We start from the raw sequence: 288,358 nt of genomic DNA, 5'->3' as shown, positions 1-288,358 counted from the left end.
CCTCTTTAGATTTTATGTTCCCGTCTCATGCAGACGAGACTGGGGTCGCCTAACAAAGGTACCTCTTCAATCTGAGTGGGCACCATTTTCTCCTTAAATTATCCAAGCGTTTAAATCCACATGCACAGTGCATGCCTGAGACCCAGTTCAATAGGCCCACCTACAGTATGGTGCGTGTCTGGTAGGCTGTTACCAAAATGTATACCCAATCTTATAAATAACCGTTTGACATAACACAACTTCACCTGAACACAATAACATGTGTGCGTAAAGACACACTCAGTGAAAACGTAAATACGACGATTGTTTGGCTCCCAGTAATTAGGGCCTATAGTCTAGAGATCATTACAATAGTATTTATCATCAATAGTTGATAAAATCCTTTTGAATTAACAAGATAAATAACCCCAAACCCAAGTTATTTTTTTCCTTCCATTTGTCCATCAGTGTTGTCCTTTTTCTTTTCGTCATTATGTCTAGATGAAGTCACATACAGTCTCCATTTTCTCACATTTTCAGGCCTGATTGGCTCGCTCGCTCTCACGTTTTGATCTAAATAGCGGGAATAAAAACAGAAAAAGAGCCACAGGGCTGGGCTGGGAGAGGGAGTTTGGAGGAGAGGGGTGTGGTGGCGTGTATTTGAAAAGTCACTAAGTGAAACTCATGGACACTGTGTGCTCCAGCGCTTTGCGCCGCAGTGACGCGATGCTTGTCCCTCTCCACATGTCACTGTCCGGGGAACTACACAGCTGCGGGGAGCCCGTTACGTTCGTGGGGCCGGAGAGAGAGGCCGACATTCCAGGGAAATGCGACTGGTAGAGGTGGGACTGCAGACCGGAGCCGTTGGAGGACAGGCCGTTGGAGAGACCCATGGAGTTTGGTGGCGGGCCTGGACCCAGACTGCACTGTGACAGAGACTGTGGCATTCCCGGCTGGCGACCCAGGGCCGGCGGGAGCTGCAGCTGGGACACCCCTGGCATCCCCGTGGCCCAGCGAGAGTCGTTGGCGTGGAAGGAGCACAGGCTGTTCTCCATGGCGGCCGCGGCAGAGAACTGTGGCAGGCCCGGTGTTGGGAGCAGCGTCCCCGGGGAGCGGAAAACATTGGTGGTCTTCTTCCTTTTCTTCCACTTAGCGCGTCTGTTCTGAAACCAGACCTGTAAGCAGAGAGAGAAAACCGTGAGCCACCAGAAGCACAGACCGAGGAGCATATGCCTGGAGTATCTGTTTATTACACCGTGAGGAGGGCAGCAAGGTGGAAGCATGTCCCTACAGTGTGTGTTACCACGGGAGAACACTACCATTACGCACGATAATATCACTGAAGTCTCTCCACACTCAGACAAACTTTAGGGCTCTAATAGGACATTAGGGTCTTGTCTAGAGAATATTAATACAATATAACCGATCCACCCTGCTACAGTGTCATTGAGCAACACAGATGCTCTACTAGCTATGGGGCCCGGCCTGAGTCTGGTCGTATACTGTTTGACCACTGAGGCAAACGAAATTAACAAGACATAAATGTAGACCTTCTGCAACTGACCTCAAGACCTCTTATCACAATATATTCACGATCTCTAGTGCAGATCTTTGAGGGAGCACTGTCTAATAGCAGGTACCATTCATGAATCCCTCTAGTAGAAAATAAGTAAAGCCTATATAACTCAGAAACTGCAAATATCAACCATTCTGCTGCTGTTAACATGTTATTCTGTTTCCAAACAGCTATAGATGGAACTAAAACAGTGAAAACACTAACGTTATTTCATCGTAAATAAAATACAACAGGGCTCTTTGTATTTAAAAAAAAAACAGCCGTCACAGATGGTTTTATTACTTGTGTTCCGCAGCAGTTGGCCGAACAATTTATCTTTCTAACATCTTATTTACAAGCAGATTAACTGAAAATTACCCTAAATACCGTGTGGCCTGAAATACAAACATTACTGTACACACACACACACACACACACACACACACACACACACAAATAAATAAAATCTACCCATCCAAACACGCACAAGCGCGAAAACCACAAACACGCCGAGACCACGTACACAGCTAAAAAACGCACGCTTGTCCCCGTTTGGGCTTTATAAAGATTTCATCATCCTCGGGCGTGATTAATGCGCGCGCGAGCCCGTGAGTCGATGCCTCCGTATTAAAAGTGAAATCTCGCTCTCATTCCGCTCAGCCATCCGTGAAACGTCGCCCAAACCCATTACACTCGGGGGGGGAAAGAAAATGCAATTTCTCATTCCATTAAAAAAGTACAATATATTCTTGAGTCCTATTAAGACGTCGCTGATGGAGCATTTTAAAGGAGAGGCTGTGGAGGCACGCACGCACGCACGCACGCACGTTGGGGCAACACGCCCACTGAAGGCTGCACCTGCACGGGCCTGCACTAATGTTTACCAACAGCGAAGCACGAGCAGACCTGCACCAAGCGGTTAGCATCCTGCACCAGATAGAATAAAGGATTGATTATTAAGTTGACTAATGATTATACTGGTTTTATTGCTTTCAGTGGGATCATTTGCATGAATTTCACATCACTGGTTAATAACCCGTTCACTGTTATAAATAAGACTGAAATTGGTTGATAATGTGTTTGGTTTATTAGAGCTCGGTATGTTCCTGCATGCTTGTTCAAAAAGAAGCACTGTATGTCACAGCCAGTTTGAGCTTTTTTAAAAAAGTGCTTCACATGTTAAATAAAAAAAATAATACTGTTATTAAATACATTTTTATTTGCCAAAAAAATAAATAATAATATGTGCCACACATTCCCGCCCTATAATTAAGTAAAAAGTGGGAATTATAGTTTGAAAATGAAATTCTTCTAGACATACTCTTATTTTGTCCAGGGTTTGTTATGGTAAAAAAATATATAAAAATAATTATCAAGGGCTTAATAACACTTGTGTAATTTTGTGCAAATGTTGCAGGTCCACATTTAAAATTTGCACAGAAACAAATGTAAAAAAAAACAACTTTCAGACACCCGATTTCAATATTTCCGAGTACAGACCCCACAGGTGGTGTTGAGCAATATTTTCTAAAATATTTCTAAAATCCATCTGAATATTTCTGACCGGATTCCTGCTCGTTATCAGCAGAAATGTTTCAGCACCTTGGACAGAGTGCTTTATATGTGAGGTGGGGCTCGGCTTCTTAAAATAAATATCGCTTACTATCAGGCTGAACAAATGATAAGATACTGTAATCATATAATTCACTTAAAATAGGCTTGAATTGGAATATTTTCTAAAATAACTCTTAATTATAAATATCAGAAAACAACGAATCTACCCTTTTTATGCAGAGTTGTTTTCCATGTATTGTGCGTAGGGCAGGTTATAGTGCTGTGTATAAACCTAAAAACGAAATATTTTAAGTGATTCTATCACTTTAATGACAGTACATAAAAGTACAGTTTAGGTTATGTTTGATGTAACTTAATCACCAGTCCACTCCACCCGTTAGCTTTGATATTACAAGCATTTGCACCCAATCTTTCTACTGGCCACAACATTTATGAGTGACAAATAACTGAAAATACATTGTGCTAATTAAAAAAAAAATCATCAGTGACTACACTGTCTTTTATAAGAGAGAACACCGGTCATGATCCCGCTCCTGATATGAATCTAGCCCATTTTGCTCAATGCCTTCCAGATGGATTCAAAGGAGGATTTTTGGACATTTATTTGATGCTGAAAAACCCTACAAGATCAAGTCTGGACAACCACACCCTGCCACTGCATGCCAGTGTCTGCATACTGTCAAATCATCCACATTGCACAACTGTTTACCTGAACTCTGGACTCGGTGAGACCGATCCTCAGCGCAAGTTCCTCCCTCATGAAGATGTCAGGGTAGTGGGTTTTGGCGAAGCTGCGCTCCAGCTCGTTGAGCTGCGCCGGGGTGAAGCGCGTCCTGTGCCGCTTCTGTTTCTGCTGGCTGGAGGTCTGACCGGAGCTCTGCTGCGGTTGCTGCTGCTGCTTCTCCTGCTCCTTCCCGTTCACCGGCATGCCGGCAGAGTTGGTTCCCACAGTGGCGATGTCTTCTCCCGGCAGGAGAGTGGTTCCTTCTACAGAGTCTGAACCAGGGGCCATGTCTCCCGGATGCCCCTGGTCTGGCACCCCACCACCCAGCCGGCACTTGAGAGCCTCTCGGTGTCCGAGTAACTCTGCAGCATCCTTCATCCCTGAGAGGATGAGGAGGAGAGAGGCTTTGAGTATATACATGGCAATTCTTAAAGCGCAGCATCTTTAAATGAGAGATACATGAAATAGCTTTGCTTCTTTATGACAAACAGGAAGATCCATTTAAACAACATGACAAATAAACTCAATGAAGCTTAAGGTCGTAATTTTATACCGTAATTTTTGCTGTCAGATCATTTCTCATTCCTGATAAATTACTGTAAAGAATTGCTTCGACCAACAATAAACCACTTAGCTGTTAACATAATTATCTACACAGTCTATCTATCACTTCACAAGGTTGAACAAGAAGTTGAAATCTTACACTGGAGTTTAGGGCCGGAGTTTAGTGATGATAACTCACCGAGCCGAGCATCCAGGAGGTCGGCGTGAGAAAGCATCGCGTACCGCTCCAGGGCGAAAGGCGCTCCAAAAAAACCCTACAACTTTGGGGCAATTTAAAAAGTATATATCGTCTAAATGAACGAAAATTCGGTTTGTGGTTAAAAAAAGGAGGTCCCTTGCATTATAATGCCCTTTAGAGCGACGGGGAGGCGCTTATTAGTTGAAAGAACCCGTGAGCTTCCTCAAATAAGAGCCAATCAGAGCGGGAGCTTGGAAATGTCAGCGACGTGACTCCCCCCTCTTTTTTCCGTTTTTTTTTCGCACTCATACGCACGCACGCAGGCACGCAGGCATGCGCGCCCCAAACGCGCACGAAACACTACAATTCAATTCAATCCTGTGCCATTCCGTCCTCTGATTTATTAGCTTTTCATGCTTAAATTATTCCACGTTAAACATCTTAATGTGTTTGTTTAATCTCATATAGCCCGTACCATGACAGGACTCCTGTTTGTGGATTTACATGTAAAATACTGGAGGTGAGCTCATGAAAGGCTAGTTTTTATTTAGGAGAGGAGATAGGAGCTTACAGGTATCTGAGCCAGAAAATGTGCTGCCATTAAATAATGAGCCAGATCAAAATCTCAATTTTCAAATCACTGGGCTGTGTGACTTAGTTTACAAACAGTAATCGTACGTCAGAAAGGGAGGATTCATTTCCTAAATTAACTAAGAAAATCTATAAATTAAAACAATTTTCGAGCTGATTCGTCCTCGTATGTAGAACTTTTGTTTTTAACATTGAGAGGAACAGCAGATATTCTGTACAGATCAGGATGTGGACTCTGGGAAGCCTTATAACGCCAGGCCTCAGCACCCCAGAGCCTCACTTCCCTCCCGTCCTTGGATCACAAACAAAACGAATATCGCTCCCATTCCCCCATGGCAGGTGATTTGTGGAGACAAATCGAGGAAATAAATAAATAAACGAGTACAGATGGATTTAAGCGCTGTTAGTGATCGGCCGCTTTAACTCCCATCGACTTTTCATCAACGCGGGCGCAATTAAAGGTATTTAGGCCTGTTTGGTTCAAACAGAATCAGACGTGGTAGACCCTAAACGATTGTGCCCCTTTAGCAGAGGTCCATAAGTAGGTCTATTATACAATTAACAGGACAGCCATTGATCTGCGCTCCACTCTTACTTCTCCAGACAGTGCTGGTTAGAGAGGGCTTTTGGCAGATGTCAGGGCGAGCCTGGTGAATAGACCACCGCCTGGGACCAAATAGGTTTCTTTGCAGCCGCACAAAGGAGGCGTCCGAGCGAGGACTCCTCTCTCTCCTCCTGCGCCACATAGGCAGCTCATCTTTTATGCTCCTCAACCACAATCTGCCGGGACGCAGGGAAGTAGCCTATATGTGGCACAGCGTGAAAACTTTAGGAAATGGACTGGTGCTTGGTCCACTGAGATGAGGAAAGCTGTGACCAGCTCCCGAAGGTTCAGGAGAAGCAATCAGCGGCAGAAGCAGAGCCTCGATTCGTCTGATTCAGACCTGTAAACCAGGAGAGAGGAGAGGGAATGTCTGTGTTGGGAGTTGTAAGGCCAACCCTGCGTTTGTGAAGGGCTTGAGCCTGGAGAGACGGTCTGTATGCTTTGGAAGGTGTTTGATTTCCAATTAGTGTAAGCATGAAGACAACTGATGTAACAGAAAATAAATAAATAAATAAATGCTAAATTGTTGAAATGAACTCAGCCCAAGAGATAATTTTCATTTCTGCTGCAATCTTGTTACACAAAATGAGCATTAATAAATATATGAATAATTAATCATTTATTCTATTGGGTAAATTACAAAGTAAGTAAGTGTAATTCTAATTCAGGATTATTTTAAGGCAATTATTCAACCTATTGTCCGAGTCTAATATGACGAAGTTTGCTTTTTTTAAAAACAATAAAAAAATAAAAGTGCATTACCGGAACTATTATTATTACTTTAATTATTTATATTTTTATATTTTATCTTTGTTGTTGGTTTGTTTTTATCTCATTTATTTTGTCAAGTACTTTGTAACCATTTTTAGATAAGTGCTATACAAATAAAGTTATTATTGTCATTCTTGTTATTATTATTATCACAAAAAAATGGTGTTGGGTAATTTTGTTATCCAATATTTCCTTTCTATGGAAAAATAAATAAAGATAAACAGATACATAATTATACAACTAATAATTTTATAACAACAATAACAAATGTATAGCCTATTGGATTATTATTTTTGAAAGTAGGCTATTAGTCTGCCTTTAAAGGACTAAACCTAATTCAGAGTCATTAATATGGCCGCCCTGTTTACATAATAAGATAAGGCACGTGCAAAAATGAAAAGGTTGTATTTGTTTTTGACAGCCTACTTTTCTGAAGACCTACATGATAAATATTGATATTGTGGTTTGTTGCAGTGAAAACAGCCCGGATAGCAGATATCCCCTCAGCTGTCCGATCCTCAGGCTGTAACTTATTGCTGTAATAAGAGAAACCCACTTGAAATGGGTCTATGTCTCACTCAGCCTCCCTAACTGGACCGCATCAATCTTCCCCAGTAAAAACACACTCACATACAATCCTCCCGGGTTAATGCGGCGCATCTGAGTGCGGAACGGCTGTTTACACGCGAGGAGACACTTTTAATGGAAGCGCACCAAAAACAAATGCAATTTTGTAGAGCAATTTCAAAGATCAAGAATTCCGTGTCCACCCTCTCCGCGGTTTTTTAGCAATCAAACTGCGTTAAATCCATTGCTCATATGGGCCTTTGCAGAACAGGTTAAAACAATACAAGTAACAAAAGGCAGATGCGGGAATAAGATCCTTTACACCACAGACACATTGTGACATGGACCAGTAGGAGAACAGGCCTATTGCATCGCCTCGTAGGCATCTGCATTCACTCAGTTATAGAAATCTAAAAGGAAAATCGATTTTCCAATCCGCAGAAACGGCTCTCTAACAAATCACACAGTAGTTTTGTGCAGGTGATTTGATGACAGTCGGAGGAATAAGAAACACACCAATAAGTGCGTTGCATCCGAGCCCGAGAGATGCAAGCAGAGAGAGGCGAGAGCGGAGAGCCACAGACAGGCAAACCCATTAGAGGCTCCCCTCTTCGGCCACCCAGCCTTGCTGCACCACCCCGCGCATCTCATGCCCCAATTAGACCCGCTGCCCTCCGCCTGGTCTCCGTTACTGCGTGATCTGGTGCACAGAGCGGTAATCACGGCTTCAAATAAAATAATCAGCAAAGAAGAGCGATTTCCTTAATGAGGAAGAAGAGGCGTGTGTCACGGAGAGTGTGGTGTGGGGGATGTGTGAGTGCATGTGTGTGCGCGTGTGTGTGTTATTGGTGGTGTTTGGGAGGTTATTAAAATAGCAATGAAAGTCACAATAGGTGCCATTAACACAATGGTGTTCAGCAGCTTTCAAAATGTCTCCTCACTACTGCTGGTAATAGTTGACCCCGCTCTCAGGTGTTCTGTGTTCAGGATGCTCCTTTATTTTGTAATTAAGAGGAACAGTCAGAATAACCTCAAGTTAAAGTTAAAGTCATATGTGGTTCATCAATATTAAGTACAGCATCATGTTGTTTCAATATGTTTATTATCCTATAAAGGAACAGTACAGTCATGGATGTGCAGCATCACTTTTCCAGTTATATTAGGTGGAGCTCACAGACATTTACTGTGGACTGTGGAGGCGCAACTGTAAGTTCACCACCACCTTACACATCCTCAGATCAGAAATACACTCATCTAAGCTCTCATCATAACTAGAACAATCCTGGTTCTGCATTCTCCAACCTGTCGACTGGTTAGTTTAACCTATGACATTGTGTCTTCAGTCTTGTCCCTACACAGGTGAATGCAGAAGGACCTCTTAGTACTTAATAAAAACCATTTAGTATTTGTGGTGTTATGATGATTTAATGGCTAATAAAAGCTTGTTATTCACAAAGAGACCATAAACATTGACTGTTCAGCTCAAATTCTCTTAGTTGACCAAGAGAGTTTAACACCTGGTTAGTCACCTAATTGACTAAAAGGTGGCAGCTCTGAACATCACACACAGACAACAAGGGATCTGCTGATGCTGGTGGCAAAGAATCACAATGGTCAGGATACCAAAATTATGTATATGCATTCAGTTATCATACTGATATCTGATATTGTCCTGTAAAACTCAAAGGAGCAAGACCTACATGTGCTGTATCCATCTAGAAATCCTTTAAACTAGATTACAATTAGGAAATTAGAAATTTGGCACATTTCCACACCCCTTAAAATCAATAAAATGCTGAAACTCCATGGAAAAGCTAATTTGATCAATTTGAAATCAAAGCCTCTCTTTCCCAGAACTTGATATTTTAGAAATACAGGGTTTAAGACCAACAAAAAAACTAATCTTCTGTAAAATCAGTTTTGACAGCTTATTGTCCCAGAGCATCTACTGAGGTTAGCAATACAATTCTGATAAAAGCTTGATTCCACTTGATCATGATCCCTGTGTCTCTCACACTGCATAAAGCAGTGTTTCTTGAATGTGCTTTTTCCTGCATGTTAATTTAATTTCTAGGTATAAATACTCTCAATTATTTAATTAATCATGTCTTAACTTAATCACAGAAACAAAATATTAAACTAACAGGGTTGGAGTATTAAGCATAGCCTGTGATCTATTGTATTTGCAGTCTGACCTCAGTCATTTAAGCTTCTCCAGCCATCTACAGATCTAATTCCTTCTCCTCCCTGACACCTTGACTTTCCCTCCAGTTCTGCTCCAGCTATTAGAATATGTTCTTTCTTAAGTCCGGTCATTAGTTAGGTCCATTACTGTGGCTCCATCATTAGGAAGCTGTAATGCATCATTGAAGGTAATGAGTGCCTTACATTACAGGTGCCAGCGAGCCTTAGACACACTGAACAAGACCCTTTTCTTTTCTTCTTCTTTCCCTGAAAACAATTCCAGGTTTTAACCTGATTTAACCACAAATCTGTCAGAGTGAGCTGATGGTGGCATAATAATGGCTAACTAATGTAATATTTAATATCTTATGAAAGATTTTATTTACATAATATGAGAGATGCTTCGTGAGAATGACGATAACTAAGTAAAACATCACATTATAACTTGTTTTTATTGCTGTAGCAAACAGACACACACATATATATGCTCACACACATACCTCCTACACACACTTGTGCTCCTAAAATACCAGATAAAGGGGAGGACTTGGGTCAGTAGTGTCTCTGAGTAGCTTGAAATTAGAAACATGTGCTGGTAATTATCAAACTGCAGCAAAGCCACATCATGCAATTTAATGCCTCAGCAAATTAAAGAATAAATGGGATCAGTCTCTTTGACCTTGCTCACTCTGACTTGCCGAACTTGATCTACCTGATACTTTAAGTGTGACTCACTCACTTCTGAGACATATATATATACATATAAAGACACACACAGGCCTGTATATACTGATATTTACTGTAGAGAGAGAGAAAGAGAAAGATATACATGTGCACATAAAACACACACCCTAAAAATGAGCTGATTGTGTGATGATAGGAACAATGTGAGAGCAATGAAGTAAAACCTATAAAATAAAACGAGAAAACACACACACACACACACACACACACACACACACACACACACACACACACACACACACACACACACACTTGTTGTATTTCTCGGCTGTAACCGCCCAAAACACCTCGCAGCTTCGGTGTGTTTTTAGCGTTACTCACCCAGCCAGTTCAGCTCCTCTCTCACTTCACAAATCCCACCACTTTCCCCCTCATCCATCCATTCTCTTTATCATCCTCTCCTCGTCTCCTCCCTCTCTCCCTCCTTCCTCCTCTCCATCCCCTCCGCCACATTTTCTGCTGCTTCTCTGCTAAACACAGCGCACTACCCCTCCCAAGATTAATTGATCATCAATTTAGCTCTAATTTGGACCAAGTCAGCTGGTAAATGGGGCAGTTTTCCCTGATTGTTAGTGAAATGTGTGCAAGTACATTGATAAATTTTGATTATTTATCAATTACAACCAAATGAACTAAATCTATTGAATAAATTCTAGCCTGATTGCCATAATAGAGTTTGAAAATATGGCTATTGATAATGATTCCAGCTAATAGTCTTTTCCGGCCGCGGTTGCCGGCTTGTCGGAATGACAACACAAAACTCATTTTTCACAGAATCAGCTGAGTGAGTGCGAGGCCGATCTTTCATTAATCAGTCACATTACGGAGCTGATACGCCGTAATACGCGACGCTTTCCTCAGAAAGACTCAAACACTTTGTCATATTTTATGTCAATTACCAGTCATTCCGTTGTGTTCCATCAAGACATCTTGTAATAGTTAACATATGCTAAGGTAAAGCTCCCCTGTCCCGCCCTCCGGGAACTCCATTGGAGGATGCAGGCTCTGTGTTTGGGGGGAGGGAGGGTGGTGGTGGTGGTGGTGGGGAAGAGAGACAGGGGCTGATGATGAAATGGGCCCTGCTCTTAATTTCTTATTTTCCTGAGCTGGAGCGCTTATGGGAAGGGTGGAGCACGGGCTTTTTAAATGGACCTGCCACCGTGTTTTCCCAAAGTTAATGGAAAAAGCAGCTTGCTGGAAAATAGGAGAGGGAAAAATTGGAATTAGGTTCAGAGGCTTTCACACACAATAACAAGGGATAACTATGAGCCACAGAGACATACAAATTAGTGCTGTCATTTTATTTTAGCATTTTCTTTGTAATTTTATCATAAATGTGTTGTGATCTGAAATTGCAGTAGGCTATATACATATATTTTTTTAATAAAATGAAAAATGTCCATGAAATATAAATATATATAAACCATGTAGAAATAGTGGCATGAAATATAGAATATGCGCAGTGATTTGATCTTCTTGTGTCTTTGCCCTCTGCAGTCTGACCGCTGGGTGAACAGGAAGGAGCTGAAACAACGGCGATATCAGCCTTCCTTTTTAATCAATGATATGAGCCCCTCTGCACCAATCATGGCTGCTGGAAGCAACTTAATGATCAGCATTTAGACTGGGCAGGTAAACCACTGCGCTATAGAGCTAACACAGGGGCCAACTGCAGGTGAATTAACCCAGTCCAGATCTAATATGCTGGTGTCAGCTCTGGTTAGTTCATGGCTAACTGTGGCCTGTATTGGCAGTGGCATAGCATCCAACATTGTCTCCCTCATATGCCAGCAGGCAGCTATCTATAATCGATGGCCACTTTTAATTGGACAGGCTGTCTGTTAGTGGACAGCCGAAGGTTGTGCAGGGGGGGCAACTCTGTACTTACCACATAGTTATTGTGGATAAATAGGTTTGGGACGTCGAAGGTTTTCTCTGTAAAAAGCCAATCAAGCCTTCTGCTGTTGCATGACAGTTAATTATGTTTTGAAATTTCACACAGTGACCCTCAACAATTTATAAGTTGCAGCCATAAATGCTGTAATACAAATGAAATGGTATAGATTGAAATATTAATAAGTTTATTTATCAATCAAAATGTAATGAGGAAGATTGCATTAAATGCACTGTGTATTTTTCTTTCAAATGATCCAAACTAGTCTCTGAGTACGTTATTTGTGTTGAGCCCCTCTACTCACAACAACATCATTGACAAATTATTGCAAAGGCAATGGCATTATATTAAGTCTGTAAACGACAAAGACAATTGAACAGTTTACTGTCTTAGAGACAACTACATAATTGTTTCCAGTGCAACGGAAATAAAGAAAATACCATTACGCAAATGTCACTGAAGCCTAATTGAACTGAGTGTGCCTATTATACACAAACACAACTCATATTCACTCCTTTAAAAATATAGGTAGATTGGTGTTTAAGACACCCCAATCAATAAGGCAAGAAAGAAAAATCTTCACTAATGTAGTCAATAAATGAAATCAGCCACTATTAGCCTAATTTCTACAGAGGGAGCAGGTCGGAGAAGAGGAAAAAAATGTGAATTAATTCTCTCTAAGCCGGAACGACCTACTGATGCTGGGTTGAAAGGCTTCTCATTCCGTATCCACATACTATTCATTATTTCCAAAATGAACTCCGCAGAGGTAGGCTACACTGCCTTGACTAATATGCCTAAGTGACTTTCCCCTTATTTCGCCTCTTGATTTGAACCTCTGAGGTGCGAGAGTCTGGCCACGGTTAAATGTGGCTGCATACGTTTTAAAAAAAGAAAAAAAAGGCCTACATGTTATTTGGAGTTGCTGAGGCATCATCTGATGAACATTGCCTTAACTGTCCTTTCTCATTTCTCCCCCACGGTTGATGATTGTAAACCCCCAAGTCCCAAGCCTCTATTCTGCTCTATTTTTCCTTTCTTTTTTATTATTAGTCTACGATTTTTTTATTTTTTTAAAGCAGCGAATTGCCAGCGCTGTGAGGAAGCTGGAAGCAGGAGACGGAGGGCCACCGGTGGACATGCTGCTTTTGGCGCAGCCTCTAATTGATATTGAGCGAGCTGCTGGTGAGGAGCGCACAGGGCCACTGCTGGCTAATCTATGCTTTAATCAGCGTGTGTAATGAGAGTGGCGGCACGCTCGGAGAGAAAAGAGACTTACAAGGAACGTCTGTCAGGGTCCGGGGGAAAATATTCGGTCTAATTGTCGTGATTAAAGAAAACTAGAAGACTTTGGGCTTTAAAAAAGAGAAAGAAGTTCCTTCAGCACCACCTGAGCTGAGCCCTCAGGAGCTGTCCAAGGTGCTGGAGTTGTAGAGTTCACGCAGGTGACTGAAACGCAGGCCCCGCAGCTGCCACCGTGGACCACTAGTGAAAATGTATTTGCATCTCTTTCAAATCTTTCTGGTATTTGCTAATTCTGGTAATTATAGTGTCTATACCTTACGAGAACCTGATAACAATTCTGGTGAGGTAAGCTAATTAGTGAATGAGGCTGCTATTGTAACGGAACAATCCGTACCGAAGGGAGAGGGAGGAGGGGAGGCAGGAGGAAGGCAGGCCGCAGACTGAATAGCAAGCGGAACATTAGCAGAGGTGTGTGTGGGAACACTGTCAGGCAATTAACAGGGCATTAGAGATGGCGCGCGCACACACGTACACACACACACACACACACACACACACACACACGCACACAAACGCGCGCGCGCATGCATGCATGCACTCACGTAGCCATGCGTGCGAGGCCGCCCCCCTGAAATAGGTTTTGCTCCTCCACAGGCCTACATAAAACATGCAGTCCACCACAAAACATCTTTTAAATGTACAAACTGTGTCAAAATGAAAAGAAAAAAAGATCATAAACTAATGCCGAACACTAGAACAGCAGTTTCAAGTACATTTAGAGTGAGTTAGTTTTATTGCGAGGTTAGTTTGCCATCGTACAGGTGTTTCTATTTTTATGGCCATTGTGTGACTGCGTGTGACTGACAGAAAGAGCGAAAGAGGAAGGAAGGTGGAGGAAGAGAAACAGCGCAGGGCAGCCGAGCGCCATTTTACACCCAGAGCCGCGGCAAAGCTGTCTGACAGTCTGCCTGCAGCTGAGATTAGCCTCATCTATCCGGTGTCAGTGATGGTCGTGTCCAAGAAAATCACAGCATAAACGGGTCTGACTGAGAGGTGAGAGAGAGAGAGAGAGAGAGAGAGAGAGAGAGAGAGAGAGAGAGAGAGAGAGAGAGGTCAACTGATTACTCATACAAACAGACTGAAATAGACTGCCGTGCTGTGGGAATGTGCGGGGAGGAGAGGGATGGAGGGATGAATTGGGTTTCCATGTGACAGAAACAGAGCACACCCCAGTCTTCCCCCGGCCGGGTCCACTTCCTGTCCCTGGTGTTAACACTTTAACACTCAATCACACCTGCATGGATTTATAAACACAGTATGAGAGCGATGCGCACAATCAGATGCGCACGCACAGACATTTTTGTTGTCTTTTTGTATAAATAACGCAGGTGATGTGTAAGCACAGCCTTTATTTCAAACAGATAGGTAGTTTTTATCATCACATAACCGAAGAGGGATCCCCCCCACCCCCTCAGCCGCCCCAACAAAATGAGATATCCATCAGTCCACAAAAGTGACAACTTCTCTAACAAAATGATTGATAGCACAAACTGGGGAGAAATCATGGCACTTTTTAAAGGTTAGGAGGCACCTGGAATCATTGGCTGACAAAATGATTACACTTGAACAAAGTGGATCGTGTAATTTTAAGAGATATGACTGATGGACCTTGGCTGTGTTGTTGTTATGAATGATATATTGTGTTTTGAAACTCCTTAGTCGTCTTATTTAACTCCAATCATTTGCAAAATGTAGGGACTGCTGGGAAATTTTAAATTAGACGCTGTGAAATGTGAAAATGTGTGAAAAAAACCAAAAACCTGGGGCTATGGGTTAAACCACATACTGCAAATTTAATCTAATAAAACATTCACGAGCAGACATTTCTTTTATTATTTAATTAAACCATTACATTTGTAGACAATTTTAAAGTATGTTATTTTTCAATTGCTATTCTAATTACCATATTCGAACGCTGTAGGCTATTAGAAATACGTTATACTTATTTTAAATAAGTTGAAGCCTAATTACCTTCTTTTTTATTTATTCCATTTTTGATATTTTGCCTAAATAAATTGAAAAACAAACACTGGAGCGTTTCCTCTCTGTATCTCTGCTCCCCATTTGTAAAATGTCCGGCGGGACGGAGAAATGGAGATATCAGGAGGGATCGTATTTATGAGGCTTTCTGACAAATAGGCGCAGTTACGCTCCGCCGGCGCACTGCCTGTTTACATAGACCAGCTCCATTTCAGCGCCAGGCGTTTATGGACCGTGTATGTGCGCGTGTGTTGACGTGCGCGAGTGTGTAAGTGTGCGCGCGCGCGTGTGTGTGTGTGTGGGTGTGTGTGTGTGTGTGTGTGTGTGTGTGTGTGTGTGTCGTCCACAGATGGCCTGATGACCTTGGAGAGGGTCACCCGTGAGGAGGTGATACATCCCGGAGAGACAGAAGACAAACCAGAGCTTTGTGGACGCAGACAGCTCCAGTAAACCTTCCAACCTGTGAAGCTGCTGAAGTTTTGAAGGTGACTGCTTGATTTCCCCTCATGCATTTGGAAATACCGACGTCCTGCACGCACTCTGGCTCTCCTGGGCTCCCCTGCGCTCTAACTGCCTATTATAGCTCATATTGGAACGACCCGGAGTTATTTCCTATACAAATAAAGTGCCTTTGAAAGAGATTAGAGAAATATGTATAAATTTCAGCTTAATTTATTTGATCATTCCACATTACAAAGCAGCGTAGTGCTCAAATGTGATAACAAGTTTTCAGTTCCTTTCATTATGTAAGAGAAATTAGACCTCAATAGGGTTTCACTGGGGCGCGGTGGTCCCCCGGATGAAATGTAATTTGTGAGGAGAATTTGTTGTATCTGTCACAAATATTCCCAATTAGCTGCGTAATTATTTGAGGGTTTCTGCAATTACGGCTTAAACCGGTAAATTTGAAGCTGTGGCTGTCCCTAATTGGTCTAGATTTGATATTTTGCATATTTGCATAATGAGGAAATTGGGAGGAAATTGTGTTCATCCATTTGTGAAAAATTCTATGAATTTTATGAATCTGAAAGCCAGCCCCTTGCGGTCGGTTCAGCTCCCAGAGGAAGCAGGGGGCGGGGGCGCGCAGGGCACGGTCACGTCTCCATGTGCGCTCCAGACGCACTCCGGGTGAACGCAAGAGGTTTACAGTACTCTGTGCAGGAAATGTTGCAGAAATCCATGTGCTGTAAATAAAGTATTAATACAAATTATCATAAAAATTATTTGGATTGATATTCAGTCCAACCCATGAACGCACAATATCACTGCAGAGGAATGGATACGAATATACATTTGTGATGAAAGCTGCAATGGAATTTGCTGTATGCCTCTGTTCACTGATTTATCAAGCATTAGCAGAAAGGGCCATGGTTATCTTTTCCATTTTCCATCAGTTAACAAACAATATGGCTGTATGGGTTTTATTAAGAAGTCTTTGATTTTGTCATTAGGTTTATATTAGATAATTCATCCAGATTGGTCTGTGAGACTTAATTATGCATTATCACAGTGTGCTGATTGATATTGAGAAAGCTAAGTGTTCTATGTAATTGGTAATAAAGAAGGTAATTTTAGAAATTTGTCCAATCAGTAATGATTATGAGGCTGTGAGTAGGTAATGATGTTAACCCTAGTTGCCTCTTACACAGTCCACCTCAAGCATATCAAATATTAAATATAATAATCTCTACAAAAAGAGGAAATACCCTGTTCACATACATTAACATTATTAGGAATGTTTCTAGTTTCTAAAGTTAATTTAGAATGTGAGTTCAAGAGGCCAAACATCAGGTACAGTAAGTCACTTCACCTTCGAGGTGTTTCTCAGATACAGAATTGCATGAAGGCTCCAACTGGTAATAGTGGTGGTGGAGTGTGTGTGTCCTCCTCATGTATAAGGGCTTTATCCCACTGAGAGCCGTATATCAGAAAGCAGTAAAAGAGAGACGCTAAGAGCACTGATGAATGTCTGTGAGATAGATGTGTTAAGTGACCTTGGTACATTACACTCTCCTTCAAAGCCGGAGCAATGAAGATTAGTATAGTCTTATCTTGCCATGCCAAGTATGCTTGTGTGTGAAACGTGTGTGTGTTTGCAGTCTATAGGCCATATGTTAGCCACTTTTCCAAGAATATCTCTACATTATATTTCTTTTAATGGTGCTTTTCTTTTATTGTTTTTTCCCTTTTTGTGTGCATGTACAGTCTGCAAATGTGTATAAATTAGTTAAATGTATACTTATAACTGAAATATTAAAAGTGAGTGCTTAACTGCTGTCCCATGAACCAGCACGTTTCCTTTTAAAATAACACATGTAATTTTAATCTGTGGATTATTGTCTCAATTAATCAATTAATTGTTTAGTCTATGAAATGTCAAAAAATAATTTCTCCAAGGTAGCACCCTCAAATGTCTTGTTTTGTCGGACCAACAGTCCAAAACCCAAATATATTCAATCTACAATGATATAAAACAGAAAGAAGCAAATCTCATATTTGGGGAAGTGAGAGCCAGAGATTGTTTGGCAATTTGGCTCTGAGATGAGATGAGATCATAATTGAAATGGCTAATTGACCAAAATAAGTTTCTCATTAAATTTCTGCCAAATTGACTGTTGTAGCTTTATGTTATTTGTCCATTTTATTTAATCTTAATCGCTGCATAATATTCTCTTAAAACAAGGTTATAGTTTCTAGAAAAGTTACATTAAAGCTGTATGAAGTTATTACAGTGCAGTTTATATTTAAACATAAGAACATTTTGCTCATGGAGAGAAAAATTTGGCTTAAATCCGTCGGTGGAGACCCCAAATTACTGCGACTGTGGTTTTATTAAGAAGGAAAAATGCAAGCCAAAAACAAACACAATCTGGTTGATTTATTGGAGGGATATCACACAAAATATCCTTCTTTAATATTCACAGGCAGCTCATAAAATAGGCTGCATAATAATTTCACCATTTCATGGGATATTAGACCATAATGACCACAGTCCACCCCTCTACACCCCACAGCCCTACAGGCTCGACACACATACAGATATACACCTCAACCCCTGGGCAGACTAGTGTCGGGGCTAATTTATAGGTGAAAATGAAAGGCAAGCTTAATGTAATGGCTCCTTACAGCCAGGAGATATTATTCGCACCATCACTCTATGGGTTCAGAAAGAGGAAGATTTGGAAAACAAGAAGGAATGTGGATTAAAGAAGAGAGCAGGTCAAGTGAGAGAGAGAGATAGTGAGAGAGAGAAAGAGGGGGGGATATAGAGACTAAACACATCAACACAGGGATTGGAGGGCTCACAGCACACATTCTGGGGTTTTTTTTTTCCAGGGAAAAAACAACAGCAGCCATGAATGTGTTCCCAATGAATCTACAACTACAAGCCTGAACAAATAGAATCACACACACACACAAACACAGCGGCAACAACAGCAGCAGCAGCTGAAACTGGCGTATTCTACTCTTTGAGTTAATGGGAATAAAATACCTCAGTGGATGAGTGCAGATGTGTTTGATACAAATAGTCATTTTCCTATTTGCTGCCTCATTGGGCATGATGAATGATGGAAGTCATGGAGGCGGTGTGATAAATGGCAGCACCTTGGCTCTACTGCATGGCCTATTGATTCTCCTTCTTTATTACCCCTCCAACCCAGCTGGCTGCTCTGCCCCCCCTACACACACATACACGAGCACACACACACACACACACACACACACACACACAGAGTGCTCGCAGAGAAACAAATACACACGTGCATACAGCCATGTGCTCAGTGAATACACACACACACAGAAAACATGCAACACATGCACATTCAGAGCGAGGGAAGGCAATGTGAGACAGCAAGAAAAAGAGGCAAAGAAAAAGTAATAAGAGGTTGGAGGAAGGGTGAAGGGAGCATAGAAGAACTGTGTTTTCATATTTAAACAAAGCCATGAGATGGTTGGCTCACATGGAAATTTTTATATCCAGAGGATGAGATACAAACCATGAAGAGAGAGGATATGAAAACATACAGATGACTCAATTAAAGTGTTTTGTGAAGGTGATTCAATCTTCCTGAAAATGTTTGGTTCATTTATAAATTCCAAGCTGTCAAAGACTGAATAGTTTGATGAGGGATTGGCCTGCGTGTACAACACCATCAGTCACACAGACAAAGCGGGCAGGATAAATCAGTGATATGACCATCTACTGAGCTCTTCATCATGAGGTAATGAGGGTAATATCCTCCTCTGCACAGTAACATCCAAGCAGGTTTCAAATAGACAAACAGACAAGCCCCGACAAGCTTTACTGTACATATTCACACACTGAAAACACTCACACATAAAGATATCGTCAAGGAGGTAGAGGGATGTTTGAGTAGCAGGGATAGGCAAATTCTGTGTGACAACATGAGCAGAGGTGAGTCAAGAGGACTACTTCCTGTTGGACAGCAGGAAGTGACACAGGTCAGAGGGAATGAGAGTCCTGTCAAAGACAAATTCAAGAAAATGTCTCTATCATCACGGACATAAAAAAGAAAATGCCAGGCTTTTCCTGGCTTTATCTCTCCAAAGGAGGGTGAAGAAACAGACTGATCAAACTGCGTTGACCTCTCATACTTCAATTTACCTGCTGCATCTCCTTGACCTTGAACCGCAGAGATAATAATTCAGGGTCTTGGGGCAGGTGATAAATGGTTTGTGTGCATGTGTGCCCGTGCATGTGTCTGTGTGTGTCCATATCTAATTCACAAAAGCGAAAACAAATGGAGAGGCAGTGAGCTAGACAAACAGAGGCAAAGCACACACACACACACACACACACACACACACACACACACACACACACACACACACACACGATCAAAAACACACCTGCTACCACTAATCTGTGTTGTGTAACATACTAGATTGTAACAGAAATTGCTGTTTTTCAATTAAGATCAACTTTGTTCCACTAGGCTGCAGAATAATAGAATCTTTTTTGGTCTGTGGCCTCATTCAATGTTTGCATTATTTTCCTTTTAACTTTTCATTATTCGTCTAACTATCAGTGCAGTTGTGGTTAAATATGGTGGTTTACTAAACTGAATGTGTTTTGGTACTTCTCTTATAAAAGGCACCTTTTATAAAAGGATATATACGTAGTCCTAATTGCTTTATTTGTTAAGTAATAATTTACTAATGCTTTATCAGACAGAAGCCATTATCCCGAACAAGTGTTGGGCTGCCTGGTTGTGACAAATCTCTTTGGCTGATGTTTATCTTTTCTTTTTGGTAATAATTTTGTTATAAATGTTGAAACATTATAACATTAATAAACACCAATGGGTCTCTCATATATATTAAAATGATATGCGACTGCATTGAAAATGTCACTTAATAAATATCAAAAGCAAATGTATTTAAGGTCAAAAAAGAAACTCATAATGTATAAAAATGGCTCCTGTGAGTGGTACACTATTATATATTATATTATTGTATTATATTATTGGCAACATTTCACTGTTGTTGTTCGTGGAGGTGGGGATGATTTTAAGTAGTTTATATGCTGTTAGGAAGTTTAATCTATAACATTGCATCATATTTTATAAGCTCATCATCATAAAATCTAAATCTGTAAAGTAACTTTAAACCTGTCAAATAAACTATATTATGACTACTATTTATGAGAAGTATAAAGTATTATGAAATAGAAACAGTACCTCAAAGTATCTGTACTTTTATTCCACCACTAATTAAAGTTTTTACAAAAAAATCCTGGAAGCAAGCTGCTGGAGGAGGATATACAGCAGCAAAATAGCTTTTTAAAAACCACATTTGTTATTATTAATTACCTACTACTACTACTACTACTACTACTACTACCTGATAAACCCTCTCTCATTAGAATTAATCATAACATAATAAAATAATACAGTTAATATAAAATATGTCTTCACAGAAGATGTTGTAATAGTTGAATGATACTGTATATTAATAACACTGGATATTGTAATGCGTTATAAACCATTCTTTAAATGTTTAAAAAGAGGTTATAAATGCTATATAGGGGGTTAAAGTAAAGTGTTTTGCTTTTATAAAAAGGTTTCATAAATATTTTCATATTTAGATATATGTATATAGGACATGGCAACACAGGTCAACACAGCTTGGCAAGGTTGTTGTTTGTTTTTTTTGCTGACTGCATTTTTGCTTATATATGTGAGTGTGTTTGTGTTTGTGTGTGTGGGTGTGTGGGTGGGGGGGCACCGTGAGCGTGTGCGTGTCCATGTGCAAGCTTGATGGCTTTCACCTCACGCTCGCAGCTTTAAAAGTCCATTTGGACTCCTGCCTACAATCACCTTCTCGTCGTCACTGTGGTAACGGAGCCAGGCCTAATTAGTATGCATTATCAATTAACAAACTTAATAGCCGGCAGATTGATTAGATCCTCAGTTATAGGGGCAGAACTCAGGCGAAACATGGAATGAAAAATAATCATACACACAGGCTTGCATGCTCACTCTCTCTCACTCTCTCTCTTTCACTCACACACAGCTACAAACACACACACACACACACACACACACACACACACACACACACACACACACACACACACACACACACACACACACACACACACAGCAGCAGCAGCTCACTAACCTTCTCCTCCTCCTCACTTGTGTAATTACTGTATGCATATGGCGGTGAGTGGATTGGGAATGAGGCAGTGTGAGGTTTTAAATAAACCTTCAGCTTATAATGAGCCAGGCCGCCATGGCTAGTTTAGCTCTGATTGTGCTCCACTCTAATGAATGACAAGCCTTCTCCACTGCACATGCATGCACATGCACATACACACAAACGCGGAAACTGTTTAACTGTGTATCAATACAGTAAAGACATGGGCAGTGTGTGGAGAAATGTATAGGCTAAATCTTTCACTCCCACATACATCCACACATACACTGTGCCCACAGTGTATACACACACACACAGATGTAGACACACAAATTCATACCCACACACACTGAAAATGTAATCAGGCGTTAGGTTTACCCTCCTATCAGTCTAATGGAGGTTAATGAATGATTAGGTCTAATAATTTTAGAGTGGAGCTCTAGCTTAGCCACACGATGAATCAAACGCTTAACAGAGCGTCAGCAACCAGAAACAAACTCACCGTCAGTGTTGTGATGGTGACATGAAAGCAAAGGAGAAAAAAACAAAGTAAAATATTATCATTACATTTATATTATCACAATATCTTTAAAAAATGTGACTTATGTGTTGATCACTACGTGGGCTGTCCAAGGTGCTGAATTGCTTAAGTTTAAAGTTTCAAGTTACATTGGAAATATTCTGCTGGTAAAATAAATGAGATATAAATATTTAATAACAATAAAACAGTTTCTCTGCCTATTTTTGCTTCTATTTTCTGTCTATAAAATAAAATAAATCAGTCCGATTCCCTGTGTGTGCCTGTTTTTAAAACTGTCGAGGGAAGAAAGCCTATTGCTTATACATTTTTACCTTTATGTCTTTTTTTGTCTCCCAATGACACCATGGTGTGTTTCATGCTGAAATTAACACATTTAAAGTTAAAGTTGAAGTCAGTTCAGATAAATAAATGTGACTAATGTGTCTGACAAAACTACCGTACAAGATGAACAAAATTATCTCCAACTTTGAAATAAAACCTGATCCTCCTAAATGATCCAGATTGCATAATATTTTTTGGCAGCCTCTGAAAAGGACAGATCTGATATCAAAACACACAACAATACAACCCATGATGTAGTATAATGGCATTTTAAATGACCAATAATTTGTGTTGGAATAGTAAAGGGTTCGCTGAAAAGTGTACTCTTTCCACAAATGAAGTTAGTGAGGCAACAGTCAATCAGTCATCACTAGGATAAGGGGTTCCTTCCTAATCCCTGGCTACTAAATGCAGGGCTATAGGCACATAGGCCCAGTATAGAACCAGTGACCTACCACATCAGTGAAAGGCCAATTCATGGGCATTAAAATGCAAACGCGTGCATATTTCAAAGTGTTAAATTTTATGAAGCATTTAAAGCACCATCCCTCCAGTAGTAAATCCTAATGGTCTTATTTCCTATTCATAATATTCATACTCGCCACCTCTAAGCAGTGACATTAAAAATGTTTGCATCTCCACCAACTTAGAGGTTGAAATTAAATTGAGTTTGGCAGTGAAGATACATACATATTTACACATAATCACACACACACACACACACACACACACACACACAACACAGCGTGACTTTAGTGCAGATGTGCGCCTGGTTTCCTCTGCTGCATTGTGGCCCAGTTTGCAGCCATCTCCCTCTGATGTATAACTCGTTGTCCAAGCCTTAATGTTGATTTATTATCCATCCATAAATTAGAAAAATATGTTTGAGAATTCCGTGGCGCAGCCAGGCTCTGCAGACCGTCTGGGGATTGGCTGACGTGTCAGAGGCGCATATTGGCTCGCCAGGCAGCCTTTTGTTTCCCTGCACCAGCAGGCATTTAATGAGTGCTGATGGCTTAAGGTAAATGTGTTAGGACAGACAGCAACAACAGCCACAAAAACAGCCCGCTACATGGGAGACCCACTCAACAGCAGAATCCAACTCCTTTTCTTCACAGACGTCTGCACATGTTAAACAACAACATGATTTTTATTATAAATTATTCGGCTCTTTTTTTTGTCAAGAGTCGAACAAAGTTTCATAAGCAGCTGAGCATAAACTTCATGAGCAGTGTCTTTACACTTCCTCAAAGACTGCATTGCTAATTTTGCAAAGCTTCAGCCTTTCATTCAGCAGTTCAATAAAAAGCCTCTCCAGAGCTAACTCATCATATTAGCTCCAGTTTCAGCAGTATGCAAGCCTATTTCTCTCTTATCTTGCTATTATCAAATAAGCTTGATTATTACTGGTGATGATTCTCCGGCCGCTCCTGGCCGACTTGTGTACCGACATACATACTAATTTCTAATAAAGCCTCAGACATCTCTGGGGGTAACATGTTGCAGCACAGGCCAGACTGTGCCACGGTCCTATCAGAAATGTTTTTGTGCAGTTCGGATTAATCATAGAAGTAATCATAGGTCAAGGTTTAATTTTGTGACATAAAAAGCTGCCATGATGTACGCCGGGAGCATCATTCCCCATTTACCCAGAACAGTCTCTAGCTCTATGAGACACACTGTACAGTGCATAATCAACACACTGAGACAGAAACATCATTGTCATCTTGTCTTGAGCTGACACTGTCACTTCATTGTCATGGCTGTTAGGTCTGCTGTGCTGATGTCCTGCTCTACTGTTTATGTTACAGATGTTGCAGTAATCAGAGCAGCAGCGTGTGAAGGACTCAGCCTGCAACCCTGACCAACATCACGCCTGCAAAGGTCATTGTGGAAATCCTGGGTGATGGTGATGGCTAGGATAGAATGAGACATGGTTCCACTGAGATAACCCATTTTTTTCACATCAATACCGCTGCCATCAGTGGCTCTCTTAACTCGGCTGCTCATATTTCTCCCTGACGACGTTAAGCTTCTAATAATAATTCTAAAGCTTAACAATTACTAAGTCTAAACAAAATGTTTTCATTTTTATAACTTTACTAGCTGCCTCATTGAGAAGTATCTCGTCTTGGTGGCTGTTGATACAATATCAGCAATTTGGCTATTTTTAGTTGGACAATAATAAGGACAGTAAGGCACTTGTGTGCTCAATGTTTGTTCATATTTCATTACCATGTTTTAATCATCTTGTTGGAATTTTGAACCAATTACAGTGCTTGTCACAACATTAGCTGGCCAGTTTACTATCAAAATGGCTTTACCCATTAGCTGGGATTTTGAATGCCTTTTCTCATCTAGAAAACAATATGTCTTTCTCCAAGAAATCCATATCAGTCAAGACACAATTGCTGTTTTGATGCCAGCCTGGGTTGTGGAAACAACTGATGTAGTTTTTGGGGGGAACAAATGATGCCTGCAAGGCACACTTATTGTCCGTCAGCAGGGTTAGCTATGTCTCCGTCTGAGCATTTATCCTGGGCCATAATGGGGTGCTGAGTTGCTAGTGGCGGCCATTGTTTAATGATCTCCTTGGGCTCTGGGAGTAAACTACTGCGGTAATCAGAAGGGTAAACTCAGCTATATTTCAATTTGGAGAGCCGCTCTTCCGTTCAGAGAGGCCGCTCTGAGACGATAAATAATAGGACTATTTAGCCTATCCCACAGGCTGCCTCTCTGACACCTACCCAAACACACACACACACACACACACACACACACACACACACACACACACACACACACACACACACACACACACACACACACACACACACACACACATATAAGTCAGCCTATAACAATTCATGTCCCTTCCATAAATCAGCCCCACTAAAAGCTGGTGATTAGCAACATCATTTAGCCCCTAAAACCCAAACAGCGACAACTGTTTCCTTCCCTGTTTTAGGGAGAAGATGGAGAGATGCACAGATGGTAAATTGGTTGGAGGGGAATGAACTGTAGCTGGATGACTGGACTTGGGGATGTAGAATAAATTCAATGCAGGTTTCAGTTCTGGAGTTGAGATTATTTGGGCTATTTATTGTGACCAGTGACAGTTTTGACCTTGTAGATTATGACATGGTTGCTGGGGTGATGATTGTTTCTTTTATGAAGCATTTTGTTGTTTAAAAGGTGAGTGAAAAATAGTAGCTGAATCAAACACTTCCCTGTGTGTGCCTGTTTTTAAAACTGTCGAGGGAAGAAAGACTATTGCTTATACATTTTTAACTTTATGTCTTTTTTTGTCACCCAATGACACCATGGTGTGTTTCATGCTGAAATTAACACATTTAAAGTTAAAGTCAGTTCAGATAAATAAATGTGACTAATGTGTCTGACAAAACTACCGTACAAGATGAACAAAATTAACTCCAACTTTGAAATAAAACCTGATCCTCCTAAATGAGTGAGTGAAAAATAGTAGCTGAATCAAACACTTGCTAATTTGAATCGTTTGCACTTTATGTCCTAGTCCACTTAAATGTACTGTATACATCTCAAAATGTGCTCTGATGAAGAAATGTTTGGTTTTAGATCAGAAAGACAATCCCTCATCTTTATTTCAAGAACAAAACTACAGATAAACAACTGGACCTAGTATCAAAATTATGCAAATGTACTATTGTGAAAACATATTTAGTAAGTAAATTTAATTACTCTGAACTTTTCCACATATTTCATTGTCTTTTTCCTATGTTGGAGGCACAGATTGAAATAAATAAAATAAACAAATTTTCAGTTGCATAGTTGAGTTTGCTTATCCTTTACAACATCTAACAAAATGCGGGTGTCAAACAAGCAGTTGACATGAATCATCTTTTTGTTATGCACTTGTATTCCTTCCCAGTCCCGTATCATTTCTGGTGCATGTTGTGAGTTTAAATTTATATTTTTATCACAATATATGGACAATTGCATTGTAATATCCATCTACTTATGTTCTTAACAAGAGCTCAGTAAGCACACATGATGAATTTTTTATCATCTGTACATCAGCAGTGGAAGCAATTTTCAAATTATGGTCGGCCACCGCTGCAGTATCAAACACTCCTGGTGTTTATTTGTGCTGGAGAATGTCATGTTGAGAAGTGGAAGACTAAAGTCCATATTGGAGGCGCATATTGAAAACAAAATAAAAACATTTGATGGCGCCACACTGCTTTATGAATGCAGTATATTTATGTTTGGAGCAAAGACAATGAAACAAGAGATCATTTATAGACATTCACAGAGTAATTGAGTATTTACATCTTTACTTTCAACTTTTTGTTTCTTCTAAGGTTTGTAAAATAAGTTGTCACAACAAAAGGCCTGGCAATAAGACAAGACTTCTGGCTTTTTACTATTTGCATTGGATTTTCTTTGGTTAACAAGGACAAAGTGATCAAATAACAAAAAACTAATGAAAACTGCAATGTAGCATTACTGAAAATCCTTAAGTTCTTTAATTATACACACGAAACGTAAAAGACTTAAAAAGGAGAGCAGAAAGTTATTGGGAGAGATAAATAAAAATACTTTCCAGTCAATAATATCCTCATCCTTTAAATCAATGATTTACAAGCACCAATAAAATCAAACAGATTAAGCAACCTGACCCAACAATTTTCTCCTCCACCCTCTGGCAATACTGTTCTACTGGTCTCAGTGGAGAAGGATCAGACGTGTGTCTGATGATGGCTTCCTAAAGAGCTTCAATTAATGGCCTGTCACTTATCATTAGAACTGCTGAAAGGCGGGACGCCAGGGAGCAAGATGCAAACAAAGGCACGTTTTAAAACATCAATTCTAAAAGCACCCATCGACTCTCTTTTCTAGCATGCGGCCTCTGAGGCCCCCGTCCCTGCTGGCCCTGGGCCGTGCTGTCTCTCCAGGGGGATTAGAGGGATCTGGAGAAATTAGCCGTTTGGATGACAAGCAGAGGCCAAAGGACGAGCGGGTGTTAATGTCCCCTTTTACGGGAACAAAAGCAGTGGGGATTTTAAATAACACGTCTCCTTCGCCGCCTGCGTCCACTCCAGTCAAAATGTGTGTGCGTGGTAGGTTACTAAGAGGTGGTAATTGATTGAAGTCGTGTGCTAGAGGAAGGAATTGGTGTATCTGATAGCCTACATCGACCTGCATCTGTGGCTCAGAAATCTAGCTCATTTTTTAGAATTTTAATTTACATGACTGGTGCCAATTTACACAACCCCAATATTGTGACAATGAGAACTTGAGCATGAACATTTCCTCAAAGATTCTTCAAACTGTGAATTAGATTTTAAAAAATGCTTCTATTGGGGGCTAAAGGTGCAAGATGTCAACATTCAACTTGAAGTCATACGATTCCTAATGCAGCCCAACTATCTTTGGTCTGGCACTAGCAAGGTTGTTTACTCTTCATTACAGTTTCAGACAGAGGCAGGGAGATCCTCAAAGAGAACATCCACAACAACATCCTCTTGACTGTGGCTCTGCAGTGCTGCTTTTGTCCATTACGCCTGGCCTCCTCATTGACAGCCAATAAATCATTCATTTAGAGGCAAAGCAGGGAGAGAATCAAACAGCCATTTCAGAGCCTGAGGCCTTTCACTGTAGTGGCTGCTGCAAGCCACAGATCTAATGTAGAGTGGCTAGGCTGCAGGCGGGTGGAAGGGCTCTTAAGAGACAGGAGCACATTGTTTGGAGAGACGGGAAACGCTGCTCTCATTAGACCTGGAGCTGAAAACCAACCTGAAAGGCCTGCTTCAATTTACCTGCCCTGTGCTTGGAATAAATCACCCCTGTGTGTGTGTGTGTGTGTGTGTGTGTGTGTGTGTGTGTGTGTGTGTGTGTGTGTGTGTGGTGTGTGTGTGTGTGTGTATGTGTATGTGTTTGTGTGTGTGTGTGTGTGTGTGTGTGTGTGTGTGTGTGTGTGTGTGTGTGTGTGTGTGTGTGTGTGTGGCATGCACACATACAAACACATGTACAACTGCTAACACATACACTCATATGCAGACACTTACAAAGAGCTTTATACATGCCTTTCAGAGCGTACCTCTTCAGGTTCAGAGTTGTTTTAGCGTAGCGCTTGTTAAAGGTAAAACCTTTTACCTGTCTGCCTCCAATGGGCCTTTTATTAAGCTGCTTTCTCATTCAAATCAGAATCACAATTAAGCCTGGCCTGACTAGTGCTTTATTCTTCTCTGTTCTCCTGTAGATTCGAGTACTTCTTTGCACAAAGTGACTCGCTGCTGCGATGAGTAGCTCATGCATGAGCAAGACTGCTGTCAGCGGCATCAGGTTGCGGCTTCTAGGCAGAACGGCAGAAGCATACAAAGATATTATCATTTCCGTGGAATACTGCCAGAAAGATTCAGAAAAATTTTGAACTCAGATGTAAGCCTTTGGACCGTTGCCTGATGCTAAATTTCACTAGAGCCAAAAACTCACTCAGCGCAGCCAAAGTAAAGAGAATCTAATACTTTACACCAGGTAGTCAGGCACAGCAGGTAACACTGTGTGACAAATTCCAAAACACACTGAGACAAAACAAAAGAAAAGACGGGGAATAAATTACACAGTCACTGATGTAAAGACCAGAAAAAGGCACTGACAGAGCACAAGAGTGGCCTGTGGAAGAACAAGGAGAAAGATGGATAGAAGGAGGTAGAAAGACAGAGGGATTAAAGTGCAGATAGGAGACAAGCTGGAAGTCCCTGCAGAAATATGGTGGCCGAGATGTCAAAATATTTGAATACTGATGAGGCTCTCTGTCTCTCATCGTCTTTGCTAATGACATGCTCATCAAACAGCTGTCTACCAGACAGAAGAACCTCCGCCTGCTCCACCATGCCTGCCACAACACACACACAAAGCCAACATATCAGTGTACATCTGTGTTTGTGTGTGTGTGTCAGGGGGATTCTCACATTGCCATTCTATGTGGTGTAAGGTACCGCTGAGAGGTGATAAATCTCCTCCTCGTCAGAGAATGCTGGCACTGCACCTTCAGACACACAACTCACACAAACAAAGCAACAAAATCTCTACTTGGGTCACTTTAGCATTTTTTTCTCCACTCTTTTCTCATTCCTCCTTTCCTTCTCCCCTCACTTATTCATCCATTTGTTGTCATGGCCTGCTGTGCCTCCACCAGCAGTCAAAATTAAGGTGTCACAGTAGAGTAGATGGATTACACACACATGCACAGAGTCACACACACAACTCATAAATGAGGTGAAATGGAATCAGACTCTTATTGAATGCCTGCTTGAAAAACCGTGTTTTGTCCATAAGCACTACTCTCTGTTTCAACCCATATTGATCCTGGATTGTTATTTGTTTTGAAGTGAATAGTAGATACATGTTTCGGACTGATGACAAAGTCTCTGTATCTCTGACTGCTGACAGGAAACAGCGGGTGATAGAGCAACATCATGAAAGGAATGTCCTGCTATAAACAGGAAATAAGCACCATGAAATGGGTGCCTCACATAACACATAAGTCTGTTTGATACATGAACACAGAGTCATGTCAGACAATAAAGTGTCCGTTCAACAGACACTCAAATAGACAGGGGGAAATATATTTGTTTGGGTTTCACTGTGTGACTACATTTCCAATTGTTATTGCAGCTGGAAACAAAACTTTTGCTCTAAATTGGCTTTAAAAAGACATCATAAAACTGTCTCTCAATCTTTCATCGCCTCTCCTTGTCTTGTTCTTTCGTCTCCTCTTTGTGACTTTAGCTCTAAAGCAGAGGAGAGTGTCAGCGAGTGTTCTGTTTGATTCAGTGCTATCTAACCTTGCTTTATGAAAGCATTAAATTGATGGTTCCAGACCAGCCCAGAGAAAATGCACATAAAACCGAGACTAACTGAGAGATAATAGTCCTCGTAAACTGGTCTAAGAGCTCTATAACTCACAACGTCCTCAACTTGTTCCGTCTTACACAGCACAAGCTGTCGCATCCAAAATACTGATGGCCTGAAGGCAAAACTGAAATGCAAATGCAAACAAAATGGAAATGACACTTAAACAAATGAGAAAAACACAAGACTGGAACCTGCTATCATGCCCAAATCCATTGATTGGTGTTTAAATACACAAACTAACACTTGACAGCAACTAAATCTAGGGCAACTAAGTGTTTAACAGTTGTGAGGCTGGTAATTGTTTATTTTGTCAGAAGGAAAACAGACACATACAATTGCATGATTCTCAATTTGAAACACAAAAATATTTTCTATACAAGTCAAACCTTTAAGGAATCAGTTTGACATCTTGGGAAATACCCTTGTTCGCTTTCTGGTGGAGAGTTAGATGAGAAGATCAATACCTCTCTCCCATGTCTGTCCATTAAATATGAAGCTGGAGGCCAGCAACCAGTTACCTTAGCACAGAGACTGGAAAAAGAAGGAAAGAAACACACAAGCAAACTCTGCCTATCAGCACCTCTGAAGCTCATTAATTAACACGTTAATGTTTGTTTCATCCATAAGTGTAAAAAAAAGTGTTCACCATTTAACGCTGTGCTATGTGCCAGAGGATTTCTTGGCTAGCAGCAGTAACTTTCTGCCTGGTAACTGGTCCCAGCCAAGAAATAATCCAGCATACACGGCCCATAAAATCACATATTACAATTTTTACACTTTGGTTTTTGTACGGATTAAACAAACAAGGTATGATGTTATAGTGAGCTTTAGAGATGATGGTAACTAAAGGCCTTTACACACTGGTGGATTTTTCTTGTGGCGATTAATTTACACTTAATATATTTTTTTGAACTGTTGTTTTTTGTCATGAGTACTTTCACACAGAGAATGCAAATTGCCCAGCAAAAAAGGGATGTAAGGTGAGGATTTTGCATTTACATGTTCATCCTGTCCCTGGTGTAGAGGTCTAAACAGTCTTCCCCTATTTTCAGTCTTTGTGCTAAGCTAAGCTAACCGGCTGCTCCAGCTTTACATTTAACAGGAAAACATGAAAGTTGTATCAATCTTGTATCAAAAAAAGTGAATAAGCTTATTGCCCAAAGTGTCAAACTATTCCATTATGACCCTTTAATACAGCAGCTTTTTATGTGATATGTTCGCGTACTTGTTTGTCTGCTATGTTGGATTTCTGTATGTTATAAATATATTATTATTATATTATATTATTTTTCTACCTTTATTTTGTTGATTAAAATGAAAACTTGAAAAATGTGTGTGAATGTGTGTGTAGCAGAAGTAGTAGTCGCTGTCAGCTAGAAGAGTGATGAGCCATGTGAGGGTAGCCTTAACTGTGTGAGTGTGTCTGTCTGTCTGTGTGTGTGTGTGTGTGTGTGTGTCTGAGAGAGAGTGAGTGAGTGAGTGAGAGAGAGAGGGTGTGTGTAGTAAGAGAGAGAAGATAAAGACATTTTCCCTTCAACACACAACACTTTCAAGGTCTGCCTAGTTCCCATAAGCCAACTCTGCTTCTTAATCCTGGACCTCCTATGTCTTAGATCTACCCATTCCCTCCATCTTCTGCCTCATTCTACCTTTGCAGGACAACAGAATGCACACACATTGTAAGAGGAGGCAAGGTTTTAAAGGTCAAATCTTTACAACGGCATCTTAAGCAAAAAATTGTCAGGACAATGAGTGCTGTTGTATATGCAGTCGACAAGTAAGGTGCACAGAGAGTGCATAAAATCTGTGAGTCTATGTACATCTTTGCAGGTTGCACACGGTGGTAATGGATGGCCGGTGGGTGCCCGCTGACGTGTTATTCTTTTATAAAACATTGCCTCTGCGTACCAGAGCGCAGGGGAGAGCGTGTCACGCTTGTGATGAATGACCAGAGGGTAACATCTTCACTCCTGACCCCTAACACAGGCATGCATGCTCACACATAGACACAGATGTACATAAAATCAAGCATGCACTCATGCACATTCAAGTTAGTAAACAGATTTTTTTTTTTTTGACACTGTGAAAGCACACATAAACATCTGACGCTGTGAATCCACTAAGCAGATGGTGATCGAGATGCAGGTTGGTGACCCCTCTGTGTGCCTTCCCTTTTGAGTGTGTGGTGAATACAGAGAGAGGCTTCATCTTTGTATTCCTTTCAAGGCTTTTGCTTGAATTGGTTTCGCTTTATTATTTTTTTTATTTGATCACAGATCTGTCATTAAAAAGACCTTCCTTCCTTATTTCCTCTCATTTATCACACAGCTTGACTAACAGGCCTGCAGTCTTCAAAGGTATCTTCAGCTATGTCTCCAAAGAAAGCATGAAAGACCAACATCAAAAGCAGCTCCTATTAACAGAGCCAGAGCCGCTGGACAATGCTGAGGAGCTGGAGAGGTGAGTAATAAGCAGTGACCTTCTGCTTTTACATGCACACCACCGACACTTGAACGCAGGGCAATATAACAAGCAGCAAAGAATGCTTATACATCAGACTGGACCCAACACTGCTACACCTGAAGAAGTGCAGCGGCAGAAAGAGAAAAGAAAAAGAGAGACAGAGAAAGAGATAGGAAGAGAAGGAGACATGATAGGGAGGAAAGCGAGACAGAGGGGATGAGGTGGGAGACAATGAGACAAGGAGACAGAGACAGAGTGGCTGAAGGTGGCGGAGGAGGCGGCAGAGGTTTGGCGGGGCGGGTGGGGAACGGGAACAGGCAGCCAGTCTATTATCAGGGGTCTATAGAGAAGCATTTAGGGACAAATAGGACACCACCCCCCTGTCACCCCAAACCATTCAGCCCCTGTCAGCCCAGCCCATTCAGCCAAACCCCAGGGGGAAGTGGCAGAGGGGGGACCGAGGGGAGGAAGCAGGATCAGGGTGGTGGGGGGGCTGAAAGATGGAGTACCCCGGCACCACCCCTCCATGATGCTTCAGATGCTGTATCCTAGCAACGGCACTCTGGGTGTGACCTGTAGTCATATGGCTCCATTCAGTTTCGCACCTCTCGAACACACACCCACACACACACACACCCACCCACACACACACACACACACGGGGGCCCTGCAGTGCTTATCAGGAGCCAAAACAGGCTCTCATGTACAACAATTAGCACAGATCATGCCCCCCCCCACCCGCCTCCTCCAACCTGGCCATACCAGCAACCCCACAGGGAGCAAACGTAATTACCATCAACAGACAGAGGGGAGTTTATCTTTACACACTTAAGATGATCCACTTTGCTCACACACTGACAAACACACACACACACACACAGGCCTTGTCGTCCTATACAAAAACTCTCTATTTCTGCACGCTGTCAATCACATGCTAATTAAAGCAGCGTATTGATGGCATTCCTCTCTCCTCGATTTTCATATGGAATTAGTATTTAATGAATTGTGTGCAGATTAATTACAACATAATGATATTTAATTGTTACCATCTAATTGTTGTGGCACTCTTTGTTTTGCAGTTGTTGGGAACTTTGTTTAGTTTTAGTTCAGAAAGGAACAGTTGGCTGGAAAACACTTCATTGAGCACAGTTTAAACTTGACACGTTTAGAGGTAAAAAGAGCCTTTTAATCACAATCACATTTTCTTATTTTTTTCTATGAAAAATGAGTGTGTAATATTTCAGTCGAGATAAGTGATATTAAAGATGGAAGGTTGGAAGGCATGTTTCGCGTAAGGTGAATGTGTTAATATAGATACTTTGATTTCTTGGCTTCTGTCTGCTGTTTATCTCTGCTGTCACCTTTATAGCAAAAGACTGACATAGGCACTCATGCATGCACACACACACACACACACACACCCGCACCCGCACACACGCACAGTTTGCTAATCCCCCTTTCAGAGGGATAAATGTCTTTATCAGGCTTGTTCGGGCTAATAGATTTATATACTCCATCTATTATTTATCCAAGGATTATCACTGTTGCCTGAAGGTAGTGATGTACAATGTTTACCATGACCTTGGACCACACACACACACACACTTGCATTCACACACACACACACACACACACACACACACACACACACACACACACACACACACACACACGACACACCTACACACACACTTTCTAGCGCAGTCAATTTGGCATGGAATTTGTGAGTGATAATAAACACGCATGCAATAATTGTCCCAAAGTCACTTTGTTCTTCTTCAACCCTGAGGACCCTTGCAGGCCAATTCTGAGGCCCACTGAATAAGATTGTCTGCTGAGTCTTTATGAGTACTCATTAAAACACACTTTTATCATTTGTTATAATATAGCACACTCCTCTCCAAATGACATCATTAAACATAATTCAATCTTTACCTCTTCTTCATGTGTGCTGGTTTTCCTGATTTATCCACATTTTATTTCATTTTCTGTCCCCTCCACAGGAGCTGCAAACTGCTGCACTGCCCCTCTGTGGATAGTTACGGAGCTGCACGGTTGCCAACACAGTTAACTGCAAAAAAAAAAAAAAAAAATAAATAAAAAGCAAACCCACTGAGGGAAACCAAACAGTCCACTCAAACCAAATTGATCTACAATATTACTGGAATACAAACAGACAGCATCAAGTTTGCACAAACATTGCCAAGCACAAACATTAGACACATGCACGCGGAAACACACTCACAAACACGTTGCTCTCTGTATATATATACACACACACACACACGCATAGGGCAATTTAGTAAATGTCATCAGGTCTGCAGAAAGAGAGGGAAATAGGCCTGCCCCCCATCTTTGTATCGGGAACACAGGTGAGATTGATGAGTAGCGTCTGTTTATGATATCGGTTATTCAAGATGAAAGATGAGGGTTTGTAGAGGGGTTCCTCCCATTCACTGTCATTGATTTACACACATAAACACACACACACACACACACACACACACACACACACACACACACACACACACACACACACGAGAGCATACCCACAGTGAGTGTCCTTCCTTTGTCAATAGTCAAGGTTATTTCATATGCACTAGAACATTTGACTAATATGGTGATATCAAAGACAGCAAAAAAGGAAAAAAACTTTTGGTCTTCTTAAGGGGCGTATTCTCACCAGACAAGCAAGCAAGTACTGAGTGAACATCCATTGGGGAAGAAAGAACATAAAACTGTGGTTTAAAAGCAATAAAAGACAGGCAGGCAAATTTGTGAAGAGCAGTCAGGGTAGAAAACGAAGCACTCAAGCCAGAGCCAATTCTGTTCTGCTGAATTAAAACCTAAACCTCTTTCACATTAACATCCACAGCGAGACAAGTGCTGCGGTAAGTGAATGTGTTGCCTGTGTTTGTGTCAAAAGCCTGTTTTTCTTCCTCGGCCAATTAGAGTGACTATGGCACAAAAGGCAGCTAATTTTGTCAAGCTCCTGTAAATGGAATGATGGATGCTGACGTTTGGGGGAGGTGAGGAGGGGAGGCACTGTGAGTGAATGTACGCTTCGTGGTTACTCAGCAAGGCCTCCTTCATTAAAGCTTTTTCTAGAGAAACACATGCAGACAGACACATTGAGAGAGAGAGAGATGCACAAACATTCTACTATTCAGGATGAATTAAAAACCCACAACACACTACTTTTCACAAGAGAGCATTCATTATGTAGCCCTAATGTAATGGCATAAAGCACAGGAGCAACAGCCTATCAAGTGCAGCAATTTGGCTTTTTTCCCTTGTGCTGTTTCGTTGCTATAGGGTAATTTGTAGCACTCAGCAGGGCAGGGTAAAGTGAATCAAGATTAATTTACATGCAGGCGAACACTTAGGCAAGGCAGAGCGGTAAGCAAACGCACCGTCTCTGCAGCTGAGCGGGAAGAAGAAGGGAGCAAGGCAGAAGAGGGGAAAGTGTTGGATAATTAAGGAGGATCAAATGTGATTGCTGAAGGCAGTTAAAAGGCCACAACATGCCGACTGTGGTTGCTCTCAGAATGCAACCTTTGCGATTTAGTCAAGCTGCATTGATGGACGCACAGACTCTACTGGGAACAACAGCTGTACAGCCAACCAGCCACTCCAGATTCAGTCTTCATTAATTGTGCTTTGGTGTCTCTCCTCTAAGCATATTATTTCAATACATTAGTTTGTTTTCATTTAGGGAAAAAGAGTGCCGTGCTCAGTACTGCACCAAACAAGACAGTGTACTGCTATAGTCTTTGGGAGAGTCAATGAAGCTCTGTATGAACCAAAAAGCAGAGGTTATTCAATTGAAACGCTTGATTTAAATAACACATCGCCGCACATCATGGTGACACAAAGACAGAGCAAAGATTCCCTGAAGATGTGAGGTTGAAGTGACAAGGCTAACTTGGACAAACTGCAGCAAACATTCAGATACAAATGCAACTACCAGTGCACCAAGAGGAGGGGAATGAAAACGCTAAATGAGCTGTTTGAGCTGGACACACATCTCTGAGAAGCGATGGAAGCTGAATCTTTGCCCCACTGAACAGACTTAACATATCAGAGAAAGAGAAAGAGATCACTGGGATGGGATAAAAAGAGAATAGCTGGTAGACTTTCTCCCCTCTATCGCTCAGTGGTAATGGACCCTGGACCAAGCCTGTGGCAGGGGAATCTGATCAAGCATGCTATCCTGGAGACACATGCACACACTTCACACGCACACACACACACACACACACACACACACAGAATCATTCTGTCAAATCTGAATAAACACAAACACACATCGGTTGGATTGTGGGATGCAGCTTGGGGATTTGGGGCGAGCGTCTGGCATATTTGGCCATCTCAGATCTCCTGTCAGGGCCTGAATGCGGGATGACAGCAAGAGAGAGCCCGCAGCGTCTGGAGACCTGTCTCCATCTATGCATCTCTCACATAAACAAATTCTCCCATCGCTGTATTCAGACTAGCCTCTCTGCTCTATTACACACAACACACAGCTGCCACAAGCACTCAGACACCCAATCAACAACCACAGAGAGAGAGGGAAAGATAGAGGGAAGGGAAAAGGAAGAGAGAAGGGGAAGAAAGAGAAAAGCAAAGGGGGGAGAAGAGGGCAGCAGAGGGACATGGAGGAGAAAGCGAGACAGGAGCAGTGTTGGGGGAGATGCTGAGATGAGAATGTTGAGAGAAGGGCCAGTGCACCGAAACTGTGCTCAGTGTTCTGTCTGGCCGAGCAGGAACCTCCTAAAAGCAGGACGACGACCAGCATGGATGAAAGAGAAATGGGCTCCAGTGGGATGAGGAATAGACAAGGGCAGGAGTGGGGGGCTAAGGGCTGCAAACACATTGTACGCATGAAATATTAGGACCACCTGCTCCTTTCCATGAAATAGGCTGAGCAGGAGAATGCAAAGGCTGAGGCCAAACATTAGGAGTGTGATCCTGGTGTTTTGTGTAATTTGAGGGATCGTTTGTCAGCACAGTCACCTCTTAGCAAGAAAGGAGTCTGATTACAGATCCCAGTAATTTCTGTGTTTAAAGAGCATGTTTACATGTTTTTGTTTGTTTTTTTAGTTTCTTCTGGTTTCTTTGGACAAATCAATAACAGTCCAGGTACAATGGACATTTGAAAGGTTACACTAGGATTCCCATTTATAATTTTAGCTTTGTTAATTTAAACAACTCTTTATGTTAAGATAAACTGTAATGTCACCTGGAGACAAATCCAAGGAACTCCTAGGTCAAAATGGCATTACCAACATGATTTTACTGGAATAGAGAGGTGAGGTTTTTTATTAGGTTACCATAGCTAATTAGGCTGTAATTAATGATTATTTTCATTCTTGATTACTCTCTAAATTATTGTTTTGATTAATTGTTTGGTCTATAAAATGTCAAAATAGTGAAAAATGCGCATTCATATAGCTTGTTTTCTCTGACCAGCAACAAAAAAAAAATGAAGGATGACACAAAAGAAAGAAAATTATTCACATTTGAGAAGCTGGAAGCTGCATGTGCTTGGCATTTTAGCATGATAAATGATTTGATTCAACAGTTAAATTAAAATGACACTTGAGTCAAGTCAATTGTATTTACATAACCCAAAGTTTAAAAATGTTCCTCAGCATGCTTCTGTAACACTCTGTATTCTTAGAGACAAAAAAAAGCGACGTCCCTCAGAAGACCAACAGAAAACAAACGGACATGCAAGAGCCATCACATATATACAGTTGACAGAAATAGTTGTAGTAGAATAACAATATGGATAAACATTATAAAGTAAACAAAGGTCGCTGTGAATCAATTTTCTGTTAGTCGACTAATCATTTAATTGACTAATCAACACTATTTAAAAAAAAATCAATTTAATGTAATATCATGAATATTAATTCTATGAGTCCTTCTTTAGTGACTGTAAAGAATCGTCATAAGATATTGATAGTGGAGAGAAAAATGGACAGAGGCATTGTTGCAGTTTCAAGCTTTCAGTTCATTATTAGGAGCAGGTAGAGGTGACAGAAAACAACAGCCAATAAATACCACGTGTGCCGACTGTCCCCTCCTTAACCCTTTACCTGCTCTTTTATGTTTTAAATATCAGTGGATCTCCTGGTTTCCAGATTTTTACCTAATCTGTCAAAAACTCTGCCCTTTTGTAAAGAGCCTAAAGCTCTGAAGTTTGTGTCAGTCTAACTGTGTTCAACCTTTGTTAGATTCGTAACCTGTGGAAGGGGTCACTGGGCCTTCTAGGATAGGGTTTTGACTGAAAAGGACCATAAGAAGTGTGTAAGACTTTGTAATGAGCTCCTCCTGAATCCAGATATGTGGTAGAGTAACACAGCACCTGAGAAAATCGCTCAGCAGCAAAGTTAAAATGGCAGTGAATGTGATAGGTGGACTAGGACACACCCAGAAACTGTGCTGTTCAGCCAGATTGATCTGCCACATTACAAAACATCCCTCCTCCTTCCTCTGCATCCCTACTTTCTGCTCCCACCTCTTCTGATCAGAGTATCGATCCCCGGACTAGTCGATCGGTTGCTACTCTGTGATCTGGGCCGGGCCAATTACTTCAGTGAGTAATAGTGATTAGTTTGTGTCTAGATCAATCGACACTGATACAGGCAGAGAAGATGCGGACGGGGCCAGGGGAACCACTGACTATTCACATCAACAGCACATTTGTGAAACAACAACAGTGTCGTTGCAGCATCCCGTGCTCAGTATCTTGAATGTAATCATTTCATTGTGCCAAGCCTCCACAGGGTACACAACTGTGGACTTAAACAGTAAATGTAAATTCAAGGCATACTGCGCAGAGGGTTTAATATGTGTGCACAAAGTATAAATGTTGAGATTTTTCTTCACAAAGAAACAGATAAAGTGTAAACAGACACACTACATCTACACTACATCCATTTCTTATAGGCCATACCAGACACACACGTATCCAAGTACACACACAAATCCATCACATACAGTTAGTGCTTAAATCGCAGCCTGTGGCATTGGTTTGACATTGTACAGGTCATTAAAGGAAAACTAGTACTAATGTCGAAGGCAAATCTATTTATGTTGATAGTATTCATGGGCAATCTTTCCATAACATTGATCAACACAGTTTGTCTAATAGGAAAATAATAAACAATTACTTCTGCAGACGAGAAGGGTAATTGATTTTCTTCTGTAAATTACTACCACCATCAGGCCTGCGTACACAGAAAGGTGATCATCTGCATAAAATCAATGGGATATGATCCTATCTGTATGATAATCATGGACTGTAACCAAGGAGCCTTCATTAGCTTTGGAGAGAGAAAGAGGAACGTGGAGGGACAGACAAAGAGACAGACAAAGCGAGCAGTAAGACTACAGATGTAAAGACAGCTGTCCTCTTCATAAATGTAGTCTATGTCATTGCTGGTGGAGAAATCTTTTTTACATCAGAAGTTGGAGCTCTAGAATCAATGCTGTATAGATTATACGACAGATTATATGACATTTATGAAGCTGTTAGATGCTTTGGACCAAATCTGATCACCATAAAATGAAACTAGAGCATCATTTGTTGAGTTTCTCCTTCATACTGCAGTCAAACTCCAGCCAAACCATATGATGCTGTGTGAATAATGTGAGAACTGTATAAACTCCTGAAATAGTGGAGTCAAAGGCTGCATTAAATCTCTCTGATTAATTCCTGATGGGTGCTCACACCACCCCTGGTGTTCCCAGCCAGACACTGACTTATAGTGATTGGTGAGCCCACCACCGGACAGCTGTATGTATGACTATGTGCAGGCCTCCAAATCAATATTGCCACCAATATTAATATCGCAACATACGTCAGTAGGCGAGTATCTACCTGCTACAAGGACCAGACAAGGAAGAATGAATGGAAAGGATATGACTTATGATAATAAGTGATAAGACTATCAGTTCATTCACAACAAGACCAGAAGAAAAATGTTGTATGAGGCTATTTTCTCTCCTATGGTCTTGCCAGAAAAAATACAGCATTGGTCACTTGTTTGATTTATTGAACAATTCATATTTAATAATAATATTAACAATTTAATATGCTTTTAATGGCATGGATGTTATAAACAATTATTTCCAAAGTTTTAATAATTTCAAAATCACACAATTAAAAAAGAAAGAAAGAATAAAAATATAATAATAACTTAATATATAATAATAAAATAATTAAGTAAACAGTCTATTAAGAATACATTTCATAAAAAATACAAAAATACTATTCATTAAAAACAATACGACAAGGAAATACCATACTAGCAAACAGAAAATGTATGTGTATCAAGATATTAATTTGTCTGATTCAGTAATATTATTTTAATGTCTGTCCCTCAGTTTATGACATGCAGTCAAATATTGTGCAGCTTTGTTTGCTGCATGTCCCTCCCCTAATATAATCTTTAGTTTTTCATTGTCATTTCAGTCAGTGATTCATATGCGGTCTCTTATAAAAGTCAATATTGTTTTCTTTTAAACATGAGCAACCTTTCCTTAACCTTAATAAAGTAGCTTAAATTGCCTAAACTTACCATATGATCAAAATCATATAAATGGGAGATATAAAAACACACTCTGTAGTCATACAGGCCATTTTAGAAGGCAATGAAAAATGAAGAATGTATGAGTTCATAGAGAGTCTAGGATAGTTACAGCTACTGCAGGGCTGTGTTAACACACTATGAGACCTACACTGACCTCCTGTTCCTCCTGCTCTCATGGGTCAGTCAACTCCAAACAACTGCTATGTATGTACTGCAGACTACATGACAACATTATATTCCACCTACCCAGTAAAAAATATACCTATCTACCTGTATGTCCATTAAGTTGGTAAGTACTTTTTTTAAAAAGAATATGCTTAATTGAACAACAATATGACCCAACAAAATAAATTAAAACTACTACAAACCAAATGACACACAGTGAACCTGGGGCTAGAGCCTGGTCGGTAATCCAGCCTTTAACTACTGAAACAGTTAGCAGACAGTCCATGAGGTCTAAAACTACACTACGGTTTGTACAGACTATAAGACAACTGAGACAGGAAATGAGTGGGTTCGACGGTGGAGCACAACCTGCAGCAAGACAGGGAGCTTTTAGTGTGATTACTTTACTGTACCCCATAACTCCATGAATCACCTTTCATCTTTCCTATTTAGAAGCCAAACACAGACATACTGTATAATTAATCTATTTTAGGCACTCAAACCCTTTTCATTCTGTGCTCACTGAAGAAAATGTGGTACACAATTTTGTTAGACCCTAAAACCAAATAGAGGCCTTTTCAATAATAAAGGCTTTGGGCTTTTAAAGCTGAGAGAATGAGTAGCTGGAGACAAACAGCAAGAGGAGGCTTTCAGTATATTAGCTTCTCAAATCAAATCACTGTGAAGGGAGGACAGAACTAGCATTTAACATAGTAAGGAGCCCTGGACACAGATGAATAAAGTGAATGCTCTGCTTGAATCTGTCCTCCCTTCATAGATTTTAATGGCCTATGGTAAAGTGAAGTGTGTTAACACTTGATAACCACATTAGCCTGGGGCTATTTTTTAAAGTACAGAGAGGGCTTAGCCCATTTACCATCTCCATTTGCATTACTGCTGTAAATTGGACAGAATGAAATCAAAACCACTGGTACACTCCAGACCATAGTCTGTTATCAAATTATAAAACTAGTTAATTTGAAATGCTAAGTGCAATTAAGGGCACACACTGATATGTTGTGTCCACTATTAATAGCCAAGATGTCACTTCACACTGAAGCCAAGTTTGCAGGTTTGAATATAGCAAATGTGCGGCTGAATTATAGTTGTTGAAGAAGTCGCTTTGTCCAGATTGATGTCCTGCTTCCGTCATGACCGGCTGGAAGGCTGGGATCACTCAATACTAATCAACAGGCTGGACACGAGCTGGTCTTTATCACTTTGTCCCCTTTATATGACTCCCAACCTTGGCTGCGCGACCAGTTGCCTGATTTCTCATTTTGTTGCACTGCGACTGACAGTGAGCAGCTCTGATTGAGGGGATCCATTAGGGATCAGCCTGAGGAAAGCCTGTTTGATGGATGAGACCAGCAGTCACCTTCAGAGCTTGCTAACAACACCTGTATCCTCTCTGTCACACACACACACACACACACACACACACACACACACACACACACACACACACACACACACACACACATTGCTGACATAAAACAATTCACACACTGTGTACTGGGTAGAGAAGGAGGGACAGAGAGATTTAAAAAGATGAAAATCTATACTGGTTTATCAGCAGCGACTGCTCAGTTCAACGAAGGGGGCTGCTGTGGAGCAAAATCTTACATATCTGAACGCAAAATGCTTATTTAACACAAGTCAAGAAACAACAATAGAGTGATTCAATTTCAAGTATTTCAAAACAAGTTCTCTGTTTTCATATTTCATCATCAAAAAACTATTCGGACCATCAGTTAACAAATACTTGAGTATACTTGAGATTTCAACAAAAATTAGAGTGCCAAGTATTTTTCTGAACTACTTACAAATATTTAGAGAAATAGCAAAAATTAAATGTCAGTTTTACAATAACAAGTTACACTTGAGTCTTCAGTCGTGTCTAGGGCTGTTGTTGGTGTAATTTAGGACAGGTCTTCCAGTGTCAGATTGAAACGGGGCAATAAGTGAGGAAAACATTAAAACATTTTAAATGGGATTTTTGCACCCAGGACAAAAAGTTCAAAGGTAGTTACTGACATCAACTGTTTTTAAATAAGAAACCAGAAGAGGTTTGTTGTAGTTTCTGTGGTGCTAAGGGAAGCAGCATGTAACAGGTATGAGTGAGAGCGTGGTGTCATTTAAATACTGATAACACAGTGTTTTGAGTTGTTTAACATCATTAGATCATGTGAAGATCAGCTGAAGTGCTGGCAGGACTATACTAACACAATATTCATGTAGTAAAAAGATACAACAGGTTGGCCTTGTTTTCAAAAGAAATCCCTTGAATAAATCATAAAGTTATACATTAAAAGCAATCTTTATTTCCCCTTTAAGTGGCAGTTGTTTTCTTCACTCAGCAAAAACACAGTATGTATACAAGTTTACAAGTGTATACACCTACTGTATGTGTGTGAGTCTACTTGTGTTGATGTGAATGGTCTTCTCTGTGCCTAGCAGGCTAATTGCTTTCAGCAGTATTATCTCATTAGGGCCCATCAGCATTTGACATTTAAATACAGAGCTGCTAAAAGCCTCTCTGCTTATTTAATATTCACATTACCATCCATTTAATCCTCCAGAGAAGCAGGGCAGGCGCAGGCCTTGGTCTTGTTAGCTCCTTTTCTTCTGACTCCCAGCTCTTGAAGCCTCTAGATAATTTTTTTTCCTAAATTACCAATTGATGCATTTAATAAGAATAATGTTGTTAATAGCTGCTGTGTGTGCAGCAAAAGGGAGAGCACAATCATATCACAGGTACACTCATTGAGCTGAGTATAAAATAAGGAGGGAATGCTGTGATGAGTGAAGGTAGGCAGGAAGGTGAAATGGAGGATGAGAGATGGAAGAGCGACAAGGAATGGGAGAGGGTGAAAGAGAGGGAGGAAGGTCAGCAGAGCGGTGTTAGAGAGGGAAGGTAGAGCCTGATGGGCACCAAATGAACAAATTATGACGGGCTCCATTTTGCAGGATGGGGTCACCCCCCCTCCATCCCACCCTCCTCTCTCCTCCACTCCTCCCTCTCTTCTCTTCTCTCTCTGACAGTTCAATTTCCCCCGCTCGCCTCCCTGCTCCTGCCTGCTAATTGTGAGTGAAGCCTTATCATTGGGCCCCCCATCCACCCTCGGCCCGAGGTATCGCAGTGTCTGAGAGAGGAGACTGGAATGTCAAAATGTTATCTGAGACAGCAAACAGCCAGAGAGACGGAGGTCACACACAATAAGACCGGACGTTCATCTGAATGCACAAGCACAGGTGTGCCACCTCGCACAGGATGTACAGACAAAAAGACAAGGAAACGGTGCAGTACAATTCTGAGTAGAAAATATTATTCATAAATCAGGTTTAAATTCTATTTTTTACCTATTCTGTTAATGTTGGAAATAAATGATCTCCACATGCTTTGAAAAAAAAAAAAGAATCACGACAGAAGCGATTTCTTAGAGCTGGACTGATTCATGTGCTTTATCAAAATAGCTGAATGGTGTCTCATTGGGCAAAACCCACACAATCACATGCACACACTCCTCTACTCCAATCTTGGCTGAGAGCACTTGACTCTTGTGTGAAAAGTGGAGCTAAGGCATGTTATTTACAGACTAGAGGAGGCCGGGTTTAAATGACACCTGAGGATAAAGCTCATCTCACGCCAGTGCTCAGCTCTCTGTCTCTACTTTGTCATTTGAAATTGAAGCATTGCCGAGGAGCATTTGCTCATGGTTTCCTTTTTAGTCGCACTGTTCCCTCTGTTCATATGAGACAAAGACAGATAGACAAACAAGCTGAGAGATATGAGGCAATCTTTACTCTGTGGGGAGCAGCTGGCTGTTGGATAGGTTGGGGTTTAAAGTGCTTTAGTGGTCACCTGATAGGGCTGATCTAAGGTCAGAATAATCTGAATGCAGGAGGAACTATCAGGGGCGACACAGGACAGAATCACTGACCCCAGACGTCCCCCATCACAGAAAGCTAGATGGAGGGTAAGAACGGGATAGAGGGGAGAAAATTCAGAGCCAGAGTCGCAGAGAGAGCGCTCATCTATATTCCAGCACTGGTAATGAGGGTTAATTCATTGGTTAAGGATTAACAAGGTGCAAGAGTATGATAGGCAAGCAGTTGCCTTCTTAAATATAGGTTTAAATCAACCCCATTATGTGTGATGTAATTTCAGCTCCAGAGCCCCGCCTAGTGGGAAAGTAATTATGCCATGACTTCAGGGACTCTTCTTAAAGTAAAACTACAAACCCTTGGCGCCCTGACACAAATGAGAGGAGGTACATTCATAAGTGAGTCCTTTTCTTTGTCTCTAACCTTAAGACAATGACTCCCTTCATAAGTCACACAACATCTTACATTGTGCAATTAAGTCAATGTAAAAGCTGTTTAACCCTATGAAGTTTTAACAGTTAATTGTGTCAGGGGAATAGACACACTAATCTTTACATATTACTAGAATCACCTTAGAGAGATATTAGAGATATTTTTTCTACTGTGTCCACACCCCTATAGCTTGATACATACCCCTTGCTTGACAGGGCCCAGCAGGGTGTAAAAGATCTGCGATGGCATGGCGGTTATATGCAAGCTATGATTTAGTAATGACTGCATTTACAAACTGTGGGTTTTTAACTGCAGTGAAGTGTGTTTTCAGCTCTTAGTTTTCTAATATTAAGATAATTAAATATTGTGGTTTTTTTAATTGTTGATGTAATGTAATTTATACTAATGTAATTGATATAGATCATTAGTACTGATAATAGTTTTAGACATTTATTTGGCTTAGCTGAATACAAATGTCAGAGATTTACAGTCATGTATAATTCTAATTTTCAATGTCATAAGTGTCATATGTTCACATCAAACCCTGTTAGTCCTGGTAATTAAAGAAAACTTAGGATACCTATTCTGTGATGCAAGCAGTGCGTTTGCATGGCTAAAAAAACAACACAGTAAAAATAAACACAGCTGCATAGAATATGCTGGTATAAGCTAAATTACTGTTACCTTTGTTGGTATGTTGTTGCATGTTTTTATCTAAACACTGCCAACTATCAAATAAAGGCCAAAAGAAAAATACATTAGGACAATCCAAGTAAAATATATATAGAAAATTATATATAGCTTGTCGGGTCTATATATAATTTACAAACTGACATAATTTAGAAATTAATATGTGCATTCAGTTAATAAGGTTTGATCTCTATGTGTGAGAAATAAGATGGACCTGACCTCCAAGGCAAGCCCAGACTAACTAATGACGGCCTGAGCTAAGCTAATATTTCATCATCAGCTAGCCGGTGTTGGAATGATCTTGATGCTATTAGCAGACTAATGGCTAAATACTCCGGCACTGCTAAAGAGAAGCCGGCCACTGACACACATAGCATCCGTTGGCTCGTTTAGCATGGACATAAATGAGCATGGGAAATGGAGACATGAGAGGGATGGGCACACCAGTGACCCCTACATATAGACATGCACATGTACAGACACATACACCACCACCACCACCACACACACTCGCACAAGCACGGACATGGTGACCCCTACACGGTTGATGAGACGGGAGCTGATATGCGAGTCAGACGGAGCCACATTTGTAAAAAGCGATAGCCAATTACGGCAGCCCGGGCTGGGGGATAATAGCCTGCCTGTCAGGCTCTGTGTGCAGTATATGCGAGTGCATGTATGTGTGTATGTGTGTCTGTGCCTGAGCACGTAGTACCCAAGAGTGAATATCGGGTTCCTATTCTCATCTATTTGCCCTATATCTCCATTCCTTAGTTATTAATTTCAGAGCAGTGCTGCAGCACAGGGCCCAGGTCGTTAGTGTGATTCATCTGGGCGTCATCCAAAATGGGCAAAAAAAAAGACAGAAAGAGTAAGCCATGTCTACCAAAATGGGAGGCATATTTCTGTAAGATTTCAGCACCATGGAATAATGGGGAGGTTTTTATCCATAATATTCTCTATCCCTGCTTTATATCACAAATGATGTGCAATACTTGGTGAAGCGGAACATAAAAATTGACAATAAAAAGACTGGTGAAATATAAGGAACATATACCAGAGCATCAGAAAGAGGAGAAAGAACTACACTCACAACATATTAGGGTATATATCGTCCCCTACACTGAATATGATACTTCAAAGCACTACAGCAACACAAACTTACTGTATGTGCCAGGCCAAGAACCTCATGTCATAGTGACGCTGGGAATGAAACACAGCCGAGACAGAGGGACAGAGGCAACAACAGGGACATTGGCTTGAAAGCTCAAACATCAGTGCTTGTCCTGTACTTTCCACAGACACATGATCTCCTCAAGGACTCGGCCCCTGTCAGCTACAGTGGCCAGCCACCTGAAACAGAGGAATGATAGACTATCAGAGGAAGGGAAACTGTTCAAGGGAATTGTGTGGATTTAGTGGTCTAGTGCTGACACATGGCTTTGAGCATGGTAGAAAAGCACTTTAACTCTTCAGTGCTTTTATCGCATGTACACACCCCATAAAACATGGGTTCATGTTTTAGCATGGCTCGTATGTAGGGTACAGTAGCACATACACGTGTAATGCATACATAAGGCTCGCTCAGAAGCAGCAAGGTTGTCAGAAGAAACCAAATCTTTGTGTTCTTGTAAGCGTCCCCTGATGCGGCCTCATCTCTACAGAAGGAAATCAATAAGAAGATGTTGACAACAGACTGGGAATGATTGTCAAATCGGCTTGTAAAACAGTTGGAACTGTTCAAAGTCTTATTTTCCAGTAATTATGGCATTATATCCCTGACTTGTGTTCATTCTATGTCTTTTTTTCAGGCACTTTCAGCTGTAGTATGAAAGGTGCAATACAAATAAAGTTGTTATTATTATTATTATGTGAAGTATAAAGTTCCCGTCACAGGCAGCATCGCTCAGCCACTTCAAAAAGGTTTACACTTTCCACAAAATCTGCAGAAAGGTTCAAGTGGTCATTTGTTCCTATTGTGATGAGACTGTGGATTGAACATAATGGAGTTTTACCTGACCTATTCTCACATCTGCATTTGTAGTGTTTCAGCTGTGAACAAATTTCCAAACGGTGGGACTCACACAGACAGACTGCTGTATTTATAAATGCATTGTCCCTGCAGTTGCCATCTTATCATTTCCATAAAATCAAATCACAGAGAAGGCAAAAATGAAAAACCCTACAGAATTGAAACACACCACAACAAAAATGCTATGGCACTGCTTTTTATAGCGTTACCTGATTGAATTTAAAGCAGTTCTCTATGAAAATTGATTAACTGAAAATAAATTATTTTTCAAGGGCTGGCAGCATGCAAGCGCATGAATTTTAAATCTATTCTGAAGCTGTAAATAGTTTGCTCTTGTTGTTCATATTTATTTGGATTGTGACACTGGAGAAAAATGGAGCTGTGGTGACGATATGGTGGATTATAAAAGTTTTGACGATATTATTTTTCATCAGCAAGCCTCTCCTTGTATATTTATATACATAATTCATATGTACTTAAAGAAATCCCAGATTGTGGCCTTAATGCTGAAAACAAACAATGAAGTTAGAGCGTATCCTATGCAATATTCCCCTTTCTCCTATTCATCTCCGTAATAGAGATGCAAGCTCCGTAATGCTCGCTGGGAGCCAAGCATGAGATTGAGGATTTCTCACACACCATGCATTATTCATAGTCCAGAGCAACAGAGTGTGTAAGATGAGAATTACACAGCATGAAGAGAACAGGGGAGAGGGGACTGAGGAGAGAGGAGGGGAGGAAGGAGAGGGGAGCAAAGGTGAGAGACCGTGTGGAAGAGAAAGAGATAAAGGAGAAGAAAAGAGAGCGAGGTAGTGGACACTGTCAGACCTCCATTTCCTATCCCTTTCGGGTTAACCCCTGGATTGTTTTTGGAGTTTGTGAACAGTGGGGTGGAGGAAATGAATATGGAGCCGGGAGCCCAGATAGCTCGACCAGATTGGCTCACAATTTGCATTTGTTAAATGTGCGTCTTGTGAGTTGGTTTGTATTCCGAGCACAAACTGAGTAGTGAGCAGGAAATTTCAGGGTTCTGTTATGATTCGTGTCCGGCCTTCGTTCTTCATAATGAAAAACAATGGGAAGTGAGTCAGGGTTGGAATTGATTTGTTTAACAATGGAAATGAAACAAAGTAGGAGGCATGAACCAAAATAGGAGGCATGCTATCTTAAATGAAAGCTCGGGACCAAGAAATTGTAAGATTGTGGCTGATACAATTTGACAAATGACTTGTACAGAATGATATAGAGCATTTTTCATCAGAATAATTGGCAGATGGATAAAAAATGATTTCATGTCCATTACGGTGTAAAAATATTCCTGCACTGACATAGGTGCGGCTGGCCAATAAAGTCTCAGTGCACTTAATTTACAGCTCAAAAAGTTCTTCGGGGGGGGGGAGCTGATACAATTGTACACTGTAAAAGTAATTAATCAGCAACCATTTACTTTCTGATTATAATTATTAAATCAAAGCAGGATATGTAATATGAAATAGTAGCAATAAAATTTTACTTATTCGTCTGATGACCCCATTTGTTTGGTCTGAAAGCCTTTCTCAGCAGAGGATTAATGTTATTAGTTTGCCAAGTTAATGGAATATTAACATTATATATTTTTTCCTTCCAACTTAAATACATATGAGCATGTGTGTGTGTGTGCCTTTGTGTGTGTGTGTGTGTGTGTGTGTGTGTGTGTGTGTGTGTGTGTGTGTGTGTGTGTGTGCATGTGCGTGTCTCCTCAGACGCAGCCCTAATGACAAGAATGTGATGGTTACTGGCTTTTTAACTTCCCAGTGATGAAAAGCCAGTATTAATTTGGGCTACAGATTTCATTTGTTCCGAACAGGAAAAACAATATAAATCACTTTTAGAGTGATTAGAGAGAGGGTTAGATTAATCCAGGCCTGATTAGGGCATTATGCTGGCTTGTTATGGACACACAGGGTGACTGACGGTAATTACTGTCTGTAATAGGAGAGCACACACTCAGTCAAGGCATGAGCCACGGCACAGTGTGTGTGAATTTATGTGTGTGTGGTTATGTACTGTATGTGTGCGCATAGTCTGACTGAAACTAGGGTTGATAATGTTTGCTTTTCACCAATTACACACTGAAATATGTAGACTGTGTGCAATCAGAGTACGAGCTGAGAGCAGCCTTGTGTGAGAGACAGCCGCAGATATCGAGAGGGGTATGCAGAGGGAGAGGTGAAAGAGTCATGGCTTTGTTTATGATTATTGATATCCTTAGACAAACATATTCACCCGGATAATAAAAACAGATGGCCAGCAGGTAAGGCAAATATTACCCAGTGAAAATTAGAGAAGTGCTAAATCAGCAAATCGAACCGCAGTGTGCACAACAGACACACGCGTAAACCCGTGCACACACACCTGAGTCTAATCCATACACGTAATATAAACAACATCTGAGTGGAAGCTCTACCTCTACAATAACACTTAAATTAAGGGATATCCTGATTAAACTCATTATCTCATCACTTCCACACAAAAATAAAGTAAAATATAACCTCTAGAGTAATCGGTTTTACTCTTTTCAAGCCGCATTAATACTATAGGTGTCTTGACAGCACTAGAAAGCACAGAGCAGATTCAGCAAAGCCTCCATATGCCAATATTGTCTTTATTATGGGGAATTTCCTGCAGGTGTAAAGCTAAATATCTTTTATAGTTTGGAAGCAGACATAAGGCGCCCAATGAGATGTGTCCCATTAAAGGCATGGAAAATAAGTATGCATATTTAGCAGAACACTGCACAGCTCTCCTCCAACTGCACTCTCCCTCCTCCCAGAGCACTCCATCTCTCTCCTCCGTGCTCCTCTTTTCTTCTTTATGGCGGCAATTGTTCCTTTTCATCACATCATTGGTTGAAAGAGAACTTTAACACGCCGTTGGCTCAGCAAGAGCTCGACATGATTTGATAGGCTGAGAGGCCTCCCATCGGTCCCTTTGGGCTGTAAAACAACAAGTCTAGAAGCTTATTTTATGAGTGCACGCCTCTGCTCTTTGCATGTTTATGTCAAACATTTGGAACAAATGGCATCCATTGGCTGGAACAACACAGATAAATCTAGTCAATTCGCAGGCAAGGAGAGCAGCACAGGCCACTGAGAAAGTGGCCCACTTGATGGCTGACAAGAGGAGTGCTTGCATTATTCAATTAATACCTGAAAGGGGTACATTTTATGCAGCATTTGCTAAAGCATCCACTCGTCAACATACGCATGGCACACACAAACACACACATACTCCCACACAAACACAGGGACTTGTGTTTGCATCCTGGGAAAAGACTGGACTCCCCTTCCATTTTGCCAAATCAAATATACAGTGAGAGCAAGCTAAAAGGCACTTTCAATCAGCCGCTCTGGGTCTGTCTGTCAATCTGGGAACAACAACAATCTAGCCTACTTGGAGTGGTCTAGTCAACATCCATTCCCCAATAAATTCAATCAGTGATGCTTTGTGAATGCGTCTGTGTGCGCGTGCGATGTGTGTGTCTAAGTGCAAGTGTTTATGAGAGAGGCAAAGAGAAAGACAGAGACTCCTTCTGACAGGGTTGTTTTAGAACAACAAAGGATCATTTCAAAAGTGACACCTGCATGTATAGAGGATGTTGAATATTCAAGAAAAAATATACAGACACATCCAGGCTGGGAATATAGAAGTGAATACATTTTATTTTGAAGGCGTAATCCTATTCCTCATTCAAAGTGACAATAGGAATCTCTAATTCACCAAATAATCTTAGAAAGCCAAGTAGCAGAGTTAACAGGCCTGAGCTAATGACACTGATGTGGAGGGCTGCACGCTGGAGTGATTGTCTGACTGTTTGAGACCCAAAAGCAGCACTAGCAGGCTCATCATGGACCCGCACTCTCATTATTTGGCCACAAATGGAAATGCAAATCGCTCGCTTTGCTGCGGACGCCTCAAATTTATTAAACTAAAAGGTTTAATTTCCATTTTTCTCTGCATCAGCTTTATTTATAAATGTCGTGCCCTATGAAGACCCTGTTATTTTCTCCCTCTCCTGCAGGCTCTTAACAAATCTGCTCATTAATATGGAAATGGAGAATCAATCGCTTTTTCCGGCGACAGAGGGCTGTTTCCCTCTGCGGTGTGTAATGTGCTCTGACTGGTCAACAGCACAAACAGATTCACATGCATACACACACACAGCATATATAAATCCATACATTACCACATATCTATATACAGTATCTATTTATATCTCCATCCACATATTTAAATAACATATTCTACACTGTATTTTACATTATGGTTGTAACATCCGGTGAGCGCTGAATTTTTCAGCCCATTCAAACGACTATTAGACTATTGCCAGAATGGCACCAGATGTTGCAGCATTAATAACCCATAATATCAAGTCCTGCTTATCCAACCTTTTCAGAGCCCTAAAATAACACTCATAGACCTTAATGAGATCTAATTATGCACAAGGTTCTTATTCAGGGCAATATGATGATAATTGCATCTGTGGCTTTTAACACTTGGTCGTCATGTTGGCCAGTAAATTGCTTCTCTCTCTCTCTCTCTCTCTCTCTCTCTCTCTCTCTCTCTCTCTCTCTCTCTCTCTCTCTCTCTCTCCATCTGTCTGTCTGTCTGTCTGCCTCTCTCTGTCTCTTTTTCTGCCTTTTTATAGTCAACAGAGGGGAGTGAACTATCACACCTATCCACTCTGGTCCGCGACCTAATGAACATTTCTAAATGGCCATGACCAGCTGGTTAAGAGACTAATGTAGCAGCTATTAGCCAAAGAGGTTGTTTCCACACAGAATCATCTGTGGAAAGCAGCATAAGAAAAGGCAGGAGAGAGAGAGAGAGAGAGAGAGAGAGAGAGAGAGAGAGAGAGAGAGAGAGAGAGAGAGAGAGAGCGGACAAGGACAGACAGGTCCCCGTTTTCACGCTATTCCTCTCCATACACACACACACACATATATATATATATATATATATATATACACACACACAGTACATGCATACGCACACATTGCCCAGCCTGGCACAGCATGTTTATCTTTCACATTCTGCAGCAAACAAACCATGTGACGTATTCTCAACCCACAGTGCATTAGTGCTTATTAGGGCCTCAAGGTGTGTGAGTGTATGTGTGTGTGTGTGTGTGTGTGTGTGTGTGTGTCTTATTAGGAAAATTCAGTTTCACTCAAGGTCTCAGCACTGTGGTTGCAGACCACTGGCCATTGATTATTCATAGAGTCTGTGATTGGGTCCATTAATACAAGATTAGGGAAGGAACCCATGCTCATTTTGTGCGTGCGTGTGTGTGTGTGTGTGTATTTGTGGGCCTGCATGCATGTGTTTGTGGAGAGGAGTTGACTTGCCATGAATCCGCAGTTTGTGTTTATCTCGAGGCTATCAACTGTAAGGCAGAAGGAGCACAATAGCAGAGTACGAAGCTGTTAAGTTACTTATCAACAAAAGCACATTAGTATAAGTTAAATGTATTAAGTGCTAGGCTGCTATAAAACCAAAGTAACACGGTGCCTTTGTTTAAAAATGAGCAATAGGATTCAAACAATAAAAAGGAATATTTTAACCTCCATCATTCACCACATACTGTAAGATTTACACCTAATAGCATTTGTTCTTCAATTGAAACTTAATCTGGGTAAATGGTGCTTAAATGTTTAAATCACATTTACAGGCTGTCAACTGATGTGATGTTCTTCACATGGTCACCCTTTGTTTGAATGAAAATAAATTGATGGCAAATGAGAAAGGATTCTGTGAAAGCCGTCGAGGAGACCTATTGGATCGTAGCTCCCCCAAGTGGCCATTTTAGGCAACTAACGGAGCTTCAAAGCCAATGTGGAAAAGCACGCACGCACGCACGCACGCACGCGCACACACACACACACACACACACACACACACAGGAGCTCTCAGGGGGTCTGATACTTCTTATAGGGACGAGTAAAATAAAATGATTTCCCCGTAAATTGTCTGGGATTGCTGCCGAAAACGAGGTCACTGTTACATATCATCAAAGAGGCCGTCTGGGTTTGCCTCTCCGTTGCTTTCTCACAGGCGTAAGAGACCAACTGAGCCAGCAGACACAGCCATACATCATCATCCTCATCATCATTATCATCATTAACATAATCATCATAATCATCAAGTGGAGGAGATTGCTGTGGTATTTGACCTACAAGAGATCATACTCAATACTGAGTAAAAATCAGACCTGGATAAATAATTTGTGATTGTTCTTTGTTTTGTTTTAGTCAACCTCGCAGCCCAGGTGGGTGGAGTTTGCCTTTTAGTTCCTTTTTTTTGTTTTGGGGTGGTAACACTATTTAAAAGTACTCCATTACAGGGTACACCAGTAGCTCACTTGGTAGAGTGAGCACGCCACATACTAAGACCTTACCGGAGTGGCCTCGGTGTAACTGCAACCATCTCTCTCTCTCTCCCACTCACCCCCCCATCTCCTGTACAAAATAAATAATAATAATAATAATAATAAATAAAAATAATAAATAAATAAAAATACTTCATTACGAGTAAAAGTCCTGTATCCAAAATCCTGCTTACATAGAGTAATGTGAGCAAAATTAACTCAAAATATCAAAAGTAAAAGAGGTACTTAAATGACAATAAGGCCCCTGTTATAGACTATTGTATGTTTGGATTATAATTAATAATTGATTAAAGGTGTAAGCAGTAATGTTGTAGCTGGTCATAGTTTAACAACTCAATATCATTTTTGACATTTCTATTTAGAGCAATACATCATATTTTATATTTAAACTATAAATCTTCAAAGTAACTGCAGTTGTCAAATAAAGGTAGTAGTAGTGTAGGGAGGACAAGTATACAGAAGTATAAAAATGGAAATACTTTAGTAGGTGACAAATTAAAACTGTACTTCTACAGTACTTGAGAAACTGTAGACAGGGCAGATGGGTAAATGACATCTTCAGAGATATTGCTTGATAAACAAACAGTCAGGTTTCTTAAATTAAGACTAGAACCAACAGGGCAACTTACAAAAAGGACCTCCAGTTTCAGTGCCAGTTGCTTTTTGTCAATTTGCGTATCTACCACTAAAGTACAATATATACTTACGTGGTAGATACACTTAGGTGTGTTATTACCTGATCTTGTAGCCCTCTGGCTCCCTTGTTGTGCACATAAATGAAGGTGTGTTTAATGATATTACCACAAACTGAAAACATGCAGGCAGGCAGTAGTATCTGGAGTACTGGCTGCTTCCTGTGCCTGTTAGTGCTGTAGGCCTACCTGATGGCAATGTGGAGGTAAGATGAGTACATACACAATGCACAGAGAGTGGGAGCTGGGGCCCAGAGTCACATTTGTATTGCCCCAGGGTCCCCTTATATGTTGACCTCACCATGACTCACAATAAAACAATGAATGAATAAATAAGAGAGGTAATCAGAGCACCGCTGGATCCAGATGTACTTTACACCTGTGAGACGTCATGCTGTCCGCGGTGCTGAAACAGTGACGTCAGAGGAGGAGGGGTGGGGGGCTGCTCGTCACGCATCCTCTCCTCTGCTGCCATTTTTTTGTTTGTGCTACAGGCTAACTTGCTAAGCGAGGGGTCTCCATCAGAAGGAGGCGGAGAGAAAGACTGCAGGCAGCAGAGAGAGGCAGTCCTATCACAAGACTGAACCTTCCCTGGAGAACCGGGGAGCTCTTCCGCACAGGAAACCGTTACTAGAAAGGCTGTACAATGTCCGATTTTGACAGCAACCCGTTTGCAGACCCGGACTTCAGCAATCCCTTTCAGGTAGCTCACTTAGCTGGTTAGCGCTTCGAAGCCCACTCAGGCCAGGCGTACTTTAGCATCCGTGCTAACTGTCTTTGCTAGCAGCTGGACAGCTAGCTATAGGTGTTCCTTGGTACACGGCTAGGTAGCAGAGAGAGCTAATCATCGTTCATGTTATTTATCTCATCACTCACACATGGTGTAGCTGCTTGTGAAACCATAGCTGTGGAGGACTATGTCGGATGTTTTTAGCTTTTCAATAACGATTAAGAACAAAGACACATGCTGTTAGCTTGCTAGCTAACTAGCTAGCTGTGTCCACCGTCAGTAAACATTTGCTGTCACCTGCTAGCTTGGTAAATAGCTAACCGGCTGGGTGGTATCAGTTAGGTACATTGTGTGCCTACCAATATTTCTAAAGGTCGCTGGGACGCGGAGATTAAAACGTCTTGTTTGAGTAATACATGGTCACAGCGGTTTCAATAGAAACTTAACTCTGCGTTATTTTCATGAACTGCACCTAAAAACGTGTCAGACAATATTGACACTAATGTTAAACTGTTGACAGTTAAGATAATGTTAGTTTGTTGTTCATTGTAGACCAGATGTAAGCAACACGGTGTTTATTTGTGCTACAGCAGAATTTATTCTCCCTTACACATTATCCTACCTCTTACTATAATACAGCCAGCAGTCTGCAGGGTTTCATCCCAGCTCAACACCTGTGTAGGTGATTTAAAGGAGTCCCTCACCTGCTTGGAGGTGTGTTAAGTGGTGGGTGGAGTCTTGGTTGGGAGGAAAACCTGCAAACTGTTGGCTCTTCATGACACATGGTGGGCCATCATAGACTGTCCTGTCCTGCAAGCATGTGATTAACTGCCCCTCCTGTACCTGATCCCATCCGCAGTGTTTCAAATGGCCACAAGATCAAGGTCACTTCAAATAAAATATAGTACCGTGAATGTTTTTATTGTGTCGCATGGACATCCTGGTGTCTGATTCCACCCTACCTGTAATGTGTCAACACATTAATAATAACTGGTGAGAACATGTGAATGAAAAGACCCCGTGAATGTGCGGTCAGCTGTATCTTTTATATATAAATTATAGTTTAGTTAACAACAACAATAAATTAGCTTTGATTTTGTGGGTTGTAGTGTGAAACCCTTTGTGGTCCTCTCTGTCCCGTAGGATCCTTCAGTGACGCAGGTGACCCAGTCTGCCCCTCCTGGTGGTCTTGAGGAGTATAACCCTTTCACAGACGCCAGAACGGTCAGCTTAACTAGCCTCACTATTGATAAATGTGTGCATGCATGTGTTTTTGTGCTTCTGAGTCAGTGACCTCATTTTATCCACTAGCCTCTTTCTCTCTTCCTCCACCTCTTAGTCACAGAGGATTTAACAAACAAAATATGACTGTGCCCTAATTACAGTGTTGATTCATTGTCTTTTGATTGCACAAATATTAACATACCAGGTCTATTCTGGCTTACAGGCAGCTCCTGGAAATGCCCCCAAATCTGCTCCAGCCCCTGCCCAGAACACACAACCTGCCATCATGAAGCCCACAGAAGAGCCGCCGGCTTACTCACAGCAACAGACTCAGGTACCACACACAGTCTGTGTCTTCAACATTTTTATTCACAACTCTGTAACATTATAAAGACACTCTCAGTCTTGGCTTCTGGTTCACATTTCCTCTTGTCCTTCATATACTCATTTGTTTTCTGATGGCCAAACAGCGGCGTAATGAGGTACTGTCTGTCATCTGATGTGTTTTTTTCGTAATCCTTCATGTCACTGTCTTGAATAGTGTGAATTCATTTAATGCCCTTTCCCCACTTGTAGCTTTCCCCTTGCAGTGCAATTTTAGAGCTAGTTTAATACTAACTAAAGAAGACAAGTGAGTGAACAACAGTAGCTGATTGCTTTTCCAACCGTAACCTTTTTTTTCCCTTCTCAAACTAACACTCCTAATCTTACCTGAGTGGAAAAATACCTTCATTACTTACCTGATTGGATATTATAACTCCTGTCAGATGTTGGGCAGTGAATTTTAAGAGCATTTCTGTGTCTGTGTTAGGATCAAGCGCGTGCTCAGGCTGAGTTGTTGAGAAGGCAGGAGGAGTTGGAGAAGAAAGCAGCAGAGCTTGATCGTCGGGAGAGAGAGTTACAGTCCCACGGAGCCGCGGGAGGTTAGTCAGACAGCCAGCTAGTACATCATTCACTCACTTAATTCACTCACTTACCAGTGTCTGAATGGTCATTCCCAGTCAAAGCTAGATTCATGAAAATGTTGCTAAGACTCAGAAAGTTGATGTGTTACCAGAGCAACAACATAATTTGGTTCAACGTTTCATTTGTAATAAACATTATAACTCTTCTTATAAGTTCATTTATTTATTAACCATTCTATGGAAGCACCAATATACAGTTTTTTTTCTCTGCTGCGAATAAATCATCTCATTGGCATGATTTCATTAAAAATAATTTAATTTTTGGCAAAATATCTCATAAATGGCCTCTTAGACACTCAGCAGTTTCAAAACAAATATGAGAACTGATGTGATACAGTGGGAAAAGTATCTTTGAGCTTTATGCACTGTGGCTTACATTATCAAAAGGCATCTAGAAACTGAGAAGAACTCGAATTGAAGGTATGCTAGCATCCGTTTTTAAACAAATGTAGAGTTGCTTTTCCACTAAAGGCTCCTAATTAGAATCCTCAATTATCCAGAATGTAGTATATTGTATTTCCTATACAATAAAAAGTCACAAACATTTCTCACTTCACTTACCCATATCTTACTCGCATTTACTTATTTAAGTGTATATACAGTGATCACACAGAGAATTAACTTTCTATGATTTACAGTGTACTTTTTTATTCTGATTCTTGCACACACACTTGATATTAGATCCTTCACAGTGTGTTAACCTAGGGTGAAACCTCTAGGGTGATACTATACATTGCTAATCATCCAAACACATCTGCCTTTGTCCACACAGGGCGTAAGAACAACTGGCCTCCACTGCCAGAGAAGTTCCCTGTTGGCCCATGTTTCTACCATGATATTGCAGTGGACATTCCTGTAGAGTTCCAAAAGACCGTCAAGATCATGTACAACCTTTGGATGTGTAAGTGGATCGTCTGACACATATTAGGCAGTATTGCCTCCTAGACCATTGAATATTATCATTATTTATATCAATTCTCTCACACACTTCTTAGATCATGTGGGTTTACAAGACAAACCCATATATTGTATTGCAAGAGAAGGCACCTGCCCTGCAACATAATTCACTTCATTTTTATATTTATTTTGCTGAGCATAAATGAAAGTTTACTTTGTTGTTATACTTGAATGACACTAAATGTCTTCATTCTGTTGATCTGCCAGTTCATGCAGGCACGCTCTTTGTGAACATGTTTGGCTGCCTGGCCTGGTTCTGTGTGGATGCATCTCGTGGCGTAGATTTTGGCCTGGCCATGTTGTGGTTTCTGCTGTTTACCCCGTGCTCTTTCGTCTGCTGGTACAGACCGCTTTACGGAGCTTTCAGGTAAGCAGATAAATGTGGAAAGTTGCACTGCCTTCTGCAGCCATAGAAAAAATCAGAAACAAGTCTCTGTGGACAACCATTATATGCTGATAAAGCAAAAGGCAGCGATTGCTCCAAGTATGAAATTAGTTCAAAGGAGCGAGCAGTTGACTGTTCTACCCATACACTTAATATTTCCCAATAATATTTTGCTTTATGTAAAGAGCGTATCAAGTAAAGACACAAATAAAGGTAGACTTTCACTGTCTGAGGAAAGTAGAGAGGAATTAATATTTAATGGAGAATTAATTAGTGACAGAGTTGAAGACATTTAATTACTTCTGCCTCGTTCTCTCACTACCTTGTTCTCTGTCTCCACTACAGGAGTGACAGTTCATTCCGCTTCTTTGTCTTCTTCTTCGTCTATATCTGTCAGTTTGGAGTTCATGTCCTACAAACTATTGGCATCGCTGGCTGGGGAACATGGTGAGTGTTTTATTGTTTTTACCGATTCTGTACCTCTATGTGTGTGTGAGAACTGAAGTTCTCTCATGTTGTCATTGTCTTGTTTTGCCAGTGGTTGGATCGCAGCTTTAACTGGTCTGAACACCAGCATCCCAGTGGGCATCATCATGTTGCTGATTGCAGCTCTGTTCACTGCACTGTCCGTGGGCTCGCTCATTATGTTTAAAAAGGTAACACAATCCCAAAATAATCCCAACATGTCAGCCCCAGTTGCCGTGTTTAATTGACTTGACCTGAGATGAATGAAACCAAATGGCAGTAGCAAGCTATCTCATTATGGGAGACAGCCCATGAAAACAAGGTTAAAAACAGGTTAATGATAATTATTTGAACACTATTAATAAATGTTTTCATAGTTGGAATATTGGAGAGTGGACACATGTATTCTGACTAACATACTGACAATACAGGGGATGTGGGTCCAAGAAGACTCTTGCAAGGTGTAAAGAATAAACAGGATGTCATTACTATTCACTAATAATGTTGAGCTAAACGACAATGTTGTGAATCACTCAGTGCTGTGCTAAAGACCTTCTGGTTGATTTGAATCACTTAACTTAATTCCAACCTATTTTCTTCTCTGCTCTTTCCAGGTGCACGCACTGTATCGTACCACTGGTGCTAGTTTTGAGAAGGCCCAGCAGGAGTTTGCAACCGGGGTCATGTCTAACAAGACCGTTCAGACTGCAGCCGCCAACGCTGCAGCTAATGCTGCGTCCAATGCTGCTCGTGGGGCATTCAAACCTCAGCCATAAACTGACACACATACACAAACATGCATACATGCTCACACATACGACACACACACACACACACGCACACACACACACACACACACACACTCAAAAGTTAGAGGTGCACAACTCTGGCCCTGCAGGCTCTCAGATCAAATTGATTCAATTTATGAATGTTGTTATGCTAAAATTGCCCTGCACACTTTGCTTAAAAGTGTCAGAGAGAGTCAGAGACCAGAAGTAACAGAGAAGTATTAAGATAAAGTGACCAGAGTTGTCCACCTTCACCTTAATCAAGTTTCAGTAAAAACTCTCTTACATCCTTCCTGTCTGCTTTTCAGTCAGATGAGTGTGCTCACATCCCTTGAAACATCCACTAAGTGACTCAAGGTTTGCTCTGAGTGTGTGGGATTTCATCTCCTTCCTTCGCTTTCCCTGTTCTCCTGTCACCCTGAGGTGATTCTAGGTCAGTCAGAGGTCGCAGTTCTAGCATACCTTTATTTTATCATGGTGTCGACCTCCAAACAGCTTCCTGCCTGGTTAATACAGTATAGACTCATGAAAAGTGATAATCTGATCATGGTGTTTTGCACATAGTTCTGTTTTCTTGGTCACATGCCGAAAGTACAGTGTATGTTTGAGTGGCTGGGCCCGTGTGTGAATGTGTATTTCACTTTAAGAAAATTGTGGCTCTGACTTGTTTTTTTATATAACCCAGTGCTTGGTCCGTGAGATCTGAAAGGTGCATTTTATCTTGTCCTATATCTGTGCTTCTGTTCCGAGACAAGTACCATCCTGGTAATCCATATAAATAGAAATGTGACGGTATGTTCTTACTTAAGGACCTGCCTGTAGCCTCTAGCAGTGCTCCAGTGACACCTGTCAGTTGAACAATTATGTCCACTTTGTGTGCTACTTTGATCGGCAACGCGGGCTGGGTCAGCATCTTTGTGGCTTACTAAGATCTGACAGCATGATAACGAAATGCATGTTGAACACACTTAAGGTAGCTGTTTATTTGGCAAAGTCATTCTTTCCACTAGCAGCCTTTTCTTTGGCTACAGGTGGCAGCTGGTTTTGGGGGGAATGTCTGCCTACTTATTTTCCCCTTAGCTTCTGTGAGAAGTGAGCTGTAATAGAAGTTATTGCATGTCCCAGAGGCTGTTTGACTGATTGATGATGTTTGGATCTATTTGTGAAGACGCTCTGAACACCCAGGTCAACAGCAACGTCACCAGTTCACACCACAAACCTAAAAGGTTCAGATGCTTTCCTGGCCTGGTGCACTAAAAGGGTGGAAAAACGTGAGAAATGTTCACATTTCCCTTTATGTATGTATGTATGATACTAACAGACTACATTTTGTAGCCCCTCACACTTGGTTAAAAACTAACGCTGCTATGGATCTGAGAGCCGCTTGGTCGTGGCCTCCTGCTGTCATGTTTCCTGTTGAAAAGGACACATACCATACGTAGAGAGAGAGAGAAGTGACCTGCCTTTTCTCACAGAAGATGGCCTGGACAGTGACAAAGCTATGATTTTTCTTGAGATTAACATGCATAAATAAGATACTAAACACATTGATACTGTGCATATGTACACAGCATAGACTAACAGTCTGATTGCATTTTTACAGACAAAGAAAGTTAGTCCCGTGATTTTTCCTCTGTCAGTATTGGTTTACTGACATCAGACGTTTCATAGCCAAAAAGAACATTAGAATAACAGAGGATTGGACTTGATAAGATACAGTAATTTATATACATAACAGTGTTATGCAGCACTACGTTGTACACACTACTGTCACTGAAGTCAAATATGGACGTGGGTTACATTTGTATCGTGCTTTAGCACCTCATAGTGGTGGTGAGTGTCTGAAGATGTGCATGACAGATGACTGATGACTGGTACCGCTGGTATTACAAATGTATGGACTGAACATTATCGTGGACAGAATACTCCTGATAGTGTTACAAAGTTGAAGGTTAATTTGTCACAAAATAATAACATCTTGGCAGTATTGTTTTCCTTTGGAAATGTTTTGTTTTAAATTCATTGCACATTTTTTGTTTTACGTTGAACTTAGTGCAAAAGACAAACATGTTTTTATTTATGGTGTAATTTAAGTTGTTTGCATTTCAACTTTGTTTGGTTTTGATTTCATATAATGTATTATGTTTGTGTGGTTTTGTAATGACATGATCATAGTGTCGGCTAGATTTAAAAGTGTTTAATGACTTTGCAACTTGACCCTGCAAGAGGTTTGCTTGTGTGGATGAGGATGTGTGTTTGATCGGTATGAAAGAAAAAAAAAATCTCCCTCAAGTGTTATTCTATGTCCTAAAAAGCTGTGAGAAATCTACCAAATGTCCATATAGATTTGTTTTTAAATCTTGGTTTGTGATGTGTTCCCTTGCCATGTTTTACTTTAAGGTATTACACAACTTTTCTTTGCTACAAACACCCACATGATTCCCATGTATCTATAGTTTTAAACTGTTGTTATATGAAGCCATGCCACAGTGGGTAATTTCTTGATGTATTTGGCGAGCTGGTCTGCAGTACAGAATGAGGTGTCTGTAGTTTGCTGACACAAAACTGTGTTTTTGACCTGTGACCATGTTATTTCACTGAATCAGAGAAGAAACTCATTCAAAAGGGACACTTGTATATTTTGTAAAGTTGAAAATCTGATCCCCATTATCAATCACATGTAAAAAGAAAATGTAATGCACTCTTGTCTGGCCTTTGTTGCATGTGAAATAGTTTGAGTTTTGTATATTTATGGTATTAACATGAAATAAAATTTGAAAGAAACATTTGTGGATTTTCAGAAAACCATTATGTAGTTACATAACTTTTATCTGCTTCTTATCTGTGTGAATTATTGTTTAAAAAAATTACTGTAATCAAGTAAAGGTTTGTCCTTAAACCAAACTTCTTACCAGATATTTGCTCAGTCTTTCTGGCCTGTTGTGACCCTTAAAATGAAGCCTGAAGTCTACTCATGACCTCTTGTCACAGTTTGTTATAAAGGAGTTGTGAGTATTTCAACCAAAAAGTTGATGTTCACTGGTCAAACTCTTAATTTAGACTGTTTTTAGTGGACTGACGAAGTAAAACTTGTGTAAGTATTTAAATGTGTCTTACCCAGGTTGGGAGGGACTGGATTTAGCTACTGTTCTGTGATGTCTACTTTCCATCTCTAGGTGTCAGTGTTTACTCAGGAAGTTTTGGTACAACAACATAGGAGCTTATATAAAATATCTAAGTAAAAGTTTTATGAACTTAATCACAGATATATTTACTAAAGAAAGCCTTGTTTATTTGAGTACAGTAGTACAGACTATCTCTACTCAGACATATCAATCTCTCATACATGCAGCATCATACAATGTGCCACAGATGCTCTTTTGTTAATGTAACAAAAACAGCGGGACAGTGAACATATTAATTTAAGCACAGACAGGTTAGAAATGCTTTTTTTTTAATACAAATCCATATCATGATTTCACTCAGTTTCATCCTCTCAGTCCACTCACTCTCACAACAAACACACTATAGTAAAATTATTGCACATCTCATCTACAAAGAATAAAAGCAATCACGTGACATTTACCTCAACTTAATGTAGCACTGTTGGAAAAAAAAAATGAAAACAGGTGAACAAAACATGAAGCGATGTGAAATGAATTAATGACCAAGTGCAAAACACAATATCAGGTGATCTTTAGAAATACTCCAAATGTACCAAACAAAATTGTATTCACTTTTTTTTTTGTTGTGGACATCTTTACAAAGCTAGTTCTTGTCTATATGGTGTGACATAAGGTAACTAATGATAAGCTATGGTGCCGCCTGCTTTATCTCGCTGTGAGCAAACATCCCCTCATGAAAACTCACCATGTGGTAGATTCTCTGTTCTTTTTCTGCACACACTGTTAATGAGGTGCAATAGAGCCACAAACAATCCATTTAACAGGAGGAACTCCCTTTAAAGTGAACAATCCCTTAAGTGGCATATTTAAAAAATATGCTAGAGGGTCTTATTGTCCTGCTGTGCCACAGAATCTAAACATATGGACGTTCGTAAACCTCAACAGTTAATGTCTATCACACACACACACGTCCATACGGAGAGCATTATGCAAGCGTTGTTGGGTGTTTTAGTGGATTCATCTGCTAGTATTTAGTGGTTTGTTGAGGTTTGCAGGTGAACCATATGAATGAACATTATAATGACATTACAACTCTACACACTGTTTTACTGGCAGTGTTTAACCTGTCCACAATAACACTAACAACACATCCCCTACCAATTTCTTTAACTAATCTCCTGCTATTTCAATACAGTGGTTTGTTTAAGGCAAGAAATATTACAAAAATAAACAGTATCTTGGTCAAAAACTCTGGATAAGTGTATAGGTAATGTTCCTTAGCCTGCTGCTATACCAGAGCCTTTCTGGAAGGGTAACCTGAAGCTGTAGAATGGAATGTTTTTTTCTTGGTATCATTAGGTAGGCTTCAGCAAGTTTCTGAAGAGAGCCTAAAGATTAAAAAATCAACAACCTTTCAACAATCAGCGGATTTTATGCAGGCTATTATGACGAAAATCACTCAGAGAAACGTCTGTCACTCCCTCCACTGAGATGTACAGGTATTTCCCAAGGTTTCTGAAGGCTCAAAGCAGGCAGATCAGACTTTTCCCCTCCTCAATCTCCTCCTGAACCTTATCGCTGGAGGTGGCAATCTCAGCCTGTGCGGACAGAACAGCACACAGGAAGCTTGCCAGCGTTCCTCCTATGGCTGCGTAGAACGCCCAGCCGAGTGAGCAGTGATCGGGCTTGAAGGGCGAGGCCTCGGGGCCGCAGTAGCTGATCACCTTCTCTGAACCCCAACCAGCAGGGTACAGCATGAGGCCCACCATCAGCAACAGGCCTGGAGGGAGAGCAGACGATGAGACGAGGGGTTTAGTCACGTACATGTAAACATCGGGGCTGAAAGCACAAACAGATCACAGTGCAGCTGGGAACAGGGTGACTCAACTCTGGTGAAGAACACATCTATTTTTTAGCTTACAAGCATTTGACTTGTGATGAGAGGAAAGACCCTATTTGACCTGCCCTACAGTGATGTTCACATGATGATAGATTACCTACCCTACAGATCTATCCACCTCAAACACACCTGTGGGGGCCTATTGTTTGAAAGAAACATGCAAAAAGAGGTTTGGTTGGAATATTCAACCTCCAACTAGGATGAATGTGCGATGGACATATGTTGGCAACTTGTAAACTCAATAAAACCCTGAAATTTCCTAAAGACAATATTATAAAATGAACAGTAATATGCTTGTATAGATGTTTACTATGTGTGCCTATGTATGCCTTCTTGATTTTGTTCATGGTTCCTCTTCCTGAGCTCAATCACCATAACATACAGTTTTAGAGAATGCAAATTTTGTGGGAACTTACAATTTCCTTCCTTTACAACACGCAACTTTGAATGTGTGCACCCAGAGGAAGCCCAACAAAAAAAGTGCAAATTATTTTGTATCACTTTTTTTTCAGTTTTACTTCCTCTGTTTTGCAGAAATCATAGCATATCTTCATCTTGTTTGCAAGTTTTTAAAGTTCAAGTAGTTTGGTTTAGTGACAACATTATAACAGGACTTTGTCTGAGAATATTTTCATTGTTGTCCCTGTTTGTTCGCAGTCCACCAGCCTTAATTAAAACAGAGACAGACATTCAATGTCTGAAAGAGATATATTAGAAAACTTAATTTGTATGGGAAGTTTTATGAGTAAGTTGTATACACGAAGAATGTATACAACTGTACTTAAGAATGTGCTCTTGGTCTTGCTTTGATTAATCTCTCTTACTCTTTTCCTGTGTTTCCTGTCTATCCCTACTCTACACTATTAAATGTTCCAATTTCAGTGAGACTTATTTCTGAGAGCACAGTTTTTGTGGAAGATCTGGACACAGGCCTCCTTTCTCTGTGTCAGATATGTACTAAACACACATACACCCATATCCACACACACACACACACACACACACAGATAGAGGTCTTACCTGCGATAGCCTGAAGCAGTCCACAGATGTTGAATAAGCTCTTCTTCAAGATGCTCTGGAAGCACAGGCTGAAGATGGAGATGCAGGCCACTCCTCCCAGCACTAACGTCCCTGCTGCCAGAAACAACATTGCAGCCTGCCAGAAGCCACTGGCCACTTCTCCAAATGTCCCAGCGTAGGGCCCGCAGCTCACCCCTACTCCGCGGGTCCCGATACGGAGGCAGCGGCTGTAGAGGCCAAGAGACGGCCTGTACTCCCCGGAGTCCACTCCAGCCCCACTCGTGCTGGAGTCCGACCGAGGGAATCCCAGCAACCAATCAGAGCTCATGAAGGCAATGAGCTCAGCAAAGGCCACCACAATACTGAGCAGTGTCCAGAGCATGGAGCGGCATGTTACTATAACATGGCACATGGCGTTAAGTCTTTCTGTGATGGTAACAACCGATGATTAAAAGAAATAATTCTTGAAGCCGTTTAAAGCTCCTCCGAGTGACGGAGCACTGATATTGGGGAGTTTAAATTCCTTTCCTTACACAGAGAAAGGGCCAGTAGGTTCCCTGTTCAGATCCAGATGGGCTGCTGATCTTATCCTCTGTGAGCAGATGTTTTCCCTGCACTCACGACTCTTTGCTTTCTTCTCTGCTCTGGTCATCCCAAAACAGCTACAACGCACCGAAGCAGCTTCCCTCAGCCATGATGCTGTTTTGAAAAGCACACCTACAGACACAGACACACAAGAGGCTCAGGGAGGGACAAAGTATCTGTATACATATTATAAACTGTGAGTAACTGACTTGTACAAAGAGAAAAGAGGGACATAGTATAAGAAGGATGAACAGCGACTGATTTCCCAGTCCACTATGAATCATCAAGCCCCCTTGTGCTTGCTGGATGGTCCACAGGATGTATAATTTGTACCACTGTCATCAAACAGACCCATCCTCACCCACCATCTTCCCACAGAGTGCCACTTCAGATTCACTATCAGCCAGCTGTGAGTGTACCATGAGCAACACTTCCAGATGTCTGCTGGAACAGTCAAGATGAATCACACACACACATAACTGTTAGAGAAAACAGAGTTTATACTGTCGTCATTTTACTCATGATTAATAAGCTTTTACGTGCTTGATTTTATCTGCAGAATGACTGGAGTCTTGTGTGTCTTGCCACTGAGCAGCTGTCAGCGCAGATCAGTGCAGAGCTCTGTTACAGCATGCTGCATTTGACAGTAACACATGCCAGATCCTCACTGCTGTAGCAAGCACACACATGACATGAACTGGAGCTCAATCAAAATTAAAGTCTGAACAAATGCAATATATTAGAAAGAATGGTTATTGGCTTCATTGTAGCATTTTATTATGTTAGTTTTGATGCTGCAGCAAAAAAAAAAACTTTGTTCTCTATTCAACAGCAATCAAAACCTGATTACAAATAACTTGTAACCTTTAACAGATGATATTTTCAGAGCAGTCCTGTGTGTACATGTGAGCCAGTGTTCAAGTGTGTTTTTGAGTGTGTGTATGTGTGTATAGGTCCCAATCAAAGCCATTGTGATACTGTTGCTATGTTATGATTTAGTTGCTGTGACCACACTGGCCTCAACACAGCCGTGGTCTCATGGGAGCACAGAGGTTTCTCAGAAGTCGTCTGATGTCATGATCCAGCATTATGATACAGACAGGAAAATATGTAGGGTCTAGTTTAAATACAGTATGGTTGACTCTGCTGTCTTGGTGGATCTCACTGATGGAGTTCGGGAGGGGTCCTTGGTATTTCCAAGTTGTGTATCTACTAGTCTAGTCATAGATAGTGTTGCTTTTGAAATATCTGTATCAAAATACTTTGCAGGTGAAGGGAATTTCATTCATGGTGCTAGCAGCATTAAAAGATTACCCTGATAATCAGACTGAATTGCCATTTTCTTTCACTTAATTCATTCGGTTTAACATTGTGTTTACATATATATATTTCTGTTATGTTCTGTTCTTTTTCTTGCCCTAACAAATCAGTAGCGAGTTCTGTATCACATCAACATCATTGTGTGGTAGCAATATACATCTCAATTTCCTTCTGTAACTCTAAACTTTTGTTGTATTGATTTGTTCTACTCGCCATTTATGTCTCAATTTTTGTCACAATATTTTAAATTTTTGCGGCTCTGGCATGGGAAGATGATGTCCCCATTCCCCAACCTCGCATACAGAGCTCTATTTGGTCTAATATTTCTCTAACTGGGGCAAACGGCGGTCCGTGAGCGCAACACTAGAAATTTGAACCGCACAGCAAATCAGAGATGTTGGCAGTAATTCAGACTTCTGGAGACAGGCTATTAAAAAATGCATTTCAAAAAAACTTGTGTCATTCCAGTATTTCTGTTCTTCCGCTCAAGGAATAGCCGGCAGCAAGGTTTGAGGATCGAATCAGGATCTTTTTTTTTTTTTTTTTGACAGACAAGTTGTTGTTGAACTATTTACTCCATTGTACTAGGGAGGGGCAGAAATCTCAGAGACTTGTATCTCAAAATCTGGGGACACAAAACCACTTTTTCCGTGGCTTGGTGGTGAGAAATAAGTTATTTGTTTTTTAGAGATTGTGTGAAGTCAATTATTAAAACTGTCTCCGATCTGGATCAGCTATGAGATAAGCCATTAATCAGGCTTTACTTCAGTGTAATTGATTCATAATTTTCACATAAAAGGGAAGAGAGGCTGTTCTATTGTGCTCTAATTCTTACTGAATGTGTCATTTTGTTGGTGTTGAAAAGTTCGGCGTGCAAACATTCGTTAAGAGTTTCAAGTCACCCTGATGCCTGGAGGGGAATAAGTGTGGAATTAGGTTATACATAACCCCCCGCCAGCCACCATTTAGGATGGAAAATCATCTCACCACATCTGTAAGGAATGAACACTGATGTTGTATATTGTCTGATATAATGTGAGTCAGTTCAAGGCAATACACTTCAGACCACAAAATAAGAGAATTATCTCATGCAGCTAAAAACGCTGACTGATTCATCTGAAGTATGGGGTTGACTAGAAACCAGCAGAACTGGGTAATAATAACAAAGTCACAGGCATGACAACATCTGAGGAGCAGGTACGAGATTTGCAACACTTGAGATGCGGGTGTGATGCAGTTCAGCAGGATTCAGTTGTTGCTGCACTTCACGGTTGTGTTTTCAAGTGGTTCTGCTGTAGTATGAAGGATTGTGCTTCTACTTTGTGCACAGGTTTGCTTTGTCTTGGGTTTGACAGTGATGCCTATCTGTAACATTCCCAGTCAAGTTCATCTCATTCCATCTACGCTGCTTGAGCAGAGTTTCAGGGGTACGTCTCCACTTAAAATTAGCTTTATTCTCATTCTACAATTTTGTATCCTAATTAGAGATTACACCAACCATCAGCCAAAATACACCGTGTACATATAATTACCCAGCTTGAAGATAAACTGAGGGAGTTCATTTAAGTTACAACTGAGTTGAGGGAAGTTATAGCAACAGGATAAGGACACTACTGTGACATTACTATTCATTATCAGCCAAAAAGGAAAGGACAGAAATAAACAGGAAGCAAACAGGAAGCATCAGTGTCTGTCCCACAGCCTCTGAGGCACAGCCATGCATTGTGAGGATGATCTGTCAGTCTATCTTCTTTCAATCTAAACCATCACCCCTCACACAGGTTTCAGCCAAGAAGTATAAAGGGAATGTCTGAAGAAACATATTTGTATTATACAACTATAAGGAAAAGGCAGAGTACAATATAATCAGGTATTTGAAGTGTGTTTATGTGTTACAGGATGGTTTGGGGTGTGCCCTATTCTATTATAGTCCCTGAGTTTATTCCAGGCTCATAAACTATGGCTCTCTTTATTGTTATCAGAGTTTCCATTCAACAGTAATTACAATGGTTTCACACAACAGCACTCACTCAGCATGGCACAATGTTTTAGCATTATTCATAATACACATTAAAGTACAGAATTATAGTTTTTTTTTTTCCCAGAATGTAAATATGTATATTTTTAGTGTGCACACAGCATGCATATAGTATACTATATGATTATGTCTGTTTGCATGAGTCTTTCTTTTCAGCCACCCAAGCTACAGTTTTGGTTTCTCTGTGGAGTTTAACTCAGCTGATTATAGTCCATCAAGGCTGGGCACGGTGCTGTCTGTCAAGACTACAATGCCCTCAAATTAGCAGCTCTGCCTCTTTAAACTACAGGGATGGAGCCTAAACATACCTTTTTGAGTTAGTCAGCAGGCACCTTCTGTGATCTCCCCCAGTTCTTACAGGAAATCTCTTCACTCATACCTTATCATGGCTCCCTACAGTCTCACTAAGGCCTGCACTCAGAGGGAGATGAAAACTTGAAGGGACTTTGTAGTGGGGTAAAGAGCAGAGCATTTTGAGGAGGTGTGCAGGGCTTTCTCACCAATTTCTGACAAAGATATTGACATTTAAGATGAGAAAGTAGAGGGCTTACAGATGTATCTGATAGCAGAGAGTCATTGTGGATAACACAAAACCTTACCAATTCCAACACCCACAATAAACCCTTTAAACCTACCACAAACCCCATTAAAAACTGCAAGCTTAATTTGATGCTACAAGGATTATCAGTACTGTGCAAATGCTAAATATTGGCTGCCAATCTAAATATCTAATATCTTTAGCACTAGATTATTAATGTTCCAGTCATTTACAATTTTGCTAATTTGAGACCCTAACCTACACATGTGGTGATTTACACGTGTGTGTGTGTGTGTGTGTGTGTGTGTTTGTGTGTTTTCATGCATGTATATACTGTTAATGTGTGTATGTGCATGGGAGTGAGCGCGCTGAGTTGCAGAAAGGTCGCTACATCCTGAAACTGATGAATACTTTCCGCTTGTTTGCTGGTTGTTGAATAGACTTCTGGGAAAGTGCTTGAGCAGCACTTCCTTGGCAAGGTCAAGTTTTTCTGTGTGTTTTTTAAGCGAGTGCTAAGGGAGGAGTATTTTACACTTCACGGCACATGAGACAGAATTATAACTTATTCATAACCCGGCGATCAAGGCACTGAGGGTGAGAGGTCTGTGCCGCCCAGCTGCTTTTGATAGATATGTATCTTCAAACAGTCAGATCTTTGTTACTGCAGCTCTCCATGTGCCTGTGGAGTCACTGTCATAGATATGCATCATCACCAACACTGACAGATCATGGAGTCTCATGCTTCTTTCATGAGTCCTCCATGATGCTGAGTTTGACTGATGATACAGTAGATACGCTACAAGATGAAAGCTGATCAGCAGTAATGTGGTTCCACATCTGATCTGGACCTGCTCATTCCCACACTGCTCTCCTGTCCTGACACAAACCAAGCCTGCCACACAGGATTATATGCATGTAGCGAGGGGCCTGAAGCCAACTTACACACAGTTTTCCAATCCTTCATTCAGCGAGCCAACATGAACAGTATTCTTGCTGCTATGAGACAAACTTCTTTTAATGTAAGCTTTAAAAAAAAAATACAATCCATAGGCCAACAGCCAGCCATGTGGAGTACAAGTTTGGCTGTGAAAACCTGTTGGCCAAGCATCCTGTATGCTCAATAAATGTTTTTACTAATGAAGCGTTACATCAGTTTGAGCCAAGCCCTTTCAAAGCTCCAGAGAAAGCTGTGGATACGAGGCATATGTGGGTCAGTCAGTTGGCCGTTAGTTAGAGGAGGTCGCTGAGTTGTAAATCTAGAGTAATTGGTCTGAGATATCAGCAAAGACTCTGGTAGCATGCCAAGGTGCTGAGGTAATGAGTGCCGGCCACTGTAGTCTGTTGTACAGGGTGAAAGTGAATGAGGACTGAAGGTGGGTGGTTGAGAGATCTAAAGCATAGTTGACCCAGATTGGTCTACAAAGGGGAGGTTAGACGCAGCCTTTAAGAGTTTGCGAGAAACAATCCATTCATGGACATACATTTAAAAATTGTAAGAAAGGATAGAAATGCTTATCTCCAATAATCTATAATATATAACGTCCCTGTTTAGAGAAGCGTATTTCAGCTGGTGGATCAACCACCCAGATCAGATGACCCCCCCAGTTGATCTGGGCTGGAAGGACTCCATTAGCTAATTTTTCTCAACTCACAGATCCTGAACCAGAAACCTCAAACCAAGGCAAAATGTTCCTTAAGCCCATGCGCCTGGTCTGGTCTGGTCTGGCCATGCATCTGGACCAGCCAGGAGGAAGGCCCTTAAACCAAAACCACATAAGAGGCTGTTTCACCATCTTCAGGGCTACACAGCTACTCAAACAAGATGTGGACAGGGAAGAACTCACGGGCTACTGATGAGGGTCTACTTTCCCTCCAAGAATCAGGAAAACAAAAAAACTCAAGAGATATGACACTAGTATGATACCAGTCAGAGTTGGGCAGGACCAAACATATCCCTCTTTTAAGAAAGAATGCAAGCAGCTGAGCTCTAGGTGAAGTGAGGGAGAATGAAGCAATGTAGCCTGAATAGTGAACATACACCACCCACACACTGGGAAAATATCACACCCTCAACTCGCTCCCATTTCCCAATCAATTTCCTTTTTCAAGGAAAGGCTTCATTCTCAGTGCTTCAAGAAGTGTCTGTTGTGGCACGGTAGAGGATGGTGTAAGAACAGCAGGCAAGCCGTAACATTAGCCTGAATGCAGACACCCATGCCCTGCAGTGATGAGTCGTAAATTTTCACGTCAGCTCATTTGTATGTACTGAACAGCAACAGATCAACACCAAGCTCTCTTTGCCCCCAGCAGTGTGAAAGGCAGTTTTGGACACCTGTGAAACCTAAACCATGTCTACCATCAGAGGTAGAGGGGGAACAAAGCCTTTCAAACAAAAAAAGAAATGAAAGAACTTACACATAACACTAATGATTTGTACATTATGGCTCCCTTTGAATGTCACACCTAAACCTGGAGCCTTATGGAGGCACACATCCACCTGCTTTCCCAGCATGCTTCATGCTACAGACAGAAGACAGATAGCAAAAGAGTGAGTCATGTAAAACAAACAAAGCACCAAAGACAACAAGCACAAAGATGAGTTTAGTTTCTTTGGTTAACATGAAGTTTGCTCAACCCTCCCAGATATTATGAAACAACCCAAGCTGCTCTCTTCAAGAACTCTTTCTTGCTAACCATAACCATGTGAGGCAATGCTTTTGTTTCCCTCCATAAACAGCGAATGAAAGAGCTGCAAGAGGAGAAATGTTTCCCATGGATAGGCATTTACCACAACTTGTGTCTCATAACGTCAGCCAGTGAGTGATGGCGGCCATCAAATGCATGTTTAGTGCTCTAGAGTTAGTCTAGATTTATTTTACAGTCCCAGATTAAACACTATAAAACAATTCAAGCTGTAAAACCCCATTAAATGTTATCTTCAGACTGTGTATGAAGAGTGAAGAAATCCCAGCAGTTCTAGCTTTCAAATAAAACCAGGGGGCCTGAGGTTTCAATGACAATCAAATGTAAACAACAAGTCAACAGTGAGAAGCCCTCCAACAGTGTGCGCAAACAATACAGCCCACTTTACTGACACACAAACACATAAACAAACACACACCCATAAACTCTGAGAGGTGCCAGCCTGTGCTCGCTCGTCCAGGGCATAATTGCATCAAAACGCATGACTTCTCTGGAGAAAAGTATCTGCCAGGCTCGTTTGTGTGCATGTGTTTGTGTGTGTTTATGTGCCAAGAAAACCTGAATAAAATCAGTGCTCTTAATCTGGTGCGACTCGACTCAACAAAGGCTGCACAAAGACGTGCCGACACCGGCCCCCTCTCTTGCTCTTTAGCTCTCAAAGACAGGCCACCATTGGCTCAGAATGCACTCGTTCATTCTAAGAGACAGGCCACCGTGGCCCCTAACCTATTCAATCTGTGCAACACTCCGGCCCCCAATCCCCATGCTGACTCTGTAGTGGCCCCACAGTTTCTGACGCACAAAGCCCGTCGGTGACCCTCACATTTTACTTACAAAAAGACAGGCATGACATTGCCTCACTCTCCTCCCTCCTCACTTCTTCAGCTGCCTCGTTTGTTTCTAAAAAAAGGTGATGGATGCACAAACAAACTTTTCTTCTTTTTCTTAAGAACTCTACACAGTCCTTTTTATGTTGGGGACCTCGGGTGTTTTTTTGCATAGTAACTAATAACTTACAGTTGCTTATACTTTATATTACTTTTGATATTGCATGTTTTTTTGATTGGTTTAGATTTCTACCTTCCAGGAAGCTTCTGCTTTCCATTAATTCCCCTAAAATATGAAAAAGAAACTTGCTTGTGATATAGGTAATCCATCACAACAAACATAATGTTGATGTGATGTTACTATAGTGGTAATACAGTTGTGAGTGGGAACTAAATTTGGTTGTTGGTACATTTACAGATGTTCCCGTATCTGAGATGAGAGTCAGTTGCCAATGAGTGCTGCATTTACAAGCAAAGTTGGCAGAAAAAACAAAAAAAATGATGAAAATGGGAAATTTCTTAAAGGGGCACTTGTGTTTTTTGTGTGTTTTTTCAACTAATTTTACTCATAAATCACCAAACATCTTCCTGGATTCACCACTTTCTGCTAATGTTCAAAAACACATATGCACATAATGACATCAATCACAGAAGAAACAAAGTTACCAGTTTCTAAACTGTCTGGTATAAATCTCCAGAGGTTGAGAAGTACAAATACTTTGTTAGTGTAGTTAAGTTGTTTTGTCAGGTATTTGTAATTAACTTGAGTACGTATATTTCTGACAACCTTTACATATTTGACGCAAATATCTGTACTTTCTACTCTTTACATTTTCTAAACAGGCTTGTTACTATAGTCATAATGCATTTGAGGGGAATTATCAATTTTTATTATTTTTCGTATCATTGCACACCTTCCCAACATCAAGACTTGTGTATATCACACATGACAGACGTAAGACAAAACAGACAAGACTCAACACTATGAGAAGTCAGTAGAAATGTCTCATTTTGTTTCTTCTTGAACCTCAATAGATCAATTTGACATATAGCCACTAAGAGGCACAACTTGTTTTTTCACTACTGAAGAAATTCTCCCTTTGCTATCACTATTTCATTGCCCCATCGAATGACACGTAACAAGTTTGCACTTGTCATATGGGGGGGTTGTCAAAACTCATTTTAGGAAAAGTAGGCAGGTCAGGGCAATTACACTATAGTCATGATTTCATTACAGCATAACTGCATCATAAAGAAATAACTCTTGGAATTTGTTGGACATTACAAATTGCTGATTTGATTGTGGATTTATTCCTTTGTTAAGCCCATTTGTGAAAAGCACTTCCTGAAAGTAGCGATTCCCCTCTCTCATCATTTCACCATAGTTTGTCCTTGAACTCAGCTAGAATAAACACTGAGCGTTTTTCCTGGTTTTGTTTAGTTTATGATGTAGTACCACTCTCCGTGCAGTGTGTATCAGGCGGAGAGCTCCATGGGTGGCTCTCACATAAACTGGACCTCCTCCCTGCACTTCAAGGACATGTGGTGGAAAGAGAAGGGGAGAGCCAGGGCTGCTGTGTGAACATGTGTGAAAGACAGATTAAGAAATAAAAACAATAAAATAAGTAGCTTCGGCTTCTCGTGGAGGTGATTTCTCTAATGGGCACTGTGCTGTGATGTCCAACTGCTACCAGATGTTGTACCTGAACACAAAACAAAGTACGGCCAGCTGCAACTGTAGATATCAGCACATCCCTCCAGATAATGTTTAAATCATTCAAATGGTCTCCAGGTGGCCACTTCTGCATAACCTTTAAGCATGAAGAATCAATGAAGCATGCAAACTTCAACTCATTACAGCTGCCAATAAACACTGTTATCCAAAAGACAGTTAGAGGGACATTAACCTTAAGCCAGACTTCTTGCATTGTGTGTGTTTATGTGTGTGTATTTGTAAATTAATCCAAGAACAACAGTTTAATTCCAGCAGGACTCATATGTGCCAGACAAACAGGAGATGTGTGAAATCAGTGCCTTAACACAAGCTACATTATGCCTCCTGGTTGTATTGTCTTCTACTTACGGGAAGTCAAAGTGTAGAGACTCTGCAGGCGCAAGTGAAGACGCTGTCCTTTGTTTTTGAAACGCTTCTCCTTTTCCCGGGGCAGCCCAGCTTTCCCAAACGCTCATTCACTGACTCTCCTTTTCTCCAGGACGTTATTCTCTTTCCTTCTCCCTCACTTTAAAAGCCATCCCACTGCCGTCTGACGTCGTCCTTTCTCTTCGTTTTTCTCTCGCCTCCCTCCCTCCCCCCTTTTTTTTCTCCCTTCCCCCACTCCGTTTGTCAGAGAAAAAAAGTTTTGCAGAAATGATGAGAAAGATGATGACGAGTTCCGGGACTTCTTCTTCAAACGAACGCGTCGAGAATCATTTGTTCTCGCCTGTTTCTGTCTGCTGTGTTTCTTTGATGTTTTGAAAGTAGAATTACAAGTTCTGCCTTTTTCCCTTTGAGTAGCTTTTATGAGTTACCGCAACTCAAATGCGGATCAACGCATTTTCTCATACCTCTCTGAGCTAAAGAGCACTCACTGAATAATAAAGATTCATACTTTAATATAAATTATTTCATAATTACCCAACCTATTGTACCATTTAAATGAAGTCAGTATTTTCCTGTTTGTGCTGACTGCTTTCAAAGTAACAAAGTAAATTTACTCAAGTACTATCTATTACTAGTTACTTTGCAGATTCAGATTATACTAAACATAATAATTTATTAAATAGCCTACATTAAGCTGCGTGGCAGTATCTAAAGCAGTCTGAATTAGCTCCACCTCCACCAAGTGATGCACACATCAATACTTACAATCCAATAATATAATATAGCCTACATTATTCTAAAATGAGTCATTCTGCATAATTAGTACTTTTACTTTCAGTACTTTAAGAATATTTTAATGCTAATATGTGCATTTTTACTTAGGTTAAAGTTTGAGTTCCTCTTCCACCATTGACTGGTTCACTACAGGTGTTGATTATTGGCAGAAATGTAGAGTCAAGTTAGACTTAAGTCACAAATATGAGGACTTCAGAGTCGACTAAAACTTGACTCCCTTAAGACTTCGCTTATGTTTTGAAAGCAAAAACCTGCAAGTATCAAGTTTTGACCCAGTGAAATCTCAGGACAATAAAGGAAAGTATGGCTTGCATAGCAGCACTTTGAATTACTATAATTATGCAGGTAGGACTTTCATCCAAGGTCTCTCAACTATGTTAAAAAAACAAAATAACTATTAACATGGCCGTAAAAAGGAAAATGCTCACATTAGTGGTCAGCATTCAGATACCTAAATTACCTACAACAGACTTGCAATTTCTGGATTTGTGGCTTTAAGTTGGATTTATCTTTAATGGCATTGTTTTGGAAATACACTTATCTGCTTTCTGTCTTGAGTTATATTAGAAGACTTCTATCTCATGTTTGTACAGTAAATATGAAGTTACAGCCAGGAGCAGCTTAGCTTAGCTTAGCTTAGCTTAGCTTAGCTTAGCACAAGGACTGGAGACAGGGTGAAACTGTCTTACTCCATCCAAAGCTAACAACATAGTCCAGCACATAACACCTCTTTTACACTCTGGCCTTACAGAATAACCAAACCAGATATAACATGTTTATTAATTAAATTAAATTAAATTTTATTTGTATAGTGCCAATTCATAACAGAAGTTATCTCAGGACACTTTTCAAATAGAGCAGGTCTACCGAACTCTTTTTAACATTATTTACAGAGACCCAACAGTACCACCATGAGCAAGCACTTGGTGACAAGGGCAAGGAAAAACTACCTGTTAAAAGGCAGAAACCTAGGACAGATCCTTCGGCTCTAGATGGGTGGTCGTCTGCCTCGACCAGTTGGGGTGAGAGAGAGAGAGAGACAGAGAGAGACAGAGACAGAAAGAGAGAGAGAGAGAGAGAGAGAGAGAGAGAGAGAGACAGAGGCAGAGAGAGAGACAGACAGACAGACAGGTGCACAGCAACAACACTATTGGTAATGGCAATCTAGCAGGACCATGGCAGGAGTCTCCACCAGGAGCGATAAGAACCTGCGAGACGAGAAAGCACAAGAACTCCAGGGAAGAAGTGAAGTTAGTAACATGCATTAATGGGACATGAATGAGTGCAGAAAGAGAGAGGAAGAGAGGAGCTCAGTGCACCATGGGAAATCCCCTGATAGTCTAGGCCTATAGCAGCATAACTAAGGGATGGTTCAGGACTCACCTGATCGAGCCCTAACTATAAGCTTTATCAAAGAGGAATGTCTTAAGCCTACTCTTGAATGTGGAGAGGGTGTCTGCCTCCAGAACCACAACTGGAAGCTGATTCCACAGGAGAGGAGCTTGGTAACTGAAGGCTCTGGCTCCTGTTCTACTTTTAGAGACTATAGGAACCACAAGTAGCCCAGCATTCAGAGAACGTAGTGTTCTAGAGGGGTAATACAGTACTATGAGCTCTTTAAGATATGAAGGGGCCTGACCATGAAGAGCTTTATAGGTGAGGAGGAGAATTTTAAATTCTATTCTAAATTTTACAGGGAGCCAGTGCAGAGAAGCTAGTACAGGAGAGATGTGATCTCTTTTTCTAGTTCCTGTCAGTACTCGTGCTGCAGCGTTTTAAATTTATTGGAGCGTTTTAATGGACTTATTGGGGCAACCTGATAATAAAGAGTTGCAGTAATCCAGCCTAGAAGTAACAAATGCATGGATTAGTTTTTCTGCATCTGTCTGTGATAGGATGTGTCTAAGTTTTGTAATATTACGTAAATGAAAGAAGGCAGTCCTAGAGGTCTGCTTCATGTGGAAATTAAATGACAAATCCTGATCAAAGATAACTCCAAGATTCCTGACAGTGGTGCTAGAGGCCAAGGTAATGCCATCTAGAGTAACTATATCTTTAGACAGTGAGTCTCTAAGATATTTGGGGCCAAGTACAAGAATTTCAGTTTTTTCTGAGTTTAACATCCATCATCCAGGATTTTATGTCCTTGAGACATGTTTGTAATTTAGATAATTGATTAATTTCATCGGGCTTGATTGATAGATATAACTGCGTATCATCTGCATAACGGTGAAAGTTAATGGAGTGATTCCTAATAATTTTGCCTAAATGGAGCATATATAAAGTAAATAGTATTGGTCCAAGTACAGAACCTTGTGTAACTCCATGACTAACTGTAGTATTTATTGAAGATTCATCGTTAACATGTACAAACTGCGAACGATCTGATAAATATGACTTAAACCAGCTTAGTGCGGTTCCTTTAATGCCAATTTGATGCTCAAGTCTCTGTAAAAGAATATCATGGTCAATGGTGTCAAATGCAGCACTAAGATCTAATAATACAAGTACAGAGACAAGTCCATTGTCTGAAGCAATCAAAAGGTCATTATTAACTTTAACCAGAGCTGTCTCTGTGCTGTGATGAACTCTAAATCCTGACTGAAAATCCTCAAATAAACTATTGTTATGTAGAAAGTCACACAACTCTTTGGCGACTACTTTCTCCAGAATCTTAGAGAGGAAGGGGAGGTTAGAGATCGGTCTATAGTTGGCTAAAACCCCTGGGTCAAGAGTGGGCTTTTTAAGAAGGGTTTAATTACAGCTACTTCAAAGGACTATGGTACATATCCTGATAATAAAGAAAGATTAATCATATCCAGTAAAGAAGTGCCAATTAAGGGTACGACTTCTCTAAGCAGCCTAGTTGGGATTGGGTCCAACAGACAGGTTGATATTAGTGAGCTTTAGAGGTGCTGGTTTTTGTTACTTTGCACAGAGCCAGGGGGCCTGTTTGCCCTCGTTCCCAGTCTTTGTCCTGAGCTAAGCTAACCAACTGTTGGCTGTGGCTTCATATTTACTGTACAAACATAAGAATGATATTGATTATCTCATCATCTCATGTCAAGAATGCAAAAAAGGCCTATTTATCAAAATGTGTAACTAAGGAATTGAGATTTGACTTGAGATTTCTTTAGGAACGCCTGAAACTTAACTTTGACAGCTCTGATTACTGGTTGTGGAATCGTATAGTTGTTTTCTTCATTGAGGGCTCCAGAAAAGATTTGAGATCATAAGCTTCTTGCTGCAGGCTGTGTCTCCAGCTCTTTCCTCTCTTCTCACTCGAGGAGCTGAGCTAGAGACATAAACCACACTTATTACACTGTGGTCTGTGGAACTGTGACAACTCAGGAAAGACTGTCACAATGGGAATATATGAACATTTTAGGGAGGGCAAATCGCACACTGCAGCTGGGAACAGTGAATGACACTGGGCCCAGGCTGCATGTTTTGAAGGATCGTGTGGCTTGTAAGCAATGTTAACTGATGACTGCGATAAATTGCTACAGGAAGTCCATATAGATTCACGTAGGTGTTGTAGAATTGTGTTTAGAGTCACTTGAGTCTCAACATTGTAAGTATCAGAGGTTTTATTTACAGACCGGCTTGGGAAAATAAGTTCATCCTTTTGTTTTATGCATGATGGAAACAATAGTCTTTTCTCAGGTCCCTGCGCTGGCTTAGGATAAAATATTCCTGTTTGTCTGTCTGATTTAAAAATGTATCTGATTGTCTGTCTGGTTTATCTCCTGATATCATGTACCAGTACCAAGAGTCAAATTAAACGTGAAGAAGCAGCAACAACAACATGGTCCACATGACTGTATTTAAGGATATAGGCCTCATCTGCAATCTGTCTCACCTTTAAAACGAGGCTAAAAACTTAAATAAATCTTAAGCATCTGCTGCTTCACCTTACACTCTCCCCTATTATTTCTATAATTTTCATCTTTTTTTATTCCCTTTTAATTTGTTTTAAATTCCATATGCTGCTTCTTACTTATTGCCTTACTTATGCATTATGAAAATGATATTGCATGTTTTCAGCTTCATGTCTTCAGTCTCTTTGCTTAGATATTCCAACAGAGGATTTGCATCCAAACCCAATAAACATGCTTCAACTATTGGGGAAACTGTTATGTTACTATAAGAAAAAGTAGCTAGTGTGCTATTCAGCACCAGACATCGTCAAAATGTTAAACATCATCAGTTCAATCAGTTTGTTGGATGTCTTTCTCCTTCTCAGTAGATTTCTTCCCATGCATCTGTTTATTAAGCACACGGTATGTATGTGGATGGCCAACATTGCATAAATATTTTGCAAGACACTCCAGTTGTTGTTCATAAATAATGCTAAGCAAAGTTATGTGTGTGACTTGTGACTGTACAATTCAAACATTATGAGCTTCACCACACTGGTATTTGCTGCATTCTCCCTGCATGCAGTTTCTGTTATTTTGCCTTAAACAAAACCTAAAAGAAACAACAACTCCTTTTCCCAGCCTGTTAACACCAGCTCTCATTTCCTCTCTGGGATGCTGCAGTGGGAGTTTGTTAAGTGCGGGCCTTACACGCCACCCTCCTGACATTCTTCGCAGCCTCAAACTTCATACTCCACAGTTTGTCTCCTCGCTCACACCGCCTCACTTCTCCACTGTGTCATTTGGTCGAGCCCTGCCTTCGGGACTTCCTCTTTCCACACCAGATCTGTCTGTGTGTGTCGTCCTGGTGAGAACACTGTGGGAGGCAGCAATGTCTGTAAATAGATAAATGTGGTCAAGACAGCGCTCCGGTCCCAGAAGCATGAAGATGTTCTTAGCTGCAGGGTAGCTCCATGGGAAATGCAGGCATGACTTACTGTAAGAGACACTGGGAGAGATGATTGGGTTTGAGGGTTAGTGGCTGTAGGAAGTTTACGCTCTGTGCAGAAATTATGTGATGAAGCCATTCATGGTGTGTACAGATATGTATATGTGTTTGTGAAAATAAGGGCTAGTATAATTGTGTTAATTGCAGTAGGCTTTAAATATATAGCTGCACGGATTTTAAAACAACCAATAGAGAAATCATGTAAAAAGTTCCCAAAAAGAAGTGTGTGAACAGGGGCTTTGTATTTTGATTGTAAGGGTAAACAAAGTATTTAATGTTTAATTTTTGATGAAGATATGATTCCGATTTCATATCAGATTGTATTACATTTATTGGTTGAGCCTTTAGTGTTATAGTTATAAATGTTTACCTCCTCTAATCAGCCAATGGGATGGTGGTGAAGTCATTCTTCATTTGAGAAGAAACAATGTGAGTCCACAACCCCTAGTTGGTTAGCTGTGATCTTTAAGTTCTGCATTAAATATGGCTTTTAAAAAGTTAGGATCAATAACGTTGCCACACACTGTACATTAGAGAGGGCACTTAAAAGGGCTGCTCAAAAATCACCCCTGTACACCGAAGCTGCTATACTGAATATTTTCTATAAATAATGGATCAAATGTGTGTGAAAGGAATAGCTCATAGTGACAAACCCACAGCTAATTATAATGCAACTTCCCCTCAGCCACATGGTTTTAGCGTCTTTCAGCTCATTGTTTTTGTTTTAAGGCCCACCACTTTATTGCACTGGTTCACTCTGACTGCTCTCATCAGCTTTGTTTTCAGGCAAAATGTTTTCAGCTAAAAAGCTCTAATAAACCGAGTGTAGACCAAAGCAGCTGACATTGTGAGCCCAATCCTCATCGTATTGCACTTTAACGTTATTGTAGGAGATGGTTTATCTCTTGTAAAATGGATATTAATATTACACTCAAAAGGTCAATGTTCAAACGTTTAGGCCTTTAGAGCAGGTGAAGCTTTACCTTGATATTAACATCAAGAATATTAACATGGTAATGCCAAAAAAACATGACAAAAAAGACTCATTTTCAATCGGTGTCTGCACACCTTTCTTTTTCAAATACCTTTAGCTCATGTTGTTCTCACTCACATACAACCAGTCCTCCACAATAGAATGCAGTTAATTAGGGGTTAAAATGCCTCAGTCCAGTGAGGTGAACATAAACATACAGTAGGTGGCAGTGTGGTCAGAGACCTGGCATTTCTGTTTCTTGTTTTGGGGGATTTCCCAGCTGTATACAGCTTGATGTTTGAAATGAGGTCACACCGGGACACACATGAGACAGAAATAAGGGATGACATAAAGGTGACACAAGAGTTTGGACCACAAAAACACAGCAAAAAAAGAACATGACAAATGAGTTAAGTCACCCAAACAGAGCATGCAGACCCTGCTGGGACAAGCCAGGCAGGAGTAAAGCGATGGGAAAGAAAATGATGTGGCCAAAGACAAAGTTTCATGATAGATAATTAAGTTATATCTCATTTCATCGGAAAAACAAAAACAGGAGGGCTATTTGATCTGTGTCTGAGTCACGAGTGTGCACACAAATACATAAACTAGAGATCATCTTATATGGAGATTCTGAAGAGTACTTTGAGTACTTTGGCTCACCATTAGCTTTACAAATATTTTGACTCTTTGCTTATCCAAATTCTATTTATCTGACAAACCCTCTTCTACTATTCTCAACATATGAATCAACCTGCAGACGCAAGGAATGAAATAAAATGCTGCAGCATCTCCCGGCTCATTCCCGTAAAGTCACATTAAGCATTCAAACCTAACTAGCATCACCAGTTTTACACTGCTGCCAAAATAAACATAAATCTTGGATGCAGGTGGGTTCATGAATTGTGTTTGGACAACACGTTTATGGTTGCTAACAAACAAAAGAGAAACAACTCAGACCAGCTAACTCACTCTGATATTTGAAGGTCAAACCTCAAGCACGCTTTTCATAATCCTACAGCAGTTTGTTCTGTGTGGTTTAAAGTACAGAAAATGTACATCCTGATATATAGAAAATGATCTGCTATTCACAGTTACTTAATCTTCATTCTATTCAAGTCTAGGACTTTATTGGAGCCATCTGGCTAATATTTGATGATATATTCTCCTGCACTGATTACATCTTTATGTACATTCAAGACGTGGCAGCTGTTCAGTTTTCTGAACAGTCACGCTGGGAAGCTTTACCGTGAGATTAGAGGGATCAGGTAAAAGATAAGTTACTGTAAACCTTCCACACAGTTACAGTACAGCGAGGTAATGAAAAAGAAGGTAATGAAAAGCTGTGCTGATACTTTATTGCAGTGAACTACACGTTGGTTAGTTCAAACAATCCCTCTCTTTACTTTAAGTGTGTCACAAAATTTATGTTCACTATGTTCACTGGTTGTGAAGCAACTACTGAGGCTACGAACACCAAACTAATCTGTGTATTCTGGACAACAGGTGATGTTTAACATTTAATTCAGGTGTCTAACAGCTGATTGTCATTATAAATCGAGTAAAACAAATGGGAGACAAATTAAAGGACATATAATAAACAATAAAAACCAGATGAGCTGCTAAATGTAGAAAAGTGAAAACAGAATACACAAATGTAGACACCTAAGAGGCAAAGGGAAGACATAAAATCAAACTGCAATTCTGAGTAGTTGCCTCTTCAGGCCTTTTTGTGTTCATTTTGTCTTTTTGAGCCTGCATTTGTGCACATTGAATATATTTTCTTTTGCCATTTGATACTGCTGACATGTTTCGGAGGCCAGCATTAGTTTTCTGTATGGATTCCTAAAAAATTAAAGGAGAAAAAAAACAGCATAAAGTGTCTGCAGAATAGCTTCGGTGCACAAAGGGATGAACACGTTCCTCCTAAAAATAATCCCTCATTTGGTGTTTTTATGATGGAGGTGGACCACGCCTCAGTCCAAAATGTCCCAGAGGAATTACAACTGGATTGAGATCTGTTGATTTCAAAGGACCTTAACACTTCATTCACAACTTTCTAATACTTATCAAATAATTCAGTGAGCTCTTATTCCATGTATGGAAGCATCTTCATTGTTATGTTTCTCTACTCATTAATTCATGTTTCATGTTTCTTGTCTGTGCATAAGAGAGAATGGATTTAATATAGAAAGTGTACTATTGTGCCCTCTTGTGTTTTAATGTAGTATTACATTGCATGATTTTTACTACCTTCTTTTTGAGTATTAAATAATTATAATTAAATTTCTTCGAAGCAGTGTCTTTGTGTAAGATAAGGGAGATAAGGAGCAAGCCTCCAAAGACTACAGTGAGTTTATTACAGTAGGTCATCGAGTGCTCTCTCTCTTTCTCTTACTCACTCACTCACTCACTCAAAGTCTCTCTCCCTATTTATCTTTCTGTGGCCTACAAATCCACAAAGAATAGACGGTTTCAGCAGAATGTCTTCTTCAGCTTGAGCCGTGATTGGACCAGAGGAAGGGGTGGAGGTAAACAGGGGGCCGCAGTGGCACAGAGAGTCCCCTTTAAAACAGGAGAGGAGAGACTGAAGCAACACAGAGAACCGAACATGTGTGAAGATTGTGGGGAGAAAAGACATCTAGAGATGGGTTAGTGTTGGCTCCACAGGCTCTGATTGATGAATCATATTCTGGCTAATGCTCTGTTGCATTCAGCACAAGCGCTGTAAAATCTGTCCAGAAACATGAATGTGCAATGACATATAGTTGGAGACTGAATAAACTGAGTGAGATCCTCAGTAATCAACATATATCAACAGCACTACCATAACTTGCACTGCAGTTTACAATGCAAAAACACATTTACATAACCAATAATTTGGGGGGTTTACACCAGCTTTTCTCCCTTCTATTTCTGTTGCCATCTGGCCGAAAGAGCATGTGACAAGTCTGACACGTTATCAGTTTGTTAGAAGTAAATAGTTAACCACAACGTATCAGTGTCAGCCCAGGTCATTTCATGTGTTTCTACACAGAAAGAAACTTCAAACTTGCAAATTTGTGCACCGTATTCCTCCACTCTCATGCCTTAAACCTGGCCTTTTTCCCAGCCTGCCTCGCTCCCTATCCTCACCCATTGAACCATTCCAGCTCCAGCCCCACCACCACCACCACCACCACCACCACCCCTACCCACCCCTACCCACCCCCAATGAGCCATCAGTCCCCGCTTGTTGTCCTTTCACCCTCTTTCAGCCTTTGGTCCCTATGCAACTGCACAGACAGCCTCATTTCCAGCGTCAGCCTGCAAGAACTAGTTGTGGCTGCAAAGAGAAAATGTCACACAGTACAGCTGCTGGTCAACGCCTGATACTCCAACTGGAATAGCTGGAATAACTCTGAAGAAATGGGATATGGTAGAAATACACCATGTAAATAGATTTCATAGAACTGGATCTAACCTCACAAGGCCCCCATATGTAAAAGCTCTAGATAACAAGAAACAGAGAAGGTGCTTTATATCTTGTATCCAAAAGAGGCAGAAAAAGATCTCATCAATCATTCCAACCTTCTTTGGTCCCTTCAACATGATGTAATGTGGGCTGTAGACATGGTGAGCAGTGTTCAGTTTGGTGCATTTGGAGCACAAAACAGGGTTGTGGTTCAGTGTGGACTTGGAATTTGAGGTCTCTTCAACCGTGGAGATCTGCTGCCTGACTCAGCACTTCAGTGACACTTGACACATTAGAGCTATTTCTGCTCTTACACATAAATACTCATGCACACACTCGCAAACATGTTGACAAACGCTCACCAACAGACGCATGTGCACCACACATGTACGTTTAAACACTTGTGCCTGAGGGGAAGAAGTTTATAAGGTTCCTTTTGGTGCCTCGCAAGTGAAACTGTTACACCTTATAGTAATAGTAGTTATAGTAGCATAGTAAACAGACCACTCCTCTCTAAATACAGCCAGGGTAAAAGAACATTGCATTTAAGTTATCTGCGAGGAGTTATGTTTTTCTGTTTAATGAATGACTGGGTTGTAAGCATACAGCCATCGACACCCCCTACAACACTTATAGTAACTTTTTTTTGGACTGTTCTGTTTATAACCGGTTACCTGCTTTCTTACCTTCATATTTATCCTGTGTGTCTGAGAGCTTTTATTTATCCAGATGTGCAACATAAATGGACACACTTGGTTTAAAGGCATGGTTAGACTTTTAAGGAGGTACGCTTCTTCAATTTCTTGCAGAGTTGAATGAGAAGATCGATACCGCTTCCATTCATGAAGCTACAGTCACGAGATAGTTAGCTTAGCTTAGCATGAGGCCTGGAAACAAGAGGAAACAGCTAGCCTGGCTCTGTATAAAGCTAATTCATTAAAATGTTATATCTCATTTGTTTAATCTGTACAAAAATGTGTTAACAGTTTGTGGTTTCACAGGGGATTATGTACTGCAATGTTTTTTGGCTGGGCGCAGTGACTTCTTGGAGTTGTCACCATGAGGTATTGACAAAAAACTGTCAATTTATTGTTTTTCTACTCAGTAATTTTTTGCTCAGATTGCACAACCAAGTTAGTGTCGTGTAGTGAGACGAGGTTCTGGTGAGCAGAATTGTCCCACGTTACCTGTTTCCTGGCTCCTGCTTCATATTTAACAGACAGATAGAAGAGTGATATCTTCTCATCTAACTCTGAGCACTGAGCAAGAAAGCAAATAAAAATCTTGAACTATTCTTTTAACCTCTTAATGTAAAATCCAGATCTCCCCTTTAATTTCCCTCTGTGGGGAAATCATCTTGTTCCAACTCTTCATTGAAGCTATATGATGTTAACACTGAGTGAAATATACAGACCCAAGATGCCATATTACGGCTGCACTGTAAATGGTAATATTAAAAAATGGCAAAACTGAACCCGAACTATTTGAAATTTTTGGAAACTTTGCTATCTCCACTAGAAATTAAAATAAAGTATTCTGGTGTTTGGACAATTCTTGGTAATGAATAACCTACTGGTGCAAACTAGTGCCATTTTTGGAACATGCAACGCTTTTAGGTAATGCAGTAAACACAGTCATTTTAGATCAGCAGAGGGTAATGTGATCTGTGCAACTCTAATATAAGCTGATGAAATCCTATGGTGAACTATAGATTAGAGGCGTTTTTCTGAACTTTGACTCTGTTGATAAACACCTGAGGGAGGCCTATCTGTAACATTCCCCCTGAAACTGGATAGACCCAGAGCTGGCAGAACTACACACCTCCACTCAACTGAAGGTCAATATCCCCGTATCTGTGTGTGTGTGTGTGTGTGTGTGTGTGTGTGTGTGTGTGTGTGTGTGTGTGTGTGTGTGTGTGTGTGTATTTGTACATGTTTTAATGTGTGTCTGTGTGTAGTGCATGGAAAAAATAAGCACAGTAATGAAGACTGTGTCCAGGGATGAAGGTGTTACTGTTTAACCCGAATAAATGCAATGATCTACATGCAGAAGTGTTTTTCAAATATAGAGCAAAACTGGGTTCTGTGACTTCAACAATTATTTTCATTATAGAATTATGTGTTTATTTTTTCTCACTTAATCGCTTATTTGCCCTCTGAGAAACATTGGGAAATCAAATGTCTTGTTTTACCTGTCCATCAAAGCCCAAAAACCTTTACTGGGACATGTAAAAAAAAAAAAAAAAGCAGTTTTTCACAATGGAGAAGCTATTTCAAACTAATTTTGGGGCATTTTTGCTTGAAAGATCTCTTTAACAATTAACTAAATATCAAAATAGTTGCTCATTCAATCAACTAATAGTTTAATCAACTAAAAGTTGCAGCTCTCTATGTATTAAAGTATGTTATGTACAGTATGCCAGAGCTGCTTTGCACGGCTCACAATTCAAATACAAGATTACAAGACACAAACTGTTCTGTTGTGAGATCTTCAGAACTGAAAACAGCCATAAAAAAAAACAAAGAGAAGCTTCAATCAACCACTGCACATTGCCAGTCTTAAATAGTCTTGTGTCCCAAGACTAATGGGGAATGTTAGCAATTGGACAGAGGTGCACTATTCAGGCTTATCTCACCAGGCCTGTGCAGAAGGTTCCAGCTGTGAGCATGCTGCAACTTTGTAAAGTCCCTAATTGCATCATTTCAGGGTCATTGCAGGGTCTCAGAAAAAAGATGAACTCTTGAAGGATTTGGTTTGATGTAAACAGGATGGTTAAGTCATAAACATTTGACCAATTAAGCTACTTTGTACACTCAAAGTAGAATTGTGTGTTACGTACTATGAATGCCCACTATCTGCCAAACAGTAGTTTACAGTAAACCACCAATAGTTTGGGAGTAGGTTAATGTTTAAAATATTAATATAATCATTAAACAACTCTTTGTATGTCCCTGCCTTACCTGCACTGACTTTTACAGCCCATGTCATCCTCATTGATCTGGGAGCCAGACTATGTTGCACAATTTCCAAACAAGCATGTGGCAATTATGAATTTGGCACCAACATTAAATCCTCCCTTATTCACCCAGCAGTATAAAACGGGTGAGGAGCAACAGTCGGCACTCTTCCGACCGAAAGAGGGGTTCGCTGTTACTGAGTGCTTAGTGCTGCAACTGAAACTGGGGAAAAAGAGATGGCACCTGGCAAGAAGGTAAAAAAACCTCTCTGTGGACAATCATGCTTGTATGTTACAGCATGTAAGGCTTTGACATCATAGTTGTCCTGTCAGTCGATGGGGTGTGGTGTTATGAGGTTTGTTGTCAGTGGAAGTTTTATGTTTGTGCGTGTGTGCATGTGGTATGCGAAACAGCCAGACTAAAGCGGTCACCACTGGAGAATATCAGACTAAAAACAGCTTTTATCTTTGCACCTTTGTACCTGAACTGCAGCTTCCCTCACATAGACACATACAGAATCATCAGATTTTGAATGCACACATACACATTTGTCTCTTCATCTACTGCAAATTGTGACATATACTGCACACGTATGACATCTGTGCTGATCTTTAAGTCACATACATATTGTTCATTGTTGTCCTTCTTTCCTGTTGCATTTCTAGAGATATTAAGTATATTATTAAATAGTATTATTATTAAGTAAAACATCAAAAAGCTTATGAGCCATTTAGTGTAGATGGTGACATGTGTGCATGGATGCCTCTGCTCCCACAGGGTATCCTTGAGCGTCTGAATGCTGGGGAGGTGGTGATTGGCGATGGAGGCTTTGTGTTTGCCCTGGAGAAGAGGGGCTATGTGAAGGCCGGGCCATGGACTCCTGAGGCTACTGTCACTCACCCTGAGGCTGGTAAGACAGACAGCGCACACACCCATATTGTATCCAAAACCACATGAATCCCAAAGGGACAAGCCTAAAAGCCTAAAGTTTTACTTGTAATATGACAAATCTGTATGTTTCCATCAGTGCGGCAGCTGCACAGGGAGTTCCTGAGGGCAGGAGCTAATGTCATGCAGACATTCACATTCTACGCCAGTGATGACAAACTGGAGAACAGGGGTCAATCATTGAGACTCTCTGTAAGTACCCAACTATAGTATACTATTCCATGTTCTTACTGGTTGGGGACAATAAACATAATGTGTATTGCACAGAGCATCATCATCAACAACCTCATGTTACCTTCCTCATTCTTTCAGGGGGCACAAATCAACGAGGCAGGCTGCGACCTGGCCAGAGAAGTAGCCAGTGAAGGAGATGCTCTGGTAGCTGGTGGAGTGTGTCAGACTCCTTCCTACCTGAGCTGCAAGAGCGAGACAGAAGTGAAGGCCGTCTTCAAGAAACAGATGGAAGTGTTTGTGAAGAAGGGCGTGGATTTCATGATTGCTGAGGTAGATTCATCTCTTATTTTCATTTTCTTCCACAAGTCATGTTAAAACTACTTCAGTGTCACATATGATTAGTGGAGCATTAAATGGTGACTGTTGTTTCTGTCATTGCAGTACTTTGAGCACGTTGAGGAGGCGGAATGGGCCGTGCAGGTGCTAAAGACCAGCGGAAAGCCCGTGGCTGCTTCTCTGTGCATCGGACCAGAGGGAGACATGCATGGCGTCTCACCTGGAGAGTGTGCTGTGAGGCTAGTGAAGGCCGGTACGTATTTAATCTACCCTCCGTGATCTCGGGCATTATCCTTTTGTTTCTTTACTTGAAAGTCATCTGTGTTAACTGATATGACAATAACTAGTTCCCGCTGTACTCCAGGTGCCCAGATCATTGGAGTCAACTGCCACTTTGACCCCATGACCTGTGTGAAGGCTGTTAAGTTGATGAAGGAGGGAGTGGAGAAGGCCGGACTGAAGGCTCACTACATGGTGCAGCCCCTGGCATTCCACACCCCCGACTGCAACTGTCAGGGATTCATTGACTTGCCAGAATTCCCCTTCGGTAATATATTTTGCTTGGACATTGAAAATAAAAAAATAACATGTGCAGCTGGCAGCTGTTCACAATTGTCTTTTTCTCTCAGGCCTGGAGCCCAGGATCCTGACCCGCTGGGACATGCACCAGTACGCTAGAGAGGCTTACAAGGCTGGCATCCGATTCATTGGCGGCTGCTGTGGTTTTGAGCCTTACCACATCAGGGCTGTGGCAGAGGAGCTGGCCCCTGAGAGAGGGATAACGCCCCCTGGCTCAGAGAAACATGGCATGTGGGGTGCTGGTCTTGAGATGCACACCAAACCCTGGGTCAGAGCCAGGTAAACCATCCAAACTATTCAATACACTGAAATACACACAATTTTAGGAATATTATTTCATGCATCGTTTTTTTTACTATTTGTAACCTGTGCCTTCATCTCCTCCAGGGCCCGTCGTGACTACTGGGAGCATCTCTTGCCTGCATCTGGTCGTCCCAAGTGCCCGTCCCTGTCCACACCAGAGGGCTGGGGTGTGACCAAGGGCCACGCCGACTTGCTGCAACACAAAGAGGCCACCAGCATCCAGGAAATGAAGCACGTAATGGAGATGCAGAAGAAGGCCAAGTCCTCTGCTTGAGCAAGGCAGAGCGAGAAAAACGAAGCACCCGTCCCTTCAGTCGGTCAACAAGAGAGGGACGAGGGGGAAAAGAGTGGAATCTTTCCCAGTTCCGTTTGGAGATAAAAAGCACTTGTAACAGCGATGCTCCAGTTGTGGAGTATTACTTTGTAAACCCCAAATCAATAAACCTGAGTTTGTTACTTAATTTTTTACGACTATGTATTGTCAGTGTGGAATGAGTGACTGCTGCAACAAACACAAACCATTCTAACATTGTCAGTAATTATAAGAGATCTCACAAATACACTGATTTACTTAATATTTACTCGTTTGTTAAAACCGGCTGCCAACTATTGTTGGACTCATGGATTTGTCTATTCAGGGTCCAAAAAAGACTGAAACCCACAAACTAACAGGAAGACAGACAAACAACCGTAATTAATCCGGACAAAACTAGTAGCACAAACTCACAATACTCCCATTCAGTAAAAGAGGGGAGGGGAAGGAGTAAACATTGCAGTTGCGTAACTTGCCTCTTGCCAATCAGAGCAGCTCTTACTCAGACCCCTCCCCTGATTCAGTGAGATTTATAGTGGCTTTCTGCTCCACTCTAATGTTGCTTCAACCTCTCAAAGTCTGAGCAGTCAGGGGGTCCACACAGCTGCAGGATTATGGCACCAGGAAAGAAGGTATGTGTGGAAAGGACTGTCCTGTAGATTATGCATGCAGGGAAGGAACAACTGGTAGTTTTGTGGAATGTCAATAATTATAATATGTATGATGTCTTATTGTAAAGACCCTCCAAGACAGCTCCAAACTAAATCAGCAAATTACCCAAATTACTAAAAAAAAGTAGCATCTGTACATGCAGATAGGTTTGGCTTTATTTGCCAAGGTTTAGAGATATTTGTGTTTGAGGTTTCTTCCTCTATCCCAATGCACTGGAGGCCAATGAATTGTGAATATTTATGAATTATTCTCAAAATTTAAGAATATGCATACATTTTGATATTTAATGTAGGAAGTAAAAAGATAAACTTAAATGGCCTTTTTTCAACCTTTCACCTCAAGATTTACTTTTAGAAGAAAAAGATTTCACTCTCCGCTAAATAACAGAGGAATTACTGGGACTAGGATTAGGACTTTTTATTAACTGGAGGAACAGACTTGCCTCTTGAATCTGACTCTCAGTGTGGTATAACCCTAGGAGGATCTGGTGAGGGTTTATGACTTGAGTGCATGCCAGGTGGAGCTTTTTTTAGATTCAAATATATTGTGAATTAATGAATAAATAATCTCCAGTGCCACTGCTGTGAATGCAATGTCATCATAGTGACAGTGCTATTTAGTCGAGTTAAAACTTTGAGTAAATTTGGCTGCAGATGCATTTTGCAGACTCAGAGCCTAAATGGGCACACAAATTTTAAAATTGTACTTTGACAGCCACACATGTTGGAATATTAACAAGCAGGTCTATCAGTCTTTATAAGTGGTGCAGCTGTTCTCAGATATGTGCTACTTCTTCTTGCAGATTCAGGGTCACTGAGAGAAGGGGGATTTGGCAGTGGAACTACTGTGTATGAGGCATAATGTATAGATATAGATTTCTATATCTTATAGTGGCCTCTTCTTAAAATATAATGCTTGCAATACAGACTTGCCATCAGGCCAAGAATAAAAAAACCCACATTTCCAGCTAAGGGATGGTTAACATGGCCAGAGGTGGGCCATAATGCTGTACGGAACCTATATTAGAAAGTAGTATGCTGGTGTTCTTTGAATGAAGATGTGCAGATCCTTTGGCCTGACTGGCTCATCTCCAGCCTGAGCAATCTAGGCATATTCAATCTAAGCATTCACCGATCCATTATTACAGGGAATCTTGGAGCGTCTTGACGCTGGGGAGATCGTGATTGGCGATGGAGGCTTCGTGTTTGCCCTCGAGAAGAGAGGCTACGTGAAGGCTGGTCCCTGGACCCCTGAAGCCGCCGCAGAGTACCCTGAAGCAGGTGACTCAAATTGGCTTCTTTATTATTCTTTATTTCTTTATTTCTTTATTATTATCTCTGTGAATTACCTTTATGTGTCACAGTTTAGATGGATTGGCTTGTATGTTTTTCTTACTGTGTGATCTATTTGTTTTTCAGTGCGACAGCTGCACAGGGAGTTCCTGAGGGCTGGGGCCAACGTTATGCAGACCTTCACCTTCTACGCCAGTGATGACAAACTGGAAAACAGGGGCAACAAGCTCAGCTTCACTGTAAGTTAAATCACAAATCACACCCCACTTTCATAGGAAAAAGCAGAATGTCTTTGCTGCTCATCTGCACATTGAAAACAGCCAAAATGTTAATCAGAAAGTAAATAGTACAAAGAATGCTCATTAGCACTAGCTTTAAACTGGTTAAACGTTCCACTCTTTATATAAATACTAGTGATATTATCTCATCTCTATCCTGTTCTGTATTCAGTTCTCACCTTAGTTTTGGCTTTGTTTTGCAGGGCGCTCAGATCAACGAGGCCGCCTGCAATTTGGCCCAGGAGGTAGCCAGTGAGGGCGATGCCCTGGTTGCTGGGGGAGTGTGTCAGACTCCTTCCTACCTGAGCTGCAAGAGTGAGACAGAGGTGAAGGCCATCTTCAAAAAACAGCTGGATGTCTTCATCAAGAAGAATGTGGATTTCCTGATTGCTGAGGTAGATATTTAAAATACACACACACATATAAGTTTAACACAACTGAATTTATTCCTAATTTTGATCATTTTCTGGTGGTTGATTGAATGTTTTTGTCCTACAGTACTTTGAGCACGTTGAGGAGGCAGTCTGGGCTGTGGAGGTGCTGAAGGAGACGGGGAAGCCTGTGGCTGCTTGTATGTGTATCGGACCAGAGGGAGACATGCACGGTGTCTCACCTGGAGATGTCGCTGTCAGGCTAGTGAAAGCTGGTGGGTACCGTGGTCTCAAATATACCAATGAGCAAATTGGCCAAGCGAAAAGGGAAAACCCACATTTTTCTAAATCATAATTTGAATTTTTTGTCCTCACATGACCTCTCTGTAGTGTTTTAAGATGACAAGAGCGAGATTTCTAACTGGTAGACATACTGCTACTGGAATTATTAATTAATAACTGGGAGAAGCTTACATGCCAAAACTGTGTCCTGTATTTAGTAACCAGTGCCAAAATGTTGACCATAAAAAAGAAATCAGCCAAATTTGAAATGTCTCATGAATTCAAACCCAAACCTTAAAACCACAGCTGCAAACCACAGTTGGTGTTGTCTCCTCCACAAGTGTTCTTTCTTTGCTTATCTGTAACAGTCAGCTCATACCAGCACGTTTTTTTTTTCTGTAGGTGCCCAGATCATTGGAGTCAACTGTCACTTTGACCCAATGACCTGTGTGAAAGCTGTCAAGATGATGAAGGAGGGAGTGGAGAAGGCTGGGCTGAAGGCTCACTACATGGTGCAGCCCCTGGCATACCACACCCCAGACTGCAGCTGTCAGGGATTCATCGATCTGCCAGAATTCCCCTTCGGTAATGATATACTGTCTTGCGTTTACATTTTTACCATTCAGTAAATGTAATCATGTATAAAATTTCACCTTTAAATATAAGTATTATACTATTTCACCAGAAGCAATCAAATGTACATAAAACTGAATCTTATGTCAGGTCTGGAGCCCAGGATCCTGAGTCGCTGGGACATGCACCAGTACGCCAGAGAGGCCTACAATTGTGGCATTCACTACATTGGCGGCTGCTGTGGCTTTGAGCCTTATCACATCAGGGCTGTGGCAGAGGAGCTGGCCCCTGAGAGAGGCTACCTCCCAGCGGCATCAGAGAAACACGGCAACTGGGGTGCTGGTCTGGAGATGCACACCAAGCCCTGGGTCAGAGCCAGGTCAGAAGCAACTTTTAATCTAATCACTTAACACCATAAATATCCACCTAAACTAAGTGAAATGTAAAATATTGGTTCTTCGCACCAGTGAGTACTAACTTCTATGTGTGTTCCTCTATTTTTGACTCTTTTAGAGCCCGCCGTGACTACTGGGAGAACTTGAAGCCAGCCTCTGGTCGTCCCCTGTGTCCCTCCATGTCTTCCCCCGATGGCTGGGGTGTTACCAAGGGCCACTCTGAGCTCATGCAGCAGAAAGAGGCCACCTCTCAGGACCAACTCAAGCAGCTGTTCGACAGGTCAAAGAGCCACTGAGTCCAGTCCATCTCCCTCAGCACTGGCAACAGAGCTGAGTCAAACAGCCGTGCCGTGCAGCTATGGCGCTGCACAGTGGTGTGCACTATCTGTATACACAGTGCTGCACCTAACAAACATGTCAGCGGTCGAATCTTCACTTGAGACTGGCACTGTTCTGTGCATATGTTGATTGTAAAACTGTAGTTTACGTGAAGCCACAGTGGAGTCTCAAGTTAGGACTCGGCCCATGTTAAGATCAGGGACCTTTTTGCTTTCCATGGACCAGTTTGTTTAATAAAATAAGACCTAATAAAATGTGAATTGGCCACTTGACCGTTGGAGTTTGTTTTTGGGGGTGGGTGGGTTGGTGGGGGGATATTTTTCTATCTCTGCTTTATCACTTCCATCATCTGAAGATATGTGTTGATCATGGCATCGTGCACACATAAAACACATTAATGTGTAAAGAGACAACTATTATGCATGGACAAATATGATATATAGATTCTGAATGATTAGGCCAATATTAGTGAATTCCATGGCAGCTGTGATTATGATTTTACAGAGACTGAAATGTCTGATTAATTATTAATTATAATTACTCAACATTACAGCAACATTTAACACATATTAACACCCGTGGTTCTCTGCAATCTAAACAACAAAATGTCAGAACATGCCATAGAGGTCTGGAAATCCCCCTCTCCCACACTGTGGTCCAAGGGTTGGAGATGGGCTTTATTATTTACTATGAATGTGTATTTACACAAATAAAGAGAGACAGTAACTATTAAGAGGTTTTAGAGAACCGTGCAATGAATGAGTGATCCAGTAGATGGCGATGTTCTGATATCTTGGCACTATGTTTGACATTTGCTACAAAGAGCCTTGTAGTAAAGATGTTCCACCAGCGAGCAGTAGCCTTTAGTTTTTAATCCTCTAAGTGATCGTGACTCTACAAACCAATCTGCAAGACTTGCTTTACTGTATTTTATGTTCAACGGTTTTATGTTTTATATTAAGGATTTTTTCCTAATTCAGAATAATACAGATTACTGTATTACTAAATAAATAACAAAATAATAAATGACTTTTTAACAGCAGGTCTGCATTACAAACTACGGACACAGGGTTTAGAAGACATTTACCAGTCAGTGATGGCCTAATGAAAGATGTTTTAGTTACATGAAGGAAATTACAGATATTTGATCCATATTAGGGACCAAACAACATGATATTTGGCCTCTGCTGCTTTTATTTTGACCATTCTGCGTTTTGTTTATTACATTATAGAAGGAGGATATTAATTATATTATTTATACATTTAAAGTTCCCTGTTATATAGTGGGATGTTTTCTCTCTTCTATTATGTTTAAACATGTAAAATCTATTTGTGCAATGCAGCATGAGAGATTTGTGGTTTGGCTTGATAATATTCAAAGTGCGCTTTGAATTTTCTTCTGGGGACACATCTCCTCACATAGAAACTCTCTGATACTTCCCTCGTCTTTGATTGGACAAGCGTTGACCACCTGACCAGGTTATCTTTTTTTTTTTTTTTTCAAGGTGGAGTGAAATTAAAGATAGGGTATGGTATTTGTCTTTGCGTAGCACATTAGACTTGTATTGACATTTTTTAGATATCATTACAAACAACTGTCTTTTCTTTTAATTGCTTTATGAGGAATAACAGCCTTTGGAGGCTTTCTGGACCTCGAGTCGTCAAGCTTGGTAGTGGATTAAGGTGTTTTATTGGTCTATTTTTGTATGTCCTTTATCGACAGGAGGCTAACATAAGGTTACAACCCGGAGTGATAAGGCAGCAGAATGGCCTGAGGATTTGACCTAGGAGGACATTTATTGGGACAACACATCTGCCGGCTGCCTGCCATAATCACCACCGAGGTAAAGGCATTGCTCAGAGGTAACTTAAGGTAGCCTAAAGCTAATACAATATTATTAACGTCCAACTTTTTAGCCTTTATTACCCTAACACTTATAAAGATTAATATTACTGCTGTTTGGTTTAAAACAACAGTTTCCTAATGATGCCATTCATCTGTGCGCAGTAAGAGGAGGCATGTCACCCCCCCCAACCCTCTGCACCATTAACTGCATCCTCTGGACCACTGTGTCTTATGGTATAGACTTCCCTGTTTAGAATAACAACAGCGCCAGCTTGTGGTGTGTTTCCGCAGATACAAGGAGCTTTTTTTATTTTAAATACCGGAAGTAAAGCCGAGGTCGTCATGGGGAGCAAAGTCAGCTCCAAAATGGCTGCTCCTGCCGGCCGAGTTATCCAGGTAATGCTGCTCCTTAAAAAATTGAATTAACTTGTACAGAAATGTTGTGTGTTGAACTCAGATGAATGTCGGGGTGTAAAAATGTCGCTTGTTCTGTTGTTGTGAACAGTTGGTTAATTATTTACCACGTTTAGGCCTTTTTCTTTTTTCTCCTGTGGTGACATGTCGCCGTACCCTTGTTGATGTCCTTGTTAAACCACAAAACACACAGTCGACTCAAGTGTTTCATCTGGTCGAGACAGCAGCAAGAATCAGTGTTTGAACGACTAAATCAATATCAGCTTTAATTGACATCTTCACTGTGTTGGCGGGGCTGTTATAGCTCAGTCCGGCTGGTTGCTGGAGTCAGATTGAGGAAGCAGTTTAAATAACTTTTAGAGCTGAAATTGACCTAAAATAGCTGAAAGACAGAAACACATTGTTGACAGGTGTGGGTTTTTTTTTACACACACAAGGGGTTTGACTCTGGTTTTAAGTTGCTGTCAGTGTACTTACACTTACATCCTAGAATAATTTACATAGAGACAGAGGTAGACATACATTGTTGGTAAAAACAAGGACAACAAAGCTGAACTAAGATCTGTTATCTCGTTCAATGACAAAGGGACTGTACCTGACAGCCCTTTTATTTGTACAGTAGTACACCAGCAAACATGTAAACAATCTGTGTGAAGTTTTAGGGCTGCAACTAATGATCAGTTTCATAATCAATTTATAAAGTAAATTTTTAATATAAAAAGTTTTTCGTTTAATTGATTAATTGATCTAGTCTACGCTGTCTAGAATGCTTCCCAATGTTTTCCAGATTAAGGTGCCAAAGCTGTTCAATTTACAATCTATTCTGTATTAAGCAACGATCAAACAGGAAGATAGGATTAGGGTGTTTTGTATGTTTTGCTCGACTTATGACATCAACAATTCATTGATTATCAAAATTGTAGTCTCTCTACCTCAGAGTTTTCATAGTCAACTAAAACTGTTGACTAAAACTGTCTTTTAGTTAACTGAAATGAAAGTAAAAACTTTAAAAGACTTCAGAACAAACTAAAATTAACTGTAACAACATTGTGTACTGTAAGAAACTAAAATAACACTAAAAATATATTGAAAAAGTCTGAATAAGATGAAATAAGACGTTCTTTTATTGATCCCGGTAGGATAAATATAGTGCAGATATACTAAAAAATAAAATATCTAATGAAAAGAATATACAATATATACAATAAAGTTATGAATTAATCCAAATTAATAACTGTACATGTTAAATGTATCATATCAAGCATGAAGAAGCGTTGGTTCATGTTTATTGAGACAGGGATGTCTGCATGACTTGAATTAACTGCCTTTAATAACTTCTTAAATCTTGTCCCTGACAAACACCACCCATATTATATTTAAAATGAATACAAAACTGTAATAACTCTGCTCTGGTCAACAGTTTCATATATTTCTAGTGGTAGCTTCCCAGTTTTAAGTTTTAACTGCCAATATTTTGACATATCTGCTACTGAAATACTCTGAAATATTCTGGTGCTCGGTTTGAATTCGTAAAGATCCACAGCTATGTGCTTTTCAAGAAACAATGTACCAGTTACTATGTAATCAACACACCTAGCAGCCATTTGCACTTCCTGTGCATTTAACTCACAAATCCTAATTCCTACTTCCTACACTTGTTTGATTTTGTGTGTGTGTGTGTGTGTGTGTGTGTGTGTGTGTGTGTGTGTGTGTGTGTGTGTGTGTGTGTGTGTGTGTGTGTGTGTGTTTGCAGGCTATTCGGCCTCATACGCCTCTGATCAAGTTCCCAAAAAGACAAGACCTCGCAAGGCCCAATGGTGTGTATGAGGAAAGGGAATAACGTAGTTGACATAATGATCTTAATGAAGGAGCTTTCCCTGAAAAAAATGGCTCCTTCCTTCCTGGCCTATTTGATTGTTTCATGTTGTATTATGTCTTTCTGTGTCTAACTGGCCAGATGTGAACATCACTAAAGGGAATCCATCAGTAGATTATTACTTTGACAACTAGAATTTGACCCTACAATTTTGGCTACATATGAACTTTTTTTTAACAACGCTCTGATAGATGAATACTCAACAGTCTTAATGAAAACAGATTCAACCTTTTTTAATTATTTTAGTTATTTCTGATTTCTCCTTAATGCTTCCTGTGTTACCTTTTATAAACTCTTTTTTTCTCTTCTTCTAGCCCAAGAGGCGTTGAAAACGTTAGCAGTAAGTCTTCCAACACAAGATGCTCCAGGTTCCCCTTCACCCGCAGCGCCGCCTCCATTATCAAGACCTCATGTACCTTTAACCCCAGTTCCTGGCACGCCAGACACTCTGGCCTCTATTCAGCTACTAACTGCAAGGTACCGCAGGAGACCGCTGACAGTAGATGAAATGGACTACATCCAGGTGAGGGGACCGCCTGTGTCTTATGCAGTACATAGAACATTTCACTGACAATTGAGTGGTCTTGAAAATGTCAAGTTAATTTGGTATCAGTTAGAACATAACCTTTGTATCTGGTTTAAGATAAACCTGCATATTAACCTTTGGACTTAAAAATCCTATAGATTTTAACCTTGGTATGCTGTGGTACTGTATGTATAACTAGTGTGATGTTTCAGTGTACTAAAACTACCACGTTACAATAGATTGGGAGGCAGAGTTGTGGTTTGCACTGATTTTTTTATAATGGATTTATTATAAAATCTTTGCAGAAACGGACACTGTAAACCTTAACAAAGCTGGCCTATTTAGAGAATGCATGTACAGTGTCATGTATAAGCAGCCATTATTCCTTTTTAACACGTTGTCTTCTATTTCCTTTCTTTGCCGCAGCGTGGTGGACCGGAGTGACACGAAGCGACTCAATCACTGCAACCAAAGTCCTTATATGTTGGAGATCAGTATGTCTTTACTTCTGTTCCTCAGCACAAGAGAACCTATTGCCACATGAGACATGAAGTAGAATAAACTATTACATAAATCCTGTTAAAATGTACATATGTTTGATTTTTAGATGTTCAATCTTAATTGTATTTTAAGTTCATACTAAGGGACATCGTCACTGTATCACACACAGCGGAGCTATAACAATAGCTTCTAGGTTTTCTTTAATTACTGTGTAGGCACTGCAACTATTCTTGACAGAGTTCTTGTTTTTCTCAAACATTGGTTTTAACATTATACCAGCTCAACTCAATTATTTTTATTTTGTCATAATTCGTTTGAGCTACACCTGTAATACCACCATACCCAAACAAAGCATGAGGCTCTGGTACATAACTGTAGGGTTCCTTTGCTTTTCATGTCTTTCACTGCATAAACCGATCTGTTTTTGGAGCTAAGACTGAAGACATGCTGGATATCAAGTCGCAATAGTGAAATGGTGTTGAGTTCATGTGAACTTCTGGATTTAAATGATTAAAAGAATATTGTATTTTGGTTGTGGTGTTCTTATCATGATCGATGTAGATACACAGAGACAAAACAAGCAGAAGCTAAGGACTTCATTGTCCTCAACAGATGAAAGAAAAACCCATCATATTTAGGGATTCATTTTAGGTATTTATTGTCATTACCGTTGCTGGCATGCTCTATATGGTAAACATTAACAACATTGAAATTTCACAACAGTGCAGCGGCCACCATTAATGTGTCACCGGGTTTTTCTAACTATGAGATTCAGCAAGCGGTTTATTACTCGGATGAAGATTGGCACAAGTTGTACAGACATGACAGAAAGGCCAAAAGTGAACAGACACTTCACCTGTCTGACTGGCAGATTGTCATCTTAGTCTCTACCAGAGCTGAGAAAAGTTCACACAGATTTTAATTTCTCCTCTTGCCGTGAATGAATCGAGGAGAGGTCACAACACAACTTCATCCTAATAAAAAAAACAATGGAACAACCAACTCTTAAACACATGAATGCCGTTACAGAACAATTCATGGCTTTACAAAAATACCTCTTGATGTTTAAAACCCAATATCAAACACGACCTCTATGAACAAGAAAGTGCAGTATATTCAGATATTAATATAAACACTTAGAGCAACGAGGAACTGTCAAGTCACAAATGGGCACAACACTAGAAAAAACACTGAGGTATGCACTGGATTACTCAGATTAATCTGGGGGAGAATATTCTGTCATGGTCACAACATGAACAGCGCCTTGTTTATTGAGGAGCATTTGTAGGTTTTGATAATTGTGGATTAGAGCCTTATTTTTTTTGTTTATTTTTTTGCAAACGCCAGACTAAACATTGCACTTGAAATGTAGCGGAAGCAATCTGTGCTCCGTACTGGAGGCGGAAGGACTCGTCAATTGCTCTTCTCCTCCTGTTCCTCCGGTTCCTCCTGTTCCTCCAGTCCCTCAAAGGCCGGTAAGAAATCAGCGATGGTGTCCACCACGTAGTCGGGCACCAAGCTCTGGTTGGTGGTCAGCTCACTATTTCTGTACTCCTGGGCCTCCTCGATCTGAGACACACCAGTGAGAGTGAGCATCGTGTCGAAGCCGCAGTTGGACCCGAACAGCATGTCTGTCTCTAGGCGGTCCCCGATCATCAGGCACTGGGCGGGGTCCACCCCCCTGAACTGACTGGAGATGCACTCGAACATGAAGCGGCTGGGCTTGCCGATCACAGTGGCCTTGCGACCTGAGGCCACCTCCAGGGCTGCAATGAGGGACCCAGAACCTGCCGGGGGGGGTAAAGATAAGAGCAAGGTTAGACTGAAGTGAATCTCACCCCAACCACCAACTAAACCCTCTCCTTCGAGTGTGTCTGGGTGCAGTCGTGTGTCAGAAGGCCACAGCAACCCACACACATACAATATAAGAGAAATATTTTTTGTGCACTGTTGATTAGTAGTTTTAGTATCGTCACAGTGGTTTTCCATGTGCTAGCCTACTATCACCGATAGCTACCTTTTTAGATCTCTGTATGCAGTATTGCTATTTTTCAGAGAGCCACTGGTTTTAATTAAGTCCAGTTCAACATGAAGATCAACGTGCAGCTTCTAGAAACTCAAACTGGGTTACTGAATAGGGAAAATCTGCAACTCACACTTCCTGGGGCCCTGAAAGACTCAGGCTCACTTTGTGTCAGTTGATATTCGATCATTTGGTATTCTGTCTTTCAATATACACGACTATTACCTTATGTTTAAAAATATATATATTTATGGGAGCACCTTTGTCTTTTTTTGATAGTGACAGGTGGGAGGTGGCAGTAAATGAGGTTAGAGAGAGAATAGATGACGTGCAGCAGAGGCCCAAGGCTGGATTTGAACCATTTAAACCAGGGTCATGCAAATAAATGGTGCGCACTTAAAACCCTGCAAAATAGTTCTATCACCTTTAATATATCTCTTCATACTTCACTTACATTATGCATTTTAATTCCTGAGTAAAGATTAGACCAGGTGGCATTTCAGCAAAGTAGTGCTGGCCTTAATATACTCTAATGCAGCGTGATGTGTCATCTGCTGTGTGCACTGTACATGGTGGACCCCTTAAGGGTGATGGGGTACATAAACAACGCACAGAGAGTGAGAACAATGGCAGTCAATGGGGCCTATTCAATACTACTACTTGTAGTTTTTGACAAAACAAGTATGTAACGCAGCAGAAATGCAGCAAGAATTTGCAGGTTGACCTTAATTCTGAAGTTTTGTTGAAACTATTTTGTTTGTTTGACATAAAGACCTTCCCAAACCTTCATCTCACAGCAGATTCACACTGACACTCCTCTCCACAGATATACTAAACAAAATAAAGAAAACATATGATGGATACAAATATTATAGGACAGGATTTAAAGGACATTTAAATTGCTTTTACTAATTTATAACATAGATTTGCTACATTCACTTCAAACTGAGGCTCTAGCTAAGGGCCCTCTGCCCCCCTACAGTGATCTGTCCATGGTTGTCACCAATAAAAAAAAATATCCATAAACACTGGAGTGGCCCTGAGCTGAAATGATCAGTATTAAGCAGGACTAAACCTCCATTAACTGAATTAAACTGAGCCAAGCTTCAGTAAATCAGAATCATCACCACCATACCTGGCAGTATCCTTCCACTTGAAAGAGGGTGCCAGGGGTCGTTGTCGGTGGCCAGGAACACACAGTCCGGGTCCCTCAGGTAGCACGACGCTTTGGCCAGTTTGAGAAAAGTCAGTTGATCATCATGTCCCACCAGCACCGCCTTGACGTCCGGAGCCAGGGCGCAGTTGTAGATGGTGGCGTCCGGGTCGTCCGCCTCCTCCACGCAGGGGATGCCCGCCTCCTGCAGCTCTCTGCGCAGTCCGTCGCAGCCGATGACAAACACCTGGCCGCAGACCTTGACGACGTCTCTCAGGTAGAGAGCCGAGCAGTACGACGAGCTGAAGATCTGCTCCAGCATCACGTCGGTGAAGCCCAGCCGGCAGAACTTGTGCACATAATTCTCCCGGGGCCTGGTGCTGTTGTTGGTGACGAACACTACGTTTTTACCGTGTCGGATGAGCGAGCTCACCACCTTCGCTGCGCCCGTGATCGCCTTCTCTCCGTGCCATATGACCCCGTCGCAGTCGAAGAGGATGTAGTCCTTCGCCTCCAGCAGGCTTCTAATCTGCGGACCTCGGATTTTCTGGCAGCCTTTGAACCCAAAGGCGCCGGCCATCCCGGCTTTTTCCTCGGTTTCCTCCGTGTTTCACCTGCTAGTGGTCCCCCATGTCAAAGGCTGGTGCATAATGTGGCGAAGACGGAGGGTAAAATGATAAGAAAACAAATCAATGTCAGGAAATCACATTGCAGAGACCTTGGAGCGGTTACATACGCGGACAGCGGGCTACATAAACATTGACGTCTGGCCACGCCCGCGTTGTGAACGCCGACCAATCAAACTGCAGCACTTCAACCAATCAGGTTGGCGTGTGTCACAAGCGTTTCATGAGAGACTTCCTCTAATAATTACATTGCGCCCCCAATGGCAGCTGATGGACCCTTTTAAATGACATTTTATGACATAAAATGTACATATTTTATTATAAAATGTACATAACCTCTAAATGACAAAAAATAGTGGTGGTAGTACTCAGACCATTTAATTAAGTAAAAGTAGCAATATGTCTACCACACTAAAAAATACTCCATAACAAGTAAAAGTTTCAATTAAAAATATATATATATTCAAATTTAAAAAATATATATTCAAAATAAAAAAAGTATTATCTGAAAAATGTAAAAGTAATCATCATGCACAATGGTGCTTCTCTGTTATATTATTATATTACTGGATTTTTACTATTGAGGCAATAGAGCTTTTTCCCTGCAGCCATTTTGACATTAAATAGTAGGGTAAACACAGCGGTTGCCAATGGTACCAACCAAGGCATTAAGTGGAGTAAAAGAATAAAGTCGCAGAATATGTAAAGTAACTCCCTAAAGTCATTTTTATTATTATAGCACTCAGTATGCAGAATCAGAAATACTTTATTGATCCCTGGGGGAAATTTGTTCATTACAGTTGTTCTACTCACACAACATTAAAGAAATAGTATTTATTACAATATCTAACACAATATAGAAATTAATGTATAGGTATACGCATATAGTAAAAAGTAAAAATAAAAATGGAAAATAGAAATATAATAAGAGCCTAAGAGATATAATAAGATAATAGGAGCCTTTCTACAAAGTAAAAGTAAATCTAAACATATATGTAAACATATTCCACAGTATTGCTGACAGAAATAAATAAATAGTAATGAGTTTTAAGATTGTGGTGTTGCAGAAGTTATAGATAAGCAGTACATTTAACACTACAGACCGCCTACTTTAAATATTTTTGGGTATGTAATCTAAAGCAATGAATCATATATTTTCTACTTCATCATATACTCAGTTGCCTGTTTATTATGTACACCTAGCTAAAGCTAATGCAGTCTAATATAACATCTATCTTCATGAAGTATGTAATGTTTAGGTTTTTCAGTTTCTGAGAGGTGTCTTTAATATTGTGTCCACTCAATCTATATAAACAAGGATAGAGTTCAAATTAAAGCTACCTTTTTGGTATAATGCAGTGCAATTCCCCCATAAACTACATCCTCAAACACCATACAATTGAATCAACACCTCTCCAAAACAGTTTGAACAAAAACTAAACATTAAAACCTTTGTGACAGACGGATTTATTGCAGGGCTGCTGTATTAGACTTAACAACAGTATCAGAATACATTTACTTGGTTATTTAATTTCTAGTTCGGAGTAGCTATGGAATTTGGCTCAAATCCAGGAAGCCATGATTTTTAAGTCACACTCTAAACTTTTTCTCAAGTCACTAGATGGGGCTCTAACCCACAAACCACACATATTTTATCTACAGAATACAGTACATTCATGCAGTTGTACCCTCTTTACAGTCTCCCATTTGGCCTGTTACTATTTTTTTCAAATAATTTATTTTATTTTTGCACACACTGCTATATGTATTATGGGTTTTTTTTTCTGTGTTATGTTTTTAATCTCTGATTGTTGTGTTTTTGGTTGTATCTTGTGTACCTCATATATTGCTTTTAATCTTATTCTTTATTGCTGCTTTTTATGTGTGTGTCTGTGTGTGTCTGTGTGTGTGTGTGTGTGTGTGTGTGTGTGTGTGTGTATGTAAAGCACTTTGTAAACATTCACATCAGAGCAGAGTTTCAAAGACAAAACGCATACAACCTTTACATCACTCATCAACTTATTAGTGATCATGAATCAATTTATTTTTGTTGATTTCATCTTGCTTTTCACTGCTGGATACCTGTAGTAAAACAGTTTTGAATTGTCATAGTTTTACATAAAATGTATAGATGATTGCATATGTTGTCTCTTTTATTCTGTGGTATTCTGAACACTAGTTCTTTTAGCTTCTGTTTCTCTCTGCTTCGTTTTTGGGTTTTTTTCTCTGTTCTATGATTTCCCTATGTTCTAATTTTCATTGATGTATTCTTCTTCTGCTTCATTAAAGTTAGCCTTTGTTGCATTTTTCTTTTTTTTTCTCCCCTGGCCCTGTCCTGTCATGCTTCGGCTGCTTCGCCCTGCCTGGTTTGGATTGCGTGCGAGACAGAGGAAGACTCACTGGCACCTGCAACTGCCAGACAAACAGACAAGTGAAACGCAGGGAAGGAATGGACAGCTGAATGGACAGAGAACAAGCTGTCCTAATTGGTCATTATTTCCTTGCTAATCTATATTTTCCTCCCTGCTAACCCCCAACACAGATGTTAGGAGTCGGAGGGAGGACAGAACAGAGAGGGGGGGTCCTCCAAGGCCTGGTCTGATCTCAACAGTGGCTTGAGCACTGACTGTGAACATTGCTGTGCGCTTTTGTGTCTTGTTTCAAAAGGGGAAGGAGACTCAGTGAGAACCAGCAGAGGAGGTTGTGGAGGTCAGAGTTGGGACTTGCAGGTGGAGCTGGTGGTTAATAACAGAAGAGCCAGTAGACCATAATGCTGCTACAAACACACACATGCACACACACACTTTAAAGGTAGAGCACATTTTTTGAAAATTCAGGTCCATTCTGGGACTCTCAGCATAATTTGTCAACACGTGTACACAAACCAGACGAGCAAAGCAGCACACAAAAACATTCTTAGCATTCACTCATCTACAATAAACACAGTTTGCTGCCATTTGGCAACAACACAAAAGCACACAAGCTGTGCTTAGTTAGGGCGCATGTGAGTGTTTTGCGTGCATACCGTCAACCACCCCTGCTCGCAGCGCAGCCAGGTCAAAGCAGCACAGAGGTGTTGGACATTGTGGCGCTGTGGCACAAATGAGATGTCTGGTAGACATGATGGCGCTGGAAGGGGAGAGGGCAAGATGCTTGACATAAGGGCTATTCCACTGAAGGAAAACTGGAAATACAGAAATGTTGAGCCAACATGTTATCAGCATCATAAACTGTTTTAAATGCATTGTCTTAAAACTGATATTGAAACCACTTAATTTTTCTTTCAAGTTAAATTTAACTTTCATAATTTTAATGCTTTGCAGTATTTTGCAGCTTTTCTTTTGATTATTAAGGGGAAAAAAGAGTTTAAGTTCATTGCTTGTGTCAAAGCAAAGGTCTCCTACTTCAACATGCCAGCCTGCTATCACTCTTTGTTTTATGTATTTAAATGTGAATTTTATCAATCAGTTACAACAAGCATGGTTTATTCATTGAACACCGGCAGTAGTGTAGGTCAGCAGGAATTCATATTGGTACAGTAGACAATAAGTCCAAGATAAACAATTAACACAGCCCTGAGGTATAAGTCTGAAGTGTCCCAGAGGAAACGCTTAGTGCTGCTATTGTATTTTTTTGTGTTTATCCATGCTGTTCTTGTTCCGACAGAAAGTCCAGCAGAGAACGACCGGTGCAAGAAGCCCCAGGGAGAGAAGAAGCACCAAGTCCAAAAGGTATCTCTGGTACCATGGTTGCGCCAGTGAAGCCGGCCTTAAATGAGTTCCACCTCCACTGTGCAGGATGTGCTCCACCCACTGGGTGAATCGAAGGGCTGGAGGGACAGGATTGGATTTGTGGATCCTGCTAAGGGATAAAGCTGAAGACTTGAACCTAGAAAAGAAGAAATGATAAAATAAGAAAGTGAAAGAGGGGGTAGGTTACAGACATATATGTACCCTACTGGCATCACAAATGTTTCCTAGCCACACTACCCACATACCTGATGTCCTGTATGAGTGTTTGAACAGTGGAGCTGAGCAGTTCCCTGGTGATGTGTGTGGGTTTGATGCTGAGGCCAAGTCCCTTTGTTTCGGCCCTCACCACGTTATCAAACTGGTCTCCAAACAGAGGGATTGCCAGCACAGGGACAGCATGGTACACTGCCTGCAGCAGGCTGTTTTGTCCACCGTGGGTGATGAAGAGACGTGCTTTTTTGTGGCCTTGGGTAAACAAAAAATAGAAGAGACTTCATGAGTGTTTGGTCGCCGTACAGGCTGATAAAACAAACAGTTGAGAGCAGTCTGTCCCATATGTTTGGATTTGAAGGTTTAAAAACATTTAAAAACAGGACTTCAGTTTTGCGGTATTTCTTTTAATATTACGAGGTTAAAAGGAATAAATAGAGCTGCAGTGCAGCAGTGATCCAGTCTCCTTCTGCTGCAGTCTTGGTCCAGTGCCTGACCAAAATCCACCCTGAAATTCATTGCTTTGGTCTTTCAGATAGTCCACAATGCCACAATGAACAAGCCTTCTGGCAGTCTACCATATACTGTAAGCCGCCTTTATGTTTGTAACAAAGGATTATGGTAAGAGAGGCAGACTGTTCCTACCCAGCAGGTCATTTAGAGGTAGCCAGTCCACAAGCCTGAGATTGGGAGGTCTGTCCAGGTGAGACGGCCATCGATTGGGGTCATACCTGAAGGGCCAAACACAGTTGAAAAACTTCTCGTAATATTCTGAGATTAACCGAAAACACCAAGTTTGTTTGTTTTTGGGGTTGATTTCATCTTTTAATGACTGTGGAAAAAATCATTGTGCATTTTTTTTTTTTCATTCCTTCTTGAATTGTGTGTGAACTGATCCTTTTACCTCCACAGCACCCCCTGAGAGATCCTGGAGAAACCAGCCACCAGCTCCATTAACAGAAGGTCCACAGAGACCGAAGATACCATTGATCCCAGAGTCACGACAATGAAACCTGCTTCTCCAAAACTGGTGATCCACAACTCAAGATCCTGTGGGATCAAAAAGGTTGGAGTATGAGCAATAGAGGAAATATGCAGTGTTGAATGGCAGGATGAGAGAGAGATGGATGTGCATGGGGAGGAGTAAAAGTCTAGAGGGAAGTAGGAATGAGAAAGGTAAAGAGAGTGAAAGTTAATTTGAAAACCTGAAAGTCTCACTGATGTATTTGGATATGTGTATCAATAGAAGACACCTGCTCTGGAGGGTTCGCAGGTTTATTCAGCAGACCTCCCACCAGCACAGTGTAGGGCATAAGAGGCTGAGGGAACTCCAGTGAAAAGTCAGTGTTGAAGGCCCAGAGTTCAGCTCCTTGATGTAACTCCTCCAGACCACCAGGGGGTGAGCCTGACTCAAGGTGGCGCTCTGCTACTTCCTTAAATGTAGACCATACAAGTTCCTGGGCTTTGAAAAAAGACACAAGACACAAAAATCAACATTGTATGCCTAATATTTGTTAAAAGCCATTCAGATGTAATTCTTATAACTCAGTGCTTGTTAATGGGTATTAGCTAAACCATCACCAAAATCCACTGGCAAGTTGCAATTAACACTCACTGAAGAACAAATGTGTATGAACAATCAATGGAATATTAGCCCAAAACATATCGAGGAAATTGAGACGATTGCAAAGGAAATAATTGGTTTACTAAGATACATTGGTGTGCTCATTGTAGTGTAAAATGTGAGATAAGTAATTTCAAAGTTCTAATATAGTCAGTATAAAACAAATGAGAAGAGAATGAGATATGATGACAAAGTGTAAAAACTGAGTTTATTCATGATATCCAAAAATGTGGTTTTAAATACTAAAGAATTGAATATGTCTATGGGTATTGATGAGTACAGTGTACATTGAATATGTGTCATTAAGGAAGCCACATAAATACTCTTGACAATGTGTGATCTCCTGTGTAACACCACTCTTACCAACAGGAGCCAGGAAAAAGTAAAAGAGGTTCTTTGCACGACCCCAAAGGTTCATGTGGTCTGACAGCTGGGAGCTGAATACTGGGATGTAGGACACTGGGCTGGGAAGAGCGATGGACAGAGGACCGTTCAGAGTGCCGGGATAGAAAGCTATATAGTGGACATCTGGAGTAAAATCAAGAGAAAAGTGCATTAAAGTTGCTGTTGATTTATTCATAGCTTTTGATATATTTAGAATAAAAAGCATGAGCACATTTAAATACATCTGAAATGTGCAAATAATGCAAAAGATGTAATGACATAAACCAAAGTGATGTGGCTTTAACAGCAGATGTACCAAGTTTGCGTGCCAGGATGAAGGAACAGGGGTTAAAAGCGTCAAGGATGGCGATGTCGTAGCGCTCCCTCTGAAGGAAAGTTATTAACTCTTTGTCGCCCAACAGCTTGTCACACTGATAGGACAGGTGATCCATGAATTTTAGAAACATGTTAAAGTTATCCCTGAGTGAAAGAGAGAGGGAGGAAGAGTGAGAGAGTTAGTAAGATAAAGACAGAGAGGCAAGCAGAGTGAGAAAGAGCCAATTTGATACAATAAATCTGATGATTGAAATATATATAATTATATATATAAATATTTTCATCTATTTATAATAATCCAAGAACGTTCAGAAGTCTAAAACAGAAACAAACTGAGCGTCAGTATAAGATAAATTAAAGGGCCAAAATAGATTAAGTAGCTTACAAGGGCTTGTCTATTTTTCCAGTGTAACCAAGTCTCCTAAAATCTGTGCGATACCTTCCCAGTAGAAACTGTGTTTGTTGCTCCAGGAACCAGCCATTGTATTCCTGGATGTATTTCTCTCCTAAAGACCAGGTGCTCATCTGGTAACTGTCTGCACGGCCTGCATAGGAAAAACCTAAAATGTGCAATCATTTTACATGAACATTAGAGTGACTGAAACAGAGAAAGGATGAGAGGAAGCAAAATATTATATATATTTTTTTTTTCTGTACGTGTATGTTACTGTGTGTACTGTATGCACAGTTTACCTGTAATAACAGGGTTACCAAGTTGCAGGAGCATGCGGACCTCATGGCCATGCTGGTGTAAGTTATGAGAAATTTCATCTAATAAGAGGTAGTGGCTTCCTCCTGGAGAAGACGAGAGGGAAAAATGACTCTGCTATCATTATGTTCTCTGAACATGACTCAAAGTTTTAAACTTACTACATAAATTTTCAGATAATACACATACATTCTCTCACAAACTCTACAAACAACCTGTATCTATTTCTTGACTCAACAGTCTAGCAAGGAGGTGCGTATTTGTCCCATACCTCTGAACAAATATTTACAATGAATATCTCTATTACAACTAGTAAAGGACACTTTAACAATCACTACTCACCAATTAGACAGACAGTCAGGATCTTGGCAGACTGAAGCACTGGAAGAGCCAAAAGAGAAAAAGTCCAAAATACGATCCCCATGTTGTTATTAGAGTACAACACAACGAACTGCAGCCAAAGTCCTCCTAAAATAGTCTCCCAATTCAAAAATAAGCTGTAATGAAAACCTTCCTGTGTGAACAATTCCTTGTGAGAATTTTTGTAATACAGCATCAAAGTTAGATCCTGTGAGCGACAGATGGTTCATGAAAACAAAGTTGTGATCCAGATAAATGAAGAATTTTCCACATGAAATCAGTAGGTCAAAACGCAGGATTACGAACACAAAACTGAAAATATCTTTTCAGTGCACCAAGTCCGGTCCTGAAAGTCTTCTTTTCGATCTCATGTCCGCCCGAGCCAGGAGTTAAGTTTCTTCTTTACAGTTTTCAGTGTCAAGCTGGTAAGGGATGAATCCCAAATCCTTATTTAGTGCACCTAGAATGAATCCAGTATGCTTTGTCTTGCAACAAATAGAAAAGGTCCAACATTAAGGCGCTGATTTATTCCGTATTATTAAGGAGGTTTTGGATGCAAGTCTGCGAGTATGATTCTGTCTATATGACACATGTGTGGCTGTTTTCTCTAAAAGTCAGACACTGAGAAGTCCAAGAGCCCTGGACCTGCAGTGATAATGAAAGGGAGGGAAAGAGAGAAAGGGCGGTGGGTCAGGGGGGTGGGGGGGTTCCCAAAGCCCTCATATCAAATTAGACAAATGTTAACAGGAGTTACTTTCTCTCAAGCCTACTGACTAAATGTAACTCCTTCAATCAATACGTACAGGAAAGCACTGTTTATGATTTGATAATGATGACACATGTACCTACTTTTGATTAATAATGCATTAATAAATTGCTTTGTTTTTAGTAACAAGAAAAGCTTAGCAGTGACAGCTAAATAGGGTAGCTGCAATAACTGCTGAATGGACTGTGATAGGGTTGTGGGTGCCCTGGCAGGCCGTTGCTGGCAAGTCAGGCTTGACATGTAGGTTATCCTGGACAATGTGCTCATTGTAGCCACAACCAATGCTTTTCTGTGTCAGGGAGGTCATTAGAAAAACAAGTCAGTTAGAAAAACTGCTGGAGTGTATCAGGAAGAAAAAGCGAGTAAGAGGGGTAAATCCTGCCATCATTGATGTTATTGTCAGTTATGATGTCATTCCAACCTTCTTCAGTTACATTTCTACACACTGAAACAAATGATGGTTGCACATCTATTTATTCAATACTGAAGTAAGCAATACATTTCAGCAAACATTTCAAACATTAATGTAATAAGAATACTTCAAAATATCCAAAGCAACATCTTTTGTATTTCCTAAATGAAAGAGGTATTTGTGGTGTAGACAGTAGTATATGTACTGTATATGTCTTATCCTTTAGGAAACTGTCAAGCTGCTGGCCTCTCCTTTCTCCAGATGGGCCAGTAGCACTCTATGAATGTCCTGAGACACACAGAGACAAAGAGAGAGAGATACAGTGAGAAATATGAGAAATAAATCAAGGTTAACAACAAGAAAGGAAAGATACAAATGGGGGGAGGGAGAGAGAGAGATTAAAGATGACGGGGAATCTTTATGTGTTTTTTTAGCTCAAAAAAAAAAAAAGCATTGAGAATATTAATGTGCATGATGGTGGACAGCAGAGGAGTTGCTATTTGGATTCTCAGCTGACAGAGAGTGTAGCTGACTCAGACTTACAACAAGCTGGTAGTGTGTTGAGGTCTCCATCAGGCCCTGGATGAAAGAATGCTGAGAGAGAACGGAGAAGGGGACACCGTCCTCAGGCTTATAGCCCAGCTCTCTGAATATATGCACCAGGTGCTAGAGGCCAGCAGAGATAAAAAGTATTAGCATGTAACCTTTAAAATGAACTATGGTATTCTGCAAGTGCTGCATTTTTTTTACATCTTTTTTTACACCATTTCTTTCCTTAAATAAATCAACCAATCATTTATGTATTTCCTTAAAAGCCCAGTTAAAACTATCACAGGGCTATACCTCAGTGTGCTCCTCCCGACTCAGGCAGCCTGGAGGAAGGGGGCTGTCATCTTTCACATTGGTGACTTTGTGGCAGATGACAGGAAGAAGAGCAGCGATCGACACGTCCTGCTCCCCCAACGAACAGCTTGATGCACCTGGAGTCCCTTCTTCCTTGTATTCTCCATCAAGTTCTGTGGGGCTGAGCTCTGTAGCCTCCTCTATACTGGGCATAGACTGTATACACAACACATTGTCCTGTTGATGTGCAATAGTTTGTATCGAAGAGAAACAATATCACTCACGTTTCATTCCAAAACAAATTACCAACCACCAGACATTGTCATTATTGAAAATAACATCACTGATTTCTATTATTATTTCTATTATAATTCTGGACCATCTTAAAACATTGGTGACTGAAAATAATACATATTTTTTCTTACTCTAGAAGCTTGAGAAGATAAATTGCTTTTGCAGTGAACTGTAAATGGGAATTTCATTCACTTTTCTTTGTACATTAATACACTCACCTTGACAAGGTGGCCCAGCGAGGAGAGCTTGAGATGTTGTCCCAGCACCACACTAAGTGCTCTGATGAAGCCCTGTCTAGGGTCAGGGTCGGCTGCAAAGTACTGTAGCATGTACACATAGTCCAGCCGAGGGGGAGAGAAAGAGTGGTCCGCAAACAACTGGAAAAAAAACTAAGAAGGAAGAACAGATGCAAATGTTGATTTATTTCATTTATTACTTGCAGTGCAGTTAATTTCAAGACTTTGAGCTTTCAAACGAAAACAAATGGCATTGTGATGACTGTATCCTCTTAAATGTATTCTCTTACAATTATCTTTCAATAAGATAACATTGAAAATACCTCAAAAGTTGGGTAAGACTACCTTTTTGTTCTTTCATTACTCTTTTATCTTTGTTAATTCTTCTTATGTATTTTATGTTGTTTGTGTACCATGAAATATCCCATTTCATCAATACTAAAAGTTTACTTTGTCTTGGAATTAAGTTGTCCGGCATTGCAGCTAGTTTACCTTGCGTAGGTTAGATAGGCGATTGTAAGGTAGAGGCTCAGAGGGGTCCTCAGGGACAGGCTGGACACTCTCATGGGAAAACCACAACTCCGTCTGGTGAGAAAGGAGGAAAGAGGAGCAACTTAAACTTTTCTTTTACATTCAGGGAGCTGCAGTTTTCCCTTTTAACTGTATAAAGTATACACTATACACTAAATGTGTGTTGTTCCGTAGACTTAAACCCAGGCCTGCTTGAATAAAAGTACATAGTAATGCCACAAGAGCAAAGAGGAGCCTTGGGTTGGAGTGAGTGGATAGATAACATTTAGATAGAAGGATGTTTGAGTTTGTGTGTGCGAAGAAACTAACTTGTAGGTACTGTTCCTCGTTTATATAGCCTGTGTCCCCATTATCTGCTGCTTTGAAATGTTGTAACACAACCAGCAGCTGTGTTAAGGAGGGAAATGGCCAAGGGAGGGCAGCACTGAGCAGAAACTGACGCCAGTCTATCAGCTCATATTCGTCCGTTAGCAGAGATACAATCTCCATCAACTGGGGATAAGAAAGAAAAGGACAATTATCCTATAAGCAATGTAATATCTATGTAATGTATTTTATTTGGTTGTTTAGAATATGCAAGTAACTGGACATTATGGTGCAGGAATGTTTTTTGTCTTGCTTTGCTTTCTCTGGCATTTTGCTATAGTCAGCAGAATGCTATTTGATTATGTAGTAATTTGGTTTCAAAACTTTTTGTCAGTTGACTCAAACTGTTCATTAATTGTAGCCTTCTTGTAATATGTGGTCTTACGGACTAAAGAGAAAAGAAATGATGATCCAACTTTGTGTTTTTAGTCTCAGGAATACTTCAAAGCGTACCTGTGTTTCATTCTTGTCAAGCCAGGGCTCAGGCAAGGTGTTCTTGCCCAAATTAACAGAGGTGATATCCCTGAGCAAACTGGAGAACCCTGAACTGGACATGAGGCCTGAAAGTCAGATAGGAAGAAGAATGATCAATGGATGGATGGATAGCTGGATAGCAGCATTAATAGACCCAATCACATCACAACTTCTCCCCTATGTGCACCTGACGCAGCAACAGTGCATAGCTGTTGGTGGAGTGACTCTAGCTGAGTGATGGTCGGGGTGGACTGTGTGGGTTTCTCCAGAGCAGGTGGACGGGGAGGGGGAGGCAGGCTAGCCACCATGTGGCAGTCCCCATTCAGGTAGAAGTCAGTATATTCCTGGAGAAGAGAATTTGGAGAAACTTAAAATGGGAAGAGTGAGGTAAAAAAGAGTGTTCCAGACTGGAAGGACAAATCAGATATCATCTTACAGTTACCCTGCAACTAAAGGAAAGATGAGAGAGCTGCCTTGTAACCAGTGAGCACCTTTCCAGGGTAGATATTAATCACTATTATTACACTTATAAAGTCATTACATACCAACACAAGCTGATTCTGCAACTTAGCACCAGCCTCTATGTGGTGGCGAACCACTTCTGATAGTTGTTCAATACTAGAGAAAAGGAGACAGACACAGATGAAACATCAGCCATCTTCTATGTATAATTAATGAGAAAAACTATTTTTTTTCATTTAGATATATCTTTCATTTACTGTGACCAACAATTCAAAGCTGTCTCTATATGCACGTGTGACACACACCATATCGCACCATACATAACCCACACTCATACTGTACCATACCTCTTCATTTCTGCAACATAGTGTGCTTCTAACCACTTCTTCATGCTGCTTGAGGTCTGTTCAGCTCTGCTTTGCACGGACTGCAACCTCAACAGACCCTGTCCTTTCACCAGCGCTATGCGCACCTTTGCTGCATTTTCTGGAAAACACACACAATGAATGCATGTGTACATATTACAAAACATGCATGAATACACATAACAGCAGACTCGTCTGTATGTATATATCCTCCATATAACACAGTTTGAATTAATAATATGTTCTTCTCTGAGCGCATGTGTGTGTGTGTGTGTGTGTGTGTGTGTGTGTGTGTGTGTGTGTGTGTGTGTGTGTGTGTGTGTGTGTGTGTGTGTGCATACCCTCATGATCCAGTGCAGCTGCATATTCTTTGTGTATTTTGTTTTTTACTTCTTGATCATGAGTCTTCTCTGAGTCTTTGTCATCAGCAGCAGGACTGGGTGCTGGAGGTGGGGATGGTGGACCTGGAGGAACAAGAGTAAAATAAGGATGTAGAAGATCTACTTAAACATACAGTACATGCATACAGGGCACGTCTCCATAATTGTCTTCATACTCTACAAAGACATGCCTTTTGTTTTTTTTGCTGACTGCTTCCCTTTTTCCTTTTTGTTTGCACTTGCAGCGGCCTTCGCCCTCTCCTTATCTTGTACTCTTTCCTTGTGCTCTTTTGTCTCCCCCTTGTGGGCTTCTGCTAACACCTAAACACACATATAACCAGGGTGAAAAAAAAGTATATATACCTCCATAATATGCTCACACAAACTCACACACACACAAACACACACACACACACACACACACACACACACACACACAGCATTACCAATTTGCGGATAGCTGTGAGTGCCTCCTCGTAGTCGAAGATCAGTTTCTCATCGGGTGTCTAGAGTTAAGGATGAAAAGGGTCAATATCTCTTACTATAAGATTGTATATCAGCATATCACTATCAAGTACAAACTATATTTAAATTCATTAAAAACTAAAAACAACAACAACTAAAATAAACAAGGATAGCAGGGTAAATAATATCTATGGCAGTAGTTTATGTGTAGATAGCAGAAGAATCTAATAGAACAAAATCCATCATTGATAAATACTAAAAAAATCAAAGCTACACAGAGAGGCAGGAAATCTGATTTGACAAGACCTTGACAGTTTCTGTCTGCCCCTGGCCTTTCATCTTGGAGGCCCCTACTGAGGAGTCAGGGTGTCTGGGGAGGAGGGGAATACGGGAAAAGAGGAGGAAACTGTTTATGAGTGTATGTGTTTGTGCTGTTGAGTATTTGGTCTGTGAGGAAATGACAACATCTTTCAAACAGACCGGAGAAAAACATGATAGTGCTTCTCCCTTACAATTTAGTTTTCCTCTTGTCTTCTCCGTCATCCACACCAGCGCCCGCTAGATCAGTACTGGTGGAACAAAATAAATCTTTCACTTTCACTTTCTTTTCTTTCATTTTCCTAAAACTATTTCATTTTATTATCTTGTATTAACATGGTTAGGTTGAAATAAATAGATTGTTTCTTGCCTGTCGTCCTGATCCTTAATCTCTGGGGAGTCCAGCAGGGGAATACAAACAAAGTTGGCGGGTAACTCAGGCAGCACAACACTGTACATGCTCAAATAGTAGACCCTAAGAATACAGAGAGTGGCATGGAAACGGTCCAACTCCACCTATGCAACACAAACAAGATTATGGTAAATCACACATAGAAACCCACATAATAAAGATAAACAAAATAAAAATAAAAATTTGTTGTTACATAGAAGCAGAAAAGTTACCTGCATGAGTACAGAGTGGTAGTTGACGAGGACAGCAGTGTGGTCCTCCAACCAGCCTTCACCCATGAGAGCATCTCTCTCTTGCTCATCCTCCTCCTTACGTTTGTCACTCATGTCCCACAAACGTTCACACAGTTCCTGTAAACATATCAGAATAATGCCATATAGTCTATATTTTCATTGTAAGCAGGTATTTATACTTTTTTCATGATCATTCAAGAATATTTGTTTGGATAATATATCAAGTTCCTCTCACATCCAGTCTCTGATGTAGCTCTGCTTTGGTTTCCCCGTCTTCTCTCATATCATCGGGTATGTTGTTGATATCCTTCTGCCACTGAGTCACTAACTCTTGCTTCAAATCTGGACGCCCCAGGTAATGTTTGTACTCCTCTCTACAGACACAAGGAACCAGGTAAAACTTACATTGTAATACATGTAGATTTCTTTAAATAATTTTCTATTAACATACATTATCTCTTTCATTTGCAAAATATTTCTAACAAAGAACCTCATGATATGTACATGTAATTGTATCCAGGAATAAGGATAACTATGACAACCTATTACTGATACTGTAATCAGAAGCTAATTAGAAATAATAGTTACATTTTCAATTCAAGTGATTGTGGCTAACAAGATACCCACACAGTTAGATTGATAAAAAAAATATATGTGCATGTTATCAGACATACAGATGTAAGAATTTATATAGAAATCAAATTAAAAATTAAGGAAAGACAGGCTTCCATTATGCGGTTACTGAGTTACGTATCTATTCTTAATGTATTACATGAAATAAACCATGGTCACATTACTTCCAAGACCTGGCAGAATACCTGATGTTGTATAGGTGATGGTTAATAACGGTGCGTTGTGAGCGCAGCTGCTGCATCACGGTCTTTACGTTGTTCACATAAGAATCACACACTGTGTCCCAATGGGGGCACAGGTACTCTGGGATCTCCTAAAGATAGAGATGTGGAGGGGAAGAGATGAACAAAGCAGAGCCATGGGAGGAGGAGAATAGGGAATGATGAAACAAAACAAGACATTATGTAATGCATGGTGTGCTTGCAACAACAATAAGCAAAACAAACATAAATAGAAATTGTGACCTACTGGAGGAATGGGTTCATTGACATAGACCCAGCTGGAAGAACCTGGGCGGGAAGAGGCAGAATCAGGCGGGTTGGAGACTGCCTGAGAGTCCTCATTTGTCATTGAGGAAGTTGATGCCTTCCTAGAGTGCCCTATTGATTAGCCAGAAGAAAATTATATAAATCATCACAATAAAGAAGTAAAATAAAATCCTATTTATTCTCTGTGGACCATCAACATGCCATGTTGATATCATGTATAAAATCCTCTCTTTCAAGCAGAATATTTTTGTGACCAGAAGTGACTTTCTAATTACAATTAAAACACTTAATCCATAGACTACTGATTAAGTCACCTCTGGGGGTGTGTGTGTTGGACTTGGAAAGTGACTTGACACTTGGGCCTTTTTCCTCATTAAAGCTGGAACAGGATTCTGTGAGGCCAGTGGCTTCATCTGTGAGGGCTGTAGGTTGGTCTACAGGTGGAAGTGTGGCTGAGGAAGAGGAGTCTTGAGCTTTTCCACTGTCCAATACTACATCTTCAACAATAGCTGATAAGGGAATATATCAGAATATTGTGAGTGAATATTGTTTCTTTTAAGGAAAACATATGGTCTATCATACAAATACTGTAGAAACAAACAAAACATTATACCTGATCTTATGAAGCAAAAAATTCATTTGAGTGTAATAACATTCATGTAATACTACAATGAAAGTCAGTTACCTTCCGGTGTTTGCATCCTAACTTCCTGCATGACAGACTCCACTCTTGTGTAAAGCTCCTCCTCGTCTACATCTGCATCAATACGGACCAAAATGTTTTGCTTTCCACCAAACCAATTCTCTAGTTTCGGCCAGGTGTCCTGAAAAGTTGTGATCCTTCAGTGGGGGAGAAGGATGTCACATATTAGACACACAGTCATGCAGTAGCAGTAATATGTACATGTCAGTGGAGCTTCCCATTTCATTCTTCTTTTTTACCTGTGTTGAATCTGTGCCAGATACAAGGTCTTGTCTGTAGGATCTGAGGCAGTAGCAGCAGCAGTATCTGTATATGCACCAGGTTTGGGAGCATGAGACATTTAGCTGGTTACTTGTACACGTATATATACACGCACCTTCTAACTGATATTTTTTGGTGCACACAATTACATTAAATTCCCACCAGAATAACGTACCCGTCTGACTGAATGCATGTCTGACCACACACTCATCTGGGATATCCAGCAGCAGAGCAAGGTCCAGTACAGGAGCTAATGGTGGTGGAGTTTTGGGTGGATTAGGATCAGCAACAAGGTTTGTACTGCTGCTTTCAATGCCATTCCCTTCATCTACAGAACCACCCAGGGCTTTCTCTAGCAGGTAAGCCTGGGTGATGTCCACAGGAAAGCCATCCAGGATCCAACCTGACTGAGCTGGAATCTGCCTAGTAAAGACACAACACATATTTCACTGTCTAGAGAGTGCTTGTGGGGTTTATTTTGTTCACACTGTATACATTACATACATACAAGTATAATTTTAAATATACTTGTATAATACAATTGACTAAATGCTATATACAGTATACAGTATTTTATTGCTATACAGGTTACGTGCTTACCTGATAGCTTCTACTATCATGTCCACTAACAGCTCATTAGGGATGGCGTTGCCTTTCCTCAGCTCTTTTTCTGCAGCTGCTCCCTGTTTGGCCTGGGTTGACAGCTGGATAAGGGACACATGTTATTTCCTTTGAATATTGCATCAGACATGAGTTTTTCTGAAACTTGTGATACAATTCTCTGTTTGTTTTATTTGTTTTGATTCTTTTAAATTCAGTAATTCATACTTAAAAGGCTTCTTTTTTGACAAATTCAGTGTTTTCTTCTCCCTGATCCTTCGCCACTGTTCTATTAGCTCTTTGGTTGTTTTAACTGCGTTAAACGAGGCTGTTTGGCAGAGAAGGCTCTCGCTTATGTTCAGGTCTTCAAAGTTTATATGTTAAATAATAATCTAAACTTTACAAATAACAATTTCATTTAGTTTTCCTCACTGAAATGAGCCAAAGCCTGTGAAGCTTTGGCGACCCCTAATGGTGGTCCTGAACCGAGGAACCACTAAAATCAGAATATCATACATGTAACACACAAACAACACTTACTCTTACATTACTGTCTCCACTTTCCTCTAGAGTGTCAAGATCTGAAAGCAACAAAAATACAAGTGACATCAGACAAGCTGCTCTTGAACATGCAGTGCATTTTTATTCCAAGCAAATAAACACACCGTGATGTACAGTAAAAATAGCATAGAAAAGAATCATGCTGCGTTCAGTAACTGACCAGGTTTCAGTGATGTAGAGGATGTGAGCAGTTGCTCATTGTCTTTCTCTTCCTGCTCTGTGGCCTGTACATTTTGTCCAAAAAAAAAAGTTGTTTTAAAAGGTGAAATACCTAAGATCATGAGGACCTTTTAAGCCCATGTGTTTATACATTTTGGCACCAGCAGGTGGGACTAGTGAGATTTTATGGTCCTGAAAAATCCTTTTAAATCAAAAGTTACAATACTGGCATACTGTATCTGACTAACCTCCTCTCCATTCTGGTAAGCATTCAGCGCCTCCTCAATCAGTGTGTCAGCTGATAAGACATAGATTCCATGGGCTAAAGCAGAAAACAACACATACTCAGCAACAAATAAGCAATACAATCTTATTCAACTACTGTTTTTAATATATAATTTCAGTAAACACATAATTTAGTGTTTATAACATTGTCTGTGTGTATGCTTGCATCTGTGTTCCTATTGCAACTTATGTACCTTCAGCAATCCTGGCCAGGCAGGTGGTTTTGCCAGAGCAAAACTTGCCCAGGACACAGGCCTTGAGGGTAAATAGAGGAAATGAAGGCGAGGAGGGTTCCATGATAGGCTGATGAACAATGTTCCTCAGCCGCAGGACAACGTGTCCAAGAATGTTGTTGTTGGTCAGGGGTAATTTGGTCTCCCCGGCTTCCTCTGGCCATGCCCACTCACCTACCATGTTCTGACAAACATAACACACAGCTTAGACAAAGAAGATCTTCAGCATTCAGACAGCTCAGGGCTTCAGTTCAGGGACAATTCAAACTTTATCACTGTCAAAAACGTAGCTTGGTCTAGCAATGTTTGATACTATGACTGAAATCAGCATTCGTTTGAAAATGTGGGTTTGACAAACAAGTTATTTAGCCTAAAAAGACGGGCTACATGCAAGCATGCAAGTGCGCTTGCAAACACACATCTACATACATGATTTATAAACACACTGCACTCCTGTTTTAAACTCACAGTGTATTCATTATAGTCCTGGTTGTTGAGTATCTCCTGCTTCTTAAGCTCTACAGGGTCTAGTGGGGTAGAGAACTCAAACCCTGGCTGCTGGCCCGTTATTGGCTCATAGAGAGGCAGACCACGGAACAGCAATTCCTTCCACTCTCTCATCAGCTTCTCTGGAATCAAACTGGACATGACAGCAGAAAAATGACAGGAGGTCAGCTAGACTTAACACGTGGAATTGTGGCTAAAATGGAATCTGGACCACACATTCGAAAATGGTTTGACCTGTTTAAACTACTCAATTTACTGCATAGAAGGTGAATTGAGTAGTTTAAACAGGTCAAACCATTACAATAACTGTACTGTTCAATTATATTAAAATATATGTTTTGGATTGAGCCTGAAAATGATTAAACTTAATTAATCTACCAATGAGTAGAAGAACTGATGTAGTGGATATGTAAAACCTAGGGTGTTAGAACACACACAGTTGTGTGGGTAGTGCATGTCTGTGGAAACAATGTATTTTATGATCAGAAGAACCAGACAGGATGTTGACAACACCTGATTTTATTTGACCACTGGTCAGTTGTACAATATTGGTAATTTGATCACAGCTTTTTGTTTCGCATCTGAATTAGCACCACACCGCATTGCTTCAGTTCTTATACATTACATGAAAGATTTCTGTTCTCAGTCAGATATTAGATTGTTAATGCTTTCCTAAAATACCTTTTAATGATTTCCTGTAGCAAGAAAAAATAAATAAATAAATAAAATACTTAAAGGGCATATTTGCTCCTGTTACTTATAACTTATACACTCGTCTCTGAGTCTATTTCTTCTAAAAGAAAAAAGCTGCCTATATTTATTCTGAAAATTAAAAAAACTTTGATATTATGATTTGTGCTTGAATGTGAACTTTATTCAAGCATAAATAAATAAAATTTGTAGACATAGCAGAGGTCCTATCACTCCCTTAATCCCACATTACATTCAACTCTTTCAAAATTAGATTGCTTAACTACCTTTTATAATAATTTCTGATAATTATACTTGGTAACTACCAAAAGATGCAATTTGAATTGTTCTATTTATTAATCGTTTGAGGTTTTAAGCCCAAATACCGTATGCATGTTTCTACTGCATCATTAAAAGCAACTGTGTTACGTACTTCGCAGTGAGCAGTCGATATTCTCCAATCTTGGTGCCCAAGTCCACAATTTGCTCCAAAATGTCCTTGCAGCTCGCAAAGTGCTTCTTGTATCTGCTCTGTGCTCGTTCAGCCGCAATCCTGTTATAGAGTTCAAGCTCCATTCTGATCTCTTCAGCACGTTCCAACTTAGCCTGCAGAGCCAAAGCCTATACCAGGCCCCGGTTAGAAAGATGGGATGAGTGGAGAAAGCATGAAATATTGTACATGGCTCTGCCAATCACCACTGTTAGGTAAAGTAATTAATGAAGATGAAAGATGTTACATTTCTCATTTATTGTGCAAAACATTTAACTACTGTAGGTATTTGTGTGGAAAATATAAACAGAAACTAACACATTGATTTTTGTAATCAGTAGATTACTGATATTGAAGGTTGTTATTTTAATCATTGGTACCTATTGGATGTAACAATGGCTTCAGCTTCCCAGTTTACGAACAAACACAGCATCAATAATACCCAGTTAAAGCCTTCAAACATTTGTATATTTAATTATGGGATTTTCTCCCTAAATCATCTCCTTAAATAGATTCTTTCACTTTTTAGAGCAAATGGCAAATCACAGGAGAATCTGAGACTTAGTCACATGTCAATCTTCTCTGGAATTTCCTGACATTTAGGTTAATAACAATGCCACTGCAGGATGACCACGCTATACAACAACATACTGTATATTTAACACTGAAACCATGCTAGACCATGGCCTTCGTCCTTTGCGAGGTATCTGTGCCTTCTTTTCAACCTAATCTGTCACCTACAGTATAAGTGTAATCACAGGAAGGACATAACAGATAAACATATACCGGTAGTTGTTTATGTCATGATTTATACAAGTCCTACTTTATCACCTCTCCCTCTGAAGTCCCTCTCGCTCTCTAGTCATAATACCTAATACCCTGTTGATACCATACACACCACCTTTCCTCTCTCTCCCTATGACACTATTCATAATATCACTGATACAGCTTAATACAAAGCGACAATAGAGAGGATTATTCTTCGTCCTTATTCATCCAATCTCACCGCCTCCCTCTCCAGAGCTTCCTGGAAGTCCCTCTCTCTGCGCTGCTGGTACTGCTGCTCTCTGAACAGACGGTTCTTCCGGATCACCTCCTTCTGCATTCGCATCTGAAGGAGCTGAGCTGCCAAACGCTGCTCCTGCTGAGTCTGACGTGTCAAACGTTTTACCAGCAGTTCTTCTCGCCCTGCCTCCTGCAAAGGTGAGGCAGAGGTGGCTGGTAAGACAGCTGATTGATTTTGGGTTAAAATGACAAATATCAAATAACAGACTGCGTGAGTTTAAACAGAATAGGATGTGTGAAATTGATTATTATTTTCCATGTGGTCAAATAAAATGGATAGATGACCTGACACAAATAATTAGAGAAAGATTCTTCAGGAGGAGAAACGCGGTACTGAATCAATTTGCAAGTCTCCTGAGTGGGTCTCAGTTCTCAATGAGAGGAAAAGTTTCACCTCTTGAGCTTCATGAGCCTTGAGCTGCTCCACCAGGAATCTGCCTCGTCTTTTCTCTCTCTGCTCACGAGCTACAGCATTCTCCTGCAGCCTCTGTCGGATATCCTGTATATACTTGCTATTGGATTGTAAGATCAGCTTAGTTCCACTTCCAGGCACATCACTGCCAACCCCAAGGGGTAAATCTCCAGGGTAGGGCTGACCACTAGAAAGATTCAAATTACATTCAGTATAAAGTCATTGTTCTGATGTATGAGGGTAAATATCTCAGCTCAATATAAAAGTCCATTGAGGGTGGGGTAAGTGATTCCAGGTAATGCAATTGTAATCTAATAGAATCTTTTTTTCAAATTTTAGCGAATATATCGTCACAGCCTGCTAGCTTTGTTGTACGCAGCCCTGGCTCTGTATATGGGAAACAAAGGGGATTGGACCAAACCACACAACACTGATTTGTTATTCCGTGTCAGGTAACGTTAAATGATATGGTGGACATTGTTGTTGTGATGTTAGCTTTAGTAGCTGGAGAGTTGGGAGTATTGTTGTCTGGAGAAAACCATCTTGTCCTCTCGGCATGTTAGCTGCACAACAGCATCTTTAGAGGCAGTTTGCAAACTGACAACATAGCTACATTAGTTACATTACTTGCTGTGTTGTTGTTAGCAGCATGTCATGGTATTTCTCATGGTATTGGATTTCTCCAGAATCACTTACCTTACCTTTAATACATACATTTACATTACATTACAACAGCATAATCCTTCATAAATAAAATATTTATTTTGTCAATATTTCCTTTTCTCTCACCTTGAGGAGGAAGCAAAACCATAATTAACCTTTTTCTTGTTCGTCTCAAACCGGGCTATTTCAGTCTGGACCGTCTGCAGGGATGAAATGAACAGACATTGTAATCATACCAGAAAACAACCAAACTCATGCCACTCTTTTGTTCTCAATTTGGACATGTGTAACAAATGTGCAGGGAGAAATTGTTGAAATTGTGGCATGACAATATCCCTAGAAGCCAAAAATTAAATTTCTTCTATGTGTACATAAATGATTACATTCTTATTTAATGTGCATCACACCTGTGCATGTTGTGCTCTGCGTTTCTGCTGCTGCTGTCTCCTCTTTAGGTTGAGCTGTGAAGTGTAGGGAGGTGGCTTGGGAACCTGGACAATAGGGGCCTGGTTATAAGTCATGATGTCATTGTGCTTCCAGTGACACATCCTCAGCTACAGCATACACACTTCCCCACTGTTAGTAGCATGACTTTCCTTTATTCCATCAATAAGCTTGAGGTTCATCTGCAGGTTAATCACTCAGTACTGGTACAGTATGATAGTTATGTCCAACACCAAAATACTTCAAAGAGTGTGACTGTGTGACATGTGAGCTGAGAAGAAAATACATAAAAAGTACATTTGATAAAGATCTAAACTGTTGACAGCATTAAAGTCTGGACATGAATTTTAATCGTATGTTAAATGAATACAGTAGAAAAGAATTACACTAGTGTATTTTACTTCCCATGGTCTCCAGTACCTTCTCAATATTCTTTGTTCTCTGGATGTCCTGGACTTTGAGCTGTCTCTTTGGCTGGATGGGATGGGTCATCACAGACCTGTCGTTCCATTGTGGGCATTTCTCCTCATAATGCTGAGAAATTTTCTGTAACTTCAGCTCTGCATCACGTTTTACCACTTGATGCAGTCGCTATATAAAAAGAACCACAATTATTCTTGAAAATGCATGTATTTGTAGATACTGATGTTATGTTAGACTAATAATGTGAACTTAAAACACAAGACATATTGAAAGACTAAAAAAGCTAAAAGACAGTGAGAGTTGCCATATTTGACCATTCAGTTTTTCCATTATTGGTATAGATCAAGACAACTTCTCTCAATATTTTTCTACAGAACAAAACATGCTGCCCAAAGAAATAGGCCCCTAACCACATGCACATACATCTATGCAGGCCCCCTTACATCAGAATAGATCTCATGCTCTTTTCTGTGCAGGCCAGCATTGGCTGCAGGCAGCATGATTTCCATCACTGTCCCACTGATCTTTGCTTTCTTCATCTTCTCAAGAGAGACATAGAGTTGGTAAAGGAGGCGTGTGGCAACACCCTGCTTCTCCTGCATGAGTTCCTGGGCTGTGTTTATGTCGAAGGAGATCCCCAGTAACTGGAGTGTAGGCTCAAGGCGGGTAAAATTATTCAGTTTGGCGATGGAGGTGCTATGAGAAAAGGTGTGATTAACTTTAATAATTATGATCACTTCAAATGAGCTGGGGAATTAAGCAACAGTCAGCATGGACAGATATGTAGAGAGAGAGGGCCACTTACTCTTTCTTCATAAACATACTGAAGTCGTTCTGCAACTGATATTTATGCAGAACCTCACCAAGTAAGTAACCACTGGAGAAATTCTTGGCAAAGGTCTTTGGGTCTGTGGAGATGAACATGTAATCATTTAGGCAAAATTACATAGTTTTAACATTTTGTAATGTTGTTTATGGCTTAAAGAAATGTAGGACAACCATCAAAGTAGGTTAGAAGTAGGTTACACTAGTTATGTAAGTTAGGTTTTATTTTTTCCCCAAAAATACCCAAGTATAAACTAACGCAGCTCATAATATCCCCTACTAATCAATATCCCTCGCCTGTGTTGATAAGTTAATACTTTTTTTCATCAACTTTGATATGTAAATACATTCTAAAACAGCTCTTACATTGCTAGCTTTTGTAAATTCACGTATTTTGCCTTTTAGAGTGCCAAAGTAGTCACAGTTAACCGAGTTAGCGTTAGGCTTAGCCTGTAACTATAGTCACTTACCAACAGCTTTTGACAGCCGGAGCTCCTCGTTCAGCCACCTGCACAATATATCCGACATCTTCTTTCTTATTATTTCAACTCAGACAACATTACCTAATAACGTACATATTACTACCAGTTAGGTAACAGTATGACTCTTTAGCTCGCCAATATCGGCTGGAAAAAGTCATGAGCGGTTGATATTTTATGTTGACGTCCCAGTGGGTCACGGTTGCCATGGTGACACGTCAACTGGGTTTACCGGCGTGCTTCAGGGGCGCACTCATGAGAGAAGGCGGGTCCAGCTGGCCCTGGATCAGTTTTCATTTCTGCACCCAAATGAAAAAAGGGATTTGCTGATGGAGAGAACTGATCCAGAAACTGTACAATTTCACACTAAAGAAGGTCAGCAGGGACGTCAGTATTTTTAGCAACACTTGACTGCAGCCACCCTCCTCTGATTGAGGAACGAAAGAAAAGGATTGCTTTAAAACTTTAGTTAGAAAAATGAACGTGATGCTGCCTAAATTGATGACAGCAACAGATGGTTATTTCAATTTCTGACAAGTGAAAAAGGGAACACAGGCAAACAGACAAGTGCCAGACAAATAGCTTTATTGCCTTTAAACAAGTAGCATTTCAATTTCTGTTATTAGTGTTAACATTTATTCACTCAGAAAAGCACTTCACTGTCTCTTTTCATTCAATCAATAGTAAAATATTCTGCAAAATATCATAAATTTTTCAGAAACAAAAGCCTTTTTCAGGTGCATAATACTTCAGTCCTGTTGCCATGCACAACATTAGTCAGTGTCAGCGTTTTAAAGCCATAGGGTAACATAAACATGGTGTTAAAAGGATTTACGAGCCACTGTTTTTTAGTAATAGTTTATACAGCATGCATTGATTTCATAAAAACATCTAGGGCCAGAGATGAAGATGTGTAAGGCAGCAAGTGTACCCTTCTGTATAAACCACAACATCGTAATGTTCTACAGAGTAAACATAGGCTCCAATTAAAAATAAGGATGGACAAGGGGAAAAAAGGTATGGATTGAATAGAAAATTGCATGTCAGCATTTGCCATGTATGAGCGCATGTTGGGTACTCTGGCCCTACTTACAATGTGTCTGGCAAAGCGACACTGCCGTGATAAGATAGGAATGCAAAGCAGGCTAAACTATCATAAGAAGACAGGATCACAATTCTAATTCAGTTTACATGGTTTTTCAGACACATTTAAAAATGATTCCATGTGTTTAAACACACAAATGTACAGTGTGATGCCTCTATATTTCATAGGACTCTATATATCTGGTGTCATCAACACAAACATTTGCCTTTATTCTCTCAAGAAAGCTGGTTAGTCAGCATTAACTCTGCCTGTTGTAGTATAGGGAATATAATTTACAATGTAAAACAACATACAATTTTATATTGTAAGAAGGGAACAAATTAAAGAAATTGACAATTATGTACAGTTAGTTGTATAAAACAAAGATTTAGAGGAAAAATAAAAAAGGTGCCATTTTGTTGATCCAAATCAACATAAAAGCATGTAACACATAGCGTTCATAGGTTAGTCTCCAAAGTCCTGCTTGTTTGAGGAAGCAGGCTTCAAAGGAAAACAATCTGCAGCCATGTTTAAATACTCAAAACTATACCCACCCTTTACCGCTGTCTTGAAGTGATCACTGATCTCACGCAATAAATCTGACTGGTTCACTGTTTACTCAGATCAACTGGTGCAAGTGTAGCTTTTGACAAATTACTTATCAAGTTAAAATTCAGATCAGTGTTACAAGACAAAGAGAAAGAAGGGATACAATTTGCTCAGTAGTCAAAGAGGACTGCCTGCCTGTTATCAGATCATTAGTGAAGCCATTGATTATAGTTAATCTAAGTCATCATTCATGTCACAGTAGTTTTACTTAAAGCTTGTTGGCTGGAGGCACTGAGAAACAATAGGCCACAGGACACAAGCGAGCCAGGGCCTGACTGTGTAATAAAATAAACATCCTGGATAATATTTGCATAATGATGCTTTTGGGAAACCTAACCAACGGTGCATCCTCAACACCCACTCTGTACACAACAGTGTGGTGCAAATGTATGAGGACTGTGTACTTGGGTGATTAATGGCCTCTGTTTGACACTCTTATGGAGATGCAGAAGTGCTGTCAAGCGACCAATACTAACAAGGTCACTTCCTCTCATTTTTGTCAACAAAAGTTAAATTGATGGCATTTCTGGAAATTCTCTATAAATCCTAATAAATGCTTTTCCGTTGGTCCCAGTTTCCAATCACAAAATTTACAAGGAGGCTTAGGAAAACATTTGCAATGAAAAGATAAGTAGTCGCATTTAAAAAATAAAAAAAACATACTTTAAATGTAGTGTTCTCCTTAAAAATAAACAAGCTACCAAGCACAGCAAATTGACATCAAATGTATTATCAGCCATCTCTCTGGACATGAAATTAAAGCAACCCAAGAAAAATAATTCTTCACATGCATACAAATATACTGAGATGGCTCATAGTAACAGCATGGCAATTATGATGCAACCAAAGTTTAGGAATTTCAGCACGTACTAAAACGGATTAAAACATCCTTTGTACACTGCGGTCAGTGTCAGTGGAATCTGTATGTCCAATACATTTCTGATCAGTTCTGAACGGCATTACTGTAAAATATTCTTTCTCATTATACATAACCATTAGGAGGAAGGCAATGTGTGAAAGGTGATGCGGTGAAAATTACTGGAAGCATTACATTTATCATGGAAATCTCATAATTACCCTACTTCTCATAAGATGTTCCATCCAGTTAAAGATACAAAAACATTACATCAAAAAAAGGACACTGGCCTGACTGTGAAATGCGTTTCTTAACAAAAAAAAATGAAAAATTAAGACCAAACAAAAACATGCATCAGTAACATAATAGTGTCTGTGTTAATTAAATTACATCAGTTTGTATTCATGTTCTAGCTTATATCAGTGTATATCCACTGGGCTCATCAGCCACACAATTCCAGACCATAATAGAAAGCACCATTCTTGTAATTGTGTAAAATAATGACTGTCTCTCTCTGCTCACGTTCATAAGTGCATTTTTCAATTAACATCTCACTGACAAGTAATTTGTGAAAAATAGATCATGTCTGTAAGGATAGGAGCTATCTTGGTATTGATCCAGGAGAGTGCTCTCTTTATATACCTTTCAAATCATTTTTTATAGCCAAACACCTTTTTTACATTAATTAGATCATCAGCAGAAGACATGGACACTAATGAGAGAGAGGTTTTCTTCCTACGTAGCTACCTTCTGTTGAAACTGTTCTTCTGTAGTGATCTTCCAAAAATGTCCTTAATCTTTGCAATGTGCAGTCATTTGGTTTGAAACTTTCTTCCTTTCCGTTTTCTTCTGTAGTGTAGTAAAGTTCACGTCACAATAAAGTAAAAAACATCTGAAAGGCAAGCTAAAATCTAGATGTACTTAACTGAAACACAGGATATGCCAATGATAAATGCCCATCATAGGGAATCACAGAAAAGGCAGTGAGGGGAAGTAACAGCCACCAGGTTTCCAGGGGGTGCAATAAATATAGTGGAAGTATAAAGAAATCTTTTGAAGAGATTTGTTGTCAGAATAGAAATGTTTTTTGACATATAAATATACAGATTTTGATATTTTTGATATTTGCATGAGTAAATTAACTATATACATAGGTCTGTAAGTTTGGAATAAAAACCATAAATAGCATAATTAACCTGCTGTCCAAGTGCAACTGTAAGAAAGTAGTGCTACTTTAGAGGGGATATTTACCTACACCATGTGGGTAAAGCATGTCTGATGCATGACACTGTCTGAACGTTGTATTTTGATCCCCCTGGCCTGGCGGCTAGTAGTGTGACTGAGATAATATCACGGTTTTGTGGATGACAGCAGGTTGGTGAACCAGGTGGCTGCCGATGATGACAGCTGTCGTTTCTCCTCCCCGTGTTCCTCTTCATCAGGGAGGAGGAACTGTGTAGAAGCAACAGAGGTGGGGGATCCAAGAGAGGGTGCCAGGCCGCAACTTTCCCCGGCATCCACGTCAAAATTCCAGGAGCTCTGGGGTTTGTAGCCCCCGCCACTGGCAACCTGGGGATCTAGGAAAGGCTCGGGTGAAGCCGGGCGCATGTCATCACTTTGGGCTCTTGTTTGCATCTGGGGCCTGTAACCCCCTCCTCCACCCACACAGCTGGCAAACTGATCAGTTTGGGGTTGGTGGCCCTCAGAGAAGCCCTGTGGGTCCAGCTGGAAGACCAAAGAAGACCCTGAGGTCTGAATCCCTGTGTACGTCACATCGGTGCGTGCTGAATCCAAAGATGATGCAGAAGACGTAGAGGAGTCTGGGTAACGTGGTCTTATGGGCCGCTCGTCTACCACATGGTTGTAGTAGCGTAGTGACGTTGGCTCATCTGTGTCGACTGGCTCGTCTCCTATCCCCTGCCCTTCTTCATCCTCGTCTTCTTCAGGAATGACGACGAGCATTTCTTTACTGGAATCCCACTCTGGCTTTTCTACAATATGGACCATACTGTGGGGAGATGGCTTCACATCCAACGGCCCCTGTAAGAAAGAGTAATTAAACACTTTACTGAGTAAGCTTGAAATGGTCAATTGTAAGCTCTATATACAGAATTACCACACAATGGGTTTAGTCATGAGGGTAAAATTGCATAAGGCTGATACTGTACCTGTGTCCTGGCCCAATCACCAGGAAGCTTGGGCTCAGGTATGTCTGGATAGAACGCCTTTTTCACCCTGGTCACAATGCAAAACGACACATACATTATCATCAAAAGCCTATACAAATACAAATAACTGAACACACAAACATGATAGGAGCATAACAGTCTCACCATTTCCTTTTCTTGTAGCAAATAAACGTGACAATGATGAGGAATAAGGCTGTGATTCCCAGTGAAGCCAAGATTTCCAGGATCAGCCAATCAGCTATCAGGGCAAAACAGTAGAAATATTAGAGATATCAGAAACTTAAAGCAAGATGATTATTTTTCATACTTTTGGGTATAAAGCAATGTGTAAACTTAACTCAAGTGTGGTTATTTGAAAGTACAGAAAACATTCACATACTGTATAGCTCCAACATTATGGAGGCAGTGGCGCCTGTGTCCTCGCCTGCTGAGGTGTATGCCTTTACAGTAAATTTATAGGAACCCTCAGAGAAACCTTTTACTGTGTAGTTCCTGGCTCCTTGGTATGACAAATTGGCTGTTCAAAGGACAGGACAAAGAAAACAAAAAGGGAGAGAGGCACGGGAAAGAAAGAAAAGAAGGAGAAAGAGAGAGGGGTGGGAGAGTGAGGGAGCAAAAGGGAAGAAAGTGAGTGAGTTTTACAGAATACAAAATGCACTTTCAACAACATTGAGAGAAATGAACATTAAATATGCATGTTTATTTTCGATTCATTTTTCAAGCACTGTAGACAGTACAGGTGGCATTTCACATCATGACATTTACCTAGAAGTGCGAGCTGGGAGCCATTACTGATGTAAACATTGTAGCCCTGGATGAAGCCTCTTCTTTTGACCAGCGGGATCTCTCCCCAGGTGAGGAGAATATTAGAGTCCTGTTGACTGGCTGACAATGATACAGAACCGGAAGGGACTATAGAAGCAGCAACAAAAGGAGGAGAGAGAAACAAAAAAAAGAAGAGGGTGGGAGGCATAAGAGAATGAGAACAAATCAAATGTAATTTGCTTTTTCTATAAAGGATCAACTTTTTACATGCAGCGCTATCCTTACCCAGCTCCTGCATGTATCCCTGCCAGCGCTGCTGCAGCTCTGGGGCCTCTGAGGAGCAGCTGTAGAGGGAAAAGTTGTACCTCACACCTGGCTGGAAGTTGGCTGATGGAAAAGAAAACGATTATTATGTATTACACAGTATAATTTAAGGTTTGACAGCCCCCTGCTGGCAGACACTAGAGATTAAAGTTCTGTTTGAGTATGTGAGAAGGTGAAAATCCTGTAACACTGATAGCCAAGAACAGCAGGGGGACAAAGATAGTAGAGTTTTTAGCCTGTAATGACTGCAGAAATACACACAGTACATTTGAAATATGCAGAAAACAAAGCACAGCCTTAGTTAACTTAATTTTAAAGACATCAAGGCTGGCATACCTGACTCAACGGTGACATTAGTGTTTCTAGCAGCCACCTTGATCCACTCCACAGGGCAGTCCCACTTGCAGGAGGCCTCATGCCATTCTACCACATAACCACAGGTGGAGTTGACATCTTTCCACCAGAACAGAGGAAAACCACTGTCTGTATGAACTGCCCTCGACACAACGAGGGGTTCCACATCTGGAAAGAAGAAAATATGTATACAGCAATTTCAAACCCACATGTCTTTATATTCTCCTTTCATAACTTATTGACTGCTGCCTCAAGTGTTTCATTACTGTGGAACGACACCACACCACTTTTTAGATGCTAAAACATCCTAAACACACTCTCGCTCCATTTCCACATACCTGTCAAACGCAGAGGTATAAGTACACTGGCGGGTTGAGACTCCCCTTCATTGTTCTCTGCAATGACGGTTGCTTTGATCTTGTTACCACTGAAGGTAGCAAACTGTGTGAGGTTGATTGGAGCAGCAGTAGTATCCGGTGAAAACATTTCTGTGTGCTGTTGATTTTCTTCAGGGCTCCAGAAAGTTACTTTATAACCTGTGATCTGACCGCGGCTCTGTCTTCGAGTCAGAGGCTGGAAAGAAAGCCAGAGAGAAAGGATAAAGACTAAAAATAGAAGAACCTTTACAGGCAATGCATGTTTGTCATTTGTTTATGGCTTATATAAACATGGTAAATCTGCGCTCTACGCAGCAAAAACAGCAAACTATATAGTCTATTTTAAATCTACAAACTATATCGAAAACAATTTAGAATTTCAAAAATTACCTTCCATATGACCTGCCCAGTGTTGTCTCTGTTCATCCACATCCACACATCAGGAGCCTCTGGAACTGTCAGAAGACAAAAAAAATACAACTGAAAATGAGAACAGCACCAGGGACATTTCTGCTATTTAAAGCAAAGCAATAAAAATATTTTGAGCCTGAAAGTTCATTATTGATGTTAATTCTTAACACAAGGTCCATTTACTTTCTTACTTACCCATATATTACCACCTCTACACATGCACATGACCATATTATAATATTCCATATTTAATGTTACATGAACCATCCCCCAAAATTTAGCAAACTGAGGAAGGCCACAACATGTAAAGATCAGGAACATTTCCACCTTGAATGAAGAACTGTTTTTATGTAGATAAACATACCTCATGTATAAAGTCAAACAGATGCCAAACATGAACTAGTTCCACTAGTTTTCATTGTTTTGTATACATATATATTTATAGGTTTTGGATTGTTGGTCAAGAAAAACAAGTGATCAAAACATTTTAGTCTAAATCATTAATCGCAAAAAGAAAAACCCACAATACACAATCAGTTATGAATTGTCATTATTTGGAGCCCTAATTCCCTATCCCACTAAATCTCTGCTAAAATAAAGAGATACCACAAAAAAAAACCCCTTACCATAAGTTTTGGTTTTGAAGAAAAATGGTTTACTCCAGTCTCCCCACTTCCAGAAATTCTGCTGGGCACTGCAGCGGACTTGAACACTGTAATCCTCATCAGGATACAGGTCTGGTAGATCCACCGACCGCAGACCCACACCAGAGAAGGTATGCTGGACACATACATTAGACCTCATTACTGTTTGCTCCATTGTGAGTCACACAAATAGAGAGAGCACAAGCTTGCATTTGTTGAAAGTAATGTGGTCGGTAATTAGTATTTTGTACTGAAAATGTGGTAGAAGAACAGAAGTGATATTGTCTGACTGGAATACTGTATATACACAAATGGATATATAACAAAGTGGCCTTCCCCTGCAACACACAAACATTAGCACACACAGAGAGACAACTCACCGTTGTTTTATAGCCTTGGGAGCTAAGCTCTACCTCGCAGACAAGAGCCAGTGAGGAATAGGTGCTGTACTTCCACTGCCAAAGCACAGTGGCATACCAGGCATGGACGATAGAGTTCACGTTAGCAGGTGCTTCTGGACGCACTGAGAAGAAAGGGTGAAACAACAATGAGTGAACTAAAGAGAAAAAAAACAACTAGTATGGCTGTATTTCATGTCATGGTTTACTTCTAATTTGGTATAAAAGTGTTTAACAGGGCTTTTATTATGACGGGTCACTTCCGGTCATTTCCGGTGACCGTAATATGATACCACTTGATGACGCCACGCTTGGTGTGGCCGAGCCCAGTGACAAACTCACAACAGAGGATTAAAGTGCAGCACAAGAGCCTGCCTTTTCCTTGAGATTCCTGATTAGCGCAACCCCTACTGAGGGTTTATGGCTGAAGTTAGTGTATGCCACTTTAAACACAACGTCTGCCAGCTGACTCTACTGGAGCGGCACACTGGAAAGTTAAGGCCGACGTGTTGCTCTGCAAAACAAAGCAACGGAGCGAAACGCCTTTCCTCCTGCGACCTGCACAAGCGGACACCGCAAAGCAAAGGCTTTTTGGATGTCGGAAATCTTTTCAGCCTGACTCATAAAATAAGATAAGATGTTTCTTTATTGATCCCCCGTAGGAGAAATTCATCAACAACAGGCGGACCAGCACGCAGCACACCAACTTTTTTTCTTTAGTTTAGTTTGTTATATTGTGTGTTATTTCTGTTTTGCTTTTATTATCATTTTAATAAATGCTTGTGTTTATACATGCTAGCCTATTCTATCTTATATCTTTTTTATAGCCAAAATTAATTGATTGCACTGTTCGGTGCCCTTTCAAACCACTGTTGTACCAACAAATGGTGCCACTGTGTTTACCATAGCACCTACAAAAAGGAAATCATGTGTATCCATCTGTTGATGTTAAGAGTGTTACACCTACCTCTGTGACTGAGTTCAGCAGAGTAGGTGAGGCTGTACTGGCCGAGAGGATTTTGAGCTACCAGTGTCCAGTTACCATCCCACTGGTCCATTATACACTTTCTTTCCCTCTGCGTCTGCGGACAGATCCTACAAACAAAACAAAACAGATAAAATACACAGCGGATTCGCAAAGAGTACAAAAACAACCAAATTAAATTACAATAAAATATCATCACTTCATATTCTCAATCTAAATTACAGCTGCAGACACATGCCCAAACACATTTTTAATGTAACTTCTCCTCTAGCCAGCCTTCAGAGAGTTCCTGTAAAAGGTCTGGCAGACAGCCAAGCCACTATCAATGTTAAATGGACACACAGATGCAGCAAGTGGTTACTTAGACTAAGTGCTTTATATTTCTTGTCATCCTCTCTCTCTTAGTTGATTTTTGCTGGACAGAAGATACTTTTTAATGAAAGACAGGGGGAACAATCATTAATAATGCAGGGATATGATGTCAAAAACAAAGTGACATTGTACAGCATCCTGGCATGTCTACGAATGGCTATGAATCTGACCCAAAAAAACATCCTTCCATCATTGCCACATCTGTCCCAGCCAATATGAATGCCTGCATAGTGTTTCCAATATACTCTGTCTGTGCTTTTTCCTATTTTACAACACTCTGGATCAGCGTCAGACAAAGAAACCATCATGTGATCAATAGGCTTTTTTTTAATGTGAACCATTAAACAATCGATATATTGTAGAATCTGTAGCCTGCTTTTTATGAATGAGTGTGTACAGTTAAGCTACCCAACCCGCGGCCTACAGTTTCCGACAAAGTATCAGGTTGCAGGTTGGGTTACAGCTCAGGTGAAGTTTAGCTATTCTTAAAAGTGATTCATCGCGTTTTCGATTGCAACTGTGGTACCTCTTGTTCAGGGAGTAGAGTGTTCTTCGTTTGCCATACAAGTGGGTGTCCCGTCCTTCGTTCCACTGGCACACAGCTGAGATTAAGTCATGAGTCTCACACATCAAATCACTGGGCAGTGGTGGATCTTGGGTAGGGGACAACAAGAAGAAACGTACTTACTTGCTTCATCATATAAATATAAAAGTCAAGCTCTAAAATAGTCTATGTAATCGACTTCCTCTCTTTGCCACCCCAACCACATCCACCCATGTTAAGATATAACAACCATTCACACTTCAGTTCTTATCCATCCAGTTATTTGTCTTACATCCAACAAACACCACAGCTCCAGTCAGCTGTGTCTTCGGGTAGTCGTAACAGAGGATGTTGGTTCCTGTTCTGACGGATGGTTCCTGATTATACACTGTAGTGGCATAACTTCGCCTACTCAGTTGCATCGTGTTCATGACTGTGTTGCTTTGTTGGATGTTACCAAAGACCTTCCCCTCTTCCACAATGCAACAGAAGGTGGTGTTGGCACCCACAGGTACAACTTTGTCCTGTGGGTACATCTGGAATTTATCATTGCTGGGGAGATCACTTCCTGAAAAGAAGGAATGAGGATTGAGACAAAAGGAGCGATATAAATAGAGGTTTATATTTAGGTATAAAGGAAAGTCATTTGGAGAGACTTCAAAGACAACAGGAATTTAGAGGAAGTCTTTACTCCTACCGAAGAATAAATACATTATGGTCATCCCAAACTGACAGGTCTGGCAAAGCAGTACTTCCGTTCTTGATGTCCTATACTATATATGGGGGTAATTATTGACCCTCTGACCTTGAAGTATCTGAGTGCTGCTCCATTCACTTGTTGTCTGTCCATCTCTTGAGCGGATTTTGATCGACAGCGATGTACACTCCAGAGGTTCAACTGAGGTCCAGTTCCACTGGTGCCGACCACTTACCTGATTCACTGTCACAGACACAGTCTCCTGCAGGTAACACACAGAAAACAGTGAGGGAATGAACCAGGACAACATGAAGCTGGTAGATGTTGGTGATGACAGTCATAGTTCAAGCAGGAAAAGAAACAATTGTATCATCTGCATAACCCAATGCATTAATGTCAAATCAAATAACCTATTACTGCAACTGCATAGGTTTTTTGAGTTATTATTTATCATCAATAGCTCTTTCTAAAGCCAACATAGTGACCAAACTTTGCTCATTGCAGATTCATCTGTGTCCAATAAAAGTCAATACCAAGAAATGCCAAGACATCAATAAACAGAAGTGCCAAAATATACCTTTTATATAGTTTGTCCACCAGAGAGTATAGACAAGTTTATTTTTCAACTGTAAAATGACCTGCCCAGTTTCATTCTCGCAATTGTTTAAAGAAACAAATTTAAGGGAACTTTATCAACTATTTATCAGTTCTGTAAAGAAAATCAATGTTGACTGTCGTGTTGTTTTCAATCAATACTGGCTGCTATATTGGCCTCAAAAATCCTTTCACATCGGTGAGTGTAAACAACTTGTAATATAACTGTACATCAAGAAAAGCATGAAAACAAAAGAGCAAAAAGAGAAAGGCTCTTACATAGAAGACAGTTTCATTGAATTCAGTTCGTAGAATCATGAGGTCAAAGGTTGTGGCTGTTCCTCCCAGCCAGGATATAGAGAGTTGCTTCGTAGACATGTTGGCTGACAGGCTAACCTGCTCGGGTACAGTAAGGTCTGGGAAAAAAAAAAAAAAAGGATCAGGACAGGATTAAGTGATTTCAATGGATATAGATGTATAGACTTTGGGATATAGACTCAAAACAACTTTAAATGAGCAAACATGGTTTTAGTATCAGCCCCGCAGAGCCACAGAGGAAACCTTTCCATGTGAACCTGCGCCACTATTAAACATGATGTGCACTGAGAGTTGCAGATTATAGTTTTATCAGAATGTTGACTGTTGTAGTTCTTACCCTCTTTGGCATGAGTGTGCATAGCCGAGAGGCCCAGGAGAGCAAAAAAGAGCCAGACGGGCCTACAGTTAGGCTTTGAGCTGGAACTGATACAAGGCATGGTGATCAACTGGCCGAGTCCCTGTCTACAGATCCTAAGGTGGTGGTCCTCTCCTCTACAGCAACACCATGCTTTCTGAGAAGTTAGACACAGACAGAGGGGACCCTGTGAGAAAAAAAGACAGCAGAAGAGAGGAAAGGATAAATGTTCAATGAATACAATAGAGATCTGCTAACATAACCAAAAACAAGGTCTGTAGGTCGGTAGGTCATTGGATGGATAGATAGATAGATAGATAGATAGATAGATAGATAGATAGATAGATAGATAGATAGATAGATAGATAGATAGATAGATAGATAGATAGATAGATAGATAGATAGATAGATAGATAGATAGATAGATAGATAGATAGGGATTTGGCTGGTTTTCTCTTCTGGGGAGGAGCTGCAATCCATTTCACAGTTTTGAATTTCTATGTAATAATTCCTTGCCAGCTATGTTTGTTGCAAGAATACAAGCCAAAGCCAAAAGTAACATTGTGAGGCAAAGCCAAATTTTATATCGAAACAAGAAAACACATCTGTCCGGCAGCTGCTTTCACGCTTGATTTGGAAATACACAAGTCAGAGAATGCTGTTTATATAAAGCTCACCCTTTTAGCTTATTCAGTCTGCCTGCCCTCTTCTCAAATTGTGTAGTTTTTGGATGTTGAAGGCTATCTCGCCGCTTATCTACTAACAATGCAACTAGTATTTGTGAATAGCCAGATGGTGATCAGGCAGAAAGTAAGGCTGGGGACAAAGAAGGCTGACAGCTGTGGGTCCAGTATGATGAACTCATAGATGATGCCTTATGTAACACACTTGGAATTGCCTGTGTTTATTAGGTGTTGCACCATGCCTTACACTTTCTAGAACATTTAACTACTACTTTCAGTATCATTTGATTTCAGTATTATTTTAAATCAGATATATTACAGCCAAACATGAGTACACACTGCAGCCAATCCCCAGAGCAAGATATAAATTATTGCAGAAATTAATGGTACATTTAAACTGCATCACCAGCAACATTTCAAGTAGACGCATGACCGACTCTCAAACACAGACACATCTATTTAAAGGCAGATGGAAACGATAAAGATAAATATACAACATGGGGGAATTATTTAGCCACCAGGATAACCTTTTTTGTTATACTGACTGGAAGGTCACAGTGTATTAATTTCTACTGCCAGTATATCTTTCACTAGAAGCTTGCACTGCCACAACAAGTTAAAAAAATGAAGAATAGAGCTGAAATAAAAACCAATGACGTACCTGAACCTATTATTACATAATCTGCAACTTTTAACTGATTAAGCATTTAGTCATTTTTGTCTTACAAAAATGCCAACATGAATTGGTTCCAACTCAATTATGAGAATTATGCTGCTTTTTTGTCTTATGTGACAATAATCTGAATATCTTTGGGTTTTGGACTGTTGGTCTGAGAACAAGCAATTTATGAAATTAAGATTAAGAGTTAATTAAGAATTTTCTGATTTCTTATAGACCATGGTATAAAATATCTTATGGTCTAATACTTGCAATGCATTCATTGCATAAGGATGGACTCAACAGAGCCACATTAGTAACACTGCAATACTAGCACAATAATGGGGATACAAAGGGACAAGAACAAGATATCAAGTGTTTCAGACTGGCACGGTGAACAAAATTCGGTTAACTGCAAAAACAAATAGGTGGGGACGCAAGGTCAAGGCTCAGTACATTATGTGATTGTTGTTCCCTCTACAAACACAAAATCAACATGACTGATTAAAGCACAAAAGCACATGTTGCAATCATTTCGTTATGAGACCTGGCCCTGATCAGTGTTCATGTGCTCAAATGTGTATGAGATTCTGTGTTGTTCGTGTGTTTAACCGTCACCAAAACGCAGCAGTGCAGTTTGTCTGGTTTCCCTCGAGACAGGCTGGGACAGGCTTCAAACAACTTGGTAGCTTGATAAAACAATACTGTCAAGTACAGCCAAGCCCATTACTGCAATAACATGACCTGAATGCAAAACATACAGACACACACAAACACACATACCAAGCCCATTTTAGATAACTGAATAAAAGAGTCTAACCCTAACCTGAACCATCTTTGTGAAACAAATCATTTATTTAAATCAAACATAATTTTAGCAGGTTGTTTCATTTGATTCATGATGTGAAAAATGCAAACCTTACAAAACAAATGAGACATTTGTTCTGCATCTGGTTTCATAACTTATCAGTGTCTGCTAACAGATAAGCTGAAAAAAAGTTCAGAGATAGATTAAAAATTTGCCCTAAAAGCTATAGCAAAAAACAATGCAAGAATAAAACAGCCCTGCTCTCAAATCTCTGTAGCCTGACAATCTGTTTTTTAAAGTATATAGTGGATGATATATAGTTGTTTTTCTTTCACAATCCAGGGAGCAAAACAAGCTGCTACAGGTGCTGAAGACTTGCAGAGAAAGCCTACATTACAGTAAAGGACAACAGGATCGCTTATCTAGCCTGATTATCTAACTGCCTGCTCACAGTTTCATTCCAAATCACTGGTTAGTTTGGTTTTATTTGTATATAGACTGTGGCAGAATGCAAAACAGGGTTAGGGACAGGGATAGCAAAACAACAGGGCACTGTAAATAATACAAATCTGTGTAGGTTAGATAAAAATATATTCAAAAGGGTACCTTTCATTACAGAAATATATATTACATACAAAGTGAAGAAAAGATCAAGTAAAACAAATAAATGAAAAATTGTGTCTAAAGGAATCTATAAAAAAACATCTTTATAATCATTTATCTGGTGCACTACAAGATTTCCTTTCCTTTAGATGAATTTGTAACGGCAGGAGTAATAGAGGAATTTTGAAATATCAGATGTACCTTTACATCTGCTGGCTCCTTAAGTGGTTTCACATACGTTATAAAAAGGGCTCCTATTCAGACATGAAGCGTGCATGGAGGAACAACTGAAGGCCTGCTGCTGCTAGATTAATATGGTGTAAATACTGCAACCAAGCCACGTCTTCAGAACTTTGGCATCGACTTGGTACTGAAGTATTGGTTCTCGTACCATCCCTAAAGCTTATACCCTGCAGGCAGCTATTTCTGAAGCCAAAACACAATCACTACTCTTAATGTGATTTCTTTTGACTTGGTTATCTCAACACTTGCGCTGTTGTCAACCCAAATGCGCGCTGCTGACTCTTTCCACAGTTGGCTTGGATTTTAAAAGTCTTCTAGTGTGTTCTTGGCTTAAACAAATATCACCTCCAGATGAAATTCAGAGGCATGGCTCAACATAAATACAGCTGTTGAGTCAAGGTTTCACACACTTCTGTGCCTCCACCAAAAAGGTTTCTGAGCCTGTTGCAGTCCCCACATGAAAAGAACAGTTATATGTTTAAGTGGTACTGGACCTTAAAGAACTTTATTTTTCCAACTTCAGCACCAGTCTGAAACATTTTAAGACCTCCAATATATCCTACGACCAACTCAGCCCTGGGAAAAAAAACAAAAACAAAAAAAAACATAGGGCACTGATGGGAACCGGGAAAAATAGCTGTAGATTCTGGGAAATCCAACCAAGAAACTGATAGCCACAAATGTACACCAACACCCAAATCAATACTTCTCTGCTGGGCTCTGGTCCTTGTCCTTGCAGCAGTAATAAATATGACCACAAACTACAGAAACCACAAGGATATTGTTGTTACTTAAAAACCAAGCCTAAAACTCATCTGTATGGCTAAAGTAGTCTTATTTTAGGAAAGAACAGACTCACCTAAAAGCAACGTCAGGATTTGGAGTTTGCCTCCTCTTGCAACACTGCACTTTGTCACTGTTCTGTTTGACTATTCAGCCATGTAAAGCAGTCTTCGGAGTAAGCCATGGAAAATGTCCAGGTATACTTGCACACAATATATACCGTGAGGGACTCAACCCCTGGTGATGCAATCATTTCTCAGAATTGAAATTGTCCCTAGTTTACCGTTTCTAATGGTATCTAAACATGAGTTGGCACTAGAATATTGGTACAGCCAGTAAACATAATATACCCCCATTTCCAGTAAAAAGAGATTGTGCAAGTCAGAAAACATGCAGTTACTGGTATAGGCAAAATTGAGTGTGTTTGCTTTGTATAAGTGTGTATGTGTGTTGGTTGGAGCACTCTGCGCTTCACATGATAACTATTTTTGTGTTTGTAATGGTTAGTTAGCAGTTAATCCGTTTATTATTTAGTTGTTTTTGTAAAAGTGTAAAATGTCAGAAGAAATATTACCATATGGCCATCACAAGTTTCCAGAAATGTAAATTCTTTTTGTCTAACAAGCTGTATCCAGCAAAAGTTTGGTATATTTCATAAATTATGCGTTACTGGTGGGGAAAAAAAGTATAAGATTTATATTTAGTCATACTTAATCTATCAACTATTTCAACACTAGATTTAGTCTAAAAGACATCCCATACTATGAAGTCGAATGTTACCCTCGCTAGAACCAAAACCAAAACCAAAATACAAAATAAATTGAGGCCAAAGCCAAAATTACTTCAAACTACCACTCCTTGGAAAGAAAGAAAAAAACACTACAACAAGCAAAACAAGTTTCATCACCATCTAAATAGGCATCAGACATGTGATGGGACCTTAAATATACGAGCTATAAAAGGTTTCCATCAAATAAATAAGCATTTTCTGTCTTTGTCCATTTGTAAAGCACAGCCCCCCAACAGTAAAGCACCATACTATCACAACTACATAAAAAACAAAGATCAGAACCTCTGACAGTACTTTCTTTACATAAAAGTGTGTGGGATGGCAGCTGAAGCCAAACTCTGGCAAAACTTATGTGTCTGTTCTCAGCCTACACTCGGCAACGCTGTCATTATGCTGTCATACGATGACCACCAAGACTAAGGAAATAAGCACACAGTGGCTCTAGTATATTATACAAGTGTGGTGACTTTTGGAAACATGAGCTTAAGTTGCTGCTAATTATGTTTGACCTTTAAATGGGACGAGAGGAGGACCGGATGCTAGTGAGAGAGTAAGGACAAAACAGGGAGAGTTAACAGATGAGTGTGCCTGTGTGAAATGTCGGTGCTCTGACCTCAGTGGAGAAGGGGACATTCAGTCCTGTGTGTGTAGCTTTTGGACTTCAACCAAACATCGTTTCCTTCCTTCCCTTTCCCTGTAAATCTTTATGAATGTAAACGTAAATCTTAGAAGCAACAGGAAGTGAGTAAAAACGCCATTTTTAGAATTTATTATTTGCTTTTAGTTGTTTGCTTCCAAATTCACTGGCTTAAAACAATTAAACACACACAAAAGCATACCAGTCAAACCCCAACGCCTCGTGAGACAAATTAGTCTTATATTTTTAGCACAAACACAACCAAGTGACTGGTGCTAAAGAAAACACACAAACAGGGCAGCCATTGTTCGGCCAGGTACGAAGGTGCCTTAGATTTATCCAGTTTGTTATGGTGACTAATGTTCAGTGTTTTTTTTTTACTGAGTCATACTATAACGACAGTACATAGCATGAAAAAACAGTTTTTGATATTGACACCCACATAGGAATAAAGTAGATTTATTCCATAAGAACATGAGGGGAAAAGATAAAGCACAAGCAATTCTTATTCTTTACGGCTGGAAAAAATTAAAGGGAAGACTGCACCAAGGGAAAGAGGAGTGTTCAAGTATCAAGGCTAATATGGATCTGTTAGACGCCAATGTAAATGCATGTAAATGTTACCAAACAGGCATCAATTGTTTCCCCCATGCAGGTGCACACAATATCAGTATAACTGTTAACCAACAGGTATCAATTTTCTCCCCTCTGCAGGTGAATACAATATCACTTTAACACAGATGAAGGAATGATTGCTCTGATCCACCTAAACCTTCTGATACACTAACTGTATTTCCATTTTTTTCCCAAGTTACAGCTCTGAAATGATCTAATGAAAAAGTATTGTAGTAACACTGTTACCTGTAAAAGTAACCAACTACTGGGTAGGGTAGGTTATTACAGGATCCTAATTTTTTTTTAGAAAAGATGTGATAATATCCCCATCCCGTTTCTATAACAACATACTATATTTTACAGAGAGGGAAAACAGCTCTTCTGTGCTTGCAGATCATATTTAAGCAACATACTATGATTTGTTATTTAATTGAGTACATTTTGTGTAGAGTTAAACATGGTCCTTTTTGAGACCGAGATAAACAGCCACAACATGTTGCTGATCCATACTGTAGCAAACTGGCGAGGTAATCAAAATATTAAGACATGATCAAAAAAATATCAGCTAATATGACCATAATATGAAACCTCTATGATGACGAAATGACGCACAATAACAATAACAATCATGTTATTGTTTACTAAAAATGTATTAAAGGGTTAGGGTTATTAAATCTATTAAATATCTATTTTTTTTAATATTCTGATTCTGTTCGTACAGGAAAAGTGGCTAATACAGCAGATATCCCAAACTGCATCATCCCAACATGCTTTGCATAACTAGCATTAGCAACTGGGCAGCATGATAGGTAACATCATTCACGTTGCAAATCACAAACAACGGACAAACGGCGATTACACTTACATATAATGTAGCTATCACTTTTAACAACATGTTTACCAAGGGAGACAATGTACTTCAAATCGGAAAAGCTGAGTTAAATGTCATTATAAATCCACTTAACGTTAGCGGCCAGCACCCTAAATCACACACACACACGCAGACGGGCCACTGGTGTTTGGAAAAACAGTGCTAGCTAACGTTTACCAGGTACAGTCGCTGCCACCTAAAGACGAAGGTTAAACGTTATTGTGAGATCACAAATAACACCAGAATTACCTCTGAAGTAGCAACAAACCCTTTGCAGTGTTGTTCAGGGTATATAGATCCAACAAATCCAGATTCTTGACAATCCTGCCCCTTGGTAGTTGGGTGACGCTAGCAACGCATTCCCAATGAATCTAGGGGAGGTTGGGATTACTGGAATGGAGCGGACCAGGGCGTTTGATTGACGTTTGCGCTGACCAATGGGCTTCGACTATACTGTTTTTCACATGGGGGAGGGCGTTGTCGTGCTGCGTTCAGGTCACACAGGAAAAACGTGTTGTAAGGGTTCACGACCATGGTCACGACACCCGTCCAGACCACCTTTAGGACGCGATTTTCTGGATTCCAGTACTAGAGTAATATGAAAATTTACTGAGTGATGTTCATTGCGAACCTATATAATGATTTCTAACATGCGATGTGAACTTTTTTTATTTAAAAAATTGGAGGATTTTATTGTGGGACACAAATGCACCGTGCGTGTTGACCACAGACTAGCTAGTAAAAATAACCAGACATTTGAAAAATTAAATTTCCTTGTACAATCCCAATATTTAATTTAATAATATACTGAATATGTATCTGTACTGTTGATTGTGCTTTAGGGCTGGGTGATATGGTTCAAATAATTATAAAAAGATTGATAAACATTCGGCTATTGGCTTGAAAAATCTCATATAAAATGATCAAACTGGTGTTAAAAATACCGGACTGTGTTCCACTTTTATCAATTACATGAAACCGAAACCTTTTGTTGTTGTTGAATGACAGTTTGATAAGATTTATTACTTTAGACAACAGTTAAAATAAGATAAGCCTTTATGGGGACAGGGACAAGTTTAAGGAGTCCAAGTACAAGTTTAGCAAGGCGGTGAGAGAAGCTAAACGACAGTACTCTGAGAAACTTCAACATCAGTTCTCAGCCAATGACTCTGGTTCTGTCTGGAAGGGGCTCAGAAAGATAACTAATATATATAACAATATAACTACAAGCCCAAAAGCCCCCACTCCATCAATGACCTGCGCCTGGCAAACGAATGAGTTTTGAGCTGAATGAGTTCTACTGCCGCTTCGACAGACAGAGGAGCAGTCCTGACACCTTCCCCCGTGACACCCCTCACCAGTCCTTCCCCCCAGCAGAAGCCGGATTCACACCTCTGTGAATGGTAAATGGTAAATGGACCTGTACTTGTATCGTGCCTTTCTAGTCGTCTGACCACTCAAAGCGCTTTTACACTTTACACTATTCACCCTTTCACACACATTCACTCAGTGATGGCAAAGCCCATCGAACAGAAACTAACATTCATACACATTCACACACCGATGCACGGCATCGGGAGCAATTTGGGGTTCAGTATCTTGCTCAAGGATACTTCGACATGTGGCACCAGGAGCTGGTGACCCGCTCTGCCTCTGAGCCACAGCCGCCACTCAAAAGACTTCATGACCACAGAGGTGAGGGCAACAGGTCTGTAGTCATTTAGTCCTGTGGTCCTTGCTTTCTTGGGGACAGGGAGGATGGTGGATGCTTTGAAGCAGGCTGGCACATGACATATCTCCAAAGAGGTGTTGAAGATGTCAGTGAACACCGGAGACAGGAATCCCTCCTCCTCCACCACAGTGACGACTCTCTGCCTCCAAGAGAGGGACGTCAACAGACTCTTCAAGAGGCAGAACCCCCGCAAAGCAGCCGGACCAGATTCTGTCTCTCCATCCACCCTGACGCACTGTGCTGACCAGCTGTCTCCAGTGTTCTCTCCTCTGTGGTCATGAAGTCTTTTGAGCGCCTTGTGCTCTCCCATCTTAAAGCCATAACGGACCCTCTCCTGGACCCCCTGCAGTTCGCCTACAGAGCCAACAGGTCTGTAGACAATGCAGTAAACATGGCCCTGCACTTCACCCTCCAGCATCTGGACTCCCCAGGAACCTACGCCAGGATCCTGTTTGTGGACTTCAGCTCTGCGTTTAACACCATCATCCCTGCTCTGCTACAGGACAAGCTCTCCCAGCTCACTGTGCCTGACTCCACCTGCAGACTTCCTGTCTGACAGGAAACAGCATGTGAAGCTGGGGAAAAATCTCTCTGACTCCCAGACCATCAGCACCGGATCCCCTCAGGGCTGCGTTCTTTCTCCTCTGCTCTTCTCCCTGTATACTCACAGCTGCACCTCCAGTCACCAGTCCGTCAGGCTCCTGACGTTTGCGGATGCCACCTCCCTCATTGGGCTCATCTCTGGTGGAGATGAGTCTGCCTACAGATGGGAGATTGACCATCTGGTGACCTGGTGCCGCCAGAACAACCTGGAGCTAAACGCTCTAAAAACAGTGGAGATGGTTGTGGACTTTAGGAAGAACCCAGCCCCACCCGCCCCCCATCATCCTGTGTGACTCCCCAGTTGACTCTGTGGAGTCCTTCTGCTTTCTGGGTACCATTATCACCCAGGACCTCAAGTGGAAGCTGAACATCAACTCCCTCACCAAGAAAGCCCAGCAGAGGATGTACTTCCTGCGGCAGCTGAAGAAGTTCAACCTGCCAAAGACGATGATGGTGCACTTCTAGACCACCATCATCGAGTCCATCCTCACCTTATCCGGCCACTGCCAAGGACAAGGGCAGACTGCAGCGTATCATTCGATCAGCTAAGAAGGTGATAGGCTGCAATCTGCCATCCCTCCAGGACCTGTACGCCTCTAGGACCAGGAAGCGTGCAGGTAAGATTGTGGCTGACTCCTCCCACCCCGGTCACAATCTCTTTGAGATACTTCCCTCTGGCAGGAGGCTGCGGTCCATCAGGACTTAAACGTCTTGCCATAAAAGCAGTTTCTTCCCGTCTGCAGCTATAGCCTCCTTAACAAGGCCCGGATTACCCACTGTCATTGACTCTTATACCAAGCCTGTATATAAAGTATGCATTAATGCACCCACGTTCTTCTGCACAGCTTTTGTCTTTCTCTTCTTATCTTTATCTATTTATTTTTTGAAAGTACTTTATTTTTCTGTGTGATTTTTGTGTGATTTGAATAATTGTATATTTGTATTTGTATATGTGTATATTTTATGCACCAACTGCACCAGGTCACATTCCTCGTAGGCGTAAAAACCTACTTGGCAATAAACAAAATTCTGATTCTGATTCTGATATTATCCCCTGGGTGGAAATTCTATTTCAAATGAAAGAAATTAAATTGAATAATACGTGAAAGAAATTAAATTGAATAATACATGAAATTAATTTAATTTAATAATAAACTAAAGAAATTAATTTAATTTAATAATAAACTAAAGAAATTAAATTCAAAAGCAAAACAGTATATATACATTAAAATACTTTAAGTCACATATTGTGGAAGGAATTGTATGTCCTAGTACTGTAGTGTATGTAGTACATACATGACATAAATATTGATGATTGTAGAATAATAATACCATATCACCAAGTTAAAAAAAGTTGATAACGATAATATGAGTCAACTTGCCCCAATAATTAGGGTTAATATAGTTTTATGAATATACCTATATACCGATATATATACATCTCTATTTCTATTATTATGTCTAGATATATTGCTACATATTGTAATATAATTATTATTTCTCTTCTTAATGTCGTGTAACTAACAAATTTCCACCCGGGGACCAATAAAGTATTTCTAATTCAGATATCAATAGCTGGTACTCAGTATGTGGACTTTCTGGGATCTTTCTTAATGTAACTCTATATAGTATCTCCATTAAATTAATTCTAACTAATGCCTGTACTGAATTAATCTAGGATATTAAAATCAATGTTACACTTTCTTGTTATACGTAAATAAATCTCTGTGCATGTTAAACGCAGAGAGCCATCGATCAGGGGGTGCAGTGGTTCGATAGGGGGCAGCAGCAGGTCCCCGGATGTACTCACACAGCCCGCAGTGAAGAAGAGAAGTGGGCGGGGCTTTGATAGCACTACAGCGCCACTTTTGAGCGGTCGTCCACACCGTCAACAATAACAGACCGCAGGAGTTGTCAGAGGAGTTGTCAAAGAAAGCCGAGAGAACAGTGCCAAGACGGTAGAGCCTTCACTTATATGTGGAAGGTATATTAAATTGTTTCAGTTCTGTTAAATGGTATTTAATAATGTTTGAAACCACAGCGTTTAACCTAGGGGCTTGGCAGCTAACGTTACAGCGTGCTAACGTTACTCTCCTTCGCTACCGATGGTTGCTAGGAGCTTAGCTTGCTAACGCCGCTGGCTCAGTTACCGCTGACAACCGTACACCATCAAATAGTGTAGGATTCAACAGGTTCACTGTACTTTACAGCTTATTTTCTAACTTATAGGTTCAGTGTTGACGCTGAGGTGTTACACTGACATCTAGGTCACTATATTTGTTACCTGGTATCACAATATAACCTGAAAAACCTTTGGAAGTGGCAGTATACCCTAACAGGTCACAATTACTCTTTAGTTACACGTAGTTTTGCACACCACTTATAGACATTTGCGTATGATCACAACTCTTACTGTAAAACAACCTCAGTTGCAGACTGTGGATCACTTGTAATCATTTTATTTATGATGTTTGATCCTCAGACCTTCATGTAACCTTTTCAGAATGGGCCAAAATATTGCAATTAATTAATTGGTCTTAAAACAATACGCAGATTATTGAAACACTTTTTCTCTGTAATGATTCCACCTGTTCGTACTGGCCCTTAAGAGACTCCTTCCAAATGTGAAAAATTTAAATAATAGGGGTAAAAAAAATCCACACTCCTCGATGTGTGCAAAGATGTATTAAAAATGTAGCTGAAGTTAATATGATGCTTTAGCAGACTGAATTAGATAAATCAGGAGAAATTAGTGCGGCAAACTGACTTGAAAAATTGTGAAGTTATCCTTTAAGTAATATTGTCTAAGGACATTGACCTTAGATGCAAATACATGTTTCAAATAGCAGAAATCAAGAATTGGATTGAGCCAGCCATTTAATATACAAAAACAAACTGATGGAGATAAACCTTTTTTGGTGATTCACAGTTTTTCCATCAGTGCCCGAGGAGTGGATAAGATCTCTTGGCCCTATTAACTTTGTATTACTCTGACTAGTGAAACGTTTGCCTAGTGACTTTTTAAAAATACTTTTGTTCCTAGGTCAAAGATGGTTCAAGACAGTGCTCACATTCGGCAGCGGGGTGCCCAGGACTTTATGGCATACTATGAATTTGCCTGTGCCCGGCAGGAATCAGTCCCTCTCCCAGCTGTTAAGATGAACCTTGACAAAGGGATGCTGGACTTCAATGGAGACAGGGTCAAACTGACGGACTGGCCACCCATTCTCAACTCTATCTGCATCAACAAACACCTGCACCACATTGCAATAAGTAGCACATACCAAGCTAGTCTGGCTTCTGGAGATGCAGGTAAGGCTGGATAATTAGAATTAGAAACTTGAATGTTCAACTTTGCATAAAAGCATTAATCATATCACCACCAATTTCAGATAGAAGATACTATAGGTCAAGCTTCAGGAAGAAGATCCCAGCCATTCGCTCTAAAGACATGACATTCAAGTTGTGCAAGGCCCTGAGAGAGTGTCTGACTGTCTCTCCTAACCTAAAGACTCTGCAGCTTAATGGACTTCCACTGAGAGAGAGGGACCTCATCACCTTGACAAAGGTAAAAACAAACCAGGAATATGATTTGCAGTGTAAACAGTGTATTTTTAACTCTTTTAACTTATTTAGAGAAACTGGCACAGAATCAGAAGCTCATTTGTATTTACTCCCCACTTTTCCCTTCGCTCTCTACTGTCAGAATCAATTTCTGAGCTGTGAGTGTTAAGAAATAAGCCTGTAACTGTTAACTACAGGGGTACTGAGCATTAAATATAACTATTGGGTGTGTGAGAAATTACACCTGAATATTATTTCAAACAGCTGCTTGTGAGTGTTTAAGAGTGAAACTTGATTTTAAAAAAAAACTAATTAAAGATAATGAGCCATATGTATCTATTCCAGGGTTTAGCAAAAAGTGTTTCCTTGGAAAACCTTTCTCTGGCAAACTGTCCAATTGCAGATGAGGGTTTAGAGGGTATGTACTTGTACATTCACAGTTTTATTTCCTTTTATTGTTCAGAAAACCTTCACAAGATTGTAATGTATGTGAGCGTGTTGTCCTCGTAACTGCCATTTTTATATGTTTCAGTAATTTGCCAAAGTGTAAAGTATTCTACCAGAATCAGGACGGTAGATTTTACAGGAAGCAATCTCACTTGGAAAGGGGCAGAGCATATGGCCAACATCATCAAGGTTTAATATGTAATTTTTAAGAATTTCAAAAATGATAAATTATATAAAAAAAATACAGATTTGTTTCAAATAAAAAAAATTCTCAGCATCAGGGAATGCAGAGGCATGGTACCGCATGGGCAGAGTCTCTGAGGTATCGACAACCACAGTTTGAGGGAATGGGAGGTCTCCGCCGCATCACCCTTAACTCTAACACTTTGATTGGGGACAGAGGTGCTGCTGCACTTGCACACGAACTGGCTGAGGACCTCTGGGTTAAAGGTTAGTAGGTGTGTGGGTTTGAGTGCAATACAAAGAGAAGACTTTGTTTTATTATTGCTGTTTTCTTTTTAGTAGGGATTTTCTCAAGTTTTCTGTGTCTGTTTTGTGACTTGTTGAACAGCTGTGGATCTACAGAGGTGTGGTCTGTCCAGTGAAGGAGCTCGTCGTTTGCTGGAAGCTTTGAAAACTAATTCTGCTCTTTGTGTACTGGATATTCGTAGTAACCCTTTAGTTGGTAAGAAGTTACCTTAACCAAGGTCATAACATAAATTATTGGTATGTTGTTTGTTCCACACATCACTTTTGTATTGGGGATGTAATTAACTTTGCAGCTTCTAGGTGCAGCTAGCGCATTGTTAGAGTTTCATTTAGATGTTTGTATAGCATACTAATTCTAACCATGTTTACAGTATGTGTGTTTCATAACAGAAAAATGCTATATGGCCATATAATACTACAATTACTTTGATACTGTAATGGTTCAGAAACATCCCTGAAAGCAAAACCATAGAAGTCTGGGGGAAAAATTCCTTGCTGAATGTTTTTTTTTCTTAACAGACAAGGTCCTTATTAAAACTATAATAGAGAAAGTGCTAATGAATGCTGATGGACAGTCACCAGAGGTGAGTGTCTGGAGCAAATTTTCATCATTCAAAGAATAAATCATTTAATGAATGGTGTATTGGCATGCATGCTTCATATTTGTTACAAATCTTTGCTCCATGTCTTCCTTATGTTGTATTGCAGTACTGCTGGATCAAGCCTGCAGCCACAGAGCCACAGAGAGTCACTGATCCAAAGAGGCGAGCAGTCAGAGGAAAAGCTACATTTAGGATAGGTTTGTGTACATTTTATAATTTTTCTCACAATGCTAAATTAAACATATGTACCTGTCTGTGAATTCAGTTAAGGTCATTGTATTGTGGTAGTGAGCACACAACACACAGAAAAAGATCTTTTCTCTTTTATTAACATTGAGTTTTGTCTCTAAAAAGACTAAAAAAGACAGACTTAAAGCAGATTTTCAGACTCCTAAACTGCCAATTTGGTTTAGACATAGTTTTGGACGTTTAAACATGATTGACACTATATTCAGTGTTGGATCTCTTTCAATCTGTTTGAGATATGATCTATTATCTCATACTCATATTGTCTTTTTCTGAATTCTTACCTTATGGCTTTTAAGTCATCTCAAGAACTGGTAAGAACTGAATTCATTTCCATCCTGTTCTCCCTTTGTTGCAAAAAGAAACTTGAAAATCATTTTCAAGTGTTTATATGGTTTAGATTTCTTTGTATTAGAATATTGAAAATGTTTTTAGCAACAACTATATGTTTTATTTATATGATAAAATAGTATAGATTCTCACCTGACAACAAAGTCAACACTTTTAAATAGGGATGCCCAGATCAATCAGCCACCGATTGTCATTGGCCAATATTCAGTAAAAATAATTGGGAGATCAGGATTAATGCTTTCTAGTCACCGATCACAGAAAAAACAATCCATGACGCAAACAAACGAGTCAATTCCCAGCTGATTTGCTGCCGTTGCTGCATGCTAACTAACCTGAAGGAGCACTTCACCCCTAAAATGAAGTGTGTATTAATTTCCTCGCATGCCAGTGCCTCTTTGTAAATGTAGAATTAGTCCAAAGCACACAATCCAGAATTGTTGAAGTTAAACTGCGATCTAGTTTTTAAACAGTAAAACTATATCCATGATGTCCGTGGGCTCTTAAAAAGTCTAAAATCCAATAATCAGAATTTTAGACCTTTAAATGTCTTAAATATGCTTTTGGTCTTAAAAAAAGGTTCAGATTAATGAAGTTAACGTTACTTGTATAAAGCTGCATTTTTCAGAATCAATTTTAAATGTGTTATTGGGGAAAACTTTGTATTGAGAAAGTTTGAGATGATCGGCAGTCCGAATCTGCAACAAAATATCGTGCTCGGGACATCCCTACTTTTAAGTAGTTTTGGTTTGGGTACCCAATCGTAATCAAAAGCAAAAGATGAAGAGTGCAATGCTGTCTCATAACTAATACAGTAACTAACATTATTTTCAGCTGGACTTTATTCTCTTATGCTTGTGATGTTTAGAACCTGCTTTTTTAGATATAAATCGTGGATCCGCAGGCTATATCACTCCCTTATTACCAGTAATTCATGCATTAATTAACTCACAGTAAGCCATTCTGTGTCCTGGTTTTAAGGAATGACTACACATACCACAGAAGCAGGATGTGAGGATCACTCACCACCAAATAAAATACTCTACGGGGGCCTTTTCATTCATGTCCAATTGCCAGTGCTTTCAGAAAAAACCTTGCTCTCCGTTAATGAATTTCCAGTTGTTTACTTGGCTCTTTTTCTGGTGCAGCCCCTCGTAAAGGAGCATCTGCTGGAGGCCGGAGTTCAGGTGTTGCTCAGACACAGAAGCCCTATTCCCGCTCCCATTATGTGCCTTGGCGTGCTGCTGCACGGGCTGAACGCCAGAGGTGAGAAGATGTTGGTAAACCAATTTCCTTTTAGCTTAAAAAAAAAAACCCGTTGTATTTCATTTATTATTATCAGATAAGAAAATCTAGTTTGTGTTTTTTGGTGTCTGGTTTGAAAGTGAATGGAAATTTTGGTCTTCAGTTTTTGGCTACATTTATGGAACATGTCTCCTCAACCTGTAAAATTTACAAAGCACACGTCAGGTATCGATGTGATGGCGCTCAGTGAATCGAAAACTAATATTGTGTTGGTTGTCTTTGTTACAGAGGTATGCCTCCTGGAGTCACTGTTATAGATCAGAGCTTTCAGGTGAGTGTTCTTTCTTCTTCTTCTTCTTCTTTTGTTTATGGACAGGTTGCAGCGTTGTTTCAGCCAAGTATGAATTGGATTCATTTCAAATCTTCAGTTTCCTTTTATGAGACTTTCTGTTGTAGAAAATGCATCAGAACTGTCAAATGGTGCCAAAAGGGATTTAAAAAGATTTGTGTTTTTTAAAATACATGGTTTCATTAGGGTGCAGCTACTGTAAAGGTAACCGTGGAGTCAGATTCAGAGGGAGAGGAGGATGAGGAAGAGGAAAAGGTGGTGGTGGAAGTGGAGCAAAGACCATCTTCTCTTAGTCTCCAGGAAAGGATCACTGGCCGCCAGGTTGAACATCTGCAGGTTAGTAACATCAGCTTAGTTCATAAACTGGAACTTTTTTTGCAGACATATCAAAGTTTTTTGGACTTAATCAGATTACTTTCAAGCATGATAAGTGTGCTGTTGTGTGTGTGTGTGTGTGTGTGTGTGTGTGTGAACGTGTGTGTACGTGTGTGTACTTGTGTACGTACCTATGGATGCCCTGCAGATGGAGCTCAAAGAGTGTCGTCTGAGGCTGGGTGAGGAGCGCAGAGCCAGACTGAAAGCTGAATCAAGACTCATGGAGGTAATGATGTTCTCAAAAATACTTAGGTACATGTGATATTTTTTTTCTGTTATTTGTGTTTCTTTTGTTTTCCTCTGCATTCTTTCAATGCAACAGCAGTTTGCATTTTTTTTGAATAAGCTAAGGAATTCACTCTGGATGTGAAGCTTGAGGACGTCAGTGCCAAACTTTATGTTATGACACAGAAACGTCTTTATTCCAGACTAACATTATATAGTTTGATCTATAGGATCGGTCAGCCACATTTAAGTGAGTTTTGGATAATTACAGAGCTTATAACTTCAGATGAAGTGTTTATTGTTCAGTCTGAAATAAGGAGAAAGCTCCTTTTATGGTAGGTAAGTTTCGTAATGAGTCAATGTCAACTGACCGTCAGGCTTTTGAAACACTTGGATGTAATGGATAAAAGTTACAGTACTGTAGTATGTATTATGTTGTTTTGTAAATGAACAAGACACTGGCTTATTCAGTGTTTTTGTTATTTCTATTCAGTATGAGCTGGAGAATGCCCGTCTTCGGAACGCCAACCACTCCCTGTCAGAGGCACTTGCAGCCACTGGATCTGCATCCGCAGCCCCTGCTTTCAGTGCTCTTGAAGATGAGGCAGTCCTTGAAAGCATCGAGAACTCATTTACCAAGTTCCATGCTTTCTTGGATCTCCTCAAGGATGCTGGGTGGGTATTCCTCAAAGTGGCCAGTACAACATTTCTCTTTTGACTTGGGTTGTGCCAATTTGGTTCTGGTTTTAGGTGGTTTAAAAATATGTGCTCATATAATTATCGTATTTTCAGTTTCATAATGTGTCACTAGTTCATTTTTTTTTTGCCATCCTATGAGTCATAATTGTTTTTTCCACCTGGGAATCTGTTGCACCCTCTTGGTCAAGTTTCACTCTGAATCCCAACAGAAAGTTATTTTCATTTAATTTAACTATTAATGTTTCCCCTTGTTATATTTTTCTTTATCCAATTGTTTTTCAGTGTGTTTCTTTTAGGACCACAATTGTTATTTGTTATCAATCAATCTTTGTTTTATTTTTCCAATTAAATGTTCCCAAGTCACTAAAGCCCAAAGTGATCCGCTAAAGTTGTTTAATTTGTCGACCAACAGTCAAAAATTGCTGTAAGACACTTAATGCAGTGCACTTACAATCATGTGATTTTTCTGCATAAAGAAGTAGCAATTTATATATTTTACGAGGTAGTACAGGAATTGTATGGTTGACTCCCAACAGCTCGCCCCAAACTGGAACCCAAACAAACCGGTTCAGACAAGCGAAGTATGCATTACCTGCCCAGCACAAAATCAGACTAAGCAGAAGTAATTGACAAATGAGAGTTGACAAACATCTTAAAATTGCTTTTTTTTCCCTCTCCTCTGTGTCTGCTGCTTTTCTAAGTCAGCAGTGTCAGTCAAGGCTTTATTGCTGTGAGTTTGTTTTGCTGTCTGCCCTTGTGGAAAAACCTGGCTTCAAGCATCTCAAACGATCTCTATAACTCTTTTTAATTATGGATACATAGGATACAATTGTGTAGTTGATGTCCATCTTACTGGACTACATGATGATCAGAAGTCTGTTCTCTTTTTGTACATTGACTATTCACTATTAATGTGGTGTTAGATTCTGTTTCGTTCTACTTTTTTTAAATTTATTTCTTTGATTGTTTATCTTGATTCACACTCAAGGGCAATTAAAGGATGTTGAGTTATTGTGAAACCAGGGCCATAAGGTGTAGTCATTAGGTAGGGACCACCTAATATTGTCCTTAAACATGGGCTAGGTCTTACTATGCTGCCATCGTTGTTCCCAGAATTTACATTGTATCAGTATATAGCTCCATTTGCTGGGTTTCTGCATTGACACACCGACAGTTCTTCTTTAGGTGCTTAAGGTGTCACTTTTTTACTCATTCATTCCTCATGTTGACCACAAATTTACCCTTTTACCCAGTGGGAAGGGTCAAACCAGTATCCTTGCAGTCTGCAGCACTTACTTGTCTCTCCATTGTTACCTTATTTTGGCTACATATTCAAAACATGTTAAAGGATGGGGTACACACAATAGAAAATCCTTATATCAGTAAAATATTGCTTTATACTAGAACATTACAGTATGAGCAAGCCAAAAACATCCTACTGGGTCCATACTCTTTTTTTGTACATTGACTTTTCACCATTGATGTGGTGTTAGATTTAGTTTCGTTCTGAGATGCTCTTTAAAAACTCTTATCTCTTTGTTTTGGTCCTGTTGGCTTCCAGTATTTGGACATCTTTTAATGCCCAGGTCAAAAGAGAGTTTCATTCTGAGAGGAGGTGTTTAGTTTCACTGTGACCAATATGTATTTGCCATAAATAAAAAGATCCTTATCTACTTTCTTTATTATTTATTTCTTTGATTGTTTATCTTGATTCATACTCAAGGACAATAAAGGATGCTGAGTTGTAGTGAAACCAGGGCCATAAGGTGTAGTCATTAGGTAGGGACCACCTAATATTGTCCTTAAACATGGGCTAGGTCTTACTATGCTGCCATCGTTGTTCCCAGAATTTACATTGTATCAGTATATATCTCCATTTGCTGGGTTTCTGCATTGACACACTGACAGTTCTTCTTTCGGTGCTTAAGGTGTCACTTTTTGACTCATTCGTTCCTCATGTTGACCACAAATTTACCCTTTTACCCAGTGGGAAGGGTCAAACCAGTATCCTTGCAGTCTGCAGCACTTACTTGTCTCTCCATTGTTACCTTATTTTGGCTACATATTGAAAACATGTTAAAGGATGGGGTACACACAATAGAAAATCCTTATATCAGTAAAATATTGCTTTATACTAGAACATTACAGTATGAGCAAGCCAAAAACATCCTACTGGGTCCATACTCTTTTTTTGTACATTGACTTTTCACCATTGATGTGGTGTTAGATTTAGTTTCGTTCTGAGATGCTCTTTAAAAACTCTTATCTCTTTGTTTTGGTCCTGTTGGCTTCCAGTATTTGGACATCTTGTAATGCCCAGGTCAAAAGAGAGTTTCATTCTGAGAGGAGGTGTTGAGTTTCACTGTGACCAATATGTATTTGCCATAAATAAAAAGATCCTTATCTACTTTCTTTATTATTTATTTCTTTGATTGTTTATCTTGATTCATACTCAAGGACAATGAAGGATGCTGAGTTGTTGTGAAACCAGGGCCATAAGGTGTAGTCATTAGGTGGGGACCACCTAGTATTGTAAACATGGGCAAGGTCTTACTATGCTGCCACAAACTGATGCTCTTTGCTATAGTTGCCATTTATTCAGTACCAATTAAATTCCAATAAAATGTTTTAGGTAATTAATATTATGCATGTGTCATATCAGTGGCGTTTACCAGTTTAATATCTCAGATTATTTCTGTACAGTTCAGTAGTGCATAAATGAAATGTGCCAACTCTTGAGCTTTGCTTTCTTTTCTTTTATAGCCTAGGTCAACTAGCTTCAATGGCTGGAATTGACAAGTCAGATTTCCAGCCTCCGGGAAAACCTCAGCTCTCCTCCACAATAGGACCAAATTTGGGTATTGCAGCATTGCTGGCCAAAGGGCAGTATCAGGATGTTCAGGCAATGGCGAATGCTTCCTATTTGGTAAGTGTATGAAAAGAATGTTATGTTATATCTTTCATTTTATGTCTGCATGCACTACAGCTCTGGTTAAAGTTAATAATGACCTTTTGATTGCTTCAGACAATGGACTTGTCTCTGTACTTGTATTATTAGATCTTAGTGCTGCATTTGACACCATTGACCATGATATTCTTTTACAGAGACTTGAGCATCAAATTGGCATTAAAGGAACCGCACTAAGCTGGTTTAAGTCATATTTATCAGATCGTTCGCAGTTTGTACATGTTAACGATGAATCTTCAATAAATACTACAGTTAGTCATGTAGTTCCACAAGGTTCTGTACTTGGACCAATACTATTTACTTTAAATATGCTCCCTTTAGGCAACATTATTAGGAATCACTCCATTAACTTTCACAGTTATACAGATGATACGCAGTTATATCTATCGATCAAGCCCGATGAAATTAATCAATTATCTAAATTACAAACATGTCTTAAGGACATAAAATCCTGGATGAGCTGCAATTTTCTGATGTTAAACTCAGAAAAAAACGAAGCTCTTGTTCTTGGCCCCAAAAATCTTAGAGACTTACTGTCTAAAGATATAGTTACTCTAGATGGCGTTACCTTGGCCTCTAGCACCACTGTCAGGAATCTTGGAGTTATCTTTGATCAGGATTTGTCATTGAATTTCCACATGAAGCAGACCTCTAGGACTGCCTTCTTTCATTTACGTAATATTACAAAACTTAGACACATCCTATCACAGACAGATGCAGAAAAACTAATCCATGCATTTGTTACTTCTAGGCTGGATTACTGCAACTCTTTATTATCAGGTTGCCCCAATAAGTCCATTAAAACGCTCCAATAAATTTAAAACGCTGCAGCACGACTACTGACAGGAACTAGAAAAAGAGAACACATCTCTCCTGTACTAGCTTCTCTGCATTGGCTCCCTGTAAAATGTAGAATAGAATTTAAAATCCTCCTCCTCACCTATAAAGCTCCTCATGGTCAAGCCCCTTCATATCTTAAAGAGCTCATAGTACCGTATTACCCCTCTAGAACACTACGTTCTCTGAATGCTGGGCTACTTGTGGTTCCTATAGTCTCTAAAAGTAGAATAGGAGCCAGAGCCTTCAGTTACCAAGCTCCTCTCCTGTGGAATCAGCTTCCAGTTGTGGTTCTGGAGGCAGACACCCTCTCCACATTCAAGAGTAGGCTTAAGACATTCCTCTTTGATAAAGCTTATAGTTAGGGCTGGATCAGGTGAGTCCTGAACCATCCCTTAGTTTTGCTGCTATAGGCCTAGACTATCGGGGGATTTCCCATGGTGCACTGAGCTCCACTCTTCCTCTCTCTTTCTGCACTCATTCATGTCCCATTAATGCATGTTACTAACTTCACTTCTTCCTAGGAGTTCTTGTGCTTTCTCGTCTCGCAGGTTCTTATCGATCCTGGTGGAGACTCCTGCCATGGTCCTGCTAGATTGCCATTACCAATACTGTTGTTACTGTGCGTCTGTCTGTCTGTGTCTCTCTCTCTCTCTCTCTCTCTCTCTGTGTCTCTCTCTCTGTGTCTCTCTCTCTCTCTCTCTCTCTCTCTCTCTCTCTCTCTCTCTCTCTCACCCCAACTGGTTGAGGCAGACAACCACCCACCTAGAGCCGAAGGATCTGTCCTAGGTTTCTGCCTTTTAACGGGCAGTTTTTCCTTGCCCTTGTCGCCAAGTGCTTGCTCATGGTGGTACTGTTGGGTCTCTGTAAATAATGTTATAAAGAGTTTGGTCTAGACCTGCTCTATTTGAAAAGTGTCCTGAGATCTTCTGTTGTGAACTGGCACTATACAAATAAAATTGAATTGAATTGAAAAAGAATAATTGTTGGACCAATGTAAATATTTAAAAAACTTAACAAAAATAAATTAATAATACACGTTTCAAATAAAGTTAACAAGTTAGTTTAACACAGTTGCTTTGAAATTGATAAAAAAATAAATAAAAATGAATTCATTTGTTTGACACGAATTGAAGTTGATTCAACAATTATCTTTTTTCAGTCTGTAGCTTGGAGTAGTCCATAAACCACAAGCAAATTACATTTTGCTTGAAGGATAAATTGTTTAACAGCACCACTAACTTGTATGAACACTAAATATTTCCATCATATATCTGAGCTGTAACAGTGCTAAACCACATCAAGTGGAAATTAGGTTTAAGTTGAACTATTGTATACCAGCTCTATGTCAAGTTTAAATATTAATATTGTTGACACCACTACTGTGTCTTTCATTGCACTCTGTGAGGGGGCCTATCCCATCACAAGTTGCTTATGCTACTCAGAGAACCCGGGTTACACAAATAATACTATAAGGAATATTGCCTATATTACCTCTTGATTTGTTATAATTCCTAAGTGCCTCTCTGTCTTTGGTAGTAGCACTAAAATCATAAGGTGTATCCTATTAATAACTTATTTACCAATTTCTGTCTTCAGGAAACCCGCATCCTGCCTGCTGCCCCTGGTAGACCAGCTGACACCACCACTTCCAGATCACCATCCTCTGTCAGGGATGACAGGCCGCTAGATGTGACCTTCGATCAGCCCTCTGGACCTGCAGGTGACCGCGGTGTAGGTGGAGAACTGGAACCAGATAAATATTCAAAGCCTGATACCCAGCATGACTCAGGTTCTGAGCACAGTTTCCATAGCCAAAAATCCTTTGATATGGTTTACTTTGGTAAAACTTTTCAGACTCAACCAAGCCACCTCAAGAGCAACAGCAACTCTCACAGAAGCAATGGTTCCCATGGATACAGCTTCAATAACAGCTGTGCTCACAGTCATGCTTCCCATAGCAACGGGTCTCATGGTGGATTGTCCAAAAGGTCGAGTGTTAGTGACTTCATAAGTGAAAAGGCAGAGTCTGTGGGATCAGTAGGGTCAAGGAACAGGGGAAAGGGAAGGCTAGTGACAGTAGGTCAGTCAGGATCAGAAGGGTCAGACTATCTTGGGAGGGAGACTCTGGAGCAGGTCAGGTCTTTAGGTGGTCTAGCAGGGCAGTCAGATAATGAATCCTTCTGACTGGCTGACCAGAGTAATATAAACAGCTCTGTCTCTAGGTGTCTGTTCTTAGTGCCTTCTCATTAAAGTGCTTTTTGTTACTTCTTAAGACTGCAGATTTTATAAATCTTTTTGGATTCTAGATTTGAGACCAGAATTCTTCACTCTCAGGTAATTCATTTTAGGGAGTGATGGAGAAGTCAGTCAATATTTTGTTGCATTTAAGTCAAAGCAGAGGTAGAGTTGTTTCTCTAACCTGACTAAGAGAAATGTGTCAAAAAATGCAATGTAATGTATATTTTTGTATTTACATTTTAACCTTTTTTTTGCAGACACGTTTCGCACTCTAGGGCATGTACAGTATAACAGTTTAATCCAGTAAATTTGATAATAGGTATTTGGGTTTCCAAGCTAATTCCCCCTCAATCAAGTTTAAATTAAAATCCAGAGATCAAGTTCCTCCATATGTGATCTTGTTTCATGTGAGAATGCACCAAACCTTTGAGGTAAATTGAAGGGGAGCTTTAGTTGCTTTAGTATATTTATACGTTTTATATGTTTATGATGTAGAATTGTATCCATTGTTCTTGTTAAGATCTTCAAAATGTATGTATCTGTATGTTTTGAATAAACATGTAAGCAATTAGCAGCAAGTTGTGTTTCTGAGCCTCTAAATGCAAAAAGCTGTCTGCTGCCACTCCAAAGTCAGAAATGTTTAAATCATGGCAGTGCAAGAGTTAAGTGCTTACTTCCTAATAAAATCAATATGCTGTGACACAAACCCTGAAAGGAAAGACGGTGGTTTATTTATATGGTCAGAGCTGCTAGTGTTGCTAGAATGTTCCCTGTGTCGATGCACCCTGTCAGTGGGTGAAATGATGCCAGAAAACCTTTTGGATCTGTGTCTACAGCTTTTCTGCAGAAACTATAAGCTTTAGTAGAGCATCTAAACTCTCTTAGCAGGACCAAAATCTGTTAACTACATTTGAGTTGTTTACAGTCTCTTATGGTTGGTGCTGTGTCCTGAGAGACAAAGCAGTGAGACCAGAGTATGATTTTTGTGGGTTAGAGTAGGACAGAGTGTTCTGTGGGCGTATGCGTGTTTTCTGTTACAAGTGAGCACCAAACACCAGTAAAAGCCAAAAGTGCAGCTCTTTTTGCAGCGGTGACAAGGAGTGCATAGAGAGTTCCATTTCTCAGTGTTACCTAATCTGTGGTACTCCCAGATGTCTTGTGGTACTTTTTCCACCTGTTTTGAGCAATACTTTAGAGACCGATGTAGAGATCTTATTTATTTGTTGTACAAAGATAGTTTTCGGTGTAAATGCTTCCATTTGTCACTTTCTTTTGATTCGCTTCAGTTTATGTGTAGTTTATGTACAAATGCCAGTAACGTGCTGTGGAAAGTAAAGTGAAACAGGAAAGAACAAGAATTACTTAAGAAGCGGGAACAGTTTCTTAGCTTTTGTATGTGCACTTGATATACTGTGTTGTCCAGGGACAATGTGTGACAGCCATCTGTGACAGGTCATGATATAAAACGGTTTCACAGTTGATACACAGTTGCTATAGCAACGTGGGTCACTGGGTAACTTTTGGGGGAAAAAATAGCACTTTCGGCCACTTACAAATGAAACATTGAATTCATAATCAAACACACTGTTGCTCCATTCACTATTACTACTACGGCATTGCCTGGTTTGGTGCAGGGGTCAGGGTTTGTTTTTTTTCAAAGCCACAGGAAGCCACTGGAGAGGGGCTAAAGTGCCACGTGTCTGTGGAGCCGCAGATTGCCTATCGGTGGATGACCATTATCTTATAGCTAATGCTTGCAAACTTTCGATAGATATAATTGCTGTATAATGGACATTGCTATTTAAGTTAGTTTGTTTTGATGATTCTTCTCAACTTGTCTTACTGTTACACAATGTTTTAGCATTTATCAGCAACAAATAGGAACGAGGAAAGACATAAAGTCAAAGTGAAAGTGAAATAAATGTTGGGAGTTGTGGTAAAGGAGCCCATCCCAGGCAGCTTCATGGAAAGATCTCGCTGGTTACTAGTTATTCGGGTGTGGTGCTCTTAATGCTCTTGCAATTTGGAAGAACATGTTGCCCAGGTTACATACCAAGTAGGAGTTCCTCTTTTCAGTTTCTCTACTTCCGTGTGAGTGATGAATGACTCAAACTTACGGAGCTAAATGATCAGTGCAGTATGTGAGTGTATAGTTATCAATCAACTGTGGATGAATAACTGAATGTGCAAAATTATCACTCATGTAATAAAACAATGGTCTGTCATGCCACACAATGATCATAGTACAGCATGCTATTTCCTGTACGAATGAGGGTTTCACTATCAATGTACTGAGGCCACTTCGATAAGTAAATTATCAAAGCTCCTCTGCTTCTTTCGGTGTCATAGAAGATTCTACAACACTGGCGTATTGTTATCATCATATGACACATTCCCAGACTCTACTTTGCACTTTCAGTCTCAGCATTGCCAGAACAAAGCAATGGGTTATGAAAACTGTGTGAAAATTGCTGTCATGTTTTATGATCTCTACCATAATTATAACTGCTCCACAGATATGGACACTACTGCAGCAGCGCTAACAGAAAACAGTGTGTTAGTGGTGAAGAAAGCGTATTGAATAGGGTAAAAAAAACAATTGGAGACAGTGTGACGGAGCTGGTGCAACAAAGGAAACACCACATGAAAACTGACACGCTTCCAAATATTTCAGGGATCAAAAGGTCAACATCTACACTGAGAAAATTACATAATTTTGTGACTTACAGTAAGTGCATTCAAACTCCTTATGAACAACAAAGACATGTCAAATAAAATGAAGGAAGCACCACATGAAAAATAAAAATAAAATGCAACTTGTGATGTAAAATATACAGGGGAGTTATATTAGCCTACAGTGTTCCAATGGCACTAAATGATCAGTGCATGAAAAACAGAAAATAATTAAAAGGAAAAGGTCATTCACATGAAAACAGACCATATATAACACTGAAAACATAAAAGACGACAGGTTTTGTAAAGACAATCAATCATTTTGCAGCATATGTGTTATTCTGCACACGTATGCTAAAGTGCTTTAAAGCTAACTCTAATGGCCCCCAGTTAAGAAACAATAGCTGTCTTTTACTATTCCACTAACTAAAGTAGGATTAGACTTTATTGTCCCAGTGGGAAATTTGCCTTGGACGTCACAGTGTCTCAAACTCAAATTGGTTGGGGCCACTGCTGGTATTGTCATCTCGAGTCCACTTCAGCGTCCAAGTATTACAAGAAAGTGTAATAGTCTAAAAAATCTTTCCATTTCTAATATCATACTTAACAAAGAAATGTAAACAGCTTTTCTATAAATTTTATATCATCATCTTTGTTGTTCACAGCTTCATACAACAAATGAAGGCCCGTAACCTGCACTTCTCAAAAGTCCAATTTTGTGCCAAATTCAATAAAATTTAAAAATTTAGTTAAAATTGATATGAAACAACAAATGCAATAATCTTGCAGGTCAGGTACATCCATCCATCAGTTGCACATGCCCATCTCCATCAGAGAAAGTGTACACATTGTACAGTAACAGTGATCAACAACAAGGATAGCTACAACATACACACAGATTCCATCTAGCTGGTGTTAAGGCTTTTAACGGACAGGCGGACAACAGAATGTTTGGTGCCTGCTCAGAGGGATCCTGTACAGTCTGCCTGAGAAGAAGAGCCGATACTCAGGGTGGAGAACATGAGTTGTGTGATTTGTTGAAAAATAGCCCAGGTACTGGGCTGTTGAATGGCTGTCTGTATAAGTCGGGTGAGTGACAGAAGCTGCACTTCCTGGCTCACACTAAAGGTTCTGAGCATTCTCATGAAGTGCTGCAACCTGGAGCAGACATCCTCCACATGGACCTTCCACACCAATTTGTAATCCATGATTTTGATGCCCAGGTTACTGCAGGAGTGCACCTGCGCCATGGTATAGTCATGGATGACCACTGGTCATTAAAGTAAGTAGTTAAATGCAACAAAAGGGTAGCAATTTTGAGGCACCAATCACAATCATCACCACTAAAACATGTACGAATAACGAGTTTCCTAAAATTGTCGCCAGTGTGTCAACTATAATCTAGGACTGAGAGAAAGGTCTAAAAGCTCAACGTCCTCATCTGTGTTATTCCTGTTTATTAATCAACTACCAGCAATGTTCTGATACCGGATTGTTGTTTTATTGAAGAATGAATCATCTCATAGGCTGCCCCAGGATCACTCACTTGAATAGTCAAATAATCAGAATTTATCATTAGTTTAAGATAAAGGTCCACTGGATGAGCCTCCATCTGGCCTGGCACATGGCAATCATGTCCTCTTATAAAACAGGTGCATTGTGGGGTCAAACAAGGCTGTTGCATCATTACATAACACTGGCTGGAGGCCATCCATGGTTGACCTGGTACAGAGAAAACCTGGGGAGATTTAGCAAACTTACATTGTGTGCTTTTGGCAAAGGCAAATAATGATGGAAAGTGACCAATGACGCATGTTTTTTGTATGACAAACAAACGTGCTTTTGTCGTGAGTGAAGAAGAGGCTGGAACTTAGAGAAACTGTCTTAGCAGTGAAATCCACTGTAGTAGAGAATTTGCATTTTAAACACAAATGCCACACAAATGCCTGTGTAATTCATTTTAGATGAGTAGATATTACTATTGTCTAATTGTAGCTGAACTGATTAATTTCCCTGGCTCACTGCAGACTCTTTCTATAATTTTTATTCCTAAAACAAAGATCAAGGAGATCTGATGAGCAACCACTTTTACTGACTTTACTGTCCACATACTTTTGCATATACAGACTCATTACAGTGTATTTTTATATCAACAAAAGTAAGTAAAGTAGTAATTGCTGTGTTTTTGTTACGTCCCAATGAGCCATTTTAATCTACAGAGGGACCAGGTCTTCTTCTATAGAGGCCGCCATGTTGAACCTCCATGTTTCTATAGTAGCCCAGATCGGACAAACCAAACGCTGATTCTAGATATGGCCTTTTGCGTTTTTCGTGAGGATGACTGAGCTGTATTCAAATGGTCGCCATCTACAACTTCACTGCCAGATGCCACTGATCCTACAGATCGTACAATACTAAGTAACAGATTAATGTGCATTTTAGCCCAAACGCGCTCTTATCTGGTCAGTGACTGAGTTTGGAACAGTCTAGCTAGAACTGTGCTGACACCGTGTATCAATACTCCATATATATTATTTCTACGAATAGTAATTATAAATATGTATAGTCAATGTAGCTGTAACCATTATGTGTTAATTGTACAGGAACATTGAGCTTTGCTCGTTTGGCAGTCTTCCATATTGCCTTATCTTTCCAATGTATTCACTAATACAGACACTGTGACACAGTTAACACACTTGTTTGCTTGCCAAGGAGATGTTAGTTGGGCACAGACGTAAATGAGATATCTCGAACTTTAATACTCCTATCAGGGCACCATTAACATAATCTATTTAGTGGTCAAGGTAATTGCCTATCAATATTTTCCTCAAACCAAAGTACAGATGGAGACACACATTAGTTTGCTTGCCAGGCTGAAGCCAGACAGGGCTTATCTGTTGATAAATTGCTGCATTTCTGTAATCACTGCAATGTACTTTTATGTGACTATCGATGAATCATTAGGGGTTATTAGCCAACATTGATTAAATATTAATAAGAGGTACTGAAGCGAACCAATCTGAAGTGTTTACACCCAGCCTCCCACACCATAAGACACATGTATCAGTTGTTATTTCGGTGTTTCACACTGAAGCTTTTGCACAGGTCTACCAATCAAGCTATATGCATTTTATGTTTACGTTACATTCAGTATGAATTATGGATTTTGCTGAGTAATTACAAAAATACACAACATGAAAATGAAGACAACACAAAATAAAGTTCTGCGAAAGGATAGTTGTGTTTAATTGTTTTACAGTTATGGCCAGATTCATAATTTACTGCATCACAGAAATCATGCATGCTTTTGACAGTGCTATGAGAGGTGCTATGCTGTAAAAACTACACATTATATAAATACAGCTACAATTAAAATATGCCAGAATCCTGAGAAAAAGTACGAGTTTCATCTAAACATAATTGTCTGCTAATAATACAAAATAATCTGTCCACAAGACGCTCTTGGTCAAAAACTTTAGCATGAATACATTTAGGAGTAACACGTCGCTTTCTAATTCAAACACTCCCTGGGTGAACAGAATAACCTGCAAATAAATTACAACCATCACACTTTTAAAAACAACACAACTCTAAAGCTGTACATTTCTTTTTCCAAATGCAAATGGAACATTTTTTTGATTAGATTATACAAACAATGTTACATTTCGTCACAATTTTCAGCAAGTGTTAAGACAATTTTGAGTGGTATAAATCGACAGTAAATACAGCTATAAAAGTGCTCCACTGATAACAAAACTGTTGATTGCAGAACTGTTTTTCATTTCTTGAGATATAAAATTTAAGAGAAACACTATATGAGCAATTTTTTTTAACCCTTTTTGAAATGCTAAAGCTCTATTATTTAGACTATCGGCCATAACTTTACAAAAGTGTGGTTACACAGGTCATGGATAGACAGGAATGTTGTTATTGGAAAAGGGTCTCCTCAGGCCCAGCAAACAAAAGGCAGATTCAATCCATGTCCAAGCCTATTCATGCATTCGTCCTGTGCTCATCAGTATTTGCCAAGCTCACACTGGGCAGTGATAAAGCCATTCTAATTACTGGGTTGTCCTTTTGAACCGGCCCGCTCCTGATTTTTAAATGGGTGCTTAGTCATAGTAGGTCCACGTTTCGCTTCCCCAGCAGTTCCCCTTGAATGATTTTCACAACAGTGTCATTTTAAATGCAACTGTCTTCATCATCTGGAGCCTCCTTTGGTGGCCATTAGTTGTTCTCTTGTGAAGCTGTGGTTTCCTAAGAAAAGAGTGAATAACAGAACAAAACATTAGACCATGGGGCCAGGCTATCAGACACACGATTACAGAGTCTTTTAAGTACATTGTTCCCAAAGCTAAACCAGGATTATTCAAAGCTGGGTTCCTAATTTAGATATTTAAGTTTTCAAATGTAATATAGCTCCTAACTGGTCATCTGTCCAAAAAAACAACCTGACACCAATTGTTGTGAGACCCTGGGACGTATGTTGAGTTAAGTTCGTTGTGTACTCACTCTTACGTGCTTATGATATCTTATCTCCTCTGTTTGGTGTTGCAATCTAATGCAGTAACTTGAAAGTGGTATGGTCAAGGTATACTTATACAACGTGCAGATTTCAGATAACACCACTGGCAGATGTCTTATACGGTGTTTGCTCTTGTTTTTACATCTTTACCTTTCGTGTAATTTTCATTTGTCTTTCATTATGTGCAACAATTTCAGAAGACATGTTATATTTAAAAAGCTAATTTAACTTTTAACTAAGCCTTGATTCTTCTCTCCCTGCACATATAAAATACTGCTCTCACATGTTCAAAAAAGAACATTTCTTGCCTGCTAAAGCAACATTTTTGTTTAAACAGCAGCAAATGGAAACTTTCAGGGGTGCTGCTTTAATTGCTTGTAGGCTGTGCTTAATGAGAGTAGCAAGACACTAAAAAAAACCTCCCACTTCCTGCCTATAAGGCAGCAGGACTAGAAAGCCTGTGTGTTCAATTAACTGTTTGTAGTAATCCTGTGTGTGAATAATTACGACATTAACCGGTGTGAACTTGTGTTTTTGACTAAAATTAGAACTCTCATAATAGACATTTTTATGCATATGTATGCAGTGATGCATTCATATAAACCATTCTTTATGGTTTCTACAGTTTCTTTATGTATTGAATCAGGTATCTTCAACAAGAGAAGTTTAAGGAAATGTATCTTTGTCTCTCTGATCAGCTAACAACTATAGTGACATTACTTTAGGCTGTGTTTAGTGTTTCAAATGCAGTGTTATGATTTAAAACGTTTTTTTGTACTGTGCAATTTGTCATAATATCACATATCGTTCTACAGTCTCACCCACCTACAGAATTTGACTTTCCCATATTTTAGGCTCCCAAAGACTATTTGAATTGAATACCATTGAATATGTATCTATTAAAGCCATAAAAAAGTCCCTTACAAATGGAGTCCTCTCTCCGTATTTGCTCCAGAAGGTCATCTTGACAGTGTTCCTGTGCCCCGTCCGCTGGTCAAAGGTCTGGCACGTTTGGAACGGGGGACTGTAGAGATGCAAACTGACTGCACCCTCTGTGTGGCTGCCATTTTCCACACGATGCAGGCCAATGGAGTCTGAAATACACACGCACAAACAAAAAAACATGCATTAAGACAGTGTGTGCCACCAGAATGCTGTGAAATGAGGCACACAGGCAGTGCTGTAATCAAAAACCGAGACCAAACATAACACCAGGGCTCTTTTGGCTTTGGGGAAATACTCAGTCAGCAGAGATTTGAGGAGAGAGCTGAGTACTGTTCAAGTTATAACCGACTGTTAACTTCTCTGAGACCAATTTAACATAAATAACTGCAGAGGTTGGAAACTTTGGTGGTACTCTGCATTGTAAAAAATGTCACACATATTACACGGTTGTCATGTCTGAGATATGTCACATCAGTATATCTGATTTGGTAACTTGGTTTGTTCTATTGTACTGAAGCATGATTATTTTTGCCACATTAAGAACCAGTTTCACAACTTGCCCCACACACACACAAACCAATGAGTATTTATAGAACTAAGTGGTATTAATATTGTAGAAGGGTAAATGGCCAACTCTAATTTAAAAAAAAGAAAAAAAAACAATCAGCACACTGTCTGCTTTCTCACCATTTATGTAAGCAACCTTGTTTTCCTGGAGAATTCTCTGCGACTTCTGGACCATGTTTCCTTGTGATTTACCGTCCGGCCAGTCAAACAGCGTCTCCTTCAGCTGTCCCTGCAGCAGCTTCATGAAACAATGGGAGTTTGTGTGGTCGTGGATGCTACTGCAAATTGCAAGAAACACACAAGCATACAGTGTCAGAATATGTCCTCTTTCTTGAGCCTTGAACCAAAGGCAACAAAAGCAAGTATTACAAATCTGTCCTATAAAGCATTTCTGAGTTTTAGTCAAAAGGTGAGAGAGTTTTTTTTTGGCATTTTAGACACTCAGGATCTCTTCTTGTTGTTTTATAAAGTGTAAACTGTTCTTCCAGACTGGCAGGTACTAGATTGGTGCATAATATAATGTCATGCCATTTTAATGCCCAGCAATGGTTGGAAAATGTTTCACAGGGGCAAAGATACATTGCTATGCCAAATTAACAGCTGTTAGTCAAATAATATGTAATCATATAAAGACCTTTAAAACATCATACGGCAAATATTAACCACAGTAAACTGAAATGGATCTTCTCCATTTCTATAGACTCCAGGTGTTTAGGTGACATTTGCTGACATAGTGGGGCATAGATATCGCCAAATAATGTCTGTCTGTAGAACATTGGACTCTCCTATCTCTATTAACTTTATACAATAATTGCCAGAGAATATCAGTCAACTATGTGACCTACAGTATCTACTGAGCGGTACGCTGTTAACATAAGGTGTAACAGGTTTATCCGCCACAAATTTGCAATGGCAATCTTTGAGACCTTGTTGATACGAAATGAAAATGAGCAAAAGACTAGAAAATAACATTGTGTTTTGCACTAAATATTACATCTTCTCATGTTAATTAACCTATTTGTTTGCATGCGGGAGCATCTCACCTGCCATGGCCTTCTCCCCAGCACAGAATCATGAGATTGAACTTCCCGTTACCCTCATCGACCAAGTTCCTTGTGTATCTGCAAAACAGGACAATTTGTTCAACGAACAGCAAGACAGATAATGAACCATTGCTCCTGTTACACTGAAGACTAAAAGGTTTCAAAGGGGAAATGCAGTGTAAATGTTTTGGTAAAGTTGAGACATGCTGCTGCTTCACATTTAATAATTAATTCCAAATAATGTAGAACCATTTTAGGACAACCTAAAAGTTCAGTCGCTGTTATTCGAGCATTATTTGATTTAAATGTCTTGTCAAAATTTGATAACTTGATTTTCATTTATATGATTAAATACATTTTCCACGCACTAAACCTATCGCACTTGTAATTTAAGTGTAAAAACATGTAAGGGAGAGGGGGGGAAACTTTCATGTTAAAGATACTGAAATATAATCTGCCACCTGCACTTAAAGTCCCCCCCCTCCATGTCACGGGCCCGGCAACCTGCGCAAATATCGCCACTCGGCACGTTTTTGCGCTTCCGTCAGTCTTCAAATATTGTCGAGGCAGCTGCAGCTCCCCGGTGGGGTAACTGGACAGTCACACCACACGCACCCATGCCCGTAAACATCAGCGGGTGTGTATCCGTACTCAGTGTTGATTGGATGGCCCACTCACTCCCCCCCCCCGCCTCACTAATCAAAACACCGCTTTAGAAAACTCTTGAATAGAGCAGCCATATTTTGTAGTGGGGAGGCCTTACTGCAGAGATAAACATGTTGAAGAAGTTGTTTTCTGTGAGCTTTTGTAGCTCAATTTTCTACATTGATATAAAATTATGCAAATAAGCTGATTTTTTTTTCTTTTATTAAAATATGGCGTGACTAAAGGAGGTCTTGGTCATGGAAACAAGCGCAGGTTTTCATTCAAAAGTGATGTTTTTTAAAGCATACGCAGTTTTAATAACTGATTGCATGGATTATTTTTTTTTTATAAATACACACAATAGGTAAGCTAAATAACATAAATCCTACAACACATCACTTTTTTAAGCAAACTTTCTAGCTTTTTGCAATAAAAACATAAGAGCAGCAGACATGAAATACAGACACAACATAGACAAAAGTTAAACATATGATTGGACAAATAAAAGTCGGACTATATAACAAAACAAAAACAGACTGAGCCAAGGTGACAGACAAGGCTATAGGCTAGAACAAGAGAGCAAAGTGCATCAGCATAATAAATCTGTAATATCTGATGAGTTAGTAGCTGTAAATAGGATTATGAAACAAAATGTTTTTTTTACCTGTACTGGTCAGACTTTGCATATTTCATCCACTCCTGAGGGTTGCTCTCATATGATTCCATTATATTTTGGACCTCCTCAACATTGATGCAGTCACTCTCGAAGATTTTATGCAGGATTTTTATCAGCTCATCCAGAGTTGCTGGCTTCACCACCTCGGTTTGATCCATCTCTCTGAGTCGAGCTGGAGATTCTTTTTCAGATATATTCTCTTCAGTTTAAAACCAACAGGTTTCTCTCGCTAACTTTGTGCAGTCGTTCACTTTTTATAGGCCAGCACAGCAATTTTGGGGGCGAGCTGGTGTCGGACTATACCATTATGGGAGAAGGTGAACGCCCACAGCACACAGTCTCATTTAAATAAAATGTCCTTATGAGCACATTATGAAATATCGCAATAAAACACTTGGCTGCGCTCCGGTCGCACTTGATCCATAGAGATTATATTTATTTCTTATTTTGTTTTTTAAGTTTTGATCACAAATATGCATTCATCTCACACATTAAGAACTTGGACTAATCCTCCCTGAGTCCAATTCCACCACGTTGCCACAAACACAACCTCCCCCTTTCCCTCTCTCTTTCTCTCACTGAGGCGTTTCTCCAACAATAGCTGTCCAAGCCTCGTTCTGTGGGCCCTCTCCTCACTAACTTATATCATCAACACACTGTCTGAGGTGTGTGCCGACCACAAGCTCACAAACAAGTGAGAGATGGAAGGGAAAAAAACGTGAGAACAAGATTGAATGGTATCAAGAATGTTATGGGAAACACAAGCTTGTTGTTCAGGTTAAAATATTTTTAGGCCTTTAATCACCCTTGTTTTAGTTGTATTAAATTAAAGGATTATGACATGACTTTTGCAGTGCATAAGAGAATAGATGCACTATGTAGTCAACCATACTTTTAATGAGAGTGTATTAGATTATGTTAAATGTTCAGAGCGATGGGAATGCTAACTATTAAAATATGTAAAGGGTGGAGCAGAAGAAAGAGGTAGTGATTCATTAATACTGCAGATACTTAATGGTTCACTTAGTTATCTTACAAACCAACCAAGATAATCTAGAGATGGATATCCGATGATGATTGTGGGTGTGAGTTACTGGTGGAAAACTACTCAAGTAATATAGCCTGAGATTTGATGGGAAAATATTCAACCAAAGTCATATATTAGAAAATAAAAGCAGAAGGGAGAGCACATATTAGTAAAATGTAAATGTCAAAAGTAAAGGAGAATTAGGGAGTTCTAGCTCTAAAAGTGTTTCCATCTGAAAAGTTTCACAAGATCCAAATATCCTCAAAGTATAGCCTCAGATCTCAGCCTCAATTATACCTCAGGAGGCAAATTGAGTAAATGTTTTGACTTTCCACTTGCTTGTGCATGTGTGGATTTAACTTCTGAGTCTGAGATAGACTTAAAATTAGACACAGACGAACAGTCAGACACAAGGAGAGATGCTTCTGTTGGTGTTTTTGATATCACACTCAACATCCTCTTCACAGGATGTTCTTGGCGCTGTATGTCTTCCAGTCCAGCTTGCAGTTAATCATAAATCATCCTTACAAATGCTACACATTCCTTCACAGACATGTTATAGATCATTCATATCAGGGAACCCCACCCATTGGCCTTAAAGAAAGGAAGAAGACTCACTATGAAGAAAAACAACATGTCAGTGAAAGCACATACAGTAGTGCAGGTTGTTGTGGGTCAGATAAGGTGCAGATAAAATGTACAATGTGTGTGACCAGTGGTGGCTCAGAAATACAACACATCAAGTACCACAGCAGATGCCTCACTTGCAACTCTGAGGGCAGTGCCTTGATCAAGGTCACTTTGCCAGGAATATTGGAATAATCAAAAAAACACCGCTTGAGTAGAAATAGGACACTTCACATTTTCCAGACATGGATGAGGTAAAACTGTCTGAATTGTAGGCCTACTGGTTGTCACGGGTTAGGCTCCAAACCACAGCTGTGCTGGGATATTCCAGCAGAAAAACTCATGCATTTGTTTTCAGTCTTACAACATGTGTCAGTATGTCAAAGGAAAATCCTCTCTGGCTGAGGAGAAGGTCAGGCTTTCGTGTTTACTGGCAGCCTAAAAAGTAGAGAATGTTCTTTGCATCAGAGGTGGCAAGTTTTCCTCTGAGATGCCACATCATCAATACCAGATGTACTTTTGCTCCACCTTGTGGCTCAAACATACACTGGACAATGATATGATTAACCTGATGCTCTTATGGCACAGTTATTGATATAAACTGGCTTAATAGAAAATTACATTTGAACGAGTTTGTTGACGTGTGTGGCTGGAACACGAGCAATGTTCAAGTACTGATAGATTTTCTTTTGTATTTTCTGAATGAATTAATCATTAGTCTCAGCATCACAGTTCATCTCTGCAAGATCCAGGAATCCCCATGTCTCCTTAAATCTAAAATGTGTGTATAAAAATCAATATTACACTTGTGTCTTAACTGCTGGGTCTGTTGTTAATTTTTATCAAACTAGTTCCTTTTTCTCAATATATAGATTTGTTTTTATCTGCTCATCATACAAAACAACAAAACCCTATTGACTGTCTTTTAGGGTAATATTCAAGAACAACAAGTGTTCCCAAATTGATTTTTTTCTTAATTTATGTATGCGTCTCTAAACTACCTCAGTAACAAAACTAAACAAAAAAAAAAAAAAAAACTTCCACTCTACTGGCAGACATAGAAGAAGAACATTTAATGTTTTCTTAATTGTATTTAATAATTTGATTTACTATTATTAATTTAAATGTATTATTAAGTACATATCTAGAGCCACTGTGTGTTTGCAGACTTTTATCTAATTATTCCCCTGTTCAAAGCTTGTTTATTATTATTAGTAGTATAGTGTCATATAGGGTATGAATAGATTTATACATCAAACTGCATAAAAAAACATTAGAATTTCTGGATTTTCTCTGAAAACCACTCCGGGTATAATAAACACCACAGAATGGGACCAGGATCATAAATCTAATATGTGACTGCAGATGTCAAAAAGGTCGATAAAACAAGTTTCCACTTAACATTTGACAAATAATCAAAATTAATGATGTTGCATAAACCATATTCGTAAACGCCGATTAACAAAACAGAAAGAAGGAAAATAAAAAAACATAAACATAAATAAAAACACAAAATCTTGGTAAAAACACAAGAAGTTGATATATATTGATAAACAGAATCAGAATCAGGTTTATTGGCAAGTAAGTTTTTATATTATTTATCATTTGCCTTTGTACATTGCTGCATGAGAATCACAATCAAGCGTAGAAAAATATAAATAAAGATAAAAACGTAAAAATAGAGACAATAAAAAGGAGCAACTAATGTGCAAGATAAATATATAAATAGATATAGGGCTACATGTGGGGTAACATCCATTAAAGTCCTTGAGCAACATAGTGGATCTTGCTTCACTGCATAGATGATCCGAGTATCACTCGGAGGAAGCTGGAATTAAGGGGAAGGAAGAAAAAAAAATCACTTTTCTTCCTGTGTGGTTTCCGGCGACAGACCGCGGAAGTTTGTCCCATCGCGGTTGCCGTAGTGGGAGGAGGAGGAGAGCATGACTGGTCCTTTGACGTGGAATATTTCCGTAAAGAGACGATGGAGGAGTAGCAGCGTGTAGCTCGAAGCTATCCCGTATTAACCTTACACCGAGACGGGATTTAGCCCTGAATCCCGGTCAGATCTGGGTTCACGGGAGCTGACTGACAACAGTCTTTCACAGACTGCTCCCTTTCTGTTCCCCCGCCTCCCTCCGTTCAGCTACAACCATGATAAAAGCCATTTTAATATTCAACAACCATGGGAAACCGAGGCTTTCTAAATTCTACGAGCACTATGTGAGTAACATGACTGTTGTTTACACATTTTATTCTTCCTGAAGGGTTGTTGTTTGTGTGATGGATGGGCCAAGAGAGGAAAAAAATAATTACAAATCTGAAGGTCTGTTAAGATACTTAGTTTCATGTTTTCTTCTGCAACCAAGGCAGGTGTAGCCAAGTTCTCCATCACCTCCACACTGCGTGCAGTATTGTTGCAAACACTTTGAATGGGAAAGTGTGTGTGTGTGTGTGTGTGTGTGTGTGTGTGTGTGTGTGTGTGTGTACTTTACAACCCGCCCAGTGATGAGCTGTTGTTTCAGACCCGCTGTATAAGATGTCAGCCTCAATCCACAACGTCCTCTTTTAAGATATGAATAATTAAACGTGTGGAAGCCGACCGAGGCTATCGTGTTTCCCCCCCCCGCAGAGCCCGTATGAGCAGGATTTGTGCCCAGTTTTTTTTTTTTTATTCATGCTAAATTCCAGCTGTGCTGCTGATGAGCCCGTTGAAGTGAGTTCACTCTGTTTGTGTCACATGACTTTAATAACGCCCTTGTGAGTGACTCGTGCTCGCTCCTCCAAAATAAAAAAAGAAGCCCTCTCACGACTGCGGCTTCAATGATCCTTTATTGTCATTAACTTTCCTGCTCCTGTCAGGAAGAAAACACAACGAATGAGCTCCACGCAGGCAGTCAGTGATAGCTTGCGTAATATTCTTTGCTGTACAAGCTGTGTTGGCTTGTTCTCATAATTGGATTTATATCTCAAGGTTGGCTGCCTGCCCCCCCCCCTTTCTTTAATATTGGTGCAACAATAGGAAGGTGCCCTGACCAGGAAACTGTAAGAATCCTCTGCCAAGCTCAAACTGATTTAAAAAAGAAGTGACAGGAAATGAATTGGCAACTATTATATTATACAACTTGAAACTTCACAGCAACAAAACATCAAATTGGACATGATCACTTTACAGGGGTTTCAGGTGGAAACAATGTGTTTTGACTTTGGAACCTCTTAGGGAAAGGTTTTTTAATATGTCAATGTGTTACAGTGTCACATGAGGGGATTTCAATAAAATAATCAAATGTGAGGATTATCTTGTAAAAAGCAGTTTTTTTCATTACTGATTAATCTTCTGATTATTTTCTGAATTAATGGATTCATCAGTTGGTCTGTAAGATGTCATTGACATCTTCATCTGTCTTATCCAACAATCACTACAAAATGTGTATATATATATATATATATATATATATATATATATATAATATTAATGTTTGTCATTATAAGACAAAGAAAACCTTCACATTTGAGAGCAGGAGATGGAGCCAGGAAACATTTTGCATTGATAAATAACTTAAACAATTAATCGATTATTGACCAAATTGTTTCAGATCTAGAATTTGGGCAGTAGATCGGGTAAAACAAGACCTTTTAAAGATGTCACCTTTACAGTGATAGGTATTTACAGTGTTTTTACATTTTAGAGATTAATCAGTATTGAAAATAATATTTAGTTGCAGGCCTACTCTCTCTTTTTAAATGTTTCAGTATTGAGATGAACTTAGATGCATTTGTATTTCAGGAGGAGGAATTGAAATTGATTGGATTAGCCTATGTAGAGACCATCTGGTATATTAAAAGCTAAGGTATCGGCTTACCGGCTGGTGGGATATAGTATTTCACACACACACACACGCACACACACACTGCTAGCTGTGAAGCATTCAGTTTATTTAAGTTAGTTTACTGATAAAACTGGGCCTTTATTTGAAGGCAATGTGTTAGAGGCTGTGCAGGCAGTAGAAGATAGTGAACCATGATGTGTGTGTGCGTGTGTGTGCGAGTGTGTGTGCGTGTGCGTGTGCGTGTGTGTTTGTGTGTGTGTGTGTGTGTGTGTTTAGAGGGAGAGTGGCAGAGCTGAAAAGTCGTCTTGTTTGAGCTGGTCTGCTCGCTCAGACATAAAGTCAAAGCAGCCGTCTGATCTGAGGGTGACATGTTGGGGGGTGGGAGGAGAGTGAAATATGCACAAACACACACACACACACACTCACACACACACATAAATTCACACCACATAAATTCACTTACCATCAATGGGCATTCTGCCAACATCATTGACAAGAAGGGAAACTGGGTATTCACGCCATAGAAAAACAACAAGGCCTACATTTTTATGTGTAGCAGTCTTGAGATTCTGGTTCTATGGCTTTAACAAAAGTCGCTTTCACACATACTGGACATATGTATTGATAGTTTGCAGGCTATAGTGGTTCATTGTATAAGTGACAGCTGCTCTATGTAAACAGCTTTAGATTTCTGGTGACACTAACCGCTGTGTTTAGTACTCATAAGCAAGTCTATAAACATTGAGGGAATGGCTTATAATGCTCAATAATGTAGTTGTAAGCAGATGTGACAATAACTCCTCCTGTGGTCACCCACAAGTGGAGGCTGGTGTATGGTAAGATAATGAATGACAATGTAATAAAACACATATGTTATAATATAAAATATGTCTCAATGGGAGATGTTATAAGTGACAAATACAGTACATTAAGGAAAGCTTTCTCTATATCTGCACAACTACATTATAGTGTATTATAAACCATTTATAAGATTAGTTTCAATTGGACAGTTCAAGTGAAGATACAGACATGACACATAGAGACATGTTGCTGTTGTATAGTGTGAGTCCCAAACATTAGGCATACAGGTGGCCCTTAAATTTCATATATAATATCTCCCACAATGACTCTACTACCATGCCAGGATTCAGAGAAAAGCTGTAGGTTCAGAACATCAAATTTGGTCCAGAGGAGGAGATGTGAACCAGAGTTCATTAAAACATCAAAAACATCTTGACAAGAACTTTTAAAAGAAGCTGCAATTTTTCAAAGTCTTGCTGCTGTGCTTATTCACGACTGTATCATTAAACTGTGAGAAACCCTGCCGGTCGCATGCTACAAGTCACATGACCTATTTAGGCCTCCAGCCAACTGTATAGTGGACAGCCTCTTCTCTCCTTGCGCTCACTGACCTGTTGTGCACCCCCGAGACGACATTAGCACCCTTTTGTGAGGCTGACTCAGTGTTAGAGCTGCACGCAACAAGATCTTAATTACAGTTGTCTTTTGATTGTGGATTTGGAGGTTAAAAACCTCAGACCATATCTTCTTGGCCCTGGGAATTTTCATTTTTATCAGCTAAAATATGTTTGCCAACCTAATGCAAGAGTCTGCTATTTATGCATTGAATGTAGCTTGAATCTGGTTTTTGTGCCACAGGACTATGACCCTCTATTAGTTCAGGAAATGTTCAAGTGTGAGCTCACATTTAAGCCTTTTACAGCAGTGAATGCATGCAAACACGACTGAGAACCATTAGCAAACAATAAGATAAGCCTGCCTTGATTCAGCTTGTACAATGTACTGATTGCCTTTGTAGCCTGCAGGCACGGGTGTATGTTTGAATATGACAAAGAGAATAAATCCTGTTTTTTCACCCAGAACAAATACATGTATTTGAGAAAAAAGAGATGAGGGGAACCGTTAATTTAGCTGCCAACCCAGTCTGTTGGCTAGAGGTAATGAAATGCCCAACTGGAAGGAATTAAGTGCACAAACAACACATTATTTACCATCTTCTCTTTGTCTAACAATCTCTTTTTCCTCCTTTCACCCTGCAGAATGAAGACACAGAGCAACAGATCATCAGGGAAACCTTCCACTTGGTCTCAAAAAGAGATGAGAACGTCTGTAATTTCCTAGAAGGTGGCATGTAAGTTCTGACGTCTGAGTGCATCAGCTTGGCCTGTGAGTGCATAAGCAAGTGTGTCTGAATGCTAAAGAGGCAAGCAGAGACTCCTAAGTCAGTGGAAGTAAAACACTAAAGTACATTATTTACTCTGATGCCGCATCATGGGAATTCATCTTGCACATTAAAGGAAAATCTTAGAGGGCTTTATGAATGGCAATCAATAGTAGCAGTGTTTGTTTAAAGTTCATTTATCATTCATGAATGAGGAGCAAACTAGGTGTCGGTTTACTGTACTTGCTCTCGCTCTTTTCCCTTCGCAACAGTCTCTGCCACCTTAAATTGTGTGACACCAAAGCCCCACAGTTATAAAATGATTGTTTCATAAAGCATGACAACTGCTGACAAAGTATCACTTCAACCAAATTTTTTTTACTATTTCGCAAATCACTTTAATTTACAGTTATGTTTGAGTGATTACACAAGATTTGGGGGGGGGGGGGTTACAACATTTCCTGTGTTTGAAGCCATTTTGTTGTGTTACCACTGTCACTGAGGTCTTATCAAACCCAGTAACAGACTGGATAAGCACCACCTTTCATATCTTCTCATGGTAGTATATCATGTGTGCTATCTTTACATACGTTGACTCATGCCTGGAAACAGTCTGTTTCTCTCCTGATGTTTTTGTGTTTCTTGTCTTTGTCATAACATGTTTATGACATTCTAGTAACATCAGGTCATGCTCAGGGTAGAGGGCAACATCCAAATTTAGCCTTTAATTGTTGTCTATTTTCTAAAACATGTATTCAGTCAGGACTGGGGCTTGTGTGATGTTTCCGTGTCCCCTATGTTTCAGGTTGATTGGAGGATCAGACTACAAGCTGATCTACAGACACTACGCCACACTGTACTTTGTGTTTTGTGTGGACTCCTCAGAGAGTGAACTAGGAATTTTAGACTTAATCCAGGTAAAAGCCCGCAACACCATAGTGTATCTATTACCATGTTTAGCAGTGTACTTTTAGTTTCTCTCCTGATTTGTGTTTGTTTTTTACTTTAAATTCTCTCCATTTTCAGGTATTTGTGGAAACGCTGGACAAATGCTTTGAGAATGTCTGTGAGCTTGACTTAATTTTCCATGTAGACAAGGTAAGAAATGCTTTTGAATCACCTCTTTGTGATGTTCCATATTTATAATACCACTTGAAAGTTTGATCCTAAAAATTACCTTAACCTTTAAGGAAATCAGAAATCGGTTGTAATGTTCTGCCTGAGCCATTATTGCCTCATATTAGTGTCACACTTATCTGATGAGCTGTCTTGTGCTATAACAGATTTTCAGTGACTTCCCATATTTTGCAGTTGAGCAGTTTGCACAGTCATAATTGGTTTGTCAAATGACTATACATTTATAGCATTATAAGTTACTTCTTAACAACTTAAAGGACCAGCGTGTAGGATTTCTTGCTCTGAAGTTGCAGATTGTAACCAACCGAAAACAATAATTCTTATTTTCAGGTGAAAATACGAATAATGAATATTATATTTAATTTCTGCTAATAGATCCCCTTAAATGTTACTCACTGGACCTTTTATTTAGTATTTTTTCATACTAAAATGCCAAATATCAGCTAAAGCTTCTCAACTGTGAGGATTTTCTTTTCTTTTCCTTTGACTTAAATTATCTCATGTGAACTGAATATGGCTGCTGCTCAGACAAATTAAGAAATTCTAAATTCACAGAAATATCCAGTGTGTAACATTTAGGAGGATCAATTGTGAGAAATAGAACACATTTCTTTTATAGGTATGTTTTCATTAGTGTGTAATCCCTTGATAATAAGAATCGTTACGTTGTTCTTAACTTTGAATGAGCCGTCTCCAGGCGCTGGGTATTGCCTTCCATGGAGTCCACCATGTTTAACCGCCATGTTTCTACAGTAGCCGAGAAAGGACAAACCAAACACCGGCTCTACATAGGGGCATTTGTGTTTGTTTGTGTTTTTCCAGCCCCCCGTCCTTTGGAAAATGACCTTATAGCTCCTTTCTGCATAACTTAATTATAATGTCACATAAACTTTTGATATTAAGACATCGTATTTTTCTCAGGTCCACAACATTCTGGCAGAGATGGTGATGGGTGGGATGGTCCTGGAGACCAACATGAATGAAATCATCACACAGGTGGATGCCCAGAACAAGATGGAGAAGTCTGAGGTAAGCCTGACCGTGCCTGTCCACTGTATGTATGACTTGATTTTACCTCCATACTCTCTGAGCTATCTTGTACAGTATGCAGGCATGTGTGTATGCTGCACCCTGCATGCTACTCTCAGTGACCTTGTGGATGCTCCCTACCTACTCTTGAGTGTTTGTGCTCTTTTTCGGCCTCTCCTCTCGCTGCTGCACTGCTCTCACAGGTTCTCAACATATCCCCTCCTGTATCCCTCAGTATGAAATACAGTATCATAGTCATCACTGTTGTCATTATTATGGAGACTAAAGTGTATCATTGTCCAGTGCATCTCTGACCATTGAATCGCTCAATCACCATCTTATATTCAACCTTCGATTTGACATTATATTCATGAAAACAGGCTGGTTGCAGGCTGTGTTTTTACATTCTTATTATTCCAGAGGAGAATGTGAATTTATATATGCCCTCCATTTTGGAGTTATTGCTTTTCCAGTGTGTTTTGTAACATTTATAAATCAGTGTCCTTGCTTAGATATTTGCTCTATGCAAGGACATTGCTTTGCTTTCCATACAGCTTCTGCTAGCAGATAAACATTCATTTACTTATTGGAAGGTTTTAATCAGACAGACAGCCAGAGACAATTTCATGAAATCAGTTCTGTTGTGCATAATGTGGATTTTAGCCTCTGATAGTCCTAAAACATAACTGCACTAATGATTTGGCTTTGTTTTGACTTACAATGCGCTGCAATAATGTTTAAACATTGAGGCAATGTTTTTGGAGAGTCCTTTTTACTTTTGAAAAACTCTGACAGAAAGTCACAAATTTTGTTGCTTACACAATGAAGGGAAGGGTCACATTGTCAGGTTTTCAACTGGCTGACGTCAATTGTTGTGCTCTAACATTTGAATTTAAAAAGTTTTAATGTTAACCAAGTACACTTTTTTTCTCATGATCTGAGCTGAATTTTGTGCTTTTAACAAGACGGAATCTTCTCTTTTCGATTGCTGTTCTGTAAGCAGAGTCTTATACTGTTCTACAATCATCAGAGCTGCTCTGTCTTTTCCTCTTGGACCTACCCTAGACCGCAGTGTGTGTTTTTCACACTGATGCTAATTCAAAATGACATTGTCCATTTATGGGGCAGCCCCTGGGGAACAAGGACTGAGCTGTTCTCCTTCCAAACTGGTTGATTAAGATTAGTGTTTTTTCATCAAACTTTCTCAATTTTTATCTTCATTTTTTGCTACAAAAGTAATTCTGGGAGAAGATCATTAGCTTTAAAGATGTGGTCTATGATAGGTCCTATCACTTTTTTCTGTGGAGATAAACTGTAATTACTTTAATCTGCTTTAACATTCCTCATTCCTCTTTTTCCTGACCCTGTCTAGTTCTTTCCATTCTTCTCTCTCTTTACAGACGTTTATCTTTCAGTCTACCAGGCAGGACAGGTAGACACAGGTACTGCTAAATTTACAACCAAGTACTGTAACCTTAACTGAAGTCTACTTCCCCCCCTCGAGTCTCACCATACGGCCCTCCATGTAATAGCAAGCTGACGTCACTAACATACAGTAGGAATCTTTCATGGCAGACCCAAAAATGTTTCCATCTCTCTCTAAAACTCAATAAAACAATAGTTCACGTCACTTTAGTCAATGTACAGGAGGTGGACTAGATAATAGAAACAGCTGACAGTATAATGCAGTCTATTCCAATAGATAAATAAACACTATCTTTGTAAAGCTTGTAATGTTGAACAGCCGTTAGAGAGGTGGTTGTTCAACAAGCTGTAGTTTGTGGTGGCACATTATACATTTTGTCAGGTGTACCTATTGTCCACCCACTGTAGTTTAAAGAAATGTGAATCTAACAGGCTAGAGAGGCTACACAACTCTCTTGATACTATCTTGAAAGGCCATTGCTTAAATGAACACTTTTTTTAGCAAATATGTTAATTATTTTATGAGATTTGTCTCTTTGTGTGATAATCACATATAACTGCACCATTTTAGGCCAGAGAAATCCCAACAGTAGGGAGTGTTAAAGGTATAGTAAGACATTTTGGGAAATACGCTCATTTGCTTTCTTCCTGAGAATAAATTAGATGCAAGGATTGATACCAGTATCTGAATCGTAGATATGTAGCCAGATCAAGCAGCTGGTTATCTTAGCTTAGCATACAAAACTAAATCTGGAGGAAAGAGCTAGCCTGGTTCTGTCCAAAGGTAACAAAGTCTGCCTAACAGCACCTCTGGAAAGCTGGCTTATTAATAGTTTATATCTTTATAAGTATAACTTGTTGTTTCTGGGGGGGTTATGCGCTGGACTGTTTGGCTTCCCATTCCACTGGTTGCCTGGCAACCAGTGGAATGGGAAATTACTTGTCCTGGCAAAACAATAGTTCGACACATAACCCCTGGTAAAAGTCTTTGTACAGGTTGAATAAAGAGATGTAATCTGTTCATTTGTGTGGTTTAGAGGTGCTGGTAGGTGGATTTCTCTCTGTTTCTCGTCTTTGTGCTTAGCTGAGATGAGCTGCTGCTAGCTGAAGCTATATATTTACCATGCACAAAGGAGAGTGCTATGAAGTTTGTCATCTAACTTTCTCCAAAAAAGCCAATAATTGAATTTCCCAAAATGATGATCTATTCCTTTAAGGTCTCACCCACTAAACCACATGTAGTTTGTCAACAACAACAGTAAGAAGAAAAACCACTGTAGATATTAATCCTGTATTTCTTTTGCACTGATATCCCTCACAGACAAGAGATGGGGTACTGCTCCAGCCTTTAAAAAGCCTCTCTGACATACTTAAATAGACCAGAGAATCTAACGATTGTCGTGAGTTACACAGCTGGTGTTACTATTTCTGTACAAATTAGTCACCCAGCGTTTGATTAAAAACCCACTATTGTGGATTTGGACTGTAGGTTTTCCAAGCTACCCACTGTGAGGCAAAAAATATCTCGAGTCTGACTCCTGAATACTGAGCCCATGTGCTGGATCAGCATTCCTCTCAGTTAACGCCATGGTCATCCCTCTATAACACAAGTCTCCTTGATTGTTGGCAGTGGAAGGAATGCCCATAGGACAAACGGTCCATTGAAATAACATTGTGAAACTACATTCCAGACATACTTTATGTGTGTCATATAACTAAATGATTTACAAGGCTTTTCATTTGACTGTATTCCTAACGGAGATAATGAACACACAGTTTTCTGTGTTTTAAGCCTTTTGGGACATTTTTGGGTCTTTCTGCTAAAGATTCAGTTGGGGGGCTCTCTAACCGCAGTGATTCTCAAATGTCTGCTCACACTTGAGACGAAAACATCAAATCATTGCCTCTCTACAGATGTGTTTTATTGTTCCAAAAAGCTAAACTGCCTTTCCTTTAAAAAAACACCAAATTCCTTCTATACAGTTTCACATTGAGATTCATTGTGTTAGAGTGACGTGCCTCCTCTGTCTCTGAGAATAGATTTCCCATTGTAGATTAGCACTACTAGACTTATAACCTCCTCATGTCATCAGTAGTTAACACTATAATAATACGTGTCAATGGCACAATATTCTTGCATTCACAAATAAGTGTCCAGACAAAAATGTAAGCTACAGTCATGTGTAGAGTTTCCAGAAGTAATTCAACCCACTAGACGTACATGTATTACTACGGGTAATATTATGTTGACACGTTGCTTTAAATTTGACGCACACATTCTATACATACCTATCTATCCAAACATCATTTCCGTCTTCATATCCAAATCCATTTTTTCTGCTTTACCCAATTCTCTCCTTGCATTTTTACCCTTATCGGTCCTCAAGAGTCCGGTGGGTTCACTTTCCAAGCAATGCTGCCTTTTGTCCATTTGATGAATGTCCAGTACTGCTCAGTACATCAAAATTAGTGAATGGTCTAGTACAGTATGTCCTCACAGTTGATTCATAATTGGCTCTGGTTGTGGTGTAAATCATTTATAGAACCAAATAATGCATGTGCATATGAAGCTATGAAGGCATCTGAATGTACATTTGCACATGTTGTCTGTCCTAGTAGCTGTCAGTGCTTTTGCATTTTGTCAGCAGTTTTTCGTCTAGTACTCTGTTTAGCACTGTGCGTGTGTGTCTAGTGTTCATTGTTCAGTGTGTTGTCATGCACAGCACGTTTTTTGATTTACTGATTTGTATCTTATCAACCCTCCATGTGTGTGTTTTGTGTGTGTGTTTGTGTGTGTGTGTGTGTGTATAGGCCGGTATTGCAGGAGCGCCTGCTCGTGCCGTATCAGCTGTAAAGAACATGAACCTCCCGGAAATGCCCAGAAACATCAACATTGGTGACATCAGCATAAAAGTGCCAAATTTACCCTCCTTCAAATAGTGGCAGCGAGAGCTTGAACCTGCAGATGTCAACCAGTGTTTACCGTGATGCAATCTGTTTACCAAAACCTCAAATTACTAACTTTTATCAAAACTATACATCTTGAAGGTACTGTGTGATTTGACACTCCTTTCGTCTGGTGTTATCTCTTTGTTTTTCCTGTTAAAGAAAAGAGTGTTTTACGTGTTTCTTTTTCTGTTGGAAGGGAAAATGAAGTATTTATTTATCAGTGGTACATTCCTTCTGCCTCGATGGGGGTTGGCCCTTGACGTTTAGCTGCTACAGTACAGATCTGTGTCAGTTTGTAACTGAAATAATTTCACTGACTCAAATGTTTACTTGAGTGTGGCGGGTAGTGAAGTGTTGGGACAGTCTCATATGTTTGGTTATTCCAGACTAGAGGAATCAATCCATGGTGGAAAGAGCATGAAACCATTTCGAATACCAAATTGGGACAGGTCTGCTACAGTATTGAAAGTCATACATTACAGCTCGTTTGTAAAATCAGTGCAAAAAGTAAAGAATATTATTATATTGCAAATACGCTGTGTGATAGAAATATGAATATATATGCTGAAATGTTTTTTTTTTTTCCTTTTCTTATTTGTATGCAAAATATTTTTAAATGATTTATCATGTCTTATCAAATATTTCTCTTAATTTTAATCTGTGCATGACTTTTTTCTCTCTTCTTTTTCAACATAATAAACTGTCGAAACTCAACCTTGTGTTTGTGTCTTTGTGTTTGTCTTATTTCATCATTGCTGTTATCTTATATTGTCAGTATGTGTTTGATACAGTATATCTATGAAAATGTTCTTAGATGCAGCATGTCATTACATTTTCCCTGGTGATGTCCCACGTGTAAGATCTTGCATGTGGCAGATATGGCAGGTCATTGAGGATCATGTAGTGAAACAGTAAATTGTACCACTTTCTCAAGTGCCTCTTTATTAAGAGTTTATAAGATGTAACTGATGTCTGTATTAATGTGTAATAAATCATTTTCTTTATAGATCAGTTACATACACTTAAAAAGGCCAACATTTGGGTGGTGAAAACTTTCCTGGTCCAACCCTTTGACCACTTATTCCTGACAAAGGGCTGCAGATGATAGTTTTGTTTACACCTTGTTAACACATCAAAGTTACATTAATGCAAAGCTTTGGATAATTAGGTTGCACATTGCACATATTTTCTGTACTGTGAACATTTGCACACTCTTTGGTCAATATTTTGCACATTCCACCCTCTTCGTTTTAAACACTCTAGAGACACATTTCACATATTTTTAATATATTCTTATTAATATTTTTTTGTTGTAAATTAGTTTTCTTTTTTCTTTCACTATGTTTACCTTGAGCGTTATGCATCAAATGCCAAGGCAAATTCCTTATTTGAACATGTACATGGCAATAAACCTATTTCTGATTCTTATAAACACTTAGTTGCAGACTTGACCTACCCTTTATTGATGACTGTAGAGAGATTATTGATCACATATTAGAAAGTGAAAAACCAATGAGCATTTATTATTGGATTACCAACATTTATAACAGCATTATTACCAAAAAGAAAGAATGAACACCTGTCGATTCTTTTAGGGATTGGGATTTGGTATTAACCTGGTAACCCATAATCTGTTCTGATTAATGTCTTGATTAATATGAGGCATTAATACATTTATAAACCATGACAGAAGCAGCAGTTACAACTTATAAGCCTTATATAAGGGATACCAGTCAAATTATAAGGTGTACCTTAATACTTTCTAAAATCATGGCTGTAAAACAGTGATGATACTTCTGCTGTCGCACATTTGTTACCGGCTCTGCTTGTCCTTTGCTTATTCCGTAGTGACCATTGACACACAAACACTTTCCGTGTGCGTAGTTTTTACGCAAACTACGCGCCGACGTATGATTGTGCTGCCAGAGTTAATGTAAAATCAATGACTACATTATTGTTCACACTGTTACGTGTCAGTACATTATTGACACGTTTTCTTTTCTTTTATTCAAACTTTTGAATTTTCTCCATCCTGTACGTCACTGCGCATTCTCGCGCAGCTTTGACTGTCACGTGAGTGGTCTCGTGACAACAGGAAGGAGGAATGACAACAGTGAGGATGCTGCTGCTGCGGTTGTTTTGATGCTTTACACATTTTTTAATTGACAGACAGACACAGAACAATGACTTCAATTATAAAAGAAACACAAAGGTGAGAAGCTTTTTGTTTTTAATTCTCCGATAAATAATTCATCCACTAGCTAACGCTAAGCTGCCTGTAGCCTGAACTCGAGACCCGAATCCATCCTCGGTTATCGATATTGTGATTTATTGAATAAGTGGTGGACTTTAGCAAACAAGTTACACTACTTTGGGGACGACTTATGTAACTGCTGTCATTATTAAACTGTGTCTTCATCAGTTTTTCTTGCACATTTGTTTTCCAAGAAGTTGGAAGATGCCTTCTTTCAATTAATACACTTGTAAAAGTTACATGAAATGTGTTTTGTGGTGGATAAAGTCGCCGTACGTGGTCTAGGTATTGGCAGTCCACTTGAGCATTTTCTTACAGTAAGACTTGGCACAATACTTAACTACATCGAGAACAATTTGAGAGGGAAATGTAAATGGTGTAAGATTTCAGGTTACATTTCACAAGCTACTTTGCAGTTAAAGGTTTTATACTTTTAATTCCCATAATACTGTAGTTATGATGCATTGTTTTTGGCTCAAATTAGGCATCAGTATAGGACAACCAAACCACCTGTAATATATCAGTAGTAGTACACATTTGAGGGGGAAAAAAATGCCTCACATTTTTTAAGTTTTGGAAATAATATTATAAGGAAGTATGTTTCTGATTAAAAGTCAACATCGCTGTAGAAAAAAGGAGAAACCAGTACACACATACATACTCGCATCTCAACTATAAGACCAGTTATTATGTAAGATGCACAAACTGGGCCACCATTCCTCAGAATTGGTAACTTAAAGGTCCAATCTGTAACATTGTGCCATTCTGTTAATGCTTTATGTTGCTGCTGCTATATTTATAGTTTATGTGCATTTGTTGGCAATTTATAGAGTTACCTTTGAAATTCACTGACAGCTAGAGTAAAATATATTTGATATATGACATCAGTAAACTCTTACTGTTCCTTAACTTAAGGATCTGCTTACTCTCTACGCCACTGTCTCCAACGCTCATGACTCTTCTTTCTAAACAGCATAAAAGAAGCAGTGACTTTCATCAATGCGATTGATGTGAACAAGTTCTCCAGGCTGATCTCCCGCATCATACAAAAGCTTCATCTGAAGGTACAGAGGCTGCACATTGCTGTCCGTGCCAAAAGACGAGGCTTTTGAAGCTTTTTCAGCGAGGCTGTCGTGCCACAGAGAGAAGTGCATGCATAATGACTTATTGGAGCATCAATCAGACTTGGCTCTAATGAATGCACACTCATGCCTCGCCCTGTTGATCATTCTGTGATTTCACAAGAATTAGCTGGCTGTCAAAAGGTGTCAGTCATTTATTCCAAGAACAATTTGTCCGTTTAGTTTTATACTTTGACTTGCTAAAATAAATTAATATTGGTTAATGATAATACATAATGTAATGGAAATGTCATGACATATCATGAAAGCATGGGTGTAACTAATAACATTAATAATGACTGTTTTGCATGATTGCTCACTGGCTTTTTGTTACACTTAATTAGAATAGAGCCATTAGTTTAACCTTTGCTTTTGATGCTCTGACGAGACGCAATTTCTGCTGTGAAAAAGGTCAATTCACATCTTATAATAAATGATTTTGCTTTATTGTATTTTATGTTATTTCATTATGAATTTGTGTCTGCCTTCCTCCAAAATGCATCACATATATTGTATTAATGTCTTTTAGTTTGATATTTGACATCCTCATAAACTGAGACAATATATTTCTATTTTTTAATATTTTTATTTTCAAAACATGTTGATTCTCAATCAGAATGTAGCTTTTTTTCTTGTCTTGAAAACAGTGATATTTTGAGGATCTTTTCACATCAACACAGTAAATTATTTTTTTATTTTTATTTTTTTAGGGAGAGCGGACATTCAGTGAAGAAGAGGAGCAAAAACTTCAAGCTGCTCTCTCATTGGACAAACAGGCTCTCAGTCTAGTCCTGGAAACTGCTGCCTTTATACTAGAGCAGGTGAGGGGTGGGGATTTGACATTATTATAAGGGTTTTACATGATTTTTGTTTGCAACATGACTGAAATGCTAATTAGTCTGAGTTTCTTGTATGAGGGTTTTTTGTTCTGTCAGCATATTCAATGTTTTAAGCAGTCAACATTAGGTTTTAGATGGAGAAGGGAGAAAAAGACTCTGTGTGAAGATTACAATTGCTTTGGATTTGTAAAAGAAGAAATATAATGACTCTAATCCACATTTTTTAATGCAGAAGAAGACATTTTATATTTAACTTCTTGTGGTCGTTTATATTATACAGAAACAACAGCGACAGTGACTATTATTATTTACAGTAACTGTGTAGCTGTGTAAGAGACAACTTCTGATGACACAGTTCACAAATCTCTGGTTTTATACTTTTGCATAAGTGCATATTTTTAATAACTCAATATGAGAGAGCCTCACTCTAAAGAAAGAATTAAGAAATTGTGTCTGTATGGTAATGTTGTCTGTAGCTTTTGTGCCTTTTTGTCTATCACATTATGAGCCCATTTCTCCAGCTGGGGTCACTGTTGTATAGTGAATTGTTGTTCATGTTCATCATCATCAGTCATTACTATTAGTGTAGTTGTTGCTACTGTTGTTGCTGTGCACCTGTCTGTCTGTCTGTCTGTCTGTCTGTCTGTCTCTCTCTCTCTCTCTCTCTCTCTCTCTCTCTCTCTCTCTCTCTCTCTCTCTTTCACCCCAGCTGGTCAAGGCAGACTACCACCCATCTAGAGCCGAAGGATCTGTCCTAGGTTTCTGCCTTTTAACAGGCAGTTTTTCCTTGCCCTTGTCGCCAAGTGCTTGCTCATGGTGGTACTGTTGGGTCTATGTAAATAATGTGATAAGGAGTTCAGTCTAGACCTGCTATATTTGAAAAGTGTCCTGAGATAACTTCTGTTATGAATTGCCGCTATACAAATAAAATTGAATTGAATTTAATTGTTGTATTATAGCAATGTTGAGTTGAGTAAATTTAAATAGGACTGTAAGAGTGAGCCGTTTCACCTGTAAAACATCGTTAATGGCAACAATCATTACACAGTTTCTACTCTCCCTTGTATCTCCTCTCTCTCTAGGCAGTGTATCACAATGTAAAGCCGGCCTCTCTGCAGCAACAGCTGGAGGCGGTTCGTCTGGACCCAGACAAGGCTGAGATGTTCTCTCAAACCTGGGCCACAGCTGGACCTGAGCTGGTGGACAGACTAAAGCACAGTGTCTTTGCCCCAAAGAAGGTAAGTATTATTTTTATTTAAGCTTAATGAGCTCCCACACATTAAGAGTAATTATAGCCCACTTTTCACACTATTTCATCACTGTTTTGCGCTGAGCGCTGTTTAGTGAGACATTGTAATCACTTGATACTAAATTGAGAAACATCGGACGATCCGTATCCAGACTGATCTGCTTTTATTCATTCCAGATGTTTGATGATTGTTGATAAGTTGTCACATTAACTTTAAAACTCGTTCCTCTCTCTAACCTTATTAAGCAGTGACACTTCAAACAGCGTTCCTTTCAAAGTCAAATGAATTAAGATCTAGCACAGAATAAATAAGCAGCATGTACACATCAGTCACCTTATGCTGGAGTTGTTGCTACTGTCATACATTAAGACATCTCACCTGTCGGGGTCTCGGAAGTAATCTTCGTCTCCCCCATGAATTTGTTGCTCCTAGCAGGAGGTGGTGGCAACCATTGATCCTTGAGACGACCTCTGCCACCTCTTTGACTTTGGGCAATATTTATGTCACACAAGAGACTTTATATAACTATTTTTTAACATATATATTTTCTATTCAATATAAAGCAGGCTTTGACAACAATTTTATTAATAAATACAACCCAGCTTGAACAAATATCAAGTGTTGTTTAGGTCACTTTTGTGTGTAGAGTTTTAAGTTAGTCTTTATATTGGTCACTGGTAGTTGTGTGATTGGCCATCCCAGTTGCTGTTTACAGATATGTATCTTTGTATGCAGTGAACAGTGATTATTACTGTTATTACTGCTTTAATTAACTGCTTTTGCTTTTAAAATGAGTGAACTCCTTCTTGGATGGCTACAAATTTCAAATTAAACACCTACCAAAACATATTGACAAACAGTACGATGGAGCAGGAAATACAGAAACAAATTATTAAATACATCAATAAGGTACTACCTGTTTTTATGAAATTTAAGTATATATTATTAGTCATTTATGTATTACATGATATTAATATACAGCATGCGTATTAATTTAAATGAAACTGAATAATTTGCATATACTGAAGGTAAAATAAGTAAAACATCATGGAGTTGCGATGTTTATTCATGCTAGTGTGGATGTTGTTCCAGTCGTGAATAATGTTGCCCAGCCCTTCCCTGCCTCACACCTGTTCTCAGATGCTGTGGAAGCATCCAGACCCAATAAGTCACACATGGTTTATTATTATGGCCTCTCTCTGCATCATAAAACACTTAACTGCCCTGCCTTGACTCAGTGCTGCTAATCTATCACACTGCTACAGCTGACTACGACTGAGAATAATAGTCTGACAACCTGCAGCTTGGAAGCAAGGTAACTTAAACTTTGAGGAGATTAAGCAAAGTTCTATAGTGGTAAATCTTCATGTCCGTTATAATGACTATATTCATAAGTGTGGTGATACAGTGACTTATAGTAATACTGTTGGCTGTAGGTCATCTGGTCAGTACATGGTCAGCCAAAAAGCCATTAATAAAGTGTGCACACTCAGATATGTATATAAAAATGTATTATTCTTCAAAGACTGAGTTAATTGTAGTTAAGGTGAGAAAGTTACAACTTCTCATGAATAAACCGACAATATGCTGGAAAGTCTAGAACAAATCAGAGCTGCAACAATTAGTTGATTAATCAATTAATCCATTGAAAGAAAATAATTCTGTAACTATTACGATAATCATTTTGATTGATTGTTTTCTATTTGCACATTCTCATTTATAATAATTATAATAAAGTTGATTAATGTAGCACTTGTCAAAATCTAGAATAATCAAGTGAACGATGAAAAATCTAGTGAGAATATAATGAGGTAAACGTATGAATAAAATATCAAAATATTCATAAATATAAACAAAAATGAATATTCCTTCAGAAATTCTGCTTCTACTGTTATTTTATGTGAAAAGTGCCACTTTACTTTTCTTATAGTCTTTATAAATGTGTCAAGGGCATTAATTAAATAGAAGTGTGAGGCTTTATTAAGACTGAATATTAAAGAAAGACTGGCTCCATTCATGTGTTTCAGCTGGAGTACGTCGGCTGGCAGTTAAACCTGCAGATGGCCCAGTCCAGCCAAGCCAGACTGAAGTCTCCCAGTGCTGTCCTCCAACTGGGGCTCCGCAGTGAAGATTCTGAGGTGTGAACACACACACACACACACACACACACACACACACACACACACACACACACACACACACACACACACAGAGCATGAACAGTGTACACGACTGTCATTATTTTTCTTGCTCTGCTTCTCTTCACTCCCCCCATTGTAACCACACCAACAACTAAAGAACCCTATATCCACTGTAATCGGAGAACTGTTCTGTGTTTATGCCAAATGAGAAGCATCTCCAATCTGTCCCTCTTTCTTTGCTAATAGATGGTAATCCCACTGGTGTCTGTCTTGACCCAGAGGCAGACGTACATCTGGCTCCAGAGTAACTGTAGTGTAAAGACCAGAGATCAGGGAGCTTGTTATCTAAAACCTCCAGGGTGTCTTTGTTCTCTTGAGAGACTGACTTTGGAGCTAGGATTGAACAGCGTTGTAACTAGCATTGAACTGTGTGATTTTATGCACAATATCCAGGCTTTGCAATATGTTTTAGATTTAGTCTAGATGTCTGCCTTATTGGTGACTTTATTGGTGATGTTAGTTATGGATTACTTATTTATATTCTTAATATTCAAATGTTGCGTATAGATATAAGCGTCAATTTAAAACATTGTATTACATAAAGGATTTTGGTGCAGCATCCCAATGAGGCCTAAATATTTGTAATTATAAAGAGAAACTGCAGGAACATGATATACATATGGTTCTGACTTTTTCCACGGTAGCGTTTCCCTGTTTCCATTCATTTGTATTCAGTAGAGTTTGTTTGGATGCCAATTAGCTAATTCTGTGTAGTTAGTCTAATAGCAAAGATCTCACAAGCCTCCCTCACTCATTTCTTTCTTTTCCACTGGGAGAAGGATTTCTCTGTTGCTGTAGCAAAAAGGAGTGGAAACTCAAAAGGCTCATTCTTTTTCACGTGAAATAATTTTCAGCCTTTGATTTGATTGAAATATTTTATCTAGACCTCAAATATGAACGCATACTAGTGAGATAAGACCAATCTAGTGCTCTTCATGTTTTGACAAATATTTGAAATATATTATAGACTGTAAATGCTACACAGGACTGCAGTTTGTTGGCATGGATACTGAAAATTTTAGTTATGGCCTTCAGGCATTTGACTGGTTTTGTTTAAAGCTGTTTTTGTCTCAAAATGGTGGGACTGATTATCCCCCGAGCCTGGATTGTGTTGTTCCAGCTGACTAGTCAAGTGTCTTTCTTGCATGCTGCTTTGTATTCAGTCCCTAGAGAATGCCGGCTCAGCCTAAATGTGGAATTAGGCAGGACATATTCAAATTGCTGCCATCTTAAACGTGGGCCTATAGGCGTAAGCTAGGAAAAATATATGTTTTTCTTTATCTGTGTGAATGCGACAGCAGTAGAATTTTTTTTTGTTTTAGACTATGTTCTGCTGTGTTTTCCCTAGGCTAGCAAAAGAGGCATTAATTTATTTAAATCCACTTACACAATTCCCCTTGTGGGAGGAGATAGCTGGGGGGCTAAGGCTGGTTAAAAGAGTAGAGGGATCAACTTCACTGAACATTACTGAGGTGCACGTCCTCTGGTGGGCTGCAGGGGGCACTGTTGATTCACAGGCTGCAAAGTGTGCCCTCAAGGGCCTTAAAGTATCTGAGAGATGGATAGGATACCTCGTTTAACTTTGTATTAAGGCAGTTTGAATGTGCACAGTTTTTTTTTTAAATTTCCATCGGTGTTTTCTGATTAGAGTTTCCTGACAGCAAGTTTGTTTTCTTCCAAACTCTCTGAGAATTTCTGAGCACAACGTCTGGAATGTCAAAACACTGCGAAGACTGAGAAGTAAATTAGTTGTGAATAAAAATGAAATTCAGTTGCAAGTGTCATACTAATTACAAGGTAGATTTATAACACCTTCAGTGCTAACTGTCTAAAAGAGGGGAAGGCAAAACTGCTAATAGGAGAAATTAGAGTATTAAAGGTGCTGGAGGTCAGGGGAGGGGAGGAGGGGACATATAGGGCAGAGGTGGTGAAAACAAATAAAAGGATATAGTGAGTAAAATAATGAAGATGAAGAGCATAAAGGACAGAAAATGAAAGAGAAGGAGAAGGAGAGAGAGGAAGGCGAGGGTGGCCGTCTGTATATTATTGATTGCTTGGAACCCAAGTGGAGAGTTGGAGACTCTCCCATCTGACCAGCCTCCTGCTTCATTAGCACTCTCCCTGAGGGGGAGGAGGAGGAAGAGGAGGAGGACTGCCAGGGAGCTCCTTCACCAAACAATATGTGACATACAGTATATCTACAGTGCAGTGGAGGAGATTTTAGATTACATATTTGTAGGAATGAGTGGGCTGCTTCTTAGGATATATATTTTTTTTTGTTTTCATTTAAATATTTACTGTCAGGGGGATTTCTTTCACAACATTCCCCCCTCTGCCTCCAGAGTGCTTGGACTAACAACATATATTGAAATATAGATCACTGGTTCTGCTTCCATACAGCAGTCAGTGTGGCACCCCACCCGAGGGAGCTGCTATTTCCCCAACCGAATTTGTGTTGGGTTCAGTGGAAAGTTGCTGTTTTCCATATGAAAACTGTACTGAGGATGCATTGCAGTACATCTGTGCAGAGGTAAATGCCCTCACAATTACCCTTTAATGATTCAAGAGTGAGTTTGGTTTTATCCTCATAATATGGGTGGAAACAGCCTCATTCAGTGTAGGTATGACATGAAACCTGTTGCATAGTGTGTTTTATTACAAAGGAGGAGCAGCTGAGACAGGAAAAAAGTTCTGAAACAGGAAACAGGATCTTAGCCGTGGATAGAAGGAAGAAGACGATGATGCAGGGGAAGGTGACAGGAAGGACGAAAAATAGAGGGAAGAAGATGAGGAAAACAGGAGAATGACAACCGAGAGTTCAGAGGAAGAAAATGAAGTATAGGATGGGAAGGTGACTACAAAGATGAAATATGGTGAGGGGTGCGGGCGATTTGTGTACATTTTCTTTGCAATTCATCGTGGGAACCTGTGATAATAACAGTAGTGTGTGTGTATTGGGTGAAGTTATTAATGGGGTGCAGAGTTTTCAATTTATCAACACACAAAAAAACCCTGTGCTTTTATCTGTATTTTAAGAGGGCTTTTGCTAAGCATCCTTTCCAGACTGCAGATAATCAGATTCATTTTTTACCAGCTGCACAGAACATGAAATAGAAGTACTCAATCTACCCATTGTAATTCTGAGGTGTTGTCTGCAGAGGTTTAGTCTTTGTGGTGGGATAAAGCTGTGCATAAAGAGCGACAGAGAAGTAAAAACAGGAATAGGTGGGTTTCTGCCCGCTACCTTCTTCTCTTGCTTCTCTTACATATCTCCTTTACACAAAATTTGAAGTTGCTGTGTAGTTTCACCCTCACCTTTTATCTGTCCTGCTTATGGTGTCTCGCTGAGGTAAAAGAGACCTCAGAATATGACGCACAAGGATTATGCAAGATAAAAACTGAAACAAAATTATTGGTTTTGTAGGTTTAGATGTTTGCTTCTGTGGTAAAATCGCCAAGAAACATACGCCACAATTCCCTACAATGGGGCTGAACAAACTTGAGTGGTGAAAGCCTGAATGAGTGGACGCCAATTTAAGTCTTTCCAGCTCATGTATTTATGATTGGGCTACACGGTCTTTAGCAAGCTAACATTTTGGGTTGAATGAGCAATTGAGTAAACGTACATTTAGTGGTATTAAGACAACCACTGTCTTTTTGTGATCAACTTTTTATTGAATATTAAAACAACATATAAAAACATACAGAAAAGAAACAGGCCAGAGGAGAACAAGCAAAAAATAAGATAAATATAAGTTTTTTTCATGGGATGTGCAAATACAGTTGTTTTTGGATTGTGACTCACCTTTATTTCTATTTCTTATTTTTGGGCATGGTGGATTACCATGAGCGTAACAAATAAAAAATGAAATGAAGAGAAATTTATAGTCGTATTTCAAAACATTGGCCACAGAATCAGCAGCTAGGCGTTAATAATATATTCAGTTGCATCATTAATTTGTGCAGTAGAAAGCTCCAGGTATAGTATATGACAGGCAGAGAGGAAGTGAGGATGCTTTTAGTCGGGGTGTATCATATTTTTAGCAGTCATTCCAAAAGCTAGCACGATCTGTCTTTGTTGTTTGAAAATGCTGCTAACAGTGACAAATCATTTGGGGGTAAGACAGATATGGTCCTGGGCACCGTCTTGGACTGCAGTTGACATTATTAAAGGTGTCTTGCTTAGTGGCTGTCAACCTTTGTGGCTTGTAAACGAGATGTAAAAGTCAGCTCATGACTCCTCATCAAAGGTTACATAGTTCTACAGCCTGTGAGCAACTTAAGGAAACAGTTTTAACTTTATATAATTTTATATAACTTTTAGAGGCCTAAAGAGGTGAAGCTCTGATGTATTTTACAGCAAAGAGGCCCCAGAGAATAAGGATCAGAAAATAGTTTTTTTGTTCTTCTCTTCTGACTTGTTGATCATCTCTCTATCCCTCTAGCATTTTATCCCTGTTTTTTGCACAGTATCCATCTCCTTTTTTATTCATAAACATGCAAGTAGACACACTGATGTTGCTTTGATGAGTCTGAAAGTTGAAATCCCTTGACAGTCATGGTGTCTCTCTCTCTTTTTGTGTCTCTGTCCTGTGGCATTAGAACGAGCCACTGCTCCGCCGACCAAGGGTAGGGTGACATTTATAATACAGAACATCCACTTGCAAGGCAGACACCGCCGATTTCAATATTTATTGTTGACACGCTAGGCAATAAAGGCACAGGGTAAGAGCTAGTGAACTCATGTAGCTTCTGCATGCTGGGTCAGACTTCAAAGGATATGTTTAGCTGATAGCTTCAGACAGATTTGATGAGAATTGAAAATTAAATTAAAGCAAAGGTCTTTTGAGTTTCAAACCGCGAAAAGGGAACATTTACTGAATGCAGCTTCAAGACAAAATCCCAAACAGATTTTTCTTCTGTTTCTTCAATGGCCCTCGAACATTCAATCAAAATTTGGACAACTGTGTCCCAGAGCTTGAGTCCCCAATTTACTTACTGGGACACTGAAGTCTCTATTGATAATGAACTTGGATAATGACTTTGTAGACTTAGGCATTTTGATTAAAATGATAACACTCAAGTACTTGTCCCCCCCCTCTCCACTGAAATGATTAGTTGATCAGATTTAGTCTGTTTTGTATCATTTTACAACATGTTAAAGATTTTATTTCAGGCATCACAATTTTTTCCCGCATTTTGTAGACTGATGATGAAAATAATCATTAGGGGCAGCTTTACTCCAACCCTTTAAACAGAGGTTAAAGGTCAGGGTCAGCACCTCTGAGCTGGTAGAGATACAGTGTTTGGCTCCAGGTTATTTCAGTACACTGACAATGACAAGTAACAATGACTTTTGACTCAGAGGCTTGTGCCCTGGTCAATATAGGGTCTCCATTTTGCACAATCTCTCCTTTTTCCATCCAAATTAAATTAAAAATATTTGAAATGTTACATCGCACATCCAGATCAATTGAAACACAAAACTGTCAATTTTTGAAAAAAGAAAATAGGTGTCTGCTCACTGTTCCCGATGGATACGAGGCCAAAGAAGCTCAGTATGCTTTCGGCAAAATGTTGGACTTAGCTATAGCTCCTGCAGCTGTATCTTGTTTCACATTTCTCATAGGAGGAGTGTCTGTAAGCATCATAGAAGTCCTGCTATTAATTGTGCTCATTCATACACAAGTGCCACTGAATTGTCAGAAAGATCATATCTCTTCTAGATCAGAGTGTCGTGTCTTCTTTGACACTTTCACATTTGTGTTATTCTTCCTCAACATGTCATGCGCTGCTTCTTTTTCCAGCATCTTCTTTTTTATTGATCCCAGAAATAAATGTCAAAACACAATTCCTCCTTTAATTTCTTTTATTTGTGGTTTATTCATGAGCGAATCTTTCATTTATTGTTCAAAATTTTTGTGTCGAGTTGTCCCCAGCTAGCGCCGAATTATAAGCCAACTAATTCTAGTTTGTGGAAACCTGCTTGTTTTTGTTATCAAAGCATCAGACATGAAAGACTTTTCTTCTTATGATTCTAATTTATTTTCTCTGTTCTGGCTTTCAGCACCAGTGCTGTAATCACGGAGGAACGGAAGCTCTTTGTTCGAAAAGCACACACACTTGCATGAGAACACACTGACACATACATACTCGAACACACATATCAAGCCCTCCCAGTGAAGGCTGTGACTTTATTTATTAACACCGTGTGATGAGGAATGCAATTAAACATCCCATTTTGACTTCTGCGAGGAGGTGCTGTGATCAGAGGCTCCCCTCAACATCCCTCCCTGCCTCACGTGTCTCTGTCAAACCAGCATCACGAGCAGCGGGCCAAACTTTGAACGCGACTCAAAGCTTTCCTGACGAGTTACGTAAAGCCCGATTCCTGCCTCCCACATGCTCTTGTCATGTAAACCCAACAAACAAGGCACCCAGAGCAGATCCAACCTTTTCAGTCATCATTTGAGGGATTACATGGCCCGATCAATATATCGGCGAGCTCTGATGTAAATGCTACCACGTTCAAATCCTTCACACCAAGCCACCCACCAGCCAGGAAGGACAAAGGCAGCTTTGTCTCAATCTCTACTTGCCTTGCTCTACATGTCCCGAGATGCTTTGTTGCTTTGTGCGCACATCTTTTTAAGGGTCTCCCTTTCTCTCTCCATCTCTCTCTGTCTCTTTCTCCATCTCTCCCTCGCCCTCCCCCTTTCCCACTGGTGATTTGTTTTTCTCCTGTGGGATTTGGGATCCCATTCATTGAGAGCGCATTGTTCGGCTCTTATCCATTCCAGAGGATGGGCCCCGAGAGGCAGAATGGGCGACTGTGGGTGCTCTCGTCTCTCCCTTCTCCTTCTCTCTCCCCCCCTACTCCTCCACTCCTTGCTCCTTGCCATACGATGATGTCATGGCTTTTATTTGCTCCGGGGGTACCCATTGATTCTCTCTCCGTATTACACACTCTATATCTCCCTCTTCCACCCCCCTACCCACCCTAACCTCCACTCCTATTTTCCTCCGCCAGTCCCTTTCCCAGATTCTTTTGCCTCTGAAAAGGCGCCTGGGGGATTTAGGGATGTTTGGATGTTGTTTAGCACACCCACGGTACATGCTTGACACCAAGATAGGGACGCCATCAACCCTGCAAATCCAACTGCAACTCCCATTTAAATCTCATTGATTTAACATCGCTCTTTTATTCTCACATCTCCCACTCCTGTGATCAGCTTTTATTTCTTTCTGGTTATTCAGCCTGTTTTGTTTCACACCCAGTTTGTGAAGTAATCATTAATCCCCCGATAATGTGGTGCCATTTTGCCATAGCCGGTAGCGATGGTAAAAGAGTGCTTAAGACTAAGATTTTCAGATGTGCATGTGTGCTTTTTTTTTCTTTATTCATTTCAGTTTTTTGTTGGAGTTTATTTTAGAGAGGCTGCTCTGCCTCTTGGCTGAACTATGCTGGGGTGAGAAATCTATTTCAGTTTAAACAAGACGCACTGATTGCAGAAGCACAGAGCCAAATCACATCCATTCATTCCAGTGAAAGTTGGATGATAGGCATACATGTGGTAAAAAGGGTGTTTTTTTTTTTTATTCAAATGGCAAATATTTTTAATAATGCAGATATGCAGTATTATGACATCATGAACAGGTTTGGGTATTTATTCTTGTGGTTTCTGTTTTGATTATTGTAACATTCTTTTGTTTTCTGAACTGTGCTGCATTTCATGTTGACAGCAGTTGTCTTTGTCTGCTTGCATCGTGCTGTGACGGGATATAATGGCAATGAAAGGATATGAGCTATAGGCCCCTTCCTTTCCTTGAAATAATGATTATAATGATGGGTTGGAGCCTGGCACTGTTGTCATCCGACATGCAATGATAGGGTGCAGAGTGCTCCCTCTGCCTGTATCAACAAATTGTCACCAGTGTCTTACTGAACACCCAACCTCTTTGATGTTTTACTGCTGTTTGACTGTTTTCTTGAAAGGTAAAGTATTGTTTTAGAAAATAGTCTCTAGGTTGAGTGGCATGTATCTGGCCTACCTGCCACGTGAGCATTATTTTAAATTTTTTGAGAGTAGTGCAGATTCCATACCTGAGTTTTGGCACTGATACCTTTTGATACCTTACACCTCGTCTACATAGCATAGTGAAAGCAGCATGTTATCAGAGCAGTAGCGATGTCTACACAGGACGCGTTTAGACACAATATTGAGTGACGGTCAACCGAGTTTTGGCAGCGCTTCGAACAGAATACACCATCACCATAGTGCCGTTAAAAGTGGAGAAAGTCTTAAAGTGTTAAAATACATGTCCGGGTAGTTTCTATGAGCGTAAAGTGCAAGTCAAGCAGAGAATAATGTGCCTATGTAAACAGATGTATTGATTCAAATAGAAGTGTATCTGTGTAGACAAGATTTTATTGTGAGGAATATAAATTTTTTTCAGACAAAACTGTCAAATTGTCATTTCAATCAGTAAATATTGATTAAGAAATAAGTAAATGCGACTACAAATCTGATCAGACCTTTAATGCCAGCAGTTACTTCAGCTTACCTTTCCAACCAACAATGCTCAGTGAACTGACTTTGTATTTTTGGCATGAACTGAATTGCACTGCAAAGAAATGGAAAACATTACTGTCTAATTGTAACTAACAGTATTTAGTTTGTTGATGACACCATATTTATGTCTGGCTTTGTGTTGTTGGTCAGTGATGAAATGTTTATGCTTGATTGGAGGGGCAGCTGATGCTGTCTCCCACAAGCTGTACTGTAAACTCTACCTAACTCGCTGTTTCTCTTTCTCACACACACACACACACACACACACACACACACACACACACACACACACACACACACACACACACACACACACACACACACAGACACACACACACACACTTACTCCTCCCCTCTCTCTCTCCTTGTGTATGAGAGCGACAGTGTCTACATACCATGGGGGCACAGGCTGGCTGCCTTGGCGATCTTCTAGCTCTGCCACATAGTGGAAAAAATGGGCCTTACAGTTGTGAATAGCAGCCGTTACTTGTCTTGTTTCAAGCACTCTCTCTGTGTGCGTGCGCACACACACACACACACACACACAGCTTGGTTGCCCATGACCCCCACTCCAACCTTGTGCCAACCTAATACATTAAAATGCATACTGTTTCAAAAATGGAGGCCTTGGCTGCAGGGGTTGAGTGCCACTTATCCTAGAACCTGGCACACCAATGGTTAGTTAAGGCTCACACTACAAGATGTTGGCTAGCTTCGTCTCTTATTTAAGCCACCTCTCACACATTAAGAAGATTAAGGTTTGACACAGCTTTTTCAGGTGCTTTCTCAACATCACGTCGTAGTAAGCAGATTCAGCAAAGGTGAACATGAAGTTGGAAGGAAGAAACTTGAGGTTTGATTTGTAAAACTTGGGTTTTGTTGATCACTAGAATTAGCGAGAATGCAAAATGGATATCTCCATATTAGTTCATATCACGCAAGGCTGCATTCAATACCTCACCATTGCAGCTTTCTTCTGGTGGCTGCTTTTCAGTTAGTACATCATTTCCCAGCCCTGTTGGAAAGTAGACAGGGTTTATGGGCTTGGCAGCATAGGCTGGTACATGACATGGCACCTTCCCTCTTTCTCCGTATCAGGCAATGGTAACTAGCTGCCACCACCATAATCATCTTGTTATGGCTCACACACGGCTCGTGTTCCTTGGCTTGTTTATCTTGGCGCTGGAGCTGTTGAGCGTCTCCATTCTCTCTGGCTCTGCAGTGTCAAGCCTCCTGATTTAAAGGCTCTTAAACACAAATTTTTATTTCGGGTTTAAAAAAGGCCTGAGGATGAATTTTAGGAAATGTTTTACAATATTAGAGCAGTAAATAGGTAAAAATATGGTTATTTTTCACTGCAGCTCCTACTGGTTGATAAAAGGTGATGAACAACTTATATAAATTTTCTTTTCATTACACTCCGGAGTGGTTGAATTAAATAGGACTGGTCTCACATAGTAGCGTGGACAGGGAAAACATAGCTTTTTGAATATGTTGGTCAACTTTTCAGTGTTGTATTTTCCTGTGCACTACTTCACACTAAAAGCCGCCCAAGCATTGAATGCTTTCAACGTGACGCAGTAGCAGTGGGAAATGTTTGGTTTGCGTTTTGGTACAATTTAATACACCTTTGATACACGTTCGGAAGAGTGTACAGTAAACTGATATCACAAAGATAAAATTACAAACGTGACATTACATGCGTGCATTGTTTCCTGTGAATCTATTGTGTGTGTGAAGGCAACCAGAATCTATTGCGGGAATAGCAGACTCTGCAGGGAATAAATAGTATCAGAAACCTTGTTTGAGAATTGAATGGGTTATACCTCCTAATGCACCATTTTGTCGCCACTATTACTGAGAAGGCAGAAGTAGATAATTTACTGTTGTTGTGATGATTCAATGTAAACAGCAAGTTTTTTAGTAAATTACTACAGATATGTTAGCCAGTATGCTAGAAACCTGCTTTTCATGTTGAGGGAATTTTCAGATGTATTCTCACTAGTGTGGGCATGGCCTAAATTCAAAAGTTGAAAGGCTTGAGGGTTGAGCTGAAAGTCTTGTAAACAGTAAGCCTTGGATAAATAGTCCGCAGAGGCAGAGCTCCCTCTGCCCACGGATAAACTGCCAGCCTTAGTCATTCCAATTCAATGTTCGGCAGTTTTTAGGTGCTTAATGTGATTTGTCTCCTTTCAATGTTTGCACCCTCCATCTAGGAAGTGTGGGAGGTGTGAACAAACAATGTGAAAGCACCAGACTATTTCTAGACATTATTTTTTTTAGTCAGGTGCCATTCAAATAGAACATACTGTACATGTTGATTTAAACCTCAAATCAGCATTATGCTTTGCTTCTCAATGTCTGTGATTCTTTTTTTCCCCCTAATCCGGTTTCTTTGATGATCAGTTTCTCTGTTGGACTGTGCCCCTATTTAAAACTCCAAATCTTGACTAATATCCCTGTTTCTGCTTTTCCCCAATGCTTATAACAGCTTGATTATTGTTCAACATCAACATATTCTAGTGACCCAGTGGTTTTGGGATACATACAGTGTAAACACAAGAACCCGGGCTTGGATTCGGCAGTGGGCCTTTGTACCATGTTGCTATAGGCACTGACGACACTGCAAACATTTATTGTTGTGCTATATATGTAACACAAACAGAAATAGCTGTGTTTACGTTTTCTGAAAGAGAAAACCTTCTTGTAAACAGCATGTAACAATGGCAGCAGATATTGAGTCTGAACTGGAAATACAGTAGCTTCTGTATAAGGAGTAACAGCTAAAACATTTGTGTATTATTATTGCAATAAACATGACAGTCAGTCAACCACATTGCAGTTTACAGTCTTATGTCAGCCTGTACTTACACTCTCTTTAGTGCATGTTCAGCTCTAAGCCATCTGTTATGTATATTATTATATAAGGTATACTGTATGTAGCGATGGTGAAGTTTTGATAGTGAACCATTTATTAAACTCAATTCTTTTTCTATTGAGCACATACACACGTTATTACCTGTGCACTATAAAACTCCAAACTTTTCACTTACTCCCCTACCTTGTGTTGAACACCCTCTGATTGTTGCTCGGTGTTTGAAGGGAATGAATGAGAGGAGAAACACACTGCGTGTGCAGTTGGTGAGAAAGCTATTTTCAGCTGCTCTAAAGGATGACTCACAGTGACATATGAATAGATAAGAAATGATCCTTCCATCAGTTATGAAAAGCCACTTTTCCCATTCCACCATTGCCACATCCAAACCATTTCTTAGTGTCGTTATCTTTCCATATCTGCAATCACTCATCTTTCTTTTTTCTATATTACCTCTTTTTATCGTCTCTCTACGCTCTTTTTTTCTTTTCATCTTAATGAACATACCCCCCATCTGCCTGGCTCATTTGTCTTTGTGATAATTGGAGTAAGCGTCACATTGATAGGTAAAGCCCATGACAATTAGTGTGTTTAGAGCACCACATATGTCACTTGCTATTACCAATATGTAGCATTTTAATTACAGCACATACATGCCCCCCCCCCATAATGGAGGTATTGAAACTGAGGCTCACAGGAGCAGATGAAAGGTAGGCCCTGTGAGACTGTCACAACATCTCAATGCACTGAAGAAATAGAAGCAACAGCAGAAGCAACTGACAGCATTAACATTATTATTCTCAAAGAAATGTGGGAATTAGGTGTGTTATTTTAAAAGTACTCCAGTGGATTTGGTACAGTTCCATGGCCTAGATATAATTTCAGGGGTGCAACTAAGATTATCTTATTTTAATAATTATTCTGTCAATTATTTTCTCAATTAGCTGACTGAATGTTTGGTCCATAACATGTCAGCAAACGGTGAAAATCCCATCACAATTTCCATTTGGCTCTGGGATTTGTTCATTTTCTCTCTGTTAAAGGGGATGTTGGGGGAGTTTTTCCTTATCTGAATGGAGGGTTTAAGGATAGAGGATATCATATGTTGTTCAGATTGTAAATCCCCCTGAGTCGAATTGTAATTTGTGAGATTGGGCTATATAAATAAAACTGACTTGACTTCAAAGGTATCTTCACATTGATTATCTTGTCTGATTAACAGTCCAAAAGTGCCTAAAGATTTTCAATTTACAGTGATATGAAACAAAGAAAAGCAGCAAAGCCTCACACTGATCCATACACAGCAAATGTTTGGTGCTTTTTGCTTGACAAATTACTTAAAGTGGGACAAATGAAAAGATGATTTCTTTAGCAATAAAACACATCCTTGCTCATATTCAGTACCACTCATTTTAGTACTACTATGTAGTTGTTAACATTTTTATCATATTCAGCATTAGAGCTTTTGAATATATATAAAATATTGAATATTTTTTATTACCACCACACCTTATGTATAAAAGAAAAGTTACACATTTGCTCTCTTCAGCTATGAGTGGTGAGTATGACTAATTCGACAAACCTCAGCCCATGTAGTAGACAAGACAGACCTCTACAGACAGTGGGTATAAATCTTGCATCTTTCCTCTGAGAATGATTGGAGCTGGAGTTTCTAAATATTGCATGATTGTCCTCCAAGTGAGTGCGGGGTGATTACAGGTGTCTATCACAACAAAAGAATAATGGCACAGCGTTGAAAGAGCCTTTGTTTCAGTGTAGACAGCACACTGAGTCATATTCAAACCTGTTTACATGTCAGCCCGTCTGTTTCCTGATAATGTGGGTCAGAGAAAATCCATCTAGGCGGAGAGAAAGAGAAAGAGACGGAGAGAAAATAGTATCCCTTATTCCACATGTGGCTGTCATCCTGCCTGCCTGTCAGTCTGAGTGCTCTTTTATACTATCACAGTCTGTAATACCTCTTATTAGCTCCAGCTCCTAGCTATCCAGCTATATTTTGTTTGCAGCTTTAGCAACCGTGTTGGTTCCCCTGTAGCATGTCTGATGGGAGCCGAACACTCTGTTCTTTGTTTAGAGCCTGCACTATGAATTATAGATAGAGGAAGCTGCTCCGATATGTCACTTTCTTAGGCTTGGCAGAACACCCACACTTTGAGAATGCTAGACATAATGCAGACACACACACACACACACACACACACACACACACACACACACACACACACACATACAGAAAGGTATATAGCATATTTTGATGTAAATGTTCAAATAAAAATAGCCAAATTCATGTACATGAAAGTAAGAAAATACACAGCCAAAACACACACACACACACACACACACACACACACACACACACACACACACACACACACACATCAGGTGGCATTCTGGGAAACTGTTCTTTTTTATTCTGAAGGCTTTTCAGAGTCGCCCACAGCACTCTAAATACATACACCCCTGGAAATCTACCGGTTTCAACCAATGGCTTTGGTTGCCTTTACTGCTGTTGTTACATCCAAATTCATTACAAGCACTCACACACATACACAGGCACGTCTAGGCTGTTATTGACTCTCATCTCAGAACAAGTACAGGCACACTTGTAGTATAATAATCATATTCTCACATTAGCCAATAGGGAGGAGCATGAGACTGTTTCTTGTGTTTTTTTTTTCTTGACAATAGAGAAAACACACACTTTCTCAGCAGGAGATTTTCTCACACATTTTCACAAACTGGGATATGGCCCATGGTATGTTTGTATGTTGGTATCTGCTGAATTGGTCACTGTTCATTCTGCTTCTCCTCTGCCATACTACTTGTGTGTGGGCGTCTACCCGTGCATGTGTGTGTATGTATGTTGGCGTAAGTTGTACAGTACTGTTGGTCCTTAAAGGGAAATTCTGGTTTCATACAACTGTTATGTGTGCTTATTTTCGTAGTTTTGCCCATCTTTCCTATTTGAGAAGAATAACACTGAACACTGGAACTGTTGGTGGCAACATTGCTAGCATTGCCTGATTTATTTGAATGAGAAAGGACAAGCAAGCTGTAAACATATTAGTGTTGCAACTAATTTTCTCAATTAATTAATTAAATGTTTAGTCTGTGAAATGTTAAAAAGTTGTAAAAAATTTCTTCAGTGGGCTTGTTTTGTGCAATTAGCCATCTAAAACCTTAAAGGGACATTGTGTAGTTTTTAAGTATTTTAAAAGCGAAAAAGGGAATTAAAAAGGCAACAATTAAAAAGGCAACATGACCAGCACATTCAAAAAATGAGGGTAAACATCGGTGTAGCTTTACCCAGGTGGAAAGAGCTAATGAAGGAGAAAGAATTTCAAAAGGACGCTGAAGTTGCCTGCTTTCTCCTCGACAGGTAGGCTTCTTGGTACATAACGGCTACTGTAGTTGCAATACGCATTTGAAAACGCGAGGCACTAGAGAGCACTATTCGTTTGAATGCAAAATACAATTTCACCGCTAGATGGGAGAAATTCCTACACAATGTCCCTTTTAAGATATTCCATTAACTGTCATATATGACAAAGAAAAACAAGTAATCGATTATCAAAATAATTTCAGATGAATTTTCTGTCATGTGGCTAACTGATTAATCGACTAACCGTTGCAGCTCTAAAGATTATTACTCAAACTGTACTTAGTGTACTGTTTGTATAACATCAAATTTTTAAAAAAACAATGTCCTGGTTCAACTTTGACCCCTAATTGCTAAAGCTGTAATATTAACGCTGTGTAATAATGGATTGTTACAGACGCTTCACACACACTCACTTTTGTTTTACCTCCTTCAATAATCTGCAGAAAGTTTTGGCTTGTTTACAACCTGTCTGAAGTAATGTCTCTGTGTTCCCATATCTCAGCAATTACTAATATGCTGAGCATATTGTTATCACAACTAGCTAAAAACTATAAAAATAAAACCCAAGTTGTAAAAAAAAAGAAAACCTCCATCTAAGGAGTATCTCTACTCTGTTTATTCCTGCATGATAGACCTCTAGTCAAACAGAGACCAGTCTATATTTGGCAACACGAGGAACACATTCCCCTAAAGCCTGAACTGAGTAAACTTAGACTCAACTCTTCAACTTCATGATGTCACCAGGTGTCAAATCTGGAGCTTCTCCAAAGATAATAATTGAGGAGATACGATAAATGCATCTGGAAAAGCACCCAGGGGCATTTTTCTGGGAATACAGATACATGTTTTGGTTGAGAACTGCCAAAACCACTAGGTGTGAAATCTCTAACAACGCAGCTGTGTGTCCATAATAGGAAACTCAACCCTGAGACCAGCTCTAGGCCTTCACAGCTCTGACTAGTCTGACTCTTTCTTAATTTCTCTTCTTAATTTGGCATCTGGTTGTTGTGCATGATCACAAATATTTATTGGAGCATGTTAGAGTAGTGGAATAACAGATAAATTCTTAAATTTAATGATGTTCTTTTTAATGCCTGTACAAATTGAGTAATGGTAAGTGTTGCTTACTGTGGCAGCAGTAATATTCTAAGGCCATTAGCCGGCCATGATCTGCCGCTGCACTGCGACTGTTTTCTAAATGATATAGGAGGAGCGCGGGAGAATGGAGGAGTAAGCACTTTTGTTATCATCTCCTTGTCAGATCCTCACAACCACAGCCCTCCATTACACTGCTAATAATAGAGGCAGGCTTTATCGCTTGAAGCACTATCGCAGTAGTAGAGAGACAGAGAATGAAAGAGGCTGCTCTGCGATATTGACAAAACTCATATTGTGATTCCTTTTTTTTTCAATATATTGTAAAGAAGAAACGAAACGACAGGCAGGTAGAAACAGATGTTGTTGAATGTCCAAAAACAAGTTGTTATGAACATTTGATTGGCACCCTAAAGAGGAAACACAGCCTGGGATAAAAAAAAAAAGTGTGTGTGTGTGTTTGTGTGTGTGTGGGTGGGAATTGTTGGAGCCAGGTTCTCTCCTGGTTTGAGCTGTATCCAGTAGTGCCAGTCTGGTGGAGATGTCCCATCAGACAAGAAAAAAACAAGTTCAGATTGAAGCTAGATAGCTTAGCTGCATCAAGGCCCCCCTAATCAAAGACAAACTCCATCCCCTATGCTATCTGGTGTAGCCTTGATGGCAAGGTAGGGCAGGTGCTGTAGGCAGAGATTAGCTGGGTGGCAATGTAGAAATATGGTCAAAACAAAGCTGAGGGGATGAGAGATGGCTGCAGATGCATGCGTGGAAGGAAGGAAAGGCTCGCTGTTTGTTGTGGTTTCAGTTCTTTCTTCAGACGTTAGCAGACATCTTGATGTGAAAGAGGCTGAACAGGAGGCTGTTTGTTAAGCTATGTGAGGAGTTCTTGAAGTTTGGCCTATTTGTGGAGCTGGAAGAGTCATTTTGAGGCAACTGAGAGCTCAGTAACATGTTTTTTTTTTTGTTTGTTTTAGGCTTTGTGTCAAACGCTTGCGTGATTTAAATTTAACATTTAAGCCTCCAAGTCCATTATGTGTTTGACGTTTATTTTCGTGCACAACAGAGTTTAACAAGAATTTATGAGCCTATTTTTAATGGCTAGGATTATGCAGTGATGTTTCCTTGGGTTATTCTACAACTTTGATCACTAGCGTGAGCCTTTTTCTGTATTGTTTGGAGCAAAAACTCCCACAGAACTTGTATCAGTGTATGTACTTCTGTACTGTCAGAACAGTTCTGCAGAGTCTGTGCAGAGGCAAGATATGAAGGCTTTGAACACACGCTCACATGCACACACAAAATCTGTCGCTCTAAAACACATACAGATGCAAACGCACACTGTCCATCTCACTTTTCCTTTACCAAACACACATATCCACAAATTCTCACACACAGACACACTGATGCAGCCCCCTTTGGTCATATATTCTCTTTGCTGTATCAGGGTGTGCTGGCTGACTTGCCTCTCTTTGAATGCTCTTACACTGATATGTGTCTACATGCCTGCATCAGAGTGTGTGTGTGTGTGTGTGTGTGTGTGTGTGTGTGTGTGTGTGTGTGTGTGTGTGTTTGTAGAGGAAGCATAAGTGTGCGTTCATGATCACCTAAGAGTTCCTCCACAGAATATGTCTGTGTGTGTGTCTGGATTCTCGTCTGTATATCTGAGAGTGTATTTCACAAAGTTTGCTTGTCAGTTATTAATAATAGAGAGAACTGATTCCGAAAGTTAACGCAGTTGAACTGACAGTCGCGTCTTTGATGGTTTGGTCTTTTAAACACTGAAAACCAATTAGGTGGGTCAGGGGCCTGGGGAGCAAGACAGAAAAGAACCCGGTGCCACCGTTCTGTCATCAGCAGCTTCAATCAACAGTTGCGGGATGGCTACCACACTCTTTATTTCTCAAACACACACACAGGCACATGAAAGAGGTGCATGCACACACTCAGGAACTACAACGGCACCGAACAGTTTAGTTTTCTGGGTGGCTCTGTAGCTGTTTAGATTCAGCTGTCAAGTGAATTGTATGAAAGCTTTTGAAATGTAACAAAAAGTAAAATGTAAATTAGATTTCAGTCAGCTCGGTTTGGCCATTTAAGTAAATGTCCCAATGGCACTTGGCTGTGTATTAAAAACATCTATGAAAACAAAATCAAGAAACACAATGAAGAATGCTTTGATATAGTGCTGTTTTGTTTTCTTGCGTCTGCTGTTGAAAACAAAAAAATAAATTTATACGATATCCTAATGCACAATTGATTCGGCTGTGTTCACAACGGCCACCCAGTACCAACAGCACAGCTGACATTTCCTTGAGAGATATTGCTTTTCCTGCACCACCCGTTCCTGTAGTATTTCAGAATATTAAAAGACAATTTCAGTTTGGTGCAGTGACACAAAACTTTTAAGGAAGCCCATAATTTCAAGGCACATCATTGTGTTCTCTTTTTTTGCAAAATTGATCAGTAATAACATTAATCTTATCTAACAATCTGTGTGAAGCCAATTGTGTGTCTGAAGGCATTCACTGTGGCTTTTACACAGTGCAACAAAAAGGGGATTAATTTTCACTTTAACAGGGAAATGCTTTCCAAATATTATATATATATATATATATATATATATATTGTAACTATACAGCCACATAGTATGGAAAATGTTCAGTATTTCTGACACATTACAGTTTTTGATGCGTCCAACTTAGTCACAAAAGCATACAAAACCATTTTTCATTAATCACCTTTTCATATTTCTGACAAATACAATACCAAAATCTTTTAATCTGATAAATGGCTACCATCACGCTGACTTCTGTCATATAAGCTGTCTCCAGGGTGAGTTGGGTGAAAGCCCAGCAGGTCGCGTGATAAGGCCCAGCTTCCAGACAAAGCCACTGAACCATCTACGCTCTGAGCTGCTGAGATAGCAGTGGTCTTTTTCCTCTTTCCTCAAGCTGTGTCAGTTTGACCATTCAGCCAGCCAAATGTGCCAACCTCATCAAGGTGCTCAGCTCTGCCCTTTTCAATAATTCATCCCAAAATTTGCAGGGAGGAGTCGAGGTTTGTCTAACAGCTTGCCATACAGGGGAGTGTTTCTTCTAATTGGAGTGACATACAGTCCCTATCGGTCAACGCTAAATGTCATTGAGTTGCGGCCAAATACCATGTGCTGTTTGAGGCTAAGTCACAGCCACTAGATTTGAAGTGGCAGTGTGCAACAAGTGCAACACTCACGTACACTCACTGCCAGACACACTTTATAAACATGAGCCATTCAGTCGTGCTCATTCATACAAATACAGTATAAGCCTGTGAGGACACATATTTCTAAACATTGTCTCTGGCTTTTCTCTCTCTCTCACATATTCCTCTTGCGAGTTTTCTTTATTTGCACACACTCACACACACACACACACACACACACACACACACACACACAAACCACTCAAATTCTAATGAACCGAGGCATTTTGAGCCCTGTGCTGCCTTCTTCATCCTCTGCTCTAACTAATGCAACACTTTAATAGCCAATGTTATTCTCTTGGAGCTAATTAGAGCGTATACAAACTCACACACACACAGACACACGCCCATAATGCACACACGGACATACATGCAAACTACACCCATAGTGCCGTGGAGAGGTATAATTACAAAGTCTAATTCCTGTATCGTTTTACATTATTTATGAAGTAGTGTTGCTAGTGTCACGCTGACCTTCCTCTAATGATGCTACACGCATGCACACACACTCACATGCACTCTCATGTTGTACAAGCATCATGTGGAAACAGATGTGCAATACACACACACACACACACACACACACACACGCAGACACACAACTGTAGCCCCAAATTCCCCTCCAGTGATCTGAATATATCCCCACGTTTTAAACCAACTTTAAAAACCTTCCAAGTTGCTCCCAGCTGTGACTTGGTGGTGGTTCAACAGCTTGAAGGTTGCATTCATTTTCAGTTTGAATAATGTGTTGTTGAAAGCCAAATAAAACTGACACTACAGCTTTGAAGACAACCAACGTATTGTTTTAAGATGGGTGGTAGCTGTTGGCACTGCTTTTGAACATTATCATTAGCATTGTACATTTGATGTGAATGGTGAAGGACTGCCATTTAAGATAAAGTATTTGACAGTGCCGGTGAGGCATTCAGCTCTATATTTGTTAGTTAATACCAGTGTAGGTACATTCAATACAAATGGCTCTATCTATGATTGCCAATGGCAGAGATTATGTACTGCAGTTTGACATTTTCTCTTAAATCTGTGCTATTCTCCTACACAAACAGTTTTGCTCGTACCATCACGACATCACTATGCAGTAGCACAGAGGGAACAATGCTGACGATGACAGCTTGTCAGATAGGCCAGAACATGCCAGTGGTGGTGGGTGTAGAGAAATAATCTGCATTGTTCTAAGTCCTAGTACAAGTGTCAGAACCCACTTGTTTATGTAGGCGTCTTCTGCCTCGATGTTTCAGAGGCTTTGGCCCCACCGTACACATATGTATGTGTGTGCGCACAACAAAACACACAAATACTAATACACTCTTTCTTAAACCCATGCCGTATATTGTACTGTAGATCGGATATTGGTTATCTTGCTCACCTTCTCACACAAACATCTCTGCTGACTATTGTGAGTAAATGCATACTGCAGGTGATTTCCATCCCATCCTGTTGTGTATACCAGGGCAGCTGGACTCTAGGCAGTGTAAAACAGCTTGGATTTAACTTTGCCTGCGCAGCTGTGAGAGAAAATCCACAGAAAACAAAGGTTAACAGAGGTAAATGTCACACGCTTCAACTCACCAAAGCAATATTTTTCTCATTTTGGGTATAGTGGGTATTTTTCATTTTGTTCTCAGAAGTAATCTCAGAGATATAAAGTCTATGCTATTTCATATTGCCAGTTTGAACATGATCTGTAAGGTGTAAAATAATCACATAGAGAAGACTCACAAGCTTGTTGATTACGCAGGATGGCTAAAGACCAAATTATGACAAATGAAAGCCTTGCAAAATGTACAGAAAGTTCAGTGTCTAACATTTTTTGGGGCTGATCTTGTTCTTCCTGAATCTGCATGTTTTTTCTTGGGTGAACTATTTCCCATCTACCCAAAAATGTAAGATATAGGGAATACCCCTGCTGTTGCCCTTGACCAAAGATGTGAAGTTGGTCACTGGGTGCTGCGCAGCAAGTGCCTGCTGCTTCTAATTAGTTTGGATGGGTCAAAGGAAGAGAACAGATTTCCCCAAGGGAAAGTATAATATATCTAACATTACTTAAAGCCTTAATGATTTCACACATCTTCCAAATGTTACCTCAAATTAAAGTCTCTTTATATTAAGATATGTTAGTGACAAACTCTCTCAGCCAGGAAACTTTCATGTCAGTGAGATACAGATTGATGACCCTGGCTGATCTTTCTGGCATGCATGTACATTTTTTGATGCCTTCTGCTAACCGAAGCTCCTTTGGGTGTAGTAATTTTTAATATGCTGAAATGTGTCTCTCCGTCATGCTACGGCACACCCACCTTTCCCTCCTTCCAAGTCACACACCCTTCACAGGCACACAAATGCAAACAAACTTACTTATATGTGGTTTTGCAAATGCATACTTTAACAGGAAGCCATTAAGATGTTTTTCACATCTAAGCAGGTAATAAGTAATTTCAGTGTGTGTGTGTGTGTGTGTGTGTGTGTGTGTGTGCGCGCGCGCGTGTGCGTGCGTGCGTGCGTGCGTGTGCGTGTGTGTTATTTGCGGGTCATCAAGTAAAACAATGGGTTTCGTTCAGATTGCTCGTCTGTTAGTCACACCTGCAGAGTCTGAGAGAAACAATGGACAAAGAACCAACCATCCTGCATGTCTGTTCATGTCGCCTGTCTCAGTCTGTCTGTCCCGCCACAGACCTTACGTACAATTGATTTGAAGAATGTTTTTCTGCATGTTTTCATGATGTGACTCACTGTATATTCAAGGGTAATTGCTCTAAAATAATAAACAGTGTCAAATTGTGAATGGGTGTTCTCGTCTAAGAGTGACAAACTGGACAGCTGGCTGAGAAATGACAGAAGTGAAGTATGGGAAACAAATAGTTGATTTATGTTTCTGAAATAGTTGGTGATGGATAGAAATGTTGTTATTGTTCCCGTAACAGGGGAAAACTAAAGCACACTTAGCAAGATGGTTGTTGTTGTTTTTTCAGAGAATAGCAGAAAGCCAACCTCAGTGCTATCATCATTTATTCCTTAAAATCACATTTGGAAATAATGCACTTCATATGCATTGCCTTTCACTGACTGAATACAATTTAGATGTGTTCAGCATCTTATTTGAATAAGCTGTCAGCTTGTTGTAAGCTTCACCCAGTCTCTATTTACTGGTCTGGTTCCTCTTGACAGTTTTCATAAAGCAATTATGTCCATTAAGCACATTTTTTCTTTCTGCTGGAGCCCTGTAGGAAAATGACTCTAGTCTAAACCAGACTTTTGTTTAGGATTGATAAACCTGTGTGTATGTGCATTTATTTCCATGTGTGAATGTGCTTGCTTGAGTATGCATGTCGGCCTCATTGTGACTGCCACGGGGCTGATAGCAGAGAGTGGGGTTGACAGTAGCTTCTCCTCAGCCTCGCCCGTAGACCTGGGAAGCCACGATAAGACACCCAGGCTCTGAAGCCTCTAAAGAGACACATCGGTGTGGAGAGCAGAATGAAGAGATAGGGTATTGAGGAGGAGGAGGGGGGAGAAGACATGAAGAAGAAGAAGAAGAAGAAGAAGGGAGGAAGTAGGGGTAGGGATGGGGAGGATGTAAAAAAAAAAAAAAAAAAATCGTCTTCTGCCTTTTGGCAATGGCTCCCAACGAAGTTTTCTCTCCCTGCCATTACGTCAAAAAATCCCCACAATCCTTTTAGTCACAGCAGGGATGGGAGAAGCCCTCAAAGGGAGACAGTTTTCCACACACACACACACACACACACACACACACACACACACACACACACACACACACACACACACACACACACACACCACCTTTTTAAGGGTTCATCTTTGTCACAGAATGGTTTGAAATATAGTTAATTCTGTCTGAAGGCATATTTCAGTCTTGCCAGCGGCTGTGTTACTCATACAGTTATAAAACTCTCAAAGTTATCTTGAATATCCCAAATTAGGCGGTTGTAGCAATAGGCTGTGGTTTTGGTGCGCATACCTGTAACATGGGATAGAGTTTATTATTAACACAGGCACCGCTAAGAGTTTTAAAGTTAGATGGCACCTTACCGTACCCCCACAGGTAAATGGCAAAGTTCAGCTCGGAATTGCATTTTTAGCGAGGCACTTAAGGCGACAGAAGTCATCCATTTCTGAGAGAGACAGCACACAACCTCGACTTGAAACATTGGAAAACCTTTCACAGACCTTTTCAAAGTTTGCGAGATGATGAGCTTCCTTCAGCAGAAAGCATTTTGACCTGAGATAGTGAAAGCGTGGCTTAAAAACAACTCTCAGCCCTTCAGCATTCTAGGCAGAGGCTACACTTCCATGGACTTGAGAGTGGAGACAGGAAGGGTTAAAGGTGGTGATGATGTGTGCCTGTCTGTGTGTGTGTCTGTGTGTGTGTGTGTGTGTGTGTGTGTGTGTGTGTGTGTGTGTGTGTGTGTGTGTGGCATAGGTAGTATTTGTGTAATCTCAGTATGTGTTTTAGCGTGTGTGCTTTCAGGTTAGAAAAACATTGGTTGATGGATGGAGGAGCAGGGGCAGGGGGAAAGGCAGTAAAGGGATTGACAATGAAGACGAGAGACACTGGGTGTGTTTTGATTTGCTCATGAAAGACTAAAGGATAGCTGCGGAATCTAGATGACACCTGAAGCTTCTTTCCCACCATTTTTTTCCTCTCTTTTGCTCTCTTTGCTTGGGCTTCGTTTACTTTTTCACACTTCAAGGATAAAGTACAATCAAAGCTTTCATATCTGTTTTTTTTTTCCCCTCTGTGAGAAGTTGAAAGAGAGAAAAAGAATCTAGGCTACTGCATTGGAATGAGTTAGGTCTGTGATGTTATTCGCAGGGTTGGATTTTATTTCAGGAATGCATTATAGCATCCAGATATTGTGCCTATTGCTATGACAAAAATGTGACTTCTGTTCTGTGAGTAAGTCTGAATGATGGAAATTCTGTTTACTCTTGCACTAGGGCTTGGTAAAATGAAATCACTGTCATAATATCGTGTATGAAGAATATTATGTTTCCAATATTGATTTATATCATATAATATATATAATCTGATATATACATCGGGATAAATCACATATGTCTTAACATTGTTTTTCTGAACACTGTAAGGACTTCTCGTCCATATTGACTGAGAAGTTGAAAGTGAATTTATTGAATTGAGCTTCACGAGAACTGCATTAACTCCACCTGCTGAGAAAAAAATAGTGTGGTTGAAAACGCCACAACTACCTAATGGCCCCTGTGGTGAGACTGTTTTGTTTTCTATCAAGTTGATGTTCAATGTGGGTCCACTGCAATGCATTTCATCAAACAAAACTCTTCACACCGATGAAAAGATCAATACCACTTTCATGTCTGTATGTTGTACCTTACAGGCACACCTGAAGGTCACAAATGAACACATTATTTGGAATTTATTTCATTTGCACACAAACAGGAAGGTAAAAATCATGACTTGTGGTTTTATGGGGAGTTAGGTGCTATAACTGACATTTTGTTATCATTGTAAGGTTGCCAGGCAACCAGCGGATTCATTGCTTGGCAGATGGATAAGCTATTGTTTATTTAAGAAATAGTTACATTACATAACTGCCTTTAAAACCCACTATAACGTGTATTTCCCAAAAGGTGTAACTATTCCTTTACTATTACACCAAAAGGGTTACAAGTCAGGGTGATTTCTTCCTTTGACATCAATTTACAGCTCTGCGGCTGACTCTGAAAACTAAGAGGCTAATTGTTTCACATGTGACTGAGCCTCACAGCACAGGTTGAGCTTATTAGGGTTTAATTCAATGTTCTCACTGGCAGCAATGGTTCTGTCTGTTTGGTTAATTTATTATTAATCAAATCTGTAGCCATACTGACTGTACAGGTGTTTTAGGGGGATCAAGGCAGTGGTGTACGAGAGGAGTAGTTAATTCACTCATGAATGGGTAGAAGTTTTATAGTAAAAGACATGTTTAGTACATTTTAATTATTGCAGTGTAAGTCACAACTCTCTTCTAATTGGGTTGGTTGGTAAGTTTAGTATTTTCAACGATTGATTTCAATCAATCAATCAATCAATCTATCAATCAATCAATCACATGGTGTTGCAAAGTGTGACCTTGTACTAGAAGTTTGACAGTTTTGGTGTCCAAGTGGTCATTACATTTAAATTAACTCTGGTTCAACAACTGGTTCCTTTACAAATCTGCACAAGACTGACTCTTTAATTAAATTTTTAATGCCAAAAGCAAAATTTTAAAGTCAATATGGAAAAACAAGTGAAAATTGGATGCAAAAATAATGCAAGATTCTAGAGGGTAATCAGACCTTTTGCAGTAGAAAAACTTAGGTGATTTCACTTTTTATTGCATTTTTAATGATTTTTATCTGCAACAGAATAACAGCATCCAGCAACATTTTTTATTTCTCTTTATTATTTGCTTTATTTGCTTTCACTTTAAAATGCAAGAAGTAACATCTTATATTAGTGGATTGGCGTCAATGTAAATGGTATAGTTACTCAAACTAGTGAGAAGACGTGCTGTAGTCTGTAGCTCTAGCACAGATTTGGAGTGCCGAGTGTGATATTGTATTCACTGTGTCATCACTAATCTCAGTCAAGTAAAGCTGCTTAACTTATCTTTTTTCTTTTATCTCAGGTTTGACCTTTCCTTTTAGTTTAGGTTGAAGTTAAACCTGTGTCAAAGGATACATTTCTGGGTAAAAAAAACAATTGTGACTCAGAGTAAAAGGACTCTCCTGTAAGGTTAATGTGGCTTCAATAAGCTTAAGCTCACAGACATTTGACACATGTTCTTTTCTTTAAAGAATGAAGCACAGCTCATTAGCCCCAAGCACATTGTTCAGTCTGAGTGCCTCTTGGGCAAAGTCAGCTCAGACTGTGTAGGTAATAATAACCCTGCCAACCTTTAGATAATCAGCTACCCCTCAGCAAGCTCAGTAAAGAGAAAGACAAGGTGTGAGTAGCGGTTAGACATAGGGGTACAATATACTGTATGACAAGGAGGGGAACACAGACATAAGAGGGGGGAATTAATGTATAGGTTTCCCATGGTTTTCTTTTATTTCTCAAATTCTAATGGCAAGCTCTTTCACTAATTAGAGCCAAGCAAAGGTCAAAATAGTTTTTTTTGTTACAGTTTGCATTAGGATCATTCAGGATACAGATATAAGTAGAAGGAGAGAATTTAGGACCAGTTCAAATCTCCCTAATGTTAATGGGACATGAGTGTGATGGCAGGTCTCTCCCTAATTAAACATCTTAGAAAGGTTAAAATATTTCGTTTTGTGGGGGTCACAAAACATCAGGACAGACGTGTGCAAAGTTAGAGGTTAGTAAAGTTCATTTCTCCCTTATGGAAGTATTTTATTGCAGGTAGCTTTCCTAATTAGACACTTTTCCGAGTTAAGTGAGAGTCAGCCTATATTTTCCTTCTTATGACAGGTAGTTTTCCTAATTAGGCCCAAGAAATCTAAAGGTTAAAAACACTTCATTGAGATTTATGACTTAAAGATTGGGGCATGAAGAGGTGAAGGGCAGTGTAACAGTACAGGAATTTGTTGCATACGATGTCCACACACATTTGGAGAATTAGCTTGAGAATCCCTAATCGCAGTGTTTCTCAGAGGCTTTGTTTGGCCACTTTGGTCTTTTTTAAAAAACTAATTCACTGCAGCAAAAGGCTAATTAATCTTTTCTGCAGAACTTGCTTCTTGATCTCTGACTTTTGAATATGAATGGACAGAGAGGAACTGCAGCTACCACATTACAGCCGGCATTTTTTCCAAGTTTAATGAACATCAAATCATCTTATGAAGTGCATTCTTGGTATAGTTTAAGTAGCTTATTATATAGTAAATAAACTTTTGGATTTATAGCTTTAGTATGACCTGTCCTGCCAGCAGGCTGACTTCGTTAGTAACTAGTTCATTGTTCAGCACGCTGTCCTACTGGGTCTCCTTCCCCTTTAGCACCAGGCTAATTAGGAGGAGGGAAGTCTGGCTTTGTTGATGCGGGTGGTACAGGGACTTATAGTATTAGAAAAAAAAAGAAGGACCGGTATAGTCCAGGGCAACCACTCTCATTCTCTTCTAACTAATATAATGAAGCCCATTCAGGCCTCTTTCTGAGAAGCAAAGGGCAGAGGGAATGAAGGAGAGTGACAGAGGTGGTGAAAACAGAGAGAATAAAAGGAATATTGACAAAGAATGAAGAAATATGGGTACAGACAGACCGAGAGGTAACTCTGTCTTGCTCATTCACGGTCAGAGACACACAGGAAATCTTAATAGCAAATTTTATACCGTACACCGATTTTTATCTTTCCCTAAATTGAGTCCATCTTTTCCCCACCACTTATCTCTAACTCTGGTCTTTGCCTGCCTTTTAGACTGTGAAATGGAGAGTGGTAATTTCCCCCGCTTCTCTCTGTATGTTAATGAAGCGCTAATCTGTTCCTGAGCGAGTGCCTTAATGAGGGCGACGTGCCCCTCGCTCAGCCGGCTAGCTCCCGTTAAGCTACCATTATGGAAATATCTCGGTACCACGCATCGTCCTGGGACCGGACTGAAATGTATGCCTTATTTCCACTTTTAAAGCTTTCTTCTCCCTCCTTAACAAGGCTGGGTGTTCCTCTGAGGGAGCAAGCAGTAGATAAACAAACATGGTAATGACGAGCACGGGGAGAGGCTTCACACACTTTGAGGTCTGGTCGTTTTCGGATTCTGAATGTTGGCTGGGCTAAATAGGCCACATAGGACAGATTGTTGGAGATAGAGAGCACAGTGTGAGCCAAGTATCAAACTTCTGTATGCGCCCAAGTCAGCTGCTTTATTATTAATTAACATTATTGTCTTTAGATTGTATTTTTTTCCTCAGGTACTGCTTTCTGCTTCTCATAGTCTCTGACGGAGTTACTATAAATATGTGCACTGAGAAATTGAATTAAGGGGGATTATTGACATTATTTTCCACCACATTTAGTGCATTCCATTGATCATGTCACATCCTCCTATCCATAACGCCTGCTGATGACGATAATACTTGGCTGTATTTAGAGAAACAGCCTAACCAGATTAAAAGTAGGAACAGATGCTGCTCGGAGCTGAACATGTTTCAAAGACTTGTATCAAAGGATATTATGGCTTTATTCATTTTGCATGTATCTAGGCCAGCCCAGCCCCTGCCACTCCCACAGACCACATATGAAGGGTGGTGTGGTGGGTGACTATGAAATGGATTAACTTCTCTCGCTTGCTTCACTCTTGAAATGAAATTGCTCATCTTTAGTCCTCTCTCTTTGTCCCCTTCCCCCAGTTTGTTCTCCCATCTCTTGTTTTCTTTTCACATCCTCGTCCTTGCTCTATCTTTGTCTTTTCTCCCAGTATTTAATGTTGTGTACTGTATTCAGATACTCCAGTTTGTCATGTGTGAGTCCCTTTGTTGAGTAAATGTTGAAAAGGAGGTCAGGTGTGGACAGGTTTTTCTGCAGTTATCTTCCTTGCCTTTCACAACCTGATGCTGAAAGAGGAGATTACACTCATGTTAAGCTGGCATTGCGCTGACTTTCTTATCAAGAGCAACTTCCCATCAATGCACAGTTTTTATATACATTGGTTGGAGCTTAAAATGTGCAAGTTTTTTTGGAAGAAACAAGTGAGAGTGAAGTTGAAGTGTATGAAATACAAGTGGGAGGTTTGGAGAGATGTGGGAGTGAGGTGTATCAAAAACTTTGCTCTCTGCTGCTCACATTACACAAATTCACTACAGGGGCTGAAACCTCAGGATTCCTCTTAAGATGATGAAAAGATGTCTGAGCCTTGTCTCAGATGAGTCTTTAAGGGTGTGCTTGGATTTAAAGACTCTCTGGAGGCTTTTGTTACAAGTTTTCAAGTTCATACATCAATGAAATAGTCATGAACTACTGCAGTTTGTCAGATTATGATTGCAAAGCTTAGGTGGTTGTTGGACAGGTTTGATGTAGGCAAAGCTTAATGGCTTGCACTGCTTCCTTCCTCCACCCCATATGGAGAGGTTTGATCAGAAATTCAAAAAGACTCCTGCATGTATTTCCTTTTATTATGAGTAGTTATCACTCATGCATCATGCACTGGGCTTTAAAAAGTAATTTTTTTTCTGAAGTATATTATATGTGCCAAGAACATTTATATGTATTATATATAGTGGTTTGGGAAATTTTTGATGACAAACATCAGTGAGTATCTCTGAGTCCTCTAAAAGAAGTGGCCCAGATTCCCCTATTAAAAATGTATTAACTGTTTTGTACATGGCATGGTGTGTGTCAGTCTCTTCTTGCTGCCGTTGGCTCAGCTTTGGGCAATGCTGGCTTGATCTGTAATAGTCAGAACCTGGCTGATACATGAAGTTGGATCTAAGAACAGTTAGTAGTAGAGAAAATGACCAACCTTAACTGACACAACAATGTTTTTTTAAAGGTAAAACAGTCATTATAGAAAGCTTTAATGATTGATTTCAGACACCAGGAATACTTGAGCCAATTGCAGAGCAACAAATCAATGAGAGAAGCACTTTATTCCTCATATATTGGTTTAGGCTTATAGACTGTAAGGCCATAGAGAAACCAGCAACCACAGCATATGGCAGATGACGCATTGCAGACGTGCCGACTAGAGGGCTGATCAGAACCAGACTCTGTCTCTGTTCAGCACTGACCACAGTAGGGAAAGAGGAGGATCGAGGGGTTGAGGAGCTGTCATATTTCCCTCGGGTAGGGAGGGAGAGATTCCCATGTGGTTGAAAAATAATGTGACTCTACCTCACTGGAGAGAAGTTCGAGGGACCGAGGCACAGAGAGGGAGGAGAAGAATTGGTCATAGAGCATTTGTCATAGAAGTTCAGAAGTGTCACTGTCACCACAAAAGGCACTCCAATGCCTTTAACCCCGTAAAATGTGGCTGTGTGCGTGCTTCTCTGCATGTTTTTGTGCTCCATGCTTCCATGAAAGTGTTTTTCATTAAAGTTAGTGCTGCTAAGCAGCGAGAGGCTAGCATGGAAGATGTGGCAGTGGTGCGGTAGTCCCAGTCATCGTCAGTTAGCTCACAGAGGCCACTGAGGAGCACAGATGTTACCATGCTGCCTCTGAAACACCACAAATACACGCACCATACAAGATGTGAGCCAGATTTATCCCAAATTGTTGCTTGACACCCACCCTGACTAACAATATATTTAAAAGCCTAAGTGTGGAGGCAATGAGAATGTTTTTCTACTGACTTTCGTGGTTTGTTTAGTATGCCTTTATATGGAAACCAGTGGAAAGCCATAGTCTCATCACTAGCTGACAAATGTCTCTATTAGCTTGTATTTATCTTGGTGTCCACATTGTACTCTTGTATCCACAAGCTACAAGTTTGACTCATTTAAGGAAATGCTAAAAGTCAATTCCTTTCCAAAAAAGGCATTACACGAAAAGACCCAGGGATAATCTGGCATGATGAGATTTTTCACAGGTGTTTAAACAATGATTCACTTTTTTGTCCAATAGAGTCCCCCAACAATGCAAACTCTGTTTGTGGAGTATTTGCAATATCTCAGTAAGTTTGGAATCGCCGGCCACAAAGCTTGATTCAGTACAGTAAGCCTTTTTAGGTTGTAAAAAAAAATGGCTGCAAAAAATGAAAAAAAAAACCAAAAAAAAACGCTATACATTGGTCCAAGCACCCTGACAACTGAAAATGGAGAAAGAGACAAAGATACCTATGAGCAACACTTAAATAAGAATAGAAGAAAACGCCATGGTAAAAGAAATTGGAAAATCTGTACAGATTTAAATAGCAACAGGTTCCTGTGTCTGTGTGAAGTGCACGATAATACCTATAACAAGCCTTGAATTAACTTAAGGTGTGTTGCTGTAGCAAAGCTATTCTTAAAGCTACATAATAGAAATAGAAGCTTGGTCTAGGGAATTGGATCCCGGAATATCGGCTGAACATACTATGGATTAACAAATCACAGTTTAAACCTATTCAGTCTAATCACTGAGAAGACGGCAGAGGGTCCAAAGAAATATGGGTATGCCAAAATATTCAGTCCAGCACCATTGTGGTTCAATAATGATTGAGGGCCACTTGTGCCTTTCTGGACTGGAAAACAAATAAAAAATCGAAAGGGGATTTGGGGGAAGAAATGGTTGCTGTTTGTAAAATGTTAAAACATTGGTTATATGTTTCGTCTTACTTGTTTTTTTCCTGATTTGTAATTACAATTATTGAAAGTGCTCAATACTGTTTTCACACTTTCAAAGGCCAACTGCTGTCTTCAACCAGTGTGTTCAGTTTGCTGCATAGCTGTGGACCTACACACATAGTGTGGGGAGCAGAGAGAAACATACTTGACAATGGCTATGTGTTATAAGACTAAACTAAGAGTGTTAGCTGACAGAGGACTTGAAAAAGAAAAGAGGAAGACAGGGAGGGAATGAGAGAGAACAAGACCTTGGATGTATTGGGTTGAAAAAAGAAAGAAAGAATAAGCCTTTTGCTGCAACATGCTGCACAAATCAAACACTTAAAAGTGCCATGTGTGCACATATTAAAAAAGAAATATAGCACATAACACTTTTAGAATTGAATTAGAATAACTACTTATTGTAACTCATTTGCCTCTCTGGACTCTTTATCCCTTGTCTGCATTCCTTTCGGCGCTATCAGTCCTGAAAGAAACAGAAAGAGAGAGTTTTTATTACTGCCATGTTTAATAAAATAAGCAGGACAAAATATTTTATTAAGAAAACAGTAAGTGGCATTGAAATGTTTATTTCTGTAATGTCCCTGAGTGGTGGCCTTGGCTATTATTTATGAATTAACTGCTAAAAATGCCTTAAAAAATCAGTTTATGACACTACAGGGGGGACCATTAAAGTGGACCAGATGAGCTTACATCATACAGCATTTAAACTTTGCAAGAGTTTGACTAGGTTAATAATAGTAATGTTTTTACAGTAATGGTCCAACACAGAGCACTTTTATATGCCTCAGCTTAATGGAAAGAGTTTACTGTAGTCAGATTAGTCACTCTCTTAATACTTGGTAATTTAGTTTTTTCTAAAAGGTCAGTTACTTAGTTAAGATGTTAATCATATAGTGACTCTGTCCATCCATGTTTTTGTTCTCATTGTGGGCCACAAAAAGACAAAGACTAGTTCTGTAGGCCTCTGCTTCTCAGAAATAAGGCTCCAAATGCAGTGTGTGTGGATGTGTGCGTTTGTGTGAGTCCGTGCATGTATCTGCATCCATGCTTCAGTGTGTTTCTGTCATTCTAGTTCAGTGAGTGGCCCACTGGGTGCAGACAAACCCAGGCTTTGTGTGTATGTCCTGCTGCCATGCTGTGTACTGTACTGAATGGGCTCTGGGGAGCGAGGCGTGTGAAAATCCCACCCTTGCCCACCTAGAGACTGTCAGCTGTGTGTGTGTGTGTGTGTGTGTGTGTGTGTGTGTGTGTGTGTGTGTGTGTGTGTGTGTGTGTGTAAGAGAGAAAGACAGACTTGGAGAGAAAAAGAGCACTTGTGTGTGTGTGTGCGTGGGTGGGTGTATGGGCATATTCGTGTGTGTGTGTGTGTGTGTGTGTGTGTGTGTGTGTGTGTAGGGTGGGAAGTGGTGGGTGAAAGAGGACACTCCACACTGAAACAACCACTCTCTGTGTTGGACAGTACAGAGAGATTCTTTAATATTCTTTTATTTCATTAACTGTCGAACCTAATGACCTGACAAATGACCCCAGCAGAGGCCACTCTGTTCTCTCAGCACCACTGTGTTTCTATCTTTTTCTTTTTGTCTGCGTGTCCCTCTCTATCCCCTTGTAATTTGCTGTATAATCTGTAAATGCCAAACAAACAGACACCAGACAATTTGACATGACATAGCTTGAAATGCACAGGTGTAATTCGTAACATTAATGAAAGCTGCATTAAATTTAGGTTTTCTCAGTTCCAGGTCCATTATGTTGTGCTTAAATGGAATGGAGCCATCATTAATGTTATTAGTTACACCTCTGTCTTGTTGCTATGACAGGTCAAGGTCTGTTTTACATGCATTACATTATTTGTTTTACATATTCACTTCCATTCTTCATTGTTTTTTATTTATTATTATTTAGTTATTTATTTATTTATTCATTCTCTTTCTCTTGTGTGCATGTTTTGTATATCGTTTTTAATGACATTTGCATTGATCTCAATTGATCCTGTTTTACATTTGTGTGCCATCACTAATAAGTACATAAGCTGTTCTTTTCACATATGTATACGCATTGCACCTTTGAATTAACCTGAAGAAGTGCTGAGTGAAGAGTGTTACTCTTAAAGATCCCACACAACCTCACAGGTGTTGTTCAGTTCCTCTGGTTGATTTGACCTTTATTCAGGTCGAAGTTAGTCAGCGATAACTGTGTCAGTTGTCCCGCCGTAACAGTTGCAGCAAAACTAACACGAGCATGAGTAAGCTGTTTGTTAAGTACAGTTTGAACACGCCCATTTAGTCTTGAGAAGAGGTGTAATAAGGCAACATAAGTGAGAACACCTGTGTGAGTGGACTGTGTGTCATGTTTTGGTCAACAGCCGCTTACCTTGTACATGAGATAAACTTTCCGTTTTGCCTTCCTCAGTCTTGCGTGCCAGATGCCACATACCAAGCAAACATCTTAGCTCTATTAATATCAGTTCTGTCTTAAGTCAACATGGAACTTTTCCAGAATGGAGGCCTACGTGTGAAAGGCAAAAATTAATTACTATAACAGACCGAGGAACCCAGCAATGTTCCAGATTCCAGGTGTGGAGGGGCTTCTTTCTCTCTGCATCTCCCTGTTTTCCTGTCTCCACCCAGTCATTAATATATGAATGGATCCCTCAAAGATGGATCATCATCATCATCATCATCATCATCAATAATTGTCACTCATGTTCGTGTTGTACTGTGTCTTGCTGCATAGCATGTGAAGATTCAAGAGGCGGATGTGGGACCGATACGCTCTGGTGGAAGCGTAGTCATGTTCCCATTGTCCCCAACCATAACACAGGATGTGGTGGATTCTAATTGGGGAGGTAGATGGACAATACACATACACACACACAAGCAAATAATGAACAAGCACACATACACAAACTGCACAGACAGGACATAGGTGACCTCATTCATCTGTGACAAAACCAATAGGCAAAATAGCCATCGTCCTATTTAGCCCACCACCGAGGATGTTATTTGTTTAGCCCCGGTAGCTACCTCCTGCTGCTCATAAATGTCAAGCCTCATCATTGTTGAATGAGTGTGTTGTACAATTTGACTGTGCAGGGTGTCCCAGTGTGTTTAATGTTTTGAATAAAGGTGCTGTGTATTTATTAAGCAAGTTTGTTATGTCTCTTCACAGACACAGCACAGTTATTGTCTTCTGCCTTTATTATAGCACATATTTAGCAGAGTAGGTAGTGTTCCCTTTTCATTGAAAGTTTACTGTTAATTTGGTGTTGCTCAAAGGAGATTCTCCTCAGTAGCTCAACTATTATTGAGATATATTCAAATCCAAAGTTCTCCTCCCCTCTCCTCTCCCCCTTTTCCTCTTCTCTCCTGTCTTCTTTCTCCCTGTCTCCTTTTCTCCATACATTCATTCCTCTGTCCGTCTGCCGTATCTGTTTGGGTGTTTGTTTGTGTTTGTGGCCTTGCCTCTCCGAGCATGTAGACATATGCCCTGTTCCTCCTCTAATTGGTCCTCTGTATTCATGTGGGAATGCACAGACAGGCAGTGAGACTGCAGGCAAAGCTGACTCTTAATAAATGTCAGTCCACAGCCAAGCTACGGATGGACAGCTCACTGATGGGCTGTTTATAACAAGGCGTCACTTAATGCAAGGGGAGAGAGGAGCTGAGGCGAAGTTACAGAGATAGAGAAAAGGAATACATCAGGAGAGGGTGATGCATCTTTCCAACGAGAGATGGAGAGACGACGGGAGAGGGACAGGGAGACAGAGAAAGATGTAGTGATTGTGAAGCAGCATGGTGTACAAGAGGGAGGTCATAGGCAGGCAGCAATGAATATGGGTGTTTGGAGAGTGCATGAATACTAGCAGAGAAGTTAAAATAGTTATGTAAAAAGTATGAATAATTGATGTTAGCTAGTAATGGGTAAACAGTTTGAATAATTAGCTTAACAGTAAGCTAATTGATACAGTTGAATGAAAACTAATGCATATATGGTGAAATAGCAAAAAATAATAGACAAACTGGTGAAATAGTTACCAAAATGTAACAGATAAATTGCTAAAATAGTTAGCTAAAAGTAGGATAACTGATAAACAGTTGAAATAGCTAATATGGATGAATGGCTTAAATTAATAAATGGTTGAACATACAGTTTCTAAGTAGTATGAATATAAACACTTAGGCTATTATTAATCGTGCTAAATAACATTCAGTATATAATCCATTATGCATGTGATGTGATTTTTGTTGTTGGGTATGTGCAGCCTCTGCATAGTGTGTGTGTGTGTGTGTGTGTGTGTGTGTGTGTGTGTGTGTGTGTGTGTGTATGGAATAGTTAGTATGTGTGTGTGTGTCCCAGTGTGTTTTCAGGAATTCATCCTGTCAGGCCTGGAACCTGCTGCCTCTTAGCTCCTGTCTCAGCACAAAACAAAGCAAAAGCCCGGTTTGTTTATTGCTTTGCTGCCTTGTTTTTCTTTTGATTGTTGTCAAAGTTCTCACTGTCTCCCCTTAGGTAGCAGCCTACACCCCCCTCTTCTATGCTATTATTTACTCCCCGATGTTTAGATTGAATGAGAACATTATCAAAAGGCCCGTTGAAAAAGGAAGCAAAAGTTTAGAGTGATAAGGTATTCAGACTGATGAATGTTCTAGGTCTGTTCATTCCCAAGTGTTTTCTCCAACTTACAGAAACTAGAAAGACATATGTGCCCCTTTACATGTATCTGGGAGGCCCCTTACTGTACAGGAAGGGTTTTCCATCATGTCATCTTGTGTATGTATGTCGTATGTCAAGTCTGACGGGGGTTTGGGAAATATCTTCTCTTTGTATATTTTGGAGAATAGGACTGTATCTGTGTGTGTTTGTGTGGGCCTGCATGTGTGTGCACATAAGTGCTTGTGCTCATTTCTGTTATAAATACCAGAGGTGATTGACAGTTGCTAGTGTTTGGGCTTGACAGCTCCTATTTGTTGTAGTCGACAGGCTTTTAGTGAATGGCTGACGTTCTGAGGTTCCATGTCTGTCACTGTGCGATGGCTACAGGGCACTGTTGGGGATGTGGATACCAGTTCATGGTGCCCCCCTTTCAGCATCAATGCAAAGTGCTTATGAGGCTCCTACAGGCAGTTTTTTCTGGATGGCTCTGGGCTCAAAGGGTCATGGGAAGATTAAACATGGTTGTTTTTTGAACTATTGATTTCTTTTTGTTGTTGTTGTTGACGGGCACATAAGAGTTTTGTGTAAAGCCTCTGTCTGCAGCGTTTGCTGAATAATTCCAAGAATCTGACGCATAAGAGGAGCTGAATATTGTGGACTGGTATAGTTAATTAAAACAAAAATCCAAAGTTATTGAAGGTTGAACTTTGGGGCCCATTTTGTTGTGCCTGGTACATTTTCTAACCCAAATGGATACCAGACCAAACATACTGTGCTGGAAGTGATTTGAGAATTTGATCAGCTACTGTACAATTGAGTAGCAATATATTACACACCTAAAACATCAATTGTGAACATCAGGTTTCCAAATAAAAGTCAAGGGTGTCAGACTCTCCTTTCTACTAATCATATGTGGGAAAACAACCATAGCAGAGGCAGAGAAAATACAGTTTCTTTACTAACTGAAGACTGGAGACAACAAAGAGTCACTTTTTTTTGGGTAAGAGTTACTTTCTCTTGATTGGAAAACTGTTGCTACTGCTTTCTTCGCCTACACTTACAGTTAAATGCAGCAGGTTCATCCCCTCTCTCTCGGGGGTTGCAAAACATTCTGGGAATTGACAAAACAGTCTCACCTCAAGCTCCATTTAACTCCTCTGGGGCATTCAGCCGTATCACATGATGACGTTTTTCAGGTTGTCATGGAAATGTAGATTTCCATTTTTCCCATTTAATTTTTTCTATATTGGGTTAATTGGACCTTCAGGTGAGATTTAGCTGTCAGTTTTGAATTGTAGGAAATCACAAGCAAAATAAATGAAATAGAGAAAGTTTAAGGACCAAAGTACTGCAACTACTGGAGAACATAGAAAAGCAAATTCAGCTTGTATAACCTTTCTTACAGTTAACAGTTGAATACAAACATGCAGAGCATGGACCTTTATTATATGTAAAATAAACAGTATTTACACACTTGTAATAATAATTTTGATTTAGACGTTTGTCTGTTATTGAATCTTCACAGTTATAATGAACAGGGCACAATATTTATAATATAATAGCACAATATTTTCAGTACTCATTGGATAAACCTCCTCACTAGCATGGCTCCTGAGGAAACATGTGAGGGCACAGCAGAAGTTTTAAAAGAAATACAAAGGTTTAGTGTCACAGACTTCAAAGAAGCCCCATTACACTCACTACAGACAACTTACATGAAATTTAATCATAGTTTATGCTAAATCCAGTCCAAATGCTAATAGTCTGTGCTGTATATATACACATACTCACAATAGCCTGTCAGCTAACTGGCTAAAGGGAATACCAAGCAGCATGCTGGAGTTTGAGAAATGCTGGTTCTAATAGATCATGTCATTTTAAATGTTTGGGGGTCAATTGTCACCATACTGTAATTGCCTTATTATGCCATCCTCTTCTTGTTTGTAAAACGTAGTTGGATAACATATTAGATGTTTGATATAATACATTTAGTTTGATTAGTGTGCCATAATGAGTAGAAAGCTATTAATTAAAGTCAGCATAATGCTTAGGCCAATTTGGTACCCGTTATTCGCCTCAGAAGAACCTTTGACCCATCTCAAATTCCCCATCTGCGTTACTCCTCCTCCACAGTGAAAACCGGTGGTTACAAACTAGGCAAACCTCAACAGTGTTGACAGGGCACAGACAGATGGACAGAAACACTTGCAAGATAAAAGAAGAGGAAGCACACCTGTAGCACTGAAGCAAACAACAAAAATCTGTATTGAGACATTAAAAGACTGTGTTTTGACAGTACAGCTGCCTTTGTTAGTGAGTTTTCAATGACAGCTATGCAGCTGAACAAACACATTCAGGGGTGGACTGGCCATTGGGAAGCTTGGGAAGATTCCCGAACGGCCGATCCATTCCAGGCTGAACCGGTTGGTGGTCATAGAGTTTTTATTTTTCAATTCCTAATGTCCATAGGTATTGAATGGTCCACAGCCATGGCAGGGGCCCGCCAGGCCCTTGCAGCCTCACAGCACACAGAGGAACACTGCTTGTCAAACTCGGCCAGTCTACTTTGCAGTATTTAGACAGGATATGAGCGGGCCCTCCCAATTTGGACTGATCCTCGCTCTTGTTGAAATCTGATTTGAGTTTCCAACTGTCGCAAGTTTTTATGGCAAACATAATTAGCAAAAACGGTGAAAAGAAAGAAGACAACAGATGAAACAGAAATGGGTAGTGTAGAAAAATTATGAGCATTTGTAACTATCTAGCCCTCTACTGACTTACTATAAACACTGGGGTACAGGAGACATTGTGTTCCAACTCACCTAGGCTTGTCTGGCCTGGTCTTGTTTTGATTCCGTGCAGTGTTTATGTGCTTATACAAACTGAGGAGGCAGGTGTCAGCAAGACATCGTTGAGTGTCTTGAAGGTCCTCAAAATCATTAGATTCTCTTCATACCACAAAAACTGTATTAGGGTTAAAATAACTGACAAAAAATGTTCTGCTCGTGTTCTGAATATCAGTCCCAGTACATCTCAAACACATCCTCAAGCACACCAAACACACTCTTATGTGCGAGCAAAGTACGCCCACATTTGTTTATGTCTCAATAAGTTGTTCTTTATAAATCAAAGCCACGGATTGAACTTGCATACAAAAACAAAGTAAAGTTGGCTTATGAAAAACAATTTCATCTCATTTCATTTCTGATTTTAAAAAAAAGAATGTCAGTGAGGACGAAATGCCAATTTATTCCACACAATTACCTGTTTGTGGAAAATATTACCAGGTGTCTTCGTGCCGCAGTTTTATTTTTGCTGTCATCTTGCGTGCATGCCCAGTGACAGACAACCCTCCTCATGTCCTCATAAAATAACCCCCGCTGACTATCCTTCAGCAACATGGCAGAATGCAGCTCAGACAGCCAGGGAAGCTTGTGAATGTAGGCTGGCACAAAGACAGAGAGACAGGCAGACAGGTTGGCAGACATGCGTGTATTTCAAGCTAACTGACAAACAGTAATGACACATATACTCTGGTTGCTGTAAGCTGACCGACAGACAGAGAGACAGAGAAGCAGTCAAGCATGCAGACACGTTGATAGGACAGATAGAAAGATAGACTGACAGTTGCTCAGTCATCAGGTTTTTGTAAAGAGGTGTGCACCCATGGCAACATAAGGAAGGATTGTAGATATTTTTTATTAAAAATGGTCATCATTTGTGGTGAAGCCAAAAAACAAAGAGTGTGTGTGTGTGTGTGTGTGTGTGTGTGTGTGTGTGTGTGTGTGTGTGTGTGTGTGTTTTGTGTTTGTGTATGTGTAAATTACAGTAAAACAGCAAGGGAAGAGTGTATTTGTTATTAGTGTGTGTGGAGAGTAGGAAGGATAAAATGATGCCAAAATCTGACAGCTCAGCCTCCTGTGCACTCCATCTCTCTCTCTCTCTTTGTCTTTCACTGTCAAGATTTCTCTCTGTCAGGCAAAAGTCAACAACCAAGCAGCAGCAGAGCTCCAGTTGGACAAACTGTCAAAGAGCTCATAGTCACACAAGGCATATAATATAGCAAAGTCACAGAGGACCTATAATGTACCATACTCTCTCTCTGCAGAGCACTTGAGCTAGCAAAAGTACAGTGACCCTTTCTTTTGATGCTGATTTAATGCTGTGCTGGTGTCATAGCGAAAAAAGCAGAACAGCATTTAGTCAAGCAGGAACAAACTGTAGCACATTTTGTGCATTTTTGGAAGAGGTGCTATTTGTGTCAGCGTAAATATCATTTTGATTTTAAATACTCTGAACTGCCAAAATCTGCGGATTCAATGCATGTGTTGAAACATTTGTGTCATTTGTGATGCCAAGTGGCCTAAAAAATGCTTTACACTTTGTGTAATTACCAATAGGACATGGATCTGTTTTTGTTTTGTTTTTCTCTCAGTCATCATGTTTTTTTCTGCAAATTAAGACCTGGTGTGAATGTGACATTTCTGGATGAAGAGACAAGCACTGAGATAGCTCCACGTGGGCATTCCTCTGTTTAGTTCATCATTACTTTACAGAAAATGATTTTTCCTAGTATTGTTTTCCAGTGTTTTAATGTCTCATAATCTTAAGGTCTTATTGGACCGTGATTTATTTCCTGACTGCTACCTGTACCAACACACCCACACCAACGCGGCTCTTTGAATTTTCTTAATGCAGGACAAATAGTCTGAACATCCACTTCGTTCCTATAGGAGAAACAGCCTCCTTGGACTGAAGGAGGGAGTAAAGGAGGGAAAAAAATCCTGATTTGCTACATTCATGCAAGGAAATGCACCTTATTTATGATGACTTCTCAAACAGAAATTAAGATGTGCTTTACAGGAACAAGAACTGACAGAGAGCAAAATAAGAGACAGTGAAGACAGTATATAAAACCAAGCTAAATTAAGTGTACAGCCCACAAAATAAAAGGTATAGGATCAAGAGTGAGCCAAAGAAAACAACAATGAACTTCTTTAATAATGATAAAAGAATATGAATATAAATTGATAATGTTATTGTGTCCTCTACTGTGGAGCAGTCTTCAGATATAATGAGACACAAGACTTCTACACGAATATACAACAGAATGATAGAAGTTTCTGATTTCTCAAATGCTACACAGTGTGCACAGACACACACACACACACACACACACACAGGCACAATAAAACTTAAAAACTTCTCTATTTTTCTCCGAGACGCACAAACTACACGTCACTTCACTATACTGCAGAAGATTGATTGGCACTTGTTGTCGACACTTGAGCCTGATTTTGTTCACTCCATGTCTGTCTCGTACGGACTTTGCAATGCATATTTTAAGATTACTTCACCCAGCAGACAGTTTCACACAGACACTAAACAGTCTCGTCCCATTTCTCTTTTTCTCTCTTTGAATTTATAGGCAGCTTTGTTGTTATATTAGGATTGACGTAACATTTCTGGATATAAGACAAATTCTTTCTGTCAGTGAATTCTTTATAGTTTGATGTTGAGATGCTTTTGGTTGTTTGTAACAATGAAATCTCTCTTGGGTTATCACAATTTCTCATTATTTTGCTTAAGTTCTCATTCTCTGTCATTGTGTTGCTTCACTTTCTTCTCTTCTCTGGCTTTCATTTTGCCGCTCCTCATTTCTCTCATATCTATTTCTCCCCTCCCCTCTTTGTTTTTGTCAATCTCTCTTCCTTGTCATCTTTTACTCCCTCTCCCCTTCCTTATTCCCACCCTGCCTTTCTTTGCTTTTATCATGAGAAGTAAGAAATTCAGTTTCTGAGGAGCACTCAGCAAAAAAAAATTAACTGCTTTGACAAGTGTTTTAAATCAATGCTATTCTTTATTGCACTGAGGCAAATCATTTCTGAAGAGTGCCTTTTTGCGTCCACCCAGCCATATACTCAGAAACTTGTGGTATGAGAATACCACTGCTCAACGTAGTGCACAGTGGTCTTATATAAACTGAAATTACTGACACCATGAACCATTTAATGGTTCACTCAAGGACACAAAAACAGCTTAATGCTTAAAATCATTAAATTGCTCTCCTCTTGACATGACTGCAGCCACAGTTGTTCAGCTAGATGACACCACGTGAGTTTCCCTCTCAGCTTTAGGCCGAATAGACTTTTTCTAACCTGACTGAACCATCTGTCTATCACTGTCTATCATGGGCGATGTTTTCCATTGAGAAAATCCTTCAGTGCCCTTATTTGCACTTCTCTCAATGAAGAAATACTCTCCAGTTCTAATATTAACTAGAACTACCCACCCCTGTAGCTGCCAGTACTTCCTCAAAAGACGCTGATTGATCCAGTACCACAGTAGTTGGGCCACAAACCCATAGCTTTAAGCCTGCTCGTATTCTCGTGTGAGCTCATGTTTTCGTGATCTTGCGAATCCAGCTGCCTCTCAAGGTTAGACTTTTTCAGTTTGGTGCTTAATTATTCTAAAGGGAAATTCCGGTGTATACTTTATGCTGCAACTTGGATTTCTGATTTTGTAGTGTCGGCCTTCATTTCTATTTCTAGTATCACTGTGTTCATTCTGGTAAGTCCTGAGATCTGGACACAGGGTAACACCACTAGCATGAAGTCCAATGGGGAAAAACTCATGAGCCAATCAGAACAAGACTAAGCCCTAAGAAGAATAAACCAAAATAAGCCTTGCAATAAGACAGCACTGCGTTGGTGGGGTGAGATGATGAAATATGTTCAAGGGAGTTGGAATAACAGATTAATGCATTTAAAGGCTTATCATATGCAAAAACCCAAGTTAGGGAATCACTGAAGACAGTAGGCTTCATCCTCTGCTGATCAGCAAAAGCTGTTATCTACCAGTTGATTTCAAAGTAAAACTCAAGTCTTTAATCTTTGTCTTTACTTCCAGATAAGTCTGACTAACTTTGTCGAGGTTTGTTTAAAACCTGACTGCCCGTGTTTTTGTGTTTCTTTTTAGCTATGCTGTCACACTCCCAGATTTCAGAAACTAACTTGATGAGTACAATGTTATTATTAGAATGAGGAATGAAGGCCGAAGCTATGAAAATAATACCCAAGTTGCTATAAACCAGAATTTCCATAACATTGTGGTATCCTCACTCAGTTTGGGCTTGAGGGATTTTGCTGTAAACTATATAGAGCTTCTTTCACAATTATCCCTCCTTGACTTTGTTCATCTTGGGAATTAGTAGTAAGTAACCTTGTCAAAAGCTGTTAGACTTGTACCGAGAGCTGCAACAGAATATTTAGTCCCACTTTTCAGCAGTTATTGAAGGATAAGTTTGTAGAAATTTCCTTGATTTCTTTTGTGTTTATTATTCTTTTGTTAGCTTATTCTCTCTCATGTGTTGGGTCTCCCTTAGTGTGTAGCCTATATTGTAATAATATACTCTGACATGTAGTGCATATGGAACACCAGATGCAAGTGAATTTCTGATCATCTTGAAGGGTTAATCCTGTTTTCTGTATCCTGACACACAGAATTTTGGCACTGAGACAGATAAGAATCTCTGTGTGTGTGTGTGTGTGTGTGTGTGTGTGTGTGTGTGTGTGTGTGTGTGTGTGTGTGTGTGTGTGTGTGTGTGTGTGTGTGTGTGCGTGTGTGCGTGCGTGCGTGCGCGTGTGTGTGTATGCATGCACATACTGCTAGTATAGGGCTGTGATCATGAGGATGATGCATCCTATCCCCATTAGTGTTAGCCTAGATCTGTCAGAGCCTCGTTGGGTTACTGCCTGGCAAAATCTCAACCCTGAGGAACAATGGGATGGGCTAAACACGCACACGCACACGCACTCACACACTCACACCCTTGTGCCTGTGTTCCCAAGACAAAACAGTGTTTCACACGCACACCCAGCAGTGCCTGGAAATTCTTGTCAGTACGCCCTGTCAATCTCGCATTCACGTAAGCACAAACACACACTTTCATCCTCAACCCCTGTGTAACAGACAGGAAGTGTTACAGTCTGGTTTGTTGTCTTCACTTTATTGTAGCTCAGTTTTGATCGACATCATATTTCACACACTCAAAACTGCATTTTTGGTTGCCCTCTGTCTCACCTTTGTCAGACAACAACAGAGACAGCTCAGTTAGCTGACGAGTTGCTTTATTTTTCCAACTCTGCTGGTGTTGTTACTGTGACCCAAGCACACCAAAGACCATCAACCCCAATAACTGATTATGCAGTGCTGGTTTCTCCTCATTATTATAGTGTTTGCTCACAGCGGAGATCAATAGAAAACTGAATGGTGTGAACTGAGACTCAGATCAGTGCCGTTGGAAGCACTGGGTGTGTTTATCATTGAGTTAATTTAACTGCATGCCCAGTTTTTAGTCCAAATCAAACAATTTCCATACAACAACCTTGCTTACTCTGAGAAATAATTTATCAGCTTGTAGAGCTACTTTGATGTGCGTCTCCTTTTCATTGTATCTGACTCGCTAACAACACTTTAATAAGTTGTCTTATTACCTGTCGTTCAGCGGCTGTCCTTGCAGCTCCCTCTCAGCCGTAGCTAAATTCAAGGCTGCCCTACATTTTCCTCATGCTGTGGAGGCTTTGACAAGAGATAACAGTTTCCCTCTGTGCTCTCCTTTATGGACTTTTAACGTTGCTTCTAATTAATATCTTTTTGTCATTAATTTACTGTGACACATGGCCTCCCTCCACCCACCCAACCAGCAAGTCGAATAGATTCAAGCCCTAAAGCCCTATTTAGTCTCCAAGCACCAAACTGCAGGGAAGAGATCTGCAGACTGGAGTGTATAATCGGACAGCTCCCATGTGGCTCTAACGTCTTTTTAGCACATATTTCTGTCTTTTTTTTTTATGTTTGTTTCTTTGTGTCTGTCCTTTCCTTTCTTTCCTCCTGTCCTCCTTGTTGGTGCCAGGAGTTCAGAGCTATTATCAAAATTCAGCACAACGGCTCTTAGTGCACTTTGGTTGGCCACAAAACTGCTCTTAACATTCTGTGCTACCTAGAAAGCATTGCACACATTTTAGCTATTTTCTCAATGATGGGTGTTGATAAAGTGTCTCGCCATTACGTACACTCATGGGGCCTTGGTTTCTGATGGGGTGATGATGGTGATGATAGCAGTCCAGTGATGGTTGCCCTTGGTTTCTTGTGTTTGTCTGCGGAACCTCGGGTCCCTTGATAGTTCGTCAAGCCTGCAGCCTTTTCAGAAAGGAAAAGAAAAAGAAAAATGCTCCTTGGTGAACCTGTAACCTCCCAGGTGAATAAGCACATAATGACACTGTATAAATCAGTAAGAATTGACACAGGGCTTGTCCTGGCCCTGAAAATAAACTTTAAAATATTGGAGCAGTGTTAAAAAAACTTTATATATCCCAGCTTCATTAGACACATTTATCCATTTTATTGCTAAAAAAGTTCCTTAAGGTACATTTGCACTATCATTGTAGTAATATTGATTTAATTCCTTACTTTATAACAGACACTATTTTCTCTTGTCTCCTTTTACTTTGTTGAAATACATCTTGCTATATTAATATTATAAAGTTACATAATTCATGATAACTCTGTAGCTCAGATTTAAAGAAAAGAAAAAGACAGAATTCAGAAAGAGGAAACACAGCCAGAACAATGTTTTTTGCTCTGTATCATCTTGTTTTTTTTAAATGGAAATACTTACAAATAATGGACGCCGCAATTTTTAACCTTATTTTTTCTTGGATGCAAAAATCCACATGAGGCACTTGTTAGCTTGTCTTTTTCCGTGTATGCTAAATGAATCAGTCTACTTTATCAGACGGAATAGACAGTGTGTTTTCCTGATAAAGTAAAAGAAGCAGTAAAATAAGTCGTATTTCAAGTACATGGTACAGCTGGGCTGGAACTCTACTCGCTTTTGGTATCTCTAATTCGTAGTACCACTGACCAAGGTGATACCAAACATAATGGAAAACCAAAAAAGAGCGAGCAGAGTCATTTCGAGCCGTACCATGCGGTGGAGAAACGTCTGTAGTTTCCATCGTGTTTCCATCTTGGGCCTAATTTTGTGTATCACATTACGTGCTTTTGCAATGTTACTGCTTGTGTCCGTTGTGGTGTCAGTGTTGAAACAATATATTGTAACATACTTAAGCAAGGGCTACATATGATGTGGCCAGTCTCTTTTTAAAAGCGAGCCAAACAGAATGGAGAAAGAGCGATGAGTTTTCCCACCACAGTGGACAGTGACTTTGCCTTCAGTGTATTTTTAAACACTCTGATGGATAAGACTTAGAGGATAGTACGTGCTGGCCAGAGAGCAGTAATAATTGATGAAGGTTTTTATAGAAAGCACAAGAGTGAAAAAGTCTTGGTCATGACTCTTACGCATGTGCTCTTATTGCTGCTTTTTTATCCTCCGCTCTGTTGTTCTGGTACATCTCTGGACTTCCTATTTCTTATTTGTTAGGTTGTTTGTACCCTTCACTCTTAAACCTCTCTGACCCTCTCTAACCCTACCTTTCTATCTCTCTCTCTCTCTCTCTCTCTCTCTCTCTCTCTCTCTCTCTCTCTCTCTCCTGTCTCTCTCTCTCTCATTGCAGGTTCAGGAAAATGTCTTTGTTGATTTTAACCACCAGGAGCTGCTTGAGTTCTACAACAAGGTCTGTTTTTTAAAACAGTGTGTGTGTGTGTGTGTGTGTGTGTGTGTGTGTGTGTGTGTGTGTGTGTGTGTGTGTGTGTGTGTGTGTGTGTGTGTGTGTGTGTGTGTGTGTGTGTGTGTGTGTGTGTGTGTCCACTTTGATGTCACATTGCATATATGTCTTTGTGTTTCAGTTCTTCCATGTTGCATATCATCCTGATTGGCAGACATTGCCTGACAAAATCCATCTGCCTGCCTGTCTCCTTCATACTTTGATACATTTTGTTTCCTATTTCTCTTTTCTTTCTCTGTTGGACTTTGTCTACCTTTTCTTGTGTGTGTGTGTGTGTGTGTGTGTGTGTGTGTGTGTGTGTGTGTGTGTGTGTGTGTGTGTGTTTGTGTTTGTGTGTGTGTGTGTGTGTGTGTGTGTGTGTTTCTTTTGTGCATTTCTATTTTCCAAACACTCAAACATTTTCTCCCCTTTCTTTCAGCTTGAAATCGTACAAGGCCAGTTGGATTCCCTGACTTGATGCCTGGTGCTCTTTGTACAACCACACACACACACAAACATACATGCGCACACACACGCACACATGCATTGTTAGTTTTTTTGCTGACAGCTATGCCAGCTGTTAGAGGCCTGGCAATTCCATACTTGCTCTGATTTATTAGAGAAAAATGTCAGAAAATTGATGGAAGGAGTTTCTTTCCCTTTTGAGCTTCATGTAATTCAGTTTTGTGCTCATAACTTAGAGACGTCAGTGTGATAAATCAGATTTTACGCTGAGTATTTATGTCTTCATCAAGGGGATGGTGGGAAAATTACATTTGTCAATATAGATTGTGCTGAAACAAGTTTCTTAGTAACATTTTTCTATACCCTGTGAGTAACTTAATGTTTGATTGCCCTGTAACTTAGTTTTAATGATCTGTTTAAAATGTGCCAATTGTCAGCGATCATAAAAAATCATTTGCACCCTTAAAAAGAATGAAAAAATAAATGAAATGTTATTTTCACTTGAAACAAATGAGTTTGTTACTTGGACAATAAACTAGTGTCCATGCCATTCTAATAAAATCTGAAGTGGAGGTAAAATCCATCCAAGCTGTTGTTATTTAGTGAAGGCTCATTATTTCTCATTAAGACCAACCTGGACTGCTGGTTCAACAGATGGGAGTTCTGGGAGGCACAGCGGACCTCCAGTGTCTGTGTGTGAGTGTGTGTGCGCGCGCGCACGCACTCATGCATGTGTCTGTGTGTAGATGAGTGCATGAATATGTCCTTGTTCATGCATCTGTCCTAACTTTTGTGTGTGTGTGTGTGTGTGTGTGTGTGTGTGTGTGTGTGTGTGTGTGTGTGTGTGTGTGTGTGTGTGTGTGTGTGTGTGTGTGTGTGTGTGTGTGTGTGTGTGTGCATGCACATAATTCTTCTCTTCTATTGTTTGTATCAAAACTTTAGAAGTTCCCAGGTGTTATTCTCCCAACCCCTCAGATCTTCCCAATGACTCTGCTTTTAGATTTGTCACGTTAGGCTTTTTATCAAAATTAGGAATTTACCTTTGTGAAGTGTAATACACAATGTGTTGGGGTCAGATTTCCAAGCAGAGAAAACCAACTATTCACTTGTCCGCTTAATTATGTGCCAACATACATTAATGAGCACCAACTAGGAACTTTCATTGTCTGTTGATTCTGGCAGCTCCTGTGGACAAACCCTCTTTGGTTTTGGAGTGAGTTGCTGCTCCAAGTGATCAAGTTTCTCAAGGTCTTGTTCACAAGCAGGGGTAACATCAACAGGTGGTCAGGTTGGTGCGGTGTTGGCGGATACCGATGTTTTAAGGGGCTAATTTTTAAGCAGAGTGAGGAGCCGAAGGAGTGAGTTGAGGTGGTTTGGGGACCCGACCAGGATGCCTCCTGAATGTTTCATGTTGGAGGTATTCTTGACACGTCCTACTGGGAGGCAGACGCAGATCACACTAGAGAGATTATATATCCCATCTGGACCGGGAACGCCTCAAGATCCCCCAGGAGGCGCTTGAGGTCGTGAAGAAGGACATTTAGTCTACTTTTCTTAGCCTGCCGCCACCGCTTCACAGACACGGTGGGGAATGGTTAGATGGATCAAAGTAAGTATGAGATTATACAGATTTAGTCTCCTGTATAATTGAATTACTCGTGTCTCTTTGCTTTATGAACCTTAAACCTTGTTCACAAACAAAATTTTCATTTCAAAAAGTTGTCCCTTCAGTAGTCAAACAACTTTCCCATGTGGTTCTGTTGCTTTTTATGTCTAACCTTAGCAGGTGGCAAGCTGTGTGATAATTGGCTTGTAGAGAGGACATAAAAACATAAATACACACACACAAGCAAACAACAAAAAACTCCCACTTCCACCTTGTAAAATGGATGAATTCACCACTTTTACTATGAGAAACCTACTTACAGCTGCCACCCTCAAAGATACTAAAAATATTAAGGCAGTGTAATACATCAAGAGAAGACAGCATTCTCTTTCTCTTCCTCCTACGTTATAGTAGACTCAGAGTAAACCTTCGAACATGGATATATTCTCTCTCTCACACACGAACACGCGCGCTCGCGCACACACACACACTAGATTTGCTAAACAAAATAAGAAAATGACTCATTGGGTGACTTAACTGTCCCAAAAAACAGTCTGAGCCATGTCCTGAATCACTTCTGTCCTGAGTGCTTTTTTTTAAAATCCAATTGACAATTTTTGCCACCATGTGAAAGCGCCTGCAGCCAGAGGGAGCGCCGTGTTCCACAGCATGGAGAACAGATGGCGAGGCCGAGCAAGGATGGCCGCCTGGAAAAAAAGAGGAGAAAAAAAGAGACTCTCACACTGAGACTCACACTGAGATCAGGCAGAACACAGCACACAGAGTCCCGATGAGAGCGATAGGGGGAGTGTGTGTCTGAGTGTGTGTATTTATGTCTGGTGAGTTGTGTCTCTGCGTGTACTTGTCAAAGCTGTTTGCATGCTCTGGTGTGTGTGATGAGGCAAACTAAGTTAAGCTGGACACCACACAAACATACACACCGGTTTTTGCAGAGCGGATAGTCTGCGCGGGCTGTTGTGCTTTTCCAGCTTTAATAAGTGTCTAATGTACTCACCTCACTGCGAGGTCCTACAGAGCTGACAGAGCGTGGTCACAGATAAAAGACATTGATAGTTGGCTTCTACGACACACAAAAGCAAGCAAAAAGTTGAACCCAGTGCTCGCTACCCATGTTAAGCAGGTGTTTTCCACCACTGATTTATATAAAAAAAAACTCTCCTGGGTCTCATGATGGGATGTGGATGGGAAAAGCTTTTTAAAAGTAAGATAATAACACCTGTTGATGTTGTTAAGGTAAACAGAAACCCAAATTAGAGAGAAAATCCAACTCAACGCAGCATAGCTTTACCCTGTTAAGTGCTTGGACGCATCAGAAAATGACAGGAAGGCTTAGTGACACAGTGACTTGCGGTTTTTGGACACTTTTAGACTCTGGTCCGCGCTGAGGGAAAGCCCTGTCACGACTGTTTGCAAGTGGTCACCATAGCAAATTTGCATGTCAAAATTAAATTGCATGTGAAAGCAACAGATAAGTGTGTGCTTGCTCTACAAGGAGATACAGTCATTGAGGCAATTCAATTAAAATGAACTGATTCCAAAACCAAAATTTAGATGTTATGTTTTTATGGTGGTGTGACTGAACCCTAAGAGCAAGCACAGTAGTCATGCATGTTTATTAAAACCGACTTTATGTCCAACTAGCTTCCATCCTTACAGTTTTATGACCGAAATACACTGCTGTGTTGTTCACGGGCTAAATCTACAAATCACTTAGCTGATTCGAATCATTTTGTTCAGTTCATTTCAAAGATCTGTAGCCACTGACCGTGAAGATAATTACTTCTTTAAGCTAAGCGGTGGAATCAATGTTCAGAGGCACTTCAGTATGTACATTCAGTCTGTCTCTGGTCTGTCACATTTAGTTCAGTACAAAACTAGCCTTTACAAGCACTGTACAGAAGGTTAATAGCTCAGCCTATTATTTTTTACGACTGAGTTATCAGATGATGATTGTTTCTGTGGCTTTCGTGGTCTTTTAATAGTCTTTTAACGAGGGAGTGTATCATGGCTGAGTTAACAACGGTGCTCTCAGTCACCAGTGAGGGGAGCTGCTTAAAGCTACTGATTTGGTCATCGACAATGGTGACTCAGTTTTGTCAAATTCGTTGTTTAAGACTCGTTCGTACATGTACTGCACAACTCTAGCTGTGGCAGTTTTTGGGTGTTTTTTTAAAAAAATGCAACCACCTTAGTGTGGACATTGCTTCCTACCATCGACAAAACACTGAATTGTGCATTCGTGAGCACTTGAGTGTGTGTGGACTATTAATACTACATGCTTCCGTTGTGTATACAGTATGTTCACGTGTCTGTTCTCCATCTCTGCAACTATGCTTGTCTTGTGCCTGTTTGACAACCACTACTTTCAAAAAACAAAGGAGACACGATCATGAGTGCCTTTTGTAAAAGATTAACAACAGACCAGAGTCACAACAATAGTATTAAGCTGCACAGATAGCACCAGTCTGCTTTTATGAGGAACAACTCTTCACAATGGACAAGCGAGCTATGAGCAGTTAATAAAAAGTGAACAATAGCAGAGAGGTAGTCACAATAAATCTGTGTTGTGTCAAGAACTATCTGTTTTGCATGCCATTGTCCCTTACGTGTGTCTGGTTAATAAAATATTTATTACTGTGCTCTCTAGCAGAAAGAGGTGCTATAACGGGACACCAACTGAATAAAAATTTGGCCAACCTGCTACACCTTTGTCAGTATTTCCCACATTTCTAAAACTGTCTCCATAATTCAGTCTATTTACATGAACATGTGAATAACCAGATTAAGGTAATAGTTCATTTAAAGCATTTTCATGGTTCCCAGGTTCCCAGGAATCCAATTTCCCCGGTATTCCTAGTTTATATGATGGTTTGACAGTTAAGTTAATGAAACTGTGTATAAAATTACTTTGCATATTTTGGTTCATGAAACCAGTGAAAAGAGTTGATGTGTACTGTATGCATGCCACTGTGATTCAAAAGACAGACGTGTAAGCCAAGCCTCTTAAACAGGTTATACTTATTCTGATTTATAAATACCTGAATAGGTTCTAACTAATTGATGGCTGTGGAACATAGATTTACATTTACTAATGTTAAAATCTCAGACATGTAACCTTTAAGTCCAAGTGAAGTCACAAGTCAAATTCAAGACTGGACTTAATAATACATCCATCCAATTCTTGTCCCTACTTTGACCCTTTCTCAAGAAGAAAACCCTAACCCAATCACATGATTCTAGTAACAATGGACCGACTGTGTTACAGCTAATAACAGCAACTGATAGGTGCACAAAATCAGACTAGGCTTTTCTGCTGGTCTGTGCTGTTTCTTCAGGCGTGTTAAGACATGATGTTGCAAAATGTGAAAAACTTTCAAAAGCTGACAACTGTAATATAATGTTTCCTGAGGCCATAATACATTGGAAGCATTTTCAGGCACTGTACAGTCTTTTACAGTAGATAAGCAAATTCACCTGCAACTCACCTTCAGCCTTCTTTCTGTATCTTTAGATACTCCTCATCCTCATTTTCTATCACTTTGTCTCAGTTGTGTGATAAATCTTCTACTAACCTCTACTAATTTCGAAACTAGGAGCAGCACTAAACAAGGAATGAGAAACCAGACATACTTGTTGAGAAGCAGATATTTTTTTAAATCTTTTTTATGATTTCATACTATGATTGTACTGAAAAAGAGCAGCTTCTCACATCAGCACAACCATTAACTAGCATCAGTGCGCTGTCAGAGCTATGTAACAGGACACAAATATTCTGATAATCGTATTCATCTTTATAAGAAGCAGAGGAACACAGGAGGTATTCCGTTGTACCAAAACAGTGCACAATATTTCTAAAATTGGATGACTAAATTATTGAAGCACTGAGTTGTTTTGGATTCACAGTCCAAGTTCTTTGGCACCCAACCAGCTTTCTCCAAGGAGGTTTGGAAATGGGTTGGCACTGCAATCACTAAGTTTAGAAATGGGGTTAGTAACCTTAATATATTTGTATTAAACTAGATGAAGGCATCTCTTTTGGTCCTACGCCACAGCCATGGGGTTTATTAACATAAAGACTGATCCCAGCCCAACTGGCATGGATCAAATCTTAATCTACAGTGCAAATTCAAACCAATAGATTAGCAAAAGACTATGAGACAAACATGAACCCCCAAGATGGATCAGCTTTACACAAACACTATTAAAAGAACAGCTTAAGCTTAAGCCTACAAATTTGTGCTTTTACCAGCATTCAGTTTTATACCACGTATATTATGGTCTTGTCATTAGGGCAATGTTACACTCCTTTGTCAAGGCTTGACTTAAAAGACACACCCACTCTCTTGTTTTTCTATCTAATCTATTCATATTTGTTTTGAAATTTGCACTTCAGTCACTTTAGTTGACACTGTCGTCATACACACTTCTTATCATACTCTCTCTAGTATGTCTCTAGAGCATCAGCCATACAGTTGGCACTGCATGCAAACGTATGTTCACACACTTACTTACAGTAGGATATCTGAATTTTAAAGACATGAGTTTTTGTTTTTTTTTGCTGTTTTGATAGTGCCGGCGGCGGTAAGGTGGTCACATATCATTCCTCTGGCCTTCATCCTTCAACATTTATTTCCAGCAGAATAGCCGCATCAAATATTCAGTGCTGCTCTCTATTTGTTTTCCTGCCAAAATGACCATTCTGCTTTCAGCCCCAATAACCCACCTGTGGTCAGTCCCCACACAAACAAATGTTTTGCAAATGATCAGTTTTCCCTTCTGTTCTAAAAATGTATTCTTTTCAACTACGTATTTCTGCCTTTTTTTACACTCTGTTATTATCCTTGTAGAGTTGTGTCTTGCTTCAGGGCACAGACAGAAAAAGTTATAACCCCAGTGTCTTCCCTGCATGTTTATATGAAGGTTGCTGACTTGAATGAAATTTCATTTCATTTTCCTGAACTGAACTGGGACACCTAGCTTCTCCCTGAAACGTGTCTTCTTTTCTCACAACCTTATGATCCTACCAACATTCTCCCACAACTTTCCAACTCCAACTTCACTATCTATTCCACCCAGCCACAAGCCCCACTTGACCCAGCAGCCTCCCATTCCTGTATAGATAAAGACACTTTACCACCAGCTCCTTAAAGCTTCTTTTCTCCTCTGTATCTTCAGGCCCAAAGTATTCCTCAGGACAGGGGTTATTATAGCTCTTTCTGCCTCTGTCCAGTTGAGCCACACTGTCCCCTCTTTATTCCTACCATCAACTTTCAAAACTGTAGACCTTAAAAATCATTGGAGACTCTAAGCTGCTCTGACATATAAAGTTTTGTTTTGTCTTTTTAGTTTGTTTGCTTTATCAACCCGAGATGTGACTACATAAGACATCTGCCAGTAACTATGACAAATCTATTTCACTGAATTACAAAACATGTCACCAGCGTCAGTTGTCATCTCATTAGGCAGCCTGCTTCTAATTTTCTATGGCATTTTGCTTTGTGCTGCAGCATGTCTAAAATTAGCCCACATCTTTGTTTTCTCTGCCCCAGGAGCTGCTTGTCCATCTGCAGATAAGTTGCATTAATGGTTTTTGAGTTCAAGCATATGTAGAAATGGGACAAATAAATGTCAATGGATTAATAGTAAATTTATGGTACTTATATGCAACATGTTGGAAGAGTTCAGTATGTTAAATGGGTTGTTTTTCTCCAGTGGAATGCATGAAAGGTTTGTTTTATCCCATTAACTACAAATCATGTATACTTATATTACTGCCAAGCATTTTCCAAAACATGAGTTTGTTGATTTGTTTTCTACCTTGCAGGTAGCTATCAATTTTGTTTACGATAGTCTATGAAAATTAGCTTAAAGAGGCTGGAAACTGGCATGAGATCCATCACATTTGGCAATGAGTCACCACTCTGAAGACTCCTTAATGGTGCTGGTGCTTTCAAGGATGGTCTGACTTCTCACGTGTTAGAGACAGCAGCCAGTAAGTCCTGCATTTATTAGGAATAGTTTCAAGACATCAAACTCAGGAGAAATGAGCAAATATGGACATCATGAATAATGTATAATGTGGATGTGAGAGTTTCTTGTGTTATAAAAGCACTCAAAACTCAGAGAGTCCATGAATTTAACAGAAAGTAGTCTAAAGTCTTAGCTCTTAAATATTTACCATGAGATATATCAGTTAATTAATGGACGTTGTTAGCCTATAGTCAGATCTGTGACCAAACAAATATTGGCAGACATCTTTAATGTATTCCACAAATGCCTTTGTGATTGTTGATTTGAGTTACTTATTCATTTGGTTTTTCTGTGATCAGTTTAGGCTAAAAAAAAAGTTTGCCATTACACTAGCTGTCTGAGACTAGTGTGTTGCTATGACAACAACTGTACTTTTAAACGTGTGGACTTTGTTTACTATATTATTTACTGTGTTGTACTTCCGATGGTGACATAATGTTGATCTTTCAGTGGTGATACGTTGTTTGTGTCTATGTGTAATTTGACAATTAGTCTATATTTCTGTGAATCCAGTTCTTACTGTGGGCTACTAATTCATCTTTACAATACCTTTACAACTCCTGTCTTTAACCTTTAATGACAGTATGTTTAGCGAGCTGCATGGCTGTGCACCTACAGCACCTGAATACCGAGGACTCAATACCAGACTAAATGTTCTGACATTTACTTTTTTTAAAATGGCTATACTTGAAAGTATTGTACACTTTGAAAAGTGGCTGACAGTAAAAGCATAATGTAGCCTATACTTGAAGCATGCAGAAATATACATATTGTACTTTTAAGTTGTTAGAAGTTCTCTAACTTCAGTATGAAGCACAGCACAGGCAGCACCACCACCGCACAATCTTCGTCATTCAGAGGTCACACCCCTGCTGCCGTCCTGCTGTCCCCAGTGTTTGAAGCAGATACATCATTATCTCTTTCAAACCAACTTCCTGTCCTCCTCTTCATCCCTGCTTTTTTTTCAAAGTCTTTGCTCCTCCAAACTCTTCCAGCCATGACCATGATGTCTTCCTAAAACTCTCATCTTTCTCTGTCTCTCTCTCTTTCGGCTTCCATGCTCTGCCCTAGCTGGCTGCACAGTTGGCAAAATGAATAGGCAAACTCATTCAACTAGCGCCTCTCTGTTGGTCCACTGCCTTAGGTGGCAGCACTGGGCACCCAGCCTAGTCTGGCTCAGTCTAGTCTGGTTTCCACTACGGAGCCAACCGAGACCTGCCAGGCCTTACTCAGGATTCACATCGTTTGCTTTCCCTTCACTCCCCGACATTTTTTCTTTGAGTCATCTTTTTATCTTGCTGCCAGCTGAGATGCTTGGCCAGATGGGCCGATATTCCAGTAAACAAGTTGCAATTTTGATCTTGTGTTATGATATTATGGAGTCGACCTTGGCGCAGGCAAAATGCACCTGGCCCAAATAAACTAGGTTTGCTACTGCGGAATGAATGTTTTTTTTTTTTTTTTTATTACCGTTTTGTCTGATGTATTATATATACTGACGGAGCAGGTTAGCCTGACATGCTGTGGTCCACAGAAGTCCCCGATAAGTCTCGATACTGCATGTCCCCTTGATTTAAGTGGATATTTATCTTTAGTTTCAGCTTCTCTGCATGCACTAAGGCAGTGGTTCTCAAATGGGGGTACGCGTACCCCTGGGGGTACGTGAAGGCACTCCAGGGGGTACGTGAGATTTTAAAATATACATATATTTAAAAAGTAGCATCCATGCAAAAATCCTTTAAAAATAATTATTTAATAAATATTTCTGGAAAATATAAGTATAAGTTCATAAAATGAATTTTATATTATTAAATATTTGCAATAAATTTAGTCATGGATTATTAACATTTAAAATGTTCGAAATAGTTTTTTTTTGTGTGTTTGGCTGCCTTTTAATATCTTATATGAGAACAAGGAAAGTGTCTTAAATATTGATCACTACAAAGATTATATCACACAGACATGGAGCTAATTTAGTGATGGAATAAAGTTACTTATAAACAGAATCCTCAGGATTCAGGGATAAGGACAAGACTACTTTTGCAGAGTCAAATCAAGTATATTTCCCACAAATCCAATACAAAGCAAGGCACAGGCAAGGTTACTCTAAAATGTATAATATGTTACATATTGTATAATAATGTTACTGGCTGGTCCTGAATAGGGCTTTTTCTAATATGAGAATCTTGGTTACTTGTTACTTGGTTTCTTCCTGTGGTAACAAGCTAGATAGCCTCACATGCTAGCATTAGCAGATTGGGTTAGGGTAAACACACAGACACACACACACACACACACACACAGACACACACACACACACACTGTGTACTGTGTCATTTTGGTTTTGAACAGGCTGTAAAAAAGACACAACCTTCCAAACTTTTTATACACAGAGTATTGTTCTTAATGCAGCCCCGTGCACATCACTTCAATATGTAAAGAAATCCAAATCTTGACCCTTTTGAAGGGTTGCAAAGCCATGATTAGCAATCACTCTTTGGGCGAGGGGTTTAGGGGAAATTTAGGGGGAAAGATTTTTATATTTCTAAAATGCTTTTGGGAAAACTCTTTGCCTTTGTCTTTTACCACCACCTCTCTCTGAACATTTGGTCTGTTCTGGTTCCTCACAAAGAGGTCACGTTCTGAGCAGCCAGTGTCTACTGAAGACATCTCTAGAGCTAACTGGCACCGCCAAGACACGGCAGCACTGTCAACACGCACTAGACTCTCTCTGTCTCCCTGGTCATTCTTTCACAGCCTTCTTTTACCCCACTTGCTCTGCCTCTTTCTTTCACTCTCGTCATCCTCACAAACCCCATCATGTCCTGCCTTGTCTGTCGATACGTGTGACATCACTTTTGTTGTTTGTTGTTTCTGTCTTGTCCTTTCTTTCTCCCTCTCTTTCTTCTCTTTGTTCTAAGCGTGTAGCTGTGGCAGATACTGCTGTGGCTGTGTCTTGGTTCATTGTTTGCCGTTTTGATGAATTTAAATTTGTTATGATTGGTGTTTGCATGTGATTCTGGGCCTTGTGACAGGTAACAGTCAATGGCTGTCATTGCTGTTTAGGGTCATGCAATGATGCAGGGTAACAAGTGGTGGCAGTAACATGCTGCCATGTTTTCTTTTTTTCATTTTTATTCCTCTCTTTGGTCCCAGTTGATTGTTGTTGACTCGCTGTTATTGCTGTTTTGACATTAGTCTTTATTCTTTCTCTCTATAATTGTTGTGTTTGGTGTCAGACGTGTGGCCCGACCCTTCCCTGACTTTGTTTTGTTGTTGTCCTGTTTTTGGTTTAGTGGTTATTTTCTTTGCTGTTTTTGTTGCTGCACGAAGTGAAGCATGCCACCACCCTGCCCTGTGATGTCCTAGGCAAGGTGGTATGGGGTGTGTATCTGCAAGGTGTCTGCAGCAGTGGTGTGTTGCGTAAACAGTCTCAACACAGATGGTGCAGCATGCCTCTACACATGGCAGGTTCGCAGCCCGGGGAGCTCACCACCCTCCTCCGTTCCTCCTTCTCTCTCTTTGCTCTCTGTGAACGTCTGTCACTCTCTGTGTTTCTTTCTGTCTTCTGCACCTGCTACCCCTGTCTCTATTGGTCTGCTGTGCTGTCTGTCTCTGTGTCTGTCTGTCTGTCTGTCTGTCTGTCTGTCTGTCTGACTGTGTCTCTCTATGTCTCTTTCTATGTTTGTACTGTCCAGATGCTGCTCACCAGTCCAGTCTAGAGAAATATATGCTGATTTAATCAAACAAAAGATCAATTGCTTGAAAAAGCCCCCAAATTAAGATATTTTAACTCATAAACATTATTGTGTCACATTAATAAAACATTGAATAGAAATATCTAAAGGTTGCCTTAGACATTAATAAATTGTTTTATTAAGTTCACCACCATTAAGTCTTTTTTCATTGAACTTAAGCCTGTCACAAGTCTTTAAAATTAATCTAAATGAATGTGTCAAATTTGACTGTAATTGACACCAAACTGGGGTGGCAGCTGGGGGTTTGGCCTCTATTTCTGCTTGTTATGATAACACAAGTAACTCACCAAAGTAATTGTTGAGATCAGCAGACAGAGACATTGCTAACACTTTATGTACAGATGAAAGCAATCATGCTCCCAAAATGTTGGTACTGTAATTGCAATGGAAAAGTGATGACAATCTATGCTGGGTCCTAGAAATGACATTTGTATCCCAGAAATTAGTTATATTTTAATGGAAAATGTTACTGCTGCTTAAATCATATTCACTGGCAAATTTTTTTCAGTGAAGGAGGTGCTATGTTTTTGTACCATACACAATTCGTAGGGAGGTAGTCGGGTTGGATGGATGCGTGTGCAAAGTGCAGGCCCTTGTAGCTTAGGGGTTAAGATGCTGACCATGAATCACAACGTTGAAACCTGCACATTTTTCGTGCCCTATCCAAATTCTTATTGGTGATGATTTCCACCATTTCTTGGTGAGTGCAATGTCGTTACAATATGTGCAGTATATTTTACCTTGTGGTCCTGTTCAATACACTCACTGCCTTTGGCTTGCGTTGGCACTGGCTTTACCGCACTTCTTTTTGCTTTGGTCTGCTTGTCGACAGTGATAGACAAATGAGATGAGGAAATGGAAAAAGCGGAAGCTTGTTTGCTTTTGCAGCATGTTCAACCTTAGAGCTATTAATTTTTTGGGGGGGTTGTTTCTTATACTATTTGGTTATCCTTTGCACATGTTTATATTTCATTTCATTTTGCATATTCAAATACTGCACATATGAAACGGAAACTCAGGAATGTTATGGATAGCTAAATAAATGTCTCTCCTATCAGCAAACTGTAATTTATGATATTCAACGATCCAAGCCAGCCAGAACAGCTTTCAATCTTGTGCTGAATTTTCCCAGATACATCCAGAAAGTGGTGTTTTCATTTTTATCGATGACACTTTAAAGCAATCAGACCAGCGCTGCTATTTCCTTTCTGCAATGGAGGAGTGAAATGGAGGGATGCAGTTAGAGGGTGGAAAGATAGGAGAGGAGGAGGAGGATGAAAAGAGGGAAAGTAGGACAGAGTGATGACTGACTGTTACAGCCTTCTGGGTAGTTTGTAGCTGTAGCTGGTCTTATGTTGGACCTGATGTGGAAGTTCTGCTCCCCAGTTCAGTGAACATGGTGTGTTATAAACCAATTCAGCCAATTCAGCACAGGTGTCCTGGAGTTATGGATAGGGAATTAGGTTTTCTGTCGAGTGATGACTTCTCTTCCAGTAGAACTTGCCAAGTCTGATTATGTGTTGTAAAGATGGATGTTTTACCTAGACAATTGGAAAGATAAAAGAAAATAATATCATATACCATTTGGAAGCAACAATAAACACAACAATAATACAAAATAGTATGTGTTAAACAATATATCATTACATTTATTTTTCAGTAAGAGATACAGAAATCCTCTGATATATTTGTTATGCTCTAGTCCAGGTTTTTAATGCCTGGCCAACACCGAAAACACACAGTACACATCATACACACATTTGACCTTGTTCTCAGCTCAAAGGGAATAAGATAACTTGGTAGTTATTTATAAACAGGACAAAAGCAGCTCAAAACCCAAAGCAGTGAATCATGTGATGAATTGTTCTGTTTACAGTCTGTAGTGACTTTAGAGCCTAGTTTTCAAATAATTTATTTCTAGTCCTGACATGAAGAGTCAATTCATCACTTAACTGATCAACAGAAAAATAAATGACAATCATTCTGATAATCAATTGCTTCTTAAGTGATTTATTAAGCACACATGGCACATGTGTTTTGATCTTAATTCTCAAATGTGAGAATCTTCTGTATTTAGTAAATAGTTTCATATTAGTTTAATTGAATGTATTTGGTTTGCTGTTAAGCTCAAGTTCAGTTCCATAAGAACCCATAACATCAATGAAATGAAACTATAATTTAAAAAAAATACACTTAAACAGATGTAATGAACATAATTAGTAATTTGCAACTTGTACACATATTTCTTGGCTAGAATTTCACTCAATGTGATCTGCAACAGGAGCAGGCCAGGCAACATACTGTAGATATGAGACAACAGATCAGAGGTCAGGGCTGTAAACAAGAACAAGGAACTATTCACTTCCTAACTTGTCACTCCAAATCTGTGTTCTGCAATTCTTCAGCTCCCAAATTCTACTGCGGGAAAAATGCTCTGTATTTCTTCAGCAGTGACATTAAATGAAGCACAGATGAGGACAGAGGTAGAGTGGATCCAGGGACAACCGTGTTACTATTGTGTAGAGCACGGTAATGCAAACTGACGTGCCTTTATTTGTTCCTCCCCATTCATCTAGTTTTATTTTCCTCATGCCTGTATTTGTTCATCTGCAGGTGTCTTGAGGTGAAAATGTAGTAATATCAAATTCCATCTTTACTACATCTCCTATTTTAATATATTTGGATCAAAACTGAGGCAATAGTAAACAGAAATATGAAAAGAGGCAGAGAGTAAGAAGATTTTCTCCAATTTAAGTTTCCTCTAAAACACTGCATTTTTATTAGGTTGTTTTCAGTGGGGAAATGGGAAATGTGGAGAGGGGGGTAGCACAGTAACATGCAAAGGTCAAGAGCAAGTTATGTCGCATCTTGTCTCCAAAAATCTCAGTCTAACCTTGAATTAGTAGGCTACTCACAGCTCTTTGGTTCAACCCCTGTTGTAGATTAAAATAATTAAATACACCACCATGTGTGGTCTGAAAGAGATATCTGGACAGGAAGTGTATTTACAAAAAGCTTCTTTTTGACAATAAAGATCAGCCACAGTGGAGGTTACGATTTAAAATGATACCAAAGGTGCAGCAGGAAACTTAACTCTATTTACACCCTGTAAATATTTGAATTGTCACAATTAAAATCTAAACAGGCACTTGCCATTTGTCTTTTGTTTCACTAACAGCAACAGACGTGTCAGTATATAAAAGCTATGATGTGTTGAGTCATTGAATTAATGTATTCAAAGTGTCCAGTTCTCATTGAGTGTCTCTGTTGTGAAAGTGCTACTTGTCAGCAAAGGATCCAATCTTCCTTAATGTCTCTAATTAGGTTTAAGTGCACTTAAAGTCAAAAAGAAAGAGCATGTTGACGGTGTGTATTGCTTCCATAATTTAACACATTTCCAGTTAAATCAAACCACAGGGTGTATTAGAAGGACACTCCACTGATTTAGCATTGCACTCCTATAACGTTGTTAGACTCACAATAGACTTTGTTTTATTGAAAAGGAATAGATAACGTCTTTTTTATCTTTGCATTCTTCTGCAACCCGCCCGCCAACAGTCCGGTCGGAGGTTCGGTTGTGTTGTTTTAGTAGCGGGTAATGTAGCCTTGATCCACTAGCCTCAAGCAGAAATGAAGAGCAGTCTACAGAGGTCTGGTAACCTCACTTCTTCTTCTTTCTAAATGCACATGTACAGATTTTTTTCTTCATTTTCAGCTGACATTTATCAGACTTAATCAACAATTTCCAGCAGTGCCCTCTGGAGCCACTAAAGGCTTTATAAAACTTGTTTCACACATGCATTAGTACTTCCCAAGACATATAAGAAGGAGGATTTGTAGCCTCAAAACCAGACAATCACACAGCTACACATATTAAAGGTAAATCCCTGAAGCCATGAATAAAACCCAAAAAGAATTGTTACAACAATCACATTTTTTAAAGATGTATTTTGGTCTTTTTTTTTTAACAGGACAGGTGAAGATAGGCAGAAAAAGTGGGAGAGAGAAGAGAGGCGACGTGTTTGTGATAATGGAGTATAGGACTTCCTGTGCCTCATTTTTTTGTTTTTTTGTTTCAGGGTTTTATTGAATGACGGAAAGACCTGAAGGTTTTTTGATTGTTAATATATTTTTGCCTCTCTTTAAACCCGACTGAGCAGGACTTTGATCCTGAGGTAGAATCTGGTGCTGATCATTATTGTGTCTGTGATGGTTGCACCCTTGGTAGACCTTGGAGAACGTGGTCAAAGTTTTAAGTTTGCATAATACTTAATGAGACAAATGACTGACAAGAAAACTAGGAAATATTTAATTTAATATTATTTTTAAAGACATTTCATAATTGGTTTTTTGCATTTTGTTTTAGGATGTGCCTGTTATGATGTGGAGAATCAGCAACCAAGGGGAACAAGTTACCTTTTATTGTAAATGTAACAATACTGATTATATGCTTAGTCCTCTTCTCCTGAGGACCATGCCTGTTTGTGACATTGTGTATATTTGGGTATGAATGTGAGAGAGAGAGCAAGGTTTCCCACCTACTAACCTGACCAGCTTCATTCATGTTTCATTTCAACCCTCAGCCCTAAAATTAGGATGGTTGCATCAAATCTTTAAACTCAGAGAGAAAGAGAGAAGAACATTTCATCCTTGGGACCCTATACTAATCCCTTTGACTGCTCTCTTCAACCCCTCCATTCCACACACACACACACACAAAAACACACACACAAACACACACCACATGGGCTGACTCTTCTGAGCATGCTGCCCCCATCACATTCACATTATTACACAGCAGCTAATCCTGTTTCCCAAATCCCAGTACCTTGGACTCCACAGAGAAAATCCTATTGGTGCTGCACATTTCTCCATATGCTTTAGCATACCGGAATCCACTGTCCTCCAGACTGCCTTTGTCTCCTTCAAGCCTGCCTTCCCGATGTTTTCAACTGTAAATCACCTCCTAAATCCCTGCACCCCAGCCATAATCAACAATGTCTCAAGATTATTATAGAGTGCATTGTTGTGCAGAATATCTCAGGCAGACAAAAACACACACAGACAAAGGGGACTCTCTGTCTTTCCCTGCCCGCCTGCACGCCAGTCTGTTGTTTTCCTGTAACTAACTTAGTGGTTTATTTATTGCTCTTTTTGTTTATTGATAAAGTTACAGTTAAGAATTCATGAGACTGGATTCGTTGCTGTGAAACTCGAGTGTTTGTTACTAAGAGAGAAGAGAAGATGGGCTGTCAGATCACCTCCATCCAATCTGTACGGCTTACTTCATAATTAATTGTGTGACGCTTGTGCTTGTGAGAGTTTGCGTATGTAATCGTGCGTGTATGTGTGTGTGTGGGTGTGTGTGCGTGCAAATGCAGGATTGTACGTCTGTCCAAATGTGTGATAACTGACAGGCTTTTCTCAGCAGCCAGATGATGCTTACTTCACTGTGTGTAGCAAGGCAGCTGCTCCAAGACTCCTGTGCCAACAGCATGGATTAAGTTGTCTGTGTGTGTGTGTGTGTGTGTGTGTGTGTGTGTGTGTGTGTGTGTGTGTGTGTGTGTGTGTGTGTAACTGAGAGTGTGAGATGGATATTCCGTGCTCTATGCTCAACTGAATACCTGTAAGTGCTTTAGTGCCATCGTGGGATTTCAGTAAGGTTGCATGTTTAGTCTTGTGCTCGCAAAGAACCATCTGTCTCCCAGTGTATGTCTGCCTGTAGTTGTTGAGGTGGGAGAGAGGATCCTATGGGCAGATTAAAGAGGTGTGTGTTTGACGTGTGGTAAGAAAGCATGTGTGCTCTAATGACATTGACAACAACACTAGGTAGGAACCATGCTGATGCACGATGAGCTAGAAAACATGTCAGGTTTGGGTTCAAAACAACAGCAAAAGAAACCCAAATATAAATGGGTAATAGTGTTATTATTATCCATTTACATAAATATATCCACAAATAGCAAATAATACATTATGAGTAAATTGGTTATCATACTTCACATAATAATGTTTGTAGGTCTATACAAAAAAAGCAACATAAATTGCTGCATTATATTGCACTAAGCCTATAATCACTCACAGTTTCCTTGATGGAGACCTGATAAATATTACTATTATGTTTTTAACAATAAAATGTTTGATAAAAGATTCAAACTGCCATTACAAAATTCTGAGAATTAACCTCTAAACTTAATAAATAATTCTTTATTACTGCTCCATCTTTATCGTGATAATTATCAATAAATCAGTAAATAAAAACAGCTCATTTCTTTTTATAGCCAAAAGAGTTGGAGGACTTTTTGAGCCCTTAGTAGAGTCTTGCAGTCTTCCTCACTAACTGCTTGTAAGGTGAACTGTAGTTGTTTACTATTATTACTTTATACTACTCGTCCTTGGCTACCCCTCATTTATTTTCACCAAAATCAACCTAATTAAGTATGTTAGGTTTCTTAGCATGTTCATTGCATGTTGCCTGAAAGGCATATTCTGGGGGCAAAATCACTTGCAACTGCTTCTAAGGCTTAAATGCTGTGAGCACATGCACTGGCTCCAGATAGGACCTTTCACGTCTTACAAGTTTTGCAGCCACTGTAGTTACTCCTTCACTTGTGGAATGGGAGAGTGAGGCGAGGGGGTTGTAATCAGCAACTAGTCCACTAAATGCCACTCAATCCTACACACTGGACCTTTTAAACATTTTGATCGGCTCAGTTTCTCCCATCTGGATTTTGGCAATTGGATAGTCAAAGGACACAGTTCAGTTGTGTTTTAGTGAAACTGTAAAAGTGAGGAGGTAAAATGTTTTATTTTAAAAGTTGAAATTACCCCCTTGCACACATTCACACACCTATTCACACATACACACACATATATACTGAGCCACATTCATTCTTCCTCCTCCATCATTAACCTCAAGTCTGACCTCCCTCAACCTGTTTTCATTTGGTCTGAGATAAATTTAAGTGCAGTTTTCATCTCAGTATAACCCTGCAGGTGTGGTTGATTCTCAATAAGCGGAAACACATACACACACACATGCACACACACACACTGAGTTGCATACTAACTTGTTGAAGCTCAAACATTTCATCGACCTCCCCAAAATTAATTAATTGGGTTCATGGCAGCTGCGATGGTGGTACAAAAGCCTCAGTGATAACTGGTGGTAAATTGGGAAAGATAAATGACCGTTTGAACCAAATTATATCAAGCAGATCACGCCTCTCCATCATTAAATCAAAGCAACACTCGCTGGTGTTGGCTATAATCAAGTCATCACTTCCTTTGCATTTGGTTGTTACAGATTTATCACATGTGAAAGCACCATTTATTGGGTAGAGAAGCTGTGTTTGTGTGGTTGTCTTCATCAAATATGAGGATGAAGGATTCTAGGAGCTTCACCCCATCCATCAGTGCTACCATGCTGTGGTCCTCTTCACACACTTGTCACAATATTTAGATAATCGTGAACTATGTGAGAGATGGTAAAAGCTGCTCTGCACTTGTTGTAAATGAGCTTGTCTCTGAGGAGTAAACACTACTGAGTTTCTCTCTGAATCAGTGTGTGTGTCGGTAAGTGTAAGCGTGTCTGATCGAATGTTTCAGACGGAGATATTTGTTCTCTCAGGCTTAGCAGATGTGTGGCGTGCAAGTAATACAGAGTTCATGATGATGAAAAACACTTTGCAACATGCATGATTACCACCCATTCAACCGGTGTGAACTACTGTAATCGTGTGATCCATCGACTAATGTGCAACATGTGCAGGAGACATGTGTGAGCCCAAAGGGAACGCATGCTGTTTTACGTATGCAAGATGTTTTAGACTCTGCTGTCAACTGTTTATTATGTTGAGAAGCTTCCAGATGTCAACCTGCGAGATGAATCTGTTCACATACGCACATGCCTGAACCTATGTTTTCACATTCATTATTTAAAAATTTAACAACAGTTCAAACTTATGTTAATCATTTTTATCTACAAGACAATTCTGTATAAAGGCAACCATATGTGCTAAGACTAATAACAGATACTGAGGATTTTGTGATTTTCAACAAAAATTATCCATAACAATGACTTTATTTCACAGTTGCATAAAAATAATGTTGATCTTTAGATTACATTCAGTTGTACTTGTACTTGTTATTTTCAGATTCACTCTCGTCAGCAGGTCATTACTAATAGTATCACATATTCAGCTGATTGTTTCCCAGACTGGGATGCTGATTTCCTCAAGAATCCCCTGAAGGCAAAACGTATTTGTTTTTCTGGAATTCATTTAGATGACTAAGTTATGGGTTTGAATGTTTGTAAGTTGTTGCAGTGAAATGCTTTGTTGTTTGGATGAGTTTCTACAGTCTGTGGTCATAATGAGATAAACCTTTCCTCTTTTTGAGATTGGTGTAGCTGGATTGAATTCTTCTAAAAGTCTCTGTCACAGCTTTAAGAGACCAGGAAACACCTCTGACTTTGACCAAATAGTCTTCTTTTGTTTTGTCAAATGTGTTTTCTGCGCTTAGATATTAGTGTTTCCATTGATTTTACATTCTACTTCAACCAGACAAAGCGTGTCACAACTTCAGCTAGATCCTAACATTCATTCACTTTTTGTCAAATAGCCAAAAAAATTGTGTCCTATGTCTTCAGAAACAAATTTCCTTGATCTCAGTGGAAAATGTCAAGAGGTCAAGGAAAGATGTGAAGGAGAATTCAAAAGGACTTAGGAAAAGATATCTGTGGTGCTCAGAGAATCTGACTGCACTTTCATCAGGGTACATAATTATACAATGACAGATGTTATTGGCGTGGGTCTGCCATGGTGAAACTATAATAATCTGAAGATGGCATCTTAGATACTTCGCCTGATTTGACTGTACTTAAGCACACAGTGATGCCTCAAGCTAAATGCTAACCTCACATGCTAACTTCACTCAAAAATGTCTGGAGGCTCTCGAGAAGTCAGGGGATTACCAAAGTCTTCAGGATACATCCTCTGGGAACCACGAATCTCTAAAGACTGTGTGTAAAATTTTAATGGCAATTCATGCAACATTACCATCCATAGAGCAAGACTTGTAGTTCTGTGTCTTGTAGTTCTTGTTCAGTATTCAATAACATTCTTAAAAACTGCACCCAAAACCATTTTGTCAGTGATGGTGGTAAAGTGGGCACAGCTGAACTCCATTTGCAGGACCAAATTACCCATAAACAGCATGAATAGCTGGAGGGTAGACCTAATATAAAAAATAAAAAAGGAAGAAAAGAGAGAATGGAAAAACAATTTAGCATTTCTGAAATCATTCCTGTCTATATTGGCCATTGAAAGCCATCACACTCTCAAAACTTCAAATTACCCTAATGCTCACACCTTCACATTCTTTGCCATATATTTTATCAATCCTGTTTACCTAATATGTCCTCCAACTGTGTTTATAAATCACATAAATCAATAAAACAGGGTAAGGAGTGCTTGTTTTGATTGTGATGACAGAAATGGCCACGTTCATTCGCACAAGTCTATAAAATCCATAACACACTGACTAAAGACATCCATAACTTTCTGAAGGCAAAAGTAAACACTGCCTGTTCACCTCAGTATGATTTTTTCCTGTTTTGACAGAACAGACCTTGTGTTTTCTGTGTACAATGTGCATGTGACATGTACTCTTGGGTCCTACAGGTTTGATTCCAGCCCACAGACTTTGTTTCATATCTCCCTCTGCCCATCTTTCCTGCCACTCTCCCCTATGCTGTCTACTATTAAAGCAGAGATGTCTCAAAATAGTCCTTCTCTCTTGCCACATACAATCAGTTCAGTATATCCACTGCATGTAAAATCCACCAAGTCTCTCCTTTATTTGTAGCCCGTGATTCATGTGTCGAAGTGCTTGTGGTTTTTTTTAAATAGAAAAAAATATCTACACTGAGGAGTCAAATAGGAGTCACAGCCCTATGTTTTATTCATTGTTTCTGTATAGCCGTGTTTTCACTTATACCGCTGTTGTTTTCAGAGAACATCCATGCCGATCAGTGCTTAGTCCTTCACCATCTGCTGGTTTGGTGATTGGAGTATGGTCAGATGTTCCCCAGGGAGCAGGGGCCCTCTCTGGGCTCCAGGCCTGCCTGCAAGGCACCCTAACCAGACAGAGCCACCAGACAGCCTCCTCGGGCTACTGTGTGACCCATAACACACACCATGGGCCACTCAGGCACCATCATTTGCAGAAGTAACCTTCACCAATGACCGGGATTGTGATTTTAGTGTTTGCTCATCACACCAATACTAATTTTCTCTATTTTTCATATTCCGAAACCTCTTTTAATAAAATTCATTACAGCATGATTTTACTCACATTTATCCCCTGCAAACTGATTAACCCTATTACATTTACTAAAACTCTTTTCAGGTCTTTCACAGACTTGCGTTGCATTTATTAGGATATTTTGATTAGGGTTTGCAAGGATTATAAAATAAGATTTCTCCTTCATTAAAGAATAGCAGATACTATTAAAGACCTACTCTGTCATGGGACAGTCTGAGTGATTTTTTTAAGTGTTTTTTTTTTTCTTACTTTAACCATAAAACATTTTCAATTTCAGTAATCTCAATAATAAACCCAATAAAAATAAATTCAATGCATCATAAATTTACATCTGTGCTACAATTACCTAGAAAGATTGTATGAGTGTCATGTTTGATAAATTGAGACACACTGTAAGTAAATTCTTTATATCAGGTGAGATATATTACCTGTACTATATATTAGAATATAACATTACAGAAGGCTGACCAGCAAGGTCTAAGCTAATGTGTGTCTTAGTGTGTGTAAATGTGTGTGTCTTTTCCATTAAGAGGTTCAGATGGTCTCACAGTAATCCAGCTTTTCCCCCACCATACATCTCTATCTAGTGTGTGTGTGTGTGTGTGTGTGTGTGTGTGTGTGTGTGTGTGTGTGTGTGTGTGTGTGAGTTTGTGGTGTGTGTGACTTTTCATGCCTGCCTTCTCCTTACTATCTCCACCAGCCAGGAAGACACTTAACATCTGGAGAGCAACCCAGGTACGGTGTGATAAAAGCCTCTGAGGGGAGAGAGCGAGAGAGAGAGAGCACACAAAGTGTGTGTGTGTGTGTGTGTGTGTGTGTGTGTGTGTGTGTGTGTGTGTGTGTGTGTGTGTGTGTGTGTGTGTGTGTGCGCGCAAATTGCAAATTGAGGATTTTGTGTGTGTTCATGTGGGTGGGGGGGAGGGTGAATTTCTACTGAGATACAGATGTAGATACAGAGATGCACAGGAAGAGGGCAAACGGAGAGGATGTGAATAAAAACGGCATCTTTCTAAGAGTGGTTTGCTGGAACCGAACTGGTAACCCCCAGCGCCCGTCAGCACATTAAATGGATGAGGGCCAGCAGGCCTGTAAATGGGTGGACAAGATGAAAGGCAGGGGATGGAGGGGTGAAATGAAAGATGAAGAAGAAGGCGAAGAAGAAGGAGAGGAGAAGGTGAGCAGGAGACAGCCAAGAACAGCTGGGGAAAATGGGAAGGATGAAGAGAGAGGAGATGACCCCTGGGGAGCCTCATCTCCAACATCAATTACGGAGTAAGTGTGTGTGTGTGTGTGTGTGTGTGTGTGTGTGTGTGTGTGAGAGAGAGAGAGAGAGAGAGAGAGAGAGAGAGAGAGAGCAAGAAAACACTCTTACAGCTGGAAAACAGCTCTACACATGCACTGGTCATCTCCATCCAGCTCTCTTTGTACAGACACAAACACACTGATCAACCTCAGTCCAGCATCAAACTCATGCTTTTGAAAATACTTCAAATTACAGCATAGGGACACAACAGATACAAATTTGCTATTATATCCAGTGCTGGAAGAAGCACTCAGATCCTTTTGATTACATTTGCAACACTAAAATGAGGAGAATAGAAAGTCCTGCCTTCAGAATGTATTATCAGTACCTAAAGTATCAGAAATAGAAGTACTCATAATGCAGAGTTATAACATTGTATTATTGTTACTGACAGTGGTGGTGGAAGTACTGTTTTTAGTACAGTCTTGAGATGCTTTATTCAATTACCTATATCTTATGCTTTTATATAATTCTATTTCACCACATTTAGAGCCAGATGTTGTACATTTTCCTCCACCACATATATTTATATATTTGACAGCAATTAAAAGGTACTTTTCAGATTAGGTTACACAACTGGGGTTTTTATGTGGTAAACTACATTTATCTATTTATATAGATATCACAGCAGTTTTCCATTATATAATTATATTCCATTTCTGCCAATAGAGTCAACTAAATGGTACCCACTGGTCCTTTAACATAAAAGCAGTATATAAATGTTGAAAGGTTGAGGTGAATATAACTTTAAACTTAACTATCCTGCAGTGTATACAGTAGTTAATTAACTGTATAACAATGCATCTTTTATAGGGTCATTATATGTTTTTAACATATTCTGAACTGCAGTAGAGGAGAAGTATAAAGTAACTTACTCAAGTACAAAAATACAGTTCACAGCCACTTATTTTATGTTCCAAAGAAATGGCTTCTCGAGATTTTGAGAAATACAGATTGGTCATGAAATTGTAACAAAAAATATAATTATAGAGCACAGGTCAAATGTAATGGGTTGAAATCCATTAACTGGCATGACGCCAAATGATGGTTTTCATTTACGTCTGGCTTTTTGCATAAATATCAAGCCCTGATGTCATCACTCATGTGTCTCCACTTACACAGCCCTGACCTGTCATTGGGAACGCGGCTGTTAGCACGGCAATGAACAAGCCTTAATGGTAGTCCCCATTCACAAGTCATGTTTAAAGCCTGCAATCACCGCCTGAAATAAAAAGCTTTTTAAACGTGTGTGTGTGATGAGGGGGTGAAATTGGAATGGGGGTGTGCGTGTCCACATGACATGTTTCTCTGCTTGTGTTTATATGCCTTTCCATTCGTTGCACCTTTGCTGATGAACTGTCGGCGCTCTCACAGCATCCATGGCGCTCACTCTCTGCAAAGGTCAATACGAAATGTCAAGTGTGACGGATGCTCCCTTCACGGGATGTACGACCCTTGACCCCTTGTGTAACAAGGCCAGGTCAGGATGGAACCCAAATAACATTAAAAGTCCATCCAGTGTGGGCGTAAATGCTTCTCATTATAGAACAATTGGTTTCTTGGTCCAATAATCGCAAATGGGGATCAGTACACAGATTTGGGCAATTCATCAAGTCTTCTCCTCTCATGCATATTAAAGAAAAATCAGGCTATCACTCCATTCATATTCATGTGGTAAGATTGAGAAATACTGGGGCAGTGGTCATTTGAATTTCAATAACATGTCAGCCGTTTTAAATTTGAAAATTAAAATTCCAGATGAAACCTTTTCTTATAACCTCATTTGACAGTTCATCCAGATCACAGAGAATACATTTCCAGCCATCCACTGAAACCATCAGTGACCTGTCAGAAACACAGCCTGATCCAGCACCTTTTAACCACTAACTCTGGAATCATTCATCAGTTTGAGGATGATTAGTGTGTGTGTGTGTGTGTGTGTGTGTGTGTGTGTGTGTGTGTGTGTGTGTGTGTGTGTGTGTGTGTGTGTGTGTGTGTGTGAGTGTGAGTGTGTGAGAGAGACAGAGAGAGAGAGCGAGAGGCGGGATGGTCCAATCTGGTGTACAGTATGAATTTCCATCTGGAGTGACAGGAAATCAATGTGGAAGTGCAGCCGTTTGTGCTCCAAAACTGGATGCAGCTGAAGCATAATCACCTCACCACTGACCTTCAAGGCTTTGGAGAAAACACACGCACGCACACACACATACACACGCGCGCACACACACAAACACACACACACACACACCTGCCCTTACAGTACTATACTGCATGCACAGGCTGACAACCCACAACACCTAGCACATGTATTGTACACACATCCTATATGTTCCTGTGAAAGGTAACATGTATGCACACGTAAAAACACACATATAGACTATTGAGCTTCTCTCACTTTCACAAACAGACATACGAACAGATAGACGCATATTGTTGGTTTAAGTCTCCTTTGGGAGCATTGCATTGACTTATAAATGAATTCCCTGTAGACCTATAGCAAACAATAAGCAATAAAGAAATTCACTGAGTGGACCATAACTGATAGACACTCACCGCAAAATGACACATTCATTACTTATTTATTGTGAAAGCCTGTTTTTTTTAATTAATATACCATATTGATAAAGGATCACATCTCTAGGCTACGTGTATGTGAAAAGGCTCACACTGATGACTCAACAGAGATAATTAAAATCAAATCTGCTCTATAAAGCTCATTGTTTGGTTTTCTGTTCTTTTCCTCACTGCCCTTAGAGGGGACTTTTCTGGACCCACCGTACACTCCCTACCCATCACCAGATTGCAGACATACAAAGTTAGCAAGTAGCTGGTGAACATAGTGGGGAATCAGAAAAAAAGTTAATACTGAATTTCCATTCACAAGGTAGCCAGAAACACAACCTCAAATGAATGGTAATGTTGCTCTGTAACCGCTGGGCTACTGTTTGGTAAAAAAGTTCTCCATTTAAACTTGTTGTGTTCAAAGGTTTAACTTAAAGGTGTGATTGTATGTGCTAGAGGATACATTCTATGTGCAACTGAAAATATCTACTGTTCCCACATTAACACCATGGTTTATGTTTATTTTTTATTTTTTGTGCTCAATTTTAGAAATCATTCCTGATAATACAATATGCACCTCAAGGCAGCATATATTGAGTCATCGTATAATCTGTGAAAAGCTTGTCAGTCAGCTCAGTGTACAGTACAAAAAAAAAATAAAAATGTATGTAAATTTGGCAGGGCAAGGTCGATGGTGAATTTATTACCACTGTTTATTAAGTCAGCTGGGCCAATTAAATCAGCTGTGGGCCTGATGAAGGATCAAACATCATCAGCATTGTTTTAAAATCTTCCAGACTCAAGACTGACTGACAAGAATGCAACTGTTTTAGATCTCATAGATTTCAGCTGTAGTCAAAGTAAATTAAAAAATAATAATAAGTAAAGTGAATTAGACAAGCCGTCCCAAATCAACTGGTTTAAAGTCCAAATTTGTCCCCAAATGAAAATTCAGAAACACACACACACACACAAACACACACACACACACACACACACACACACACACACACACACACACACACACACACACACACAGTAGAAACACACTCTGTCATTCCCCCTGGAGGGCTGACTGATCTCCTCGTCCCTCAGAGAAGAGATGGCCAGACCAGCAGCTGAGACCCCACTGATTATAGTCCAGAGAGGCAGCATGGGACAATCACGTGTGTGTGTGTGTGTGTGTGTGTGTGTGTGTGTGTGTGTGTGTGTGCGCGCGCATAGAGGTTACAGATATCCGGCAGCTGTGTCCCTTAGCTCTGAGGTTGAAGTGACAGGTTGGTGGCTGAGCTGATGGGCAGGAGGAAGAGAGAGATGGAGAGTTTGATAGCAGGGTGCAGTGGCGTGGAGAGGGGAAAAGATGTGAGATGATGCAACATTAGTGGGGGGAGGTGAAGGAGAAACAATGGATATAGATACGCTGTTGGAGGGTGAAGGGCATGAAGAAGGAAACCAGAAGGACGGATGTAGGCTGTGAATGTCTGTTATATCAGTCCATGAATGTTGATATGTTAATATATGCATAATGTATTTTAAAGTTTGAATAGTTTGGGTTTTAGAGAGCCAATACTAATAATTTCAGGATTAATTCCAAAATATTGTGCAGATATTTTGTGCCACTATTCAAGATCTTTCAGTTTGACTGTATAATGCCAAAAAAGTTGACATGCTTGGTGTTTCTCTTAGAATTTTATTCTTGCCAGGGTAAAAAAAAGACACTCAATTCTGTGTGAATAATATGTTTTGGTGGGATGGCATTGAAAGACCTACCTCTACTTTTATAGAGGCAACTCTTGGATGCAATATAAAAAAAAGAATAATGGTATACATACATAGCTGAAATAAGGACATAACTAGTAACTGAATGGACAGCAGCCAATATCTCATAAAATAAAAAAATGCAATATCTGCTTGATTCATTGGCAAACTGTATGTGTTCTTTAAAGTGCATTTACAGGTTAGTTCAAGTCAGGATAATACTGTTTCTGCTTATTGTTATGTATGCATTCCTTCATGACAGTGTGTGTGTGTGTGTGTGTGTGTGTGTGTGTGTTGCAGGCTGGCCTGTATACACACAATATGTGTGTGCATGCGTGTTTTGGCTCAGCCGCACCCAGGCAGACCAGATGGCCTGTGCTTTACCTTCTCTTCGTCACACATCATGTGATGATGGCTCCAGGTAATCCGCACAATTATTATCAAAACAGGGTTGTGTGGTCTGAATTAAATATAGAGCCGCAGCGTCATAGCAACAACAGCAGGGTGTGTGTGCCCCACCAAGGACCACACAACGTCAGCATGGACAGTGATAAAGGTAAACCTGCATATGTGATGGAAAATATAGTTTTATTTTTAGAACATGCCTCATTATGTGTTAAAATCTCAAAATCTAATAAATTAGAACTGCTCTAACAATCCAGGTGTTCACAGTAGAGACAAGCTTAACATCTGTTTTTTTTTTTTCCTGTGAAACACAATTATAACAGCTTAGAATTACCAAACACAATTAGATGTACATTCAAAGTATGTTGTGAAAGACTCACATTTAGTGTTTTATAATCCTTTTTTCTTTCTTTTTATACGGTATTTTCAGTTTTTTAAGATGTTCAGTTGAATTTTTTGCCAAAATTTGTGCTGGAAAATATGTTGCTGCCTCTTGAGAAAAAGAGGTCTTGGTCTCCAGTCAGACTGTTGAGCATCATGGAAGTTTTTGAGGTTTATTTCATATTAGTGTTTGTGAATTCACCACTGCCGACTATTTGACCAGCCTGCCTCTCCAGATGGCCAGTCCTCCTATGGTTCAGTGTTTGGCTTCCCTCCCTGCAGAGGGCTGTGATGGCTCTGACGGAGGCATCAGCAATTAGCCAACCTCTCCACAAAGCCTCAGCTGGAAAAGGTAAATTAATTGGACAGAGATTATGACAAGGAATCAATTTGTTCAGACTGGGGGCATCTTCAAACAAGGCTCAGCCAATTCTCTGTTTTTTATGCAATGGGAATATGGGCTCTTATTGGTCAACTGAAAGCCAATTTCACACGAGATCACCTGATCTTCAGTGGCCGCTTGAAAGGTGATTCCTGGACAACTCCACAAAAAGGGCAGCATGGTGTACGTACTCACAACCCAGAAAAAAGTGTGCAGCTGTGAGTAGCTGATTGCTTCAAAGTAGGACACGTTTGTCTACTTTTCCACAGCTATTTTTATGCTTTGTTAGACAACATATGGTGGAGAATGACAGCACACACGGGAAAGAAGGAAAGGAATGAAACATTAACCACATTTAAACCCGTGACCTTTAATATTGCTGGTGCACACATCAGCTTGCCAACTGGACATCCCAGTGGTGTTTTTCCTCAACTTTAATTTGCATAATCTAGTTTCTCTGTAACTTGATAAAGTCATTTAGTTGTGAGGTGTGTGTTTTGTTTTGCCATGTCAGGATTCAGGAATGCGCAGTCATAACTAAGGCATGTTGTATGTGTCATGATGATGTATATGGAAGGACAGAGATTGTGTGTAAGTGTGTGTGTGTGTGTGTGTGTGTGTGTGTGTGTGTGTGTGTGTGTGTGTGTGTGTGTGTGTGTGTGTGTGAGAGAGAGAGAGAGAGAGAGACAGGCGACCTTGACCAACCAACAGGCTGTAAGTCACAGCTGTGAGCTGATGGATTGTACACAACTCTTCATCCCAGCTGATATGAGAGCAGAGGACACTGAGCCAGCTCAGACACAGAGACAGACACCACACACACACACACACACACACACACACACAAACACAAACACACATTCAGCAACAACCATAAGATGCCAGAATTACATGATAGTAAAAATTCAGACTCTTACCGTCAATCAATGGGATGTGACTTTTGTTGCATCTGTAGCTGTAGTAACTACCTAACTTGGCTAACAATTAATGTACTCTATATTATCATGTGACATGTACTATTCAAATATAGAGAGCACCTAAAAAGATTTCTGTTCATAACAGTATTGGGCTACATACTTCCTTTCTCTTTCTATCACTGGATGTGTATGGATGTCTTTAGACTACAATCGCTGTGGGAAATCATTCACCTCCGGTCGATCTGGCCTTGTCACAGAGCTCCACTTAATTTCCAGATTAAGTGAACACTCAAGAGGACCCAACAGTGCTGTGTATGAACAATATTTATAACAACAAACAAACGTTAACAAATTCAAACATCTAACTAATGATATAAATATTCCTGCTGAATGAGGTTGACATTTAGAACAAAGTTGGAGACAAACAAAGACAGTAGTTTATGGACAATATACAAAAGTACCCAAATAATTGACCTAAACACTGAGACTTCCTGTATTAGCATATACAGTATAAGTGTTCTGAACAGTGGTCTAAAAGCTAAATGTTTATTTGTACAGGGACAAGTATATAGGATGAACACAGCATACACCAATCAGCCATAACATTATGACCACTGACAGGTGAAGTGAATGACACTGTTTATCTGGTTATCATGGCTCCTGTCAGTGGGCGGGCGACTTTAACGAGGGCCACGTTGTGATGGTTAGACGACTGGGTCAGAGCATCTCCAAACCACCAGCGTGCCCAGGTGGTCATAATGTTATGGCTGATCAGTTTATATAGCCTAAGCTAGTTTGCAATATCTGTGTCTAGATTGGCCTTACAAATACACAAAACAATATTACAATAACATTTAAAAATGCAGTTTTAATGCAAGCAGTAACTCCACTCTAATACTACTAGAAGAACCATTCTATTGCCATTACCATTAATAATTTGGTTCTGCTGCCCCTTCTAGTCTCCTTTTAATCTTTTTATCTGGACCACTTAGGGTTGCATCTTTTCAGGAAAGATGTAATAAAAAATAAAGTTATTATTTTTAATCTCCAAATGGGAAGTTCCCTAATTTGACGTTAAATGGGTCCCTCTATAATAGCATCTACACCTGCTATCAACTGCTTAGCCAGCTTCTTCTCACATTTCTAAGTGCTGCAGCAGTTTTGCAAGATTTTCTAAAAGCTATCCCTCTGGGGAGCAGAGAGACTGCTTTCAGTGGCCACATCTGTGGTTCTGTGAGATATCCCTTTTTTCATATCAGACCTGCAGTTTAAGACGACAGCCACCACTACACACAGCTACGTCTGCATACACACACAGAATGCTGGGCTGATACCACAGAGAGGCTGTAATGTTTGAAGATATGGGAGGTGGCTCATCTGGCAGAGGGGAAGTGCTAACACAAGCCTGTGGATCTGTCTGGATATATATGTTATCAAAAATAATTACTTATATATATATGTGTGTGTGTGTGTGTGTGTGTGTGTGTGTGTGTGTGTGTGTGTGTGTGTGTGTGTGTGTGTGTGTGTGTGTGTGTGTGTGTGTGAGTGAACTTGAAAATCACTTTTAAGGCTATATGACACAAACTTAAACCTTACCATATGCACATATACTTAAAAGGATGTCAAATGATAAAATGTGTCATCTTAAAATACATCCATAATCCTGTTAATGAAGATAATCATCTTGTATTCTAACACATCCTTTTTTCATATGCACAATAAATCTGAGTAATGGATTCTCCTTTTATGTCCTTTTATGTTAATGGAAGCTGAGTCTGGGTAATCTACATCATATTGTTGTGCTCTTTTACAGCTATCCCTCTACAAGATCTTTGTACATTACCTGCGATACTACCACCTCTCTCTGCTTGAGTTCATCCGTTTTTTGCATCTGCTCACCTCGAGATTCTTTGAGCAAAATAACATCCGATAACCTTTCGACTCATCTCTGTGCAGTAAAGCAAGTGCAGTCTTGTGGGCGTGTTTCAGCACAACCTCGGTCCTCAGTCCGAGGCTGACTCTGCTCGACTGTGTCAAAGCCAAAGATGTTATACAAGCATTTGTTCTTCCCACGTACTGTAATATTTTTCTCACTCCTGCTGCTGTTTTAATACATGAAGCTGGTGAACTGCTTGTCTCCTGCATTAGCTCTAATTCCATTCAAATATGCGTAGCTGATGACACATTTGCATTAATGTGAAGTAAAAACAATTCAGCATTCTGAGTACTGATGGTCAATTCTTCCACAGAACCAAAGATAATATTGTTTTAAGGATGCTTTACTTTGCATCCAGTCTGACACTGTATCTTTGGCTTTATCACAAGCAAACTAGGTGACAGGCAAAGTGCTTAAAATCCACCTTTTCCACCTGCATTTACATAAACTTTCTGCAGTATCTATCTGTCTCATTCTCAAGGCTTTTCTTTTCAAGTTGCATCTTGGATAGGAAAGTGAAAAGCTTGATGAGATATGGAGAGAAATGATAATCACACCAAGCCTTTCACTTTTTCCATTTGATCTGGTACCATCAGTAACTGAATCCGACAAACCAGACAAACTCCTCAGACAACAGTTCTCAGGTGTTATGAGGTCAGATGGTTTTATCTTCAAGCCATCAAAAACGATATAGAGACTGTATATGAGACTGTTGGACACTCATTAGCTTCACCTAAACCAACTTGATGATATATTTCAAGCTAGGAAACAATTTTCTTTTAACTAGGTGATCTTACACACCAGCCAGTGTCAGGGGTAACTAGCCAATGGTAAAACATGCTCACAAATCCCTCTGTGATCTCTGTTAGATGTTCCTGTTTTATTGCTGCTGAAAGAGAAGCGCGATCACACTCATTGGACAACATCTTTCTTCTTAGTTTTGTGTTTAACAAGCCCAGACAATCTCCTCTGACAGCAGTTATCAGCAGCCATCAGGCGCCATACCTTTCAGATGAAGGTCCTGGTTGAATGACCAGCCTGTGAGATGGATGGATGATGGCTATCTTTAATGGGAAGCTGACGTGTTTTCTTCCTTTCTAAATGTGGGCCCATGTCATTTTTTTATTGTTAAAAGTGGAATTCATTCCAGCATAGATGTCGTTGTTTTCTTTCTATTTCATTTTTTGTAATTCAGTCCTTTTACAGCAGAAAGGGGGAGTCTTACACCCACTAGCAGCCATGGCTCTAGGCATGCCAGTCTGTCGGTCTGTCACTTTGGTTCAGAAATAGCTCAATAACCACTGGATGGATTGCCACTAAATTGTGCACAGACATTCATGGTCCCTTGAGGATTATTCGTAATGATAATAATAATTTGCAGACTTTTCATGTAGCAGCACAAGGGGTCAAAATGTTCACTTATCTCTACTACTAAAGGATTTACTGGCACATATATTTGCAGATATTCATGATCCCTAAAGGGATAAAACCTATAGGTGACCCCTCCTTTTCCTTTACTGCCACCATGAGATTGCCAATTGTGGTCTCTGGAGAAAGGAAGGATGAACTGCCATGAACTTTGATTCAATTCATGTTTTTCACAGGATGAATTCTATTAACTCTGGCCATTCCTCATCCTGTCATCTGGCACAATTATCAGGTTAAAGCTTTGATTCTTTTTTTTTTTAACAAATTCCTTTAAACCTAATAATCAGCCTCAGCTGTACTTTGTGTTTAGTGCTAATTAGCCATTTTTGCATGCTAATACGCTAAACTTGGATGGTGGACATGGTAAACATTATACCTGCTAAACATCTGTATGTTAGCATTTCTGCAGTAGCATTTAGTTCAAAGCATCACTGTACCAAAGTAAAGCCTCACAGAGCTGCTAGTGGGGCTGTAGACTATTTCCTATTTTTAAGTCAAGTGATAACCACAATAAGTTTCACAGCATATGACTGTTTGTACCTTTGTTGGAAAATGTATTTCTTAATTTAAAATGTTTATCCCTAAATGGTCTTAAGGGAAATAAATGTGTGTTTTGCAGAACTCATCTTTTACTTACATTTTCACTTCATCCATTCATTAATGTCTCCTCTCCTGAATGACCGGCACTTAGGGAGGGGAGTATAAAGTAAACATTCATGATTCTCCATGAATCTCTATTGCTGATGACATGCTCATTCATTTTCCATGCTTGTGTTAATCTGAAGGCTTTTTTGAAAAACTCTTTGACGCAACAGTGAGGGCAACAGCAGGGCAAGAGCTGTACAGAATAAATATACAATGAAAGATTATATAAAATAAGGAGAAATGACGGGACTAAAAATATACCCAGTCAAAGCATAAAAAGCAGATGGTACTCTGTTTCCTAAGTGAAGTAAGATGTAGGACATTTCCACAGGGTAGAAAAGCAAAACAAGATGACAAAGTCTATTCCCTCGTTCAGAGTAGATGGATGAAACCTGTCAGCAAATTAACAAGTATGTGGCAGCTTTCACACGTGCATGTTTTCACTCCTGTCCCCTGTCACAGTGGCCTGAGAGGGTGCGAGGGAGGTGAGACTTTCAACACACTACTCTTTTGACCTCCTCCTCTCTTTTTTGATGACTGCAGGGACACAGAAACAAGTTCTGGGTCAAGGATCATAATGGATGTTGTAATAATAAAGATGTTTTCACAGGACTTCAAATATGAATCTATGTGGATACCACCCATCAGTACACCCATTAAAATTTAAGCTGCACTTACTTGGGAATATTCTGCATGCTTGAAATATTTCTCATATGAAAATTAATGGTTGCTTTGGTCGGAATGAGCAAGCAGCCAATCACAAAACTGGCGTTATTCAATTTGAAATAAGATAATGAAATCATTTTGAAATAAAATAGTCTTTGGAAAAAGAACAAATCGAAAACAAAGCTGCTGAGCTGAATTTAGTGCAACCTGTAAAAACTGTTATTGTGAAAAGAAACGGAATGAAATATAGCTGAGTTTTAAAAATGTATTGGATTATAATGTTTTATTCACTTATTTAAAATTTTACATTTTGGGTTTCAGAGAATACCAAAACTAAGCAATGTATTCTGATTACTGTTAAGCTGACAGTATGCTCAAAACCACCTCTTCTAAAGGCAAAAGTGTTTACACAGATTTGACACTTGAGCTTAAGAATACTGACACCTTTAGACTATTCTGCTATATTCATGGTTAACATCCACAGAAAAAGAGGAAGAATTTTCAATAGAAACTGAGATCTTCAGGATTTGTATTTCAAGATTGCACACAAGCACAAACCATTTTTTTGTGCTACATCTTTGTGAGACATAGAAAGCCAGGCTACAACTCTTGAAATAGCTTCTGACTTCAAATTGATAGTTTTAATGTAGCTGTCACTCCCATAAAATCAGTCCTAGATTCACTTTTATTCAAGAAGCTGACAGCACGGGGTTATAGCTTTGGGAGTGGGTTGTTTATTCTCAAACACCCTGATTGGTCTGTACTGTGTGAAATTAACAACATATGCAAAATCATAAATCAAATGTCATCCCCCATTTTTATCTTTGTCACCCCGGTTGTGACTCTGGGCTCCTCACAGGATGACACCATTAATGGGAGCTGCACTCCCATAAATTTGACTTTTTGGTTCTCTGTAAATTATCACCTCATTTTCCTGCCACTCGCTGAACCTACACTGTTGGAGGGAGGCTACATCACACTAAATCAGTTTGCAAATACAATTCACACTATTTGCTCCACACTATATATACCCATATGGTGTTTTGATCGGCCCAATCGCTAGCTCCAAACTGTGACTATGAAAATAGCAGGCATGTTTACAGAAAATGTTGAAATGCCCTGAAACGGAAATAATTGGATGTAGCTGTGTTGTTGTTATTTTCACCCCTCAAAGAGGCTGACAGCATTGAGAAACCAGGTCACAGATTATGATGGTATAAAGTTGATTGGCATCTCCTCTCAACTTTTGGAGGGTGTTTTCTCCTGGCCACTGAAACTAAGTTTCTCCACACAAACACAGTTTCATAGGATTATCCTTGCACTCCTGGCAATATCAGCCAGTTAGAGTCTTATTCTGTGTGTATGTGTGCAAGGATGCATGTGAGTTTGACTTTCTCCTGATGGTTGTGTGTCTGTTTTTTTGGGGTTATCTCTCATTCTCTTATGGTCATTATGCTCTTCGACTTCTTGAAAATGCGTGTGTGTGTGCGCGCACCTCCGAATGTGCATATGACCGTCAGATGAGAAGAAGACTTCCATCCCAAGTCCCTGAGCTTCCCTCCAACCTCACCCATGGGCTTTGTTTTGATCCCCTCGCCAGTCATTCTCCTCAGCCACCTCTTAAGCCCCGTGCATACTCTACTGTATGTGTGTGCGGGGCAACAGGGATGCATGCACAGTGCCCCCTTAAGCCTTTTGTGCTCCAAATTTACACCGTCTTGCCCTTATTCCCAATGCCAATTTCTCCCCTGCTCGTTCGTCAATGTATGCAGTGCAGGGCTTATAACGGCAGAACAAGGCTTGGCTCTTTTCCCTGCTCACTCTGCCATCAGAAGTCTCAGAGGTATACTCCTCTTGCTGCTTCTTCACAGCCCAAGGCTTTTTTCAAAGCGTGAGAGACTGATGCTCTCGCCCTCGTTCCTGCGAATCCTTTCTGAGAATCGTCTGCTGGTTTCTTCTCGTGTTCTGAGAAGTTTGAGCTGAATGATACATGCTTTAGTAAGCTGGAAATCATACAAGAATAGGCTGTTATCACCACGATGTACAGTGTTGGTGTTTGTGTGCTATCCATCCCTTCAGTGCATCTTGCTTTCTCAGTGAGCCATCATATCAGAAATCGTAATCAATTCCTGGTTAAAGTTCATGGAACAAAATGTTTATTGCTAATGGAATTCTAGAAATGACACACATTTTGAATTTTGTACGAATGTGGGCATTACATGTTTCATAAGAATGCATCAAGGTACACTTACATAATCATAAGGCTATGACATTATTAATACAACCATTAACTAAACTACTCTTGTTTAATCAGTATATCTGGAAAATGTCATAATTAAAGTCAGTCTCTCTGTTTTGTATTTTACATTTGTCCTTGCTCTTCATGATTCAATAACAGCAACAGAATGGAGGCCTATTTCATTGTTTACACCTTTACAGGTCTCTCCACTTCAGAACAAGGCCACCTAAATGCCTTAAAGGTACATTTAGTGCAGCCTAAGTGCTTGGGATGTGTTAATGCACTTCCTACAAGGATAAAATGTCTCCAGTGTGCTTTTATGTATTCGACAAGGCAATAATGTCTGCTCTGCACTGAATTTTGGCCAACGTCCAGATTACTGCAAGACCTAATCAGCTTAATATGAAGTGGAGCAGATATTGTTCAGTGCAGAAGACATAAGGCACAGTGTGAAAGATTGTTGCTGGCTATTAAACCACAGAGATCCTCTACAAAGCGTAGATTACCACTATACGATGGTTTATTTACTTTTTGTAAAATCATTACATTATATTCAGTATTAAACATTAAGTTGTAACAATGGTTTGGCATTCTATACCCTTATAATACTTAACAAAAGTGCACAAACAGTAACACCAATCAAGTATTTTCTGTTATATTGTAGTTTATTGTAAAAGGAGTCTGTCAGGGCGGGTTTAGAGCAACAATGAGCATCTCCTCTGGAAGATTGTTTTTCCTCAGAGTCCAGGATTAGAGGCATTCATACAGACACACACACACACCACACACACACACACACACACACACACACACACACAGCATAACACACTGATAGGGGAAACCTAACAGACAGACAGACACCATCAGGGTCATAGTCAGGATTTTAAAGCTATAATAATAATATGAGTTGAACTTCCCCAACTGACCCTTTTTTTGTGTTTCTAGCTGACTTGTTTGAGAAGAGACATTGTTGTTGTTGCAGTGTAGAGCTTGTTAGTATTTGTATTATATATATATATATATATATATATATATATATATATATATATATATAAAATAAAGAAAAATGTAAGATTAGACTGTTATTTTGTTTTGACATAACCGTATTCGGCTGCTTAGCTTACTTATGTTACTTTTTCACATTTAACTTTACAAGTGAAAAGGCTTTTAGGATGAAGACGAAATAAGTCTCTAAAAGTATCTTGTTTTTACTGTTTTCTTATTACACAGCTTTTTATTTTTTAATTATTGTTATCAGTTCAATAATATTTACCTTGTAACTGGATGCTCTAAACTAAAATAAGATTATCTGACATAACTTCTTAAAATTCTGTTTCACAAAATGAAGGTCTAAATGGCCTTTTCCACACTCCCAGGAATAAATATGGAATCCTTTATTTATTGGCCTAAAAGTAGGCTAATTAAATTTGAACAGTTTTGGAATTATATCCATCCACTGATGTTTAATTATTGAATGTAACTCCTCCCATGTTCCTCAAACTTACTCCCAGAAAGTAAATTACCATGCACATTGTACAGACACACATACAGACACACATACAGACACACAAACACACACACACACTCACATAACTAAAACAGACACAGAGACTCCACTATGAAGCTCATATGTACTTATACTATGACACATTAACGACAAACCAACCAACATGGAGAATGACCATTAAGGGGCCTATTGACCTCCATTAATGACTCATAGAGAGTCATATTAATTCACAGGGGACACATAGTCTGCTAATGTGTGTGTGTGCTCAAATGTGTGTGTCTGTCTGCCTCACTGTATTTTGACTTTATTCGAATCTATGCAGGCTTTTTTTTTGGCAAGGCAGATAATTATCTCTTCCTGTCTGTTTATCTGTCTATCTTTTTGTGCCTTTGTGTCCCTTTCTTTTGTGTTTTTGGCAGAAAAATGCATTTATAAAAACCTGGGATGTGTGCCATTAAGAGCAGCGGCAGAAGCAGACAGTATCAGTGCGGGGATAATGATAGCTGGATAGGACGGCGAGGATTAGCACACGACTAAGCTTGTTGTGACCACAGATTGTGGGGCACTCGAAATGAGCACTGCCGGGCCACGGCCAGGGTGGATTAGAGTTGGGTTGGTCTGGTGGGGGCAGGGGCCGGACGGATGCATGAGTGACTACTACATGCTTTACTTAAAGGCTAGCTGGAGGGTTTAATGGCTGGCTGACTGGTTAGCTGGTCTGCTGGCTGGTTTATTGCTAGGATTGTTTAAAGTCTGGCAGGCTGCCCTCGGTTGCTGTCGCTGGCAGGGAAAAGAGCCATCGAGCTCTTGGATCGACAGGTCATAATGTCAGGTCATGAGCCAGATTGACTGCTACTGATTTATGCTGGAAAGATTTGCAGCATATGGTATTCCTATAGAAACTGCTAATCAAAGAGCAATTCATACTTACTCATTACAGTGCATTAAGATGTATTAGTGTGTGAAGCCATAAAACCACAGCAATCTCTTAGATTTTCTACTGGGACAGATAGCATCAAGTAATCCTCCATCGACAGGTTTCTCTCTCTCTCTCTTTGGCACTCTTGTTGCCCCTCTGCCTGAAATCCTGTACAAATTACACTCAGTTGCCAAATTAGTTGGTACACCTAAAACTAATGGAGTCTAACACCCCTGCAATAAATCCAACTTTCATGAAGGCTATGATGTCCAGTTTTTGTTCAGAGGTGTTGATTACCCTTCATGGTCATTTCGGAGGCTGTAGTTTGTGCTGCCAAATTGTACTGCATTACACTGAGAGGTGTTTCTAATATTTACTCTACCCTCATTAATATAAATGGAGTGGACAAAATACACTTCTCACATGAGAACACCAAATAAACTAAAAAAATCATTTTGTAACTGGACTACACTGAAAGAAGAGGTTCTGTGAAAGAATAATTAACATATAATACAAAGTGTACAGGTACAACTCTGGACATAAAGGTTAACTAAAGTGATTTATGACATAAAATACATAATAAAACATATGATGCATTTGACTCTTGTCCCACTCACCACCTAAAAGATGATGATGCTATATGTAAATCTGTCAGTCTATTAAGATGTAACAAACAGAACCGGCAGAAATGATCAAATATTGGTTTCTCTGCCAAGAGTTTATGCATCATTTTACTAAATTTCAATAACCTATGAAAGTGTTCAATAAACAGTGCAAAATAAGAACAAGATAACCTGTTAGGCAGTCCCTCCAGAAAAACGCGATTATGCGATCGCATAATTCAATGCATAATCAGCCAAAGTCCGCATATTTATGCTGGCCGCATTTTTTCAAATACGTGGCACTTTCACCGCATGAATTGCCAATTTCCGCGCAAAATATTTGGGGCTTGCATGATTTCATAATCCATGCATTTTCGTTGCAAAAAAGTCACATATATCTTAGCAGAAAGGTGAAAAATGTTGCGTTTACTTCACTCAAGAGCAGCCATTTTCCCGTGTTGCCATGGGAACGTTATGAAGTGACATAATTACGCGACGTGAACATCATCGAAAAGCTGCAAACCCCGCAATGAAAACCTTACAGTTGTAAGTATATTAGTAGTATGTAAATTTGCGTTACAGTAAGAGATTGCACTTTGTGCATTGGAAGCACTTATTTTAACAGAAGATGTCTGTAAAACAGGAAACACACATTTAATGTTTTTATATTTTATTTATTCATTTTTACAGAAGTTGTAGCATATTCCTTTTTTAAAGCTACAGAACTTGGAAAAAATCAATGTTTTGTAAGTTTGAGCCATGTGTTTATTAACGTCTGAAATAAAACAAGATGAGAACTTAAATATTCCCAGCACTTTCTGTGATGTGTGATGCTTGCTTATCATAGGAAGTAATAAAAGTCATCAAACTGCAGTTTTTGCAAGTTCCCGCAATTTTTGCAAGTTCCCGCAATTTCATCGCATAAAATTGCATAAATATTCAATCGCATTTTTTAAGAAAACGTGCTGCATAATCAAGGATTTTTGCCCGCAACAATCACAAAAAAACTGCGCATTTTTCTGGAAGGACTGGTTAGGGAATGGACCAGGCAGTCAGTGTTTAAACTAGGATGTGCAATATACATACAGTTAATTTTATTTTAGATATATGCTAAAGCCACATTCTAGTTTAAGTTTACCGTGGGCCATTAAAAAAATTGCAGCAGCTGCAGACTGGCCACCCTGGACCTAAGCAGTGTCGGCTAAAGCAACACAAACTGTGAACTGACACTGTGTCCATTCAAATGATCCTCAGTTATATTAACAGAAACTATATTTTCCATGATGCAGTGAATGGAATCCTAATCTACAGCAACATGATTATTCTAATATAACATAATTATGTGTATTCACACAATAAGTATGTTGTGCACTCTGAGCACATCTCACACCACATTTGTGATCCTGATTTTAAAAGTGAACGACTATATTCATAACATTTAAGAGAACTTATAAACACATAGAGTGTTATACACTAACACTATAGTATTACACTGATATCAACTTAGAGACAAGTGAGAAACATAATATCTATTCACTAACTAAAGTGTGCTAAAATGATAAAACCTCTCATTACATTAGGATTGTGGTTTATATTAGGTTAGTATTGATACAGATTAAGTTGCATGCACTGGATTACTTGCATGCATTTCAAAGCTCTATCTGTCCTGACAATGACATGTTGTTTTTTATCTCTGGATCTATCAAACCCCCCCCCCCCCCCCGCACACACACACACACACAAAGACATAGGATTCACCTGTTTTGACCCCTTAAATACTGACCTTTGAGGTCACCAAGTGGCACTCTGACTAACTCTGTGATAATACCAGCTCACACTAGTCACCACTAGATGTGATTGTGCTCTTGTCATGTTGGAAAAGATTTAGTGGTGAATATCTGAATCTTGATCTCTGAATAGTACAACAACACACGGGTGCCTGAATGGAGAAACACAAAGCAGCATTGTGGAGGCAGCGACAGGCCTCATTAGCTGCACCACATCCTGGTTATCTGATCTCCATGCGCAGTCTGACTTGTACTTGTAACTTATGACTCACCTCAGGATCAAAGGGGGGAGTGTCACACTACCTGCCAAAGCCACATTTCCTGACAAAATGATACCAAGGATGTGCTAACCTATGAAAGTGGAGACATTCATTTGAAATAGGAGCTGTTCTGGTCAGTATTAGTCAGCACTGATTCTCCGGGTTATCTTTAAGATCTGTGTTAAACCAGAGACATGAATGTGCAGTAATAGTATAATGGGTATTCTAATGTGAGACAGACATAGAAAGACTTTAGCACTTTTTATATTTAACCGGGTTTCTCCTTTACATTAGCTAGTTAATTCCCCTCTTCAGCCAAATTTTTGCTTAGTTTACATACTTCCTTTAGCAACAAACTAAGCAGACACGTGCCGTGGCTCCTTTCACTTTTTACGTACAGTAAAGGAGTCGCTCTTAAACCCTTCTGCCACGTCATATTAGCTTTGTTCCTCATTTTTTGTCAAGACTTAAACTGAGATTTATTAATTTTTTTGTTGCTCTTTTGGCCACTTGGGGGAGCAAAAACAAGGTGTAAACACAACATTGGAATATTATCTACTTATGATGTTGATATGGCCAACTTGGAAGGAAACTATTGTTTACCAACTTTTGAAATGCACTAAAAGAAACATAAACTATTACCCACTTTTTTGGAATCCATACATTTCCTTGCAATTGCCTTGAGAATATATTTGAAGAGTTTATTGATTTCCTATATGGGATTAAATGGTTTACCCCAAACCTGCACTATACTTATGAACTGCTAATGCCTTTGTGGACAA

At 39.9% G+C, this 288,358-nt stretch overlaps 14 protein-coding genes across 24 annotated transcripts in view; 7 read left to right on the top strand and 7 right to left on the bottom strand.

The window, feature by feature from the left end:
- LOC127376545 (homeobox protein orthopedia B-like) overlaps nt 1-4,748 on the bottom strand; it is a 4,977-nt gene extending 229 nt beyond the window's left edge. Inside the window, exons 1-3 of one of the 2 annotated variants that reach the window (XM_051423531.1) lie at nt 4,537-4,748; nt 3,819-4,213; nt 1-1,154 (exon numbers count right to left, since the gene is read on the bottom strand). The exon at nt 1-1,154 is cut by the window's left edge and continues 229 nt beyond it. In XM_051423531.1, coding sequence (XP_051279491.1) covers nt 651-1,154; nt 3,819-4,213; nt 4,537-4,612 — 975 coding nt within the window. In that variant the 5' untranslated portion in view covers nt 4,613-4,748 and the 3' untranslated portion in view covers nt 1-650. The remainder of the gene's footprint in view (nt 1,155-3,818; nt 4,214-4,536) is intronic. The other variant, XM_051423532.1, reaches the window with a different exon arrangement.
- Nucleotides 4,749-56,488: 51,740 nt separating this feature from the next.
- Nucleotides 56,489-64,332, top strand: LOC127376542 (secretory carrier-associated membrane protein 1). Of its 2 annotated transcripts, XM_051423526.1 has the most exons (9): nt 56,491-56,737; nt 57,908-57,988; nt 58,212-58,322; nt 58,800-58,911; nt 59,726-59,854; nt 60,118-60,277; nt 60,641-60,742; nt 60,834-60,951; nt 61,375-64,332. In XM_051423526.1, the coding sequence occupies exons 1-9, from the start codon at nt 56,681-56,683 to the stop codon at nt 61,534-61,536; spliced, it is 1,032 nt and encodes a 343-aa protein (XP_051279486.1). In that variant the 5' UTR covers nt 56,491-56,680; the 3' UTR covers nt 61,537-64,332. The 2 variants fall into 2 exon arrangements, with proteins under 2 accessions (XP_051279487.1, XP_051279486.1); XM_051423527.1 differs by lacking the exon at nt 57,908-57,988 and having other exon boundaries at nt 56,489-56,737.
- Nucleotides 64,333-64,814: 482 nt separating this feature from the next.
- Nucleotides 64,815-77,885, bottom strand: LOC127376555 (LHFPL tetraspan subfamily member 2a protein). Its single transcript, XM_051423548.1, has 3 exons — nt 77,688-77,885; nt 67,594-68,310; nt 64,815-66,453 (listed from the first exon to the last, which is right to left on the bottom strand). Exons 2-3 carry the CDS (start codon nt 68,003-68,005, stop codon nt 66,197-66,199), a joined length of 669 nt encoding a protein of 222 aa, XP_051279508.1. The 5' UTR covers nt 68,006-68,310; nt 77,688-77,885; the 3' UTR covers nt 64,815-66,196.
- A 12,964-nt stretch (nt 77,886-90,849) lies between these two features.
- Nucleotides 90,850-93,554, top strand: LOC127376535 (betaine--homocysteine S-methyltransferase 1). Its single transcript, XM_051423518.1, has 8 exons — nt 90,850-91,007; nt 91,531-91,663; nt 91,781-91,893; nt 92,014-92,205; nt 92,317-92,464; nt 92,576-92,758; nt 92,841-93,069; nt 93,178-93,554. The coding sequence occupies exons 1-8, from the start codon at nt 90,990-90,992 to the stop codon at nt 93,365-93,367; spliced, it is 1,206 nt and encodes a 401-aa protein (XP_051279478.1). The 5' UTR covers nt 90,850-90,989; the 3' UTR covers nt 93,368-93,554.
- Nucleotides 93,555-93,924: 370 nt separating this feature from the next.
- Nucleotides 93,925-97,880, top strand: LOC127376536 (betaine--homocysteine S-methyltransferase 1-like). Its single transcript, XM_051423519.1, has 8 exons — nt 93,925-94,038; nt 95,226-95,358; nt 95,497-95,609; nt 95,852-96,043; nt 96,147-96,294; nt 96,704-96,886; nt 97,025-97,253; nt 97,388-97,880. The coding sequence occupies exons 1-8, from the start codon at nt 94,021-94,023 to the stop codon at nt 97,563-97,565; spliced, it is 1,194 nt and encodes a 397-aa protein (XP_051279479.1). The 5' UTR covers nt 93,925-94,020; the 3' UTR covers nt 97,566-97,880.
- Nucleotides 97,881-99,051: 1,171 nt separating this feature from the next.
- Nucleotides 99,052-103,302, top strand: mrps36 (mitochondrial ribosomal protein S36). 3 transcript variants are annotated; one of them, XM_051423557.1, is made up of 6 exons: nt 99,052-99,135; nt 99,332-99,452; nt 99,746-99,850; nt 101,622-101,685; nt 102,059-102,267; nt 102,697-103,302. In XM_051423557.1, exons 3-6 carry the CDS (start codon nt 99,797-99,799, stop codon nt 102,712-102,714), a joined length of 345 nt encoding a protein of 114 aa, XP_051279517.1. In that variant the 5' UTR covers nt 99,052-99,135; nt 99,332-99,452; nt 99,746-99,796; the 3' UTR covers nt 102,715-103,302. The 3 variants fall into 3 exon arrangements, with proteins under 3 accessions (XP_051279517.1, XP_051279516.1, XP_051279515.1); XM_051423556.1 differs by lacking the exon at nt 99,052-99,135 and having other exon boundaries at nt 99,156-99,452; XM_051423555.1 differs by lacking the exon at nt 99,052-99,135 and having other exon boundaries at nt 99,156-99,471.
- A 110-nt stretch (nt 103,303-103,412) lies between these two features.
- Nucleotides 103,413-106,736, bottom strand: pdxp (pyridoxal (pyridoxine, vitamin B6) phosphatase). Its single transcript, XM_051423533.1, has 2 exons — nt 105,930-106,736; nt 103,413-104,558 (listed from the first exon to the last, which is right to left on the bottom strand). Exons 1-2 carry the CDS (start codon nt 106,525-106,527, stop codon nt 104,185-104,187), a joined length of 972 nt encoding a protein of 323 aa, XP_051279493.1. The 5' UTR covers nt 106,528-106,736; the 3' UTR covers nt 103,413-104,184.
- Nucleotides 106,737-108,574: 1,838 nt separating this feature from the next.
- LOC127376528 (UDP-glucuronosyltransferase 3A1-like) lies at nt 108,575-114,335 on the bottom strand. Of its 2 annotated transcripts, none has more exons than XM_051423506.1 (10): nt 113,931-114,335; nt 113,573-113,674; nt 113,319-113,439; nt 112,860-113,023; nt 112,523-112,687; nt 111,789-111,997; nt 111,440-111,585; nt 111,181-111,266; nt 110,571-110,790; nt 108,575-110,461 (listed from the first exon to the last, which is right to left on the bottom strand). In XM_051423506.1, exons 1-10 carry the CDS (start codon nt 114,142-114,144, stop codon nt 110,194-110,196), a joined length of 1,695 nt encoding a protein of 564 aa, XP_051279466.1. In that variant the 5' UTR covers nt 114,145-114,335; the 3' UTR covers nt 108,575-110,193. The 2 variants fall into 2 exon arrangements, with proteins under 2 accessions (XP_051279466.1, XP_051279467.1); XM_051423507.1 differs by having other exon boundaries at nt 113,319-113,424.
- Nucleotides 114,336-114,438: 103 nt separating this feature from the next.
- Nucleotides 114,439-130,637, bottom strand: spef2 (sperm flagellar 2). 3 transcript variants are annotated; one of them, XM_051423470.1, is made up of 40 exons: nt 130,418-130,637; nt 129,928-130,030; nt 129,566-129,818; nt 129,120-129,290; nt 128,663-128,746; nt 128,382-128,455; nt 127,575-127,779; nt 127,122-127,310; nt 126,059-126,246; nt 124,897-125,068; nt 124,390-124,612; nt 124,159-124,232; nt 123,912-123,975; nt 123,731-123,771; nt 123,191-123,294; nt 122,766-123,013; nt 122,569-122,635; nt 122,312-122,466; nt 121,941-122,135; nt 121,607-121,737; nt 121,324-121,451; nt 120,741-120,879; nt 120,485-120,622; nt 120,231-120,376; nt 120,055-120,111; nt 119,849-119,912; nt 119,524-119,583; nt 119,269-119,398; nt 119,039-119,161; nt 118,680-118,818; nt 118,416-118,488; nt 118,058-118,214; nt 117,850-117,956; nt 117,340-117,522; nt 116,992-117,084; nt 116,482-116,652; nt 115,970-116,185; nt 115,670-115,792; nt 115,332-115,414; nt 114,439-114,593 (listed from the first exon to the last, which is right to left on the bottom strand). In XM_051423470.1, exons 1-39 carry the CDS (start codon nt 130,473-130,475, stop codon nt 115,349-115,351), a joined length of 5,112 nt encoding a protein of 1,703 aa, XP_051279430.1. In that variant the 5' UTR covers nt 130,476-130,637; the 3' UTR covers nt 114,439-114,593; nt 115,332-115,348. The 3 variants fall into 3 exon arrangements, with proteins under 3 accessions (XP_051279430.1, XP_051279429.1, XP_051279431.1); XM_051423469.1 differs by lacking the exon at nt 114,439-114,593 and having other exon boundaries at nt 115,170-115,414; XM_051423471.1 differs by lacking the exon at nt 114,439-114,593 and having other exon boundaries at nt 115,170-115,414; nt 123,737-123,771.
- Nucleotides 130,638-130,994: 357 nt separating this feature from the next.
- Nucleotides 130,995-149,395, bottom strand: lifra (LIF receptor subunit alpha a). Of its 2 annotated transcripts, none has more exons than XM_051423486.1 (18): nt 149,243-149,395; nt 142,285-142,489; nt 141,909-142,045; nt 141,144-141,297; nt 140,631-140,906; nt 140,321-140,447; nt 139,405-139,532; nt 138,420-138,562; nt 138,022-138,175; nt 137,375-137,439; nt 136,946-137,180; nt 136,590-136,775; nt 136,215-136,316; nt 135,930-136,076; nt 135,544-135,681; nt 135,309-135,402; nt 135,144-135,210; nt 130,995-135,015 (listed from the first exon to the last, which is right to left on the bottom strand). In XM_051423486.1, the coding sequence occupies exons 2-18, from the start codon at nt 142,382-142,384 to the stop codon at nt 134,326-134,328; spliced, it is 2,943 nt and encodes a 980-aa protein (XP_051279446.1). In that variant the 5' UTR covers nt 142,385-142,489; nt 149,243-149,395; the 3' UTR covers nt 130,995-134,325. The 2 variants fall into 2 exon arrangements, with proteins under 2 accessions (XP_051279446.1, XP_051279448.1); XM_051423488.1 differs by lacking the exon at nt 149,243-149,395 and adding an exon at nt 146,157-146,273.
- A 3,774-nt stretch (nt 149,396-153,169) lies between these two features.
- cep78 (centrosomal protein 78) lies at nt 153,170-166,537 on the top strand. The gene is made up of 16 exons (XM_051423201.1): nt 153,170-153,312; nt 154,372-154,640; nt 154,721-154,896; nt 155,238-155,310; nt 155,425-155,528; nt 155,615-155,789; nt 155,911-156,024; nt 156,348-156,412; nt 156,537-156,627; nt 158,173-158,290; nt 158,558-158,600; nt 158,805-158,954; nt 159,142-159,219; nt 159,712-159,893; nt 162,681-162,843; nt 165,322-166,537. Exons 2-16 carry the CDS (start codon nt 154,379-154,381, stop codon nt 165,907-165,909), a joined length of 2,382 nt encoding a protein of 793 aa, XP_051279161.1. The 5' UTR covers nt 153,170-153,312; nt 154,372-154,378; the 3' UTR covers nt 165,910-166,537.
- A 5,321-nt stretch (nt 166,538-171,858) lies between these two features.
- Nucleotides 171,859-177,285, bottom strand: cdo1 (cysteine dioxygenase, type I). Its single transcript, XM_051423187.1, has 5 exons — nt 177,026-177,285; nt 175,717-175,794; nt 174,794-174,951; nt 174,086-174,255; nt 171,859-172,893 (listed from the first exon to the last, which is right to left on the bottom strand). Exons 1-5 carry the CDS (start codon nt 177,193-177,195, stop codon nt 172,864-172,866), a joined length of 606 nt encoding a protein of 201 aa, XP_051279147.1. The 5' UTR covers nt 177,196-177,285; the 3' UTR covers nt 171,859-172,863.
- A 3,325-nt stretch (nt 177,286-180,610) lies between these two features.
- LOC127376297 (AP-3 complex subunit sigma-1) lies at nt 180,611-191,957 on the top strand. Of its 2 annotated transcripts, XM_051423028.1 has the most exons (7): nt 180,611-180,914; nt 184,582-184,673; nt 185,509-185,620; nt 185,730-185,801; nt 186,762-186,869; nt 188,270-188,311; nt 191,106-191,231. In XM_051423028.1, the coding sequence occupies exons 1-6, from the start codon at nt 180,846-180,848 to the stop codon at nt 188,303-188,305; spliced, it is 489 nt and encodes a 162-aa protein (XP_051278988.1). In that variant the 5' UTR covers nt 180,611-180,845; the 3' UTR covers nt 188,306-188,311; nt 191,106-191,231. The 2 variants fall into 2 exon arrangements, with proteins under 2 accessions (XP_051278988.1, XP_051278987.1); XM_051423027.1 differs by lacking the exon at nt 188,270-188,311 and having other exon boundaries at nt 180,615-180,914; nt 191,106-191,957.
- A 1,348-nt stretch (nt 191,958-193,305) lies between these two features.
- On the top strand, nt 193,306-246,721 carry commd10 (COMM domain containing 10). 2 transcript variants are annotated; one of them, XM_051423052.1, is made up of 8 exons: nt 193,306-193,455; nt 194,471-194,561; nt 195,329-195,439; nt 196,540-196,695; nt 198,735-198,845; nt 233,084-233,195; nt 245,584-245,643; nt 246,113-246,721. In XM_051423052.1, the coding sequence occupies exons 1-7, from the start codon at nt 193,427-193,429 to the stop codon at nt 245,604-245,606; spliced, it is 633 nt and encodes a 210-aa protein (XP_051279012.1). In that variant the 5' UTR covers nt 193,306-193,426; the 3' UTR covers nt 245,607-245,643; nt 246,113-246,721. The 2 variants fall into 2 exon arrangements, with proteins under 2 accessions (XP_051279012.1, XP_051279013.1); XM_051423053.1 differs by lacking the exon at nt 233,084-233,195.
- Nucleotides 246,722-288,358: the final 41,637 nt, after the last annotated feature.

This window comes from Dicentrarchus labrax, unplaced genomic scaffold (assembly GCF_905237075.1).
Source record: "Dicentrarchus labrax unplaced genomic scaffold, dlabrax2021, whole genome shotgun sequence".
NCBI lineage: Eukaryota > Metazoa > Chordata > Actinopteri > Moronidae > Dicentrarchus > Dicentrarchus labrax.
Note: the sequence above shows the minus strand (reverse complement) of the source record. Positions and strands in the feature narration are given on the sequence as shown.

Excerpts from the sequence above, each read along its gene's own strand:
- LOC127376542 (XM_051423526.1), top strand. The coding sequence starts at position 56,681 with ATGTCCGATTTTGACAGCAACCCGTTTGCAGACCCGGACTTCAGCAAT. Across the intron at positions 58,323-58,799 it reads ACTCACAGCAACAGACTCAG|GATCAAGCGCGTGCTCAGGC; the intron begins GTACCACACACA and ends TGTCTGTGTTAG. Across the intron at positions 60,743-60,833 it reads ATCGCTGGCTGGGGAACATG|TGGTTGGATCGCAGCTTTAA; the intron begins GTGAGTGTTTTA and ends TTGTTTTGCCAG.
- LOC127376555 (XM_051423548.1), bottom strand. The coding sequence starts at position 68,005 with ATGTGCCATGTTATAGTAACATGCCGCTCCATGCTCTGGACACTGCTC. Across the intron at positions 66,454-67,593 it reads ACTGCTTCAGGCTATCGCAG|GCCTGTTGCTGATGGTGGGC; the intron begins GTAAGACCTCTA and ends CTCTCCCTCCAG.
- LOC127376535 (XM_051423518.1), top strand. Across the intron at positions 92,206-92,316 it reads TGGATTTCATGATTGCTGAG|TACTTTGAGCACGTTGAGGA; the intron begins GTAGATTCATCT and ends CTGTCATTGCAG. Across the intron at positions 92,465-92,575 it reads TGTGAGGCTAGTGAAGGCCG|GTGCCCAGATCATTGGAGTC; the intron begins GTACGTATTTAA and ends GCTGTACTCCAG.
- LOC127376536 (XM_051423519.1), top strand. Across the intron at positions 95,359-95,496 it reads CGCAGAGTACCCTGAAGCAG|TGCGACAGCTGCACAGGGAG; the intron begins GTGACTCAAATT and ends TTTGTTTTTCAG. Across the intron at positions 96,887-97,024 it reads TCTGCCAGAATTCCCCTTCG|GTCTGGAGCCCAGGATCCTG; the intron begins GTAATGATATAC and ends ATCTTATGTCAG.
- mrps36 (XM_051423557.1), top strand. The coding sequence starts at position 99,797 with ATGGGGAGCAAAGTCAGCTCCAAAATGGCTGCTCCTGCCGGCCGAGTT. Across the intron at positions 99,851-101,621 it reads CTGCCGGCCGAGTTATCCAG|GCTATTCGGCCTCATACGCC; the intron begins GTAATGCTGCTC and ends GTGTGTTTGCAG. Across the intron at positions 101,686-102,058 it reads AGACCTCGCAAGGCCCAATG|CCCAAGAGGCGTTGAAAACG; the intron begins GTGTGTATGAGG and ends CTCTTCTTCTAG.
- pdxp (XM_051423533.1), bottom strand. The coding sequence starts at position 106,527 with ATGGCCGGCGCCTTTGGGTTCAAAGGCTGCCAGAAAATCCGAGGTCCG. Across the intron at positions 104,559-105,929 it reads AAGTGGAAGGATACTGCCAG|GTTCTGGGTCCCTCATTGCA; the intron begins GTATGGTGGTGA and ends CCCCCCCGGCAG.
- LOC127376528 (XM_051423506.1), bottom strand. The coding sequence starts at position 114,144 with ATGCTGTATTACAAAAATTCTCACAAGGAATTGTTCACACAGGAAGGT. Across the intron at positions 113,675-113,930 it reads CCTGACTGTCTGTCTAATTG|GAGGAAGCCACTACCTCTTA; the intron begins GTGAGTAGTGAT and ends CGTCTTCTCCAG. Across the intron at positions 110,462-110,570 it reads ACACTCATACAGGACATCAG|GTTCAAGTCTTCAGCTTTAT; the intron begins GTATGTGGGTAG and ends CTTCTTTTCTAG.
- spef2 (XM_051423470.1), bottom strand. The coding sequence starts at position 130,475 with ATGTCGGATATATTGTGCAGGTGGCTGAACGAGGAGCTCCGGCTGTCA. Across the intron at positions 124,613-124,896 it reads AGGACTATAATGAATACACT|AACATGGTAGGTGAGTGGGC; the intron begins GTGAGTTTAAAA and ends TATGTTTGTCAG. Across the intron at positions 123,014-123,190 it reads ATGATAGTAGAAGCTATCAG|GCAGATTCCAGCTCAGTCAG; the intron begins GTAAGCACGTAA and ends TGTCTTTACTAG.
- lifra (XM_051423486.1), bottom strand. The coding sequence starts at position 142,384 with ATGCCTTGTATCAGTTCCAGCTCAAAGCCTAACTGTAGGCCCGTCTGG. Across the intron at positions 141,298-141,908 it reads TCAATGAAACTGTCTTCTAT|GAGACTGTGTCTGTGACAGT; the intron begins GTAAGAGCCTTT and ends TGTTACCTGCAG. Across the intron at positions 135,403-135,543 it reads CATAATGTTGGAGCTATACA|CTGATTGGCTGATCCTGGAA; the intron begins GTATGTGAATGT and ends TTGCCCTGATAG.
- cep78 (XM_051423201.1), top strand. The coding sequence starts at position 154,379 with ATGGTTCAAGACAGTGCTCACATTCGGCAGCGGGGTGCCCAGGACTTT. Across the intron at positions 155,529-155,614 it reads ATATGGCCAACATCATCAAG|CATCAGGGAATGCAGAGGCA; the intron begins GTTTAATATGTA and ends AAAAATTCTCAG. Across the intron at positions 158,601-158,804 it reads TTATAGATCAGAGCTTTCAG|GGTGCAGCTACTGTAAAGGT; the intron begins GTGAGTGTTCTT and ends TGGTTTCATTAG.
- cdo1 (XM_051423187.1), bottom strand. The coding sequence starts at position 177,195 with ATGGATCAAACCGAGGTGGTGAAGCCAGCAACTCTGGATGAGCTGATA. Across the intron at positions 174,952-175,716 it reads TGGGGAGAAGGCCATGGCAG|TAGCATCCACGACCACACAA; the intron begins GTGAGATGCTCC and ends TGCAATTTGCAG. Across the intron at positions 172,894-174,085 it reads ACGGAGAGAGGACTCCATTT|GAAACCACAGCTTCACAAGA; the intron begins GTAAGGGACTTT and ends CTCTTTTCTTAG.
- LOC127376297 (XM_051423027.1), top strand. The coding sequence starts at position 180,846 with ATGATAAAAGCCATTTTAATATTCAACAACCATGGGAAACCGAGGCTT. Across the intron at positions 185,621-185,729 it reads GAATTTTAGACTTAATCCAG|GTATTTGTGGAAACGCTGGA; the intron begins GTAAAAGCCCGC and ends CTCCATTTTCAG. Across the intron at positions 185,802-186,761 it reads TAATTTTCCATGTAGACAAG|GTCCACAACATTCTGGCAGA; the intron begins GTAAGAAATGCT and ends TATTTTTCTCAG.
- commd10 (XM_051423052.1), top strand. The coding sequence starts at position 193,427 with ATGACTTCAATTATAAAAGAAACACAAAG. Across the intron at positions 193,456-194,470 it reads ATTATAAAAGAAACACAAAG|CATAAAAGAAGCAGTGACTT; the intron begins GTGAGAAGCTTT and ends CTTTCTAAACAG. Across the intron at positions 198,846-233,083 it reads TCCGCAGTGAAGATTCTGAG|CATGTGAAGATTCAAGAGGC; the intron begins GTGTGAACACAC and ends CTTGCTGCATAG.